The 288,358-nt window shown below is 42.5% G+C and overlaps 2 protein-coding genes across 3 annotated transcripts; one reads left to right on the top strand and one right to left on the bottom strand.

The window, feature by feature from the left end:
* Window positions 1–73,517: 73,517 nt before the first annotated feature.
* MMP9 (matrix metallopeptidase 9) lies at window positions 73,518–104,317 on the bottom strand. The gene is made up of 13 exons (XM_089673434.1): window positions 104,132–104,317; window positions 100,918–101,150; window positions 99,232–99,380; window positions 95,857–95,985; window positions 94,965–95,138; window positions 93,040–93,213; window positions 92,735–92,908; window positions 89,293–89,448; window positions 85,130–85,340; window positions 84,546–84,679; window positions 82,845–82,995; window positions 80,411–80,514; window positions 73,518–73,989 (listed from the first exon to the last, which is right to left on the bottom strand). The coding sequence occupies exons 1-13, from the start codon at window positions 104,270–104,272 to the stop codon at window positions 73,877–73,879; spliced, it is 2,043 nt and encodes a 680-aa protein (XP_089529560.1). The 5' UTR covers window positions 104,273–104,317; the 3' UTR covers window positions 73,518–73,876.
* A 29,207-nt stretch (window positions 104,318–133,524) lies between these two features.
* Window positions 133,525–277,379, top strand: ZNF335 (zinc finger protein 335). 2 transcript variants are annotated; one of them, XM_089673432.1, is made up of 28 exons: window positions 133,525–133,607; window positions 188,560–189,444; window positions 192,427–192,625; window positions 200,224–200,298; window positions 207,237–207,455; window positions 208,718–208,822; window positions 209,084–209,212; window positions 211,552–211,747; window positions 219,654–219,831; window positions 219,937–220,049; window positions 223,249–223,267; window positions 224,135–224,251; window positions 227,360–227,436; window positions 242,945–243,105; window positions 245,630–245,862; window positions 246,236–246,338; window positions 248,977–249,068; window positions 256,104–256,354; window positions 256,445–256,544; window positions 256,629–256,802; window positions 256,964–257,106; window positions 260,175–260,254; window positions 260,334–260,404; window positions 262,553–262,630; window positions 263,829–263,912; window positions 271,453–271,518; window positions 271,706–271,787; window positions 271,865–277,379. In XM_089673432.1, exons 2-28 carry the CDS (start codon window positions 188,575–188,577, stop codon window positions 271,963–271,965), a joined length of 4,116 nt encoding a protein of 1,371 aa, XP_089529558.1. In that variant the 5' UTR covers window positions 133,525–133,607; window positions 188,560–188,574; the 3' UTR covers window positions 271,966–277,379. The 2 variants fall into 2 exon arrangements, with proteins under 2 accessions (XP_089529558.1, XP_089529559.1); XM_089673433.1 differs by lacking the exon at window positions 133,525–133,607 and adding an exon at window positions 160,234–160,328.
* Window positions 277,380–288,358: the final 10,979 nt, after the last annotated feature.

Raw genomic sequence — 288,358 nt, 5'->3', positions numbered from 1 at the left:
ATTCAAAGCAAAAATTATCACCTAGCCTTACGGCAGAAAGAGAGAGATATTATTCCAGGAAATTCAGTACCCACTGGTAAAACATCACCGAACTGGAAGAAGCAAAAAAATTATGCATTCAATTAAAATATTTTGTTTCATAATGAGCCAGAGTACTTATTAAATGTAAATGTTCATGAGATCATTCTAATATATACAAATACGTTTAATCTGCAGCAAATATTACTATCATTCTGTCTTTTGCCTAAACACAGTAGAGTCATTTACATAAATCTGAGCAAGGAAAAGTGAAGCAGAGCTGTTGCCATGGTAACTGTGCTGTTTCTGGGAAGACCTGGCAAGGATGGAACGGGGCAATACCCCCTGGGCCACTTTTGACAAATGAGAGCTGGCCCAGAACGGATGAGATGGTCCTGTTGCAATATATGGTTTTTGCACATATCACCCATTTATTGAAAGTGACCTAATTTTTTTCTGTAAAATTTTTTAAAGTACACAATTTTGTGCAAGAACAGACATCACATGATGCCTGCTACTAATGGAGTTACCATCTTCTGTGTATGAGGAGGTGCAGCGACAGTGAATGCAGTTACGAGATCTGAACGTGTAATAAAGTCAAAGTTCAGCTTACAAACAGCCCAATGGGAAGCCACCCTACCGGGAACACTCACAGGATGAAGCGACAATGAAGAACCAAGCAGGTCTAGAGTATTTCGACAGCATCTGTATCAGAGGGCAGAATGCAGCCTAGCCTAGATTGTAAGCTCGAAAGAGTAGGGCCCTCTTACCCCTCGTACGTTGTTTGTTGTTGTTGTACTGTGCCATGTATTGTCCCCCCCTCTATTGTACAGCGCTGAGCAAACCCTTTGGCGCTATATAAACTCGAAGTAATAATAATAATAATAATAGCCAATCTGCGCCCAAGTGGGAGGATTCTAGGAAGGCTGGAAGGTCCCTGTCCTGTCCCTACTTAGCTGGAACCTTTCCTTACAGCTATGTGCTTTCCCTGACAGACAGGTGATCTGTCCCTACGCTACCCACTCACAAAATGCGCACCAAGTCTGGGAGCCAGGGTACTAAATAGACTCTGCCTGACCCAAGATGGCCGCCAGAGTCACATGGGGCAGCAGCACCCAACCAGTTAGCTCTTCCAGTGACCCTGGAAACCATAGAGGAGCATTGTTCCTCTTGATTTCCTTTCCCTCTGCCATGGCTCTGCTGTTGAGTGCCACCTACAATGGAGAAAGTAGACTGTAGCTATCTACACGTGTACCTAGTTCCACTTTGTTATTAGGCTCTGACTTTTTTGGACTTCATGAGCTCTATTTGTTGCCTGTGTTTAATGGGTGTAGACTTACTAGCTACTGAAGCAATCTTATTATACAGTGACATGTTATTTGTCAGAGCTTAGCCATGATGTCAGAGAACAGCAGCCCCCAGTAACAATAACTGAATCAGAAAGGAGCACAGAAAGTTTTTCTGGCTACTAAAGGAAATTGCAAGTGTAGCACTCCCTTGGGTGGAACTTGGCTAGATATATAGGTTCAGCTCCCACCTGAATCTGGTGACACCTCCTATTATACCCAGAAAACTTCGACACTCTGAGAAAATGTTTTATGGGTTTTATTGAAGAAGACAAACCCAGAAAAAGATCTAGCTGATTAACACAGGTAATGTACATAAAACACAGATACCACTTTGCATAACACAGTAAGAAGTCACAATTCACTCGCCAAAGACTCCAAAAACTGACTACTATCACACTGACTAGGGTGGCATATGAGAGTGACATTGACACATGAAACAATAACTGTTAATAAGGTTTAGCAGCATATTGACATTTGCTATAGCAGTACTATCTAGAGCAGAAATGTCCTACTTAACCACTGGCCAGTGGGATGAAACTTAAAGTCTCTCAACGCTGGGGCCCTTTAATCAATGGAAGAGCGCTCACTCTCTGCATGGAAGAGTATTTGTAATCCAGGGGTAGCAGGATAGCACAGTCTCCTTTAAGCAGAATCTTCCAGTGAACATTGCAATAGAAGAAAACGACACTTCAACAAATCTTTACCATACAGGTGAAATCCTGATATACTGACACTCGCTCAGTATATTCAAAGCAGCAAGCTTCTGTGGGGACTTGGAACTAAACACACTCTTCAGCCACAGCACAAATTTTGAGTAGACAATTACCAGTAATATACAGAGACAGAGTTCTCTCATCAATCAGCAGCAGGAATAGCTAATTCTGAGCAGCTTGGGCTTTCCAAGATCTGTGTCACTCTGAGAATTAGAGAGCAGGCTTTCTCATTACCATTCTCCAGAGATGAACAGCAAATGCAGCAATATCAAAATCCCCTTTCATCACAGAGTACTCACTGTTTCTGGATTGTCCTCTAGATAGCATTAGACAAATTTAAAAAGATTTAGTCCTCACAAATCAGCCGACTCTTTCATTTTGAATTTTTGAATTGAGTTTTGAATGCCTCAGTGCTTTAGGAATTCTTTGTCATGTAATAAATGTTTATTTATAAACAAAGATTCCATACATATAATTCAAAATATCAGTTTCAGGAATTAAAAGAGAGGCTATCTTGGCTGTTGCGCTGGCCATGGGTGCTAGATGTCTTAGGGAATCTTCCAACCTCATCTTATATCAAGTCAACTGTTAAATAAGAAAAGCTGCACTCCATGCTCTGATCCAACATTCATCCTGCATTATTCAATCATTAAACTACAATCAGGGCTTAATTGTGTGGATTAAGTGTTTCTATAATTAAGCCCTGATTGTGGTCAAAATGTATCAAGGGGGTTGGAGTTTGCTGTACACTAAGCCACTCAGATTATAAAATCAGAATATGGGGTTGATTTAGCGAAACTGAAGAATGCAAAATCTGGTCCAGCTCTGCATTGAAACCAATCAGCTTCCAGGTTTTATTGTCAAAGTTTAACTGAACAAGCTGAAGTTAGAAGCGGATTGGCTACCATGCACAGCTGCACCAGATTTTGCACTCTCCAGTTTCAGTAACCCAACCCCTATATGTTTGACTGAAACATGCCATGTGACTTTCCCTGTTTGTGCATGTCAGTTTAGCAATTGGGCCTTCTGTATTCCCTGTGTAACCTGGGGTGGCAAGATGGTGTTACAAAACCCTGTTGTTTCTTTTTTTCAGAAATAATAAGCACTATGGATCAACTGCCTTCATTATACTCTTACAAGGTTGTATAAAATGGGATTACTGGCAGATCCTACTTGACTAAGGACCATGTCGAGCAAACATTTTTGCCACATCAGGATTGTGAGCATTTCACCTACCTGTTGCTACGAAGTTGCTCCTCGCTAGTCGGACTGGCAAGATTTTCCACCCTTGCTGCTTACTCATTAATAAGTTAGATTCTGCAGTGTTCTGGGCCATAAAGGGAGTAATAACAATAAGGTAAGTTGAAGACTCTTCTGGGTGATATCAGGCTAAAATGGGGAACATCTACAGCTCCAACCTGTCTTCTGGGTCATGTAAATCTGATTCAGTGCAGCTGCTGTTTGGTTGACGATTTTCTGCCCAGCTCCTTCAATTTGAAATCAAATTATATCAGGCAGTTTCCAACATGGCCATCCATGGATCAACAATAGAGGTATTTTGACTCCTTTAAGGGTATACTTATCTCAATCAAGAGCACTAAGCATTATTTCTGCCTGCTGCTTCATTCCTCTGCTATCAGCAGGAATCATTTCAGTCACGTTTTCCTGACACAAAGAAAAAATTGTGCCAGGGGAGGGACCTCCAGCAGATTAACAGCCTCAGCTCTGTTCCTGAAAGCTGAGTGTAGGGGGTGTGTGTCTCTTCCCTCCAATCAGCTCTCAGAGCTCTCCTCACTGAGCTCTGCAAAGTGCAATTTGACCTCTACACCCTCTTTTTTCTGAACTCTCAGACAAGTTTTTTAAATTCTGGACTTTGAATGGATGTAGAGAAGAGGAGACTGCAGATACATAGGTACAACTTATTTAGAATGATTTATTTAATCTCTGTGCATGATCTGAGGCCAGTGCCTGTGATAGACTATTTTGTGCCCTCGCCAAGACTACCTACTTGCACCCCCTCAAAAAAAAAAAAAACTTCACCTATAGATCTACTTCACCCCTTTTAGCACACATCTACTTTCCCCTCAAATTTTCTACCCTTCCACAAATCCTCTCCCCCGAATCCCCCCTCATAGCATAATCCCCTCAATCCTGCCTGTCAGCACAAATCCCCCTAAAGCCCTCCTCCTAGCACAACCCCCTCCAAATTACCCTTTGCACCACAAATCCTTCCTCTCCACTCGAATCCCCCTCCAATCACAAATTCCCCCCTCCTAGCACAACCCCTCCCAATCTCCCCACCTAGGACAATTTCCCCCCCAATCCCCTCTCCTGACACAAATCCCCCCAAATCGCCCTCCTAGCACAACCCCCCTAATCCTCCCTCCTAACACAAATCCACCAGTGCTCCCTCCTAGCATAACCCCCCCCCCTGATCCTCCCTCCTAGTACAAACCCCCCATCCCCCCTCCAAACACAGACCCCCCCAAATCCCCCCTCCTAACACAAATCTCCCAATCCCTTATCCTAACACAAATCCCCCCCCAATTCCCTCTAACACAAATCCTCCAATCCTTTCTACTAGCACAAATCCCCCCCCCCCAAATCCTCCTAGCACAACCCCCTCAATCCTCCCTCCTAGCACACATCCCCCCCAAATTCCCCCTCCCAGCACAACCCCCCCCCCCAAACCTCTCTCCTAGCACAACTCCCCCAATCTCCCCTCTCAGCACAAATAGCCCCCATCCCCCCTCTTGCACAAACCTCTCATCTCAGCACAAATCATTGTTACCCCTCCCCCCCTTTCATTGTGCACAGTTCCCCCAGCCTGTAAGCTCCCCCCCCCCTGAATTTACAGATTGGAACCCAGGTAGAGGTGTGAGCTGTGCTGTCAGTGAAGAGATCCTCCATACATCAGATGACTAAGGATCACTCTTGGATCGGGCTGTACACAGTTTGCTTACCCTGGCCCCTCTCTCCTCCAATGACGGCTTATCTCTTGGCAGCAGGGAATGAATCAAACACTGAATAGGCTGATCGATATAAGAGCGATCCTGCGTCATCTGCTTTATGGAGGATCACTCCATTGACAGGAGAGGAAAGCAAAGTCTGCAACTCCCGACTCTCTCCTGTCATTTCTCCTTTACAGGCTTCACTGCTCTAGGCTGTTCTCCCCTTGTCCCAGCAGTAAGTGCGGGATTGGGGAAGGCACTTAGTGGCCAGGCACAGCGTCCATGGAAAGACCAGCCTGGGGGTGCACAAATTAAATCTGGGGGGTGTAGCCCACCCTAGCACCCCCCTAGATCCAGCCATGGCGGAGAGTAGGGAAACCAGTGGCCATGGCTGCACCGTAGGTGGCAGTACACCCTAGGCGACTGCCTAGTTCACCTAGTCTAGTGGTAGCACCGGTCCTGCATGAGGCCAGTCACTTCACTGGGTATATGTGTGGGTTCACAACCACTTTAAATTATGTGGGGCTGAAGCTGGCTGTTGCATTTGTTATATTATGTCCTGTCACATTGTCTGGCTTTTTTAACCCATTATATGAGTTAAAGCAAAAAAACAACAACATTTAACAACTTAGAATATGATTGACTTCAGACCCTCAAAGTTTCCCATTTAGGCTGCGTTCACATCTAGCATTTGGTAGACGGGCTTTTTTGTGTGTTTTTTTTTCCGCAACACACATAGAGCGGTTTATTCACTTGAATGGGCTGCCTTACATGCGTCAAAGAAGCTCCTGCATCTTTTTTGGGTGTAGAGCGTGGCTTGCTTTTTGGGCGTTTGCAGCGAGTGAAAACACTCATTTTCTGGATGCGTTTGGGGTGCAATTAACAATCAGTTTGAACGTGCATGAAGATTTGTGCTTCTGTGGGCATTCACGAAACGCACAGATGTGAATGGAACCTCAAAAATTATATGAAATGTATATACTACAAACCGTTATTACTCTTTTATAGCTTTTGACACAGCAGTACAAATAAGTCTTTATTTTCGTATGTGAATCATCCACAGAAATTTCCCACAGAAGGCCCCCATACTGTTGTTTAACCCCCCCCGGGTCAGTGCTGTAGATCACAAAACACTTTAAATTGTGATAAATCTGAACACGGAAATGCAACCAGCCCCTGATAATCCGTAAATCTGACAGGATTAGTGCATGCTCATCGAGGTCTGAGCAGACAGAGTCATCCACAGACTGCTCATCTTTATCCCTCCGAGAATGCATCAGGCATTTTCACTGCTTCTCGTACAGTCCACATGGCAAGTGTTTTTTATAGTGCTCACTTCCCGAATTATACATAGTGCATTGTACATACGACCTTATGTCAGATTGGTCATAATCCCTTCCCTAAACAGACCTCCGATGAGCCCCAAGCGTAACTGGGCCTATACAATGGAAGACTCAGTATTGCAAGCATCTACATCTAGTAATGATTCTGTCATTCACTACCGAGAACAGAAGTTACTTAGCAATTATGCCAAGCATGAGCTGCCATATAAACTATGTGCTAAGAGACTAACCTGTCATAAACCGGTGCATTAAGCATAGCAAAGCAGGCTAAGTGCAATGTGCACAAACAATGGGAGAACCTGTCGTGTTATGGTGCTTGAAAGCATTCGAAAGTCATAACCCGTCAGTGAAGGTAAAACACTTTGAGCTGTAAGGATATCTACACAACAACATTGTCTGGTTTTAGCTGAAATGCATATTCCAGAAAATAATGTTCTTTCAGTGGTAAAAATAAGACGTTAGTGATTCCATGACCTCTCTACACCTCATCCTGCTACTTTGTACTCATGGATCTCCTTTGTGATCTTTTTTTTTAAATCCAAACAACTTTTATTGTCAAGATAATAAAGAAAATGGAACAGTACTTATAGAATCCACAATGACATTACTCAGGGGTGTGCCTAGGGTTGGTGTCACCTAGTGCCGAAACACTTGGTGACACCCCCCCTCTCTCTCTCTGCCCTCTCTCTCTGCCCTCTCCCCCCCCCTCCACCCTCTTTCTCCCCCCCCTCTCTCTGCCCTCTTTCTTCCCCCTCTCTTTGCCCTCTCCCCCCCCCCTCTCCACCCTCTTTCTCCCCCACTCTCTCTCTCTCTGCCCTTTCTCTCTCCACCCTCTTTCTCCCCCCCCCTCTGCATCCTCTTTCTCCCCCCTCTCTCTCTCTCCCTGACCTCTTTCTCCCCCCCCCCCTCTCTGCCCTCTTTCTCCCCCCTCGCTCTCTGCCCTCTTTCTCGCCCCCCTCTCTCTCTCTGCCCTCTGTCTCCCTCTCTCTCTCTCTCTCTCTCTGCCCTCTTTCTCCCCCCCCCCTCTGCCCTCTTTCTCCCCTCCTCTCTCTCTGCCCTCTTTCTCCCCCCCTCTCTCTCTCTGCCCTCTTTCTCCCCCCCTCTCTCTCCCCTCTTTCTCCCCCCCTCTCTCTCTGCCCTCTTTCTCCCCCCCCTCTCTCTCTCTCCTCTTTCTCCCCCCCTCTCTCTCTCCTCTTTTTCCCCCCCTCTCTCTCTCCTCTTTCTCCCCCCCTCTCTCTCTCCTCTTTCTCCCCCCCTCTCTCTCTCTGCCCTCCTTCTCCCCCCCCCCCTCTCTCTCTGCCCTCTCCCCCCCCCTCTCTCTCCCCCCTACCTACTACTTGAAGCTGCAGTGCTGCCACCAGGGTCTGGGGATTACACAATGACCTGCTGCATACTCTACCCGCCCCTCCAGCTCTCCAAATTCAGCACCCGTGGCAGGGATGTGGACCCGCCCCTCTTCTAAAACTCAGAGGAGGAGAGGTGTCCGAAGTGCCTGCCTCACTGTCCGTTCCCTCAATGCTTGCTTATTTCAGCAGCGGCACATACAGGGACAGACTGAGCCTCTCATGGGGCCCTGTAGTGACCCCGGGCCCTCAGTCAGTCCGCCCCTGGTGAAGCGGGTCCGGTGTCACCCTGTGCAAAAGGTGTCACCTGGTGCGGCGCACACCCCCCACACCTGCCCAGGGACGCCTCTGACATTACTGCGTCAAAAGGATTACATATAAATAGAACAATGTGGATACGCATATCCCGTGATGGACAGAATAACAGAAATAGTAATCAAACAAAACAGAGACCACAAGGATCCAAAGTCTTCTTGACAATACCTTGCTTTTTCCTTTTTACCTTTTATTCCTTCCCATCCAGGTGTAAACATAAATGGGGGAAAGGAACAAAGTTCAAAACATGCCTTCAAACAATAAAAAAAACTACATCAACAACAACATCTGGTTCACCCACGGCATCTCATCAAAGAAAATGGGGGATGCATATGATCTCCCCTAAGGGAAGAAGTGGAGCCACATACCTGATATAATATGTTACACCTGCAGAAGTCGGTCCGCTATCATTTGAGGAGGGGCGAGCCCAGGTGTATCCAGCCAACCCTGCCACACCTGCTGGAACTTACGATAAGCATTGCGATGTTGGTACATGAGTTTTTCCCGCGGGAGTAACAAATCCTTTGTGATCTTTAATGTGCTTCTAGTCCAGTATTTCTCAACCTTTTTTCAGTCAAGGCACCTTTTAAAATTATGGACAGTCCCGAGGCACCCATTAAAATTATGGACACTTTTGAGACACCCCTTTCTAAAATGGGGTGCCTCAAGACTGTCCATTTTAAAAGGGCACCCCATTCTAAAATGTGAAAAACTATAGTTTTATATAACACAACAACATCCACACATGTAGGACACCCAATATTAGAGGTGATTTATTTTTCCAAAGCAAATACACTTTTGCACACTGGTACTGACTAGTATTCCAGTGTTTCTCTTCTCCCTCAGTTTTTATTAATCACAGAGCTAATGTAACACCAGCACTGATGGAGAGGGGCAGGGGAGGGTAAAACTAGGATGCTGTGCAGGCAGCTGACGTCCTCCTTATCAACTGATGATGTCATTGGTAGTCAGGATGCCGGTGGCTAGAAGGTCGTAATGGTGCACAATGAAAACCTGTGGCTTTGTGTAACTAAAAGGCAGGCTTGTTCCATCGCTGGCTTGTATACAACTTTTGGGCAATTTTTAGACATTTTGCGAAGGCACCCCTGAAGACACCTCAAGGCACCCCAAGGTGCCTGGACACCCTGCTTGAGAAAAGCTGTTCTACTCCTCAGTAAGAAACACATTACTCTATATATTTTAGTCATTTGCTGTACATCGCCATAGGTTAGTAAGGTTGTGCTGAGAATAACAGGTAGAATGACATCCACATCTCCAGAAATGGGGTGATGATTTAAGTTATCCAGCTTACTCTGATTTGCTTCTGAAAACACTGATTTGGAGGAGGTCCACTTGGCGTAAGTCCTTTCATAAGAGACCAACGCAAACTTTGGACTAAGCTTCCCCCTTCGAATACTCATGGCTAGATAGCACCAAAACTCTCTTGGTATCAAAAAAACCAGAGCACTAATGTGCATGTATGAGTGGCAGCCATATGGGTAGCCCTTTCTAATATTTAAAGTGGACTTGAATTCAAAAAGTAAAGATTTGCTATTTTAAAGGAAACATCTAAACATGTTATTTGTGCCTAAGCAGTAACCTGAAAATATACCCTTTGGGGTTATTTATTTATTTATTACAGGTACTTATATAGCGCCATCAAGTTACACAGCGCTTTACATATATATTGTACATTCACATCAGTCCCTAACCCTCAAGGGGTGTACAATCTGAGGTCCCAAATTCACATTCATACATACACATACTAGGGCCGATTTAGACAGGAGCCAATTAACCTACCAGCATGTCTTTGGGGTTGATTTACTTAAAGTGTTACTAAACCCACAACAGTAAAATCAATCTGTATATGTAATAAAGTATGCTTGTTATACTCACTGTGGAACCTTAGGGGTTAATCCTCTGCACTGTGTAAAAAGGTCATTTGATCCTTTTTTCTCTGACCCTTCTCTTGTTCAAATGTCCATGTCTTATCTCCTGATAAGACAGACTGAACCCATACCCACATGCACATGATCAGTTTAGTGTGTATTCCTAGAGAGTTTTTTTTTCTTGGGAGAGTGCATGTGATCAGCACAGGGCCAATCAGCACTTTCCAAACAGAGGTCAGAGGTTTTGCATGCTCCTAGAGCAGAAAGAAAACTCCTCCTACAAGCTTTAACCAGTACTCTGCTGGACACTGATAGAAGTCACAAGACTGCTCTAACTGTTGAGAAAAGATATTTAGCAGTTTATACTTACTAAAATAATTGCACTTTCATGTTGTGTGTACTGTGGGAGACCAGATATAGTGAATGCAGGGTCCTGGGTTTAGTAACACTTTAAGGAAAATAGATTGTGCACTTTGAAAAGTGCAATTGCTCCAGAGTTTAGTAAATGAGGTAAAGCTTCACTTTACAAAGAATACCGAATCACATACAAGGAAAATGTAAAAAAAAAAAAAAAAAAAACATTTTTGCTTGCACATGGAAGTCAGCTCATTTACTACGTTCTGGAACAAATACATTTCCAGAGTGCAATTGTACTTTGCAAAGTTCACAGTATATTTGTGTTTAGTAAATCAACCCCTTTGTCTTGAACTTTTTCCTGAAAAATAGCAATTTGAGTCCTTGGGCTTCATAGCTGTCCATCTGCAGTGTGAGATCATCCAAGGCACTGTACCTTTGATGATTATCTTGTGTGAAATGTGTCTACTTTTCTCTGTCATTGTGGGAGTTGTCATCTTTTGTATTGATATTCTTTTGATGATCTCAATAAATGATGTTTATCTGCAACATCGTTGAAGTGCGGCCAACCTGCTTTTATGTTCTTCCACTGTACCTTTGATTGCTAGTCTCACAAGATTTAGAGTGAGATTTGGAGATATCACTGCCGTGCTGGTCACTGTTCTTATTGGAGAGAAAGTTGTACCTGAGAACCTACAATGCAAGGATAACCTTGCTTCTGCTTTGTTCATTCTGCAGATCTGTGCATTCTAAACCTATCCTGCTGCTGCTTGATTATTGATCTATTACTCTTCAGATCAGCAGTCATCGGTGGGGACGCTCTGACATTGGGAAACAAAGCCCTACTTCTCTACTACTACACAAGGAGACAGAGGGGTTGATTTACTAAAGGCAAATAGACTGTGCACTCTACAAGTGCAATTGTTCCAGAGCTTAGTAAGCTTCATTTTACAAAGAATACCTAATCACATGCAAGGAAAATAAAAATGGAAAAAACAGCATTTTTGCTTGCACATGATTGGATGATGAAAGTCAGCAGAGCTTCCCCTCATTTACTAAGCTCTGGAGCAACTCCACTTACAAAGTGCAAAGTTTATTTAGTAAATCCACCCCCCAGTGTGGAACCAACCATGAAAGCTTTGTAAGAGAAAAGCTGCAAGAAGAACACAAGCAATACTGCAACTAGTCATTTGCCCTCTGTTTGCATTTTTTCATATCTTCTCCTCTATATTGGGATTGGGAGAGTAGCGAGAAATTCTGATTGCGGCCCATGGTTGACGGAGAACTCTGACCACTGCCAAGGACAGCAGGAGGTTGGTAATTGACTGCGTAGTGGCCAGGAAGCTGGCCAATAGCCTGTACACTGCAGGGGCTGCAGGGCATTGCAGATCTCTGGAAACAGCCAACTGATCCGGCAAAATACTTTGTGGGGCTATAATCCCAGAGGAGAACTAGGCTTTAGAGTGGAGGGAAAGGGTTGTGAAACCCACAACAATCTCATGTTGAGAGCCAGAATGAGAGAACTGTGCTGCATGAAACTGCTGGTGTCCTACTGAGGCTTCTAATATTGTGTTTCTGGATCAGGTCCAAACTGTTGCAACAGCGCAGAGACCACTATTGTCCACCATTGAAACCATCAAGTGTGGGCAAGAGACCATGACGTACAGCAGAGGGACCCACGAGGCTGCAAATGAAGCCATGGTTGGTGAGAGACTCCATGTACGAAAAGTAATCCATAAATGGAGGATGAGTGGATGAACAATAGGTCTGCCTTTTCCATCCATATAAACTAAAGTACAGCTTCTATGAATGGAGGAAGGGGGCAAAAAGGGGGGCATAGTAAGACACTCTTGATGAGTGCCTGTCTCAGCTCCCTAAGCTCTATTAACCCCAATCGCAGCGGACAATTACAGCTTTGGGGGTAGGGGGATATCAGAGGAGGAAGATTTCCACCAAACCAGGAGACAGGGTCAAATCAGAGTGATAGTAAGCAATGTCCTTTGTGCTGATTTTTGCGGACATTAAGGCAGCATTTTGTAGCTCAAAGCTCAAAGATGCTCGACAAGCAAAATCCCATTCACTTCAATGACCCTGCTCACAACTGAGCGTGAATAGAGGCTACTGAAATGAATGGGATTTTCCTTGTTGATCATCTTCACGCTGTGAACTTCAAGCTTCAAGCTACAAAACGCTCAGGTGTAAATACAGCCTAAAGCTTATTTAGAACCTACTAAGAATATGTAAATGTTTAAATGTCAATAGCCTTACTGCAGTTCTATTTTAAGGCTGCTTTTGATAAGTTGAAGAGTGTAAAACTGTACATGGAAGGAAGTTCCAGAGAAGGTTCGAGGCATGTGACAATTGCTGAAGCCGAAGGTGTGAGAAGAAGACAAGAGTGGGGTGGTTCTTCCTTCTCTTCTCTGGAAATGTGAGCAGTTGAATTTGATCATTATCAACCCTTCTCAACCCAATCGACTATAAAATAAGTCTGGATTAATATCTGAAAATGAGCAATGAGATATATGGAGATGTCAAGGTGAAGAGTAATTTGAAGGTCAGTGTAAGGTCCTACCTACAGTACACTGGTGCAATTGTGAATAATAGTTAATAGCTGGAAGAAAATGCAGGTCATTCCAATACAGTAACACAGATCTCAATGTGTATTGTGAGCAGTTTCACATACATGTTAGAGTTGGGAATGATGAACTCGAACATCGGCCGTTCGTGTGTTTACACAAATGGTAAGGGCATTCGGCGTGCTGTTCACCCACCACGCCCCCTGACAGTGCATTTGTGATTGGCTAAAGCAATGCACCTGACCACAGGTCAGGTGCAATGCTTTGGCCTATCACAGTGCATAATGACATCACAAGGGGGTGAGGCCACCCAGTGATGTCAACCGTGTGACCCCACCCCCTTTTGACATCACCACAGTATTGTGATACTGTGATACAGTATTGTGAACTGTCAGGCAGTACAGCTGTCAGACGGTGGAAGCTGTGGTAGTCGAGAATGCTGCGTTTTTTCTATTTCGGATCAGTGGTGGTGGTGGGCATTGTGATTGACGTTGGATCTGTTTCGGGGGACATTGTTTTTATTTTTGTTTTAATACAGGAATTGTCATATACTGTCTTCTGTTATTTTCTACACTACACTTTTTAGCAGTACCATTTATCCCATACTCATTCACATAATGGGAGGGTCTGGGATTTGGGGCCTCCTTGTTAAAGGGGGCTTTCAGATTCTGATAAGCCCCCCCCCACCCGCAGACCCCCACAACCACGGTTGTGGGAAGAGGCCCTTGTCCCCATCAACATAGGGACAAGGTGCTTTGGGGGGGGCTTACACCAAAGCAACCCCCCCCCCATGTTGAGGGCATGTGGCCTGGTATGGTTCAGGAGGCGGGTGCTCCCTCATCCTCCCCCCTTTCCTGACATGCCGGGCTGCATACTTGGATAAGGGTCTGGTATGGATTTTGGTGGGACCCCCATGCCATTTTATTTTTTACATTTTGGCATGGGGGTTCCCCTCAAAATCCATACCAGACTCGAAGGGCTTGGTATGGATGGGGGTGAACCCCACGCCATTTAAAACAAAAAATGTCATTGCTGGCAATTCTTTTTACATTCAGCTGTCAGCGGGGAACCCAGGTGACAGCTGAGACATTAAAGAATTTTTAACGTTCATTGAGAGCTATGAAGATGTGGAATAGACCCCCTCAAGAATTGGTTCTGGCCAACTCAGTGGATTGCTTTAAAACAGGCCTGGATTCTTTCCTAGATACACAGAATATAACTGGATACTAACATTTATAGGTAAAGATGATCTAGGGAATATCTGATTGTCTCTTGGGGGGATCAGAAAGGAATATTTTCCCCTGTAGGAGCAAATTGGATCATGTTTTGCTGGGGTATTTTTTGCCTTCCTCTGGATCAACTGTGGGTATAGGAATATAACTTCTTTTTTTTTTTAATAGTTGAACTGGATGGACTTTTGTCTTTTTTCAGCCAGACTAACTATGTAACTATTACTAAAATACAGCACGACTTAATAATATAACTCATACGGTATTTTAGTAGCTGTGTGGTATCTTACCTCATACTCAGATGCGGTAAGATACCACTTAGTGTATTGTCCCCAGTTCGAAGTGCACGGTTGAACTTTCGTTAGGTTCGAATGTACGACCACAAACTGAACAGAACGGTGTTCGGTCCATCACTAATACATTTAATTAAACAAAAATAATGCCTGAGTGTTTCGAACGATCTTCACTGTATGGCAATGTGCAAAGAAAACACCTTAACTCCTGAAGATTGCTGATGCAAACAGCAGCACAAAAAAATAAAAGCCCCCTTCTTCAGAGGAAGTGTAATTAGGCTGTAGGGATGAGCTAGGGTTTCATGAATGTTTTGAGAAAAAAAATTAAGAGTTGCCTGTAAGATTTCACAATTTTGTCAAAATTCATTGAAGTCAATTGGAAGAGGTTACATTAGTATGGGTTTTGGTGTTTTGTTAAACTGCATTAGGCTTTGATGGTTCCAGAAGCCTCCTTTTCTAACTATCCTCTTTTAACTACCTTGAACCTGTTCTTGAAATGGGCCACCACTAGCCTCATTATTTTACCTTTTTTTTACGAACTATGAAAAAAGTAAAAAAAAAAAGTGTAAAGTGTAAATCAACAGTACACAAATAATCAAACGAAACAAAAAACACATAAATACTTTTAAGAACTGTATATAAAATAATTTAAACAATCCTAAATTCACAAAAAAAACCTTTTAAACACATAAAAAATACAAATTTTGCCGAAGCAGCCAAATTAGTAAAACTGAGAGTTTTCACTGCAGCAAAATGTAGTGAAATTGTAGATAAAATAATTTAAACAATCCTAAATACACAAAAAAACTCTAAATAAATAAAAACTGCACATTTTGAGAGTTTTCACTGCAGCAAAATGTAGTGAAATTGTAAATAAAATAATTTAAACAATCCTAACTACACAAAAAACTCTCTAAATAAATAAAAACTACAAATTTTGCCAAAGCAGCCAAATTAGTAAAATTGAGTTTTCATGCTGCAAATGTAGTGAAATTGGTAATTTTGCAGTGAAATCAATTTAACCAAAATCATTCAGCTAAGCCCTAATAAGCAGCAACATGTCCATCTTCTTACTGTCTATCTACTGAGAATGTCTCACATTAATGCAGTGCAGACGCATTTTCAATTGTGCAGTGTCCTCACTCATGCATGGTCTAAAGCGCGTAAGCCTGAACTTCATTGTCGTGGGACCTTCCCAATACAGGGATTGTATATGCATGGAAGTGTTACTGGCCTACTCTTTAGTTATATTCTTTGTGTGATTGGCAGCCAGTGGTGGGAATAATGGATAGAATTAACATTTAAAGAATGAGAGAAGCAGTGGATAAAGCTGAACAGCAAGATTCAGGATGGAATGGTGCCAGTCTGCTCATTGGTAGCCTACAGAAAAGGGTGTTACAACTGTCAAGCGGGAAGATGATAAGGGCAAGCCGTAGCATTTAAGTTGTATAACGCCTAAAGGATGGATGTAGGAAATGATTTTGAGTTGGAAATAGAAAATTGGTTAATAAGTGCTTTTGAGGGTTAAATGAAAGGCGCTATCACATAATAGTAAAATAATAAAATGTAAAGAGTTGTATTTTCAACTAGGACAAGGATTATTCATTAAACGTGATGTTCCTTCTGTTTACCATTATGAAACTCTACTGTGTCTATTCCACCCAATTTATTATACTCATGTATTGAGTCTTGTATCCTGCACGACCTATTTCATGCATAATTAGGATTCACAAGCCCATATCATTTTCGTTCACCCTATCTCACTCAATCCATACTACATCATTCCAGCTCTTTCTATTGTGCGCTCTGCTTCATGCACACTTAATGTATTGGATGCACCGGATCATGCCATCAGTCTCTTCTATTCCTGCTAGCACAAGAATGACATGGACATGTTAACTTTCACCCTGTCTCCCATACGCTTGCTGCATTTCATATACTGGATATATAAATATATAGGGATTGGTCACAGAATACACATGCTGCATTATATGCTAAGTACTTGTTTTAAAGAATATGTGTTAATTGTGCATACAATACTGGTATGTGCATTCTGTGAGAGTTCCTATATGATGTATATATGTCTTCCCCCTTTATCTTCAGGTGATTTGGTCAGAGGAGCAGAAATAAAACCTGAACTCCCCCCCTCCAGCTGTTACCATAGAAACCAGAGGAGAGGCTGTATTACATTTTATTCATCAGTTGAAAGAATGAAATAGAAAAGGGAAAAGGAGAGAGAAAGAGATAGGGAGATGAGAGAGAGAGAGAGAGAGAGAGAGAGAGAGAGAAGGAAATGGGGAGAGAGAGAAGGAAATGGGGAGAGAGAGAAGGAAATGGGGAGAGAGAGAAGAAAGGAAAGGAGGGAAGGAAATGGGGAGAGAGAGAAGAAAGGAAAGGAGATAGTGAAGGAAATGGGGAGAGAGTGAAGGAAATGGGGAGAGAGAGAAGGAAATGGGGAGAGAGAGAAGAAAGGAAAGGAGAGAGAGAGAAGAAAATGGGGAGAGAGAAGGAAATGGGGAGAGAGAGAAGGAAATGGGGAGAGAGAGAAGAAAGGAAAGGAGAGAGAGAAGGAAATGGGGAGAGAGAGAAGGAAATGGGGAGAGAGAGAAGAAAGGAAAGGAGAGAGAGAAGAAAGGAAAGGAGAGAGAGAAGAAAGGAAAGGAGAGAGAGAAGAAAGGAAAGGAGAGAGATAAGGAAATGGGAGAAAGAAAGAAAGAAAGAAAGAAAGAAAGAAAGAAAGAAAGAAAGAAAGAAAGAAAGAAAGAAAGAAAGAAAGAAAGAAAGAAAGAAGGAAAGAAGGAAAGAAGGAAAGAAAGAAAGAAAGAAAGAAAGAAAGAAAGAAAGAAAGAAGGAAATGGGAGAAAGAAAGAAGGAAATGGGAGAAAGAAAGAAAGAAAGAAAGAAAGAAAGAAAGAAGGAAATGGGAGAAAGAAAGAAAGAAAGAAAGAAAGAAAGAAAGAAAGAAAGAAAGAAAGAAAGAAAGAAAGAAAGAAGGAAATGGGAGAAAGAAAGAAAGAAAAAAAGAAAGAAAGAAAAAAAGAAAGAAAGAAAGAAAGAAGACAGAGAAGGAAATGGGAGAAAGAAAGAAAGAAAGAAAGAAAGAAAGAAAAAAAGAAAGAAAGAAAAAAAGAAAGAAAAAAAGAAAGAAAAAAAGAAAGCGAGAAGGAAAAGGGGAGCAAGAGGGAGAGGGGAGAGAGAGAAGTAAAGGAGAGAGAGAGAGAGAGTTGAAAGAAATGGGGAGCAACAGAGAGAGAGAGAGAGAGAGAAGAAAGGAGAGAGAGAAAGGAAAGGAGAGAGAGAGAAAAGAAAGGAGAGAGAGGGAAAGGAAAGGAGAGAGAGAGAGAGAAGGAAACGGGGAGCCATCGAGAGAGAGAAAAAAGGAACGGAGGAGAGAGAGAAGAAAAGGAGAGAGGGCAAGAAAAGGACATGGGGAGCAAGCAAGAGAGAGAGAAAGAAGGAAAGAAAAGAGGAGAGAGAGAAGGAAAGAAGGGGAGAGAGAGAAGGAAAGGAGAGAGAGCAAGAGAAGGAAATGGGGAGCAAGAGAGAAAGAGAGAAGGAAAGAAAAGGGACAGAGAGAGAGTGAAGGAAATTTAAAGAGAGAAGGTAAGGGAGAGAGAAGAAAGGAAATAGAGAGATAGAAAAAAGGTAAGAGAAAGAAGGAAAGGGGGAGAGAGGGGGGGAAAGAAAGAGAGAGGGAAAATATAGAAAACAAGATAGGAAAATGAGGAAGGAGAGAAAAGGATAGAGAAAGGGAAAGGAGAGAGAATGAGATAGAGAGATGAGAGGTGGAGTGGGGGTGGGGGATAGAGTAAAAGGGAGCGAAAGAAGGGAGAGGAGATAGAGAGATGGGAGGAAGAGAGAGAGGACAGAGAAATTTAAGGAAAGGAAGAGGGAAAGAGACAGGAAAATGAGAGAGAGTGAAAGGGATAAAGAAAAAAATAGCTACACAATGGGGGAGTTTACTAAAACTAGTGCACACATAATCTGGTGCAGCTGTGCATAGTAACTAATCACCTTCTGGTTTTTATTGTCAAAGTTTAATTGAACAAGCTGAAGTAAGAAGCTGATTGGTTACTATGCACATCTGCACCAGATTTTGTGTGCACCAATTTTAGTAAATCTGCCCCAATGTGTCACAACATATCAAGAATTGAGAGGAACAAGGAAAACCATGAACCTATAAATCCTCTACATTGCCTCACCCAGTATCCCCCTTAATATTATACTCACGTACCCCCAAAAATTGCCCTACTCACCTCTCCCCTTACTAGCCAACCTATACAAACTCTTCAGCCGATTTGGCAATGCTAAAATATGGAAATCAAAGTAAAAAGGTAGAGCTTATTAAGCCAACTTAATTTTGTGATAGTAATACAACAAATAAAAAATAAATAAATAACAAATATTCATAAAAAATTCAAATTTTTCAATAAAGTGATTAAAAAAAATGTTTGTAATGTCTCGCAATTCAAAAACATCACGATGTGATAAATCTGTCACCAATTGTGCAAAATTCCTTCACCAATAGAAATGAATGAACTCACCAGAGCAAGTTGCTAGTAAAATTATAAACTAGCAAATCGCATGTTAGCAATGGTCTGCAGACTGATAACCAATGGCAAAAGGTCTCTCCTATAATGTCCAGATCTTTGTATACCATATAGGCTCAAAAGGAAGAGAACAGAGCAGGCGATAGTGTAATATTGTATAGCAGGTTTTTATTTAAAAACATTATATCCAAGCCACTCACTTTGTTAAGTGCCAAAGGCCGACACTAGCATGAACCGCACAACACATAAACCATCTCAAAAGCCAGAGACGCCAGCAGCTTACAGAACATGACATCACTCCAAAGCCCCACCCTACGAGTTTCGTCACTTGACGTCTTCACAGAGCGGAAGCTAAAATGTATTTGGTCGTGCCAATAAAGCTTATTTGAATTTGAGACAGAAAAATGGAAAGAAAGAGGGAGAAAGGGAGAGAGGAAAGGGAAAGTGGGAGAGAGAGAGAGAGAGGGGAAGGGAAGGAGGAGTGAGAGAAGTAAGTAAAGGAAGAGGGAAAGAAGAGAGAACAAGATAGAGATGTGAGAGAGAGAGAGCAGAAAAGAGAGAGAGAAAGGAGAGATAGGAGATAAGAGAGAGAGAGAGAGAGAGGGAGAGAAATAGAAGGAAAGGGAGAGGGAAAGAGAAAGAACAAAACCGGGAGATGAGAGAGAGAATGAAAGGAGAGGGAAAGGAGACAGAAAAGATAGCGAGACGAGAGTGGAAGGAGAAAAATAGAGAGAAAGAGAGAAGGAAAGAGGGAATGGAGAGACAAGATAAGGAAAGGAATGATGAGAGATAGGGAGATGAGAGAGAGAAGAATGAGAGGGAAAGGAGAGAGCTTAGATAGGGTGATGTGTGAAAGAAAACAGAAAGACAGATGGAGAGAGAAACTGAGTTATTGACAAAGCAATTAAAAAACAGAGGGGGGAATTTACTGAAGGAGGCAGAATATAGAGCAGCTGTGCATGACAACCAATCAGCTTTTAGCTTTCACTTTCAAAGCGTAACTGAGCAAGCTGAAGATAGAAGCTGATTGATTGGCATGTAAAGCTGCTCCAAATTCTGTTTGCTACAGTTTTAGTAAATTCCTCTAAAACAGATTAAAGAGAAAAGAAGACAAATAGAAGAAGGCAAGGTGAGAGAAACTGTGGCCATATGTAGCCAGGTGTCAGCTATGTCACTATGCAATTCAGGGACACTTTCAGATGGGATTATAATTATGCCTTTTTCCCCTAGTGCCCAGTACTGGGACAGCTACATCACCTCCTGTTAGCAGAGTGGATACAATTCTCCTACAGTAGAGGATCTTGGGACCTGTAGTCCTACAGTCAGTGTATACTTTATTCCTGAGTGCTGACTGAACAACAACTACAAGAAAGCTGGCAAACCAGAAGGATGGTGGGAAAGCAGATGTATTATTCTGCAAGGGGCAGGCTCTGTCCCTCAGTGTGAGATTCAGAGCTGGATGCAGGGAGACTGCTGTTCTCCTCAAGAGAAAGACTGCGGACCTGCTATTGCGGGACTCTGGGCAGCAGTTCAACATAGCTATGACACCAATCACAACACAGGCATCCTATCAGTCTTTCTCTGCATCTGGACTGTCACTGTCCGGCCACCACACAGACATCGCTGCTCGCTGTGCCAACAGGTTGTCAAGTTGTAATTCTACATGTCTCTGCAGCCAGTCAAGAGCCTGTTAAAGAACCCTTGTTCCTGGGAGGCTGTGTTATCTACAGGATTTGTGAGCGGGTGTCATCACCCTAGAGACACTGTATGCAGACATCTTTACACCTCAGGCACCAGGAGACCTTTGCTTTGAGCTGTACCACAGCCTGTTTAACTTTATTGAATTTCCAGTATTCACTGTTTATGGGCCACACCATTGCTAGCAGAACACAGCTGATGCCACCATATTAGGATTTTTTAACATCACTGGACTCAAGTTGCAATCTCTAATTAAAGGGACCCCTTCCTTACTAAGGCCATATTTACTCAAGCCAGGGTACCTACATATATTTATGCAGGAGTATACATTTACATAATTCTCTGTGTAAGCCTTGCGTTGCCAGTGGCCCAGAGGGAGCTGATAAGCCAAGAAGATTTCTCTTCCCCCTCCCTCCCTCTCCCCTCTTTACTGCTGGTATTGCATTTAAATAGTTGAAGCTTACTTTTCATAACTGTATAATCTGTTGAACGTTGCTATTTGACTGTTTTTATTGTACCAGAGTTTCTGCTTTCTTGCGTTTACTGGGGTTGTGCACCCTAAACCCATTATTCTTTTGGTCTACTCTGTTGAGCAAATCTAATATAGAGTCTACTAAAGAAGTGTGTCTCTTACATTATTATCCTCTACTATTAAAATATGTCTGAACCCAGAGTGTCAGAGGTGTCATGAGGCCTGCAGGGTGAAGGCAACCACTGGGGAGCGTCACTGAGTGCCTCCTACGGGGGTAGCATATACGCTTCATTTTGATTATCCAATCGATGTGCAATTTGACAAAAACAATCAAATCAGCAAACATTCCAACAAGCATAACCTCACTTCTGGTTGATTTCAACTCAATTTAGATCAGAATCAATCAAATGGAGTGATTGGCTAGGGTGGAAAATTATCGATTGTGTTGCATCGGTCAGAAGCACTGAGATACTTTGTTCATAGAGTCAATCATATCTCAATAGATCAGATTATGAGATTGCATAGTGAGAACAGAAATGTGATTGATAATTTATGATATTATTTTCCAAATAGGGTGAATTATAGTGAGAAGCTCCACTTGTTAACTAGCAAATAAACACATTTCTTAATAGCAAAAAAAGGGAGAAAAACATAAAGGCAAACCAATATGATATTAAAAACACAATGTGAATAAAAGTCCTTTCAGCAAATCTGTATAAACTAATCCTGCAGTTAGCCTCCTGCAATGGATCCCAAGATTAAATAAGAAGTCTAATGTCGCTTTAAGAAAGCAGGCTTTATCCTCCTGCAGTTAGCCTCCTTCTTTCAGGGACTCAGAAGAAAGCATAAAAATATAAAAAAAACTACATAGTGCATATCGCTTTTATGTTCTTAAAAACACTATCCACTCACATTTAGAATGGAGATATAAACACATGTATAATTAAGTCACAGTCCACTATGGTTACCGGCTGGGGAGATTCCACAAAGCCATCCTGAGCTTGTCTAGCATGATGACATCAGTGCAACCATGCCCACCACTGCACTGGCACCCCCAGTCTGTGCTTGTTGTCTCTAGTAAATTTGGGCCTAGCCTTGCCATTTAAATTTTTCCTGCTGCTGGACAGTTTTACACTGCAGGGCAATCTGTGGTCTCCTAATTATTGTAGGAAAACTTTTCCCTGTGCTCTTTTTCTCTAGTACATTATTGCCAGTTCTTTCTCTTTTTTGTTCTGCTTGTTTTACAAGCCAGTTTTACACTTTATCATTTTACTGCCAGTTTTACACTTTATCATTTATGATCTCTAAATCCTTCACTAGTTGAGGTTTTTGGGTGTGCTACACACGCCCAAAAAAAAAACGTCATCAAAGTACACAGAGCATGTATAGTATGCCCAGGCCTTCTCTCCTGTTGCCAAGACCCCAAACACCCTCACTCCACTCCCCAGCAGTTAACTAAAGTGTTGCTGTGTGAATGTGGCAGATCTTGTAGCTGTTGCTTTATAAAAAAAAAAAAAAAGCTATCTGACACAGTGTTTATTAAAACAGTTGGGTATTTATTAAAACAGATGCATAATAACAATGTTGCTTTGTTTCATTCATCTGCCTTTTATTCATTCATCCAGCTTTTCTGGTCATACTTCTCTTGTGGGTCACAGTAGTGCACTTGTGAACTCTTGTGACCCAGAATCAGCCGCCAGATGGCTAAATCCCTCATGTGATCGCTCAGTTCCTGAGTTTAGAGCTGTTCGAAAACTTGATAGAAATTAGCCAGCAGCAGGACAGTTTTGCATTAGCAAAAACAAAGACAGTCACAGTGATGTACTGGCCAATTTCTATCAGCGGATCGATTACTGTTTGATGAAAAGCAGCATAGTTGCTAAGTGGTTAGCACTTCCACCTGGTGACGCTAGGGTCGTCGGTTTGAATCCCAACAATGGCACTACCTGCCTTGGGTTTGCATGTTCTCTCTGAGCAGGTTTACTCCCACACTCCAAAGACATGCTGGTAAGTTAATTGGCTCCTGTCTAAATTGTCTCTCATATATGAATGCGAGTCATGGACTTTAGATTGTACGCCCCTTGAGGGTTATGGACTGATGTGAATGTACAATATATATGTAAAGTGCTGTGTAAATTGATGGCGCTATATAAGCACCTGGAATAAATAAATGTGTTACTATTAAATCTGCTTGAAAAAGGCTATTTTTTATTTTTGTTATTTTACCTACAGCATGAAGGCATCCCCAGCATGTTATTTAAAGCGATATTAAAGACTTTTTTTTTAAAATTTTAAAATAACAAACACATCATACTTACCTGCTCTGTAGAGTGGTTTTGCACAGAGCAGCTGGATCCTCCTCTTCTCAGGTCCCCCGCTGGAGCTCCTGGCCCCTCCCTCCTGTTGAGTGCTCCCACAGCAAGCAGTTTGCGATGGGGACACCTGCTGCTCTGTGTGTCCATTCACACTTGGAGCCACGGCTTGACCCCATCTCCTCTCTTTTCTCATTGGCTCACTGGCTGAAATTGACAGCAGCGGGAGCCAATGGCTCCACCAATGAGGAGACGGCGTCACGGGATTGCCGGGACTCCAGTGCACATCGCTGGAACAAGCGAGGGCTTATGTGAGTATTAGGGGGGGTTGGGGGAGCTGCAGCACAGAGAAGGTTTTTTACCTTCATGTATAGAATGCATGAAGGTAAAAGCCTTGAGCCTTGACAACCACTTTAAGGGATTTGTTTATTTTCAGTGTTGCCCTCAATACCACATTAAAATACCTTCTCTCTTTGCTCCAAGTCATTTTAAAGTGATATTAAAAGCAAGTTAACCTCCCTAGCGGTCTGATTATGTCAGTATTTCTGTGCTCAAAGCGGTACATTTTTTTGCATGGAAATATGTATTTTTTTTATTGTAGGCCTGTAATTTTTAGGAATAACTCACTGAAATCTGTCCGAACAAGAGTCTAGTAAACATACCGGGTAGGATAAAACTTGAAACACGAAATCATAAATTATAATTTAATAAATAATCATAAAAAATAATAATAATATAATAATAAATTTAATTCAATAATATAATCAAACCAAAAACACAGAAATTTGAAATATAGCGACAAGTTCGCACATCACTGAGCAAAGTCACAAAATCGTTTTCAATGTCTGATGACGAATTTCCCCCACGAATCATTATCACTCAACTCTGCAAGTGGTTCTGATTTACTATCGCTGTTCTCTAGCTGATCTAAAACCGCTTTTAACCTAAAAGGACGCTTTTTGGACGCCATGGACATTTCTCAGTTTCCGGGCAGAAAGAACAATAAAAATGCAGGCAGGGCACAGGACAAAGCACTCGGGACAAAATGTATGTGAAATGGTTTGGTACAGTAATGTTTTACTATGTGATTTTAGTGAATGTCACTTTTTGTCATTTTCAAATTTCCCGCCGTTGCGTCCCCGTACGTCCCGACGTCGCAGGGGACGGAACCCGGAAGACAAATGCCGGCATCTGCTGGATTACATTGATGGGGACACTGCAGGAGGGACACCGCGGGAGCGAAGGACAAGGTAAGTGATCAAGGGATTGTGGAGCAGCGCTGCATGGTAAGCCCGAGTTTAGCTTGGGGTTACCGTTTGTGGTACTGAAACTTTACCCCGAGCTACACTCGGGAATACTGCCAGGGAGGTTAAGAAAAAAATAACAACCATGCTATACTTACTGTACCTGCTCTGTGCGGTGGTTTTGCACAGAGCAGCCCTGATCCTCCTCTTCTCGGGTCCCCCACCAGTGCTCCTAACCTCTCCCTCCTGCTAAGTGCTCCCAGAGCAAGCAGCTTGCTATGGCGGCCCCCAAGGAGGCTTGCTCCCGATCCGCTGCTCTGCAGGTCCATTCACACACAGAGCCACGGCTCTGCCCCACCCTCTCTCTTTCCTCACTGCCTCACTGGCTGTGATTGACAGCAGCAGGAGCCAATGAGGAGGGAGAGTGCTCGGAGAGCTGAGGCTCTCATGCACATTCCTGAATCGCAATGGAGCTCAGGTAAGTATTAGGCGGGTTGGGGAGGGGGCTGCAGCACACAGAAGGTTTTTCTACCTTCATGCATAGAATGCATGAAGGTAAAAAACCTCAAGCCTTTACAACCACTTTAATACATTGTTTTTGCATGTCCGCCATAATATTGCCCAGTTTCCTATGCCTTTTTTTTTTACAGCATTTGCTTTTACGTTTGGGTTTGCTGCGGTTCAGTCAACATTCATGAACCATCGGCAAATCAAACCTGGGCAGATTTATCCATTACTATTTGTAGTCCAACTCCAGCAAAACATTTTATTTAGGATGATAATAGCAGGTTAGATAGCGCAGATAGAGTCACTGTCAAGTTGTTATTGCAGGGATAGAAAATGATGGGAAGGTTTATTACTGGGTAAGAAATACATTTTTTCTAGCATTTTCAATGACAGTTTGTTTCAGTGACCCCCCCCCCCCCCCCCACAGACCATTCCACCTCCCACCCCCCACAGACCAAAATAAAAACACAAGTAAATTTTAATTATTTTCCACTGTCCAGAACAAGAAAAAAAATTCTGGCTGGTTTAGGCTTTAAAATCATAAAACACAAACTAATAGCCCCTTCCTAAGTGAAACAACCACAAGAGACTAGCAGGTCACATTTGACATTTAATCTGCAGCGACTTCAATTTTAATTTAACATTCTATTTATCTATTACTCATGCTAACAAAAATATATTTTTAAAAATCCAGGCTTCTGCTGTCCTGGGGTTCAACCTCAGGGCACTCGCCATCTGTTCTTAGCCCAAAGACGGCTTCTGTTTATGTCAATATAACGGTACCCTTTGCAAGGAATCTGAACAACATTACAAAACGACTAAGTCTGCACAAACATGTTGTGCAATGGCTCATCCTCAAAACAATTTTAGCAATTATACAATGTCCTCTTTTAACCACTTGCCCTCCAGAGGATTTACCCCCCTTCCTGACCGGCAGTGCGTTACTTCAACTGACAATTGCGCGGTCATGCAATGCTGCACCCAAATTAAATTTATGTCCTTTTTTTTTACCACAAATAGAGCTTTCTTTTGGTGGTATTTGATCACCTCTGCGTCTTTTATTTTTTATACTATAAAAAATAATTTTGAAAAGAAAACAATATTTTTTACATTTTGTTATAAAAGATATCCAGTAAAAAAAATGTTAAAAATCTAAATTTCGTCATAAATTTAGACCAAAATGTATTCTGCTACATGTCTTTGCTAAAAAAAATATATCCCAAAATGTGTAAATGAACTACTTTATGTGAAAGTTATAGCATCTACAAATGGCAGTATATATACTGGAATTTTAATTTTTTTTCTACTTACTTGCATGCAAATTAAATTTATGTCTCTTTTTTCCCACAAATGGAGCTTTCTTTTGGTGGTATTTGATCGCCTGTGCGTTTTTTAAATGTTTGCGCTATAAACAAAAAGACTGACAATTTTGAAAAAAAAACAATATTTTTGACTTTTTGCTATAAAACATTTCCAGTAAAAAATTAAAAAATCAAATTTCGTCATAAATGTAGGCCAAAATGTATTCTGCTACACTTTTTGCTAAGAAAAATCCCAATATATGTAAATTAATTGGTTTACAATACATGAAAGTTATACCGTCTACAAATGGCGGTATATATACTGGATTTTTTTTTTATACTAGTAATAGCGGCGATTAGCCACCTATAGCGGGACTGCAGCAGGCATTCTGACACTGAATGGGAACTAACTAAAGAGCACTGACATCCCCAGTGACACTAATACAATAATCAGTACTAATAAAAAGCACTGACACTGTAGTAATGACACTGGTCAGGAAGGAGTTAACTTTTGGACGATCAAAGGGTTAACTGTGTGTTATGTGTTTTACTAGGGAGATATGCTGCTTTGTATTTCTCTGCTGTGCAGAGAGATACAAAACAGCACGTCCATGCTGTCAGAGGAGAGACCTGTGTTGTTTACACACAGGTCTCCCCCCTGTCTGCTTTACACAGCGATCAATAAGTGCCGGACGGGACCCGGTGATTGACATCCCTAGCTGCCAATAGCAGCGCGGGTAGGGTGGTGCGCATGCACGTGCACCCCCTACCCAGAAATGCAAATCCCATATATATATATATATATATATATATATATATATATATACGTGATTGTGCGCAGCCCTGCCGCCCTGTAGCAGTACTTCTACTATAGGGCGGCAAGCAACAGAATCTATTGCTTGCTATAAATGGAGATATTTTTGCTGGAGGTAAAGAAGAGACCTTCACAAACTAGAGGCGATAAACTAGCAACTGAACATTTTAGATTGAGGAAAATCTGTTGTATCTGGCACAGCACTCACCCAATATCATCAAAGCACGTCAAGAATATAGAAGCTGCTTGTAGCTGTTAGTGAAACAATCACTATAGTCATTGACACGGACTCAGAATTAACAAGAACAAATAACATGAACATAGGCAATATATGAAAGTATTTTTTCCAAAAACATGATGAAAAACTATTTTTGTTGATGTTACTATTGATGATGATTATGAAAACTGGAAGATCTTTTTCCTTTTAATGGGCACAATTTACTGATGTTTGACATTTCAGAAAGATATCTTCCTCCTCCAATCCCCTCAACAACAGCAAGACGTTGGAGTCTAGTGTCTCGTCCCCTGACACCATGCTATGCTCTCTAGAAGTACATTACACATTATTACAGGAATAGACGTACACTGTGGACAACCCAGGAGGTGCAAAAAGGGAATTTGATGTTTGTTATTGTTGTTCCTTGAATGTGCCATAGTGTAATGAAGGAATGATGAGGACTAGAAGTATTACTACAAATCCATGTCATGGTCACTAGGCTAGTGAAATCAGATCTTTGCAAGATACTGACTGAAAGCTCTAACTTTAGTTTAACCCCTTGCCTACTGGGCACTTATACCCCCTTCCTGCCCAGGCCAATTTTCAGTTTTCAGCGCTGTCGCACTTTGAATGATAATTGCGCGGTCATGCAACACTGCACCCATATGAAATTTTTAGAATTTTTTAGCTGAGTGTTTTGTTTTTTTGCGCTATAAACAAAAATAAACAATAAATGTCTTTGTTTCTATTATAAAATTTTGCAAACAGGTAATTTTTCTCCTTCACTTATGTGCGTTGATGAGGCTGCACTGATAGGCAGCACTGATGGGCACTGATAGGCGGCACTGATGAGGTGGCACTAATAGGGGGCACTGACGAGCTTGCACTGATATGCAACAATGATGGGCACTGATAGGCGGCACTGATGGGCGGCACTGATGGGTGGCACTGATGAGCTGGCACTAATATGCAACAATGATGGGCACTGATGGGTGGCACTGACTGGAGGCACTGATGGGTGGCACTGCTGGGCGGCACTGCTGGGAACTGATGGATAGCACTGCTGGGCACTTGTGGGTGGCACTGCTGGGCACAGATGGGCTGCAATGGTGGGTGGCACTGCTGGGCACCGATTGGTGCCAATCCTTCCTCTGACAATTGGCAGTACTTTCCTCATGCTGTGACAGCGTGAGGAAAGTGCAGCCGGTAACCGGCAACTGCATTTACCAGTGATCTGCTGTGTCATTGGACAAGGCTGATCACCTGGTAAAAGGCTGCTGTGATTGTCCTTTTACCACCTCATGTGATCAGCTGTGTCCATAGGACATAGCGATTATGGAGATCGCCGGGTGTGAGCCCCAGGGGCGCGTGGGAGGGCACTTTCTGGGAGGACGTCATATGATGCCCTTCCAGAACTGGCCGGCCACAGAGAAGCCATCATTCGGCTATCTGCAGTTGGCAAGTGGTTAAAGCAGGGGTCTTCAAACTTTCTAAACAAAGGGCCAGTTTTCTGTCCTTCAGACTTTAGGGGGGCCAGACTGTGGCCATTGGGAGTAGAAAAGGTCCCGACATCAGTGGGAAAAAACAATGCTCCATCTTTCATGTCAGTGGGAGGAATTGTGCCCCATCATTGGTGTAATTGGGAGGAATTGTGCCCCATCTTTGGTGTCATTGGGCCCCATTGTTGGTGTTATTAGGAGAAATTGTCACCCATCATTGGTGTCACTGGGAGGAATTGTCCCCCTTCATTGGTGTCAGTGAAGGGAAATTATTTGTTGGTATTAGTGGGTAAAATAGTGCCCCAAGGGCCTGATAAAAGCAATCAAAGGGCCACATCTGGCCCCTAGGTCACAGTTTGGAGACCAATGGTTTAAAGTATGAGCAAAGCATATCCCTCTATAATGTGTACTTGTCTCTATCCAGAGCGCTAAGTCTTGGTTCACACTACTGCTACCTGAACGTCCTGCGACTTACAGTGCAACCTTGCCAGGTGACTTGAGTACTACTTTAAAGCGACTCTGAAGCAACTCTGAAGCAACTTTTAGGGAATGCCTGGGTAATCCTACAGTAACGTTGGGTCTAAATTGCATCAATATAGATGAGGGTCCAGCTTTGAGGCGACTTCCATTAAAGTCTGTAGGCACAACTCGGATAGAAGTTGCCTTGAAGTAGTGCAGGAACCTTTTATAAAGTCGGAGTGACTTCAGTAGTGCTAATTAAGACAGCTCTCATTGATTAAAATGGGATTTCATGTAACTTGAGGTCTCACAAGTCAGATCCCAAGTTGCGACAGTGTGAACCAAGCATTATGCAGGCCATACATGGGTTGAATTCCGAACTAATATTTTTTGTTTTGTAATCCGATGGTGCCACCATTGATTTTGAAATTTGACCAACCAAGCCTTCAGTTTCACATGTTTCTACAGAAAAGAATTTTCATGGCCAAGAATTTTCTTTTCTTTCCAGGTCACAGCTTATACTCATTTCTTTTTTGATTATATTTCTTGCACGATTCTCCCATCATTGATTAGAAATTAATTTGTTTTTCAAAAAATTTCCAACATGCCCGATCACTCAAATTTGATGGTCGCACAAAAATCGTAAGATTCTGTGGCATACTAATGGTGTGAAATTCGAATGAAAATTCTTAGGAAGTATTTTCTAAAGAAAATTCTTTCGGAATTCGACCCGTGTATGGGCGGCTTTACTGACATTTCTTTCTGCTGCTTTATTCCTTTGCTATCTGCATGAATTCCTTCTGACAGGGGAGGGAGCACCAGCAAATTGACAGCCTCAGCTCTGTTCCTGGGTGCTGTGTGAAAGGGGTGTGTCCCTTCCCTCCAATCAGCTCTCAGAGTTCTTCTCTCTGAACGCTGCAGTGTGTAATTTCAGCTCCCTGTCCCACTTTTTTTCCTGACAGCTCGGACAAACTTTATAAATTCTGGGCATTGAACAGATGTAGAGAAAAGAATGAGGAAAGAACAAAGAGAGGACACACAGGCCTAGTGCATTACCATAAAAAATGTTTAATAAGAAATAAAATAGGTGTTGTACTCACAAACGAGAATAAAGTCAAGGCACATCATAAAAGAACAGCTTGGTCAACACCGTGCTGAGTAACAGTCCGCAATGGGGAGTGTAGACATCCAATAGGCTGACGCGTTTCGAGGACTTGCCTCTTCCTCAGATCCTCTCTTTGTTACTCAGCACGGTGTTGACCCAGCTGTTCTTTTATGACGTGCCTTGACTTTATTGTCGTTTGTGAATACAACAACTATTTTATTTCTTATTAAACATTTTTTATGGTAATGCCCTAGGCCTGTGCACCCTCTGTTTGTTCTTTCCTCATTCAGTATATTTGGATTCCCCCAGTCTATTGAGGGCAGCAAGGTGTGCATGTTCCAGGACATTCTTAATGTGGTTGTAGCCTGCATCGAGTCCATCCCCAAGCACAGGAGCATTTGTGTTTGCTGGTAAAGAAAAGAATGCTTCAGATATACAGATACACCTTATGTAGAAGGATTTGTTTAACCTCTTCACGCTGGCCGAACGCAAATGTGCGGCCTCCCGGCATCTGGGCCTAGACGCCGAGCGGCCGCACATTTGCGTTGTATTAAAAAAAGACATATGTGCTGAGAGCGCACGCCCTGCGCACTCCCAGCACACATGTCCGGTACTCACAGAAAGGTCCCAATCTCCTCTTTCGATCGGGACCTTTCCCGATCATGTGTCCGCCGTGATGGTCACATGTCCCTAAACCCCGCCTCCTGGCTTCTGAAACCCTTAAAGGGTCTAAAAAGTTTTAGCTCTAAGGAAGGGGGTTCGTCTCCCGAAACGCGTCCGCTTTTCCCAATTAAGGCACATTATTGTATTGACTGTTATTGCGGACTACTTATTCTGCTTTTAATTTCCATTGGTTTGTGAGTATATATCCATTTTTCTACACAATAAATACGTGGAGTACCACGGTAATGCACGATGAGAGTGCGCCCTTGTCTGCTTTTGTTCACCAGTGTCCAGATTTCCCGATCTTTGAAGGGCAGCACCTCTTCGTTTGGCATTCTGAAATTTCCTTTGGTCTGCATGAGGATTTGAGCGCTGGTTTCGTTTGTTTGTCGTTGGATGTTATGTTCTGTATCAATATTGTCAACATTGTGCAGTATTTGTATTTACTGTATACCTTAATTAAAGATCTACAGAATATGATGGCACTACAATAACAGATAATAATAGTAATTTGATTTTAACTGAACAAGCTGTGATACCAGATTTCACCCGTAGGTTGTGCTGCAATTTAAATTAGCAAATGCAACTCCGGTGAAATCTATAAACTGTCAATGGCAGAGACCAATGAGCTGTCATTTTAACCCACAGGGTAGGACTATTAAAGCTAAAACTGATTTTTTGTAAAGGTTTTGCAGGTTCAGACTCCAAAGCTGTCCTCATCTGTGCCTCCACACGGACAGTGGCACTGGTTGTATTACTCTCCCTGTTGTTTTTGTCTAAGAAGTTGCTATTCAGAATAATAGACATCTAAGGAGTATACATTTCAATGCCATTAAATGAAAAAATAGTTAACAAAAGAGAAGGGAAATAAAGATATTAAAGGGTTACTCTAGACCAGTGGTTCTTAACCTTGTTGGAGGTACTGAACCCCACCAGTTTCATATGCACATTCACTGAACCCTTCTTAATTGGAAAAATAAAATATGATTTTTAAAATTCAAAACATAGGTATATATTTAGGTATATATTTATACATAGGTGCACAAAATGAACAAAACCGTTAAGAACAAAGAACAAAACCATTAAAACATGATTTTCACACAAAAACATAATAATGAATATTTACTGCACGAATCATATAAGTCGGGTGTGGGTCTTCACCTCCGCCGAACCCGCGAGACTGACTCACCGAACCCCTGGGGTTCGATCGAACCCAGTTTAAGAACCACTGCTCTAGACCAAGGATTTCCAACATTTCAAAACAAATTCCTTCAGACTTCAGGGGGGTGGGACTATGGGCGCTGGGAGTAGAAATTGTCTTGTTGACAGTGGGTGTAAACAGTGCATCTTTGGCATTAGGGGGAAGAATAGTACACTATTGCTGGTATCAGTGGGAGGTATAGTGCCTCGTTATTGGTGTCAGTGGAAAAATAGTGCCCCATTGTTGGTTTCAGTAGGAGGAACAGTGTCAGTAACTGGGCTACCTGCTGGTGGCACAGATGTTCCTGGAGTTGAAGGGCACAGTTCCAGTGGCCACCAGCAGGTGTTTCCCAGCAGCCAGCTTACCCGTGTAATTAGGCTGCACAGGATGCTGGCTGCTGGGAGGTATAACTCCTCCCTTAACTGAAGTTTAGTGCTTCAGTGTTCTGCCTGTGCGCAGTGTCCCTGCCTAATCCTGTGCCTTGTTCCTGTACTTGTACCTGCTCCTGCTCCTGTATCTGATCCTGTGCCTTGTTCCTGTACTTGTGCCTGCTCCTGCTCCTGTATCTGATCCTGTGCCTTGTTCCTGTACTTGTACCTGCTCCTGCTCCTGTATCTGATCCTGTGCCTTGTTCATGTACTTGTACCTGCTCCTGCTCCTGTATCTGGTCCTGTGCCTTGTTCATGTACTTGTATCTGCTCCTGCTCCTGTATCCGATCCTGTGCCTTGTTCCTGTACTTGTACCTGCTCCTGCTCCTGTATCTTATTCCTGTACTTTTGCCTGCTCCTGTATCTGATCCTATGCCTTGTTCCTGTACTTGTACCTGCTCCTGCTCCTGTATCCGATCCTGTGCCTTGTTCCTGTACTTGTACCTGCTCCTGCTTCTGCTCCTGTATCTAATCCTGTGCCTTGTTCCTGTACTTGTACCTGCTCCTGTATCTGATCCTGTGCCTTGTTCCTGTACTTGTACCTGCTCCTGTATCTGATCCTGTGCCTTGTTCCTGTACTTGTACCTGCTCCTGCTCCTGTATCCGATCCTGTGCCTTGTTCCTGTACTTGTACCTGCTCCTGCTTCTGCTCCTGTATCTGATCCTGTGCCTTGTTCCTGTACTTGTACCCGCTCCTGCTCCTGTATCTGATCCTGTGCCTTGTTCCTGTACTTGTACCTGCTCCTGCTCCTGTATCTGATCCTGTGCCTTGTTCCTGTACTTGTACCTGCTCCTGTATCTGATCCTGTGCCTTGTTCTTGTACTTGTACGTGCTCCTGCTCCTGTATCTGATCCTGTGCCTTGTTCCTGTACTTGTACCTGCTCCTGCTCCTGTATCTGATCCTGTGCCTTGTTCCTGTACTTGTACCTGCTCCTGCTCCTGTATCTGATCATGTGCCTTGTTCCTGTAGTTGTACCTGCTCCTGCTCCTGTATCTGATCATGTGCCTTGTTCCTGTAGTTGTACCTGCTCCTGCATCTGATCCTGTCCCTTGTTCCTGTACTTGTACCTGCTCCTGTATCTGATCCTGTGCCTTGTTCTTGTACTTATACTTGCTCCTGCTTCTGTATCTGATCATGTGCCTTGTTCTTGTACTTGTACCTGCTCCTGCTCCTGTATCTGATCCTGTGCCTTGTTCTTGTACTTGTACCTGCTCCTGCTCCTGTATCTGATCATGTGCCTTGTTCCTGTACTTGTACCTGCTCCTGTATCTGATCCTGTGCCTTGTTCCTGTACTCTGTTACCAAGCCCCTGATGGGCGGGGCAAAACGCATCAGAGGGCCTGGCAGCGTGGTGCTGAGGCCACTCTATACGCCCAACATGACGGACTCCTGGGGCTGGTTCTGAGCGGCGTCGGCTCCCCCTTACCTCACTGGTGTTGGTGTTGGAAGAGTGATATTTATGTTGATAAACTTCATTTAACCTTATTCAGCCTGGTTCCTGATTTCTTAAGGTACAGCACACTGATCTGGCCATCCTTGCTTTATACCTGTATTTGGTATCCTTTAAAAATAGTGTCCCATTGTTGGTGTTAGTGGGAGGAATAGTGCACCATTGTTGGTGTCAGTGGGAGGAATAGTGCCCCATCGTTGGTGTCAGTGGAAGGAATAGTGCCCCATCGTTGGTGTCAGTGGGAGGAATAGTGCCCCATCGTTGGTGTCAGTGGGAGGAATAGTGCCCCATCATTGGTGTCAGTGGGAGGAATAGTGCCCCATCATTGGTGTCAGTGGGAGGAATAGTGCCCCATCGTTGGTGTCAGTGGGAGGAATAGTGCTCCATCGTTGGTGTCAGTGGGAGGAATAGTGCTCCATCGTTGGTGTCAGTGGGAGGAATAGTGCCCCATTGTTGGTGTCAGTGAAAGGAATAGTGCCCCACTGTTGGTGTCAGTGGGAAGAATAGCGCACCATTGTTGGTGTCAGTGGGAGGAATAGTGCCCCATCGTTGGTATCAGTGGGAGGAATAGTGCACCATTGCTGATGCCAGTGGGAGGAATAGTGCCCCATTATTGGTGTCAGTGGGAGGAATAGTGCCCCATCATTTGCCCCATTGTTAGTGTCAGTGTGAGAGATAGTACCCATTGTTGGTGTCAATGTGAGAAATAGTGCCCTGTTATGAATGACAGCAACAGGAATTATACCCCATTGTTGGTGTCAGGGTGAGGAAAGGTGTCTTGCATCAGTGGGAGGAAAAGTGCCCGAAGAGCCAGATAAAGGCAAGCAAAGGGTCAAAGTTTGGAGACCACTGCTCTAGACTGAAACCCTTGTGTTAAATAGTTTCTTAATTTGGAGCTCTTTAGATCTCTAAATATAACCCATTAACAATTTTCTCTTGGTTTCTGAAGCTGGGAAAGCTGCCAGTAATGAAATTAGCTAATTTCCTAACCCAAACCCAGAATAATTTGTTGCCATGTGTTAAAGGGTTTTGTAAATCAATTCTTTATGCAGTTAGAATGTTAAGAACGAAAGTTTAAAAAATGTTAACATTTTTAAGTCAAGTAAATATTATTATTTTTATTTAACAGTTCAGGCAGCAGGTGGCGCTATAGAATATGTTGACTACAAGTGACTGCATTCCTTTTCTTGTATGCTATAAAGATTGAATGGCTTTGAAGCCAACCTCCAGTTTTGCTATCACTTTAAATAGTTCATTTGGGCCAAGGTGGCCTAAAGGAACTATTTACTTCGATAAGAAATGTGACTGCTGTCAGCACTGTAAAAACTGTAGGTAGCATCAACCTACCCATCATCCACTCTTCATCCAACCTGTACCATGGAGTCATAACCCAGATGTATAGGTAGCACAGAGGTGGTGCAGGAGTGAACTGTAAATGCTGTCATTAGTTTAGGGTGATTAAACAGAACCTGTGCCCCTTATACCAGGTGCCCTTATCAGAGTCCCTCCTTATATCAGGAGTTCTCAGAGTTCCTTCTTACATCAAGGCTCCTTTAAGAGTCCATCCTTACATCAGGTGTCCTCACCAGAGTGCCCCTTACATAAAATGTCCACATCAGAGTGCCCCCTTACATCAATTGCCTCATCAGAGTGCCCCCTTACATCAACTGTCCCAATCGAGTCTCATGGATTTGTGGATGAACTTTCAGAGGTCTGGGGGGGGCACAACTAAAATCTGGGGGGGCACAGCCCACCCCAGCACCCCCCCTAGATCCGGGCCTGCTGCCCAGCCTGTTTCAGAGAAGGCTTTTTACTGATGAAAAATAGAACAAACACCAACACTGCTGACTTAATTGTGTCATTATATCAGGGCTTAAAATTTCATGTCCTGAGCTACTGGTCAGGCCTTAAGAGTTACTCGCCACCAACAAACACACACAAACAGAGACAACTGTACACACACACAGACATGTACATACACACAGAAACGTATATACACGCAAAGAGACACATGTACACACACACACACAGACACATGTATACACATACAGGAATGTACAGACATGCATACACACAAATACATGTACATACACACGCACAGACACATGTACATACATACACAGACACATGTGCATACATACACAGACAAATGTACACACAGACACATGTATGTACATACACACAAACACACACATGTACATGCACACACAGACACATGTATACACACACATACATGCACATACACGCAGACACATGTACAGATGCACACATGTACATGCACACAGACACATGTATATGCATACACAGACACATACAAACACACACACATGTACACACACACACGCACGCTGTTAAGTGCTCTCTTCTCTCCCCTGAAGCCACCACTGGCTGACATAGAGGATCATGTGACCAGAGTGAGCTGAAATTAGGTAGGCACACACCCACACAACCCCTATAAAAAGTTGCAGTACTTCGTTGTTCACTCACAGAGCCGGGTACTGCACTCTAGGGGGAGGCAGAGAGCACAACACACACTCCTTCCTTTGCTTTCACTGCTCTCAGCTATTGAGCAGTTTGATGGCTCCCAGTGCCAATGACAGATCCGGCCTGAGGTCCGAGCCTGCTCAGCAAGACGGCTCTGGGGGACACACTCGCCCCCACCATAATATCCACTTGCCATTGGCGAGCAGGCGAGTGGAAATTTCAAGGCCTGCATTATATTGTAATGCTGTTATAGCACGTTGTGCTGCTATTTGTGAAAGAGAAAACATATAAAAGAGGGTGCACCAGCCTTGTCCATTACCAAGACACCTTCTACTTTTAAAGATAAAATAGGTAATGCACTCACAAATGGTAAAGAACAACAAGATCATCACAAATCTCCAAAAGAACAGCCGGAACCAATATGCACACCTCTAGATTGACTAGGAAGTCTTACAGACGCTGATGCGTTTCAAGGGTGCCCCCACTTCATCAGTCTGTGAGACTTGTGATGAGCTTGTTGTTTTCTACCATTTGTGAGTACATTAGAGAAGAGAGACACCACTCTAAGTGTAGACGGTTAAAATCAGGCAGATTTATTGGTAACATTGCACTCGCATAGGTAGGGAACAGGTAGGCATGTCAAGTAATGGAGGTCCAGTCGGAGCATCACGTCCTTTGGCCACGCTCTGGGTGTTTTCCCGCCGCTCCGGTGGTGATCTGATGCTCCCACTGGACCTTTATTACTTGACATGCCTACATGTTACCTACCTATGTGAGTGCAATTTTACAATGAAATCTGCCTGATTTTAACCGTCTACACGTAGAGTGGCGCTGCTTTCTCTCTTCTCTACCTGCATTAGGAGTATCTACAAGCTCCTACAGCTGGCTGCCTCCTCGGACAAGTCCATGCTACTATAAGCCCCCCACTACAGATGGACTTGGACACCACCTCCACATGGACCTTCTACTAACCCCCTTTTCTGATGGACCATCCCCAAACGCACACAGGATAGATGCGTCTTAGCGCTCCCTCCCCCCACTCACCTCCATTTGTGAGTACATTACTTATTTTCATCTTTGAAAATGAAAGGTGTCTTGCTTAATGCACAAAGCTGGTGCACCCTCTTTTGTTTGTTGCACTTTCACATGTAGTGCCTATGTGTGGGGAGGTGCAGCATGGTGCTGGTAGTAAACACACAGAGTCCAGTTGCAGCAAAAGTTGGAACTTGTATTAAACAGAATGCCAACGTTACAAACACCCTGGTGGGAGAGCAGCGCCAGGGAAACATTTCAGAGCTCGATGCAGTCAGATGTAGCGGAGTAGAGGTGCCAATAGCATCTGCTGCAATGGGTGAAGTGCGGCCTGGCCAGTCCATTCCCAAGAAGGAGGTTCTTATCCAGGATAATCTTTCCCTCCTCGTCAGGAACCTTTCCCTACTGCTAGTTGCTTTCCCTAACCAGGGGGGTCTCTCTCCCTACACTAGCCACATGCAGGAGGCACACCAAAACCCTGGGGCATGGACTTCAATAGACCCTGCTGACCCAAGATGGTCACCAAGTGTAAAATGGGCCCAGTGTAGCCAACTGGAACTCTTGCTCCATTGACTCAGGAAACCACAAAGAAACAATGTTTCCCTTGAATTTCCTCTCAGTTGAGCACCAACTACAGTGGAGAAAACAGGCTGCACCTGCCTACATATGGATTCCCCGGTCTGAGGAGGGGAACAAGGCCAAGTGGAACTTAGCAGACGGAGATCAAGTTTATGTTATAGAGAAGCCTAAGCCTTTGAGGGAGTTCCTTCATAGTATTGGTGCCATACTTAAAGTGGAGTTCCAGTCTCCTGTATAAAAAAAATAAAAGTCAGCAGCTACAAAAATGTAGCTGCTGACTTTGAAAAAACAGGCACTCACCTGTCCCACGATCCAGCGATGTCCTCACCCCAGTCAGGTTCAACAGCTGTCCTCTCTCCCCCCGGCATCTTAAGTGTGGGCACCCAACTGTGACAGCTTGTGGCTTCACAGCTGGGTGCCTACTGTGCATGCACAAGCATTGTGAATGGTCCAGCAGTCTTCTGGGATTTGTCACGTGTCCCAGAAAACTGTGGGGGTAGGGAGGAGAACTTCAATTGCCTAGGCCAGCAATGGGCAAACTACGGCCCGCGGGCCGTATGCGGCCCGGCGGACCTTTTAATCCGGCCCGCGTAGCTATGCTCCCGCTAGGCTCCTCTCACAGTCCGCCCTGAAGACCGGTGTAGCGTGAAAATCTGTCTCCTATGAGGATCTGTCCCCCTCGACGTATCTGCGCATGTGCCGGAGATCGCCGATCGGCTGCTAATGCCTGAAACTGGCACATGCGCAGATACGTCGAGGGGGACAGATCCTCATAGGAGACAGATTTTCATGCTACACCGGAAGGGCGCGGGAACACGGCGAGAGGAACGCGCGGAGCAAAGGTAAGTGAATTGACACAGGGGGGACTTGGGGACTTAATATGGGGGATGAATTAATATGGGGAATGAATTACTATAGGGGGGTGAATTACTATATGGGGGATGAATTACTATATGGGGGATGAATTACTATGGGGGATGAATTACTATATGGGGGATGAATTACTATATGGGGGATGAATTACTATATGGGGGATGAATTACTATGGGGGATGAATTACTATATGGGGGATGAATTACTATATGGGGGATGAATTACTATGGGGGATGAATTACTATATGGGGGATGAATTATTATATGGGGGATTAATTACTATGCTTACTATGGGGGAATATTACTATACTTACTATGGATGACACATACACATCATTCATCTACTCTTGGTCCGGCCCCCGGGTCCAATATATGAACCCATTGCGGCCCTCAAGTCAAAAAGTTTGCCCACCCCTGGCCTAGGCAGTCAGAGCGGAAAAGGGAGCGGGTACCTGTCAAAATCATGTACCTGCTCCTCAAAGGTGCCAATCCTTAACGGTGAGCGGTGTACGAGTCATTAAAGTGGAACTTCCCCTTTTGGGTGGAGCTGCACGTGAAGGGGATTTCTTCTATATTGCATGGTTGTGTTGCTATTGCTGTTCTACATGGCTTATGTGCTACTTTAATAAAGCCCAATTATTATCATTGGTGTGTTGTCAGGTACAGTTACGGAGTGGATCGTCACTGGAAATGGTAGTAGAGCTCATCATTTACCAGTTCCGGACCGTGCTATAGCCAAAAGGTGGGCACAGTGCAGTCTGCTAGTTCTGGGAGGGCATCCATGGCTGTTCTCCCAGAACCACACCCCTCGCGTGCGCGTGTGTCCAGGTAAAGGGCCAATCAAAGCCGCCTTTTACCATGTAATCAGCTGTGTCCAATCACATCTGAACAGAGTGTAAATAGGAAATTACAGTTATTGGCAGTCCTCTCTTCACACTGGCAGCGTGTGAGGAGAGGAGAGCCGGTAAGCGGCATTTCTCAGAGGGACATCTACACTGATTATCAGGTCACTGATCATCAGTGCCCTGATGATCAGTGTAGCTGCATCAGTGCCCATCAGTGCGGCCAATAGTGTCCATCAGTGTCTATAAGTACTGGCTAGCAGTGCCCATCAGTGCTGGCTGTCAGTGCCTCCTCAGTGCTGGCTATCAGTGCCCATCAGTGCTGACTGTCAGTGTCCATCTGTGATGCCTATCAATGCCCATCTGTGCCACCTATCATTGCTGCATATCAATGCATCCTCATCAGTGCCTCCTCATCAGTGCACATCAGTGCAGCCTCATCAGTGCCCATCAGTGCAGCCTCTTTAGCTCACATCAGTGAAGGAGGAAAATCAATTTTGTAAATATTTTATTATATCTTTTCATGTGACAACACTGAAGAAATGACACTTTGCTACAATGTGACGTAGTCAGTGTACAGCTTCTATAACAGTGTAAATTTGCTGTTCTCTCAAAATAACTCAACACACAGCCATTAATGTCTAAACCGCTGGCAACAAAAGTGAGTACACCCCTAAGTGAAAATGTCCAAACTGGGCCCAATTAGCCCTTTTCTCTCCCCGGTGTCATGTGATTCATTAGTGTTACAAGGTCACAGGCGTGAATGGGGAGCAGGTGTGTTAAATTTGGTGTTATCGCTCTCACTCTCTCATACTGGTCACTGGAAGTTTAACATGGCACCTCATGGCAAAGAACTCTCTGAGGATCTGAAAAAAAGAATTGTTGCTCTACATAAAGATGGCCTAGGCTATAAGAAGCCAAGACCTTGAAACTGAACTGCAGCATGGTGGCCAAGACCATACAGCGGTTTAACAGGACAGGTTCCACTCAGAACAGGCCTGGCCATTGTCGACCAAAGGTGTTGAGTGCACATGCTCAGCGTCATATCCAGAGGTTGTCTTTGGGAAATAAACATATGAGTGCTGCCAGCATTGCTGCAGAGGTTGAACGGGTGGGGGGGTCAGCCTGTCAGTGCTCAGACCATACGCCGCACACTGCATCAAATTGGTCTGCATGGCTGTTGTCCCAGAAGGAAGCCTCTGCTAAAGATGATGCACAAGATAGCCCACAAACAGTTTGCGGAAGACAAGCAGACTAAGGACATGGATTACTGGAACCATGTCATGTGGTCTGATGAGACCAAGATATACTTATTTGGTTCAGATGGTGTCAAGCGTGTGTAGTGGCAGCCAGGTGAGGAGTACAAAGACAAGAGTGTCTTGCCTACAGTCAAGCATGGTGGTGTGAGTGTCATGGTCTGAAGCTGCATGAGTGCTGTTAAAACTGGGGAGCTACAATTCATTGAGGGAACCATGAATGCCAACATGTACTGTTACATACTGAAGCAGAACATGATCCCCTCCCTTCGGATACTGAGCCGCATGGCAGCATTCCAACATGATAACGACCCCAAACACATCTCCAAGACGACCACTGCCTTGGCCAGTGATGGACTGGCCAAGCATGTCTCTAGACCTAAACCCTATTGAGCATCTGTGGGGCATCCTCAAACAGAAGGTGGAGAAGCACAAGGTCTCTAAAATCCACCAACTCCGTGATGTCGTCATGGAGGAGTGGAAGAGGACTCCAGTGGCAACCTGTAAAGCGCTGGTGAACTCCATGCCCAAGAGGGTTAAGACAGTGCTGGAAAATAATGGTGGCTGTGGCAAACTTGCTCATCAGAATTGGAGCGGAGTTCCCCCTCAACCCTGGTTTTCGTGTTCTGTCTGTGTATTTGAGGTCTTCCTGGAATCCTCACATCCCCCCTGCATTCCTGTAGGCAGACTTTATCTCCTGGCAAATGGTGTGGGTCAACCAGGTTAAGACATCCTGCGTCCAGCAGTCATAAAGGTTGTAAGTATTTCCTCCCCCATCTTAATCAAGATAAGAAAACTCAACTGTATGGTTCATATCACGGGATATGAGCTAGTAATTTAGTGTAGAGTTCCCCAATGACCACTCCCAAAATGGGTAGTCAGAGCCCCCCCCTGCCCCTGAGAGGAACCCTTTTAAGTGAGTTAGAGAAACTCTCTCACACACACACACACACACACACAGGGATCTCCGAGCAACATCGTAACAAGGGGAGATCAAAGAAGCTTTCTGCTCACAACTTGAATTTGCTAAAACCAGGCAAGGCAAGTAACTTACCCTGTATTTTCTCGCTATTCTATGTTTGCTGTGTCTATATATACATATATATATATTTTTGTGATATCTCTTTGTACATATTTATTTTGCATCCAACGCTTTTAGTAATAAATCTTTCTTTCTGAAAGTGTTAAACTGTTTCTAAGCGCTTACTTGCAATTCACGAATCCCTGCCTTTGAAGAGACGCTACTGTGGTTATATTTCTGTATAGCAGGTCTGCGGGCCGTGCTATAGAGATCAATATTTCAATCATTATAGTGTATATTTGATAACGGGAGTTTCCCAGTCTCCAATAAAAGTGGTGGTGGCAGTAGAAGGGTTAGTTGCGTAACTAACCTGACCCAGTAACAAGCGCATCCAGGCTGCAGGCACCGATTGTAGTCCATTAGCTGGGCAATCGCTGTGTAGGGTGCAGCTGGGTGGGGCCTTGTTACGCGCGTCACACCGCGGTTTTGGATCGGCCGGCCCTTCGGTCACGAGTTTGGTGAGAAGGTCTGGGGTCTGACGCCGTGGGCGTGACGTATTACTGTTAGTCGCGGCTGTGCGATTGTCGCCTGTTGGTGGCGGCGACCGCGGGTTGTGACATATTGTTGGCAGCGTACGTGGGATAATTGCAGTAAGAGCTTCAGTGCAGTGTTAAAAATTGGCTCTGCACTGAAGGATTGTAACCTTTGTGGAAACAGTCCTTAGAAAACAAGCGGTGCATATTTTATTATACAGTCATGGCCGAAATTGTTGGCACCCTTGATATTTTTCCTGAAAATCAAGTATTTCACACAAAAAAGGTATTGCATTAACACATGTTTTGCTATACACATGTTTATTCCCTTTGTATGTATTGGAACAAATATAAAACAGAGGCAGAAAAGCAAATATGACATAATGTCACACAAAACCCCAAAAATGGGCTGGACAAAAGTATTGGCACCCTTAACTTAATATTTGGTTGCACACCCTTTGGAAAACATAACTGAAATCAGTCGCTTCCTATAACCATCAATAAGCTTCTGACACCTCTCACCCGGAATTTTGGACCACTCTTCCTTTGCAAACAGCTCCAGGTCTCTCTTATTGGAAGGACACCTTTTCCCAACAGCAATTTTAAGATCTCTCCACAGGTGTTCAATGGGATTTAGATCTGGGCTCATTGCTGGCCACTTCAGAACTCTCCAGCGCTTCTTTGCCATCCATTTCTGAGTGCTTTTTGACGTATGTTTGGGGTCATTGTCCTGCTGGAAGACCCAGGATCTTGGACGCAAACCCAGCTTTCTGACACTGGGCCCTACAGTGCGACCCAAAATCCTTTGGTAATCCTCAGATTTCATGATGCCTTGCACACAGTCAAGGCACCCAGTGCCAGAGGCAGCAAAACAACCCCAAAACATCATTGAACCTCCACCATATTTTACCGTAGGTACTGTGTTTTGTTCTTTGTAGGCCTCATTCCATTTTCGGTAAACAGTAGAATGATGTGCTTTACCGAAAAGCTCTATCTTGGTCTCATCTGTCCACAAGACGTTTTCCCAGAAGGCTTTTGGCTTACTCAAGTACATTTTGGCAAACTGTAGTCTTGCTTTTTTATGTCTCTGTGTCAGCAGTGGGGTCCTCCTGGGTCTCCTGCCATAGCGTTTCATTTCATTTAAATGTCGACGGATAGTTCGCGCTGACACTGATGCTCCCTGAGCCTGCAGGACAGCTTGAATGTCTTTGGAACATGTTTGGGGCTGCTTATCCACCATCCGGACTATTCTGCGTTGCAATCTTTCATCAATTTTCCTCATCCGTCCACGACCAGGGAGATTAGCTACAGTGCCATGGGTTGCAAACTTCTTGATAATGTTGCGCACTGTGGACAAAGGCAAATCTAGTTCTCTGGAGATGGACTTGTAACCTTGAGATTGTTGATATTTTGCCACAATTTTGGTTCTCAGGTCCTCAGACAGTTCTCGTCTCCTCTTTCTGTTGTCCATGCTTAGTGTGGCACAGACAGACACACAATGCAAAGGTTAAGTGAACGTCTCTCCTTTTTATCTGCTTTCAGGTGTGATTTCTATATTGCCCACACCTGTTACTTGCCCCAGGTGAGTTTACAGGAGCATCACATGCTTGTAACATTCTTATTTATCCGCAGTTGTGAAAGGGTGCCAATACTTTTGTCCAGCCCATTTTTGGAGGTTTGTGTGACATTATGTCGAATTTGCTTTCTTTCCTCCCTTTTTTTGTTTTGTCCCAATACACACAAAGGGAATAAACATGTGTATAGCAAAACATGTGTTAATGCAATACGTTTCGTGAGAAATACATGATTTCCTGGAGAAATATCAAGGGTGCCAACAATTTCGGCCATGACTGTATATGTGTGTATAGAGAGACACATAGCAACAGCTATTTTCTTTTCCTACTTTCTCTTCTATCTTTGCTTGCAATTATGCCTGGTGAAGCAGATTACGAGAAAATGAGCAAAGCTGATTTGAAAGTTGAATGTGCCTCACGAGGATTGGACGTCGGTCGCAAAACTCGTGAAGATTTGGTTAGTGATCTTGTGGAGTATGATATCCGAGCAAATCAGAACTCGGGGGAACCTGAACATGGAGGGGTTCCCGTTACCCACATTGCCAGTGGCTCAGAGACAGCCTCACAGGATGGGCATACAGAGACTGACACTGGAGGATCACCAAAGGTTAACGTCACACCACCGCCTGAGAGCGCTAACACCGTGGTGCCTGGAACTAGCAGAGACTCTTCTCAGATGCAGGAGGCCTTGAAACGCCTCATGGAGACAGATCTGGAGGCATACCTGCGGTTCATGGAACGCCAGGCTGACAGAGAAACTGCAGAGCGCCAAGCAGCGGCTGACAGAGAAACTGCGGAACGGCAAGCTGAGAGAGAGGCGGTGCAGAGGGAAGCTGATCGTCGGCATGAGTTGGAGATGGCAAGGCTCCAGCAGCGATCGGGTCAGAACCTCGGGTCCCTAGATCACAGGGATGCCACTCTTTCCGTGGGCGCAGCCAAGTTTCCAGTGATGGAAAAGGATAGTGACATTGATACATACTTACTGTCCTTTGAAAAAACGTGCCGTCAGTACCATGTGCCCCAAGCTCAATGGGTTCGGTACCTGACACCAGGGCTACAAGGCAAGGCCCTGGAAGCGTTTGTTGAATTGCCAGAGGGGCAAGATGATGACTATGAACGTTTAAAAGATGCCATTATCCGGAAGTACCAGATGACCCCGGAAGTGTACCGCAAGCGGTTCAGGTCCATGCAGAAAGGACCTGGGGACTCTTACACGGATGTGGCAAGTCGCTTACGCACCACATTCCGACAGTGGACTAAGGGACTGAAAGTTGATTCTTATGAATCTTTGGAGGATCTCATGATCAGAGATCAACTCCTGCACCTTTGTCCAGCAGACGTCAGACAGTTCGTCTTGGAGAGGGAGCCAGCATCTACTACAGCTGCAGCAGACCTGGCAGATACCTTCGTCCACACGCGAGTGCCTGAACCTCGCAAGGCTCCTCCAAACAGCTGGAAAGGGGGGAAGTCGTCCCTAGCAACCTCTCCTACTTCGGTGAGTCAAGCTTCACCTCCGCCCAACCCTGCAGCACTTGGAGCCAAGCCATTCCTGCCTGACACCCGCAGATGTTTCACCTGTGGGAAAGCCGGACATCTCAGGACGCAGTGTCCTGAGCAGAAGCAGATGACATCATCTGGCCAGCCGGCCAGCAACTCTTCTTCTGTGCTGTTCGTTCGCAGGAAGATGCGGGTAAACCCCGCCAACTTGCAGCCCGTTACCGTGGGCAACCGGTCTGCAACTGGTTTCCGGGACACCGGGGCAGACGTCACTTTGATCCGACCAGAGCTGATTGAGCCACAGAACCTCATCCCAGGAAAGTTCCTGACCCTCACAGGAGTTGGGGGGACCCGTTCACGCACACCCTGTGCAAAGGTATTCCTAGATTGGGGTGCGGGGAGGGGGATGAGGGAGGTGGGGGTCTCGGATAAACTGCCCACCCCTGTTTTGTTGGGTGCTGACCTAGGCACTCTTGTTTCATATTACGCCCCTGCCGAGAGGACCCGGAAGGGCCCCCTGGAACTCTCTGGACAAGCCAAGGAACTGTGGACAGATATTGGGGTAATGTCTGGGCCACCGGTGGATGGACAGAGGGAGGGGGCTGGGAATGGTGTGGGGCTGCAGGAGTCTCCATTAGCTGGAGAACCAGAAGAAATCCCCTGGCCTGGGGAGGTATTGGACTCATGTGTCCCTGATATTATGAACATGACTGTTGAGGATCGGTGTGGTGACACTGAGGGTGATCTTACTAATGTTAGTAACATTGGGAATACAGTCTGGAATGTCAGTAATAATATCAGTAGCATTGATAGGAATGTCATGGATAATATCAGTAGCATTGATAGGAATGTCATGGATAATATCAGTAGCATTGATAGGAATGTCATGGATAATATCAGTAGCATTGATGGTAATGTCATTGATAATGTTTGTATTGTTGACGGCAGTGTTGGTAATGCTAACAATGAGATTTGTGATGAAACAAAGGATGCGTTTTCAGTGTTGGGGGCTGAGGTACAGTCTCTGGAGGCTGAGCAAGGGGATTGTCTGGATAGGTCTGTCCCTTGCCCAGGCTCAGAAGATTGTGCCTTGATAAGTGCCCAGCCGTTGGCCTTGCATAGGACTAGGCAGCTGGCTGAGACTTGTAGTCCCACGCCTCAGGCAGCACTGAAAAGCGATTCCCAGCGGAGCTTCAGAGGCCCGCCAGCTGTGAGTTGCCCTGCTAAAGAAGGCACACCACAGCTGGCTGGGACTTGTAGTTCCCCACTTCAGGCAGCCCTGAAAAGTGAGTCCCAAAGGACCTTCAGAGGTAAGCTGGCTGGGACTTGCAGTTTCACACTTCAGGCAGCCCTGAAAAGTGAGTTTCAAAGGACCTTCAGAGATAAGCTAAATGAGCTTTGTAGTCCCACAGGGAAGACTGCTCTGGAAAGCCATTCAGATGGAAATTTTAGTCCAGGGCTAGGTGTGAGCCCCCCTGCTGGGGAGAGTAAACAAAAGAGCAAAGAGGCTAGAATGACTGGCCTAGTCAGTGGGGGCTGGGAGCCTGAAAGCCTGTCAGTTAATCTCACTGGTCAAGGTGTGTTCACAGGCAGACAGACAGAGGTCAGAGGCAGCAGGTCTGGATTACTAGTGGAAGGAAGGTTGATGCTTGGGTTACAGAGAGAGGGCCTCCGGGCCCAGACCCAATCACCCTCCCCTAGCACTCGGGGTCCGGAGCAGCTCCCCAGGCCTCTGATAGATGGTGTCTGGATTCAGAAGGTGCCGGCTGATTGGGCCACAGAGGCAAAGGGAATGGCACAGTCAGGAATCCAGGGATCAGCTAGAGTCTGGGCAGTCCTAGTGGTCGCGGTCCTCCAGCAGGATATGATGACCAGGCTTTCTGAGAACCTTGGGAAACTGAACACCAGCCCTGGGTTTGTGGCCTACCCCATGCCCAGGAGCCATGAGGCAATGGAGCATCCGGAAGATGCCTACTGTTTTGCCATCATGGGCCTGAGCAAGGAGCATGGGCCACCATCTCTAACCCAGCAAGCTCCAGACGAGCCAGCCTTCACTACCCCATGTGGCTTGCCTGAATCCTTGGGAAAGCTAGTTGGGGTTGAGCAGGCACTGACCGCCATTCCTGCGGTCAGGAGTGGCCCGCAATGCGCAGTGGACATGGGTGCAGTTGTCCACTTTAGGGGCCTCACGGTGCTCGGCCCTGTCTGGGAAGAGCCACTTGGGCCCCTGTCACTAGGCTCGAACAAACCGCCTGTGCCCAGTCCGACAGCCAAGAAGGGTAACTGTCAGAGGGGCATGTCAGTGGTTCAGTTTAGGAACCCATCAGTAAGAAGAGACCCCCAGAGGTCTGGGCATGGGGAGACCGAGGCAGTTGAGGCCTGGTCTGCTCCCCAGGCCAAGAAGCAGGTTACATCAGTCGCGGGTACAGCTGGCTATGGTAAGACGCCTGGATGCGATGATCATGGCTCAGCTGGACCTGTGACTGACCTGGCAGACAGGAAACTGGAGGAACTGGTATCCTGGATGCTAGCAGGTAACGAGGATTGTCCATCTTGGATGAAGGTACCTGCGGACACCACTGGGAGGCGAGGCCCAGAATTCGCCTGTCCGGTTCCGGTGCCCACGGGCGCTACTACCTTCAGGCATGATGTAGTCCTAAGCCTGAGGAAGAAGGTAGGAGAGGGAAATCTTCTTCTCTACCTTGATAAGAAGCTACATATTAATATGTTAGCAAAGGACACCCCTGAGCCAAAGTGTTTTGTGGACAGGTGGGCACCCCGGCAGTTGCCACGGGATTCGGATGTCCACAGCCGACTGGTACCCACCCGTGACCACTCACTTGGTCGGCCCAGCAGTGCTGCTGGGGAGAACGGCTTCCGGTTCAGTCGGACTTCGGTTCTCCCGCCGTACAGCAGTACCACGACGTCCCAAGAGGAACCTCTGGACAGATGTCGGTTGCGTCAGGAGAGAACTTGTAGCTCACTCCTTGGCAACCACTTAAGGGGGAGGTGTGGCAAACTTGCTCATCAGAATTGGAGCGGAGTTCCCCCTCAACCCTGGTTTTCGTGTTCTGTCTGTGTATTTGAGGTCTTCCTGGAATCCTCACATCCCCCCTGCATTCCTGTAGGCAGACTTTATCTCCTGGCAAATGGTGTGGGTCAACCAGGTTAAGACATCCTGCGTCCAGCAGTCATAAAGGTTGTAAGTATTTCCTCCCCCATCTTAATCAAGATAAGAAAACTCAACTGTATGGTTCATATCACGGGATATGAGCTAGTAATTTAGTGTAGAGTTCCCCAATGACCACTCCCAAAATGGGTAGTCAGAGCCCCCCCCTGCCCCTGAGAGGAACCCTTTTAAGTGAGTTAGAGAAACTCTCTCACACACACACACACACACACACAGGGATCTCCGAGCAACATCGTAACAAGGGGAGATCAAAGAAGCTTTCTGCTCACAACTTGAATTTGCTAAAACCAGGCAAGGCAAGTAACTTACCCTGTATTTTCTCGCTATTCTATGTTTGCTGTGTCTATATATACATATATATATATTTTTGTGATATCTCTTTGTACATATTTATTTTGCATCCAACGCTTTTAGTAATAAATCTTTCTTTCTGAAAGTGTTAAACTGTTTCTAAGCGCTTACTTGCAATTCACGAATCCCTGCCTTTGAAGAGACGCTACTGTGGTTATATTTCTGTATAGCAGGTCTGCGGGCCGTGCTATAGAGATCAATATTTCAATCATTATAGTGTATATTTGATAACGGGAGTTTCCCAGTCTCCAATAAAAGTGGTGGTGGCAGTAGAAGGGTTAGTTGCGTAACTAACCTGACCCAGTAACAAGCGCATCCAGGCTGCAGGCACCGATTGTAGTCCATTAGCTGGGCAATCGCTGTGTAGGGTGCAGCTGGGTGGGGCCTTGTTACGCGCGTCACACCGCGGTTTTGGATCGGCCGGCCCTTCGGTCACGAGTTTGGTGAGAAGGTCTGGGGTCTGACGCCGTGGGCGTGACGTATTACTGTTAGTCGCGGCTGTGCGATTGTCGCCTGTTGGTGGCGGCGACCGCGGGTTGTGACAGTGGCCACACAAAATATTGACACTTTGGGCCCAATTTGGACATTTTCACTTAGGGGTTTACTCACTTTGGTTGCCAGCAGTTTAGACATTAATGGCTGTGTGTTTTATTTATTTTCAGGTACTTATATAGCGCCGTCAATTTACGCAGCGCTTTACATATATATTGAACATTCACATCAGTCCCTAACCCTCAAGGGGCGTACAATCTAAGGTCCCTAACTCATATTCATATACAAGGGCCAATTTAGACAGGATCCAATAAACCTACCAGCATGTCTTTGGAGTGTGGGAGAAAACTGGAGTACCCGTAGGAAACCCACACAGATACAGGGAAAACATGCAAACTCCAGGCAGGAGGTGCTGTGGCTGGAATTTGAACCAACGACCCTAGTACTGCCAGGCGGAAGTGAGTGCTAACCATTTAGCCACTGTGCTGCCCAAGTTATTTTGAGGGGACAGCAAATTTACACTGTTATACAAGCTGTACACTCACTACTTTACATTGCAGCAAAGTTGTCACATGAAAAGATATAATAAAATATTTACAAAAATTTGAGGAGTGTACTCACTTCTGTGAGATACTGTATTTACAATACTTTAACCACTTCACGACCGGGCGTTGCATATAAACGGCCGGACGGTGGCAGTGCAGGGTCGGGTGGCCGTTTATAAATGGCCTTCCCGCACCCTGCTTGTGCGCGCTCCCTGGGAGCGCGCAGCACCACGATCCGGTGCCCGCTGTGTCCTCCGGACACAGTGAAACACCGATCGTCGGACGGGACCTCTGTATGAGGTCCCGATCATGTGATCACTGATTGGCGAATCAGTGATCACATGCAAAGTAGTAAGCAAGATGTCACTTGTGACATCATTGCTTACTACGTGTGAAATATGTGAATGATCACAGAGGTCACATGGTACAAGGCTATTCACAACAGCCTTGTACCATGTGACAAGCTGTGACCAATCACAGCTCACTCTGTACTTCTCAATGAGTGCAAGAATGCAGACAGAGAGAAAGAGAAATGATTGCTTTTACATCCTATATGGGTATAAAAGCAATCAGTGTAAAAAAAAAAAAAAAATCTTCATCACTCCCCACAAGTAGTACAGTGTCACCATGGTGACACTGTACTGCTAGGGTGACAGTATGTAAAAAAATAAAATAAAAATAAAAAATAATAATATAAAAAAATAAAATAAAAATGTAAAATAAAATGTTTAAAAATTATAATTTTTGGTTATAAACTAATTTAGATTTTTTTTTTACTAAAAAGATAACAGAATACATTTTGGCAAAGATTTATGTTGAAATATTATTTATTTGCAAAATTTTATAAAAAAACACTTTTTTAAAAAATCTTTGGACTTTTTCATTTACATAGCAAAAAAAATTAAAATCCCAGCGGTGAATAAATACCACCAAAATAAAGCTTTATCTGTCTCAAAAAAATGGTAAAAAAATGTATTTGGGTACAGTGTTGCATGACTGCGCAATTGTCATTCAAAGTGTGATAGCGCTGAAAGCTGAAAATTGCCCTGGTCAGGAAGGGGGTAAAAGTGTCCGGTCTGGAAGTGGTTAACTAAGAAAACTGTTTTTTTTTTAATTTTTGGTCTTTTTCTGTTTGTTTAGCAAAAAAAAAAAAACCCAGTGGTGATTAAATACCACCAAAAGAAAGATCTATTTGTCAGAAAAAAAAATATAAAAAGTTAGTTGTACAGTGTTGCATGACCACGCAATTGTCAATTAAAGTGCAACAGCACTGAAAGCTGAAAATTGGCCTGGGCAGGAAGGGGGTAAAAGTGGCCAGTAGGCAAGTGGTTAACCAGCATCTCCTGTGATGGTATTACTACACCAGAAAGGGTTGTTATGCCGTTACTATACTGGAGTTATGTCCTCATTATAAATGCTTAGTGTTTACTGGAGTTCTGCTTCAAATCTTAGGAGAAGCAAAAAAAAAAGTCCGATTCCTTTGGCTGCCTTTGGGCTACAGCCATTGTTCAGATGTGTAAGTTCTTTTTTCCCCACCTTTGGCCTTGAAGACTAGCCATCGTCGGGAAGTGAGTGCGGATAAACAAGGTGCAGTACCTCACGGCATGAATGTTGAGAGCTTAACCAAGATTGTATCAGACACTGCTGAATGATGCGGTGTGAAGCAGAGCCAGGCTGCTCTTAGTGGAGAGTAAGTGAAAATGCCTGAGGGGCGATAGCTGTAGGGAGTTGTGATGGTCAGCTCTGTTTATGTCTGTTGATGCAGGAAAATGTGTCTGGTTACATGTTTTAATTCAAACAGAAAGTTTAATATGAATCAAACGTTCAGTTTTCATGCCCGGGGAGGGGGGATTATGGCTGACAATGTCATTGTTTGCCTTTATTTCCCCTAGTACTATTTAGCTAAATTGTAATACTTGGGGCATTTACTTTGTATTAAATAGAAATCAAAGGTCAGGCACCTTTTTCTGTGGGAAACTCAGGCATGGCAGCCCATTCAAATGTAAAGGTGTGAATCAGGCCTAATTTCTAAATTTGCAGGAGAGCTTGTTCTGTTGAAAAACAACAGACTTACTGGCTGAATCACCAGATGAACGTAGAGGAAAGAAATCCTAAAAAGAAATTAACACAGCCATCACATTTAAGAATTAGAAAGCTGCAATATAATAAATGCTTGCTTTTGGGTTTAATGCTGCTTTAACAATTTTTTCATTATATAAATGTAAGAAAATAGGCACCTAGAGTATTTAAAAGGAATACCTATAACATAAAAGTAGTGTATCTAAGTGTATCTAAAATATAAATTTAATATATTGCAGGTTTCCAAACTTTATATGGTCTCCTTTTTCAAGCTCATTTTTTCCTGCCGGTAACACACTTCTTTTCCTAGGGTGACTACACTTGTTTATTATACCAGGCCTCAAAATTTCCACTCGCCTGCTCGCATTTGTGGAAATAATGTGGGGGTGAGGCACTGGCAGAGCCAACGCCACCATAAGGCAGCACAGGCAGGTGGGTAGACAGATCCCGGTGCTCCATGTCTCGGACCTGTACTCCAATCGCCCTCTCTATTCCCAATTCCCCTCCCCGCTCACCCACAGTGTTTTGCTCTCCTCCCTCAGCCTCAGTTCGCAGTGTTGTCCGGGTCTCTCACTAGGGGGAACTTGCAGGCCGGCACTGTGTACAGGGTGCAGCCGCATCAACCTCCAATCACTGACATGCTGGTTCTCATCTGACAGGTTAGATCTCTGTGCTCCGGCTGCAGCTGCAATTTCTTCCCCAACAATCTCTCCCCTCCTCTCCGGTCTAGATCTTCTATTCTGCTTCAGTCTCCTCTTTCACTCCTCCCTGCCATCCCGGTCCAACCACACCTGTTCTCTGCTTTCCTCCTCTCCTTCCCCGCCATGCACAGTTCCAGTTCTTTCTGTAAGTGGGGATTCTGATGGTAAAGGGGACTCTGATGGTACAGGGGGGCACTGATGGTAAAGGGGGGTTTTGATGGAACAGGGGGGCTCTGATAGTACAGAGGGACTCTGATGGTAAAGGTGGGCTCTGATGGTAAATGGGAACTCTCATGGTATAGGGGGCTCTGATGGTAAAGGGGGACTGGTAGAGGAGGACATGGGATGGGGGAGAAGGGACTGGAGAAGGAGGAAGACATGGGATGGAGGAGGTGTTTGCATTGCTTTATGTTAACCACTTGCCCTCCAGAGGATTTACCCCCCTTCCTGACCAGGCCATTTTGTGCGTTATGGCGCTGCGTTACTTTCACTGACAATTGTGCGGTCATGCAATGCTGCACCCAAATGAAATTTATATCCTTTTTTCCCATGAATTGTGCTTTCTCTGTATGGTATTTGATTACCTGTGCGTTTTTTATTTCTTGCGCTATAAAAAAAAGACCGACAATTTTGAAAAAAATACTATATTTTTGACTTTCTCCAGTACAAAAATGTTTAAAATCAAATTTCATCATAAATTTAGGCCAAAATGTATTCTGCTCCATGCCATTGCTAAAAAAAAATCCCAATATGTGTAAATTAATTGCGTTACATGAAAATTATAGCGTTTACAAATAGCGGTATAGATACTGGAATTTTTTTTTCCACTAATAATGGCGGCAATCAGCGACTTAGGCTACGTTCACACTAGCCTTGTGTGCAGGCAGCAGAGAGGCGTTTGGGAAGCGTTTTTACCGCTTCCCAAACGCCTCTGCCAATTCTGCACATTACAGCACATGGTGCTGTTCTAACGGGAGCATTTGCGTCGCGTTGCGTCGCGGCAAAACAGACGCCTCTGGACGAGTCAGGAGGCTTTGAAGCCTCCTATTCTCGTCTATGGTGCCGCTCCGCAAATGCCCGGCCGGCGTTTGCGGTGCGGTTGCGACGCGGTTGCGGGGCGTTTGCGGAGCGGTAACACCACTCAAACTGCATTATAGGCGTTTGTGGGGCGTTATTAACGCTCGGCAAACGCCTAGCAACCGCCGCTAAACCGCGCATGCGGCGTTTGCGGAGCGTTTGCCGAGCGTTAATAACGCTCCGCAAACGCCGGACCAACGCTTGCCAAAAGCTATAGGGGCGTTTGGCAAGCGTTGGCAAAACAGCCTAGTGTGAACGAGCCCTTATAGTTGGACACTGACACTGGGGGGAACTGACTTGGTGTCACTGACATCCCCAGTGACACCAATACAGTGATCAGTGCTAAAAAAAAAGCACTGACACTGTAGTAATGGCACTGGGCAGGAAGGGGTTAACATGAGGGGCGATCAAAGGGTTAACTGTGTGCAGGGAGTGTTTTACTGGGGGGCGGTGTGTTGGTGTTCACTGTAAGCACACTGCTCTGGATGGCTGTGCTGTGCAGTGTGCCCAAGTCATCACTGAGGAGCCCTCCTCTCCATCGGAGATCCTCGGTAATCACTCGGCGCAGGCGGGTAATCACCGTCCGGGACCCGGTGATTGACAGCCGCGAATGGCAGCGCAGGTAGGGCACGTGCACGGCTCATGCACGCACTCCTACCTGGAAATGTAAACTCACGTATATATATGTGATTGTGCGCACCCTTGCCGCCCTGCTGCAGTATATTTAATATTGTTAATATTGTTAAATTTGTTGTTAATATTTATTCTGCAAAAGACATTTAACAGTTTAGGGGCGGAATTAGGGAAGGTGGAAGGTAGGGGTCAGGTGGGGCAACTGGTGGCACGTAACTCTTAAGACCCGGCTAGTAGTTAAGGATTTGAAATTTTGAGTCCTGATTATACTGTCTCTATAGAGGAGTGCCACTGTCAGCATTCCACATTTGGACTACAAATACACCCCCCTTCTCCTCATCTACATTACATAGAGGGGTGTTTTGCATTTCACAAAAGATAGCTGAGAAGGCTGTAGATTTCATTTCAGTACACAGGAACAGAAGGTGTATGGATACAAGATATCTGGCAGCAAAGCGCTGAGAGCCTGAGCCAGCAGCTCCCTCCCCCTCCATAGCCCAGAGCTCCAGTGACCGGTCATTTGATCGCTGAGTTCTCACCTTTAGAGCCAGTGGGGGAACAGTTGTTGAATCCACCTAGGTAAGTATAAATGGGGAAAAAAATGAGCCCTACTTCTCTTTAAACCCCTTCCCAGCCAGTGTCATTAGTACTGTGGCAATGTAGTATTATCATTGATCACTGTATTAGTGTCACTGGTGATGTCAGTGTCAGTTAGTGTACCTCCCAGCCAGTGTCAGATTGCCCGCCGCACTATCACAGTCCCACTATAAGTCGCTGATCACTGCTATTACAAGTATAAAAAAAATATAAAAATTCCAGAATATGTACCATATGTCAGGCATCTGTGGAAGTGAGCTCTTGTAGATTGCCAGCTCGGGGTTCCCCAGGGAGCAGAGTCTAAGTCCCAGTCTGCTTCTTCACCAGGGCCCTTGATGGTGGGGATCAGGGGCGGACTGACAACTCATGGGGCCCCAGGGCAATAGGGGATTATGGGGCCCCTGTGTCCTTGCCCAAACTCAAAAAAGCCTATGAAAAAGGTACCAGGGGCATCTCATGGGGCCCCCAACTGACCCCGGGCCCTTGGGAAGTGCTCAAGTTTCCAAATGGTCAGTCCGCCCCTGGTGGGGATGGACTTGCAGCAAGCTGGAACCAGGTCGTGGCCCCTAGGTATGGCCAGCTGAGGATGCAGAGAGCAACAGCAGGAACAGAGTGCAACAGCAGGAGACAACAGGAACTCCAGTAGACAAGCCAAGGTCAAGACGAGTGAGAAGCATTTCGGTGGAAAAAGCTGGGATCGGTACACGGGTAGTCAAGCACAGGATACTCAAGTAGCAAATGAAGGAGACCTCGGAGAACTATGATGTTGCTCAGACAATATGGCCTAGACTGAGCATGTCTTATATAGGCAAGCCAAATAGATGGTGGGCTAGGAAGTAATGGAAGGAGAGGGAATAAAACCCACAGAATAGCAGGCGATGCCCATAGGTGAGCACAGCCAAACCACACATGTGAAAGGAATCGGGGTAGGAAAAACACTGCAGCAGGAGGTACGGATACACAGGCAAGAAACTGCATGCTAACTTGTGACACCATAGTTTGTAGACGCTATAACTTTCACACAAACTAGCCAATGTACATTTATTGGGATTTTTACCAATGACATGTCAGAATACATTGTAGCCTACATTTATGATGAAATTGGATTTTTTTTATTGGATATGTTTTATAGCAGTAGGTAAAATATACTGGGTTTTTTTTTTTTTTTCATGTATTTAATACAAAAATAAATAACCCAGTGGTGATCAAATACCACCAATAGAAAGATCTATTTTTGTGAAAAAAATTATATAAATTTATTTTGAGTACAGTGTTGCATGATTACCAGTTAAAGTAGCGCAGTGCCTAATAGCAAAAAATGGTCTGGTCATGAACAGGGTAAAACCTTCCAGAGCTCAAGTGGTTAAAGAAGAACTTCATTAAAATAGCCAGGGACTACTCAGCAATCTGCAACTTTTTGAGACAATAAACACTATGGTCAGTACAATATTGTAATGCACAATATAATGTATATAGTACCAGAGTCTGTTAAGCTGGGCAAACATGGTCAGTGAGCTGAGTGAAATAAAAAAACAGATCCCTCTATCCACACAAAAGAACTGCAGGAACAAATCCCCCCCCCCCCCCCCCCCAACCTCAGCAAGCATAGCTGGGACATTGTATTCCGACAGTGGAAATAGACACTTTGCTGCAGGCACTCATCAATTAAAATTTCTCCAACACGTCCCTTTAACATGGGTCAATCAAACGATCGATTTCTGTCTGACGCAGACAGCAACACACCAATCAAATTCATCCAATCCCCGCTGAAACATCTGATTTTCAAGTAGTTTATGGCCAGCTTGATACGCACAGTGCTATGGTTTCTGCTGGGTTTAGAAGTGCATAACATGCATAGTGCTGGGGTTGGGACTGCGTAACAGTGTACCTAATGAACAAAATGCTTTGGTCAGGTGGGTGTAATGTGCATAATGCAGGAGTCAGGAGTAACCTCCTTGCACAAACCCTCCCCCCCAGAGTCCACCTCCTAGAACGTATCCTCCCCATAAAATCCACCTCCTAGCACAAGCCCTCCACAAGTCCCCCCTCCAACATTTCATCTCCTAGCACAAATCTTCAAATGCTCTCCCCTTAATCTCCACCTATTAGCACAAATCCTCTTCCCCCTAAATCCCACCTCCCATCACTAATCCCCCCAAATCCCACCTCCCATCAATAATCCCCCCAAATCCCACCTCCCAGCACTAATCTGCGATACCCTCCAAATCCTCCCTTCTGGCACTGAACCACTCCCATTGGCCTCCCATTTGCAGATCTAAAAAAAACAAAAAAAAACAGATCCCTCCATCCACACAAAAGAACTGCAGGCACAAATCCCCCCAACCTCAGCAACCATAGCTGGGACATTGTATTCCGACAGTGGAAATTTACACTTTGCTGCAGGCACTGATCAATTAACATTTCTCCAACACATCCCTTTAACAGGGGTCGATCAAACGATTGATTTCTGACTAACGGAGACAGCCACACACCAATCAAAATTCATCCAATCCCTGCTGAAAAGTCTGATTTTCAAGTAGTTTATGGCCAGCTAGATACGCATAGTGCTATGGTTACTGCTGGGTTTAGAAGTACATAACATGCATAGTGCTGGGGTTGGGACTGCGTAGCACACAGTGCAGGAGTACCTAATGCACAAAATCCTTTGGTCAGGTGGGTGTAATGCGCATAATGTAGGAGTCAGGTGTAACCTGCTTGCACAAACCCTCCCCCCTACAGTCCACCTTCTAGAATGTATCCCTCCCCATAAAATCCACCTCCTAGCACAAGCCCTCCACAAATTCCCCCTCCCACATTCCATTTCCTAGCACAAATCTTCAAATGCTCTCCCCTTAATCTCCACCTATTAGCACAAATCCTCTCCCCCCTAAATTCCCCCTCCCATCATTAATCCCCTTCAAATCCAACCTCCCAGCACTAATCTCCTCCAAATCCCACCTTCCATCATTAATCCCCTCCAAATCCCACCTCCCAACACTAATCTCCTCCAAATCCCACCTCCCATCATTAATCCCCTCCAAATCCCACCTCCCAGCACTAATCTCCTCCAAATCCCACCTCCCATCATTAATCCCCTCCAAATCCCACCTCCCAGCACTAATCTCCTCTACCCTCCAAATGCTACCTTCTGGCACTGAACCACTCCCATTGGCCTCCCATTTGACGTTCTAAGAAAAAAAAAAAAAGGTAGAATTTAAAGTTTGTATTAGTGTAAAGAGTAACTGTGTGTGCAAAATTTAGAATTTTTTGTCAAAATATAACATATAATTATTGTTATGATAATTATTGCTGCTTTGGCTACAACGTTTATCCAAAGCACTGCCCGCTTGTAGTATACTGACTATGCTGACAGCTCTCCTGCTGCCTGTCCTTGAATTAAGCATGCTTTATGTTAAGATCAATGACACGTATCCTCAGTGTTGACACTGCCAGCTGCTACATAGTGAGTTCGCTGGAGGGCCCTATCAAACTTTTGCAATGGGGATCCACGATTTGTAGTTACGCCCCTGACCGGGACCGTTGTCCATGTGCAGCCTCTACTCCTAATTTAAATATGGGCGCCTATGCGGACAGAGCTGTCCTGCTTAGGGGAGATACTTGCCTTAAAGACACTGTGAAAATTGAATATAACACATTACATCTAACTGCTTAATGTCTATGGCGAGCTCTAGATACAGTACATGCCACAGATTGAAAAATGAACAACTGTAATGCCACTTTTTGCCAGTAGGTGGCTTCAATGCCCTCAAACTATCCACAGCATATAACAGGCATCCTACAAACTGAACCAGGGTAAAAAAAAAAAAAAAAAAAAAAAGGAAAAACATGATATTTTTAAATTGCCCTTCTGGAATGTAATCTGTACTATCCACAGTGCAAATATGAGGCATTACATAACAAATTTATGAGAAGGAAGACATTTTCAGAAAAGACACCGCAGGGAATGTTAAAATAGTATATGTCTTTATGTAAGAAAAATGTAAGAAAAGCAATAAGAATAATGAATGATTCAATTGTAAAAGAAAAATGTAGCAACCTGCATTTAAAATTATAGCTTTTAATTAAGCATGTGCAGGATTCTTTGCAAGACAATACCAAGAGCATTAATATTTCAGAGCAGGCAGAGGTATAGGTATAGTGCATTGTTTAGTTACTTCGCTTTAATTTGTCTTAATAACCTTTCGTTTTATCGGTTGTCATTGTTGATTTTGTGCATGAGCCTTATTGACCGTTATATTTAGAGTATAAAATATTTGCAACCCAAGTTTAGCATAGGATGGATGACTGTGATTAGCGATAGGTCTTAAAACACACCATTTCCATTTGCGGCCCTTGAAACAGAATTTGTGAGGTCCTAGAATGCGTAATATTATAATGCTCACTTTTGTAAGTGTCTTAAACCACTGGAGAATGCAGGATTTAATTAGACGCCACACTGCTTTCAGGTTATTGTAATGAGAACTGCAATGCTCAATAGGACCATAAACCACATTACCGACGATACAAACTGCATCTTCCCTCCTTCCCTCCCCCACGACTGCAGCAGGGAATGTGACAGCATCTGGAATGACTTGGGGACAGATATTGGCATTTTTATGCAATGTCTTGGGATGATATTTAGGAAGCTCCTTCAGCCTCTCAGCCACACGTCTTTTATAAAGACATCCATCCCACATTAAGCAGGTAATTAATTGCAAACTGAATTGTCTCTGATTTCCCTAAACAGACCATGTGAAAGAAACACTTCCATCTAGCACACGAAGCACAATTCCTGGAATTTTCACTTAGCGTAGAGTTACACTATTCAAAAATTTAAAGCAGCATCTTGCAACTTTTCTTTCAGATTTTAGGAAACCCCATCTAAAATTGACTATACCATACCTAATGCTCTCGATATAATAGCATGATCTGAAATGCAACATGAAAAAGAGGCACCTAATATTCACAGTCACAATGCATAGCATGACACCAGCTATTATGCAGGCCATAGATGAGTCGAAAATCGGCCGATTTTTCTGCCAAAAATAAAATCGGCTGATTTTCGGATCGTTAGTGGGCTAATTGTTCGGCTGTTTTTCAGTATTTTGGCAGATTTTTTTTATCGGTAAAGTTGTAAAAAAATCGGCCGATTTTGCCGATCGGCTGATTTTTGCGGCAATGATGGGCAAATCGGCCGATCTTTTTACCGATAAAAAAATCTGCGCATGAGCAGTGACCTGCAAGAGGAAGACAAAAAGAAGAAGAAAAAAGGAGAGGATGAAGAAGAAGAAGAACAAGAAGAAGAGGAAGAAGAAGAGGAAGAAGAGGATGAAGAAGAGGAAGAAGAAGAGGATGAAGAAGAGGAAGAAGAGGATGAATAATAATAAGAAGAGGATGAAGAAGAAGAAGAGGATGAAGAGGATGAATAATAAGAAGAAGAGGATGAAGAAGAAGAAGAGGATGATGATGAAGAAGAAGAAGAAGAAGAAGAGGATGAAGAAGAGGAAGATGAAGAAAAGGAAGAAGAGGATGACGAAGAAGAAGAAGAAGAAGAGGATGAAGAAGAAGAGGAATTCCAGTCCGGCAAAAAGTGTCCCTGCAGAGAGCTCCGCTATTTCTTTGACAGTTCCTTGACATTTATAGCGGTTGCAACAATGTATTTATTTGTTTCTGAATAAAAACATCTGTATCCTAAATGGATACAAATACTTTGTTGCAACCGCTATAAATGTCAAGGAACTGTCAAAGAAATAGCGGAGCTCTCTGCAGGGACACTTTTTGCCGGCTGTAGATGGGATGAAAATCGGCCAATTTTTTTTACCATTGCTGGTAATGTCGGCTGCTTGAACGACCGATTTTACGTTTTTTTTAAAGAACAATCGGCCGATTTTCCACCCATCAATGGCCTGCATTAGACTCTGCTTCTCTTCCCCAATGCATTTCACCCCAGAAGGGTCTTAAAGCCCATCTCCAGGCACAAAAAAAGTTTTTGTCACAACCCCTCTGCATGGATCAACTGCTCATTTTGTCTAGGAATGAGGAAAAAGCTTATACTCACCAGATCCTTCATTTCCCCAGAAAAAGGTGCTTCCCCATGGTCTAGCGTTGGAGTGTTCCTGGTCTATGGAGCCTGCTCTAGGCTGGATGACCTCAGGAACAGTCCACAAATGCAAATTGCATGCCGTATTGTGTCACAGAAACAATCACCCCAGTTTGGCTTTCTACTTCTTTAGCTAACTGCAGTGAACTTGCATAGTGATTTTCTTCAACCCTTCTCATCAGAAGATGCTCCTATCGAGGTGTTAACCTCCGTGGACGGCCCGGACGTCTTCCTGAGATGGTTGCAGTTCCATCTTTGTTACATTTTTGTATCACTTTTGCTACAATATTCTGACTGATAAGTAAAGCTTTGTTAAACGTCTTGTAGCCTTGATCTTGTTTGTGTAAAGAAATTATTTTCTTTCTCAGGCCATTTGTCTTCCATGTGGTGCCATTGCTGACAGCATGAAATGTGAAGGGGTTTTCTTTGTTAAGTAACGCCCTTTTACAATCAACTGTCTGCTGGACACCTGTTTATTGAATAATTAGACTCACCTGAATTCTTTTTAATTAGATTTTTGTTGTCTAAAATTTAGCTTTGCTCCTAATGCAGGCCATAGACGGGTCAAAACTCGGCCAATTTTTTGGCCAAAAAAAATCAGCCGATTTTGGCACCATTAGTGGGTTAATTGGTCGGCCGTTTTTCGGGGTTTTGGCAGTTTTTTTATTGGTAAAGTTGGAAAAAATCAGCTGATTTTGCTGATCCGCAGATTTTACCGGCAATGATGGGCAAATCGGCCGATCATTTTTCTGATAAAAAATCTGCGCATGAGCCGTGACCTGCAAGAAGAAGAAAAAGAAGTAGAGTAAGAAAAAGAAGAAGAAGAAGAAAAAGAGGAACAAGAAAAAGAAGAAGAACAAGAAGAAGTAGAATTCCAGTCCGCTATTATATTTGACATGAAAAAGTATTGCGGTTGCAACAATGTATCTATTTGTATCTGAATAAAAACATCTGTTTCCGAAATGGATACAAATAGATACATTGTTGCAACCGCAATACTTTTTCATGTCAAATATAATAGCGGAGCTCTCTGCAAGGGACAGAAGTAATTAAATGCCTGCCATAGACGGGATGAAAATCGGCCAATTTTTTTTACCATTGGTGGTAACGTCGGCCTATTGAACGACCGATTTTTCTTTATTTTTTTTTTAAAATGGCCAGTTTTCGACCCGTCTATGGCCTGCATAAGGCTGCTTTCACACAAATCTGCTGCAAAAATACAGCAACAACGCATAAGCTTTTTTACCACACTTGTGCCATGCTTTTGGGGCCTTTTTTAAAGGACACGTGACTTAAAAACTGCTCCAAAAAAACGCTTCTCAGAGGAGTTTTGAGGCACTTTTAAGGCGCTTTTCAGTCATTTTCCATTGATTTCAATGGGAAGAGGCATTTTTGGGGTGTTTTTTTTAACTCCCCAAAGATGCTGCAAGCAGGAGTTTTTGCACCACAACGCAAGCGCAACACCTCAGTGTGAAAACATACATAGATATACATTCACATACACAGGGAAGCAGTTTTCTTGAGATTTTCAGGCACTTTTTTTAATGCAAAAATGCTTGAAAAACTCTTCAGTGTGAAAGCAGCATAACACTTTCATTGGGGTGTATTCATTTTTGCATTATGGTCTTGAATGGATTTGTTAGGAAAAATGGAAAAAGTGTGCAAATTAACAATTCTTGTTTCCAATCAATGGCCCACATTTGTGGGAGAATTTTGTAGTATAGTGTCCCATAGAAAATGTTTATTCTGAAAAGAAAGTAAAGGTTTTCTGACAAATCTGTTGGGGTGTACTCATTTATGCTAAGCACTGTATATATATATACTGCTGTGTGTGTATATATATGGTATATAGTGTCAGTGTCATTATTTAGCTCAGCCATTTTTATCAATAGACATTTGCTATAATTTATGAAAGTTAGTATTTTTATTCAATGCAGATTATTGAATTAGAAAAATTAAAATTAAGTTAGGGTCATGGCGGCAGGTCAAACCATGTACACAAAAAGCAACTGAAGTGCATGTAGTGTGAACTGGCTCTCAGGATTACAAAAAAATAAATAAATAAATAAATAAATAAAAAATAAAATAAATAAATATATATATACAGTTGTGTTAAAAATAATAGCAGTGTGTTGAAAAAAGTGAACAAAGCTCAAAATCCTTCTAATAACTTTTATTTCCATCCACACAAATGCATTGGGAACACTACACATTCTATTCCAAATCAAAACATGAAGAAAAATATATCAAATTTGTGTTGTTCCTCTACAAAAATTGAACAAAAATGAATATTAGACTGTTTAAAAAAATAGCAGTGTTTGTATTCTTCTTTACAAACTCAAACATTCACTATATAAGCTGAAAAATGTTTAAAGATTTTGCTTTCCTTTGAATCGCTTAATATTTCGTTGTATAAGCACTGTTTCTGAGAACTGCTGTACATCTGTGTTGCATGGAGTCAAACAACTTCTGGCACCTGTGAACAGGTATTCCAGCCCAGGATGATTGGACGACATTCCACAGTTCTTCTCTATTTCTTGGTTTTGCCTCAGAAACTGCATTTTTGATGTCACCCCACAAGTATTGGATTAAGATCCGGGGATTGGGCTGGCCACTCCATAACGTCAATCTTGTTGGTCTGGAACCAAGATGTTGCACATTTACTGGTGTGTTTGGGGTCATTGTCTTGTTGGAACACCCATTTCAAGGGCATTTCCTCTTCAGCATAAGGCAGCATGACCTCTTCAAGTATTCTGATGTATTCAAACTGATCCATGATCCCTGGTATGCGATAAATAGGCCCAACACCGTAGTATGAGAAACATCACCATATCATGATGCTTGCACCACCATGCTTCACTGTCTTCACAGTGTACTGTGGCTTGAATTCAGTGTTTGGGGGTCGTCTGACAAACTGTCTCCGGCCACTAGACCCAAAAAGAACAATCTTACTTTCATCAGTCCACAAAATGTTGCGCCATTTCTCTTTAGGCCAGTCAATGTGCTCTTTGGCAAATTGTAACCTCTTCAGCACGTCTTTTTTTCAACAGTGGGACTTTGCGGGGGCTTCTTGCAGATAGCTTGGCTTCACATAGGCGTCTTCTAATTGTAACAGTACTCACAGGGAACTTTACACCTTCTTTCATCTTCCTGGAGCTGATTGTTGGTTGAGTCCGCACCATTTTGGCTATTCTTCTATCCATTCGAATGGTAGTTTTTTGCTTTCTTCCACATCTTTCAGGTTTTGGTTGCCATTTTAAAGCATTTGCGATCATTTTAGCTGAGCAGCCTATCATTTTCTGCACTTCTGTATATGTTTTCCTCTCTCCAATCAACTTTTTAATCAAGGTACGCTGTTCTTCTGAGCAATCTCTGGAACGACCCATTTTCCTCAGAATTTCAGAGAGAAATGCACTGTAACCAGCATGTACAACATTTGCTGCCTTCCTTCCTTAAATAAGGGCAATACTTGCCACCTGTTTTTCAAAGAATGAATGACCTCAGTAATGGAACACACTGCTATTATTTTGAACATGCCCCTTTCAATTAGTGATTCAATTACACAGAATCAGCAGCATGCATGTCATGACTGTTGGGTCTGTTGGATTTCTATTACTCTACTACACCTGCTAGTAAATTATTTGCCATGTAGAAATATAATTTCTACCAAAAACAGTGATTGATCAGGTTAGTGATGTCTGACTTCTATTATTTTGAACACATCTGTATATATATATATATATATATATATATATATATATTATTTTATATTTTAATTTTCTTTGTTATCCTGAGGGCTAGTTCACACTATATGCATTTAATTTCCTTTTTTTCTGCATCCAAAATGCACAGAAAGTAGGTTTTATGGCTGTCAATGCAATAGTTCACATCAGTGCTTGCAGTTCCCGTGCATTCCGGTTGCAGAAAAAAAGTAAAACATGCTGCATTTTTTCTGCACAGAACTGTACTAAAACGCGGTAAAACGCATCAAAAACACACTGGAACGCATTAAAAAATGCATCAAATAGGCATGCAGAAACAGAATGCATCTGGACTGCATTTCTATATTGTGAACCAGCCCTGAGCCCAGTGTAGTGGCATACAACTGCATGTTGCTTTTTTACATATTTATTGTTTTTAAAAATAACATAATTTAAAATGAATCTTTTTAATCAGTCAGTGCTCAGTGTCATTATCAGTGCTCAGTGTCATTATCAGTGCTCAGTGTCATTATTAATCTCAGCTATTTTTATCAAAAGACATTTGCTATAATTTATGAGAGTTATTATTTTTATTCAATGCAGATTATTGGATTAGGAAAATGAACATTTCAAGAGAGCATTTAGTCATGTAGAGTTAGGGTCATGCCGGCTACATCTATGTACACTACATCTGCCACATGCTGGCCATTTGGCTGAGCCTTGGCACATTAGAAAATACAATGGAAATTTCTGCTACTCAGCTGTACTTGAAATAAGGGGTCATTGATCACTGTGATTAGAGAACAGGATATTCACATAACCATTCAGCAGCTCCGGGGCAAAAAAGCTTCCTACAGTGTGGCATGTTTGCCAACTCATCCCTTTAATTACTAACACATATTCATTGCACAGGTTCTGCGTGTGATTAAAGGGTGGGAAGGCACTGACTAAATCTAATTAACCACAGAACCTACATAACAGAACCTGGCAACCCTGCACTGTACTGCTTTGTGGGAGTCAAAAGCTGTATCAAATGCTTCTATGTCCCTGCTTAAAAGGAAACTATCGTTATTTTAACTCAATAAAATATTATTATTACCTTGATATGTACAAGTTTAAAACATTTGTGTGATATATATTTTGATTTGTATAACATTCTGTTGGCAGCTGCCTGCATGCTTGCGGGCCGCCTGTATGTAAATAGCTGTGAAGTTACGATTCCTGCTGGTAAGAAGGAGTGTGTTCCTCCTGTGAGTCACAGAGCAGAGTGAGATTAAACTCTGTGGAGGCCCCTAGGCAGTTAAAACTTTGGGGACCCCCTTAGAGGTTTTTCATGCGTGCTCTGTAGCGGGACAACATTGAATTAAGTAGTGTGCGCGTCGGCCACTAGATGGAGATGACCATCACTACTATACATTACACATATGTAGGTTGCTACAAAATGTTTTACAAACTGACAGCTGAAAGAAGACAAGCTTTTAAGAGTCAAGCTGTAATGTGATCCCGCTGTCTTGAAAGATCACTTCAGGCTGGCACCTTTTGCAGGTATAGCTACAGTTGAAATGACCTAAAGCATACGAGTAATTCAACAAAACAATGGCTGCAACAGCACAGAATACGCTTTCTGGAGTGGCCCAGTCAGAGTCCTGACCTCAACCCGATTGAAATGCTGTGGCATGACCTTAAGAGAGCGATTCACACCAGACATCCCAAGAATATTGCTACACTGAAACAGTTTTGTGAAGAGGAGTGGTCCAAAATTACTCCAGATCGTTGTGCAGGTCTGATCTGCAACTACAGGAAACGTTTGGTTGAGGTTATTGCTGCCAAAGGAGGGTCAACCAGTTATTAAGTCCAAAGGTTCACATACTTTTTCCTCCCTGCACTGTGAATGTTTACGTGTTATGTGCAATTAAACCATGGCAACATCTAATGTTTGTGTAGTATTATGTTCAGCAGACTGTGTTCTTCTATTGTTGTGACTTAGATGACGTTCAGAGCACATTTTATGCCCAATTCATGCAAATTCCACGTAATCCCAAGGGGTTCACATACGTTTTCTTGCAACTGTATATAAAACATCAACAACAAGTGCCTATATTGTGTAAAATCCAGTAATGCATTGTCTCACCTTGCTCTGCACATGCTCAGTCGCTCTCTATTCTCGGCACAGCACCTAAAATCAGAGCGACTAGAGGCCAATTAGCCGACAGTTTAAGATTTACTGTTGCTAAAGGGGGAAGAAAGCAACAGGAATGAGACAAACTGTGCAGAGGGAACATAGATTAGGGAGGAAGAAAAGAAAAGCAGGAGAGGTGACAGGACAAACTCTGCTGCCAGGGAGACACAAAATAGTTAAACTTACAAGGATAGTGTCTTATCTCCCTGATATTCTCTCTTTTCTCCTTCACTGGCAGATCTATGAACTTCAGCACTGTAAAGCTTCTGTAAGCCTCCTTCTGAACTAAGACATACTGTACAATCAAGGCTGAAAATATACATATTTTAATTGAAGAAAGTGACATATAGTTTTAGAGACCAAGGAGAGGGTGAAAGTTTCCAGTAAGGAAGGGACTGCTCTGGGTTTCAACAAAACGGTGGACTCCAGCAAGAAACAGGAGCAACGCTGAAAGCAATTTACAGCACACACTAATCTTGGTAGCATAATTAATAATGTGAAATGAATGTTCTTTTGTTGAGGAACATTAATTGTTATCAAAGTGTTATGGGTAAAGTTCTGCTTTAAGTTGTTGTTGAGTACATTACATTAATATTGTATTTATTCTATCGAGTCTGTAATGTAAAGGTTTTGTTTCTTTGAGTTGATTCATTTTATTTTTATCTTTTCTAAACAATTTATCTTGATCTGTTGTCACGGGGTGCTTAAATGGCATGGAACCCATAGGCCAAAGCCTACTTTGCCTATTTGGTAATCTGTCACTGTTACAGAGCAATATATTTGCTCTACAAGAGGAACTTTTCACAGGCTCTTTCTGCTTATGTTCTGCAAACAGCTAGAAGTAACTGTGTCTGGGGTAAATCTTGGATTCTTAGCTCACGCCCTACATGGGATCTCAATGTGCAAATTTAAAAATAAAGTGCATTTTTTGACATGTGACTATGCCGAGGCCAGGGGCAGACTGACTATTTGGAAATGCGGGCACTGCTCGAGGGCCCAGGGTCAGTAGGGGGCCCCATGAGATGCCCCTGTTACCATTTTCATAGGCTTTTTTGAGTTTGGGCAAGGACACAGGGGCCCCATGATCCCCTATTGCCCAGGGGCCCCATGAGTTGTCAGTCTGCCCCTGGCCGAGGCACTCCTGTTCTGTAGCCCCGCAGCTGCATATCTGAAGTGCGCGGTCATCTAAAGCACTGCTGCCTCTGGCTACTACTTTCACCAGATTTGACGTAAGATTTGGTAATGTCTCTACAGTGCTGTTTACTTGCTGGAGTGGAAGCTATAGCTGAGAAGCTTCAGTGAAAACATCTTCCTGCTTCATTCATTCTAATGATATGTGCTTTCTCACCTCCCTTTGTTGCTTCTTGATCACTACCCTACCAGTCATTAGCTAACCAGTCATTGGGCGCAACTCTGTGGAATCAAGCCCTTGCTCTTCTAGCAGGATGTCTACCTCCACTCAAAGACAGAGTGTGGACCTAGTTATGTCAGTAGTGGCGGAGGCTACAAGAGGAGTGTGAGATTAGAAAAAAAACAAACACACATACTTATCTCCATGCTGCAGCATTGGTTTGGTGCTGCAGCTGTTCCCAAGATTGAGAACTGAGCGATCACATGACTGTTGATTGCTCCATTCTCGGTCTTCCAAGAGCAGAGAGCATGCACAAACCTTTTCAATTCATTAGATTGTCTCTTAACTTATTGTCTCCATCGTCTCCAGCAGTCAGCAGTTACATCTATCCATCCCAACTACTGATCTACACCGTGCTCTCCCACCACTCAGTGTATTCTCCCATAGTCACTTCTCATCATCTTTGACAATGCTCACCTGCCTGTAGACAGGTTGCCTAATGGTGGTTAGTGAGTTGCTGCCCTAATTGGGAGGGAGAGGGTTAATTCCTTATGCCACTGCTCCCGAAGTTGTCTTTGTGGGCTTCCTGGGGCCGACCCACTGGTCCTGTGGTGTTATAAAAAGCGACAGAGGTCTGGATCAGGCACACACGCATGGTAGAGAGATGGAGTTCCCACAGGCTGTGACCTGTGCTGGTCGATGCAATTCTAATGGAGACTTATGTCCTGAAGCTTTTCTACATGTAGAAGACACCAGTTCTGGGGATCTGCCACTATGGACTTTCTCTTGTTATGAGCTTCACCTGAGCAGGTATGCTGGGGCAGCCAAAAACCTGAGTAAGGGACTAGGGTAGACAGGTATATACCAAAAACCTTCAGTAAAGCTTTTTGAAACTCTGCCTATGCCTGGTCTGAAGTTATTCAAAAGGGATGTGTACAAGTAACTGGCACACACGTGGTTTCCAATCTGGGCCAGTAGGCACATTGGGGTATGAAGACAGCAATTGGTTACCAAGGGTAACGAAGGTTTAACAAGCATCCTGTCATGTACCTGTGAAAGGTGGGAAGGAGTTGTTGTCAGCATTATCTCCTCTGGCAGTCCATCTCTCATAGCAACAGAAGTAGATCAGCGTTCAGAAGTTCCCAGACTGTGCAAAGGTACAGAAGAGAAAGACTTCAGTGCACACATGGAGTTTGCACTAGGTGCACAGCGGGATTCCATTCTGTTACTGGGAGTGAGGTAGTGGAGATACAGACAGATTGAGCGGGCATCGGCTCAGTGTGTCCCTCTTAAATGCAACAAGTGACTGTTGTGGTGTGCACTGACATGGGCTTGAGAGAGGTAACCGGAGTTCAGTTCATTGCTCAAGTGTACACAGTGTACGTCCATCTCTGAAATGGAGGTCCGCCTTAAGTTTAGGTTATCCCTGAAAGCGGCCTCCACCCTGGCCCAGGGCATAGGTGAGCACGGCACAAGTAAAGGTACCCCATGTGCAAGGCAGTGACCCTGTCCAAGGTGCCCAGCGTAGCCCAGAAGAACCCACCCTGGGGTAGGCCTCTTATGTTACCCATATTTTGGTGCCCAATGAGGAGGGGAAAATGGAGGAAGTACCACCTACCCCTACCCCACATGCCTAGACCCAAACTCCACTTCAAGCCCACCTCATTCACACATTGGCTGCCCTATCACTAGGGTGTACAGACTAATGGTGGCATTTGTCACAGACCTGCAGGTGCACTTCTTTCCCCTTCCCCTTTTTTCTGACAAATACATTTTTTGGCATCTCTGGTACAAATTACCTTAGTGCCTTTTTTGCTCCCCCCCATCCAGGTTTACCATGATATATCTGGGGTGTGTTATGAGAGGGTAGGTGAATCTGGGGTGTCATGTAGGACGTTAGGTAAATCTGGGGTGTGTTGTGGGGGGACAGCTGAATCTGGGGTGTGTTGGGGGGCGGTAGGTACTGTAAATCTGGGGTGTGTTGTGTGGGAAGGGGTTAGGTGAATCTGGGGTGTGTTGTGGGAAGGGTGGTAGGTGAATCTGGGCTGTGATGTAGGGGGGTTAGGTAACTCTGGGGTATGATGTAGAGGGGTGAGGTAAATCTAGGGTGTTTTGTGGAGGGGGGTAGGTAGATCTGGGGTGTGTTGTGGAAAAGGTGGTAGGTAGATCTGGGGTGTGTTGTGGAAAAGTTGGTAGGTAAATATGGGGTGTGTTGTGGAAGGGGGGTAGGTAAATCTGGGGTGTGTTGGGGGGCTGTAGGTGAATCTGGGGTGTGTTGTGGGAGAGGTAGGTGAATCTTGGGTGTAATGTAGGGGATTAGGTAAATGTGGGGTGCGTTTTTTGGGAAGTGTGGTAGGTAAATCTGGGGTGTGTTGTGGGGGGGGTAGGTTAATCTGGGGTGTGTTGTGGAAGGGGGCAATTAAATCTGGGGTGTGTTGGGGGGCTGTAGGTAAATCTGGGGTGTGTTGTGGGAGAGGTAAGTGAATCTGCAGTGTGATGTAGGGGGGTAGGTAAATCTGGGATGTGTTGTGGGAGAGGTAGGTGAATCTGGGGTGTGATGTAGGGGGGGTAGGTAAATCTGGGGTGTGTTGTGGGAGAGGTAAGTAAATCTGGGGTGTGATGTAGGGGGGTAGGTAAATCTGGGGTGTGTTGTGGGGTGTTAGGTAAATCTGGAGTATGATGTGGGGAGGGGGGGGAGGTTAGGTAAATCTGGTATGTGTTGTGGGCAGTGGGAAAGGTAAATCTGGGGTATGTTGAGGAGGGGTTAGGTAAATCTGTGGTATGATGTAGGGGGTGTTAGGTAAGTCTGGAGTATGTTGAGGGGGGTTATGTAAATCTGGGTTGTGTTTTGGGAGTGGAAGTTAGGTAAATCTGGGTTGTGTTTTGGGAGGGGGAGTTAGGTAAATCTGGGTTGTGTTTTGGGAGGGGGAGTTAGGTAAATCTGGGTTGTGTTTTGGGAGGGGGAGTTAGGTAAATCTGGGTTGTGTTTTGGGAGGGGGGTTAGGTAAATCTGGGATGTGTTGTGGGCAGTGGGAAAGGTAAATCTGGGGTATGTTGAGGGGGGGGGGGTTAGGTAAATCTGTGGCATGATGTAGGGGGTGTTAAGTAAGTCTGGAGTATGTTGAGGGGGGTAGGTAAATCTGGAATTTTTTTAGAGGGGGAGTTAGGTAAACCTGGGTTGTGTTTTGGGAGGGGGGTTAGGTGAATCTGGGATGTGTTGTGGGCAGTGGGAAAGGTAAATCTGGGGTATGTTGAGGGGGGGGGGGTTAGGTAAATCTGTGGCATGATGTAGGGGGTGTTAGGTAAGTCTGGAGTATGTTGAGCGGGGTAGGTAAATCTGGAATTTTTTTAGAGGGGAAGTTAGGTAAACCTGGGTTGTGTTTTGGGAGGGGGGTTAGGTGAATCTCGGGTGTGTAGTCGGGGACAGTGAGGCCAATGTACAATAAATGGTATTATGAACCAGCAGAACAGACTTTGAGGCTTTCTATTCTGCCCGTGCAGAATTACCACCATGATCTACAGCACAGAAATAAGCAGTCTGTGGCTCAGGTACTGCCCAGTGGCACCTCCAGGACCAGTTTCTCCCCTCCAAAATTCTGAATATTTTCCAGAAAAGGCAGTTCACAGACAAACGTTTCAGCTGCATTTTGCTGCTTGCCTACACTTTCACATTAATAATGTTTTTTGCTGTTTGCAATATAATGATATAATATAATGTGAATAAAAACCTGTCTCTCTCTTTTGCCAGGCTCATTATTACCAAAACCAAAATCTGACTATCCAGGTAAGGGGTGCCTGTAGAAAAAAACAAATTGTGTAGCTTTGACCAAAGTTGAGTAATGCTCTTGCTATAGGTGTTAGCCATTTACATACCTCCTGAAGCCTGGCTGAAAAACTCCCAGATATTACTTCATCCTATCCTGCCTTGTTGCTAGGACACTGCTAAGAGACACCTATTGGTTACTGTTCATCCCCGCTATCGCAGGAGCAATCTCTTGAACACTGAGCTCAGAGCTACTACATCAGAAGAGGGAAAACACATATGGGGGGGGATTTTGAATCAGAGCAAGAGCTCACTCCTATGATAGTGGAGGTGAGCAGTAAGAGCTAGGAGTCTCTTAGCAACTTCCTAGCAACAAGGCAGGTCAGAATGTTGCAAGCTTTGGCAGTTTTTCAGCCTAGCTCCCAGAACTAAAACCAATATATCCTCAATAGGAAGTATCTGGAGGTTAAAAAAAATTAACAGTGAGGTACATTTAATTGTTACAAGATGTCCCATAAATATTTTGCATTGATGCTCTGTGATTTCTAATTACATCCCTGTATACAAATCTTCAGTATTTCCTGTCCACAAGCGCGGCTTTCAGGTCAGGCGGTGACACCAGCCTCCTTATTATGTCATTTTGACATATGTGCTCATTTCACATTAATGCATGTGAGATCACGCAGTGGAACAGAACGAATCTCCCCAAAAGTCGTCTCCCAATAAACCCATCTCTGGTTATAGATAGCATAAAAACAGAAACCGCACAGGTCAAGGAAGAACAGTATTTATTAGAAAAGCAAATAATATATTAAAGAAATCTCTGAAAGGTCACCTTGTCGCATTTCACTAGCGCCACAAGTCATCATCTGTCACACTGCTCTCTGGAAGCCTGCGCCAGGCAGGCCGGGGACACACACACACATTCACTTCCCTAGGGGGGATATGCAACATGGAGACCATGTCTACAGTGCCTGAACAGTAACAATTGCCTTTTCCAACCACAGAAGTAAGGGCTGAAATGAAGAAGGGGCAGGATTGAAGGTTCACATCTAGAGTCTTCCCATCCTGGTTAGTGCCGCTTGTTTAACCCTTTCCTCATTCCTCTTCTTCACATTTTTGCTTCCGCTTTAACTTTGCTCTGGACAGCGGACAATGTCGTATTTCACGTATCCGACCTTTTCCACTTGCTTGCGCCATGTCATGCGCCAGAAGAACTGGTCTTGGCAGAAGTAGTATTTACCTGCAAGAGGGAAACATGTTAGTTTGCAAGTGATGTAAAGATTACATGAGCAAAAATTATCCTTCAAATAAACATTAAATTCCTTAGAGTTCAGGACAAGTTATTATACTCTAAAGCAGTGGTCTCCAAACTGCGTCCCGGGGGACAGATGTGGCCCTTTGCTTGCTTTTATCTGGTCCTTGGGGCGTTATTTCCTCCACTGTCAGCAACAATAGGGCACTATTCCTCCCACTGATACAAATGATGGGGCACTATTCCTCCCACTGATACCAATGATGGGGTACTATTCCTCCCACTGACACCAATGGTGTTGCACGATTCCTACCATCGATACCAATGATGGGGCACTATTCCTCCCACTGACACCAATGATGTTGCACGATTCCCACCATTGATACCAATGATGGGGCACTATTCCTCCCACTGACACAAATGATGTTGCACGATTCCTACCATTGATACCAATGATGGGGCACTATTCCTCCCACTGACACCAATGATGTTGCACTATTCCTACCATTGATACCAGTGATGGGGCACTATTCCTCCCACTGACACCAATGATGTTGCACTATTCCTACCATTGATAGCAATGATAGGGCACTATTCCTCCCACTGACACCAATTATGTTGCACTATTCCTACCATTGATACCAATGATGGGGCACTATTCCTCCCACTTACATCAATGATGTTGCACGATTGTTACCATTGATACCAATGATGGGGCACTATTCCTCCCACTGACACCAATGATGTTGCACGATTCCTACTATTGATACCAATGATAGGGCACTATTCCTCCCACTGACACCAATGATGTTGCACTATTCCTACCATTGATACCAATGATGGGGCAATATTCCTCCCACTGACACCAATGATGTTGCACGATTCCTACCATTGATACCAATAATGGGGCACTATTCCTCCCACTGACACCAATGATGTTGCACGATTCCTACCATTGATACCAATGATGGGGCACTATTCCTCCCACTGACACCAATGATGTTGCACTATTCCTACCATTGATACCAGTGATGGGGCACTATTCCTCCCACTGACTCCAATGATGCTGCACTATTCCTACCATTGATACCAATGATGGGGCACTATTCCTCCCACTGACACCAATGATGTTGCACTATTCCTACCATTGATACCAATGATGGAGCACTATTCCTCCCACTGACATCAATGATGTTGCACTATTCCTACCATTGATACCAATGATGGGGCACTATTTCTCCCACTGACACCAATGATGTTGCACGATTCTTACCATCGATACCAATGATGGGGCACTATTCCTTCTACTGACACCAATGATGTTGCACGATTCCTACCATTGATACCAATGATGGGGCACTATTCCTCCCACTGACACCAATGATGTTGCACTATTCCTACCATCGATACCAATGATGGGGCACTATTCCTCCCAATGACACCAATGATGTTAAACTATTCCTACCATTGATACCAATGATGGGGCACTATTCCTCCCACTGACATCAATGATGTTGCACTATTCCTACCATTGATACCAATGATGGGGCACAATTCCTCCCACTGACACCAATGATGGGGCACTATTCCTCCCACTAATACCAATGATGGGGCACTATTCCTCCCACTGACACCAATGATGTTGCACGATTCCTAGCATTGATGCCAATGATGGGGCACTATTCCTCCCACTGACACCAATGATGTTGCACGATTCCTACCATTGATACCAATGATGCGGCACTATTCCTCCCACTGACACCAATGATGTTGACAATTCCTACCATTGATACCAATGATGGGGCACTATTCCTCCCACTGACACCAATGATGTTGCACTATTCCTACCATTGATACCAATGATGGGGCACTATTCCTCCCACTGACACCAATGATGTTGCATGATTCCTACTATCGATACCAATGATGGGGCACTATTCCTCCCACTGACACCAATGATGTTGCACGATTCCTACCATCGATACCAATGATGGGGCACTATTCCTCCCACTGACACCAATGATGTTGCACTATTCCTACCATTGATACCAACGATGGAGCACTATTCCTCCCACTGACACCAATGATGTTGCACGATTCTTACCATTGATACCAATGATGGGGCCCTATTCCTCTCATTAGTAACAAAGACGGGGCACTATTACTCCCACTAGTACTAATCACGGGGTATTGTTTACTCCCAAGTCAGGATATTTTCTACTCCCACTGACCACAGTCCAGCCCCCCTAAAGTTTGAAGGACAGGAAACTGTCCCTTTGTTTAGACTATTTGTAGACCCCTGCTCTAAAGCCATACTCCAAGGCAAGCACAGTGGCTTAGTGGTTAGCACCTCTACCTTGCAGGACTGAAGTCTCTGGTTCAAATTCCAACCATGACACTATCTGCATGGAGTATGCATGTTCTCAATGTGTTTGCAAGGGTTTCTGCCCACACATTCCAAAGACATGCTGGTAGGTCATTTGGCCATGGTACTGTACACTCACCAGCCACTTTATTAGGTACACCTGTTCAATTGCTTGGTAACACAAATTGCTAATCAGCCAATCACATGGCAGCAACTCAATGCATTTAGACATCTAGATGTGGTGACTTGTTGAAGTTCAAACTGAGCATCATAAAGGGGATTTAAGTGACTTTGAACGTTGCATGGTTGTTGGTGCCAGACAGGCTGGTCTGAGTAGTTTAAAAACTGCTGATCTATTGGGATTTTCACACGCAACCATCTCTAGGGTTTACAGAGAATGGTCCGAAAAGGAGAAAATGTCCAGTGAAAGGTTGTTGTGTGGATGAAAATGCCTTGTTAATGTCAGAGTTCAGAGGACAAACAACAGACTGGTTGCTGCAACATTCAAATGGTAGGTTCAGAATTTGGTGTAAACAATATGAAAGCATGGATCCAACCTGCCATGTATCAATGGTTCAGGCTGGTAATGGTGTGGGGGATATTTTCTTGGCTCTAGCAAGGTGTACCTAAAAAAGTGGCCGGTGAATGTACATGTGTGCTAGGGACCATAGACTGTAAGCAGGGCCACTGCAAGGATTTTTGTCTACACAGGCAAAGGTGCATTTTGACACCCCCCTCCACTGTGCCACCACCACCTCCTCCCCTTTTACCACATCCCCTCACTGTCTACAGCCACACTGGTACCTCCTTCACGTTGCGCCCATAATGTGATGGGCGCTCAGCATGAATGATGTGACACAGCATTGAAAACTGAACTGTGCTATATTGCCACTAAACAGCAGTGTGTAATGAGGGGGCAGGGTAATGCATTCCCCGCTTCCCCCTCACTGTCTACGCTGCTGACAAGTTCGGCAAACTAAAACTTCCATGCTGCACCTGGTAGGAGAGAGGGCACAGCATTAGGGAATGGAAGAAATGTATATTAAAACTACGAATCGCCAGCAAGTGACTGGGGATTCGGATTTTATCGCCCCCTCTATTCTGGCTCCCTAAGGCAACTGCCTAAGCACCCTTATGTTGACAGCAGCCCTGACTGTAAGCTCTTGAGGGCAGCGTTTGATGTGAATGTACAGTATGTAAAGCACTGCATGAATTGCCAGTATTATATAAATGTCTGTAAGAAATCACAGCAAAAAAGGGATTTTTAGATTGTAGGCCCCTTGAGGGCAGGCACTGATGTGAATGTACAGTATGTAAAGCACTGTATGAATTGTCAGTACTATATAAATACCTGTTAGAAATAACAGCAAAAAAGGGACTTTAGATTGTAAGCCCCTTGAGGACAGGCATTGATGGGAATGTAAAAGTACTATGTAAGATGTCAGTACAGTGGTTAAATGGTTAGCACTTCAGCCAGGCAGTACTAGGGTCGTTGGTTTGAATCCCAACCACGGTACCACCTGCCTGGAGTTTGCATGTTCTCCCTGTTCCTGTGTGGGTTTCCTAAGGTTACTCCGGTTTCCTCCAACACTCCAAAAACATTCTGGTAGGTTAATTGGATCCTGTATAAATTGGCCCTGGTGTGTGTATGTATGAATGTGGGTTAGGGGCCTTAGACTGGTTAGGGACTGATGTGAATGTACAATATATATAATATATAAGTGCTGCGTAAATTGACAATGCTATATAAGTACCTGAAATAAATAAATACTATATAAATACCTGTTCTAATAATAAATGGCAAGAAAATACACACATTGGCTCTGTTTTATTCCAAAGGATTGGTATTTTGGTCCATTCATTCCTGATATTTAGAAAGCCTGGTGACATGACTTTTCTCTACTGCAGTTAAGCAACACAACTAGCTCATTTCCTTGCCTCCCAGCCTGTGATTGGACAAAGGAGCAGCAACAAACTGATAAGGTCATCTTTCTGATCTGTCCTCCTGTCAGCATATTCCTTGCCATCTCATGCAGCAAACCCCCTACTCTTGCCCTTCTTTCTCCCAGTCTGTGTGCTATTGTACAGGTATTTTACAAGAGGCACAAACTAGGTCAAATAAAAAAATTAAAATAGTCGCATTTCCAATTGATTTTGTTTTGTTATTGATGCATTTATTTATGTCTTGGACTTTATGGCAGTTTTTCGTGGACTGCAAAAAAGTGGGGTTACCGTATAGATTTTGCAGGTTCTCTTAATTTTAGGATCATCCTTTAAAGGAAAACTCTACTTTTATTTTAAAAGTGATATATAAACGCTGCAGAAACAATTTTCTAATTTGATACCAATTACATCAGGGGTGCCAAACTGGTGGCCCTCCAGCTGTTGGGAAACTACAAGTCCCATCATGCCTCTGCCTTTGGGAGTCATGCTTGTAACTGTCAATCTTGCAATGCCTCATGGGACTTGTAGTTTGGCAACAGCTGGAGGGCCACCAGTTTGACACCCGTGAATTACATTATCTTTACCATCAGAAAAGTCAAATGTTTTTGCAACTGTAGTAACACCATGGGCTGTACAATGCTTATGTACAGAATGCCCCCAGAAATTACATTTTCCGCTCATGTGATTGGCTCAAACCTTTTCCTAGCAGTTTCTTTCCTAATACAGCCGGTCCTATGAGTTTAACAAGCAGAGCTTCCTATCTGAGCACTCCCACCTCTTTCAGAAAGGCAGGGCTATGTAATAACCCCCCCCCCCCCCATTTAAAGGTTGCCTCCCAACTGCTCTAAAATCTGCTGCATGCAGCTTGTAATAAATCTCAATGCATATACCTGTTTTTATTCTTTTTCTGAGTGGTCACATGACCTGAAAGCTTTGGTGAGTGTCCCTGTCTAGGCAGGTCCAACAACATTGCTGAATCCTTCAAGGATTTATGTCTGCCCACCCACATGCATAGCACTAAGGCTTTGTTGGCCCTTAAAGAGTTACCGCCCACCTACAGCACAGACAAACGCACCCATTGGAGCTTTGTAGTCACATGACTGCTTGAAAAAAAAAACTTACAAAAAAGGTGTTTACTTTGCAATTATAAGAAGCTCTGTTCAGGGAATATGAGAGCAATGGGAGACAGCATTTCAAAGGTGGGGTTACTGTATAGCTCTGACTTCTACTTTAATGATATGGCCTCTCTTGATGTCTACAGGTAAGAATCTACAATGTCCTTGCAGGGTATATACCTGAACTGAACCAGTTCATTATTCTAAACAAAAGTATACACCAGGGGCAGACTGACAACTCATGGGGCCCCCGGGCAATAGGGGATCATGGGGCCCCTGTGTCCTTGCCCAAACTCAAAAAAGCCTATGAAAAAGGTACAAGGGCATCTCATGGGGCCCCCTACTGACCCCAGGCCCTCGGGCAGTGCCCGAGTTTCCAAATGGTCAGTCCACCCCTGGTATACACTTTCTGGTCCAGTTGTGGTCTAGCTTAACATCAATATATTCAACATCTCAGAGATGCAGACTGCAGAAGCGCATGTGACAGGCAGAATGGAAGGGGCTCTATGCTTGTGATATGAAAACCACAGTACCACTTCTCCAATGTGACACTGCTAGGTTTCTCCTGGTTGGCCCAGCATTGGTAAATGGGGCCAGTGAAGGCGTCCATAGCTCTGTGTAAGCTCTAGAATCAGGGGCGGACTGACCATTTGGAAACTCGGGCACTGCCCGAGGGCTGTGGGTCAGTAGGGGGCCCCATGAGATGCCCCTGGTACCTTTTTCATAGGCTTTTTTGAGTTTGGGCAAGGACACAGGGGCCCCATGATCCCCTATTGCCCGGGGGCACCATGAGTTGTCAGTCCGCCCCTGTCTAGAATGTAGATTTTTTTTAGACTAATGGAAACATAGTAGTGAGCAACCAACTGCATGGCAACTTAATTTTCTAGCTTGTCAAATAGGATTGCTGAATCCTGATTGGTTGGCAGTGTCACCAAATGTCTGCTGCATTATACATTTGTTAGAATGTTCCTATACTGATCTTTACCTTTGTACACAAAGATGTCGTGAGAATCACTGGGAACACCAGCAAAGTCATCATCTGTGTTGCGTGGGTAACCCTTATCCACAGTCTGAGATTTCACATCAAGCCTGTTAAAAGAAAACATTAGTTAAACAGTCTTTTTGGGCTTTGACAACTTACATACAAATAATGCACGTTTGCAATAAATAACAGTGGTGTCACTAAAAATGTTTGCATTTTTTTGGGCTACAACTACAGATCATGATTATTACATGTAATGGCCATTTTCCATATGTGGGTCCACAGAAGTTATCACTGTGTTTACTAGCTTTATGTTGGCCTCTATCAATCCTCAGTATGAACAACCTGTTTTAACCAACTATGTTAAAGGCCTATGATATGGAGGTGAGAGGGGGGAGGTGTTCTGTAGTTCATAAGGAGAGAACTTGGGCAGGGCTGACAACTCTGCTTGGGATTTCTGTGCAGGCAGCGTTGCCAACTCACACCGGGACACTAGGGGCTCAATGGATTTCAGATTTGTAGAATAGACACTAAGGCTAGCCACTATACAATTTTCTTACAAATTTCTGTCCAATTTCCTTTAGATTTACTTTCAACTATGTAGTGCAAGAGCTGCCTAATTGGATACAGTTGAAAATGTTGTTTGGGTTTGACCTCCTATTATATGGTTTTTGGTCAATCTAAAGCAAAATTCTCAAGAAAATTGTATAGTGTATGGCCAGACTAATGCAGCAAAAAAAAAAAATCGGACAATTTTTGGATTGTTAGTGGGTTAATAGGTCGGCCGTTTTTTGGGATTTTGGCACATTTTTTTTTATCGGTAAAGTTGGAAAAAAATCGTCCGATTTTGCCAATCGGCCGATTTTCGCGGCAATGATGGGCAAATCAGCCAATCTTTTTACCGATAAAAAATCTGTGCATGAGCCGTGACCTGCAAGAAGAAGAAAAAGAAGAAATAGAAGAAGAAGCAAAAGAAATAGAAGAAGAAGAAATAGAAGAAGAAACAGAAGAAGTAGAAAAGACGAAGAAAAAGAAATAGAAGAAGAAATAGAAGAAATAGAAGAAGAAAAAGAATAAGAATTCCAGTCCGCTATTATATTTGACATGAAAAAGTATAGCGGTTGCAACAATGTATCTATTTGTATCTGAATAAAAACATCTGTATCTGAAATACAAATAGATACATTGTTGCAACCGCTATACTTTTTCATGTCAAATATAATAGCGGAGCTCTCTGCAAGGGACAGAAGTAATTAAATGCCGGCTGTAGACGGGACGAAAATCGGACAATTTTTTTTTCAGTTGGTGGTAACATCGGCCTATTGAACGACCGATTTTTCCTTTTTTTGTTAAAAAAACGGCCGGTTTTCGACCCATCTATGGCCTGCATAAGGCTGGCCATACAATATACAATTTTCTTGGGATTTTTGTTTTACATTTACCAAAAACCATATAATAGGAGGTCAAACCAGTCTAAGGCTGGCCATACATTACACAATTTGCTTAAGAATTTTGCTTTAGATTTACGAAAAACCATATAATATGAGGTCAAATCTAAACAACACTTTCAACCAGGGGCGGACTGACAACTCATGGGGCCCCCGGGCAATAGGGGATCATGGGGCCCCTGTGTCCTTGCCCAAACTCAAAAAAGCCTATGAAAAAGGTACCAGGGGCATCTCATGGGGCCCCCTACTGACCCCGGGGCCCTCGGGCAGTGCCCGGGTTTCCAAATGGTCAGTCCACCCCTGCGCAGGATGGATCTTTGTCATACTTCTCACTCAGATCACCGATAATCCTGGAATATATACCTTGAAGAAGAAATTACTAAACCCCCATACATCATTGTAATTTAGTGATGTACCACCCACTGATTTTTTAATACTATACTTCTAGAGCAAGCTTGAGAAGCCTGAGACTACAAGTGTCCATACGCTTCCCAATTCTTGGCAGGAAAGGTTCAAAGATGGGCTACTACTGACTTTCCTATTCTACTGTAGTGCCCGAGTTTCAAAATGGTCAGTCCACCCCTGCTTTCAACTGTATCCAATTATGCAAGCCCTTGCAATACATAGTTGAAGGTAAATCTAAAGGAAATTGGGCAGAAATTGGACAGAAAATTGTATAGTGTATGGCCAGTCTAAAGGGAGCACTCACTGTCTCCGTTCAAATGTCTGTACCTCTCTGTTGACAACTCTTGGGAGGATACCTAAACCAGACAGGAAGTGCATTGTTTTTAGTGAGTCGTCCAACTTATAGATTTGTATGAGACGAAGCAGAATTAAATTACAGCCAATGTGTAGAACTGCAAATCAGGGAGCAGTGACTGAAAATATTAAAACTCAAAGTAGCCAAACAATTAGCATTTTCAGATGTAGATCAAGAATCACTCCTGGTGTAGGTTTACTTTAAGTCCCAATTTTTCTTGCGGCCTTACCTCCAGTATCTATCACCATTGAATAACAGGACTTTCCCATTATCCCGGGTAATAGCGCCCAAGATTCTATCCACATCTTTGCCAAAGCCCAGCTTATCGAGACTCCGTGGACCCAAAACACTGCTTCCTGTGTACTGCCAGAATTTGCGTCCTGCAAAAAAAGTCACACTTACTTGTACCACACAATACTAGGTTTCAGATATCAGTAACATCTTCAATAAGAAAGTGGAGCCATAAATTAAAGTGGAATTACACATACATGAAAGCAGATTTTTAGCAGTATCTGAATGATAAAACATGACCATTTGTTGGGTTGGTACAGGTCACTTTTCTATACTAACTTTCTACCTTACTAAAAATCCTAATAATAGTTTTTCAATATCATGTATTTGGCAATCAAACAATATGAAAACATATTTTTAAATTATCTTGTAAACTTCCCATGTCTACCTACTGATAGAGCAGTCATGATTGTGCACATGAAGGGCCTGTTTTAGTGAGAGTATTGTTTTTGCCAAAAAATTCTGAACTGGGCAGAGTTTCTGGTAATGGAGGGTAGGAACCTAATTTTGACACTGGTGGCTTTAGAAATGTTGGATTATATGTAGCAAGTAAATGAATAAACCTTCCAGTAATGCTATTACTAGGCTGCAGCTAGGGTGAGCTCTGATGATTTGTAGTGTGACTTCAGAAGACTAACAACCAGCAAGCTCAAATTAAACTTGGAATGAGCAAGTGAGCAACATGTGTTTTCTGTTCTCCTCATATTACATATACCGCAGGATCAGGGGCGGACTGACAACTCATGGGGCCCCCCGGGCAATAGGGTATCATGGGGCCCCAGTGTCCTTGCCCAAACTCAAAAAAGCCTATGAAAAATGTACCAGGGGCATCTCATGGGGCCCCCTACTGACCCTGGGCCCTCGGTCAGTGCCCGGGTTTCCAAATGGTTAGTCCGCCCCTGTGCAGGATGGATCTTTGTCATACTTCTCACCAGGGGCAGACTGACAACTCATGGGGTCCCTGGGCAATAGGGGATCATGGGGCCCCTGTGTCCTTGCCCAAACTCAAAAATGCCTATGAAAAAAGGTACCAGGGGCATCTCATGGGGCCCCCTACTGACCCCGGGCCCTCGGCAGTGCCCGAGTTTCCAAATGGTCAGTCCGCCCCTGCTTCTCACTCAGATCACCAAGAATCCTGGAATATATACCTTGAAGAAGAAATTACTAAACCCCCATACATCACTGTAATTTAGTGATATACCACCCACTGATTTTTTAATACTATACTTCTAGAGCAAGCTTGAGAAGCCTGAGACTACAAGTGTCCATACGCTTCCCAATTCTTGGCAGGAAAGGTTCAAAGGTGTTTGGGCTACTACTGACTTTCCTGTTCTACTGCATAATTATTGATTGGATTGTTGGCTCTTGCATGAGGCTTTATGATATCATTTGTTTTGTCATCTACATCACGTGTGGTTGACCACATATCATGCCAAATTTGACCATCACTGAAAATGGCTAAATATGTTGCAGAGCCCTCCCTACAAAGAAATTTTGGGCAGCTTTCTCTGTCCATAAGTGGCCATCTAATGACATACTTATAGAAGATTGGTCTGATATCAACATTTTGCATTGCTAATTAACCAGTACTGGACTGTCAAGTGTCAAGTCTTGCCACTGTTTTATACATAATTATTACCTGAGAAAAAGAAAATCTTCTTGCTTTGGGGGTCCTGGAATGCTGCATCAATATTGGCAGGAAGTTCAGGCCAAGTGTCTGAGATTTTCTTTGAAGACTTAGGGGGCCCACTGGCTGGTAGTTTCCAGTACAATCTAAAAAAACGATATACTGAGTGATAGGGAATCCAAAAAACATCATCTATAAAGTGTCAAGCCAGCCATAGATGGGGCACCTTTCTTTCCTGCAACCACGGGTTGCTGTAAAGAAAATGACTTGATTCTACCATCAACACAGTCAGTGTTGATGTGGGAATCCCACCCGTGGAGCCATTGTTGTGTTCTCCCAGCGGGGGGGGGATGAGTGTGCTTCCCCAATGGGAGAACACAATGATTACTGCAAGAGGCTCTAATAGCCACTGGCAATAATCGCACGTAAAATCCAACAGTCTGGTTGTATCCAAGTTGATCGATCAATCAACTTGGGTACATTCAGCCTGCCCATACATGATTCAAATCTCGGCCAGTTCCTGCTGAGCATCTATGACTGGCTTAAGGCCCTCTCGGGATTTTTGTACAGTACACCTTATTTTCAGCTCCTCTTACCCATCCTTAAAGAGGTGGAGCTCCCCTTGTAATTCTGCAATGGCATCAAATTCCTTCACTTTACAGGGGTCTTGTGTTGGGTCTACTGGGGAATCGGAGGGCTCCACACTTTCAGTGGTAGTTGGTGTAGCAGTGGTGGTGGGTGAAGGAGTTGTTGTTTTGGGTTTCTTGGTGGGCTTTGGTGGAGAAGGATCTGGACCAGTCCCAGCACCTAAAAATGTATAAAACAGTTAATCATAATGTTCCACCTCTCTTAGTCTGCTACTGTCTGCAATATGTTTTGTAATTAATCACAATGACTTGCTCTGCTGTGCTGCAATATATCATAGATGTATAGGAGGTGACAACGGGCAGCAGTTTACCTTTTTTCTGCCGAGTTTTCTACTGAATGCATTCCTTAAACAACCTTACAAGAAATAATTGGAGGCTTATTTAAAAAGGTATAAAACAATGTGCAAAGTAAATAAACCAACACGCAATCATTTTCCACTCACTGCTCTGAACTACCGAATGGTGACATCTGGACAGTTGCTTTGAGTTAATGTGAACCTGTAGCCAGATAATATACATTAAGCTTGAGCTTTAAAACAAGCCCTCACCAGCCTCTGTAGCTTTAGGCACTATGGAGCAATTCATTCTCCAGTTTCACAGAAGAAGTGCTGAAGTCCTTTATATCATTTTCTCATCAACTCATCTTTTCCTCCTCTCGAACTCCAGCGCAGTGAGAGAGAAGGAAAACAGGGATAGCTGAGATGCTATGACAACAGCTTGAAAGACGTTATCACTTCTGCTGTGAACTTTGAGGATGAATTAGTTCACAGTTCCTGCAGCTAAAGAGGTCAGTGACTGCTTTTTTAATTTAAGTTTAAGTTAATTTACTTCTTGTTAGGAATATATAAACACTTGTATGTCCATAGCCTGCCCCCATGTTGATTTGAAGGTACACCTAAATAGGAATTAGTCCCTGAAAACAGCCACAATAGCATATCTTTGGGCAGCAGCAAATATATTCATACACCCGGTGAAGATGGAAATAATCATTTTGGTAAGCATATTTTTGAATGTGGTGACAGATAGAGAAAAAAGTGTTTTTTCCTTGCTTTGCTACACATCTGACCATTCTCTACTATCTACAGGCAGTAGGGCTGCCATCTCCTCCCTTTAACACCGAACACATATTAATGACACAGGTTCTTTGGCTGATTAAGGTGGTAATTAAAATCATTTAGTGCCTTATCTGCATTAAATTAGCCTTAGAACCCGAGTAATTAATATGTGTTCGGGTTTAAAGGGATGAGGTGACAACTCTAACGGGCAGTCTAACTGCACATTGCAGTTGATCATAATAATCTGCCTTGCACCAAATATCATTCTGCATAAACTGAATATAAAATATTATGTTTTGTGATTTCATTCTAAATGGACTCTATTAGCCATATTTCATGCCAAAGAACTATAAAAAAAAAAAAAATAGCTTTCCCTTGGTTGTACCTTTATGACAAATCCTATTCTGCAGGTGACCATTCAAAACCAATCTGTAGTTTGAGATTGCAGGAAAGATCTCAAAAGCTCAGTGAGCCTGCTTTGTGCTCACACTGTCATTGACATTCATATGTGCTTAGATGATGACTTCATGCACACATATAAAAAGATGAATATAAAAGAAACTACACAACAATAAAAAAAAAACATCAATGTGACGTATTGTCAAGGTTAGAAAAATGACAAAATTCAATAACATGCATCCTATTTTTATAAATTCTACAGATGAAGGCCAAATAAACCACCAATTTATTCTCACGGGTGGACTGAGTGTTTGTTGGGGGGGAAGGGGTTATTCTGTCATAATCATCAGCAGTGAGCTTGCCTCCCTTGCAGGGGCGGACTGACCATTTGGAAACTCGGGCACTGCCTGAGGGCCCGGGGTCAGTAGGGGACCCCATGAGATGCCCCTGGTACCTTTTTCATAGGCTTTTTTGAGTTTGGGCAAGGACACAGGGGCCCCATGATCCCCTATTGCCCGGGGGCCCCATGAGTTGTCAGTCCGTCCGTGCTCCCTTGATTAGCGACTTCTCTTATCCAGATATCCTCATGTTACTTTACTCAGCATCAGTATTCCTTGTTTTTAAATGGTTTACCGAGGCTTTGCTGAGCCTGAAAAGGCCAGGTAGCTCCAAACTATGATAGCTGAATCATTTCCTACCTTAAAGCTGAACTCTGGGCAAAAAAACTTCATTTAAATATATTCCTCAATAGCTACCGAGTCAAAAAATCCACTTTGTGGATTATAAAAGCCTGTAGACAGCAGAGCCATGGGAGGTATCCAGCAGGCCCTCCTACTACAAGCTGCTGGCAGAAAAATACAAGAAGGGGGCGGATACAAGACCAGTCACCATGCACAAAGAGAAAGAACAGCAGTGACCGGTCTTTATTACAGGAAGCTCCTACACAGAGGCAAAGTCCCACTGTATTTCTGCACAGATCTGGAGGGAATACACAAAGCACTCTAAGAATAAAAATGCCTCTTGTATTTAGTCAAAATTTGCTTACCCTGGAGTTCAGCTTTTAGGTCATTGCAAAAGACAAGGGGACACTTTGGATAAAAGGAAGTTTCACCTTCACATACAGAAAGGCTTCTTTACAGTAAGAGCCATGAAAATGTGAAACAGATTTTCTCAGGAGACAGTTCTAGTCATCTCCATTAATTGCTTCAAGAAAATGTTTCTAAACACCCAAAATACAGCTGGCTATTAATATTTATAAGAATTAACACCGTAGATTGTTCATTCAGGTAGAATCCAAATGCACTCGGGGTTCAGGAAGAGCCTCAGCATATTAGACCAAGCTTTATAAGATTTTTCAGCTTTCCTCTAGATCAACATTGAGTTTAATGTTTTGAGGATTTTAGCGTATTCATTTTTGTCTTTTGATTGAACCTGATGGCCTTTTGGCTTTTTTTGAACCTTCGACTATGTGAACTATTGTGAAAACTGATGACGGGAGGAAGTTCTGCTGGTACAACCCCTGCGGATCAGAAGTGGGAGGATGCCAATGACATTTCCACTTCCTAAATGAAAAAAATCACTTATACTGAAAAAAATACTTGAATGCTGACTGTTACCATTTCTGTCATGTTTCACATGACTGTCATATGCCTTTAAGTGTTCTTGTATTTTGTCTCTGCTCCTCCCTTTCCTTTGGTTTAGTTCATGCTGTATAGATAGCCCACCCCTTTTCCCAGTAAGGCATTTCAGCTTCAAGCCTCATGTCATGAAGTAGATCACATTCTGATCTTCTGACCCATCCGAAGTTCATTGTAAGATTCTCTCAGTTTATAGAATAAACTTCACAAGATCTACAAGGTGTCATCAGATCGAGTCACTGCCTGTGTTATTCAACTAAGATTGGAGTTATCGCTATCTCATCACAACTGTAAGTTACAGAGATCACACTTTCAACGCTTAGATTGGAGAGACAAAGCAATTTCCGTTGGCAAAAAACTCCAAAGTAATGAAGATAGATGATACCACTTGGTCCGGACATCTTTATCATAGCGGGCAAAGAAATAATAATTCTCTGATTGCATCCGCATTGCTATTTCTTATAAGTTAAGGACAGCACTGCAAGGAAGGGGAAAGGGACATGTCTGCTGGGTATATAAAAGTATGCCCAGGCACTACTAGTGTACATGTTTCTGCACATGCTGTATAAAATTGCTTGGCATCTGGAGTTTGCATGCATGATCACACCACTATTCTTCAGGCCGTTTGAGCGTAATAGTGAAAGCTCTGTCTGTGCTAGTGACTCGATGGCTTTGAGTCAGGGTGAAAGTCCTTTGCCATTTGGTAAAGGTGATAAGTCAGCTTTAAATAGTAGTTTTCTGTTGTGCACAAGCTGTCAGGTGTTTTCTAATTACAGTCCTAAGTCTTTCACCCCTCTCATCACTTAGCAATGTCCTTGGCTTTCCGGTTTCTTTCAATGTCAGCCCGCACTCACAGGTTACCAGGCAACAGCACGGCTATCATCAAAAATCTTTTAGAAGTGAGAGAAAATGAGATTTTAATCACTGCCAGTGACCTTTTATGCCCTAATAATCTAAATCAGGATAAACAAAGAAAATAAATGGCATTTCTGGGTTCTTCAGGGCAAATTATATTCCTCACCATACAAATACTGGATCCCTTCAATGTCATCAGAGTGAAGATGGAAGTCGCTCTCATACTTGTAGTTGGGATACATTAGAGCATCTTGGATACTGCTGTGATCCAGGCCTAATGCGTGGCCAAATTCATGTGCTGCCACCAGGAAAAGGCTGTAACCTGTGTGAAATGAATCATTATAAGAAAATGACAATTAAATCCGGGTGTCAGATCACAAGATCGCTCATATCATTCCGATTTATTCTATATGGCAGTGCAGAGCATAGGAGATGTGCAAATAGTAATCCATAGCAGGTGATCAGTTTATAATAAACCGTAGCAAGATTTTAGACTGTAACAAGTGAACTACCTTTGCAGTTCCCCCCCCCCCCCATACTGCAGGGGTTAAATACTAATTATTGCCCTGGGGTATAGGAATATGGTGCAGTACTTGTTATTCCTCATTCTACCAAGGTTCCTCGAACAGTGCAACCAGTCCCAAGAAAACTCTTCTCTATGGTGCTCCCAGTCTTGGTCACACTCCTATGGACCACCCACAGCCTAGAGTGTAGGAGGGAGAGGAGGACAGCACCAGAGCTGTCTGGAGCCAGTGGAAGGTAAGTAATGCAGAATCACATCTCCACCCAGATGTAATGAGCATTTTACCCATTTTTTTTTTACTTTCTGTGCTTTACTATAGGCTTCAAGTTTCAGAAAAACTACATACTGCAAAACAGTTTAAAATACCAATATATAACAGAACACAAGCTCATCCGTATACGTTATATGTTATATATGTTCCCACCAGGGGCGGACTGACCATTTGGAAACTCGGGCACTGCACGAGGGCCGGGGTCAGTAGGGGGCCCCATGAGATGCCCCTGGTATCTTTTTCATAGGCTTTTTTGAGTTTGGGCAAGGACACAGGGGCCCCATGATCCCCTATTGCCCGGGGGCCCCATGAGTTGTCAGTCCACCCCTGGTTCCCACTCTAGAACGCACAAAGCTTAAACCATATATAGTATAAAGCCAGCCTTAGATGGAGCTATTTTCTTTCCTGCAACGTTAGGTTGCAGAAAAGAAAATTGCTTGAATCCCCCATCAACACAGTCAGTGTTGATGGGGGAATCTCTCTTGCTGAGCCATTGTGTTCTCCTGGCTGGTGGAACTGTCCCCTCTGGGAGAACACAGTGATTACTGCTAGCAGCTATAATAGCCATAATCGCATGTAAAATCAAACAGGCTGGTTGTACCCAAGCTGATTGATCGATCCACTTGGGTACATTCAGCCTGCCCATACATGGTTCGAATCTTGGCTAATTCCTGCTGAACAGGCTAAGATTCGAACCATCTATGGCTGGCTTAAGGCCCCCCTTGTGATTTCTGTAGAATCCACCATATTTTTGGCTCCTCTTACCCATCCTTAAAGAGGTGGGCTCCCCTTGTAATTGTGAACCGACTGAGATCAAGGCCATTTTTTTTCTTTTTTCATTCGTCAGATAGAGTAGGGAAGAGTTAACCCACTGTCAGTTTTTTTTCTATCTGTGTCTTATTGGGAAAATTTACTTTCACTTCCTGTCTTGTAGACACAACAGAAAGTGAGAGGATATCTTTCCAATGTGAGTTAAATCCCCTTCTGAACAGTTGTGAAAGAAACATGTGTTTCTTTTGGAAGATTTGTTCCCTATTCTTTGTTCTGAAACTTTGGATTTACAGTTACATTCATTCACATTGGTGATCAAGATAATTTGAGAAAGAAAATCTCCTTAATGGGAGCACCGAAATCAATAAAAATATGAAAGTAGTCCTAACCCCTCACCACTCCACCACTAAATCTATAATAAAACATTTTACCTTTAGATATATTTTAATTTTTAAAAATGGGTGGGTCTTTCCCAAATATGGGTGTGGCTTGGCAAATGTTGGTCAGATTCAAAAGTAGATTTAGGCCTATTTAGGTTTGCTGGATTGTAGTAGTTAATATTTAATCTTTTAAAGTCTACCTAATTGTATCAGAATAGTAATAAGATAATGAATTCCCTCTGATGCTTTTAACAAATGTTGCTCTCTATAATAAAGCTATATAATAGACCCAGCAATGGGCAGGCACAATAAGGGACAGGCCAGAGGGATCAAAAGATTCCCCTGCTTAAGTGCTTACTCCATGAGCCTTCCAAAAGCCACAACAGACAATGATACAAGTAATTCGGCTTTCTGCAAATTAAAGCTGGCCCATTCATTTAAAATTGTGTTCTTCAAAAGAACTCTCTGTATTGTCTCTTAATAGCATCCGATCAAATCTGCACTAGAAATTTTAACTAATAAGTGTGACTCAGATTAGTTGACACAGGCCAACACAATCAACTTAGAAATTGAAATTAATTAATTAATTAATTAATAAATAAATAAATTAATTAATTAATTGGAGCTCCACCCAAAAGGGCAAGTTCCGCTTTAAGCCTTTGTCCCCCACGCCCCATTAGGGATTGGCACCTGTGGGGAGCGGGTACTCAAATTTGACAGGTACCCACTTTCGCTGCGATCGCCTAGGAAGCGGAAGTTGTCCCCCCCCCCCTCCCTGTAGTCTTCTTGGACACATGACAGGTCCAGAAGACTACGGGACCATTCACAAAGCACACCGCTACTCACGCATGCACAGCGGGCACCTGGCTGTGAAGCCACAAGCTGTCACAGCCGGGAGGCCACACTAAAGATGCCGGTGCCAGGGAGAGATGATGGCCAGTGAAACCAGCGGTGGTGAGGACACTGCTGGACCGAGGGACAGGTAAGTGGCTGTATTTAAAAAGTCAGCAGCTACAGTTTTTGTAGCTGCTGACTTTTGTTTTTTTTTTCAGGTGGAACTCTGCTTTAAAGAGACCTTATCAACAGACCATTCATTAAAAAAAAATTCTTAATGTAAAATTATATGTGCATTTAACATATTTCATACATGTTTTTTTACCTGTAAAATCCTTCCTTATGTAGACATTCAAAAGCCCTAAAATTACTGTAGGGCACTGCCATCTTGGAAGTGATGTCAGCAGTCCCAGCAGACTCAGAGCTTTCACTCAGCTGACAGTCTATAATATTCCCCTTCACTCCTCCCCCGACAAATACATAAATAGTTATGGAGGAAGGTAAGGAGAGGGGCAAAGGAGCTGGGTTATCACATCGGAGTCCACCCATTGTGAAAGGGAGATAGTTAATGCAAGTCCTGAAGAAGATGTGGGATGCCATAGTTGACCTCCTTTTCTTAAAATGCCAGTTAAGTGCCAGTTAAGTGGCCCTCTGGTCAGAAATTCTTGTCTTAAAGAAAGTCAAAGTATTGAAGTCAGAGGTTCAACATTACAGCTAGGAAACTAGTATTGTTAGAAGAAAAGATATCTCTTTTGTGATGAGTTATGGGAACACGTAAGTACAGTATATCTGTAGTTCTTATCACAGACTACATATTTGTCCAGTGTACCTTGGTCTGAGCAGAAGCCCCATTTCTTATCCTGGTCATAGTTGGAGGTTGTAGCACACCACTTCTTCCCATCCCCTCGGCCTTCGGTGGTACACTGGCTGTAGGTTTTCCCCAGGAATGTAAAGGGAAATACGCAAGGGTCTCCTGCTGAGTTTCCGCCAACAACCGCTGTGTCTATAAAAGGAAAGTAGTGTTCAGTACTGACTGTATAAATTCAGTATGACAAGCTCGGTATAGGCACTATAAATTTTATTCACACATATTTCGTATAAAGTGAGCTATACAGTAACAGCACAGGCCTTTACCTCTGTTGGGACAGAAACCGTATTTAAAATCTTTGTCATAATTGGCTGTGGTACTACACCAGCGGTATCCATCTGAACGCCCTTCAGTAGTACATGTAGAATAAGAGTCTCCTTGAAATGTAAATGGGAAGACACAGGGCTGACCATCACTGTTTCCATCAAATGTGTATAGCACTGCGGTGACAGTAGAAATCATACGTAAGGGTATGCATTCATATCGCACAGCCAGTAATCAATATATCATCAAAATCAAATTTTTGCATACAATTTTAATAACTTAAACATGTGCAACTTTGATGGACTTCTAACTTTGAAGTGAGCCCGTGCTTGTCTGAGCAGAGCACAGCAACATCATCCCCAGCAAGAGCAAGGAAAAGAAAGCCATGTGAAAGCTCCAGTGGGATTTTTGGAGCATACACAGGGTTGACTGTCTCCCGGCCCCCATTTGACAGCACTGAAACAATCAGAAAACTCTAGGGGATGTCACATGGGGTTAGTCACATCTTCTTCCATAGCCAGAAGTAATGGATATTTCCAACATTTTTGGCAGTTAAACTGATTACAGGAAAGCTGCTGCTGGGGGATCAAACTTCAAAGGAGAAATATCAGGGTTTTTTTCATAGTGTTCAGTTCCCAATGGGAAGACAAGCCTCACCTCCCTCTGCATTCCCCTTGCCAGTGCTTGCCCTAGGCGAGTGCTACGAGCCTGAGATAGATGCTCTCTAGCAAACAGCCATCTCCTTGCTAGCTGCAGCGTCGTGGCTGTTTGCCAAAGAAGGAGTGCCCTGTCTGCATGTTGTGTTCGGACAAAATACTGCATGTACTTTTTCCCAATGGTAACTGAATACTATGAACAAGTGATAATTCTTCTTTAGAAAAAACCAGCTGCTTTTGCTCTAATAAGGAAAAGCACAGGTTAGCTTTAAAGTGTATGTATATCAAAAACTTCTTTTTTCCATTTTGGATAGACTAGGGAGGAATTAAAATCATCACTTTTCTTTTTTTTTTGTCTCGGGAAGATTTCCCTTTACTTCCTTTTCTGAAGAAGCAAGCAGGAAGTAAGAGGAAATCTCTACAAAGTGAGGTGACAAGATTGTCACCAGAAAAGTTTGCCCCATTGTAAGATTTTCCTTTATGTCTTGTTCTAGCAACTGTTATCCCTGGCTCACACTGATATGGTGCGAAATTCTCAGCGTTTTCAGTGCAAATTCTGCACCACATTAGAATCACACCCCGTTCATGTGAATCGCTGCGGGTGTGTACGTTAAGTTAACAACACCCCGAAAATGGTCCGCAAAACACAGAGCTATGTACTGAATTGAATCGCATAGGTGTGAATTCCCATGCAATCCGAAAAGGGTCCTGCATGTTTTTGGTGCAGTGCGATTAGAGCCATACATAATGTATGGCTCCAATCACACCGCACACAAAGCATATGTGAATGCGGTGCGGTTCCTGTGCAAATCACATGCGATATACCGCACCGCACATATGTGAACCCAGGCTAAATGTTCTGTCTTGGCAAAATTTTTCACCAGGACAAATAGAGAAGAAAACACAGACCACAATAGTAACTTTTTAACCTCTCACTCCTCTAATAAACCTAAAGAGAATCATTTTGGCAACACATTTTAAGAGTGAGTTTGGAGCTCTAATCCTGTCCCTACACATTCCTCAGAGACACAACTATGCCCTTCACTTAAGTAGGAGCCGGCCGGAGGAGGCAATAAGCTCCCGAATGTGTCCATTTCTGAAGAGACATTAATTGGAAATTTCTCCTCATCACAGTGGCATTCGGTGGAATAGGAGTGGGAGAGGTAAGTATTTACTATCTTCTCTGCGGGGAACGGGTTTATTGGTTACTTGATTTTAGTGTCAAGGCCAGTTTAGGTACGGTGATTTAACTGTGATTACGTGATACTTACATTCACTTGGGCAGAAGCCGTATTTTTTGTCTTTGTCAAAGTTGGCTGTTGTACTGCACCAGAGGTGGCCATCTGATCGCCCAGTACTTGTACAAGAGGAATAGGACTTTCCCTCAAAGGTGAAGGGAAAATGACACAGTGCGCCATCTGCATTACCAAACCGAGTCTTCACCACTGACAAAAGGGAGAATGAGAAACCATATAAAATATTTGGAGTCTTTGGCTGATTTTGTCACATCTTGACTAAGGCATATTACTGAGACCTCATTAACCTCTAACCCAGTAAACCAAAATAAAACCCTTGATCCCCCCATCTTAAATAACCAGATGAAAAATCTCTATATTGGATTGAAAACGCTATAGCAGCCCTTTAATTTTAACACAACAAACAAAAGTTAAATACAACTTTGGAAATAATGCAATGAATGCATAAAATACATTCAATGTATTAACAGAACAGAAAATGATCCTAACCAGCCCCAAGGTCCTTGAAGGCACTGATAATCCCAACAAAAATTGCGGGTGTATCTTCTACCCAGTGAGAAGCCTCTACTACACCACCTCAGGGACAATGAACCACCTACATACTCCCAGACACAAAAAAATACAGTGGCCAATGGGGACACTGAAAACTCCCAGGAGTTTATGAACAAATTTGGGAATTATGATCGGGAGATCTGGATTATCTAAGACAGAAAAGAAACCATTGCTTGACTCAGCCAACAATGTTCAACCTATGAATAAAATATACATTTTTATGTTTGCGTAACCCATGAATGCACATTAATAATCATTACTGTTTTTTCTAACTGAATAAGTCCATTCGTATTTCCTATTTTGTAACACCAACATATGTGGCTTAACATGCGTGGTTTCAGTACTCAGCACTTACCCACTCCAGTCCCAAGGGTCCAGAATTCATCATCATCAAAATGGGCATCTCCATACACTCCAGCACCTGGGGGGTATGCATGAGCTAGAAGTCCATCCTTCCCATCAAAAGGGTATGGATCACCATGATCTGAAGAAAAGATGTCATGTGTAAATAGGTGTTCTTTGTAAGCAATGTAAATGACTGATCCAGAATCCTTCACTAATATAAATATTGGCAGCAAAATTGTGCTTTGCCTTTCTTTTACTTCCCCACTACCCCATTCAGTCTCAGAGGGAGCAAGGAATGAATGCCCCATGTAAGCTCCGAGTTACTCCAGTTAGTGCTTACACTGTGCTGAAGAACCCTTTGCCACCCCCATGTGTCAAAGCTGGGGAAAATATCAATGAACAAAGCTGCCACATGAGAAAAAGGGGAGTGAATCACATGCTCCTCCATATTGGGTACTGGGTACATCTTGGGTTTCTTCATACTTTTCTTTACTCCCAACAGCTGAAAGGAGCTGTGGAGGAGGGAAGGAAAGGTGAGACTGTGTTGCTGGGAAGGAAGGCAAAAAGTGGACTCTGCACCTAAATAGTAAGGTCTGCTCTTGTTATATGACCCTCTTCCCATTGTTAAAATGTTAAACTAAAAATCTAAATCCTTTGTGGTCAAAAAAGTTAGATAATATACTGTATATACATTTCCCTGGGCTTCCACCCATGATGCTTAGGCTGGGGTGACTGTATCTCCTTCCAGCAAGATCCTAGGAAAGTTGAAGTAGCCCAAATCTCAATGAGAAGATGATACTGCACTATGAGTTTTGAGTGGTCAGCATTCTCTGAAATCTCACTGGTAGGATGATCACATCACCTAATGCAATATGGAAACCTGGGAAAAGGTGAGTATATTCACTAACTTCCCCTATAGGTGTTATTTGATGTTTTTGTGGGGTTTTTTTTAAGTGTAATGCAGCATTTCAGAAAGGGGAAACATTAAAAAGCAAACCTGTTTTTTTGACCTACATGGGCAAAACACAGCTTTGCTCTCAGGAAATTTGCATCTTCGTTATTTTATGCTAATCCACTTATCCATGGGTTGATGTGAACTAGAATACTCCCACAACTGGGAGTACCTGCTGTTAACAGATATGAGCTGCCTGAGGGTGTATAGCTTTGATAATGCGTAGACCACAATAAACCTGTGGCAATTAATCGGATTTCAAATAAGTGAAATCAGATCAGTGAAGATGGATTCTGATGGACTGCTATGAGTCATTGCATTTTGCACATTAGCTTTGTATTGCAACAATCATTTCCCAATGCAGGTTGGAGAATGAACAGTAAGGCAATGGGTTCTGTATAGGCAGAACAATATCCTTTTAGATACTTTGCAGACACGCTTACACACGAGACCCAGTATTTCTATTACAGTGCCTGCAGGGTTTGCATTTGGTTGGCTGTTCTTGCACAACAAATCTCTGAAAAAAAAACATTCACCCGTGCAAGAATCAATTAACTCACATCTAGCCTCAGTAATTAAGTTGTTAAACAACATATTAATGTGTGAGGCTGCAACACTTTTTGGTATAAACTTAGACATGCAGCCATACAGAAGAATTGAATAGAACCCATAGACAATCCAACAAAAAGCAATATTAGTATTACATTTAGGACTAATATTTGAAATCTCAATTTATTTTGCATTGTGCAGGGTTAAGATAACAAAATCCTTCGATTTATAGTTTAAAAAAACAACAACACATTATTCTCCAATAATGAAAGCTGCAAAGCAGATTGAACAGGATTACGAAACCTCATGCTAAAGTTCTTTTCTTTCTTTTACATTGTTTTATATGTTTTTAACTGTTTTAGAAATACAGCATGTTCTGTTTAAAGTCTATATTATCATTGACCCACAAAGGTTTGCTGATCGTTCCCTTCCAACCCCTCCCCCCCATCCATTCCTACAGGGCACCTATGTAAACCTTTCAGCTCATGCTTTTCTCAATGTATGCCTTGAACTAGTTTCCCCTCACCCAGTACAATTAATATTTGTTGGTCATTGAATCTATGTTTCGAATGTTTGTTTATGTTTGCTTAATCTTCAATAAAGCTCTTTGTAAAAGAAATACAGCATGTTACAGTTTTGACCAGGGCTGCTGTTAGAAACCACGGGGCCCCATACAGCCAACCTGACAGCGCAACCCCCCCCCCAAAAAAAAACAGTTTACTACGCTTCAGTTATGAATTAACACAGCGAGCCATCAGTACTGATCACTCGTTGTGTTAATTCAGGAAGAAAGGGGCTGGTAAATGTGACATATTAATGGACCCTTTCCCCACTCTCCATCCTGAAGGATTCTGTTGTGTGCTGGAAGCTGCTGGTGGGAAGGAGAGGAGGGAAGCCAGCAGCACTGTGAGGATAGGGGCACATAGGGGGGCCTGGGCAGCTGGGGAAATGTATGGTGCACATGGAGGGTGTCGGGTGCAGCAGGGAGGAGCAAAAACTAGAATTAATCCCCTATATGGCTCTCTCTGCAGCAGCTGAAAGCCAATGGGAGGGAGAAGAGAAGAAGCCAGCATTCAGCTGCTGCAGAGGGAGATATACAGGGGATCGGTTCCAGTAATTGCTCCCCCACTGTGCCAATCACCCTCCCTTCCCACATCAGATTTACCCAGCTGCCTGGGCCCCCTGTTGGCCTGGGCCCTGTACAGGAGGACTGGTGGTACCCCCTTATCTACAGCCCTGGTTTTGACCATATTCATTTTAACTCTGTTTTTTTTAAACTGTAGTAAGTAAGAAAATAATTAAAAATGCAGAATCTGTTATAATTAAACCGTTTTCAGTGCTGCTCTTTGGTAAATCTTAAAAGAGATTGTAGACTTTTGAAGATACATGAATCAATTGGTTCATGTATGGACTGCAGTTTCCCCTTCCTTAGGGCAGGAAGGACAGTCAGACACAACAGTGAAGTGGCCACACCACATTTGGTGCCAACCAGGACACAGTAGAGAGAAGAGAGCAATGCTAGCAGGTACAATTACCCGATAATCTATATTGAAGAATCTAGCTCTACAATGGCAGTCAGGCTTCCACAAGGGAGCTGTAATGTGAATATAGGACCTTTCATTCATGTGCTCAAGCCTGCAGAAGAGTATTGTATCTAAAGCCCAGATTGGAAGACCTGACACTTGCATATATCATGCTGAAAGTTGTATGGACATAGCTAGTTCCTGTAGGCTCACAAGCCTTTTATGTTCAGTCTACCGCCATGCAATCTAATCATCATCAAAATAGTCTGGTTCTCTTTCAGTCATCATTCTTGCTCAACATCCCTGTACACATATTCCAAGCATTACCCATGCACCATGGCACGTTCTCATATTCACTCACTGTCAGACCCGAACAAAATGTTTATGTCGGGTTCCCCGTCATAAATTCGTGAAAAGGTGAGCGGTGTCACATCACTCCACACTTTGAAAGCACGAGCAAAGGCATCATCTGTCACCCCAGGGTCAAGATCAGGGGAATAGTTCAGGATCCTGGAAGCAAAAAATAGCATTAAAAGCAAAGCAGTGACCAAAAGCCAAAAAGTAGATATGTGTATGACACAATTATTAGTACACTACATAACATATTTCACCAGATATTGTATGTTTTTTTTAACTCTACCTTCAATGTAATTGCATTCGGTGATAAAACATAATGTGGTAATAACAAGTACTATAGATCAAGTTACTGCAATTCTGAAATTACATGATCTTTCAGCATCTGACACTTCCAGGTGTGCTGGAAGCTTGTATCCCTGCTGCATGTTGTAGTTCCATCTGCCAGCCTCTACGTGACTAAACAACACAGTATAGATGTAGAGTCGGTGGAAGAAACCACAGTGCACAAAGGGGGAGTCACTCAGAAGTGTGTTGGATGTGAAAATTCTGCCAAAGGCTTTAGCTCCCAAAAATCTCAGAACCCACCAAAGAAGAAAGTATGCTGGCAGCTTTTTTTAGTTTCCTTTTTCTTTTTTTTTTTTTTCAAAAGGCTCCAACCCTTTTGCTGTTGGAACAGTAATTTAAATTTTCACACTCATATTACAGTGTGCATTGTGAGCCTTTAGATTACTTATAATCCCTTAAACATTTCAAATTTTCTGAAAGCAGGGGGTCTTTAGAACAAAAAGGTGGTATATTGCATTATATTTGCACAACTGCTAATCCAACCTATATTTTCAGAAATAAATACAGTAAAATTAATTTTATAGCACACAAACACAGTAAGATCTCCAATTGTAATATGTATAGGATGAGATTGTGTCGAGTAAATAGATACCAAACATGTCAAGCCTAAAAATTGCGTGCACCCGTGAAAAAGTTCATTGTTCACAGGTGGGGCTTTTTAAAATCTTATCAGCTCCTCAATTTTGAGTAAACTGTTAATAATGGCCCTAGAATTATTCCCTCCCATGGCAATATCCAATATACAATGCCCAGTTGCTGAATTTTTACATAGTAGCAGGGTTGGAAGTGCATTAATTTTTTTTTTATTTTGGGGGTCTATTCTCTAATGTCTTTTCCACACTGTCCCAGAACTTATGGACAGAAAGTCCTAATAAGCACCTACAATATATCGCAACAGCATCTGACTTTCATTCTCACGGTACAGAGAAGAAATTGGGCATCAGATCTCTCCTCTGTACAAACCCACTCACTGTCCTGAAGTCATTTTTTTCTGGTGTTGGGTTCCCAGGAGGAGAGCCTGGGAACCATGGAGGCGGAAAGGACCTGAACATTAGACACCCAGATTTCTACAATATAGCCAGGAGCTTGCCTGATAAAATTCAAGACAAGCTCACCACCATGAGCTTATTTTATCTCTTTCAATGCATTCATCCGAATTCAAAGTTACTAAATCTTCCCCTTTAGTAGAAATCATGTGACAAAGATCTAAGCTTTTGTTGGAAGACCAAAAAAGACCCCTTTTTTAAGAAAACAAAGCATTCTAATCATTCTGTTACTCTGCATTTATCCATCCCTTTAAACTGTTAACACACTTGAGTGGTAGTCCACTTTAAAAGACACTTACTTGTATGTAATATCAGTGTGATCCCACTTCAAGTCTCCCTCAAAAGTCTGGAACTTTCCGACATCAGGCACTCCACAGCGAGGGGTCTTTATGGTCTTCATAGTCTCTGAGTCTAGTTCACCAGTTTCCTTAAGCCCCATCTTTCGCTGCATCCTTCGCAGGGACTTTTCTATGGAGGTATGTCTATCTTCACCAGTTTCTAATGGCAGGTACCCATATCGTGTTAGATATTTCTGTGGGGAATATAAATGTTTTCAAGGTACAGGAAACTGCAGAAGTATAAAGATAACAAAGTAACAAATACTGTGGCTTAAGCAGGCCATGGATAAGTCAAAAACCAAACAAAAATTCTTGGTTGTTAGTTTTTCACATCATCAGTGTGCCAGCTGCGACATGCCATTTTCATGTCACAGTTGAAAGTGCCTTATCCAGTATGCTGGATTTTGTTTAAAAACAAAAACAAAATAAATGATGGCACAATCATGTGCCATTTTCATTTTTCCGATCGACAGAATGCTTGGTTTTCGACTCGTCTATGACCTGCCTAAAGCAAACATTTGCCATTATACAAAATACATGAGGATAGACAAAGAAAAGAGAAGATTGGATAGTATGTGCATACCTTTTACATACAGGAGCTTTATTGTTCTCTGAGTTTGCACAGCAAAAAAAGTAGCAAAAGAATAGTCGAAAACAGTAACAACACTTACATCTCAAATATACAAAAATCAGAGTTCAGTAAACGTTCAACTCAAAATTAATACAGTATATGCAAATCATTATAAATTATCCTATATATACAAAACTGCCATGCAAATAAGTGAGTTCTTAGAATGCTATTATTCATAGAGCAGTGAAAACAGTATTCCATCCTGCAGCTGTTTTGTAAACCTGCCCACATACTTTAGAGGGTGGTCACACGTGCAGGAATGATCTGTCTGCCTTAGGGTAAAAACACTTTTTAGTGTGTTGCATAGCTCTGGAACTTACAATTTACGTAAACAGAGAATGGTAGAGGAAGTAGTGAATGAGGAAAATGCAGGATGCTTTCGCACATTGGGATCACTATTGAGAAGGACAGATTCTGTGCCCATAGACATTAGATGATTATCTTCTAAAAAACTTTTTTTTTTACCAGATTAGGAAACAATATCATTTATATGGGTGGCACCCAACACTTTCATGATTTACTTGTCTGATCACATCTATCCCTTGACAGCAGCTGGCTGGAGTAATGGTTGTCCACCCAGGGACTTGTTGCCTAATTCATGTCTATGCCTCACTCCAATAAAGATTTCCATCTTTCTCATTACTGCATTCAAGATCCCAATCCTTCATACTCAAACCAAGATCCCCACCCAACTAAATTTCCCATCCAATTCCAAGTCCAACCAAAATCCCCATCCTATCCCCACATCTAACTAGGATCCCCAGTCATTCCTCAACCCAACCATTATCCCCTGCTGCCTAAAATCACTATTCACTCCCCTGGCCCAACCAAGGACTTTGTCAAACCTCCATATCTGACTAACATCCCTATTCTCCTCCCCACCAGACCAAATATTATCCTCATCCAACCCCTCCATCTGACAAAACCTCCACCCACCCCTAGCCCAACCACCTTTCCATCAAACTAAGATCCCCATTCACTCCCCCAGCTCATTCAAATTTCCATCCAACCCCGCAAGCTAAGATCCCCATCCATTACCATAGCCCAACCAAGATCCCTTTTCACCTCCACACTCCAACCAAGACCCCCAGCCCAAATAAAATTCCCATACATACGCTACAACATATCCAAAATCCCTACCAAACAACTATCCAACCAAAATTCCCATCTGCAAATCACCCTCCATTTTCATTCACGTAATAAATAACATAGTAAGCAGACATTTTACCATTACAAAAGCAAACACCTTACAGTTGATTCCAAACACATAGCTGCCTTGAAGAAATCAATAACTGGAGAGTCAATACGTGCAAATGTATGCATACACACTTTTGAAGAAGGGCTTCAGTCTAATTAAATAGCAGGCCCTGCTGTAAAATAAACTGCTGATGACATCACTAAGTACAATTAATTAGTGTTTTACCTACTTTGCTGATCTCCAGTCTGGTATCCGATTCCCTTGGATGATGTACCTGTGTTTACATCCTTCACTACTTTATGTAGACAGCACAGTTCTTATAAACCAGCCATTCTCAACTAGGCTTCTTCCAGATATTGCTGGGGGTTCCTTGAGCTGTGGCTGGTTAACTTCTATTTGATGGTGCCTACATAGCTTTAGGACTAACACAACTTGACAGAGCCAGGAGCATGACACCAATGATCTTTTTAGTTGTCTGTAAGGTGGCTGACTACCACTATAAGGAGGCCATCCTTCCTACTGACCACCATACTGACCACCAATGTAAGAGGCATTTTTCCCACTGAAGCCCAATGAATTGGTTTGGGCAGGGGTTTCTTGAGACCTGAAAATTATTTTAGAGGGTCGTCTAGGGTAAAAAAGTTGAGAAAGACTGATTTAAACAGTGCTGAAAGCCTACATTGCATCATGGGAGCATTTTTCCTGAGACCTTTTTAAAATAATGTGAGGGTCATCCTATGTAGCCATTTCAGACTATGTTTGAATGTCTTGATTTCTCGGATGCCATGGCATGCCATTCCTGCTGTTGTTTGCAAATAATTCAAAGGCATTCATTATTCTGACCCAAAATAGACAGTTTTACTATTTTTTTAAACTGTTTTATGATCAAGGTGTGCCTACAGCACAAAGCCCCTTGAATGCTCTACCCTGTTATTTTGACTTAAGCTGGCCATACACTTGTAGAACGGCGTTAAAAAAAATTTGGTTTTCTGAATGTTCAATTTTCTAATTTTTAGTAGGGTCAAATCAGTGTTCATTTTTAAACACAGTGAGAAAATAGAACATTCCCACAGTTGGAAGGAATTTCTAACAGTGTATGTAGTTTTCATTCGCAAAATTTCATTTATATTGAAATTGATTGTTAATACCAAAATTCCTGCCAAAAATTGCTAAAAGCAAATTACATTTTCAAGTACTTTCAAATGACATTCGTCAAGTCTCTGTTGACATTATCAATTGTAATTAGTTAAAAGTGCAAGCTTCAGTTGTAGGCATCTTGCAGGTTGGGTTACCTAGCTAGACAAATGGAAAAGTAGAAGTATATAAAAAGTTGCTACAAGTCTCACCTCTACTTGCTCCAGGTCAGTTAGGTTGCTGCGGATGTCTCCTGGGAATATGATGTTCATAGGTGTCTTATGGGATGTTGGGGCTGAGTGACTTGTGGCACACAAAGTGCCTAGCAAGACTAGGACTGCCAGCATTCCCATTGTAACTTCAAGTCCTTTCCCTTCCGATCTCCTTTCTGCATGCCTCCTGTCGATCTCCACTATATATACACCTTAGTAGCTGAATCACCTAACCTCAGACCGCAGGATTGTAACACATCAGGAGAGAGGGGAGGGGGCAATGTGTCACACAGAAGTATGGGGGAGGCGGGTTGTGTGCATGTGTCACATATATTAAAAATAAAAAACTACAGACATTTCATCATTGTTGTGTCAACATCCTGCTGTATAGCACCATATACATACAAACACATACTGTACATGTTATAAGGTTGCTCAATCAATAAATTCTCACTTTGTACACGCAGCACACAAGATACAAAACTCAGTAAAATCAAATGTTTTGCATTATCTATTAAAACATGAAATAAAACAATACTATACTAAACTACATACATATAATGGAAAAGTTAATAATGGAAAAGTTAATAATGGAAAAGTTTAATAATTGTGAACTTTATATGCTGTATAATTAATATATTTTTTTAAAGGCTTGTAAGACATGTACACCAAAGGAAGAAAAAGGTAAATATTCAAAACAGATAAATGGAAGACCAGAGGCATGAGTAAAACAAACAGACTTGTGTTAGCAAATGCAGGCAATGGGTTCTTAACTACTAAACAGCTACAGGGACTTTTCTTTTAGGAATGATCCAGTTTCCAAAGTTCTGCAATACGCAGATGAGAATTTTTCACTTTTTTCATTTATTTTAAAAACAGACTTTCATTGGATGTTGTGACATAGTTCTATGCTAATTTTATTATAAGGCCTCATGCACACTGGGCATTTTTAAAGCGGCTGTTTTTTGTTTCTGAGTTTTTTTTATACAGTTAGTAAAGTCCCCAAGCATGTTATCCTATGTGTCCATGCACACATAGGCTTTAATCAGCGTTTTTTGGCTGGAGCGTTTTCTGGCTGTAAAAAAAACGAGAACTAGTGGGTTTCAAGAGGAGTTTTTTAGCTGTAAAAATGCTCTAATGCTGAAAAAAGCTGAAAAACGCTGATAAAAGCTGAAAAAACGCAGCTGTCTGGAATTTTTGAGTGTTTTTGAGCCTGAAGATTTTGTGGGAATATAATTTTGCTGAAAAATGCTGAAAAACACAAAAAAAGCTGAAAAAAGCTAATGCAAAAAAACTAAAACCGCAACAATACTCACGTTTTTAATGCAGCATTCTACAGCTAATCCTACTGGCATTTTTATAAGGGCCAGTGTGCATGAGGGCTTATACTTTTACTTAATGAGGAGCAAAACATCTCAAGTTGGCCATACATCAGTAGAATTTTGTTTGGAAAAAATAGTTTTTTGTCCTGGTAAATGAAAAACGCTCTAGGATCCTCTTGGACACTCACGAGAGATTTATCAAAACATGAACACCATGGATCCAACATGCCCATCTGACCATATAAATAGATAATTTAATTTCACATAAAAACCCAGACCCAGGCACTTTAGACGATCTCTTCTAGATCTTATCTTGTCTTGTCTCTTTCCCCTTCTCACCTCTTTCCTTTCCCTTTCCCCTTTTTTTTTTCTTTGTCTACTCTATCGGCTCTTCCACAGGGACAAATCACAATATACTCTATATTTTTTGATTCAAATGTATACTGTATGTATTTCAAATGTTGTTATTCTTTCACTATTGTCAGCCGCTCAGCAATAGGTGTATAGCCTTCCTGTGCCCTTCTGCTGCAGTACTGACTCGGGCAGCACAGTGGCTAAATGGTTAGCACTTCTGCCTGGCTGTACTAGGGTTGTTGGTTTGAATCCCAACCACAGTACCACCTTCCTGGAGTTTGCATGTTCTCCCTGTGCCTGCGTGGGTTTCCTTTGGGTACTCCGGTTTCCTCCCACACTCCAAAGACATGCTGGTAGAATTGGATCCTATCTAAATTGGCCCTAGTATGTGTATGTATGAATGTAAGTTAGGGACTTTAGATTGTACGCCCCTTGAGGGTTAGTGACTGATGTGAATGTACAATATATATGTAAAGCGCTGCGTAAATTGATGGTGCTATATAAGTACCTGAAATAAATACATTCATTTTCTTGCTTCAGTTATCTCTCCTTTGACATAAAAATTACTTGTTTTAGCCTATGGATATATGTTCCAATGCACGACCACAATTAACTGTTCCAGTTGATGTCTACTTCATGGTTTATGTACAAGATAGCGGTTGCATTTGTACCATTTAAACTAAAATGATTCAATAAAAACATACTGAAAGGAAAAAATCTGTTTTTGGAGCTTTCGTTCAATTTTCTAGTTAATGGTGTCAAGCTGGCAATCATTTTCGACTGTAGTGATAGGAAAAATTGATGGAAAATTTTTCTTGAATGAGCACAATTCCAACTGTATGTGGTTTTCATTCAGGAAAAAAAAAGCATGCATTTCTTTAATGTGAATGTGCACATAGAAATTCAACAACACTGGCATGGCAATAGAACAACATTTTTCAGGGTTTTCATAGAAAATTTGCCAAGTTCATATTGATACTGTTGAATTTGCGATGACAAATAATTGTTTTGAAATTCCATAAGAACATTCAAACGGAATTCTCCTGGTGTATGGTCAGTTTTAGTCTAGCATCATCCATTTACACACGTTTACATCAGTTTGTACATCCACCTTTAGTTCAGTTCAGTTTACATCAGTTTGCACTTCAGTTTTGATCAGGTTAGATCATTTCTCATCAGTCTACATCCGTTTTTACATTTTTTTTTAGTTGTTACCAATCATATCTGACAAAAGTATACACAAAAAATGTTTCATGCAGTGATCACAAGCAAGTGATTGTCTCTGGATGCAGACTGCCTGGATCCAGGGCCCATCACTTGCATGTGATTGCTGTATCAGCAATTACATGCAAATGGCTCCAATTAGCTGCGGGAGAAGTGTGGAATTTCAAAAACGTAACATACTCACCTTGGTGGATGCAGCACTGGTCCAATGTGGCATCTGTCCCCTGCCTCCTCTAAGCCTGAAAACTGAGTGATCAAAGACCACTAATTGCTCAGGTCTCAGTCTTCAGAGAGCAAAGAGCGGTGACTGTCAGTCCCAGGTTCTCTGGTCTGCCCCTCCAGCACTCACTGGAGAACCAGTTTTGGCCCTATTTCTACTTTAACCCCTTGGTGCCGGTGCCTCCTGGTCCTTTAAGGGTTTCAGAAGCCGGGAGGCAGGGTGGGGTTTTAGGGTCATGTGACTGCCGTGATTCACCGTCACGGTGGTCACATGATCGGGAAAGGTCCCGATCAAAAGAGGAGATCAGGACCTTTCCGTGAGTACCGGACATGTGTGCTGGGAGCACGCAGGGCGCGCGCTCTCAGCACATATGTTTTTCTTAATTGCACACAAATGTGTGGCCGCTCGGCATCAAGGACCAGACGTCGGAAGGCCGCACATTTGCGTGTGGCCATAGCCAAGAGGTTAAGAAAAGACAAAACACCTATGAACAGCTGATAGAGCAGATTATAACAATATCTCATTATACAGTATGTCTGAGGAATGGAAAGGTTCACTTTGAATCGTAGACTATATCTAACCTCCCAGAGCGGTGGCTAAGCAATTGTGTGAAGTGGAAGTCATGATTGCAACAATCCTACCCTCAACTTTGGCTAAGACCCAAATGTGATGGTTCATTGATAAACAGAAAAAGGAGTTCCTGAAAGGCAGGTAATTGTACAATTCTTGGGGTCTTACGACTAGTTTAGGCTAGGAGGTATTGGGGGAAAGAAAAAAGCCTTTCTCAATTAGGATTTTAGAGAACTCTACGGTTCCTCCAGAGGTTGCTAGAACATTATTTGCCTCTCAGATAAGTAACTACTGGTGACAATGATGTTCTTAGTTATCTGTAAGAGGGGAATTCTTCCCACTGATGACCAAGGAAAAGTCAACCATAGATGGAGCGAGATGTTGCTGGGGGAATCCCTCCCACAGAGGGGGGTGGAGCAATTGTGTTCTCTCGGCAGTAGGGGGTGGAATGCTGGGTGAAGGGAGCCATCCCTACCAGGAGAAAACAGTAATTACTCCTAGCGGCTATAATATCTGCTGGCAACAATCACATGTAAAATCCGACAGGCTGGTTGTACCCAAGTTGATCGATCGATCAACTTGGGTACTGAAGAAAATTTGAAAAAACACATAATATTCTTGAGTGTCTTTAGGTGATTGTAAAAATAAACATACTGTATTAAAGTGGGGAAAACTTCAATTGCTTCTACAGCAGGAAATATTGCATTACATCCTATAATTATTATATTTATCAGGTACATTCAGCCTGCCCATACAGGGTTCGAATCTCAGCCGGTCCCTGATGAACCATCTATGGCGGCATTCGTCCCCATGCTAATGTACCATAAGTTGGAGATGTTGGAGAGTAAATATTGGCAGATATTCCTTGAGACCTGAAAAATATTTCATAATATTCAATAATATTCCAATAATTTTTATCATTAGAGATTAAAGGAAAGGTGCAATATCTTTTAACCAGTCATGACATATAGGGCTGGTATTAGGTAAGTTTTGGATATCGGAAATCAGAAGTCAAAAATCCATATATTACTTGGTCAGAAGACATAGCAGTAATGCAGAGCCATACAAAGCAGTGTGCAGGAGCTGACAGGGGAGAGATCTGTGTTGTTTATACACAGGTCTCTCCCCCGTTGGTGATACTCAGAGATCACCGGCCAGGACCCGGTGATTGACAGCCAAGGCCGCGAATGGCGGCGCAGGTAGGGCATGCGCCCACCTACCTAGAACTGCAAAATCATGTATATATACACACAGGGGCAGACTGATAACTCATGGGGCCCCCGGGCAATAGGGGATCATGGGGCCCCTGTGTCCTTGCCCAAACTCCAGAAAGCCTATGAAAAAGGTACCAGGGGTATCTCATGGGGCCCCCCAATGACCCCGGGCCCTCGGGCAGTGCCCAAGTTTCCAAATGGTCAGTCCGCCCCTGTACACACATGATTTTGCGCACCCATGCCACCCTGTAGCAGAATTTCTCCTATAGGGTGGCACGGAAGCAGTTAATATACTACAGCCCCTAAGATTCTGTGGGCTTCTGCCAACCTGAAAGTTATGTGAAGGGTTCCTCTATATTAAAAAAAAAAGGTTGGGAAAGGCCGCACTACAGTGTGAATGGACATACAGATGTGATCTGATCACAATCAGTATCTTATAGCTAAGACCTGAACACAAAAGAATACCTGGAATCTGTAACCAAAATATCACTTCTGTGTGGACTGATCGTTGGAGTATATGTTAACATGAAGGGATTGAATATAATAAATAATGCCCTTGTTATGATCGATCGATCAATTGATCTCTCTATCTATCCTAATGTATTTTTTGTGCACTGACCTCAATCATTAGGGTAAATATATTTTGTTTTGTGTCACCCATAAACAAAACTCTAAATGTATTGTGAGATCACAAAGAATGTTACACATCCTAAATCAGCAAGACACAACCACTCAGCCTTACTCAGCAGCACAACCACGACGGCCTTATTCAGCAATACACAACCACACACCTTGCCTCAGCAGTACACAACCACACTCAGACTCAGCAGCAGGAGGACACAAATGGACATATAATCTTCAAGCTGCTTGTCAGAGGACAGAGTACTTTTTGCCGTCTGTAAAGATGTAAATGACAGTGTATGTGACTGATACTGGTTCCTGTTGTACCCGTCAATGTGTATCTAGATATTGCCAGTCTGGATCATGTCAGCCCAATGTTAAATTAGAAAATATGGTTTAACCACTTGCCCTCCTGAGGATTCCCCCCCCCCCCTTCCTGACAGGCCATTTTTTGCGTTATGGCACTGCGTTACTTTAACTGACAATTGCGCTGTCATGCAACGCTGCACCCAAATTACATTTATGTACTTTTTTCCCCACGAATTGAGCTTTCTTTCGGTGACATTTGATCACCTGTGCGTTTTTTATTTTTTGCACTATATTTTTGAGAGGAAAAAAAAGCTATATTTTTTACTTTTTGCTATTAAAGATGTCCAGTGAAAATGTAAAAAAAAAATCTAATTTCGTCATAAATGTAGGCCAAAATGTATTCTGCTCCATGTCTTTGCTAAAAAAAATTCCAATACATGTAAATTAAATGGTTTATGTGAAAGTTTTAGCGTATACAAATGGCGGTATAGATACTGGGATTTTTTTTCTTTTTTTACTAATAATGGCTGCGATCCACGACTTATAGCGGGACTGCAGTGGGCATTCTGACACTGGGGGGAACTGACTTGGTGTCACTGACATCCCCAGTGTTACTAGTAATGGTGGCGATCTTCGACTTATAGCGGGACTGCGGTGGGCATTCTGACACTGGGGGGAACTGACTTGGTGTCACTGACATCCACAGTGTTACTAGTAATGGCGGCGATCCACGACTTATAGTGGAACTGCGGCGGGCATTCTGACACTGGGGGAACTGACTTGGTGTCACTGACATCCACAGTGGTACTAGCAATGGCGGCGATCCACGACTTATAGCGGGACTGCGGTGGGCATTCTGACACTGGGGGGAACTAACTTGGTGTCACTGACATCCACAGTGTTACTAGTAATAGCGGCAATCCACGACTTATAGCGGAACTGTGGTAGGCATTTTGACACTGGGGGGGGGACTGACTTGGTGTCACTGACATCCCCAGTGACACCAATACAGTGATCAGTGCTAAAAAGAGCACTGACATTGTACTAATGGCACTGGGCAGGAAGGAGTTAACATGATGGGCGATCAAAGGGTTACCTGTGTTCTGTTTTACTTTTGTCTGTGCTTCACTGTAATCACACTGCTTTGGATGGCTGTGTTGTGCACAGCCATCTAAAGCAGTGTGCACAAGCTGACAGGGAGGAGAACTGTATTGTTTACATACAATTCTCCTCCCTGTCTGAGATGCTCGGCAATCACTGGGCGCCGATGAGTATTCACTGGCTGGGACCCGGTGATTGGCAGCCGCAGCTGCTAATGGCGGCGCGGGTAGGGGGTGAAATCACGTATATATACATGTGATTTTGCACACCCGTTCTGCCGTGTAGCAGTATATCTTCTATAGCGCGGTCGGGAAGCGGTTAAAGGACATACCAACCATATGCTCCCAGTTTGTTTTTATTATGTGAGAATGTGATCAATTTAATGTAATTTATTTTATTAGTGAGTGTTAAAGAAATAATTAGATGTATGGATATTTCTACATTATATTGGTCTAGTTACACCCATACCATACCTGTGGGATGCCCATGGAAGTTTGGATTATACATGTGCAACACAAAAACATTTGTTTTGTTTCGTTTCGATTCAAAATCTAACAAATTTCGTGCAGTTGGTTTCTGTAAATTTTTTCAATTCGTTTTCGGGATTTGTTTCGGTAAATCATATTCAAATTCAATTCGAAAACATTTCAGCCGAATTCGAAAAGTCGTTCACATTCTAAAAGTGGTTCAACCGAATTCGAAATTGATTCAACAAACTTCGAAAAGCCGTTTGAAATCTGAAAGATTTCAACCAAATTCTAACAAATTTGACTCAATTCGAAAAGTCAAGCTAGCCATACATACAAAATAAAAATAAATAAATAAAAGCAACTACAAAAACTGTATCTGCTGACTTTTAAAAAATGGACACTTACCTGTCCCTCAATCCCATAGTGTCCCCACCCGCCTGCAGCCCGTTTCAGTGGCCACCCTCTGTTCACGGAGCTGGCATCTTCAGTGTGCACACTCGGCTGTGACAGGCTGTGCTTCAATGCTCACTTCGCATGAGCGAGCAGCACAGGGCTTTGTGAATGGTCCTGTAGTCTTCTGGGACCTGTCACGTGTCCCAGAAGACTACGAAGAGGGAAGAGGGAGGACAACTTCCGCTCCCAATCGCCTTGGAGATCGCAGAAGAAGTGGGAGCAGGTACCTGTAAATTTTGAGTACCTGCTCCCCCCTCCCACCCACTCCCCAAAGGTTCCAATCCTTAACGGGGATCGGGAGACCAGTCCTTAAAGCGGAACTTCTCCTTTTGGGTGGAGCTCCGCTTTAAATTGGTTTTGGAATGTTTGTTTGATTTTGTTTTTGAGTTTCTTTTCAAATTTGATTTAGATGTTTTCGAATTCGAATCTCTTTTCAAATCGAATTTTGGTCGAATTTCGTTTCGTTTTTTCTGATTCGTTTAAATTCGTTATTTTTTGGAATTCTGCATTATTTTAACTGACAATTACACGGTCATGCAACACTGCACCCAAATACATTTTACATCTTTTCCCACAAATAGAGCTTTCTTTCAGAGGTATTTGATCGCCTTTGTGTTTCTTGTTTTTTGCGCTTTAAACAAAAAAAGATCGTCAATTTTGAAAAAAACCCTATATTTTTGACTTTTTGCTATTAAACATGTCCAGTAAAAAAATTCTTCATAAATTTAGACCAAAATTTATTCTGCTACATGTCTTTGCCAAAAAAATCCAACTACGTATATATACTGGAATTTTTATTTGTTTTATTTATACTAGTAATGGCTGTGATCAGCAGCTTAGAGCGGGACTGCGGCGGGCATTCTGACACTGGGTAGGAACTGACTAACTGCCACTGACATCCCAATGAACGCTAATACAGTGATCAGTGCTAATAAAAAGCACTGACACTGTACTAATGACACTGGGCAGGAAGGGGTTAACCTACCAGGCACCTATACCCCCTTTCCTGCTTCCGGCCAGAGCCAATTTTCAGCTTTCAGTGCTGTCACACTTTGAATGACCATTGCGCGGTCATACAACATTGTACCCCTATGAAATTTTTATAATTTTTTTGAGACAGATAGAGCTTTCTTTTGGTGGTATTTAATCACCTCTGGGGTTTTTATTTTTTGCTAAACAAACCAAAAACAACTGAAAATTTTGAAAAAAAAATGTTTTTTCTTAGTTTCTGTTATAAAATTCTGTAATTAAGTGATTTTTCTCCTTCACTGGTGTGCGCTAATAAGGCAGCAGTGATGGGCACTGATAGGTTGCACTGATGGGTACTGATAGGCGGCACTGATGGGGAGGCACTGGTAGGTGGCATTGATGGGCATTGACAGGCATCACTGATGGGCACTGAAAGGCAGCACTCATATATGGCACTGATAGGAGGCACTGATAGGTGGCACTGTCTGGCACCGATAGGCAGCACTGACTGGCACTGTTAGGAGGCACTGATAGGCAGCACTGATGGGCACTGATATGTGGCATTGATGTGGCACTGATGGGCACTGACAGGTGGCATTGATGGACACTGACAGGTGGCACTGATGGGGCTACACTAATCATCAGATCACACTGATCATCAGTGCCCTGATGATCATTGTACATGTCCCCTCTGAGTAATGCTGATTACTGGCTACCCTCTCCTCACGAGCTGTCACTGTGACAGCTCATGAGGAGAGGAATGCCGATAACTGGCATTTCCTTATTTACATGCGATCAGCTGTGATTGGACACAGCTGATCACATGCCAGAGCCGACGGCTCTTTCCGTTGATTGGTGATCCGCTGTGTCCCAGGGACACAACACACCACCGATTAGAGTTGGAGGACATCATATGACGTCCTCCCAGAACGAGAGAACCGTCTTGCGCCCGTCATTACTTTATATGGCGGACGGGAGGTGGTTAAAAACGCTTCTAAACACAAAACGCACATAAACACAGTATGCAAACACAACTAAACTGATGTTTTCTACCAGTCAGTTTCCAGCGGACAGAAGAGTTTTCCAAATGCCCCGTGTACATGAGCCCTAACTGTAGAATGTAAACAATTGTAACACATACCCCAGGCTTTACATTGTGACCTGCATTTTATGAATGGGCTGTAAAATGTCGACAGTGTTGTAGAGTTTAGCATATAGGGGTATTGTCTTTCCACTTTAAGGACACCCTTTTTTTTTTTTTTTTTTTTACCCCATTTCCCTCAAAACTAGTAATGTCCAAGAAAAGCTTAAAATAAATTCTATAAAAACAAACTGTAATACTGTACAAATTTTACAGCATTGCATAACATTCCTTCTCAGCCTGGATGCGGTGACAGATTCTGCTCATTGATATATATTTTTTAAACCCAATGCCCTAGAAAGACGTTTTCTTGTCATTTCCTGTGAGTATGGTCACTTCAGTATCTGGGAAAAATCCCTATGAATCACAAGACGTGAGGAAGTACCCAGAGGCTGCAGGCTGTAGCGACCTGGAACCTAACATTGCTGCAGGACTAGACTTGCTTCCCTATGTACATAATACACACCTGTTCCTATGCATTACTATTAGCCTTTCGCCAGCCCTTAGCACATAATCTGTCCACAGCATTGCACTTTCCTGTCCCTTTCGGGAAGCCATTTCTCAAGAACGTTAGCTTGTTTTCTTGTAGGTTCCAAGAATATTAGGAAACCGCGTCAAACCACAAGGTTGGGGGGGGGGGGAGTGAAGAAAGGTAGTAGAGGGGGAAGAGAGATGGAAGGTATCAAAATTCATACATGGTATTTATTCATTAGGACAGGAATATCTTTACAGTATACATTTCTGTATGAACCAAAGGTTAAATTTTTTTGTATTAACAATTTTTATTAGTTTTCACATATATATATACACATACAAGCAGTAAATTAAAGACAAAAAAAAAAAAAAAAAGGAACACAAGAGAGAAAAAAAAGGTAGCACCTCGATGGTGAAACCTGCATGGTAGGTTCCATTTTTTTTAATAATAAAATAATAAATACATAATAATAATAAAACATTATTCTGTTCTAGCTTACATATTAAGTCAGAGAATAGAGGTTATCCAATAGGTATTTGATATTGAGAAAGCGAATGACTGCACATGAGTTACAATTCTCCAGGCAGGCAATCAATCACAGCAGCGCAGTGTCTTGTGCCAGGTCAGACAGCATGCTGAACCCTGTCAAATCACATTTTCTACTGACCTGATGCTTATGGAGAACCTATCATCCAGCTTGAGCTGTCTACGTCTCCCTTAGAGGGTTAGGCTCCGTTCACACTTGGGCGACTTGTCATGCGACTTTGGACAAGTCGCAGCTCATTGTTTTTTCAATGGCACCCGTTTGGAGCTATGGGACTTAAAGTTTCAGCAAGTTTGAAACGATTGCTGCTCTACGTTGATGCGACCTGAGTGCCATCAAATTTGCATCTCATTTCAAAGTCGCACTGGAACTTTGGAGTCGTACAAGTGTGAACGGAGCCTTGAAGGAGCATCCTGCTATTTTCTAGCAATAGAAAAGGCTGAATACAGCCTAATAGACAGTGGGCTTTAGGTGTTACTAAATCCACAACAGTAAAATCAGTCTGTATATGTAGTAAAATATGCTTGTTATACTCACTGTGGAACGTAAGGGGTTAATCCTCTGCATTGTGTAAAAAAAGATGTTTGATCCTGTCTTCTCTGGTCCTCCCCTTCTTCCACAGTCCCCAATCCATCTGCTGATAAAACAGAGCCTTGGGGCAAGCTGCACGTGCTCAGTTTTCTGTGTATTGCTAGAGAGGTTTTTTTTTCTTTGGCAGAGTGCATGTGATCAGCACAGGGCCAATCAGCACTGTCCAGTCAGAGGGTCAGGGGTCCTGCAGCTTCATAGGACAATCAGGGGAGAATGAAAACTTCACCTACAAGCTTTAACCAGTGCTCTGCTGGTTACTAAATATAAGTCACAACACTGCTCTAACTGCTCTAACTGCTCTAACTGCTGATGGGAAAAGGTATTTACTAAAATAATTGCACTTCCATGTTCTGTGTACTGTGGGAGACCAGATATAGTGAATGCAGGGTCCTTGGTTTAGTAACACTTTCATTTTGTATCTAGAGCCAAAATATTTTTTGGGAAAAGGTTAAAACCTTTTTATTTTTTTTTTCTGTCCATGTCCCCACAGGGAAGTCTCACTCTCTTCCTGTCCAGGTCTTTGTCCTTGTGTTGTCTGGATTGAAAGTGATGTGAAAATCCATCTACCAGAACAGAAATTGAGAGGAAATCCTCTACTTCAGGGGTATTGAATTAAAATTCAAGGAGGCCCATTCACTAAGATCTTCTTCTGGCCCAGGTCCAAAAATAAATATCCCCATTAGTGTTGCCCCTTTACATCAGGTATTGCTGTCAGAGTGCCCCCTTACACTCAAAGTACCCCTTTCCATCGTATTTCCCTTAAGAGTGCCCCTTTCCATCACATGTGCCCATCAGAGTGCCCCTTTCCATCGTATGTGCCCATCAGAGTGCCCCTTTCCACAGTATGTGCCTATTTGTGCACCCTTAACATAACATGTGCCCATCAGAGTGCCCCTTAACATAAAAGATGCCCATCAGAGTGCCCCTTAACATAAAAGATGCCCATCAGAGTGCCCCCTTAACATAAAAGGTGCCTATCAGAGTGACTCTTAACATAAAATAAGCAGCATGCTGATGGGCACATTTTATGTTAAGGGGCACTCTGATGGGCACATTCTAGGTTAAGGGGCACTCTGATGGGCACATTCTAGGTTAAGGGGCACTCTGATGGGAACATTTTATGCTAAGGGGCACTCTGATGGGAACATTTTATGTTAAGGGGCACTCTGATGAGCACATTTGATGCTAAGGGGCACTCTGATGGGCACATTTTATGCTAAGGGACACTCTGATGGGCACATTTTATGCTAAGCGGCACTCTGATGGACACATTCTAGGTTAAGGGGCACTCTGATGGGCACATTCTAGGTTAAGGGGCACTCTGATGGGCACATTCTATGTTAAGGGACACTCTGATGGGCACATTCTATGTTAAGGGACTCTCTAATAGGCACATTCTATGTTAAGGGACACTCTAATAGGCACATTCTATGTTAAGGGACACTCTGATAGGCACATTCTATGTTAAGGGACACTCTAATAGGCACATTGTATGCTAAGGGGCACTCTTATGGGCACATTCTATATTGTGCCCATCAGACTTACCCTTAGCAGTAAATGTGCCCATCAGCATTACTCTTTAACATTAAATGTGCCCATCATAGTGCCCCTAATATAAATGTGCCCATTAAGGTCCCCCAGAAAGAACACACCCTACCTTGAGGGCAGACAGGAACGGGAGGCAGGAGCTCGCTGGGATTCTTTCTGAAGGAGGCGGGGTGCACGCTTGTAGACTGGCAGGGAGCGGAAGCTGGGAGAGACAGCAAGCTGCATGGCCTACATATAAACACAGCCTTCTGATGTATAGCACTGCTGAAAACAGCAGTCTTTTCTTATCCAGATGTTATAAACATGGCAAGCAACCCCCCCCCCCAAAAAAAAACACAGTTTACTATGCTTCCGCTGTGAACAAACACAGTGAGTGATCGGTACCGATCCTGCATTGTGTTCATTCAGCAAAGGAAGGGGCTGATAAATGTGACATATTTACCAGACCCTTCCTCTACTGTCCATCCCGAAAGATCCTATTGTGTTCTTAATGAAAAGAAAGGAGGGAAGCCAGAAGCACTGTGGGGGTGGGGGCACACAGTGGGACCTGGACATCAGGGGGAAACGTATGGTGCACAGGGAGGGTGATGGGTGCAGCAGGAGGGCAATTACTGGAACTGATCCCCTGTATGGCTCTCTCTGCAGCAGCTGAACGCCAGTGGGAGGGAGAGGAGAAGAAGCCAGATTCCAGCTGCTGCAGAGAGTCATACAGGGGATCTGTTCCAGTAACTGACACCCCCCTACTGTGCCGATCACCCTCTCTGCTCACATCCAATTCACCCAGCTGCCTGGGCCCCCCTGCTGGCCTGGGCCCCATACAAGAGTAGTGGTGTACTCCCTTATCCACAGTGCTACAAGCAACAAGTATCATAGAAGAGATACTGTCCACCTGATATACAGAAAAATTACAAGTGGGCTTGCCGGAGGGTAATCCAGTTATCCACTAGTTATAGAAATGAATCATTTTAGAATGTGTGTTGCTTTTACAGATTCATGAATTTAAATGGGAATTGTTTGTGCTTACAGCAGAATTAAAGCCACCGTTTGTACTTTAAACAAAATGTAAGCCCACTATGACAGAATTAAGTCCCGATTACAATGGGCCACCTGCATTTGTTTTATTTAAATGTAAGAGAAATTGATCCGGGAAGTATAGTCCTACACGCTCCTGCCAAAGCCATTGTGTAGAACAGCCACTGTATTGACTTTGTCTCCATGGGGAGCTAAACAGCGCATGAGCACACCGTCATCCATCCTGGCATCCAGGAGATCCCGGGGAAGCTATTGACTCTGCCTGGATGGTGTCACTCTCTTCTGACGTGTTCTCTAGTGATAGCTGTCACTATGAACAGCAAGTATGAATATCTGTCACCTGTCCTGACACCTCCCTCTCTGGATATAGTGACAGTAATCATGGGAGAAGACATCGCCAGAGGAGAGTGACGTCATCCTGGCACAGCATAAAATGCTTTTCTGGCATCTCCTAATGACTGAACAGGTGATGATGTGCACTTGTGCTGTTTAATTTCCCATGGAGAGTAAAACAATCAAGAGGTTGTTCCTGCAGGATTGGTGTGCGCAAATGCTTTCAAGGTGGACCTACGTTTGATTTAAAGTGGCTTTATTCCATATATTAAATTAGAAGAATAAATGCAGAAACTTTGAACTTTAAAGGGGAACTCCACTTTCATGGGGGAAAAAATTGCACATAAAATAATATAGCATATACGATTGCAACAAAAGTCATATTGTAATTGAATGTCATTAAAAATTACTTTTCCTTTTCAATCTGCAGCGCTGTAATTTTCCGTAAAATGCAATGCAATATGGCTACCGAAAGGAGTACAGATGGTGCACAGCCCCCTCCCCGAAATGTAATATCTTGATTTTGTGATTGGCTCACTGATTTTCCCAGCCATCTGTACTAAGATACATGCAGTGGCATCCCTAGGCAGGTGCATGGGGTGCGCACCACAAATCGCATAAGATGACACCGGACCCTCTCCACAAGTTCCATGAAAAGGAAAGTTTTAAAGCAAGCCAACAATCCCCATAAGATGGATCGGATCTGCGGATTGAGCATAATGGATCGGAGTCCAATCCATTATACTCCCCAATCCGCAGATCCGATCCATCTTATGGGGATTGTTGGCTTGCTTTAAAACTTTCCTTTTCATGGAGCTCAAGGAGAGATCAGTTAACCCTGTATAGGTTGCAAGCCAACGTTCCCCGCACGATGGATCGGATCTGCGGATTGGGGAGGATAATGGATCAAACTCTGATCTATTATGCTCAATCCACAGATCCGATCCATTCTGCGGGGATCGTCAGAAGGGTGATACCAAGTGTTACCGCACCGGATGACACCAACCCTAGGGACGCCCCTGGATACAAGTCAGATTTTGTGGCGATCCCCTGCAACAAAAATTAAATTTTTGGTGAAACACTCCCAAAGAGAAATCATGCCTAAAGTGATGCAGACCCTGCCACTTTCCTTCTTAACAGGTTACTAAACCTGCAACAGTAAAATCATTCTGTATATGCAGTAAAGCATGCTTGTTATACTCACTGTGGAACCAAAGGGGTTAATCCTCTGCATTGTGTAAAAAAGGCTGTTTGATCCTGACTTCTCTGATCCTCCCCTTTTCTACTGTTCCCGGTCCATCTGCTGACAGAACAGAGCCTCGGAGGCAAGCTGCACATGCTCAGTTTGGTGTGTATTACTAGAGAGTTTTTTTCTTGTGAGGGTGCATGTGATCAGCACAGAGCCAATCAGCGTTGTCCAGACAGAGGGTCAGGGCTTATGCAGCCTCATTGTGTAATCTCCAGATCACTCCTGTCTGAGCTTACACTGGGCTGAGGACTCTTCCCGTTCCATGTAACAGTGCTGTCACCTAGAGTGTCACATGCTCTGTTCCATACCTGGAAGTACAGGGTATTTTCTTTGCTCCAAGTGGTTGTACAGGGATAATGAAGAAAGATAAGTATGTACTGTTGCAGAGGGGGGCATTAACGTATATATGTAAACCCTAACCTTTCAGTGGGTTTTATATATACATATAAAACATTAGAAAAGATCACATACCCTCTGTTCCCAGCTGCATAAGGAGCTCAGGGAGCTGAAGGAGGAGAAACAACAGCACACTGACCTTACCAGGAAATGGCTGTGCAGGGGGGCGAGCTAGCATAAGTCTGATCATTGAAGGAGAGCAAGCTGAGTTTCCAGCAGAGCTAGAAAACTGACCATGCTATGTTCTCATGGCTAGTGTGGTCAGTTTTTAATAGGAAAGAGGTAGTGGCATGAACACAAGGGATCACACACAAAGGAAGCAATCCAAAGAGAACAGGATACTTTTTCATACAAGTACATGGTACAGCAGGCACATATCAGAAATATGAAATGTTTGGTTTACAGACTCGTGGCTTTACCCTGCATGGGCCAAGCACAGCTTTCCTTTAGGTGATAACCTTTATTGGCTAACTAATATTACAACACTCTGCTGCTACTGTATGATGAATTAATGAAATTTAAAAAATTATATTCAGTGGATATTGCTGCTGGCTACTTTTTGTCTGATAGATTTATACTTGCAGCCATCAATTCTCATTAGAATGTCTTCTCTCAGGACAACACAATGGTTTATTTAGCACTCAATAATGAAGATACCAGTTTCTAGATCAAAGTAAAGGGCATGCACAGCTGCAACAAAGAAATACCATTTACAGTGACTCGAAGTTTGGCATCACCACCCTAGACAAGAAGGGGAAGTCTGTCAAATTGCCAGAATAAAGATACTATTGGTGATGTACTAAGGATTTTTTCCTGCTGGAGGAACCCGTCCATATGATTTACCGCTGTTGACAGGAAAAAGGCTGGCTTTGTTTCCAATGGTGACAACAAAAGATCTTGTGCTTTCAAGACTGCTGGCCCTTTGGCCCATGAACTGCCGATAGTGAGAAATGACTGTGTGAACAATTCCAGGCATTCGTAACAAGTTCATGGTGTGATCCCTTGGTCACCTTAGGGTGGGATCTGGTGAGCGTTTATGCTTTGTTAGGGTGTATCTAGTTGTTGATAGTCAGGGTATGTTCTCTTCTCATGAATGATCTCCATGGTCAAGCCATGGCATACATCTCCTGCACCATCTCTGCAAAATCAATTTATTGCATAAAGGACATGTGTTCTACGTTTTCTCCACTAGTTGGTGATCAAGTGCCAGATCAGGGATGGACTTCTGAGATGCTACTAGAAATGTGTTGCCTTACAGTGAAATGCCCTGAAGCAGTGATGGCGAACCTTTTAGAGGCCGAGTGCCCAAACTGCAAACCCACTTACTTATCACAAAGTGCCAACACTGCAATTAAACCTGAATACTGAAGTTTTAGTTTAGAAAAAACAACCCCATACATTAACATCTCTGGTCTTAAAAGAAAAACACAATAACAGAGCGTCCACTGACCACCAGCACGAGGGGACAAAGTTCCACTGACCACCAGCACAAGGGGGGCAAATTTTTCACTGACCACCAGCACAAGGGGGCAAAGTTCCACTGATCACCAGCACAAGGGGGAAAAAATTCCACTGACCACCAGCACAAGGGGGCAAAATTCCACTGACCACCAGCAAAAGGGGGCAAAATTCTACTGACCACCAGCACAAGGGGGCAAAGTTCCACTGATCACCAGCACAAGGGGGAAAAATTCCACTGACCACCAGCACAAAAGGGGCAAAGTTCCACTGACCACCAGCACAAAGGGGGCAAAGTTACAATGACCACCAGCACAAAGGGGAAAAGTTCCACTGATCACCAGCACAAGGGGGCAAAGTTCCACTGACCACCAGCACAAAAGGGGCAAAGCTCCACTGACCACCAGCACAAAGGGGGCAAAGTTACAATGACCACCAGCACAAGGGGGCAAAGCTCCACTGATCACCAGCACAAGGGGGTAAAGCTCCACTGAGCACCAGCACAAGGGGCAAACTTCCACTGACCACAAGGGGGAAAAGATCCACTGATCACCAGCACAAGGGGCAAAGTTTCACTGATCACCAGCACAAGGGGGCAAAGTTCCACTGACCACCAGCAAAAGGGGGAAAAATTCCACTAACCACCAGCACAAAGGGGCAAAATTCCTCTGATCACCAGCACAAGCTAAAATCTTTTAATAAAAATGAATGTATTAAAATTCACAGCCAGTCCTATATTTACATATCTGTGGCAGCACACATAGGGGCCATGCGAAAGCTCGGACGAGTCGCGGCTACGGCATCATCGCCTGGTGCCGCTACTCCTTTCTCAGCATGTGCATGGCACTTATGTGTGCTGTTATCCAGTACTCAGCTGCTGGAGTGATGCTGGGGTGACCTTTCTTGCGTGCCGATAGAAAGGGCTCTGCATGCCCGCTGTGGCACGTGTGCCATAGGTTCTCCACCTCTGCCCTGAAGTGTCATTGTCTTTCATGAATGGGGCATCAGAATAATGTGTTTGGTGCTTCTTTTGTTTTGTTACAAGTGATGCAGGCTATATATCTACTTTTCTGTATTGTTTTATGAAGTAATGTCATTTTACTTAATGTTACCTAGTCAGATAGGAATAGAATGTTATTGATAATGGAGTGAAGAGTTACTCTTTGGTTAAAGAGTACCTGTTATTGCTTGCCTGTTTGGCCTAGTGGCACCTATTCCTTTGCCATTTATTCTATGTGGCTACTTTTACTTGTGTTATTGTCTTCTATGTGAAATATCACATATTGTTGTAAGCCACTGTTCAGTTTCACTTTCCCCATTTAACCCCTTCCCTATCTCAGCCATATTACAGGATACCCAACTCTCAGCGATGTATTTTTCGGTCAGACTTTGAGGAGGAAGTCTTTTTGGGCAGGGTAGCTGGCCTGCCAATGTTGGAGTGCCACTGGTTTAAATTTAGTGGGCAGCTAGGCTGTAGCCAACCTGAGCTCTGGTTTTTATTGTTTTCATGTAGTGTGACATAACCAACCGGGACAGGGACTTTTGGAGGGGACTGCAGGCTAGCCTCTTGACTACTGACCATGAGCCCTGGCATCTGAGAGGGCTCTATTCGTTGGTAGGTGTGTGTGGGGGGGGGACCTTTGGTGTATTTTTACTTAGGATTCCAGTTCATGTCTCCCTGTAATACAGACTCTGAGATCTGCAGGACCGGGATACTGATTTGGGGTCTCTGTGCCCGAACCAACATTGACTGCTTCAACCTCCCTTCTAGGCTCAGAGCAGATGTTAATATAATCATCTCAAAACAACCTGATGCTGAGGTCTCTTGTTGTAATCTGTTTATTAAGCTGTGATGTGTTAACTGTTGTGTCTTTGCCCAATTTTTAATTGAGTCACCTATTTTTTCTGTCTGTTGGCTAGTCCTCCTGGAAGTTCATACATAATGGGAATAGTCTTGTATCAACTTGACCTCATTACATAATCAGTGTGGAATGTTTATCCCAATGTGTAATGTTTGTTTTTATGTTCATGTGGGGACTTCCCCTATTTCTGAAGTGTATAAAAACCTGTATTTCTGTTCAATTCCAGGTTGAACCTATGCTAGTGTCATCTAGTTCTTGGGTGAAATGCCCAGGTATAATACCTTGGTCCTGTGTCCCAGTGGTGAGGAAGCAGTCTCTGACGGAAGCACCCAGGCGGGGTACCAGGCGGTCCATCACATTTAGTTTTTCGTGTTTCTCCTAACCCTAGGACATTATTTGCTTCTGCTTGCTGTTGTGGAGTGTTCTCCAGAAGACAGAGCAAGAGGATATAATAGGGTCTGGGCTGTGGTGGTAGATTGGGGACCAAAGGATCCTGAGGAGTTGACAAGGGGTCTCTGTAAAAGTTCAGCCTGTCCACCAAAAAAAAAGAGGGAGGCAGGAGAGCCCTTATAGAGTAGTAGATTAATTCAGAAACAAGAAGAAAATGCTTCCACATTAAAAGGTAAAAAGGTAGAAATAGACTTTCAACTGTTGAGGCTGCGGTCACCAAGCCAGGGGGGAACAAACAGCCTTCTTAGTGCGTGGGTGAGAAAAACCTGTCTCCATGCAAGGTAGTCTCTCTCTATGCTTCAAGTATTTCCATCCTGGGTGCTCTGTGGGGTTCTCAGGTAGGTGAACAAATTGGTAAGAAGAGTCTTCCCAGCAGACAGGCTGGGGAAGAGCTGGGTCATGTGGCAGCTGTACACTCACCAGCCACTTTATTAGCTACATCTTGCTAATACTGAGTGGTCCAACTCAGCAAAAGGGGATCCACCCTTTTACCTACAGAACTGCCTTTATTCTTCATGGCATAGACTCAAGAAGGTGTTGGAAATATTCCTCAAAGATTTTGGTCCATATTGACATGAGTTACTGTTGTCTACTATCTCAAACCAGTCTGCCCATTCTCCCCTGACCTCGACAAGGCATTTTCATCAACACAACTGCTGCTCACTGGATATTTAGTCTTTTCTGGACCATTGTCCGTAAACCCTAGAGATGGTTGTATGTGAAAATCCCAATAGATCAGCAGTTTTTGAAATACTCCTAGCAGCCCCTCTGGCACCAACAACCATGCCATTTTCAAAGTCACTTACTGTAAATCCCCTTTCTTCCCCATTCTGATGCTCGGTTTGAACTTCAGCAAGTCATCTTCACCACGTCTAGATGCCTAAATGCATTGAGTCGCTGCCATGTGATTGGCTGAATAGCAATTTGTGTTACCAAGCAATTGAATAGGTGGACCTAATAAAGTGGCCAGTAAGTGTATATCGTGGTACTTGGATTTTTTTAAAATTAAAATAATTACAGATCTATCATTCACATACAGAAAGAGAAGGGACAATTAATTAAACAATGTGTGTTTTGTATCACTTCAACCCTTATGCAGGCCATAGACGGGTTGAAAATCGGCCAAAAAAAAAAATGGCCGATTTTCGCACCATTAGTGGGTTAATTGGTTGGCCGTTTTTTGGGGTTTTGGCACATTTTTTTTATCGGTAAAGTTGGAAAAAACTCGGCCGATTTTGCCGATCGCCCAAAATTTCCCGGCAATGATGGGAAAATCGGCCGATTGTTTTGCCGATAAAAAATCTGCGCATGAGCCATGATCTGCAAGAAGAAGAAAAAAGAAGAAGAAGAAGAAGGAGAAAAAGAAGAAGAAGAAGAAAAAGAAGAATTCCAGTCCGCTATTATATTTTATATGAAAAGTCTTGCGGTTGCAACAATGTGTCTATTTGTATCCGAATAAAACCATCTGTATCTGAAATGGATACAAATGGATACAATGTTGCAACCACAATACTTTTTCATGTCAAATATAATAGCGGAGCTCTCTGCAAGGGACAGAAGTAATTAAATGCCAGCCGTAGATGGGACGAAAATCGGACGATTTTTTTTACCGTTGGTGGTAACGTCGGCCGATCGAACGACCGATTTTTCTTTTTTTTTTTAGAAAAAAACAGCCAGTTTTCGACCCGTCTATGGCCTGCATTACTTCCCATATCCACCAGCTTGTCCAGTCAACCAGCGACAAATGTTGCAAACAGCTACATTGTAACAACTGTTTCCTGCACTTGGTAGAACTGACCTGAAGAACATCACAGAAGAAAAACTTTTAACTATTTAGACCCTCCTGGAAGCACTTGCTTACATATATTTTGGCCATGAGACAGCTTTTCAAAGCAAAAATAGGCCGACATGTACAGTATAATTATTTGCAAATGTGCTCTTTGCTTCAACTCGCATTTACAGTTCACTGTTCTCTACAGAGGAGAGCTTCGCCCACCGACGACTGTGAATGAAAAGAGAACGGACCCCAAAAAATCGCATGATAGGCCAGAAGGCCTAAAAAAAAAAAAGTATCTATAGTGAAAAAATGTAATATATGGGAGCATATTGTGCAATTGGGCTTTAAGGTCTCATGCACACAAATGGTTTGAGGTTTTATTATGATCTTCTGTAAAATCCTAGCATTCTTTCCTTTTCAGGGAGCCGCAGCTGGCCTTAGAAGTGAATGGCGGCTGTCCCTAATCAGCATGGTGCAATTTAGAAAAAGGTTCCTACACTACTTTGGTGTGACTCCAGCGCAATTTCAGCCCCATAGACTTCTATGTTATCTCACACAAGTCTCATCAGCATGTGATAAGAAACTAGTCCTATGCGACTTTAACCACTTGCCCTCCTGAGGATTTACCCCCCTTCCTGACCAGGCCATTTTTTGCGATATGGCACTACGTTACTTTAACTGACAATTGCGTGGCCATGCAACACTGCACCCAAATTAAATTTACGTCCTCTTTTTCCCACGAATAGAACTTTCTTTCGGTGGTATTTGATCGTCTGTGCGTTTTTTAATTTTTTGCGCTAAAAAAAAACGCCCGACAATTTTGAGGAAAAAAATATATTTTTGACTTTTTGCTATTAAACATGTCCAGTAAAAAAAAAATTAAAAAATCAAATTTCATCATAAATTTAGGACAAAATGTATTCTGCTACATCTTTGCTGAAAAAAAAAATCCTAATACATGTAAATTAATAGGTTTACGTGAAAGTTATAGCATTTACAAATGGCGGTATGTATAATGGGATTTTTTTTTTATTTTTTACTAGTAATGGCGGCAATCAGTGACTTATAGCGTGACTGCGGGACTGTGGCAGACATTCTGACACTGGGGGGAACTGACTTGGTGTCACTGACATCCCCAGTGACACCAATGCAGTGATCAGTGCTAATAAAAAGCACTGACACTGTACTAATGGCTTTGGGCAGGAAGGGGTTAACATGTGGGGCGATCAAAGGGTTAACTGTGTGCTGTGGGCTGTGTTAGTGCTTTACACTGTAAGCACACTGCTTTTGCACTGCTACGCAGAGCCATACAAAGCAGTGTGCAGGACAAAGGAGAGAATTGTATTGTTTACATACAGTTCTCTCTCTGTGTCGGTAATGCTCCTTAATCACCTTCCGGGACCCGGTGATTGACAGCCGAGGCCGTGAATAGTGGTGAGGGTAGGGGGCATGCGTGGCTTGCTCGTGCGTGCCCCCTACCTGGAAATGTAAAATCACATACAGTCAGGTCCATAAATATTGGGACATGGACACAATTCTAACATTTTTGGCTCTATACACCACCACAATGAATTTGAAATGAAACAAACAAGATGTGCTTTAACTGCAGACTGTCAGCTTTAATTTGAGGGTATTTACAGCCAAATCAGGTGAACGGTGTAGGAATTACAACAGTTTGCATATGTGCCTCCCACTTGTTAGGGGACCAAAAGTAATGGGACAGAATAATAATCATAAATCAAACTTTCACTTTTTAATACTTGGTTGCAAATCCTTTGCAGTCAATTACAGCCTGAAGTCTGGAATGCATAGACATCACCAGACGCTGGGTTTCATCCCTGGTGATGCTCTGCCAGGCCTCTACTGCAACTGTCTTCAGTTCCTGCTTGTTCTTGGGGCATTTTCCCTTCAGTTTTGTCTGCAGCAAGTGAAATGCATGCTCAATCGGATTCAGGTCAGGTGATTGGCTTGGCCATTGCAGAACATTCCACTTCTTTCCCTTAAAAAACTCTTTGGTTGCTTTTGCAGTATGCTTTGGGTCATTGTCCATCTGCGCTGTGAAGCGGCGTCCAATGAGTTGTGAAGCATTTGGCTGAATATGAGAAGATAATATTCCCGAAACACTTCAGAATTCATCCTGCTGCTTTTGTCAGCAGTCACATCATCAATAAATACAAGAGAACCAGTTCCATTGGCAGCCACACATGCCCACGCCATGACACTACCACCACCATGCTTCACTGATGAGGTGGTATGCTTAGGATCATGAGCAGTTCCTGTCCTTCTCCATACTCTCTCTTCCCATCACTCTGGTACAAGTTGATCTTGGTCTCATCTGTCCATAGGATGTTCCAGAACTGTGAAGGCTTTTCTAGATGTCGTTTGGCAAACTCTAATCTGGCCTTCCTGTTTTTGAGGCTCACCAATGGTTTCCATCTTGTGGTGAACCGTCTGTATTCACTCTGGTGAAGTCTTCTCTTGATTGTTGACTTTGACACACATACACCTACCTCCTGGAGAGTGTTCTTGATCTGGCCAACTGTTGTGAAGGGTGTTTTCTTCACCAGGGAAAGAATTCTTCGGTCATCCACCACAGTTGTTTTCCGTGGTCTTCCGGGTCTTTTGGTGTTGCTGAGCTCACTGGTGCGTTCCTTCTTTTTAAGAATGTTCCAAACAGTTGTTTTGGCCACGCCTAATGTTTTTGCTATCTCTCTGATGGGTTTGTTTTGTTTTTTCAGCCTAATGATGGCTTGCTTCACTGATAGTGACAGCTCTGTGGATCTCATCTTGAGAGTTGACAGCAACAGATTCCAAATGCAAATAGCACACTTGAAATGAACTCTGGACCTTTTATCTGCTCATTGTAATTGGGATAATGAGGAAATAACACACACCTGGCCATGGAACAGCTGAGAAGCCAATTGTCCCATTACTTTTAGTCCCTTAACAAGTGGGAGGCACATATGCAAACTGCTGTAATTCCTACACCGTTCACCTGATTTGGATGTAAATACCCTCAAATTAAAGCTGACGGTCTGCAGTTAAAGCACATCTTGTTTGTTTCATTTCAAATCTATTGTGGTGTTGTATAGAGCCAAAAATGTTAGAATTGTGTCAATGTCCTAATATTTATGGACCTGACTGTATATTTACGTGATTTTGTGCACCCCTGCTGCCCTGTAGGAGTATATCTGCTATAGAGCGACGGGAAACTTTTTTTTTTGAACCCTCACCTCTTTTCCCTTGTAATCCTTGCTGCCTAAAATCTCTCCTCCCAGGCAAATTCCATTTGCACCTGAGCATAGCAGAAACATACATTCTCGCGTGTGCATAGGGCAGCCCATTCAAGTGACACTTACGTGCGACAAAAGCCCAAAGTAGCTCAAGAAACTTTTCTGTCGTGAAGATTTGTGCGTTTTTTCAGTGGACGTTTTTGTGCATTTGTAGCACGTTTTGTTGCACTGCAAAACATGCATCTGCTAACCACAGCTGGGGTGTCATTTACAATTAGGCTTGTTTCACACCTATGCATTTTGTAGAAACGCATTACAGTCCATTTAACAAGGTTTCCTATAGGACACATTCACATCTATGTGTTTTCAGCTGCTGCATTTTTGGAAAGAACCAGTGACTTCTTTACCCCCAGGAACCTTTTCAAAGTACTGCGACTTTGAAAATGTTCCTGCACTACTTTGATGCAACTTTACACTCTCTGGCACTCAAAGTTGCATAAAAGTACTACAGGGACATTTTCAAAGTTGGTGCGACTTTGGAAATGTTCCTGCACTACTTTTATGCAACCTTAAGTGCCAGAGAGTGTAAAATACCATCAAAGTCGCATCAAAGTCGCACTAATACTTGCGAATTGGCAAAAAAGCAAAATGCAAGAAAAATTCAACAATTGCATTTTTGGTGCAGTCCCATTGAAGTCTGTCACACCAAATAAAAAATCTGTTGCAGGACAAAAAGTCCCTAACCCTTTCCGAAAATGCAGTGGCTTAAAATGCATAGATATGAACAGGGGCGGACTGACAACTCATGGGGCCCTCGGGCAATAGGGAATCATGGGGCTCCTGTGTCCTTGCCCAAAGTCAAAAAAGCCTATGAAAAAGGTACCAGGGGCATCTTATGGGGCCCCCTATTGATCCCGGGCAGTGCCTGAGTTTCCAAATGGTCAGTCCGCCCCTGGATATGAATGTGTCCCATAGGAAACCAAGTTAATTGGGCTGTAATGTGTTTTTCACACACAAAAAATGCATAGGTGTGAACCAGGCCTTAAAGTATAACTAAGGGCAAAACCTTTTTTTTTTTGGACAGTGAAGAGAAGGATTAGAACCCATTGTTGGGTTTTTACTGCTGTCTTTCTCCTATTATGGGAATTCATGCCTCAATTTGCCCTGTTTACCATTATCACTGAGATGAAAGCAATGCCAAATTTTGGGTTGTCACCAGCACAGGAGTAGAGAGGAAATCTGCCAATGGGGACACAGTGGCTAAATGGTTAGCACTTCCACCTAGCAACACTAGGGTTGTTGGTTCAAATCCCAACCACGGCACCAACCTGCCTGGAGTTTGCATGTTCTCCCTGTGCCTGTGTGGGTTTCCTCCAGGTACTCCAGTTTTCTCCCACACTCCAAAGACATGCTGGTCCTAAATTGTGTAAACTGGCCCTAGTATGTGTATGTATGAATGTAAGTTAGGGACCTTAGATTGCACGCACCTTGAGGGTTAGGGACTAATGTAAATTGACAGCTCTATATAAGTACCTGTAATAAATAAATAAATGGGGACACTAGTTCTGTTAACTACTAGGGATTCCCTCACTTTGGAGGGATTTACTCCCATTTTCTGATTTGGCTATGGGAAGGGAAATCTCCCCAATGGGACAGAAATGGCAAAACAATGAGTAAACACTATATATATATATGCTATATTTACTTTATACATTGTTTTCATTAAAACAGCAAAAAAAAAAATGTATACATTGTTTTCATTAAAACAGCAAAAAATAAAAATAATAATAATACATATACAGCTTTGTATAAGTATCCGTAATAAATAAATAAATGGGGACACTAGTTCTGTTAACTACTAGGGATTCCTGCACTTTGGAGGGATTTACTCCCATTTCCTGATTTGGCTATGGAAAGGGAAATCTCCCCAATGGGACAGAAACGGCAAAAAATGAGTAAACACTATATATACAGTCATGGCCGAAATTGTTGGCACCCTTGATATTTTTCCTGAAAATCAAGTATTTCACACAAAAAAGGTATTGCATTAACACATGTTTTGCTATACACATGTTTATTCCCTTTGTATGTATTGGAACAAATATAAAACAGAGGCAGAAAAGCAAATATGACATAATGTCACACAAAACCCCAAAAATGGGCTGGACAAAAGTATTGGCACCCTTAACTTAATATTTGGTTGCACACCCTTTGGAAAACATAACTGAAATCAGTCGCTTCCTATAACCATCAATAAGCTTCTGACACCTCTCACCCGGAATTTTGGACCACTCTTCCTTTGCAAACAGCTCCAGGTCTCTCTTATTGGAAGGACACCTTTTCCCAACAGCAATTTTAAGATCTCTCCACAGGTGTTCAATGGGATTTAGATCTGGGCTCATTGCTGGCCACTTCAGAACTCTCCAGCGCTTCTTTGCCATCCATTTCTGAGTGCTTTTTGACGTATGTTTGGGGTCATTGTCCTGCTGGAAGACCCAGGATCTTGGACGCAAACCCAGCTTTCTGACACTGGGCCCTACAGTGCGACCCAAAATCCTTTGGTAATCCTCAGATTTCATGATGCCTTGCACACAGTCAAGGCACCCAGTGCCAGAGGCAGCAAAACAACCCCAAAACATCATTGAACCTCCACCATATTTTACCGTAGGTACTGTGTTTTGTTCTTTGTAGGCCTCATTCCGTTTTCGGTAAACAGTAGAATGATGTGCTTTACCGAAAAGCTCTATCTTGGTCTCATCTGTCCACAAGACGTTTTCCCAGAAGGCTTTTGGCTTACTCAAGTACATTTTGGCAAACTGTAGTCTTGCTTTTTTATGTCTCTGTGTCAGCAGTGGGGTCCTCCTGGGTCTCCTGCCATAGCGTTTCATTTCATTTAAATGTCGACGGATAGTTCGCGCTGACACTGATGCTCCCTGAGCCTGCAGGACAGCTTGAATGTCTTTGGAACATGTTTGGGGCTGCTTATCCACTATCCGGACTATTCTGCGTTGCAATCTTTCATCAATTTTCCTCATCCGTCCACGACCAGGGAGATTAGCTACAGTGCCATGGGTTGCAAACTTCTTGATAATGTTGCGCACTGTGGACAAAGGCAAATCTAGTTCTCTGGAGATGGACTTGTAACCTTGAGATTGTTGATATTTTGCCACAATTTTGGTTCTCAGGTCCTCAGACAGTTCTCGTCTCCTCTTTCTGTTGTCCATGCTTAGTGTGGCACAGACAGACACACAATGCAAAGGTTAAGTGAACGTCTCTCCTTTTTATCTGCTTTCAGGTGTGATTTCTATATTGCCCACACCTGTTACTTGCCCCAGGTGAGTTTACAGGAGCATCACATGCTTGTAACATTCTTATTTATCCGCAGTTGTGAAAGGGTGCCAATACTTTTGTCCAGCCCATTTTTGGAGGTTTGTGTGACATTATGTCGAATTTGCTTTCTTTCCTCCCTTTTTTTGTTTTGTCCCAATACACACAAAGGGAATAAACATGTGTATAGCAAAACATGTGTTAATGCAATACGTTTCGTGAGAAATACATGATTTCCTGGAGAAATATCAAGGGTGCCAACAATTTCGGCCATGACTGTATATATATATATATATATATATATATATTTATTTTATACATTGTTTTCATTAAAACAGCAAAAAAAATGTATACATTGTTTTTATTAAAACAGCAAAAAAAAAAATATATATATATAATTATTACTTTTATTAAAACAGTATAATATATATGTATACATTGTTTTTATTAAAACAGCAAAAAAAAAAATATGTATACATTGTTTTCATTAAAACAGCAAAAAAAATGTATACATTGCTTTTATTAAAACAGCAACAAATATATATATATATATATATATATATATATATATATATAATTATTACTTTTATTAAAACAGTATAATATATATGTATACATTGTTTTTATTAAAACAGCAAAAAAAAAAAAAAAAAAATATATATATATATATATATATATATATTACTTTTATTAAAACAATATAATATATATGTATACATTGTTTTCATTAAAACATAAAAAACGAGATATATATATATATTGTTTTTATTAAAACAGCAAGATATATCTATGAGCATACTCAATACAAAGAAACAATAAGGCTTATAACTTAAAAGAAAACATTTGGTATTCCACCTTAGCACTGAGTCGCCCTTGCCAGCATCAATCATGGCCACCCTAGTACTACCTCAGCGATTACGTCACTACTGAGCCTGCCGAATAAATTTCGAGGCCCTACTGTAACCTTCCGCCACATGACAAAATATAGTCCCCTCTTCCTATTGAAGACGATCATAAACCACATCATTGAACATGAAATAATGTAGTTCATGCAGTTGCTTTCGAGCTATTTGTATGCTGTAAACAAAGCATAAACCGAGCACGAGGTAAAACAAGTCCGGCCCCGAGCGCGCAGTGATCCCATGGTGTCCTCGAAGGTGCCCGCGTGAATAACGTGCCCAGTGCCTGACGGAGAGAAGGTACGCGAACCGGGGAATTTTCGGCGGAGAAAAGGTAACAAAACAAAGTAAATGACGTTCTGAAAAAGTTGTTTCTATGTTTCTGTCAGGCTTTGGCCCGAAAATCTGCCTCATATTGTGAACAAGATGGCGGCTGAAGGCAGGCAGTACAAGGGCAGCCCAGAGGAGAGGACCCCAGGGGGAGTAAGGGAACAGGCAGGCTTAGCATGGGTCTTAGTGTGTGCAGAGGGGCAGTGATGGCTGTGGAGGGGCTTCAGCCTGCTAGATCTCTTGCTGGATTAATTTACTCGCTGAATTTACGTTAAAACTGAGCCTATGACCGGGCTATGAATTGCAGTATTCACGTATTTGTAATTCAGCTACAAGCAGTAAAAACACTGTGCTGTCTTTTATAATAGTTACCCCCTCAGCCTGTGCAGCGTCCTAGAAGTGCTATCACACCTGGTGCTGATAGAAAACCAATATACAGTAATTATAGATGTGAGGGCATTACACGTGATCGGAGTAAAGTTCCTGGCTCCTTCCTATGCCTGAGAAGCCGCAGCTGGCTCATGTAGCCTGCATGTAACCCGCCATACAAGTGAAGGGATGTATGTGGTTATAGTCGTGCAAACGCTGGTGCTTCTGTGCGTTTTCTACGCATGCACGCACCATGTGTTTCCCAAATGTTTCTAGGGAAATACATCCCATGCGCAGGTAAACGGTGATGCGCAAAAGAACGGACGTGCGCCAATCTATGGCCGCATATAGCCATTGACTTGTATATGAGATTATATGTTTCGGCTGCGGCTTCCTGGGCACGGGAAAGTGCCAGCAGTTCTATATAAAACGCCTGCGATCTGTATCTGCGATGTAAAATCGAGTCATCTCAACAGTCTACATTCAGAGTAGAGGATGTTATCAGCTCACATGATTTCTGGCTGTATAAACAGCTATATTTCTTTGCACAGATAAAATAAAATGATTTCCAGGGGATATTTCAGAGCAACGGGAGCAAAAGAAAGAAAATTATCGTGAAATTTTATGTAAACCTTAAGCCCTGGTTCACACTGATGCGGTGTGGAATTTGCAGCGTTTTCTGTGCGAATTCCGCGCCGCATCAGAATCGCACCCCGTTCATACGAACCGCTGCGGGTGTGTATGTTAACACCCCAAAATCGGTCCGCAAAACACAGTGCGATGTGCAGAATCGGATCGCATAGGTGCGATCCGATTCTAGTATGGACCCAACAAAGGGTCCTGCACCTTTTTGGTACGGGTGCGGTGCGAATAGAGCCATACAAAATGTATGGCTCCAATCGCACCGCACACAAACCGCATGTGATTTGCACAGGAATGCAGTGTGGTTCGTATGTGAATCACATGCGATATACCGCATGTATGTGAACCCAGGCTGATTGCTGATGTAAAATACCGCACAACACACATATGGCACCTTAAGGTACTCTTCTGGACTGTTATCAGCATTGTTCCTTGCTGTCTCCATGTACTACAAAACACCTCACCTGTTATGGAGCAGAGAAGGAGGTGTTATGTAGTCCTTAAAGGATAAGTTCACTTTTTGGACAAAAATAATATATGCAGGTATTTTTGTACAAAGGAGCCTGTAAAATATTGCTCCAGTGATCAGTAGATGGCTGATGCCATGCAGGTCTCCTGCAGACCTGTCAGAATATCTGCGTGCCATACGCCGGGATGTAGGAACCAACAGATATTCTGACAGGAAGCTTCAATTAACTACTTTCATTGAAAACTACAAGCCAACAGCCACTAAGGCCGCTGAGACTTGTAGGCACTCATTCACAGGACTCTGTGAACCGCTGTGTGGGCGGGCGCTGCTGTGGCTATGGGCATATGTTACATATATAAAAACGGGTGAAACGTGTAACATGTGTCCAAAGGTGAACTTATCCTTTAAGCTGCCCATACATTATTTATTTCAGGTACTTATATAATGCCATCAATTTACGCAGTGCTTTACATAAATATTATACATTCACATCAGTCCATACATGGTTAGAAAATCATTAGAAAAAAACGGCTGTATTTGATAAAGATCTGTGGAATGTGCATGTGATATCGAGTCATTGTATCGAGATATTTCCCCCCAATTGTTGATATATTATCGATCGTTAACAACATACAGGCGTACCTCGGTTTATAAGAACAGCATATTATAGCATAAAATAAAGTGCAGAGTATCAGATCACACTGAGGTGAACTTGAGTGAATAACAAGTCCCAAGATAAATTAGGGCCCATGTGGGGATCCGGTAGATCCTAATGAGTGCGTGGGGCAGGGTTCCAGTGTACCACACGGTGAATCTAGGGTAAAAAAATGCGAACTCACCAGAAGTGCGTCAAAAATACGCATGTGAAATTATCCTGTTACATCAGGTAGCGGTCATCTACTGCCAAGGTAAGGTCAGGACAGGTTTCTGCAAGTGGGGACTCTCAATGAAGAGAGCCCAACAAGGGACACCACATAGCGTGATACCGTAGACACTGAGTTTATTGTATCAAAAGGTAACACAACAATGAATGGTAGAGATAAACATGAAGGTAAACACTGACCAGATGCTGTTCAGGATGCTGTAGCCCCTCTGACGCGTTCCGTGCGATGCACATTATCAAAGGCCCAGCACCCTTCATTGAGAGTCCCCACTTGTAGAAACCTGTCCAAAGGGACTCCAGATGGTGACACGTTTGAGACTCTTGGAGTACCTACCCTGAGTTGCGATTGGAAGGTGTATGATCCTGACCTTACCTTGGCAGTAGATGACCGCTACCTGATGTAACAGGATAATTTCACATGCGTATTTTTGACGCACTTCTGGTGAGTGCGCATTTTTTTTACCCTAGATTCACCGTGTGGTACACTGGAACCCTGCCCCACGCACTCATTAGGATCTACCGGATCCCCACGTGGGCCCTCATTTATCTTGGGACTTGTTATTCACTCAAGTTCACCTCAGTGTGATCCGATACTCTGCACTTTATTTTATGCTATAATATGCTGTTCTTATTTATGTTATTTTAGCGCTGCACCTTTATATGTATATGTATTCTGTCGGAAGGTTCATTCTTGGTTACCTTTTTGGTGTTCTAGCAGCTATCTTTTATATAGTTTTGGATAGCGCTCGCATATTACCTCTTTACTAGTACCTCGGTTTATGAATGTAATTCGTTCTGCAGGACTTTTCGTATTGCGAAAGATTCGTAAACTGAAACGCAGTTTCCCATAGGAATGCATTGAAAACCAATTAATCCGTTCCGGAGGTAAAAAAAAAAAATAAAAAGAAGTCTTTTATCTGTTCAAAACTCTTTATAAAGTACACTTTAAAGGCATAAATACTGTACAGGGACATGATAAAAAAAAAAATTCGGAAATACATTGAAAATTTATTAATCGTTCCGGAGGTCAGAAAAAAGTAAAAAAAAAAGTCTTATCTCTTCAAAACTTTATAAAGTGCACTTTAAAGGCATAGTACTGTACAGGGACGTGATTAAAATAAATTTCGTAAATGCATTGAAAACCAATTAATCCTTTCGTATTGCGAACAAAGTTCGTAAACCGCGGCATTATTTTCAACGTATTTTTATTCGTAAACCGAAAATTACATTAACCGGGGCGTTTGTACACAGAGGTACGCCTGTAAATGGTTCACCGATCGCCGGAAACGATTTCAAGATTTTTTTGACCTTTCTGAAACCTCCCACTTGCCAACTGTATTTAAAAGAAACATCTTTCCTTTTAGTTGCTTGCAATTTCAGGGTGACATTTTAAAGGATATGTTCACCTTCGGGAACCTTTTACGTGTTCCATTCGTTTTTAGGGTGGAACATGTAACATGTTCCCATAGTCCTGACTTCTCCATCAAGATCAACAACTCCACCATCAGCCCCACCCCTCACACCAGGGTACTAGGTGTAATCCTAGACTCCAATCTGTCCTTTCAGCCCCAAATCCAATCACTGACAAACTCATGTAGACTTCACCTCTGCAACATCTCCAAGATACGCCCGTTCCTAACCTCGGAAACCACTAAGCAGCTCATCCACTCCCTTATTATATCACGCCTTGACTATTGTAACTCCCTCCTCACCGGCCTACCTCATCGCAGGTTATCCCCACTCCAGTTTATCATGAATGCTGCTGCCAGACTCATCCACCTTACTAACCGCTCTATATCTGCCACCCCTCTCTGCCAATCACTCCATTGGCTTCCAATTGCCCAATGGATAAAATTCAAAACGCTAACACTGACGTATAAAGCCGTTCATAACACTGCCCCAAATTACATCACTGATCTTGTCTCTAAATATCACCCAAACCGTACTCTCCGCTCCTCACAAGACCTCCTACTCTCTAGCTCCCTTGTCTCCTCCTCCCATGCTCATCTCCAGGATTTCTCAAGGGCTTCACCCATCCTCTGGAACTCCCTACCCCAAGCTATCAGGCTATTGCCTACTCTGCTCACCTTTAGGCGCACTCTGAAAACCCATCTCTTCAGGAAAGCCTACCCTGACCCCGGCTAACTACTGGAATCCCCTACTCCTCCTACCACTCCATCCCCCACAGCTAATCACCTCTTATACCACTATCCCCTCCCTCCTAGATTGTAAGCTCCAAGGAGCAGGGCCCTCTAATCCCTCTTGTACTGAACTGTATTGTTGCTGTATTGTCTCCCTCCATAATGTAAAGCGCTGAGCAAACTGTTGGCGCTATATAAGTCCTGTATAATAATAATAGTCGCCCTCCCTCCTCTGACAGATAATACGGGAAGAAGTTTCCCCATACTATCTGTCAGATTTGAAAGTAGCGTGGCCGTGCGGGGCTCCGCCCACACGGCCGCATCATTCAGCCCTGGTTCACACTGATGCAGTGCGGAATTCGCCACGTTTTCTGTGCGAATTCCGCACCATATTAGAATCGCACCCTGTTCAAGCGAACCGCTGCGGGTGTGTATGGTAAGTTAATACCCCGAAAGCGGTCCGCAAAACGCGGTGCAATGTGAAGAATCGGATCGCATAGGTGTGAATACCGATGCGATCTGATTCTAGTGCGGACCAAAAAAAGGGTCCTGCGCCTTTTTGGTGTGGGTGCGGTGTGATTAGAGCCATACACAACGTATGGCTCCAATTGCACCACACAATTTACATGTGATTTGCACGGGAATGCGGTACGGTTCTTGTGCGAATCACATGCGATATACCGCACCGTATATATGTGAACCCAGACTCATTCACGGAGTTCCGTGAATTAATGAACTGCAAGTCCCAGCAGTCTTAGCAGCTGTGGGCTTGTAGTTTCAATGAACTACCACCGTGCTGTGGAACGCCGTGGTAGTTCATTGAAGCTTCCTATCAGAATATCACCTAAGCGGGGTGCTTACAATGATCAGCTTTTATTTATTTATGCAAAACCTTTATCCCCAAAAGGATTTGCTGTAACTAATTATAGTGTTAACTGGAGGTTGGCTTCCATTTGTTAGTGTATTTCCACTGCAGATTGCTTTTCAGAGGATGGTAAGCACTGCTCCATTGATCACTGATACAATGTATCTCTTCTCGGTCTTAGTCACCACTGTTCTCTGAACCATGTGGCTGTCACTTCCACATTACAGTGCTTTGATACATTATCATTTCTAGGCCCTAATGGGGTGCACTGCTGTGTGCCACTTATCTCCGTCTGGCTTTGTGCAGTCCCTGCATCCGTTTCGGATTCAGGCTCTTGCATACATCTGTGTATTAGGCTGGGTTCAAACTTGTGTGGGTCGGGAACGCTTGTGAATTTGTGCATGTTCTTCACCTGCAAGCATTAATCCCATCAGTCCCTAACCCTCAAGGGGCGTACAATCTAAGATCCCTAACTCACATTCATACATACACATACTAGGGACAATTTAGACAGGATCCAATTAACCTACCAGTATGTTTTTGGAATGTGGGAGGAAACCGGAGTACCTAGAGGAAACCCACGCAAGCACAGGGAGAACATGCAAACTCCAGACAGGTGGTACCGTAGTTGGGATTCGAACCAATGACCCTAGTACTGCTAGGCAGAAGTGCTAACCATTTAGCCACTGTGCTGCCTGATGGGCAAAACGTCATTGTGCAAAACCACATGGTACCGCAGCACCATAAATCTCCATGCAGTGTGATAAAAAAAAAAAAAAAGGCCTGGGACCACTTTACCTACATTTCTGTGAGTAGGACAGCCCATTGAAGTGAATGGACTGCCCTACCCACAGGGCACAGGTTGCACTGATGTGGACTGAGCCTTAAAGTGATATTAAAGGTTTGTTTTTCTTTAAATAGTAAGCATGTCATACTTACTTGTTCTCTGCAGTGATTTTGCACAGAGCAGCCCCTAATCCTCCTCAGGTCCCCCACTGGCTCTCCTAACCTCTCACTCCTGCCTAGTACCCCCGTAGAAAGCAGCTTGCTATGGGGGCACCTGAGCAGACTCGCTCCGGAACCTCTGCTCTGTGTGTCTAGTCACACACATAGCGTGGCTCGGCCCTGCCCCCGCTCTCTCCTCATTGGTTACATAGTTTGGCTGAAAAAAGACAAAAGTCTACCCAGTTCAACCATTAAAAAATAAAAAATTATAATCCTATACCCACAGTTGATCCAGAGGAAGGCAAAAAAAAACAGCAAAGCATGATCAAATTTGCTCCTGCAGGGGAAAAAATTCCTTCCTGATCCCCCGAGAGGCAATCGGATATTCCCTGGATCAACGTTACCTATAAATTTTATATCCAGTTATAATCTGTGTATCTAGGAAAGAATCCAGGCATTTTTTAAAGTAATCCACTGAGCTGACCAGAACCAACTCTTGAGGGAGTCTATTCCACATTTTCACAGCTCTTACTGTGAAGAAACCTTTCCGTGTTCACTGACTGTAGCAGGAGCCAATGACTATCACTGCTTCTCAGCCAATGAGGAGGGAGAGATCCTGGAGAGCAGAGGCTCTCGTTCTGATTGCTGGATCAATATGAGGCTCAGGTAAGTGGAAGGGGGACTGGGGGTGCTGCTGCGCATAGAATGCATGAAGGTAAAAAAACATTGAGCCTTTATAACCACTTCAAGCCTGGAAAACATGGACCCCCCCCCCCCAGCAGAACACACTAGTCAGTGCTTGCAGTCATTGGCTGAGAGTGCTGATCAAATGGCAAATGGCTGCTGGTATTCCAGCATAAGAAAGAAACGGAGAAGCACCAACTAAGTGCAGTATTAACCACTTGACAACCGGGCTATAACTGAATGCAGTGGTGTATTTAGATTTTGTGCTACCCTAGGTAACACAAAACGTTTGTGCTCCCCCCCCCCCAATGAGAGAGCAAAAGAGTCAATAAGTGTGTGTATGTATGATCCCCCCCCTCTCTCTTCCCCCCTCTCTCTTCCCCCCTCTCTCTTCCCCCCCCTCTCTTCCCCCCCTCTCTCTTCCCCCTCTCCCCTATCTCCCCCCTCTCTCTCCTCTCCCCCCTCTCTTCCCCTCTTTCTCTCTTCCCACCTCTCCCCCCTCTATATCTCTCCCACCCAGAGCTCCTTCCCCCTCTCCCCCTCTCTTTCTCTCTCTTCCCCACTCTCTGTCTTCCCCCCTCTCGCTCTCTTCCCCCCCTCTCGCTTCCCCCCTTCTCGCTCTCTTCTCCACTCTCTCTCTTCCCCATTTTCTCTCTCTTCCCCACTCTCTCTCTCTCCCCCCTCCTCTTTCTCTCTTACCCCCTCCTCTTTCTTCCCCCCTCTCTCTTCCTCTTTCTCCCTCTCTCCCCTTTCTCTCTTCCTCCCCCTTTCTTCCTCTCTCCCCCCTCTCTCTTCCCTCCCCCTTTCTCTTCCCCCCTCTCTCTCATCCCTCCCTCTCTATCTTCTCTTTCCCTCTCTCTTTCCCCCCTCTCTCTTCACCTCTCTCTCTTCCCCCCTTTCTCCCCCCCTCACCCTCTCTTCCCTCTCTCACCCCCTCTTCGTTCTCTCTCTCCCCTCTTCGCGCTCTCTCACCCCTCTCTTTCTTCCCCCCTCGCTTTCTTCCCCCCCTCGCTTTCTTCCCCCCTCGCTTTCTTCCCCCCCCCTCGCTTTCTTCCCCCCCTCGCTTTCTTCCCCCCCCCTCTCTCTCTTCCCCCCTCCTCTCTTCCCCCCTCTCTCTCTTTCCCCCTCTCTCTCTTTCCCCCCCTCCTCTCCCCCCCGCTCACTCCTCCCCCCCTCTCTTCCCCTCCCCCCCCTCTCTCTCCCCTCTCTCCCCCCCCCGCTCTCTTGCTCTTACCCCCCCCCCCTCTCTTTCTCTCTTCCCCCCCTCCCCCTCTCTCTCCCTCCCTCTCCCCTCCCCCCCTCTCTCTCCCCCTCTCCCCCCTCTCTCTCTTCCCCCCTCTCCCCCTCTCTCTCTCTCTTCCCCCCTCTCTCTCTTCCCCCTCTCTCTCTTCCCCCTCTCTCTCTTCCCCCTCTCTCTCTCTTCCCCCTCTCTCTCTCTTCCCCCTCTCTCTCTTCCCCCCCCTCTCTCTTCCCCCTCTCCTTCCCCCCTCTCTCTCTTCCCCCCCCTCTCTCTTCCACTCTCTTTCTTTCCCTCTCTCTCTTCCCCCTCTCTCTTCCCCCTCCTCTCTCTCTCTTCCTCCCCCTCTCTTCCTCCCCCTCTCTCTCTCCCCCTCTCTCTCTCCCCCTCTCTCTCTTCCTCCCCCTCTCTGTCTTCCTCCCCCTCTCTCTCTTCCTCCCCCTCTCTCTCTTCCTCCCCCCCTCTCTCTCCCCCCTCTCTCTCTTCCTCCCCCTCTCTCTCTTCCTCCCCCCTCTCTCTCCCCCCCTCTCTCTCTTCCTCCCCCCTCTCTTCCCCCCCCTCTCTCTCTCTTCCCCTCTCTCTCTCTTCCCCCCTCTCTCTCTTCCCCCCTCTCTCTCTTCCCCCCTCTCCCCCTCCTCCTCTTCTCTCTTCCCTTCCTCTCTCTCCTCCCTCCCTCTCTTTCCCCCTTTCCCCCCTCTCTCTTCCCACCTTTCTCCCTCTTCGCTCTCTCTCCCTCTCTTCTCTCTCTTCCTCCCTCTCCCCCCCTCTTTCTCACTCTTACACCTCCCCTCTCTCCCTCCCCCTCCTCTCTCTTCCTTCTCTCTCTCTTCCCCCATCTCTCTCCCTCTCTCTCTCTCCCCCCTCTCCTCCCCTCTCTCTCTTCCCCCTCCCCCCTCTATCTCTTCCCCCTCTCTCTCTATTCCCCCTCTCTCTCTTCCCTCTGTCTCTCTTCCTCCTCTCTCTCTCTTCCCCTGTCTCTCCCCCCCCCTCTCTCTTCCCTCTCTTCCCCTCTCTCCCTCCTCCTCCTCTCTCTTCCCTCCCCCTCTCTCTTCCCTTCCTCTCTCTCCTCCCTCCCTCCCTCTCTTTCCCCCCTCTCCCCCCTCTTTCCCCCTCTCCTCCTCTTCGCTCTCTCTTCCCCCCCTCTCTTCCTCTCCCCCCCTCTCTCTCGCTCTTTCCCCTCCTCCCTCTCTCCCTCACCCTCCTCTTTCTTCCATCTCTCTTCTCCCCCTCTCTCTCTCTTCCCTCCCTCTCTCTCTCTTCCCTCCCTCTCTCTCTTCCCTCCCTCTCTCTCTCTTCCCTCCCCCTCTCTCTTCCCTCCCCCTCTGTCTTCCCTCCCCCCCTCTGTCTTCCCTCCCCCTCTCTCTCTTCCCTCCCCCTCTCTCTCTTCCCTCCCCCTCTCTCTCTTCCCTCCCCCTCTCTCTCTCTTCCCTCCCTCTCTCCTCTCTATCTCCCCTCTCCCCCCCTCCCTCTCTTCCCTCTCTCTTCTTTCTCTGTCTCTCTCTCTCCCCCCCCTCTCTCTCTTCCCCTCTCTCTCCCCACTCTCTCTCTTCCCCAACTCGCTCTCTCTTTCTCTCTCCCCTCTCCCCCTCTCTCTTCTGCAACTCTCTACCCCTTCCTCTCTTCCCCCTTCTTTATCTCCCCCTCTCTCTTCCTCTCTCTCCCTCTCTTCTCCCTCTCTCTCTTCCTCTCTTCTTCCTCTCTTCTCCCTCTCTCTCTTCCTCTCTTCTCCCTCTTCCTCTCTTCCCACTCTCTCTCTTCCTCTCTTCCTCCCTCTCTCTCTCCCTCTCTCTCCTCTTCTTCTTCCCTATCTCTGCCCTCTCTGTCTCTCTCTCCCTGCCCTCTCTCCCTCCCCCTCTCTGCCCTCCCTCTCTCCCCTCTATCTCTCCCTCTCTCTCTCTCTCCCTCCTTTCTCTCTCTCTCTCTCCCCCCTCTCCCTCTTCCCTCTCTCTTTTCTCTCTCTCCCCCCTCTTTCTCTTCCTCTCTCTCACTCTCTCACTCTCCCCCTCTCTCTTCCTCACTCTCCCCCTCTCTCTTCCTCTCTCTCCTCTTCCCTCTCTCTTCCTCTCTCTCCTCTTCCCTCTCTCTTCCTCTCTCTCCTCTTCCCTCTCACTCTCTCCTCTCTCTATTTCTCCTCTTCCCTCTCTCTGCCCTCTCTGTCTCTCTCCCCACTCTCTGCCCCCTCTCTTTCTCCCCCCTCTCTCCCTCCCTCTCTTTCCCCCCTCTCTCTCTCCTCTCCCCCTCTCTTTCCCCTCTCCCCCCTCTCTTTCCCCTCCCCCCTCCCCTCTCCCCCCTCTCTTTCCCCTCCCCTCTCCCCCCCTCTCTTTCCCCTCTCCCCCCTCTCTTTCCCCTCTCCCCCCCTCTCTTTCCCCTCTCCCCCCCTCTCTTTCCCCTCTCCCCCCCTCTCTCCCCCCTCCCTCTTTTCCCCCTCTCTTCCCCCCCCCTCTCTCTGCTCTATCTCTGCTCCCCCCCCCCTTTCCTCTCTTCTCTCTCTCTCCTCTTTTCTTTCTCTCTCTCTCCTCCTCTCTCTCTTTCTGTCCTCCTCTCTCTCTTTGTCTCCTCTTCTCTCTCTCCCCCCCCCTCTTTCTCTCTTCCCTCTCTCTTCTCTCCCCCCCTCTCTCCTCTCTCTCCCCCCCTCTCTCCTCTCTCTTCCCCCCTGTCTCCTCTCTCTTCCCCCCTCTCTCCAGACATTTTCTAACCTATGTTTTCCAGCAGTCAGTTTCCATTATTCAGAAATGTCCCGTGTACATGGGGCCTAAGGCTCCGTTCAAATTGCTGCGACCCCAAAGTTGTGGGACTTGCTTGTGACTTTCTTTCGACTTTTGTGATTTAACATTGTTGTCTATGGCATTAAAGTTGCACCAAAGTTGCAGAAAAATTATGCAAGAGCATTTTTCACTGTTAAGACCCATTGAAATGAATCTGTTTTGACTTGTCATGCGACTTTATGTGTTGCAAGTCGCGTGATAAGTTGCAGCAGCGTAATCCGGGGCTAGAGCATTTCATCTACAAAAGATGATAATTGTTAGCAAGGTCAACATTTCAGAATTATACTAAAATATTTTTGTCAGTGTCTTCTACAAAGAAAACATAAATAACAAAACTCTTTCTTCTGGTTTTCCATTATTTGTATGTATCCAGAAACGTGTTTTGAAAGCATTTTTTCAACACATCAACAGTTTTTTTTTATTGATTACACTGCTTTTGACATGCTCTGTGAATGGGGAGAGAATCCCTGACTGATAAGACTCTTCCCCATTCACAGATCATGTTACAGGCAGTATAATTATTGAAAGAAGTTTCCTGAATGGAGGAGGATGAAGGGGGCATATCCAACTGGATCATATCCTGATATTCTGCCTGTAGACCTGAAGCTGCTAACCTTTACAGTTCAGAAGTTCAGAGACAGGAAGGGGATAGGAAGACATTGCTGTAGTGAAGATGTCATCAGGATTCAGATCCCTGCACAACACATGCCATCCTTTATTACAGGTAAGTAATGGCATTCAAGCTGTAGTAATGGGACTAAACTCAGATTGATTCTCAACATGTGTAGCTGAAGCTTCTCAGTTTTATTTTCCCTTTCTCTGTGTAGCTCAGCTACTTCCTGCCATCATTGATTTAGCAAACTGCCAGCCTTCTAATTTCTGTAAACAGAGGTGGAAGAGGGGGGAGAAGAAAAGTGCAGGGTGGAGACTTGAAGGACTTTGCTGCTTCTGTTATGGAAGAATTGTTCCATAGTGCCTGCAATTTTTCTTGCTTCCAAACCATCCTCTGATTCAGCTATGCTGAATCGCGTACATTAGTAAAAGCAGCACATATTACACATTGTTAGGCATACAGTTAACCCTTTAATACACCTAGATGTTAACCCCTTCCCAGCCAGTGTCATTAGTACAGTGCACAGTATTAGCGCTGATTACTGTATTAATGTTACTATTGATGTTAGTGTCCCTCCCAGGCAGTGTCTGCTAGCGCCAGATTGTACGCCACACTATCACCATCCCACTATAAGAAGCTGATCACTGCCATTAACAGTATAGCGTCATAGCTGCGTAAATTCCAGTATATATACCATAGTCTGGAGACGCTATAACTTTCACACAAACCAATTAAAGCAGTAGTAAATTTGAGGAAAAAAAAGAAAAACTTTCCCTGAACGACAATGAGCAAATTGGTTCATGATTTGCTGGATTTTTTGCCTTCCTCTGGATCAACTGTGGGTATAGGATTAAAAAATTTTTTTCTATGGTTGAACTAGATGGATTTTTGTCTTTTTCAAACGGATTAACTATATAACTATAATATACTAGCACTTTATGAAAGACCTTTAAATGAAGCCCTCCAGTAGTGCGCTGAGGAGGCTTCCATCTTCACCTGGCATTCCTTCCGGGGTTGCAAGATTCGGCCACTTGACTGGCCGAACCGCAATTGCGGCACTCTTGCACGTGTGCGCGTGAGTCTTGGCTGCGGCACACGCGGATGACATTAAAATATCTCCTAAACGGTGTACGTTTAACGTAATTTTACCTACAGGTAAGCGTTATGATAAACTTACCTGAAGGTAAAAATAAAAAAAGGAGTTTTTATATCACTTTAATATACACTTACTGGGACATACAGGCGTACTTCGGTTTACGAACGCCTCGGTTAACGTAATTTTTGGTTCATGAATGAAAATCTATTGAAAATAATGGCTCGGTTTACAAATTTTTTTTGCAATACAAACGGATTAATTGGTCTTCAATGCATTTGTGATTTTTTTTTTTAATCATGTCCTGTACAGTGCTATGCCTTTAAAAATGCACTTTATAAAGAGTTTTGAACAGATAAGACTTTTTTCTGACCTCCGGAACGGATTTATTGGTTTTCAATGCATTTACGAATTTTTTTCGCAACACGAATGGATTAATTGGTTTTCAGTGCATTTACGAATTCATTTTTAATCATGTTCAAGTACAGCATTTATATTTTTAAAGTGCACTTTATAAAGAGTTTTGAACAGATAAAATACTTTTTTATAACTTTTTTCTGACCTTCGGAACGGATTAATTGGTTTTCAAAGCATTCCTATGGGAAACCGCGTTCCAGTTTACAAATTTTTCACAATGCGAAAAGTCCCATGGAACGACTTAAATTCGTAAACTGATGTACGCCTGTATATAATAAAAAATAATAAACCCAGTGATGATGCTGTAATGCACTGGTGACAGTATGTAAAAAAAAAAAAAAGTGCGAAAAAGAACATAAATGTGATTTAATTTCTTCATTTTCCAAAAAATGGAACAAAAAATTTTACTTAAACTCACCATACCTTTTACTAAATGCCTTGGACTATCCAAAAAGTCATTTGGGGGTATTGGTACTCTACTGGCATTTTAAGGCCTCCAGAAATGATATAGGCCATCAGTCCATCAGGATTGATCAATTTTCAAATACAGTATATACCATAGACTATGTAACTTTCACACAAACCAAACTATACACTTATTGGGATTTTTATATTGTAGTCAGAATGGTATTGACTTGTAAGAAAATTCTTGGCCGACAAAGGCAAACATACCTACACACTAGCGCAGCAGAAGAGGAAGTGTAGAGTCATTCTATGCTTCTGATCATGCGTGTTTTTTTCTATTCAATTATTTCCATTTGATTACTGTACTACAATTTTCTTATCGTGTGTAAGGGCCATTACGGGGGGGGGGGGGGGGGGGGCGGTAATGCAAAGTGCATGGGGCAAAAACTGCATAGGCAGTGGCAGTGGATGGTTGTGTACACATGCTGTGGCCACAAAGATTTACATTGCAGCATGGTAAAAATTATTCCCTGGTCACATTCAGTCACTGAACGCTACCCATTCCACCGAATGGGGCCGCTCCTCAACTGTGTACAGTGCACACAGTTGCAGCATGGTGGTGCAGGTTTTTAGGGGCATTAAATCAGGCAGTAAGGAAGCAATATGACACTTCCTCAAACGCCTCTGAAACGTGTACACTAATCCAATAGCAGCAGCGATCGCCCCAGTTGAAATTGCAACATAATCAACCTGCACTCACCTGCAGGCTCTGACATGTGGTGCTGGGAACCCTGCAGTGACAGGGAGGCAGAGAGGGAACTCCCTACTTCTGGGCACTTCTAGAAATGTAAACTTGCAGTCTGCAGCAAATTTAGAAAAAAAAACCTTCAGAAAGAGAACTGTTTAAACCCTTGGCGCCGGTGCCTCCCGTCCCTTTAAGGGTTTCAGAAGCCGGGAGGCGGGGCAGGGTTTTAGGGTCATGTGACTGCCGTGATTTGCTGTCACGGCGGTCACATGATCAGGAAAGGTCCCGATCGAAAGAGGAGATCGGAACCTTTCCGTGAGTATCGTATATGTGTGCTGGGTCCGCGCAGGGCGCGCTCTCCGCACATATGTTTTTCTTAATTGCACCAAATGTGCGGCCGCTCGGCGTCATGGCCCAGACGTTAATGACCTTCGGGTGCAGGTGGAGTAATCTTCAGCACTGCAGTTCTCTCTCTTTCTTGCCGCCTCTGCTGTGGAAGCCTGCTGCTGTGTGAAAAGGTTGAGTGCTGCTTTGTTTGTTTTGCGAACCCATTAGGGGGCATCCTGTTAGTCATGAAATGACCGGAGTTTAGTTAGTGGCTTTGATGAGCAGATGTTTATTTGCTTTATGGTATGGACTTGCTGTACAAAACCATACTGCATTGAAAACAGAGTTTGTTACCTTGCAGAATAAAAGTGCTGGGAAAACCAGCTCGGACCGTTCCAGGGTGTCCCTGTCTCGTGCATGGTTTACCACTGTCAGTAACAGACTTTTTTGTTCAATTTAATTTTATTGTAGCAAATATGTGAATGCGAACACACAGCCAGTAAAAAGATGGTACAAAACAGAATAATCTCATATATAAATCTTCAGGTATACAAAGTAAACCCAAAGATTAGGAACAAAACAAAGGGTATAGAGTATCATCTTTGAAATGGTTGTTGGTCGTAATATTAAGGTAAAGTTCCATTAAAAAAAAAGCTTTCAAATCTTCAAGTATTCAGAATAAGAAAATTATGTGTATGCTGTAAGGTAAAAGAAAGGAATCAAATGCAGAGAAACGTAGAGCACAGCGAGAGTGCTGGAGAGGGAGTAGACCAGGTTGACAAAGAGAGAAAGCATATTAACTCTGTCATGGCTCGTGAGAGATGGAAGATGTATCTCTCTTGGCCCAAGTTAAAAACTCAGATGAGTAGCAGAACACAGACCATGATGACCAGGTTTGTGAGAACTGTTCTTCCTTTCCTCCCCTTTAGGTCACTTATAGACTCTACCTCCGTGGCCCACTCCCCAAGAGAAGGTATGGTGGTAGATTTCAAGTGACGGGGAATGACTTCCCTAGCGGTGGACAAGAAGTATCAAAGAACATCTTTTTTTCAGGGATTTAAAAGGTCCAGGAAGCATCAACAGAAGGGCTACTTCAGGGGAGACTTGAATAAAAGTTGCCATCAGTTTACAATATAAATCAAAAATATGTTGCCATAAAGTCCTTGTATAGGGACAGTCCCACCAGACAGTTATAGACTTTTTCAACATATTTGAACTTTAGATCTTGATTCAAATAGTGCCTACAGATAAAGGAGAACAAGTGAAAATTTACATGGGGTATCTAAGTTAATAAAAATGCAGATTAGTCATATGGAAAAAAGTAAGTGCACCCCTTCAAATAACACATTTAAATCCATGTCATTTGCATCTGCTGTTCCAGATTAGATGCCAGTAATTAGAACGTGATAATGTGGAACTTTTCTTACTTAAACCTCAGACATCTAGGGTCTCTTTGCCATTGGTATGTGTGTTTTCATCATGCCAAGATCAATAGAGCTGTCCAAGACCCTCAGAAAGAAGGTTGTGGATGCCTATTAGTCTGGCAGGGGATTTATAAAGAAGTCAATCATTCCACTGTAGGGAAAATAATCTACAAATGATTAGATTTCAAACAAATGTTAATTTGTCGTGGACTGGCTGGCCCAGCAGATTTAACCCAAGAGCTGGTCGTTTGATGCTAAAAGAACCAAGAGCCCAAGAGTTTTCAGGTAATTCTTGCAACAGTTGGGGTCAAAGTGCACACATCTAAAATCAGAAAGAGATGATGCCTGATCAACCTGCATGAGAGGTGTGCAAAGGCAATTCCTTTGCTGTCCTCAAAGAACATTTCAGCAAGATTAGAGATTGCCATTGGACTCACGGTCAAAGACCAGGTCACTGGAACAATGCACTGAAGACTGGTTAATCAAAGAGTTTTCTAGTCGCAGTAATAGTATACATGTATGCTGCAAAAAAAGATAGTATTTCAGAAGAGCAACCTCATACTATGATGCAGGGTAGTGGAAATGTTATGCTTTGGGGTTGCTTTGCTGCTTCAAGATTTTTTGAAGCTCGCAGTCATCAATGTAACTATACATTCTGTATCAAAGTATGCTTGATGAGAATGTAAGTCCACCAGTCCAAAGGGTTGAAGTTGAACTGGAAATTAGTCTTTCAACTCGTTAATGATCCTGAAGCACACTAGCAAATCCATTAGTTTTTGGCTGAAAAAGAAGAAACTGTCCTAGCCAAAGCCCTGCATTGATTCCCATTGAAATTATGTAGGGGGATTTTGAAATAGGTGCCTCATGCAAGGAAAACCTTAAATGTCTTGCAACTAAAGACATTTTCACGGTGAAGTGGTCAAAAATGTCATGAGACTTATGGGTAGTATACAAAATGCCTACAGGATATCATGGGAATGCAGACCGCGCCTTTTCTCACTCTCCTGAATACCAAATATATAACTATCTAAATAAAAACACACAATATTTAATGGCAAAATTTTAGCCGCAGCACTTTTTTGATTTAAATAAATAAACAATAACAAATACTTTAAATAATTAATAATCAAGTTTATACTTTTCTTATCAAATAACAATCAAATAGCTCAGCCGTTAAGGACTCGAGCGCAAACTAAATAAACATAATAACAGTCCCCCCTTTAAATGTAAAGGGTGACAATACCACATAACGTGCCTTGTGACAAAAAAGGGGAGGGGGGGGAGCTTGTTGCACTGACACTGATCAGCTGGCAATCTCCCGCCAACGGAACTCCTTTATATAATGAGCCCCACTGTTCTAGAACTTTCCACTAGTCATGTGACCTTCTGGAATTTTCTCCCAGGTCACCTGCTACTTGTTTTCCTGACCAAACTCTCTTTAAAATTTAAAGGCGCAGTAACCTTCTATTTTTGTAGCAGTAGGGCTTTGTTACACTGGTTTGCCTTAAACATCTTGTGCTATATGCAGATAATGTAGATAGCTGATGTGTGATAAACACCAAACTAAACAGATATCCCACAGACATTGGAACAATGGTTAATATTGGCTAATAAAGCTTAACCCCTTCACGCCTAAAGGTAAAACAAATCTAAATGCCTAAGCACAATTTTGCAATGTTGACATGTGTTAGTAAAACCGTACATATCATCACAACTACTTTGTACATCCATGTGAATTATACCGCGTTTTTTTCAGGTCAAATTGGGCTTTCAGTTGGTGGTAAATGGGAATGGATATCTCCTGATTTTTTTTTTATTATCAAAGGAAAACTGGCCCAAAATAGTAAAAAAAAAAATTTATTTAGCTGTGTGTTTCTTGTTACTACCATAACCTACCACCAAAGAACAACCCAAAATAAATTCTCCAGCTCTTGACGATCACAGCGATACCATATATGTGTATGTTATTTGTTGTTTGTACCCGTAGTACAGCCCAGAAACAATAGTGCGCATTTTGTTTTTGTCTTTTCTTTTTTTTTCCCTAAAACACACTGACATTGACAATAACTGACACTGATACCAAATTTTTTTAAACCCTGACCTTTGACCCTGACCTTTTGACCGTAACCTTTGACCTTGACCCAAAAAATAACCCTGGCACTGAACTAGATCAAACCTTGATCTAGGTATTTTTTCTTTAGTTTTTTCTTTTATTTTTTAATATTTATTTATTTTATCTTTTTTTTGTTTTGTTTTTACAAACATTTTATTTTCTCTCTATGCCTGGAGTTATAGAGATACAATGTATCTCTCTTCTCCATTCATAGAGAGAGAAAAAAAATAAGGGGGCTGGGCTGCACAGTGACTGATCACTGTGATAGCCAATCAGAGACTATCACAGCGATCATGTGACCCGAAATCGGGAGTCCCAGGTCCCGATCATTAGAACAGGTCCCGGGGCTCCCAGTGACACTGCGGTCTTTGTGCTGGGAGCATGCAGTGCGGCACGCTCCCAGCACAAAGACAGGTATGCAAATATGCGGCCCCAGAGAAAAAAGCCCATTTCTGTGAGGCCGCATATTTGTTTGACGGCGGTGTCAAGGGGTTAAAGTGGTTCTAAAGTCAGAATGTTTTTTTAAAAAGCCTTCTATGTGCAGCTTGCCCCCTTATACTTACCCGAGCCCCATCTCGGGACAGCAATGTGCATGACAGCCGAAGCTCTCCCTGTCTCTCTCTCTCTTTTTTGGCTCACACAGCAGCAGGGGCCATTGGCTCCTTTTGATGTCATTTACAGACAGTGAACCAATGAGTAGAGAGCAAGAGTCACACTCTGTGTGTGAATTGGCAATGTCCGTTCACAGGAGCATGGCGTAAGAGGTGCACCGGGAGTACTTGGCAGGGGAGAGAAGCCAGGACTGCCAGCAGGGGATCCAAAAAGAAGTGGATCCGGGTTGCTTTGTACAAAACCATTGCACAGAGCATGTAAGTATGACATGTTTATTGTGTTTTTTTTTTTTTTTTATTACAATCTTTTAGAACCACTTAAATCTTAATAAGTTCTGTTCTGGGCCACGGAGCCAGGAGACTTTGTAGAGCTGTTGGAGGGAAAAATTCTCCATTCCTAGGTCCTTCTCTGACCTGGTAGCCAAACCTCATTTTTATTCTAGGCTCTCCACAGGCTTTTATAACCTGACCTATGTGTGTGAAACAGCTTGGAGCTGCCATAACACTAAAATCCACTGGACTTGTCTGGGTTTGGCAGTTGCCAGGAGAACGGTACTTGCCTGACTGCATTGTGCCAAGTATAAAGTTTGGTGGGGGGGTGGGGGTTATGGTGTGGATTTGTTTTTCAGGGATTGAGCTTGGCCCCTTAGTTCCAGTGAAGGGAACTCATAAGGTGTCATCATACCAAGACATTTTGGACAATTTCATGCTCCCAACTTTGTGGGAACAGTTTGGGGATGGCCCCTTCCTGTTCTAACATGACTGCGCACCAGGGCATAAAGCAAGGTCCATAAAGACATGGATGAGCAAGTTTGGGGTGGAGGAACTTGACTGGCCTGCACATAGTCCTGACCTCAACCCAGTAGAACATGTTTGGGATGAATTAGAGCGGAGATTGTGAGCCAGGCCTTCTTGTCCGACATCAGTGCCTGACCTCACAAATGCGCTTCTGGAAGAATGGTCAAACATTCCCATAGACACACTCCTAAACCTTGTGGACAGCCTTCCCAGAAGAAGAGTTGAAGCTGTTATAGCTGCAAAGGTGGGCCAACTCAATATTGAACCCTACAGACTAAAACTGGGATGCCATAAAGGTCATGTGCATATAAAGGCAGGCGTCCCAATACTTTTGGCAGTATAGTGCATTTAACAAGGCAAACATTAGATTTTGATCCAAATCGTGCTTATAGAAAAAGTTGTATACTTGAACAAATGACCCATAAAATTGACATGATGTATTCGTTTTCATGATCTAAATGAACAAAGATGCAAATAATTCATATGGAATAGTAAGTAAACCTTTTCATATAACACATTTAAATCCATGTAATTATAATCTGCTGTTCCAGATTAGATGCCAATGATTAGAACTTCCTTAGGGAGTAAGCAGGTAGAAGATGTCTTATTTAAACCTCAGACATTTAGAATCTGGTGTTCTCTTTGCTATGGACACGTGTTTTTTCATCATGTTATGGTCATTATAGCTCTCCAAGGCCCTCAGAAAGGAGGATATGGATGCCTATTAGTCTTGCAGGGGATTTATAAAGAAACAAATCATTCCACTGTAAGGAAAATAACCTACAAATGATTTCAAACAACTGCTAATTTGTTCAGGCCTGGCTGGTCCAGCAAATTCAACCCAAGAGCTGACCATTTGATGCTAAAAGAAATGTTCAAAAGGCCCCTGAGTATTCAGATAATTCCCGTAACAGTTGGGGTCAAAGTGCATGCATCTATAATCAGAAAGAGATTGTTCCAAAACAATCTGCATGATAATTTTTTCAGCAAAGCTGTCCACAAGGAACATTTGACCAAGATTACAGTCTGCCATTGGGCTCATAGGGAAAGACAAAGCCTACTGGAACATTGCATTGAAGATTGATCAATCAAAGAGAATTATCTCGTTACAGTAACAGTATACATGTTTGTTACAAACCAAAGACAGTATTTCAGGAGAAGAACCTCATACCAACTGTAATGCATGCTGATGAAAATGTTATGTTTTAGGGTTGCTTTACTGTTTCAGGATCTAGGAAGCCTGAAGTCATGAAGTCAACTATACATTCTACATTTTATCAAAGTGTGCTTGATAAGAATGTGAAGCCAGCTGTCCAAAACTGGATATAAGTCTGAACACCATATTGATCCAAAGCACACTAGCAAATCCACCAGGGGTTGGCTCAAAAAGAAGAAACTGCCCCAGTCATAACTCTGTATTGATTCCCATTGAAATTATGGAGGGAGGTTTTGGTTCATGCAAGGAAACCCACAAATGTCTTGCAACTGAAGAAAGTTTGCATTATGGAAAATTTCAGGAGACTGATGGGCAGTTATACAAACTGCCTACAGGAAGTAATTTCTGCTACAGGGAGCAATGCCAGTTTTTGATGCCAAGGATGTACTTCATTTTTTTCACAGTACACTATTTTATTGAATTAAATTTTTGTTCAATAAATGACTGAAAAGGCACAATGTTATTGCGTTCTTATTCAGGTAAATCACCTTTATCTGTATGCACTGTTTGAATAAAATTCCTGTTCAAGAAAATCAACAATTGCTGGTTGCAAAAATCAACTATTTCTGTGGGGTGTACTTATTTTTTCATATGACTTTATGTGTATGCATATACAGTATCTCACAGAAGTGAGTACACCCCTCACATTTTTGGAAATATTTTATTCTATCTTTTCATGTGACAACACTGAAAAAATGACACTTTGCTACAATGTGACGTAGTGAGTGTACAGCTTGTATAACAGTGTAAATTTTCTGTCCCCTCAAAATAACTCAACACACAGCCATTAATGTCTAAATCGCTGGCAACAAAAGTGAGTACACCCCTAAGTGAAAATGTCCAAATTGGGCCCAAGATGTCAATATTTTGTGTGGCCACCATTATTTTCCAGCACTGCCTTAACCCTCTTGGGCATGGAGTTCACCAGAGCTTCACAGGTTGCCACTGGAGTTCTCTTCCACTCCTCCATGATGACATCACGCAGCTCGTGAATGTTAGAGATCTTGCGCTCCTCCACCTTACATTTGAGGATGCCCATAGATGCTCTATTGGGGTTAGGTCTGGAGACATGCTTGGCCAGTCCATCACCTTTACCCTCAGTTTCTTTAGCAAGGCAGTGGTCATCTTGGAGGTGTGTTTGGGGTCGTTATCATGTTGGAATACTGCCCTGCGGCCCAGTCTCCAAAGGGAGGGGATCATGCTCTGCTTCAGTATGTCACAGTATTGGCATTCATGGTTCCCTCAATGAACTGTAGCTTCCCAGTGCCAGCAGCAATCATGCAATCCCAGACCATGACACTCCCACCACCATGCTTGACTGTAGGCAAGACACACTTGTCTTTGTACTCCTCACCTGGTTGTCACCACATATGCTTAACACCATCTGAACCAAAAAGGGGCAGCACAGTGGCTAAATGGTTGCCACTTCCGCCTGGCAGTACTAGGGTCGCTGGTTCAAATCCCGACCATGGCACCACCTGCCTGGAGTTTGCATGTTCTCCCTGTGCCTGCGAGGGTTTCCCCCGGGTACTCTGGTTTCCTCCCACTCTCCAAAGACATGCTGGTAGGTTAATTGGCTCCTGTCTAAATTGGCCCTAATATGTGTATGTATGGATGTGAGTTAGGGACCTTAGATTGTACGCTCCTTGAGGGTTAGGGACTGATGTGAATGTACAATGTATGTAAAGCGCTGTGTAAATTAACGACGCTATATAAGTACCTGATATAAATAAATAAAATCAGACCACATGACATGGTTCCAGTAATCCATGTCCTTAGTCTGCTTGTCTTCAGCAAACTGTTTGTAGGCTTTCTTGTGCATCATCTTTAGAAGAGGCTTCCTTCTGGGACGACAGCCATGCAGACCAATTTGATGCAGTGTTCGGCGTATAGTCTGAGCACTGACAGGCTGACCCCTCCACCCCTTCAACCTCTGCAGCAATGCTGGCAGCACTCATACGTCTATTTCCCAAAGACAACCTCTGGATATGACGCTGAGCATGTGCACTCAACTTCTTCGGTTGACCATGGTGAGACCTGTTCTGAGTGGAACCTGTCCTGTTAAACCGCTGTATGGTCTTGGCCACCGTGCTGCAGCTCAGTTTCAGGGTCTTGGCAATCATCTTATAGCCTAGGCCATCTTTATGTAGAGCAACAATTCTTTTTTTCAGATCCTCAGAGAGTTCTTTGCCATAAGGTGCCATGTTGAACTTCCAGTGACCAGTATGAGAGAGTGAGAGCGATAACACCAAATTTAACACACCTGCTCCCCATTCACACCTGAGACCTTGTAACACTAACGAGTCACATGACACCGGGGAGGGAAAATGGCTAATTGGGCCCAATATGGACATTTTCACTTAGGGGTGTACTCACATTTGCTGCCAGCAGTTTAGACATTAATGGCTGTGTGTTGAGTTATTTTGAGGGGACAGCAATATTATGCTGTTATACAAGCTGTACACTCACTACGTCACATTGTAGCAAAGTGTCATTTCTTTAGTGTTGTCACATGAAAAGATAGAATCAAATATTTACAAAAATGTGAGGGGTGGACTCATTTCTGGGAGATACTGTATGTGTGTATATATGTATGTGTGTATATATGTATGTGTATATATATATATATATATATATATATATACACACACATTTGTATGCAATGCTCTACTGTTTACATTTCCTGCATAAGGGAAAAGTCACGTCAAATTAGTTAGCAAAATAGTATTTTCCTAAGGCTTGTTATACATATGGCACCCTCTAAAGAGCAATCTGCGGTAGACTGCTTTTTAGAAGGTGTTTGACAGGTGGTGTAGAGGTGTTATGTCGCCTCCTCATTGCCATTTTTTTTCTTTAAAAGCCCGCACAACTGCAACAAAACTGCTTGCATTGCACACAGTTGCAGCATGGCCCCATTAGGTTGGGGGGAAGAATTTTTCCTCTCCATTGTGGTCACAACATATGTAGACCCCCCCATCTGTTGCCTTTGCAGCTTAAGGGGGAACCGTTGAGGGTAGGGGTTAAAACACGTCTCAGCCGCATGTGTTTGTCACTCGAATCCCCCCACCCTCAACCACAAATGTAAACCTAGCCTAAGGCTGGCCATACACTATACGATTTTCTGTTCAATTTCTGCCCAATTTCCTTTAGATTTACCTTCAGCTATTTAGTGCAAGGGCGTGCCTAATTGGATACAATTGAAAGTGTTGTTTAGGTTTGACCTCATATTATATGTTTTTTGGTAAATCTAAAGCAATTTTCTAAAGAAAATTGTATAATGTATGGTCAGCCTTAGGCAGGACATAAATTATGCAATTTTTTTCCCTCCACCACGGGTTGAAGGAGTAAAAAATGGCTTAATTCCCCCATCAACGCAGTCATTGTTGATGGGGGATTCCCTCCCGCAGCACTATTGTGTTCTGCCGTCAGGGAGCCTTCCCTGCCACCAGAACATAATGATTAGTGTTGCCGGCTACAGCTAGCATCACTAATTGTTTGGGAAAACCCCAAAAGGCTGATTGTACACAAGTTGATTGAAATTCGCCGGGTCCCTGCTGAACCAGCCAAATTTCGATCCATATATGTCCAGCTTAAGAAACAATTTTTGGTTGAATGATAGAAACACCTAAAGCAATTTCTTACTGAGTCATTCTTGGTATCCGTGTAATGAATATCCACTTAAGGACCAGGCTTTTTCTGGCACTTTTTGTTCACATGTAACAATCGGGTTTTTTTTTTTTAGAAAATTACTTAGAACCCCTAGAGATTAAATTGGTGGGTTCTACAATTTTTTATGTCATGTGGTATTTGTTCAGTGGTTTTCAAACGCAATTTAAAAAAAATAAACGTTTTTTAATTTGAATGGAAAGAAACACAATGCAATTTTTGTAAAATATAAAGGATAATGTTATGGCGAGTAAATAGATACCAAACATGTCACGCTTTAAAATTGCGTGCAACGGCGACAAATTATATAAATTTAAATCTCCATAGGCACTGATTTAATAGCTGTTATAGGTTACTACTTTACATTTACAGAGGGGGTCTGGTGCTAGAATTACCGCCCATGACCTAACGTTCGCAGTGATACTTCACATGTGTGGGACAATCGCTGTTTTCATGCGTGCGGGACCAGCTCATGCATTTGGCTTTGCATGCAAACCAGTGGTGTATTTAGGATTTGTGCTGCCCTAGGCAACAACAAAAGCGCCCCCCCCGCAGAGATAGCCTGATGTTAACCAACAACACCCCTCCCCAAGAGAGCCTTTCATTACCACTGCCCCCAATACACCAGCAACCATCTGCCACGGTGAGACAGAGAAAGACACTCGCCTTCACAGCTCTGGACATCCCTGGAAACAAGAATGGGGTAGTGCATACACCGTAATGAAACTCGCAGCCTCTCTCGGAACCCACCAGGTCCCCATGCCGCGTGTGTCCCTTCTTCTGTCCCTTCTTCAGAGATGAAGTGCTGCTCCCCCCTGAAAAATGCCGCCCTAGGCAAATGCCTTGTTTGCCTTGTGGTAAATACACCCCTGATGCAAACACGGAGGGGACGGAGGCACTTTCCTTTATTTAATTTTATTTTAATTTTTTGATTACTTTTATTTCTGTCACAAATAATGTAAACATCGCTGGTGACAGCAGTAGGCATGTGACAGATACACTTTATGGAGGGATCTGGGGTCAATAAGACCCCAAATCCCTCCTCTGCCCTTAAAAGCATTCACTCACACTAAGATCGGTGTGATTGAATGCTTTAGTTTTTTAAAAATGGCGCTGATTTGTTTGAGTAAACTGGAAATTATGTCAGGTCATCGCTTCTGGTTTACTATTTAATGGAGCCGAGCATAACCGATCGGGTCTTTGTTCGGTTCTGTGGCTAGGCAGTGTCGGCTGGTCAATCGGGACTCCTGGAGGGATGAGAGATCCCAGGAAAATGGCAGAAGGTGGTGGTGGGGGGGTCTCCTCCTGCTGCTTGTAATAGCGATCGAACTGGTTCATAAGCGGCAGACTTGTGAATCAGCAGTGACAATGCCGATAGCCATACCCGCTGCAACATCTTGTCACCCCACTCTAGTATGAACAGGCACATAGTGACAACTCTGCTCTGAATTCAAGAGCAGGGCAGCATTGTTGTCACACCTTTCAGGAAGCTGTATTAGGTGGACTTCACTGGCAGAAAAAAGTGGAGATGTCCTTTTAATTAGGTGCCCCAATGTATATATATTTTAATGTGAGACCATAATCCCTATTTTATTGTAAACAGCCTGAGCAGAGTGTGTTGATATGCAAAGGAGATTAATTTATTGCGAAGAGCCTTATCAGTGTGTGTTAGTACGTTTTTCTATGTATAGCTTTTAGATTGTAATTATCTATGTACACGGGGGGGGGGCAGCCTTTTTGTTTCTCTTACTCACCGCTGATTGGAAACAATAGAATCGGTGCACTATTGATGGGTAGACAGGTACCATATGATGTAGCTGGTTTTTTTTTTAAATTTATGGCAAGAAAGATATTTTTTTTATTGGAAAAAAAAGCTAAGATTTGGTAATAATGATACGTGCCTGCTTGTTGTGTGTTGTATGAATTCTAATGATAAGCCCATTTTGATCAAAGATCACCTTTGTGAAACAAAAGTAAATGAAACGCTAAGTCTACCCACCACTATTAATTGTAGGTTGCATGTTCAGTGTCTTACCGGCTTTTCAGAAAATCCAGAAATTGACAGTGATTTATGTAGCTCAACGTTGAACGTAACAGTGGAGAAAATTGATCTGACTGGGTAAAGCTACATCTTGGCAAGCATGCATGTTTATACCAAAGGAGGTAGGAGGGGGAACATGCGTGAGAACCTCTGGTGCCAGCTTAGATTTGTGAGATGACGACAAGGGACTTTTGGGAATGTCCGATTTAACCAACATGGTTGATCACTCCACTTAGGTTGATTGGAGAAATTTGGTGTGAGTATTCTCACCTAATCAGTGGATGATTATTTTATATCTATGGCCACCTTTAGGATTTTAAATGAAAAATTTAGCGAGTTTTGTCATTTTTTATTTATGTTTATTAATTATTTCAAATAATTTGATTATTTGTTTAAAATCTTTGTCCTACAAATAGTTAGTCCCCGTTCACACCAGAACACAGCGAACCTGTGTTCCCTGTGTGTATCCTGAACCATGTACAAAACGCACTGCAGTTGCTATCTGCAGCAGGTGTCAGTGTGAAGTTAACGACACCTCAAAAGCAGAATGCGTTTGCCTGCATCGTATCACATGGTACAGGAATACCATGCTATCTGGTTGCAGTGTGTTTCCAAAAGTAGTGCACAACTATTAGGGGCTGATGCACTTCTTTTTCTGTGGTCCTGTGCAATTCAAAATGATTGGGCTCAGACTGCACCACCATGTACTGCATGTGAATTGCAAAGGAATACACAGGGCAAGCCTAGTGTAAACTGGGACTTGATACAGGTGCAGACTTTTTCAGTAATTGTTGTTATCCTGGATAAATAGAATATTTATGTGGGTCATTCCTAAGGGTGTCCCTCTGAATTAAGTCTGTCTAATCTGAGATGAGGCTCAATTCATAAAGCTATAAGAATGGCTGAAAATAAGTACTGTTTTGGCTGATAAAAGAGGTGCTTGTGATTTGAGCTTGGTATTTAGGTCAATTAGCTGTACAGCTGTACAAAAAGAGCCTCTGGGTCTCCTCCTCTTGGAGTGGTGGTAAAAATGTAAAAAAAAATAAAGGAAAAAAAAAATATACATATACATACATACAAACACACATATCATATATTATATGTATATATATATATATATATATATATATATATACACACACACACACACACAAACAAGCGCACACACACATGTATGTGTATGTGTGTGTATATATATATATATATATATATATATAATGTGTGTATGTGTGTGTGTATATATATATATATATATATATATACACACACACGTATGTACGTACCTACAAACACACATATAATATATATATGTATACACAAACAAGGGCACACGTGTGTGTGTGTGTGTATATATATATATATATATATATATATATATGAGACACATTTTATTTTTGCCTAATTAAAAAGGGAGAACATTTAATTTTTGGTCACTAAGCAGAAACAAATACAAAACATATGTGAATAAAAAGAAAAAAAAACATACACTGCCTTTAAATCTGAAGGATAGCTTTGAAACACATTCCCCCCCCCCCCCCCCCCAACTTAAAGCTGATCTCCAGCCTTACTCACAACCTTGCGCTCCTCTCCTGTACTGAAATTGCTAATTTCCCTGCACACTGTGAACTTTTCACAGTGTGCAAAAGAGGTTGCAGTATTTCAGATAGAGCCTGCCTTGTTTTCTAGCTGGAGGATAACCAACATCATCAAGCTCTTACCTCCTGAGCTTGACAGTTCTGGCCCTCCTATTTCATTCGCTGCCTTTCAGTTTTTTCAATCATGGAGGCTCAGCATCACCTACAGCATTTTTCATGCAAATGTAGCCTACCTAGGAATGCTCACTCCTTCAGACTGACATCCAGGCATATGGATACTCCACCCAAGAGCCAACTACTTTATCAGGACTGAGACAGGGTGGTGTGATGTTTTCAGGAAGTTATGTACAGCACCTGCTGGCACCTCCCACCAAGCATTATTTGCCTGCATTGCATAGAGAAGTACAGAGGCCCAGTGATGAGATCACTGGGTTTAAAATATGGTACATATTGAAAGTTGAAAGGTTTTATTTAAAAATGTCTTTAGCAGATTGATTGGGGGAGGGACCATGGATATAAGCAGATGAAAACTTAGCAATAGGACTCTTAGGACACACAGGCTCTATACAAGTGTACTGGCATATATCCTAGAACAGTCATGTATATGGATAGCTGTACAGAGCACCTGGGCTTCCCGGATCTAGTGATGTCACTTCCACTAAAACAAGGTATTTAATGAAAAGTGTTTTTTGGACATTTCAGTAGCATGTTGGTGGGGGGAGATCAAAAAGGAGGAAACAGGAAAGTAAAAATATGTGTTTTTTTTTTTTTTTTAAACTTCAACTTAAAGTGATATTAAAGGTTCAATTGTTATTTGTCTTCTGCAGTCCCTTGCTGGCACTCCTGGCTCCCCTCTTGAGCAAGCTGCTTACTGGGGGGGTACTCATGCAAATTCGATCCCTTTGACACACATAGTGTAGCTCAGCCCTGCCTCCTGATCCCTCGTCACTGGATTTGACTGACAGAAGTGGAAGCCAATGGCTTCCGCTGCTCTCACTGATTCCAGTGGGGAGGGAGAGAAAAAGTTTTTTTACCCTAATGCATTAGAGTAAAACTCCTTTAGCCTTTACAACCACTTTAAATACTACATACCCCTAAATATTTTCACTTTTTACATAAGAGCAGCATTCTGTGCTGCAGTGGAAGTGTGTTGAATGATACTGGCTATCATTCAACCAGGACATTTGGCGGCATCCACTGGCAGACAAGAGGTACTGCAGGGGACCACTGTGGATTGAAGTTGAGTATTGTAGCAATGTTTCCTTTTTTCCTTGTTTTTGGGGTGTTTTTTTTGTTTTTTTTATATTGTGCTGGGCTGAATATTTTTTCTCTTACGTTACGTTTAGGCGTATTCTGTTTTTTATGTTTTAGACTGTTGATAAGATATACATTATATTTATACAGAACATTGTAGAAAAGTATAAAGTAATTTTGCCAACTACCTACCCCTCTCTTTGCAGTTTGTGATGCGTAATTAGAAGCTAGAAGATATATGAATGTCAGACCATCTTGAGGGTGTTACAAAAATAATTCCAAATAAATTTAGCATTTCCGATTTATTTGAATGAATTCTATTTGTGTTGTAGGAGGGCAAAAGAAACATACTATAAAATGATGACGAAAAGATTGCCTTTGTTCTAGAACTGCTTCATTTTCATGTTTTCTAAAAATAAATATGATAAAGATGGATGTGAAAGCATTATCTTTCGATTTCTTTATTTTATGAGATGCAGTTTCTACAAATTGTATCAGTTATTAGACTGTTAATTTGCATCATTAGCTGTAGTTTAAATATAATGGGAGAGATTTGTCAACTTTGCCGCACAGCGAGGCAGTGAATACTGCAGCACTGATACATTTTATGAGACAGATTTGTTATAGGATCACAGCTTGATTAATAAATTCTTCCATCTGGTGCTCAAAAGTACCGCTGCACCAATATAGAACATGCCCCTGACCACGTATTAGCAATGGGTGTGTGATTTAAAGGATAAGTGCACTTATTATGCACTTTTGGGTACATAATAAATATACTTCACTGTCAAAGGAAGAACATATTAAAATACCTCTTATAACAAAAAACTGGTTGGCTTGAAGCACCCGAGCTTTGAATTCCGTGCTGTGACTCTGTTCTCTTTATGCCTTTCCATAGCACAGGGTTGGAATAAGGAGAGATGGAGTTGAGATATAGGGAGGCAGGGTGTGCGATCAGCTGTCTCATGGTGACAACTGACAAGTCTGAAACAAAGCCCACCTCCCAAATGCATGGTAGGGGTGGAAGTATAGTATCCAAGACTATGAGACTCCACAGCCCAGTGGTTCTACATTAGCTTTTATTTTTCACAAGCTATACTGATACAGTTGCAAGAAAAAGTATGTGAACCCCTTGGGATTACGTGGAGTTTTGCATGATTTGGGCACAAAATGTGCTCTGAACGTCATCTAAGTCACAACAATAGAAGAACACAGTCTGCTGAACATAATACTACACAAACATTAGATGTTGCCATGGTTTAATTGCACATAACATGTAAACATTCACAGTGCAGGGAGGAAAAAGTATGTGAACCTTTGGACTTAATAACTGGTTGACCCTCCTTTGGGAGCAATAACCTCAACCAAACGTTTCCTGTAGTTGCAGATCAGACCTGCACAACGATCTGGAGTAATTTTGGACCACTCCTCTTCACAAAACTGTTTCATTGTAGCAATATTCTTTGGATGTCTGGTGTGAATCGCTCTCTTAAGGTCATGCCACAGCATTTCAATCGGGTTGAGGTCAGGACTCTGACTGGGCTACTCCAGAAGGCGTATTCTGTGCTGTTGCAGCCATTGTTTTGTTGAATTACTTGTATGCTTTGGGTCATTGTCCTGTTGCATCACCTATCCTCTGCGGAGCTTCAGTTGGCGGACAGATGGTCGTACGTTTTCCTGCAAAATGTCTTGATCAACTCTGGAATTCATTTTCCCATCAATGACAACAATCCGTCCAGGCCCTGAGGCAGCAAAGCAGCCCCAAACCATGATGCTCCCTCCGCCATGTTTTACAGTGGGGATGAGGTTTTGATGTTGGTGTGCTGTGCCTTTTTTTCTCCACACATAGTGTTGTGTGTTCTTCCCAAACAACTCAATCTTGGTTTCATCTGTCCACAGTATATTTTGCCAGTAGTGCTGTGGAACATCCAGGTGCTCTTTTGCAAACTTCAAACGTGCTGCAATATTCTTTTTGGACAGCAATGGCTTCCTCCGTGGTGTCCTCCCATGTACTCTATTCTTGTTTAATGTTTTCCTTATTGTAGATGTGTCAACAAAAATGTTAGCATGTGCCAGAGATTTATGTAGGTCTTTAGCTGACACTCTGGGATTCTTCTTTACCTCATGCAGCATTCTGCGCTGTGCTCTTGCAGTCATTTTTACAGGACGACCAAGCCTAGGGAGAGTAGCAACAGTGCTAAACTTTCTCCATTTGTAGACAGTCTGTCTTACCATGGACATATGAACATCAAGGCTTTTGAAGATACTTTTGTAACCCTTTCCAGCTTCATGCAAGTCAACAATTCTTGATCGTAGGTCTTCTGAGAGCTCTTTTCTGCAAGGCATGGTTCACATCAGACAGTGCTTCTTGAAACCAGTAAACCCAAAACAGGTGTGTGTTTTTTAAGGGCAGGACAGCTGTCAGCAACACATCCAATATCATCACACTGATTGGAGTCAAGGTTGGCTCACTCCTGGCTCCAATTAGCTCTGGGAGAAGTCATTAAGCTAGGGCGTCAAATACTTTTTCCTCCCTGCACTGTGAATGTTTACATGTTATGTGCAATTAAACCATGGCAACATCTAATTTTTGTGTAGTATTATGTTCAGCAGACTGTGTTCTTTTATTGTTGTGACTTAGATGACGTTCAGAGCACATTTTATGCCCAATTCATGCAAAACTCCACGTAATCCCAAGGGGTTCACATACTTTTTCTTGCAACTGTAGGTCTATACTTTGTCTGTGAATAATACATCAATAAATAATAATACAAGAATTGTGGTAGGAGGCATTGAAAACTTGCAGTTGAGCCACGTTTTTAGCATTCCCATCTCCAGCTTCCCCCTCCCTTTTAACCACTTGTCCTCCAGAGGATTTACCCCCCTTCCTGACCAGGCCATTTTTTGCGATACAGCGCTGCATTACTTTAACTGACAATTGCGGTCGTGCAACGCTGCACCCAAATGAAATTTAGGCCCCTTTTTTCCCACAAATAGAGCTTTTTTTGGTGGTATTTGTTCACCTGTGCTGTTTTTTATTTTTTGTGCTATAAACCAAAAAAGATAGACAATTTTGAGAAAGAAAAACAATATTTTTTACTTTTTGCTATTAAACATGTCCGGTAAAAAAAATTAAAAAATCAAATTTCGTCATAAGTTTAGGCCAAAATGTACTCTGCTACATGTCTTTGCTAAAAAAAAAAAAATCCAAATACGTGTTAATTAATTGGTTTACGTGAGTGAAAGTTATAGTGTTTACAAATGGTGTTTTTTTTTTTTTACTAGTAATTGCTTACTGCGGGACTGCGATGGGCATTCTGACAAGGAGGGGAACGGACTTGGTGTCACTGACATCCCCAGTGAAACCAATACAGTGATCAGTGCTAATAAAAAGCACTGACACTGTACTAATGACACTGGGCAGAAAGGGGTTAACATCTGGGGCGATCAAAGGGTTAACTGTGTGCTGTTTCACTATGTTTGCTGTGTGTGTGCTTCACTGTAAGCTCACTGCTTTGTATGGCTCTGCTATGCAGAGCCATAAGAAGCAATGTGCAGGAGCTGACAGGGGAATAATCTGTGTTATACCCAGGTCTCTCCCCCGTCAGAGACTCGGCGATCACTGGGTGCCAGCGTGGAATCACCGGCCAGGACCCAGTGATTGACAGTCGAGGTCGCGAATGGCGGCACGGATAGGGCACTTGCACGCCCCATACCCGGAACTTCAAAATCACATATATATACGTGATTTTGTGCATCCATGCCACCCTGTAGCAGTATTTCTACGTACTCTGTGTTGACCCCTAAACAAAAGGAGTGGTTAACCATGCAGTACGGGCACAGCTCCATTGCACAGGAAAAATATTTTTTTCCCCAGAATTGGGCTTTTAAGGCAGCAAACGGGATGTTAACATGCTGTGTTTGCAATGCTTTGCGGTGCACTTTTGAGGCATATACGGGTTTAAAACGGGCAGTGGGGACATGTCATATCAGCCCCTGGCGACAGACAGTGGCCTGTGAAACACGTCTCAAAAGCGATCTGAGCATGGTTCCTTTTTCAGAGGGGCAACAACTTGGCCGCATGTCTAAACCTACTCTTATTTTCACTTAGTGATCCTTCCAGTAAAACACTTCCTGTCCTAGGGTGACAAAGCTCTCACTGCACTGTGTCTATGGAGGAGCAATGTTGTAACTCTAGTACAGGACTATAGAGCACCGTCCACTCCAGGGTGGATTTGATTTAAATCAAACTGATTTAAATCACGATTTAAATCACTAGTCAGTAAGGCTTGATTTAAATCCTAGTTTTCTACATAAAGACTAATTCTTGCTGGTATAACTTTAATATGCAAGTAGATGAAGATTTTTAGAATAACAACTTTTCATATTAGTTTTTTTATTCCCAGTTTAATAGGTTAATCATTCATATTTGGACAACTTTTCTGTTGTACTTCGGAAGGAGAAAAATAATCATTACCTTAATAATAACAATTTAAATAGATTTATTCAACTGAAACAATAACATTCCAGCATATGTGATTTGCTTAAACAAACATCCATGTTTGTTAACTAATTTGGCTAAACAAAATCTATATATTTTAAGAAACTTAGACTGTCGGCCCCTTCCTCCTCACACTTAGTTTCACTTTCTTCTTGTGCAGATCTATTCCACTCCAAACAATCAGAAAAATATTGTTTCTATTCTATTCACTGAACTTCTTGAAACTTAGCACGGAAGGGGTTGATTCTGTATTCATAGGTTTGTAGAAGTTAGGATTAAGGTCTTTTTCTTAACTCTGTTCATGTTATAACATTTTTGCTGTGAAGAAGAGGCATGTGATCTCCGCTGAGTCAAATTCAGTTTTGAGAACTGCAAAAGTAAACCAAGCATCTGTGATAATATCTTGTAGGCAGAGAAACTGCCCAATAATCTTACAAAAACCTCTGGAAGAGCATGACATTGTGAATGGATTCATGGAATTTATTTACCAAAAAATTAAACATATACAGCCTTATTCTACATAATTGAAAAATGAATCTTTATTTCATGATGGAATAACCTTTGGATGGTAATATATTTTTGACAAAAAGCATTTTATTTAAAAAAATCCGATTTAAATCAAAAAAATCCAATTTAAATCAAAAAAATCCTATTTTTTTTTTATTTTTTTTAAATCATTGATTTTTATCCACCCTGGTTCCCTCTGCTCTTGTCCATAACCTTGCAGGGAGGAGTTCAGTAGTCAACAGGGAGCTGAAAATGCTTCCATACCAAAACAATTTTAATGGTATATTAAAACAGATCAAAAGGGAGCAAATAAGAGTTTTCTATTTTAGGGTTTACATGCAGTATAAGGCAGGCTGCTTATTCTGTGCTGCCTCTCTAGTTACCCCCACTGTACTCAGGGAATTCTTTGTCATGCATTAAAGATGAATTAGAAATCCAAGGTCCCACTTATCTGGAAGTCTTGCCCTCCAAAAACCATTTGAAGGAAATAAGAATCAGAAACAACCCCTGACCCTGTCTTTCGGCCACTTACTGAAAGCACCTTTGAAGCCATTGTGCCTCGCCGCTGCCTCCTGAGAAATCCCACAAGAATACCTTCTGCACTGTAGGCATTCTCAGGGAATGCTTGCTTTAGTCTGAATTTTGACCTAATAGGCAGTTTGTAAGCATATTGAAAGAATTGAATTATTCCAAACATTATTATTATAATATTACATAATGCCCTGTAAAAAGACTGAATTTGCTAGTCAAGGGATCATTACATAACAGCAAAGCATTTCATTATTGCTTAAATGGTAAAAACAGGAAAGTATTTCAGAACAGTGTGACTGTCATTGGTGTCTAAATACAGAACCGCGCTATTGCTACAATTCCATTAAGTCTTTAAAGGTTGCCCAAGTGATATGTAAAATAAAGTGAGAACATATTAAAATACTCCTTACAGAAAACTGGTTGGCTTACAAAACCCAAACTTTGAATTTCCTGCAGCGGCCCTGTTCTCTTAATTCATACCTTCCCATAGAATGGAGTTGGAATATGAAGAAATGGAGTTTGGATATGGGGAGATGGGGTGTAATGAGCTGTTTTATGGTGAAAAATGACAAGTCTGACACAGAGTACGTCTCCCTGTATCCCAAATACATGGTAGGGGTGGAAGAGAATTGAAGCCATATTATAATATTCAAGACTTCAAGGCTCCACAGTCCAGTGGCTCTACACTGGCTTTTATTTTCCAGGAGCTATATTGAAAGGTCTGTACATAGGCTATAGATAATTTAAAGTGTTTATAAACCTTAAAAACATAACGGGGTGGATTTTCTAAAGGCAAATAGACTGTGAACTTTGCAATTGCAGTTGCACTCATGTTCCCCAGACCTTAGTAAATGTGGTAAAGCTTCACTTTGTAAAGAATCCTGCAAGGAAAAATAGAAACAAACAAATCATTGGTAACACAATACGTCACCATGGATTGAAATCCTGCAGCGCCTGCATGGTCCCCCTCCTTAAGAAAGCACATGTAGAGGCCCATATGAAGTTTGCTGATGAACATCTAAATGATTCAGAGAAGGATTGGAAAAAAGTGCTGTGGTCAGATCAGACCAAAATTAAGCTCTTTGGGATTAACTCGACTTGCCATGTTTGGTGGAAGAAAATTGCTGACTATGACCCTAAGGACACCATCCCTACAGTCAAGCATGGAGGTGGAAACATTGTGTTTTGGGGCTGTTTCTCTGCTAAAGGTACAGGTCAACTTTGCTGCATTGAAGGGCCAATGGACGGTACCATGGATTGTAAAATCTTGGATGAGAACCTTCTTCCTGCAGCCAGAACACTGAAGATGGTCGTGGATGGTTCTTTCAGCATTACAATGACCCAAAACATACTGCCAAGGCAACAAAGGAGTGGCCCAAAAGAAGCACATTAAGGAATTTATGGAGGGAACTGAAACTTCGAGTTGCCAAACAGCCAGGAAACCTTAGGGATTTAGAGAAGTGTGGACCAAAACCCTCCTGAGATATGTGCAAACCTGGTAATCAACTACAAGAAGCATCTTACCTCTGTGCTTGCCAACAAGGGTTTCTCCACCAAGTACCAAGTCATGTTTTGCTTGGGGATCAAATACTTATTTTACTCACTGAACTGCAACTCATTTGAAACATTTGTATCGTGTTTTTTCTGGATTTGTGGTTGATATTCTGCCTTTATCATTTAAAATATACCTATAATAAAAATGATAGACTCTTCATTTCTTTATAAGTGGGCAAATTTACAAAATCTGCAAGGGATCAAATACCGTATTTTCCGGCGTATAAGACGACTTTTTACCCCTTGAAAATCTTCTCAAAAGTCGGGGATCGTCTTATACGCCGGTATACGGCATGCTGACACTTTTTAGGGGGAGGCGCAGTGCTGCCGCCACCCCCCCTCCCTTCCAAGGGACACTAAGTACAGGGCTGGGCAGGGGCTGCTGTCTCTTACCTGGCTCCGGTCCCACGATGATCCGGTCCAGGAAGCGCGGCTGCTCCTTCATTCGGTTCGGCCACTGGATGTTCGCACGGCTGCTCGGCTCCGCCTCCTCACCGGTGATTGGCCGCCAGAACTGTAGCTCAGGAAAGGCACACAGGTGGCCAATCACCGGCGAGGAGGCGGAGCCGAGCGGCCCCGCGAAAATCGAGTGAAGGAGCGGCAGGTAAGTGCGCCATCCAGAGGTGCTGCTGCAACCACATATGCTGGCTGCAGCAGGACCATACTGGAACAGGGGCCAGCAAGTGTCATTGGTAGGAATAGTGCCCCATCATTGGTGTCACTGATACCAATGATGGGGCATTATTCCTCCCACTGACACCAACGATGGGGCACTTTCCCCCCCCCCCCCCCACTAACACCAACGATGGGGCACTATTCCTCCCCCCCCCACTGACACCAATGATGGGGCACTATTCCTCCCCCCCCACTGACACCAACGATGGGGCACTTTTCCTCCCCCCACTGACACCAATGATGGGGCACTATTCCCCCCCCCCCCACTGACACCAATGATGGGGCACTATTCCACCCCCCACTGACACCAATGATGGGACACTATTCCTCCCACTAACACCAATGTTGGGACACTATTCCTCCCACTGACACCAATGATGGGGCACTATTCCTCCCACTGACACCAATGATGGGGCACTATTCCTCCCACTGATACCAATGATGGGGCATTATTCCTCCCACTGATACCAATGATGGGACACTATTCCTGCCACTGACACCAATGATGGGGCATGATTCTTCCCACTGGTGTGCATTGGAAGAGGGGTAGTCTTATACGGCGAGTATAGCCTAAACACTACATTTTAACAGGAAAAGTAGGGGGTCGTCTTATACGCCCAGTTGTCTTATACGCTGGAAAATACGGTAATTATTTTCCCTACTGTAGACTGTGCAGATGCACTAATTTTCCCCAGAGCTTGGTAAATGTAGTAAAGCTCTGGTTATTTCCATTATTCAATCATGTGCAAGCAAAAATGCTTTTCTCTTTATTTTACTTGCACCTGATTGGGTATTCTTTACAAAGTGAAGCATTACCACATTTATATTTACTAAGAACAAATAGTGCAACTGCACTTGCAAAGTGCACAATCTAGTTTACTTTAGTAAATCGCTCTCATAGAAAACATGCAGTTGAGCCATGTTTTTAGCACTCCATTAAGCTGTAAAGGCTGCAGATAGGGGTGTTCACATGCTGCTGTCATAATGCTTTGCGATGCGCTGATGTGGCATATATAGGTTTAAAACAGGCAGTGGGGAGGGGTCTTATTGCCTCCCCACCACATGTCAAACGCCTCTGAAAGGCAATCTGAAGGTGAATAACTTTTCAGGAGGCAATTTAGCCACATGTCTAACCCTAGTCATATTTCATTCTAGTGATCGTGCCAGTAACTCACTTCCTGTCCTAGGATGACAAAGCTCACTCACTGCGCTGTATCTAACACGTCTCAAAAGCGATCTGAGCATGGTTCCTTTTTCAGAGGGGCAACAACTTGGCCGCATGTCTAAACCTACTCTTATTTTCACTTAGTGATCCTTCCAGTAAAACACTTCCTGTCCTAGGGTGACAAAGCTCTCACTGCACTGTATCTATGGCGGAGCAATGTTGTCACCCTAGTACAGGACTATAGAGCACTGTCCCTGCTCTTCTCCATAACCTTGCAGGGAGGCATTCAGTTGTCCACAGAGAGTCTCTAAAAATATCACTGCAACTCAGGCAAAGAGCAAAGAAAGTTCTCAACTGACAAGATTTCTAACAAAATTAAATTTTTTTTGCAATTATTGAACAGATATAACAAAACAATTTCAATGGTACAGTGGATATAAAAAGTCTACACACCCCTGTTAAAATGCCACGTTTCTGTGATGTAAAGAAATGAAACAAAGATAAATCATTTCAGAACTTTTTTCACCTTTAATGTGACCTATAAACTGTACAACTCAATTGAACAACAAACTGAAATCTTTTAGGTGGAGGGAAGTAGAAATAAAAAACTAAAATAATATGGTTGCATAAGTGTGCACACCCTTAAACTAATAGTTTGTTGAAGCGCCTTTTGATTTTATTACAGCACACAGTCTTTTGGGGTATGAGTTTATCTGCATGTCAGCATGACACATCTTGACTTGGCATTATTTGCCCACTCTTCCTTGCAAAAACACTCCAAATCTGTCAGATTGCGAGGGCATTTCCTCTGCACAGCCCTCTTCAGATCAGCCCACAGATTTTCAATCGGATTCAGGTCTGGGCTCTGGGTGGGCCATTCCAAAACTTTAATCTTCTGGTGAAGTCATTCCTTTGTTGATTTGGATGTATGCTTTGGGTCGTCATGCTGAAAGATGAGGTTCCTATTCATGTGCCGCTTTCTAGCAAAAGCCTGAAGGTTTTGTGCCAATTTTGACTGGTATTTGGAACTGTTCATAATTCCCTCTACCTTGACTAAGGCCCCAGTTCCAGCTGAAGAAAAACAGCCCCAAAGCATGATGCCGCCACCACCATGCTTCACTGTGGGTATGGTGTTCTTTTGGTGATATGCAGTGTTGTTTTTGTGCCATACGTATCTTTTGGAATTATGGCCAAAATGTTCAACCTTGGTTTCATTAGACCATAACTCATTTTCCTACATGCTTTTGAGAGACTTCAGATGTATTTTTGCAAAATTTAGCCGGGCTTGGATGTTTTTCTTCCTTAAGAAAAGGCTTCTGTCTTGCCACTCTACCCCATAGCCCAGGCATATGAAGAATACGGGAGATTGTTGTTACATGTGCCACACAGCCAGTACTTGCCAGATATTCCTGCAGCTCTTGTAATGTTGCTGTAGGCCTCTTGGCAGCCTCCCAGACCAGTTTTCTTCTTGTGTATTCATCAATTTTGGAGGAACGTCCAGTTCTTGGTAATGCGCCATATTTCCTCCACTTGATGATGGCTGTCTTCACTGTGTTCCATGGTATATCTGATGCCTTGGAAATTCTTTGTACCCTTCTCCTGACTGATACTTTTTAACAGTGAGATCCCTCTGATGCTTTGGAAGCTCTCTGCAGACCATGGCTTTTGCTGTAGGATGTCAGTAAAGACCTACTAGAACAGCTGAACTTTATTTGGGGATAATCAGAGGCACCTGAAATGATGGCAGGTGTGTACTGACTCCTATTTAACATGATTTTGAATGTGATTGCTTAATTCTGAACACAGCTACATCCCCACTTAAAAGAGGGTGTGCACACTTATGCAACCACATTATTTTAGTTTTTCAGTTTGTTTTTCAATTGAGTTGTACAGTTTATAGGTCACATTAAAGGTGGAAAAAGTTCTGAAATGATTTATCTTTGGCTCATTTTTTTACATCACAAAAACCTGACATTTTACCAGGGGTGTGTAGACTTTTTATATCCACTGTATGTTGAACAGATAAAAAGCCAGCTAATAAGAGAATTCCATTTTTAGGGTTTTACATGCACTTTAAGGCAGGCTGCTTACTTTGTGCTGCCTTTCTAGTTATGCCCACTGTGCTCAGGAAATTCTTTGTCACGCTTTGACCAGTACCCTCCACCCTATAGCAGAAGTACTTCTAGAGGGCGGCAGGGCTGTGCAAAATCACATGTGTATATATACATTATTTGCATTTCCCGGTAGGGGGCGTGTGTGCCGCCCTACCCGTGCCGCTATTGGCGGCTAGAGATATCAATCACCAGGTCTTGGCCAGTGATTCCCGGACGGCACTCGGCGATCATCGAGGAGAGCTGATAAGGGAGAGACCAGTGTGTAAATAACACAGGTCTTTCTCCTGTCAGCATGGATATGCAGCTTTATATCTCTCTGCACAGCAGAGAAATACAAAGCAGCATGCCTACGTAGTAAAACCGCACACAGTTAACCCTTTGATCGCCCCAGATGTTAACCCCTTCCTGCCCAGTGCCATTAGAACAGTGTCAGTGCTTTTTATTAGCACTGATCACTGTATTAGTGTCACTGGGACATGTCAGTGGCAGTTAGTTCCCACCCAGTGTCAGAATGTCTGCTGCAGTCCCGCTATAAATCGCTGATCGCCGCCATTACTAATATTAAAAACAAATGTCAGTATATATACTGTCATTTGTAGATGCTATAATTTTCATATAAACCAATTATTTTACACGTATTGGGATTTTTTTTTTAGCAAAGGCATGTAGCAGAATAGATTTTGGCCTAAATTTGTGAAGAGATTTTATTTTTACAATTTTTTTTATTGGATATGTGTTATTGCAAAAATCAAAAATATTATTTTTTTATTTCAAAATTGTCAGTTTTTTTTTGTTTATAGCGCAAAAAGGCAGAGGTGATCAAATACCACCAAAAGAAAACTCTATTTGTGGGAACAAAATTACAAAAATTTCATTTGGGTGCAGCATTGCATGATCGCGCAATTGTCAGTTAGAGTAACGCAGCGCTGTATGGCAAAAAATGGCCTGGTCAGGAAGGGGGTAAATCTTCTGGAGGGCAAGTGGTTAAGGATAAATTAGAAATGCAAGGTTTACTTTTCTGGAAGCCACCCACCCCCCTAAAAAAATGTAACGGAAGCTGAAAAAATAAATCATTTGAATATGCAAAATCAGAAACCTATGTATGCTTAAAAGATTTATTGGGAATTGTAGCAATGGGCGGTTTTCCTTTTAGACACCAATGGCACTCACAATGTTCTGCAATACTTTCCTGTTTTTACAATTTAAGCAATAATGAAATGCTCTTCTGTTATGTAATAATTCCTTACATAGCAAAGCATAGTCTTTTTACAGGGCATTATGTAATAGTATAAGAATAATGTTTGCAAGCATATCGAAAGAATGTAATTATTCCAAACTGCCTGTTTGGTCAAAATTTAGGCTAAAGCAAAGACGTTTTTTGTGGTTGTCAATTCGGAGGAGTGGCCATTCCTAGGCAGGCTTCATTTGCCAAAATTTACTCAGATTGGGTGGTGGCCTTGGCCTCCCCCATTTTTCCAGTTATTTTTTTTGCATCACAACTTGCGGAGTTGACAAAGTATCATGCTACTTGGGAAATGCCCCTATGGGTGAGTATTGAAGTGATGGACTGTGATCCTTCCTCTATTATGGCTTAACACCTTGGAAGGTGGGTGGCTGAGGATCCCTTTATCCCTCCAGCCTTTATGCCTTTGGGATTGCTTGAAGCGTAAATTTAGCCTCCTATACCCTCGTCGCCCACTATTGTCTTTTATTCGTTACCCATTATACTACCTAGCGAACAAATCGCCTCAATCTTTTGCCCCGTGGTCTACCTTGAACCTTACCCGTCTTTATCAATCGGCCAAACCGAATAGGTTCCTATTTTTCCCCACTCTTCATCAAAACTGTAAACTGCCTTGGTTGGAGGTGATCAATACCTTCTAGTCGAGCATTTTTATCAGCTCATGACTCCAATGCAGACATTGCTGGACCAGCTTTCCTGTTTGCCAGCTTGCTTCAAGGGTTGTGAGGAAACCAACACCCACCTCCACATATAGTGGACATGCCCTTGGTTGAGCTGAGGTGTCTGGGAATCTGTCGACTCTTATGGATAAGCCACTTGCCCCAGAGACTGTGGTTGCTCTAATTTAACAAGAACAGCTTTGAGTTCCCTAAACCGCAGTTTAGGCTTCTCTTATTGGTCACTGCTGCTGCTAAACAGACATTGGCAAAGGCCTGGAAATACCTAAACTGCCTCACTGAAAAGAGAAAGAGGCCATGATCCATGGCAAGATAGAGGCTACCTTGAAAGACAGGATCTCTGTGTATACCAAGATGTGGCAGCCATGGTTTGCACATTTTCTTCTCCCAACAGCCCCCCCAGGTTTTGATGTGTTTGACGACTTGGGTACATTGACCGTTTGACATGAATCAAGAACATTTGATCAATCACTCTTCTGAGGATCATACGGCAGACCCCTGGAAACCCCCTCCCTTCTCTCCTGCCCCATCCTTCCCTCCTCTTTCTTTTATTTTGTGCATGCTATAGTTTACATTTGGGATATATATGAGTCTGTACAACGCAGGTTTATTGTTTCTGTTGTTTTCAGATTCTGAGGGCAGTATTCCTTGATAATGATTGTAACCTCTGTTACTATTGTTACCGTTGAGAGAAACTTTAATAACAACCATTGAATAAGAAAGAACTGAAATCCAATTAATGAAAGGGTGGACAAGGGACAATTAGACCTCATGCAAACAGGAAGATGGACCCACACGCTTTAAATCCTGGAAGACATAGGTGTAGAGTTCAGCCCCACTGCCATCATCTTGTTGAAATCTATGACAGGTTGAAATACTTGGCAGCTGGACACTGTGCTGAGCTGTGTTCATGTTTAGGGCCATTTGCGTTCAGAAACATATACCCAATTTGATGTCAAGGGCCAAACCTCCTGCATGCATTTAGCCCTAGCCTGGGGAGGAAAGCACTAGATGATGATGGACTTCCTTCAGCTAGGGAATGAAGGAGGCACAATCTGACTTGCTGCAGCTTTTAATACACACTGTAATAACACAATCTAATATACACACAGAAGTATCCAAGCAGGACCTACTTTTTTCTTGTTTCAGGTCAACACAAGCTTTGGAGCTAGAGATAAGCCAGATATCTAGCATTTTCAAAACATCAGAAAAGATAGCCTGCAATTTTGTCTTATTAAAGTTATACTATAAATTTAAACTGATTTAGCTTTTTTAGCAGTGCTTCAGTATTTGTTGTATAGGATTAGTTGCTCAATGACTGCTCTCACTTTGTCCCTGTAATTACCCTTGGCCAAACTGAGCAATCCTTGTGTAATGGTTTGGGAAGCAATGGTCTCTTATCCTTCAGCATTAAAAAATCCTAAGTGAAAGCCATAAAACACAAGAAAAATGTTAAAGTAAGTACTGGCCTTTCACCTTCTGGTAGGCTTGTTTAGGTGAAGATGACCTAATTGAGCCTTTTTGCGGAACCCCCATAATCCTGAGAGAATGCATACCTGCAGTGATCGTGTATTCTAGTGCAATTTGGCATTCTCATCTTCCCCAGAATCCCGCAGGAAGAGACCAGAAACCACGATATACGATGAATATTTAATGTTTTTTCTTATTGATGTGACTTACATTTAGCATTTTTAAAACCAAGGGTAAATCCTTGTAAACCTTTCAGATTTGAACAGCTAGATTTATATTTCAGTTTTGGCTGGATTTCTGTGGTTTTAATCTTCACAAATTTCTTTTTTTCTGTAATGGCTGGATCCCAACAAATGTGCTTGGAAACCAATGTGGTATTGCATGTTGCCGGATTTGAAACCAATTGCATTGTTTATTTTTCTGTTGACCTTAACCTCCTCGGCGGTCTGATTCTTTCCGATTTTCTGTGCTGAAAGCGGTACCATTTTTTTGCATGGAAATATGTAGTTTTTTATTGTAGGCTGTAATTTTTAGGAATAACTCACTGAAATCTGTACGAACAAGAGTCTAGTCAACATTCCGGATATGATAAAACTTGAAACACGAAATCATAAATTATAATTTAATAAATAATCATAAAAAATAATAATATAATAATAATAAATTTAATTCAATAATATAATCCAACCAAAAACACTGAAATTTGAAATACAGAGGCAAATATGCACATCGCTGAGCAAAGTCGCAAAATTGTTTTCAGTGTCTGATGACGAATTTCCCCACAAATCATTATCACTCAATTCTGCAAGTGGTTCTGATTTACTATCGCTGCTCTAAAACCGCTTTTGACGTAAAGGGACGCTTTTTGGACGCCATGGACTTTTCTAAGTTTCCAGGCAGAAAGAACATTCAAAATGCAGGCAGGGCACAGGGCAAAGCAGTAGGGACAAAATATATGTGAAATGCACTGAAACAGCAATGACAGCAAAATTGACATTTTTTAAAAATTTCAAATTTCCCACCGGTTCCGGCGCCCGTACGTTCCGACGTCACAGGGACTGGAACACAGATGCCGGCATCGGCCGGAGGAGATGGCCGGGGACGCTGCAGGGGACACATCGCGGGAGCGAAGGACAAGGTAAGTGCTGCAGGGACCCCCTGAGCAGCGCCGCATGGTAAGCCCGAGTGTAGCTCGGGGTTACCGCTCTTGGTATTGAAATTTTACCCCGAGCTACACTCGGGATTACCGCTAAGGAGGTTAATAGAAAGACCATGATTATTATTATTAAGGATTTATATGCCTTACGCACCTCTTTACAAAACAGAGACAGACAGTGCAGTTACAATACAATACATAACCAAGAAGATTAGGAGGGAGAGCTTGTGAGAGTTTACAATGTAACTGAGAGGGGGGAGCGATAACAAGTAAAAACTGTGTGGCAATGTGTTGATGGAGAATAGTGAAAGCTCAGTTTTTAGATGGAGGCAGGATAGGCTTCCCTGATGAGGTTTTCAATGATCACCTTAAGGTGGACAGAGTAGAAGAAAGCCAGAGAATGGGGTAGGGAGTTCAGGAGGATGGGTGAGGCTCTGGAGAAGTTGCGGAGGCGAGCATGGGAAGGGATGATGAGGGAGCTAGAACGCAGGAGGTCTCGAAAGAAGGAAAGTGATGGTTTGGTTGATATTTTGAGATGAGGTTGGTGATGTAGTCTGGGGTAGAGTTGTGCATGGCTTTGTATGTGATTGTTAGTGTTTTTAATTTTATTTGTTGGGTGAGTGGAAGCCAATGGGGAGGGATTGGCAGAGAGGGGTGATGGTAAGGTGGATGAGTCTGGCAGCAGCTTTTCTGATAGATATATAAAAACCTTCAGCGCAATAAATGCCTCCTAATAGATGTGCAGCTAGCATGTGATGTGTTCCCACATATAACAAAATAAATAGTAAAAAATGCAGTGCAACAATTAAATAAATAAAATAAATGCAATGGTGCTATTGTGTCAACTGCAACCTCCTAGATATGTATTAATCAATAGTGACAGTAAATAATACTTCTCTGTGATGGTGAGTACTTAGTAATCAATATATGCTACTGATCATATATTTCAATGGACACATCTAGACCCACACAAAATCTGTAACATCCACAGTGCTTTGTGATATAGATACAACATAAATCGTGCAACTTAATTTAATATCAATCGTTGTGAACTGTCCCTTTAAATCCACAGTAACTCTGTGTAGACCAGTGCTGTCGCACTACTGTATACAAGTGTATGGTGCTCCTGTATTACCCCATAATGCTCTTCCACTTCCAACACACTTATGCGCTCTCCTCAAAGTTTGACCCATAATGACAGGTCAAACTGAACTTTTTCCATTTTAACCTGGGTAGGTATAATGTTACACAAGTCTTCCCACTCTTTGCCAATTTGGAGGGAGTTGCAATCGTCAACTTGTGAGTAATTTAGTAGCTTGGTGTTGTAGCTGCTGATTTGCCCAAGGTTCTTTTCCCAGTTTATTGCAACAGCAGCTTGGCACATGCCAACAGTTGCTCCTCCTAGATCAATGACTAGCCCAGGGGTTGCCTTTTTCTAAACTTTATTGATAAATTACTTGAATAGGGCTTAGGCTCGGTTCACACTGCTGCAACTCGGGATCCGAATTGTGAGACCCCAAGTTGCATGACATTTGAAATGTTAGTCAATGTTGCATTACTGAAGTTGCTCCAAATTTAGAAAAAGTTTCCTGTACTACTTCAAGGCGACTTCTATCCGATTGTGCCTATAGACTTTAATGGAAGTCTTCTCCAAGTCAGATCCTCATCTGTATTAATGTGATTTGGATCCGACATTACAGGAAGATTACCCAGGCAAGTTGCATCATAGTCATACTCAAGTCGCATCAAGCCACCAGCAAATCGCCAGGAAATCATCTGGCAAAGTCGCAACATAAGTTGCGCAACTTTCAGGTCGCAGTAGTGTGAACCAAGCTGTGGAATACTCCATGAAAGCTGAACAATGATCAAAGTACACTCTTCATTATGTCCTTCATGTCACCAAGTCCCTCCCCTCCACTTGATGATGTCACAACGCTCGCGGTTTGCCGATACACTTATACTGTCACATCAGAGGAGTGGAGGCTTTCTTTGTATGCTTATAAAGGGCATTTTTGGATCCATATGCGCATAATATCTGGTGCGATTCAGCACCTGCACAATATGAGTGGCCATTTGTTATGTTTTTAATAAAGTGGTGTGTTTTAAAGGATAAAGCACTGTTGTGTTTTACTCATTATTTTTTCTGACATGTATGCTGAGTGGAGGAGGAAAGATTAAAGGGATCGGTTATCTTTGAAGGAAGAGTCCATATACAAGATACACCTGCCAGTTTATGTCCACTTCAAGGGACACATGCGTTTTTTTTTTACCTCAATATATGTGAGGTCAAAAACTCCAGGTGAGGGCACATCTGGTGTTTGTGGTAGAGGATTAAGTTTTATGAAAATATGGAGTTATGAAGTTTGTTGGAGTTGAAGAAATCACAATATTAACCGCTTGCCGACCCGCCACAGTGTTTTTACTGCGGCAGGGCGGCACCTGTAGGCACAGCGCCATCTTTTAACGTTGCTGTGCAAAACAGGTAGGGGGTGTGTGCCCGCCCTACCCGTCCCACCAAACATGGCAGCGGGTGTCCATCACCGGCTCCTGGCGGGCCATTTCCCGCTGGGTGCCGGCAATTGCAAGTAATCACTGACAGATAGTACGGCTGCAGTGTTTACATTGCTATCTGTCAGTTCAGAGCAAGCTGAACCTGAGAGAAGACTTTATCTCTTGGGATCAGCGTGTTCCTTTAAAGTACACACCTCCCACCTCCTAGTAAAACACTCCCCTCACACAGTTAACCCTTTCATTACCTAATAAAAGTTAACCCCTTCCTCCCCAGTGCCATTAGTACAGTGTCAGTGTTTTTTTATTTGCACTGATCACTGTATTGGTGTCACTGGGGATGTCAGTGACCCCAAGTCAGTTCCCCCCCAGTGTCAAAATGTCCGCCGCAGTCCCGCCATAAGTCGCTGATCACTGTCATAAATTGCTGATCACCACCATAAGTCGCTGATCGCCGCCATTAGTATATATATATTAGTATTAGTATAATAAAAAAAAAATCCCAGTATCTTTCCCGCCATTTGTAAACGCTATAACTTTCATGTAAACTAATTAATTTACACGTATTGGGATTTTTTTTAAGCAAAGACATGTTGCAAAATACATTTTGGCAGAAATCTATGACTAAATTTGATTTTTACATTTTTTTTACTGGACATGTTTTATAGCAAAAAGTCCAAAATATTGTTTTTTGTTTTTTTTTCTCAAGAATGTCAGCCTTTTTTTTTATAGCGCAAAAAATAAAAAACGCACAGGCGATTAAATGCCATTGAAAGAAAGCTCAATTTGTGGGAAAAAAAGGATGTAAATTTCATTTATGTACCGTATTGCATGACCGCGCAATTGTCCGTTAAACTAGCGCAGCGCTGTATAGCAAAAAAATGGAGCAAATTGCAGTATCTATACCATAGTTTGTAGACGCTATAACTTTCACACAAAGCAATCAATATACACTTATTGGGATTTTTTTTACCAAAAACATGTAGGAGAATACATTTTGGCCTAAATTTATAACCAACTTTGAGTTTACTATATATTTTTTATAGCTGAAAGTAAAAAATATTGTTTTTCTTCAAAATTTTTGGTCTTTTTTTGTTTATAGCGTAAAAAATAAAAAGCGCACAGGTGGTCAAATACCACTGAAAGAAAGCTCTATTTGTGTGAAAAAAAGGACGTAAATTTCGTTTGGGTGCAGCATTGCATAACCGCGTAATTATCAGTTGAATTATTGCAGCGCCGAGTAGCAAAAAGAGGCCTGGTCAGGAAGCGGGGTAAATCCTCAGGAGGGCGAGTGGTTAAGAGACTGCAATTATACATGTTCACTATTTTTAATATAATTTTGTTTGCATTCACATATATTTTAAGCGCTATTTAAAGGAAGGGCGGCGCTATATGTTTATTTATATGGATTATCTATATGTTTATTTATATGGATTATCTATATGTTTATTTATATGGATTATCTTGCATTTTGCCTGTGCTGTAAAATGTAGCACCAATGCAAGACAACATCTGGTAGGACTACAGTTACAACATCTTCATGAGTTCCCAGGAGTAGACCGATCTTTTGATACGAGACAGATTCTCTTGCCATTGTATGTATACAAACAACCATTTCATCAGCTTCCTGTCAACGTATGTATGAGCCGATTATTCTGATTTATTTCTATAAATAACTCCTGTTGGAAGGAGGGGGTGAGTGGAAGTTGTCGGAAACCCCCGGGATGATTAGAGAGGAACCAAGCAAGGCACTTTGTCTGGTTTTGTGTGACAGGCATCCTATATGTGTATGAATCATCGCTGAGGAAGTGATCAGCTCCCAGGTGTGACTCAGAGAAACACAATCATCTGTCGCCCCCCCCTCGTAGATTAGGATGTCTGAACCTCAACATATATGTTATTTACAAACAATTACAGCTGTATAGGAATATCTGCAATCCTATCCAGTGAGTACCGCTGATCATGACTTATTTTCTGCTCTGAACATAGCGACAGGGAAAGGGGTTACTGATCTGTGTCTGTAAATTACAAATATGACTGCAAAATGTTTTCTGCCAGCAGTGACTAGGATCACACCAGCAATTTCACAGGGAAGTACGATGTGCAGAGTGCTTGGCACAGACCACTGGGATGTACACAGACCTAGACCTCATACCACTGAGTGAGCCTCGTAAACAAGCCCCAGGGGCCTTTCGTTTTTAGATGATCACTTGTTAATGAGCTTCAACATTTCTCATATTATGCAACATTCCCAATCTGAAAATCAGGGCATGGTCTTCAAGGCCTGACCACGTTTTATCCCAGCTTGACCTGCCTCGACCGTAATTTGCCTTTCCAGCATTTTTTATTTTTTTTGCTTCTAGTAGAGATGGCATTTATGGGTGAAATGTAGTATTCCCTTCATACATGAAGCAATATGACAGGCTGACCGGGAGGAAATAACAGCTTAATGACCCTAAAGCTATACATGCATAGATGTGACATGCGCTCATGTGCAATTTTCCTCTGACAACCAGTGATCCAGTTTTCAGCCTGGCTCAATCTTTCAGAGTGTGGCGGAAAACATTCTGGGTCTGGCAGTGTGTAGTTCAATGTTGGTTAGCTTTCTTCATATTGGGGACCTCAAGCCTGCCCCTTGATCTCACCAAAGGACAGCATATATATTTCAGTGAATATTCAGTGTCAGAGACAGCAGACACATAACAGGATATAGTCAAAGGCTGTGGACATGGTGCAAAAGATGGTCAAAAACTACAGACACGATACAAGGGATGGCCAGAGTCTACAGACATGATACAAGAGATGGCCAGAGTCTACAGACATGATACAATAGATGGCCAGAGTCTACAAGCATAATACAAGAGATGGCCAGAGTCTACAGACACGATACAAGACATGGCCAGAGTCTACAGACACGATACAAGAGATGGCCAGAGTCTACAGACACGATACAAGGGATGGCCAGAGTCTACAGACACGATACAAGGGATGGCCAGAGTCTACAGACACGATACAAGAGATGGCCAGAGTCTACAGACACGATACAAGGGATGGCCAGAGTCTACAGACACGATACAAGAGATGGCCAGAGTCTACAGACACGATACAAGGGATGGCCAGAGTCTACAGACACGATACAAGAGATGGCCAGAGTCTACAGACACAATACAAGGGATGGCCAGAGTCTACAGACACGATACAAGGGATGGCCAGAGTCTACAGACACAATACAAGAGATGGCCAGAGTCTACAGACACGATGCAAGAGATGGCCAGAGTCTACAAGCATAATACAAGAGATGGCCAGAGTCTACAGACACAATACAAGAGATGGCCAGAGTCTACAAGCATAATACAAGAGATGGCCAGAGTCTACAGACACGATACAAGAGATGGCCAGAGTCTACAAATAAGATAAAAGAGATGGCCAGAGTCTACAGACACGATGCAAGAGATGGCCAGAGTCTACAGACACGATGCAAGAGATGGCCAGAGTCTACAGACACGATGCAAGAGATGGCCAGAGTCTACAGACACGATGCAAGAGATGGCCAGAGTCTACAGACACGATGCAAGAGATGGCCAGAGTCTACAGACACGATACAAGAGATGGCCAGAGTCTACAGACACGATGCAAGAGATGGCCAGAGTCTACATGAAGCAAGAGATGGTCAGACTGTGGACATACCACAGGAGATGGTCAGGCACTGTGACCATGAGTCTTCGGTCACACCAAATTTGACTTTGAAATCGTCCAACTTCACTTGAATTTGCACAATTTCAAAGTCGGATATCAGTCTAACTTCAGGTATGATTTGGAAGACATTTGTGAGACTTCATGCACAGATGTCTTTGCAAGGCACACCTGAACTTGCAAAAAGTAGTGCAAAATCGGTGCGCATGACAAGACGCACCGGTGTCACCGGGACTAATACAGGGGATGGTTAGAGACTGCGAATATAATAACGGAGATGGTCAAAGACTGTGGACATAATACAGGAGATGGTCATAGACTGCAAACATAATACAGGAGATGATCAGACTGTGGACAAAATACAAAAGATGGGCAGAAATTGTGATCATGATGCAAGAGACGGTCAGAGACTGTGGATATAGTACAGGGGATGGTCAGAGACTGAGGATATTTAATTATTTTTTAGTACAGGTACTTGTTTAGTGTCGTCAATTACACAGCACGTTACAAATTGTACATTCACATCAGTCCCTGCCCTCAAGGAGCTTGCAATTTAAGGTCCCTAACTCGCGTTCATGCATACACAGCATGTCTTTGAAGCATGGGAGAAAACCCAGAGGAAACCCACACACGCAGAGGGAGAAGATGCAAACTCCAGGCAGGTAGTTCCGTGGTAATACGGGAGATGGTCAGAGATTATGATCATAATGCAAGAGATAGTCAGAGATTGTGAACATGAGGAAAGAGATGGTCAGAGACTGCAGACATAGTACAAGAGATGGTCAGAGACTGCAGACATAGTACAAGAGATGGTCAGAGACTGCAGACATAGTACAAGAGATGGTCAGAGACTGCAGACATATTACAAGAGATGGTCAGAGACTGCAGACATATTACAAGAGATGGTCAGAGACTGCAGACATAGTACAAGAGATGGTCAGAGACTACATAACATAATACAGGAAATGGTCAAAGATTGTGAACATGAGGAAAGAGATGGTCAGAGACTGCGGCCATAGTACGGGAGATGGTCAGAGACTGCAGCCATAGTACAGGAGATGGGCAGAGACTGCATAACATAATACAGGAGATGGTCAGAGATTGGGAACATGAGGAAAGAGATGGTCAGAAACTGCAGACATAGTACAGGAAATGGTCAGAGACTACATAACATAATACAGGAAATGGTCAAAGATTGTGAACATGAGGAAAGAGATGGTCAGAGACTGCGGCCATAGTACAGGAGATGGGCAGAGACTGCGGCCATAGTACAGGAGATGGGCAGAGACTGCAGACATCCTGCAGGAGAATATGCACGTGCTATAGGAGTTTTTGGAGGCTGGGGACATGCTTCAGGAGACAGTCATAGACTGCTAGAATTTCAATTGAATTTTTTGTTGCTATTCTGTCTCAGTGTTACAATACACCTACCATTCGATTTTTAGACTGATCATTTCTTTGTGAGTGGGCAAACATTCAAAATCAGCCGGGGATCAAATACTTATTTCCTTCACTGTATCTAATTGTTACTCTCACCTTTATCAGAGAATATGTCATCATTGTCAAAGCATTGATTACATAATTGGGCACCCTATGGTTTACAGATTAATTTTTTTGCAGAAAAAAAGAGTACGGTGTTCAAGTTTGTTCATCTTGAAGTGTTACTAAACCCACAGCAGGAAAATCAGTCTGTATATGCAGTAAAGCATGATATTTATACTCACTGTAGAACCTAAGGGGTCAATCCTCTGCATTGCGTAAAAAGGCCATTTGATCTTGTTTTTTCTGCCCCTCCTCTTGTTCAAATGTCCACATGATAAGACAGACTGAACCCGTAGCCACATGAACTTGCTCGGTTTGGTGTGTATTGCTAGAGAGGTTTTTTCTTTCTTGGGAGAGTGCAAGTGATCAGCACAGGGCCTATCAGCACTGTCCAGACAGAGGTCAGGGGTTTTGCACCCTCCTAGAGCAGAAAGAAAACTCCTCCTACAAGCTTTAACCAGTGCTCTGCTTAAGTCACAAGACTGCTCTAACTGCTGATGAGAAAAGGTATTTAGCAGTTTATATTTACTAAAATAATTGCACTTCCATGTTCTGTGTACTGTGAGTGACCAGATATAGTGAATGCTGGGTCTTGGGTTTAGTAACACTTTAAATTGCACAATTTAGGATACACATTTAAACAATGCTCATTTTTTTTTTTTTGCTTAGGTCTGCTTTTATAGGAAAAAAGTGACGATGTCTCTTTGACCCATGATTGCACAGATGATAAACTGAGCTCTTGCTGGCCCATTTTACTGACTGACTGTATTAAAATAATCACATGATATGCTTGTTTTCGAGACAAGTTGCATTCATTACATTTTCCTATGTCTACGTATGGTAAACAAAAAACTTTCTGGATTTCCTGAGTAATTCAAACCACATCCTCCAAACATTTACACAGAGCTTTAATTTAAAATCGGCCCTTATATAGAAGCTATTGCATTTTTATAAGTACTCTGCATTCTCCAGATGGTCACATGGTTATAGTGGAACTACACTGCATCTGAGCACCACGAACTGAAAATGCTATTTAGTTCATTTTTAATATTCAGAGCAAACTCACCCATCCAGCCATATCTGCATGCTTTAATTTACTGAGAAATCTCTTTGAAAAACACCCCCTAGCCTTTCTGTCCATGGCCATCTTGAGTAAGGGAAGATGATTCATGTAGAATGTACTTCCTGGAATCCATTTGCCCTTAGCTCAGGCATTCAGGCAGAAGGGAGTGCTTAGCTGAAAAAACCTTCCTCTCCTCCTGAAGACTCCTGAGATGTATGACATCATTTGCCTAGGCAAGAAAACCAGGGAGTAACTGAAGAAATGTAAAAAAAAAGTTTAAAACAAATAAATATGATATACTTTCCTATGTATTTATTATTGCTAGCAACATAAGAATTAAAAATAATCAATGATGATTGAGGGAGTGAAGTTCTGTTTTAAAGTGTCACTAAACCCACATTATAAAAAAACTATCAATAAATGCTGTATTATATTCTGTTCATACTCCGTTTTCTATATTGTGCAAAAAACCTGGTTGATCCTGCTGTTGTCTGTCTTCGCCTCCTGTCCATGTCCCCAGTGCAGCTCGGGATTTTGCAGAGCAGTGTTGGCAGCTCTGCACATGCTCAGTTCTCAGTGAGTTTCTATGCTGAGCTTTTACTCCCTATGACATCTTATCAGCCCATGTGACTATAGAGTCACACATGTGGGTATATACATAATGGTAAATGACAGCCCACTCCATCCTCCTTGCCCGTTAACCAGGTAAACACAATGGGGAGGGCTTCACCTCCCTTTTATTCTTATTACAGCCTGTGACTGGCAGAAATCCGCCCACACCATGTTATTGCTAAAAAATAATAATGATTTGATTTCAGATAAATATTTGTATGACAATTTAAAACAGTTTATTGATAATAATTATTTCTTTTTACTCTGTATTCCAAAGGCTGTTTTTTTTATATTTGGGACATGTTACAAGCAGCAGAGGTCTAAAAGCTCCTCCTGCTTATGTTTCCCTACAGACAGGCTGGGAAAGATCCTGGTCATGTGACAGCTGTATATTAACTAGGGAAAAGGTACTTAGATATTTTTTTTTATTATAATAGTTACAGTGCCATCATCCATATACAGAAATAAAAGGGGCAATGTAAATTAAACAGTGTGTGTTTAGTTACACCTTAGATTTGATTACTACAAAGCTCTGTTTTTGATGTATAAAAGAAAAAGGTTTATCTACATATCTTAAAATGTATGTTATTTCCAATCTTTGGTCTTTTTTGTACTATCTGTCCACAGGGTCGGTGTCTTGTAATGGAGGAAGGAATTAATGGGAAAACTGTTGACAGACCTGGTACTGAAAGGATGCAAGAAGATGTCACCATGTCCATGAGTGCTGGTGGTACTGATATGGCAGCAGACACACAGATGATTGAGTCCCACAACATAAAGAAACCTGAACCAAAAATGAAGATAAATGATATGGAAACAGAAGATCTATATAGGAAGAAGAACATGGAAGTCCAAGAGCCACGCATCATACACAGTCAAGAAAACATGGACATAGAAGAGTTAGGTGTAACAAAGAGTACCGATAACAATGGAGAGATTGATGTTGGCCAAACACTTGGTGGACCACAACATCCAATCACAATACAGAGGCCATTAGGGGAGGCTGCAAGAAAAGTATCAACGAGTCCCATCCCTGTTACAAAGAACACAGAAAAGCTTGATATTGAACAAAGTCCAATCAGTAAGGCCTTACAGGAAGTGACTCAGTGCTTGATAATAGACAACCAAAGTCTGGAAACAAACACAGACAACCCTATCGCAAGTGGAATACAGACCAACCAAACCGATACTAAAGAGAAAGATTCCAAAAACTTCTCTGGACAAGCCAGTCAAGAAATAATTCCAATGCCAGCCTCTAATAACATTAATATCCCTGAGACAAGAAAACAAGTGATGAGGAATACCATGACTTCTGAGAGCATAGTTCTAGTACCAAGTCCACACACCAATACTCCTCAAGAGATTTTGTTAAAGGAGAATGCAGATAATGGGGACAATGTGAACCACGTAATAGGTGCCAACAGCATTAGTGCTATGGGTCCCGCCACAAAACATAGCACCAGCCATACGTTCACACCAGTGCCGAACGTCACCATGCATCATGACTACACCGTATGTGTTTTTATTTTGCAATACTATTTACTTCTTCTGATTTATCAAGCTGGATCTTGCACAGAACAGTCATCTAGAAATAAAGCATTTGGCACACTTGATTCATGAATTGTTGTATTTTCCGTCAGCTGATTCATCAGATTGTCATGAAGACAAATATGTGTAGTCTTTGCAGTTTTGCTCACCTGTTTCCGCCTGGTATGCTAATAGCACAAAGACCTCAAAATGTCACAAAGCCATGGGCTTAACCCTGTGTGGGGAAAAAAAGGTCTTTGTGGCAGACGTGATGGTGGATATAGTGTAAAGACTATAGTTTTTGACTGATCGTGCTGATTGAAGGAGCACTTCAAATTTAATTAAAGTGAACTTTTTTTTTTACTGATTTGACAATCTAAGGTTAAAGTATATCTAAAGCCAGGGCTTGACAAATTTGCTTTGAATCTAGGTACAAGCTAAAATAGTTAGCCATTTTTTTTTTGCCTAGCTTGGGTTGTCAGCGCCCAGGGCAAGGCAACTTTTGGGCGACAATATTCATGGAATGAGATTTGCCGCATGACAATCACAGCAAAAACAAGCCATGTTTTAGGTGCCATTTAAAATAATGGCACCTGAACCTGCGTTTTACAATTGTAGTGATCCTAAAACACCCAGGTGTGAATGGAATCCTTCCTGGTCCCTGGAAGGCATTTTTGCATTCAAGTCTGTGGGAGGCGTAATTGCATTGAAGTCTATGGAAGGCATTTTTGCATTGAACTCTATGGGAGGCATTTTTGCATTGAAGTCTATAGGACGTGATCTTGCATTGAAGTCAATGGGATGTGATTTTGCATTGAAGTCAGTGGGAGGCAGTGTGTGAACCCAAACGCCAGGATGCAATTTCTAGTCGCCATAGCGACCTAGTGCCTGGGATTTGTCGAGAGCTGTCTAAAGTCACAACTTTTTTTTTATTTTAGATAAAGTAGGGAAGGGTTAAATCCCTGTCTTGTGTTTTTTTTTTTTTTTTTGCCATTGGGGAGATTTCCATTCTCTTCCTGTCATTGATACACATCAGGAAGTCAGCTGAAATCTCTCCAAAGTGAGCTTAAAGTGGTTGTAAAGCCTGACGGTTTCTGGGCATGAAGGTAAAAAACCTTTTGTGCGCAGCAGTCTCCCCTAATATTTACCTGAGCCCCATCGTGATCTAGTGATATGCACGAGAGCCTCAGTTCTCCAGGGAATCTCCTTCCATATTGGCTGAGACAGCAGCGGGAGCCACTGGCATCATAGCCAGTGAGCAAATGAGGAAAGAGAGGGGGCAGGGCTGAGTCGCAGCTCTGTGTGTGAATGGACATGCAGAGCAGCAGCTCAGAAGTGAGCCTACTTGGGTGCCCCCATAGCAAGCCGCTAGCTCTGAGGGCACTTGGCAAGAGGGAGGGGTCAGGAGCACCTGCGAGGGACTTGAAAAGAGGAGGATTGGGGCTGCTCTGTGCAAAACCACTGCACAGAGCAGGTAAGTATGATATCATTGTTATTTTTTTTTATTGCCTTTAATATCACTTTAAACAATATGTGAAAGGGTTAGAACAGTGGTGTCAAATTGGTGGCCCTCCAGCTGTTGCGAAACTAGTCCCATCATGCCTCAGCCTTTGGAAGTCATGCTTGTAGCTGTCAGTCTTGCAATGCCTCATGGGACTTGTAGTTTGGCAGCAGCTAGAGGGCCGCCAGTTTGACACCTGTGAGTTAGAATGTCTGCCAATGTTTATTGCTTGAGTCCCCGTTGATGTTACTGCCTCTCATTCCTGTTCCATGGTACAACAGGAACTAATGCAGGCCATAGATGGGGAGAAAGGCGGATGATTTTTCTTTTAAAAAACGAAAAATCGGTTCTTCAATCAGCCGACGTTACCAGGAACGGTAAAAAAATTTTTACCCCGTCTACAGCCGGCAAAAAGTGTCTCTGCAGAGAGCTCCACTATTTCTTTGACATTTATAGCGGCTGCAACATTGTATCTATTTGTATCCATTTCAGATATAGATGTTTTTTCGGAAACAAATAGATACAATGTTGCAGCCACTATAAATGTCAAAGAACTGTCAAAGAATTAGCGGAGCTCTCTGCAGGGACACTTTTTGCCAGACTGGAATTCTTCTTCTTCTTCATCCTCTTCTTCTTCTACATCCTCTTCTTCTTCATCATCATCTTCTTCTTCCTCATCTTCTTTTTCCTCTTCTTCTTCCTCTTCCTCTTCTTCTTCTTCATCCTCTTCTTCTTCATCCTCTTCTTCTCCTTCTTTATCCTCTTCTTCTTATTCTTCATCCTCTTCTTATTATTCATCCTCTTCATCCTCTTCTTCATTCTCTTCTTTTTCTTCCTCTTCTTCATCCTCTTCTTCATCCTCTTCTTTTTCTTCCTCTTCTTCTTCTTCCTCTTCCACTTCTTCTTCCTCTTCATCCTCTTCTTCTTTTTGTCTTCCTCTTGCAGGTCACTGCTCATGCACAGATTTTTTATCGGTAAAAAGATCGGCCGATTTGTCCATCATTGCCGCGAAAATCGGCCGATCGGCAAAATCGGACGAATTTTTTCCAACTTTACCGATAAAAAAAATCTGCCAAAATACCGAAAAATGGCCGACCTATTAATCCACTAACAATCCGAAAATCTGATGATTTTATTTTCGGACGAAAAATCGGCCGATTTTCGACCCATCTATGGCCTGCATTAGAAATCATATCCCTAAAGTTAGAATTAATCCCACCTGTGACTGCTACCACCAGGACAACTGTCCCCATTGGGAGGTTTTCCCTTTACTTATGGTGGGAGCTGTCAGTGGTGTGATTTCTCTTCCTTCTTTTATGTCCCCCATAACATGCTTTCTTCCCCTGTCCAAGATGAAGAGAACTTGACTGGAGTTCCACTTGAATTTTATAGCTGATCATATCACAACTTTATTTAAAAAAGAATATCTACTTATTTACCCATCATGTTCTTAATTGCTTTTCTAGGGGGCAATATCTAATGCACAGATGCTTTCCTGTCAGTCCAACTTGTGTTCTGTACCTGGAGTGTGCAGCATCTGTCAGTCACTCCTCACCCAGTCACCGCAAACCATCATCCTGCCCTCTGAAGTCTCAGGAACTGCTTACCCAGCAAATTCTGTGGATCGCATTATACATGGATCAATCAACCCTCAACTAATTCAAGGTACAGAAAGAGAGAGAGCGGGCATTTGAGATATTTCATTCCATCATGTGTCTGCTATATGTGTATGTATTGTCAGCAGCACTATGACTCAGAACCACTTGTTCCAAGTTTACCTGAGGCTGCTACTCAGTCCGTCCCCGTGTGAACTCTGCCATTCCATAGCTTTGTATGTTTATTTAAAAAGGGCCCCGTGACCTGTGTAGTCAGTGGAAGACTAGAACAGTGCATGAGAAAGAGAGGCTATAAAATGAATGTTGTGCTGAGAAAATGTGAACGGAAGGCATGTGTGTACTAATTATATATATATATATATATTTATTTATTATTATACAGGATTTATATAGCATCAACAGTTTGCGCTTTACAAAATGAAGGTAGACATTGCAGTTACAATACAATTTGGTACAAGAGGAAACAGAGGGCCCTGTTCGTTAGAGCTTACAATCTAGGAGGAAGGCTTGAGTGATACAAAAGGAAATAACTGTGGGGGGATGAGCTGATGGAGGAAATAAATGGCGGTTTACTAGGTAGATGCAGGATAGGCTTCTTTAAAGAGAAAAGTTTTCAGGAATCGTCTAAAGGTGGATAGATTAGGAGACAGCCGGAGAGATTGGGATAGGGAGTTCCATAGGATGGGAGAAGCTCGGGAGAAGTCCTGGAGACAAGCATGGGAAGAGGGGACACAGGAACTAGAGAGCAGAAGGTCTTGGGAGGATCGAAGAGAGTGGTTTGGTTGATATTTTGAGACCAGGTTGGTGATGTAGGTGGGGGCAGAGTTGTGGATGGCTTTGTAAGTTGTTAGTATTTTGAATTTTATTTGTTGAGCGAGTGGAAGCCAGTGGAGGGGTTGGCAGAGAGGGGTAGCAGACACTGAAGGGTTGGTAAGGTGGATGAGCCTGGCAGCAGCATTCATGATGGACTGAAGGGGGGATAGCCAATGTAAAGGTAAGCCAATGAGGAGGGAGTTGCAGTAGTCGACGCAAGAGATGACCAGGGAATGAATTAGGAGCTTTGTGGTATCATTGGCTAAAAAGGGGCGTATTCTGGAGATGTTGCGGAGGTTGAGGCAGCATGATTTGGACAGGGATTGGATGTGGCCTGAAAGGATATTTCAGAATCCAGGGTTACCCCTAGCACCCTGGCATGCAGGCATGGGTTGACAGTGGTGCTATTGATCCTGACTGAGAAATCGGGGAAAGAGGCATGTGGGGGAGGAAATATTATGTTCAGTTTTGGATAGATTCAGTTTTAGGAAATGGTGTGACATTCAGTCTGTCTGTTAGTAAATCAGTGATACATGTGGAAACTGATGGGGTGAGCTGAGGAGTAGAGAGATAGCTATGTGTGTCATCAGCATAGAAATGGTATTGGAAACCATGGGAAGCTATCAGCTGACCCAAGGAAGAAGTGTAGATTGAGAATAGGAGAGGTCCAAGGATAGAACCTTGGGGGACCTCGACAGTAAGAGGAGTAGGAGAGGAGGAAGTAGAGTTGTAAATGATACTGAAGGTGCGGTGAGATAGGTAAGATTCGTACCAACAGAGAGTACAGTCACAGAGGCCAAGTAAATAGAGTTTTTTGAGGAGGGGGTGGTCAAATATATTTATTTACAAATCAGGCCCTACCAATTACCCTTCATCCACACCCCACCATCCCCCAAGTATTTTATTCACATTTATCCCTCCCAAACTCACGTCTTAGAGTCACCATCTTTGTACAATCAATTTTAGATTTATCATATCTATGTAGTTTGAAGAGCCACCTAATCTATTCAATCAATTTTATTTAGTCGGGCAGGTCCTTGCATTACATAGTTGTTAGAAGATCTAAAGGAAATTGTACAATAGGATTGTAACAAGTGTGGTGAGCTTTAACCCTTTGCTGCCAGGTCCATACATCGTACGGACCTACAGCACTGCTACCAGCTTGCCAGGTCCGTACGCCGTATGGACCTACATTCCTCAGGCAGCTTTTTGAATCCTCTTTTGTTGAACCAGGTTGTGCCTGCAGGGCCACACTCAGCACAAATTTTGAACGATTTAGCTGGAATGGTGTCAAAATTTCCACCATCCTTGGCCACCTTCAGCCTCTCTTCTAACACTTAACTATATATAGTTACAAAGCAGGCCCTAACAATTACCCTTCATCCACACCCCACCATCCCCCAACCTTAACCATTAGCCGCAGCGGCGCAATCTGTCACCGGCCGTGTACCTTGGACACGGCCGATGACAGATCTGAGTACCGGCCCCATTGCCGATACCATGTGACCTGCTGTGACCAATCACAGCAGGTCACATGACAGTTGTATACAATGGATGGCTTCATTCATGCCATCCATTGTCTACTAGTGTGTGTAGCTGTGATTGGTCACAGCGATCACATGCACAAGCTGGGCTAATCACAGCCCAGCTGTGTCATGTGATTAGCTGTGGCCAAATTACAGCTAAGCACAAAAAAAAAAAAAAAAACCCTGAATGAATCGATGTCATTCAGGTAAATGCTTGTTTATAGCAAAATAATTCTTTGCTATAAGCAAATTGTGTAAAAAAAAAATACTGATCACTTCCCCAAAGTAGTACAATGTTACTATGGTAACATTGTACTACTTTGGTCATAGTGAAATATGAAAAAAAAATCGTAAAAAAAAGAAAAAAAATGTAATAAAAAAATAAAAAACAAATATTTTTTTTTTCATACTGTCACCAGTCAGTGTCCCTGATCACCGCCATGCTAGTTATATAATGACGCTGTACTGCACTGGTGACAGTATGTAAAAAAAAAAATTTTAATAAAATAAAAATAATTTTTAAAATTTTTTAATTTTCCGAAAAATTATAACAAAAAAATACAACTTCAAAAAACTCACCATGCCTCTTATGAAGTACGTCGGACTGTCTACTTTGCCAAAAGGGGTCATTGGGGGATATCTGTACTGTCCTGACAGATATCCCCCATGAAGAAGAAGAGGAATTCCAGTCCGGCAAAAAGTGTCCCTGCAGAGAGCTCCGCTATTTCTTTGACAGTTCTTTGACATTTATAGCGGTTGCAACAATGTATCTATTTGTATCCATTTAGGATATAGATGTTTTTATTCGGAAACAAATAGATACATTGTTGCAACCGCTATAAATGTCAAGGAACTGACAAAGAAATAGCGGAGCTCTCTGCAGGGACACTTTTTGCCGGACTGGAATTCCTCTTCTTCTTCATCCTCTTCTTCTTACTCTTCTTCTTCATCCTCTTCTTCATCTTCTTCATCCTCTTCTTCCTCTTCTTCTTCCTCTTCTTCATCCTCTTCTTCTTCATCATCCTCTTCTTCTTCATCATCCTCTTCTTCTTCTTCTTCATCCTCTTCTTCTTCATCCTCTTCTTCTTCATCCTCTTCCTCTTCTTCTTCATCCTCTTCTTCATCCTCTTCTTCTTCTTCATCCTCTTCTTCTTCATGCTCTTCTTCCTCTTCTTCTTCTTCCTCTTCTTCATCCTCTTCTTCCTCTTCTTCATCCTCTTCTTCTTCTTCATCCTCTTCTTCATCCTCTTCTTCTTCTTCTTCCTCTTCTTCATCCTCTTCTTCCTCTTATTCTTCTTCTTCCTCTTCTTCTTCCTCCTCTTCTTCTTCCTCCTCTTCTTCTTCATCCTCCTTCCTCTTTTTCATCCTCTTCTTCCTCTTTTTCATCCTCTTCTTCATCCTCTTCTTCTTCCTCTTCTTCATCCTCCTCTTCTTCTTCTTCCTCTTCTTCCTCTTCTTCTGCTTCCTCTTCTCTTCTTCCTCTTCCTCTTCTTCATCCTCTTCTTCCTCTTTTTCTTCATCCTCTTCTTCTTCCTCTTCCTCTTCTTCTTTTCTTCTTCTTTTTGTCTTCCTCTTGCAGGTCACTGCTCATGCGCAGATTTTTTTATCGGTAAAAAGATTTGCCCATAATTGCCGCGAAAATCGGCCGATCGGCAAAATCGACCGATTTTTTTCCAACTTTACCGATAAAAAAAAATCTGACAAAATACCGAAAAACGGCCGAACAGTTAGCCCACTAACAATTCGAAAATCGGACGATTTTATTTTCGGCCGAAAAATCGGCCGATTTTCGACCCATCTATGGCCTGCATTAGAGTCACCATCTTTGTACAATCAATTTTAGATTTACCATATGTATGTAATTTGAAGAGCCACCTAATCTATCCAATCAAATTGTATTTAGTCAGGCAGGTCCTTGCATTACATAGTTGTTAGAAGATCTAAAGGAAATTGTACAATAGGATTGTAGCAAGTGTGGTGAGCTTTAACCCTTCAACCTCTCTTCTAACACTTAACCTGAAACTTCACACCCCAACCAGAACATGAAACTGATCTGGTGTAAAAGGTTTCTAAGGTGACAATGGTACCAAAGTGCAGGAACCTAAATTAGCCTTTAAATCCACCTTTGTGCCCTTGATGAGCCTCTTGGATGCTAGGCCCAGGCTGCACATGGGGCGTTCTGCCAAGATTTTGTGGTGAAAAAGTAAGCAGTGCTCCCTTTTTACTAAGCCCCACCTGCCGTAACTTAATTCTCAGATACTCTGCTGCCCACTGAGGTTTTGGCATCTGACAGTGGACGGCAGCATTGGACAGGGAATGGGGCTCAATCTTAATTGGGCAGACGTCCAATATACTGGATGATCCTAGGATCCAGGGAGCTCTATAAGAATGCAGAGACTGATTTGAAGACTAGTGATACTGTCACTGGTGAGTCGCTAAGAATAGACACCAGCTCTTACAGCTACTTTCCCTTAGTGGCCGAATAAGTGAAGAGTTGCTCCATTGATCTCCCCTCAATGGCAAATGAGATTCTACAGTGTTTTGGCCTGCAGTGAAGCAACACTGTCGGAACAGGTGATTTCTTTAGTGATCATGTTGCTTCTTATGCAGGCCATAGATGGGTCGAAAATCGGCCGATTTTTCTTTAAAAAAACGAAAAATCGGTCGTTCAAGCGGCCGACGTTACCAGCAACGGTAAAAAAAATCGGCCGATTTTCATCCCGTCTACAGCCGGCAAAAAGTGTCCCTGCAGAGAGCTCCGCTATTTCTTTGACAGTTCCTAGACATTTATAGTGGCTGCAACAATGTATCTATTTGTATCCATTTAGGATACAGATGTTTTTATTCGGAAACAAATAGATACATTGTTGCAGCCGCTATAAATGTCAAGGAACTGTCAAAGAAATAGCGGAGCTCTCTGCAGGGACACTTTTTGCCGGACTGGAATTCCTCTTCTTCTTCGTCCTCTTCTTCTTCCTCTTCTTCTTCTTCATCCTCTTCTTTTCTTCTTCATCCTCTTCTTCATCTTCATCTTCTTCATCCTCTTCTTCTTCATCCTCTTCTTCATCCTCTTCTTCTTTTTCTTCCTCTTCATCCTCTTCTTCTTCTTCATCCTCTTCTTCTTCTTCATCCTCTTCTTCCTCTTCTTCATCCTCTTCTTCCTCTTCTTCATCCTCTTCTTCATCATCATCCTCTTCTTCATCCTCTTCTTCTTCTTCTTCTTCATCCTCTTCTTCTTCTTCATCCTCTTCTTCTTCTTCATCCTCTTCTTCTTCCTCTTCTTCTTCTTCTTCCTCTTCTTCTTCTTCATCCTCTTCTTCATCCTCTTCTTCTTCCTCTTCTTCATCCTCTTCTTCTTCTTCATCCTCTTCTTCTTCCTCTTCTTCATCCTCTTCTTCTTCTTCATCCTCTTCTTCTTCTTCATCCTCTTCTTCTTCATCCTCTTCTTCATCCTCTTCATCTTCTTCTTCCTCTTCTTCTTCCTATTCTGCTTCTTCCTCCTCTTCTTCTTCATCCTCTTCTTCTTCCTCTTCTTCATCCTCTTCTTTTTTTTCCTCTTATTTTTGTCTTCCTCTTGCAGGTCACTGCTCATGCACAGATTTTTTTATCGGTAAAAAGATCAGCCAATTTGCCCATCATTGCTGCGAAAATCGGTCGATCGGCAAAATCGGCCGAACAATTAGCCCACTAACGATCCGAAAATCGGCCGATTTTATTTTTGGCCGATTTTCGACCCATCTATGGCCTGCATTAGCCCTGGTTCACACGTTGCAAATTCAGGTGCGACATGTGATTTACAAATCGCACCTGAAGTTTCTACTAATTTATTTCTATAGCACTGTCTTAACAGGTGAGATTTCAAGTAGTGCGATTTGAAAAATAGTTCCTGCATTACTTTTTTATCAGTTTGATTTAACTCTCACAGATTATAAGGTAAATGGCACTGAAATCACACCTATCAGCACTACATTGAAGTTGTTCCTTAAATAGGACCAAATTGAACCAATCACATTCGGTGTGAACCAGGGCTAATACAGGTAGTCCTTGGGTTACAAATAAAATAGGTTCTGTAGGTTTGTTCTTAAGTCGAATTTGTATGTAAGTTGGGACAAGTAAATTTTTTCAGTGTAACCCTAGCCAGAAAAAATAATTTTTACATATTTTGGATATCATAGGGAAAGGTTAACACCCCTGTACCATTTGTTTTGCTGTCTGTGCCCCTGCTGAGAATATTTCACCTCACTTTCTGTCCCTGTGACAATTGGATTTTGAAAATTTGGGGTTTTCGTGGAAACAAGGATTGGTAATAAAGCTTCAGTGGAGACACCTTTTTCCCATGATAACTTACAGGAGTGAATTTCCCTTCCTATGGGTAGACTTCCTCTCACTTCCTGTTGTCTCCCTCCGTTTGAAAGTAAGAGCTGTATGTAAGTCTGATGTATGAAACTCGGGAACTACCTGTAGAGGGTTGCTAATGTGACATGGTCTTAAAGTGTTAATAAACCCAAAACAGTAAAATCAGTCTGTATATTATTATTATTATACAGGATTTATATAGCACCAACAGTCTGCTCAGCGCTTTTCAATACAACGGGAGACAATACAGCAACAATACAGTTCAATACAAGAGGGTTAGGAGGGCCCTGCTCCTTGGAGCTTACAATCTTAGTGATACAAAAGGTAGTAATTGTGGGGGATGACTGGTAGGAGGAGTATAAGATTCCATTATTAGCTGAGGACAGGATAGGTTTTCAGAGATCAACTAAAAGTGAGCAGAGTAGGCGATAGTTTGATAAATTGGGGTAGAGAGTTCCAGAGGATGGGGGAAGCTCTGGGGAAGTCCTGGAGACACGCATGGGAGTAGGAGACAAGGGAGCTAAATGCAGGGTCCTGGGTTTAGTAACACTTTAACGATGGCTGAGAGTGCTGACCAGAGTGCTCTGGTGGGGGGGGGGTGTCCCCCCTGTTAGAACATAATAGTTTAGCAGGGGCAGTCTCTGTACTAACATTGGATAGTTAATAGAGCTGCTCCTCCTGAGCTGTCAAGTTTAGAAGCAGAAGCGCCGAAAGATATACTGTATGTTCTTGCTGTCTCCTTCATTAATAGTCAATCCCAAGAGTTACCATTGTGTTGTCCATGTGTCCAGATTAAATTTTTTCAATGTTTGTTAGAACATAAAAGCTAAAGCCTGGTTGACATGAGAAGCTTCCCTGTTTTCCTGGACTAAGCCTTTCTGGGTGTATATCATGGGATACACACACCATTGTTTACTGTTGAAATGCTTATTACTGTTTATTTTGCTTTCAGGTTGTATTGTCACAAGTTCTGAGGGCAGGAATTCTGGGGTCACCCAGTATTATATCCTGGAGGAGCCAGAGAATGGTATGCAAAACTGGGTCTTTGTAGCTTCTGTTGAATAGGCACAACAAAATAAAAAAGCCAAAATAGTAATAGTAAACTGATAAGGTACAAAGTGGTACAATCATTATAAACTTATATATATATACATACACAATGGTGGGGATTTACTAACACTGGTGCATACAGAATCTGGTGCAGCTCTGCATAGCAACCAATCAGCTTCTAGATCTTATTGTCAAAGCTTAAGTGAACAAGCTGAAGTTAGAAGCTGATTGGCCACCATGCACAGTTGCATTAGATTTAGTAAATCTCCCCCAATGACTTCATACATAAACCCAAAACTGCTTACATGTGATCTGCTAGTAATCATGGCAATTACCCTAGGAATGTTCCTTCTGGAGCAGTAAACTAGTGTACATAACATCATTGTATATAACAAAGAGATAAATAAAAAGATAAGAAGAAAATAAGAAGTTGAGAAATAAAGCATCTGAATAGATGTTTTAACCCGTCCATCCCTTGAGTTCAGGGCACAAGATTTGTTTTCTTTCCTTCACATATGTAAGTTATCCAAGGATTTCAAGTTTTTTTCAGATAGCTTTACTTTATCATTCAGAATAGCTGAAATAATTTTGAATATTATTATCCATAATTTTTTTACCTTGGTCAGATCGAATGGAATGGGCTGCGACTTCCAATATCTGGTTATTGTTATTCTTGCAGCTATGGAAATTAACAAGATTAGCCTTCTGATACCACCCAGGTTCAACTGTGGTTAGGTTCAAGAGTGTCTGTGGGTTGGCTTTTTTAGATTAATCTGGGTCAAAGAATATATGAAGTTGTGTATACGAATCTGGAATCTTTTGGCTTTTGGGCACATCCACCATGTATGGTAAGCTGTGTCCTCCTGTCCACATCCCCTGAAGCAGTTCGGGGAAACCCCAGGGACACAGAAGGTCAATCTCAATGGAATCATATACCAATGTGACAATACTTTATAATTCACTTCAATAATCAAAGTGTTGATACATGACTTATACACACAAAGGACCAAATTATACCAGTCACTAAGGTCCTTATCTTCAGCCATATCCTGTTACCCACTTAACCTTGTAAGGCAGTTTTGTGAATTCTCTAAGATATGATTAGTGATCTTGTTGAGCTTCCTGCATAGGTATTCCATAGACGTCATAGTTGTCAAGTCTGAACGATGTTTTAAGGTATTTAAAAAATGTACACTTTGATTATAGCAAACAAAGTCTGGATCAGGTAATTTAAACTTTTCATGGAAGTCTTGCTTTGACAGGATACCTTGATCATTCCATAAATACACTATTCGCAGGAACCCTTTGTTTGTCCACCATGTAAAGTTTGTAGGGGTAAGACTTGGGGTGAAAGCTGAGTCGTCTAGGTTATCCAAACGTTTTTGGTATTGTGGAGGATAATAATTCGTTGGATATAATTAGAGATGAGCGAATTATTCAAAAATTCGATTCGGCTGATTCGCCGAATTTGCGGAATAAATTTGATTCTATGCAAATTTATTCGCTGCGAATTTAACTTATTAAAAGGGTTTCTAGGCTTCAGAGAGCCTTATATTAGTGCAGAACACTGTACCTTTAATTTAAATGCCCTTGGAGTCTGCTGGGGAAGAGAAATAATACTGTCAGTCAGTATGACATGCAGATGAGTGCCATCGATCTTAGAATCACCGCACACTTCACTCATTTGGGCAGTCACGGGGCCAAAACCAGAGTGTGGAGCCACAGTGTGGCGGTGGAGGCAGCAGCAATGGGAGGCCATACAGCACCCTATGACAAAATGGAACCCACCAGCAGTGTGAGGAGACCTGAAAGTGGCACATGGCAGAGTGTGGCAATGGAGACAGCAGCAATAGGAGGCCGTACAGGGACCCATGACACACTCTGGACCTGGCAGCAGCATGAGGAGGCGGTACAGGGGCCCATGACAGATTACGGGCCTGGCAGCAGCATGAGGAGTCGGTACGGGGGCCCATGGCAGATTACGGGCCTGGCAGCAGCAATGGGAGGCCGTACAGGGACCCATGACACACTCTGGACCTGGCAGCAGCATGAGGAGGCGGTACAGGGGCCCATGGCAGAGTGGCGGAGCGTAAGCAGCTTAAATTGAAGGCCATACAGAGGCCTATGTTAAAAAGTCCCCCCAGCAGCAGTGTGGGGAGACGACTATCAAGAGTCCAATGGCAGAGTGGCGGAGCAGAAGCAGCTTCAATTGAAGAAGAAGAGGATGAGGAAGAAGAAGAGGATGAGGATGAAGAAGAGGATGAAGAAGAAGAAGAGGATGATGGTGAGGAAGAAGAGGATGAGGATGAAGAAGAAGAAGAAGAGGAGGATGAAGAAGAAGAAGAGGATGAGGATGAAGAAGAGGATGAGGAAGAAGAGGATGAGGATGAAGAAGAGGATGAGGAAGATGAGGATGAAGAAGAAGAGGATGAGGAAGAAGAAGAAGAGGATGAAGAAGAAGATGAGGATGAAGAAGAGGATGAAGAAGAAGAGGATGAGGATGAAGAAGAGGAAGAGGATGAAGAAGAGGAAGAGGATGAAGAAGAGGAAGAGGATGAAGAAGAGGATGAGGAAGAGGAAGAAGAGGATGAGGATGAAGAAGAAGAAGAGGATGAGGATGAAGAAGAATAGGATGAGGAAGAAGAAGAGGATGAGGATGAAGAAGAAGAAAAGGATGAGGATGAAGAAGAAGAAGAGGGTGAGGAAGAAGAAGAAGAAGAAGAGGGTGAGGAAGAAGAAGAAGAAGAAGAGGGTGAGGAAGAAGAAGAAGAAGAAGAGGATGAGGATGAAGAAGAGGATGGTGAAGAAGAAGAAGAAGAGGATGAGGATGATGAAGAGGAGGATGGGGATGAAGAAGAAGAAGAAGAGAATGAGGATGAAGAAGAGGATGAGGATGAAGAAGAAGAAGAAGAGGATGAAGATGAAGAAGAAGAAGAGGATGACGAAGAAGAAGAGGATGGGGATGAAGAAGAAGAAGAGGATGAGGATGAAGAAGAAGAGAATGAGGATGAAGAAGAGGATGAGGATGATGAAGAAGAAGAGGATGAGGATGAAGAAGAAGAAGAGGATGAGGAAGAAGAAGAAGAAGAAGAGGGTGAGGAAGAAGAAGAAGAAGAAGAGGGTGAGGAAGAAGAGGATGAGGATGAAGAAGAGGATGATGGTGAAGAAGAAGAAGAAGAGGATGAGGATGATGAAGAGGAGGATGGGGATGAAGAAGAGGATGAGGATGAAGAAGAAGAGAATGAGGATGAAGAAGAGGATGAGGATGAAGAAGAAGAGGATGAGGATGAAGAAGAAGAAGAGGATGAGGATGAAGAAGAAGAAGAGGATGAGGATGAAGAAGAAGAAGAGGATGAGGATGAAGAAGAAGAGGATGGGGATGAAGAAGAAGAAGAGGATGAGGATGAAGAAGAAGAGAATGAGGATGAAGAAGAGGATGAAGAAGAAGAAGAAGAGGATGAGGATGAAGAAGAAGAAGAAAAGGATGAGGATGAAGAAGAAGAAGAAGTAGGATGAAAATAAGAAGAATTCCAGTACAGCAAAAAGTGTATCTGCAGAGAGCTCCGCTATTTCTGACAGTTCTCTGACAGTTCCTTCACATTTACAGCGGTTGAAACATTGTATCTATTTGTTTCCGAATAAAAACATCTGTATCCTAAATGGAAACAAATAGATACAATGTTTCAACCGCTGTAAATGTGAAGGAACTGTCAGAGAACTGTCAGAAATAGCGGAGCTCTCTGCAGGGACACTTTTTGCCGGCTGTAGAAGGGATGAAAATCGGCCGATCGGGGAAAATTCGATTCGTGCATCCGAAGTATGCTAATTTTCGGATTCGGCGTGAATCGAATTTTTCCTAATATTCGAAACGAATTCCACTTCGCCAAGTTTGATTCGCTCATCTCTAGATATAATGCTTGGGGGCAGGGGGTCAGATGTGTCCCCAAGTAAAGAAAAGCTTCCTGTTGCCACTTAAAATAAACATTTCTCTTCACATTATTAAGTGTTTGGTCAATTGCTATTTTTTTAACTAAAATAATTATCTTCATCTGTTTTTTTTATCCTTTGATATTTACATAACAGCACCACTGGTAACCTGCAGCCCCTTTTTGTCTGTATGCATGCAATCCAGCAACTGCTGCACATAAATTTTCAGGGTGGTTTTCCTGATGGGGACAACAGTAGAACTTACCTGTGCTGTTTGCATCAGTATGGCTGCTTGCAGGCTACTTTACGAGGGTGAACCACAGGGTAACCACATAAGAGAACAGTTGCAGTTCCAGGGTAACCACATAAGAGAACAGAAGAGACAGGGACCAAATGTTGTCTTATGTCAGGACGGGCCTGAAGAAGGACCTTTATGCAATGAGCACTAAATATCAGTTTATTGAAAGCTACAGTTTAAAAATATTAAAAATTACTTTTAATAATACTTTAACATATTAGCTTTAAAGTTAAAGCTGACATGAGAGTTTTAGTTATTGGGTTTATATATACTTTAATAAATAGTTCAATGATGATTAACCATTAGCCGCCCGGCCAATGGCCATTTGGCGGCTTCAGATGTGCCTCTTCATTCCGGGTGCACGCCATTTGGCGTGCTTCCGCACATGCGCCGTTTGCGGTAATACAGAGCGGCGCAGCAGCGGGATCTGTCACGGGCCGTGCACCTTGGACGCGGCCGATGACAGATCCGAGTACCGGCTCCCGTTGCTGGTAATATGTGACCTGCTGTGACCAATCACAGCAGGTCACATGACAGTTGTATACAATGGATGGCTTCATTCATGATGCCATCCATTGTATACTAGTGCCTAGCTGTGAATGGTCACAGCTAATCACATGCACATGTCATGTGATTAGCTGTGACCAAATCACAGCTAAGCACAAAAAAAAAAAAAAAAAAAAGCTGAATGAATCGATTTCATTCAGGTAAATGCTTGCTTATAGCAAAGTAATTCTTTGCTATAAGCAAATAGTGTAAAAAAAAAAAAAAAATACTGATCACTTCCCCAAAGTAGTACAGTGTTACTATGGTAACATTGTACTACTTTGGTCATAGTAAAATATGAAAAAAAAATCTTAAAAAAAAAAAAAATGTAATATAAAATTAAATATAATAAAAAAATTTAAAAAAAATTAAAAAAAATATATATATATTTTTTTTTTTTCATACTGTCACCAGTCAGTGTCCCTGTTAACCGCCATGCCAGTTATATGATGACGCTGTACTGCACTGGTGACAGCCTGTAAAAAAAAAAATAGTGAAAATAATTTTTTTAATTTTTTCATTTTCCGAAAAATTATGACATAAAAATACAACTTCAAAAAACTCGCCATGCCTCTTATGAAGTACGTTGGACTGTCTACTCTGCAAAAAGGGGTCATTTGTGGGATATCTGTACTATTCTGACATTCTTGGACCTCAAGAAATTAGATTGGCTGTCAGTACTTCAGGATTGATCAATATTCAGATCTATACCATAGTTTGTGAACTCTATAACTTTCCTACAAACTAAAAAATACATCCTAATTTGGGTTATTTTCACCAAAGACATGTAGCAGAATACATCTCGGCCTAAATTTATGAAGAACAATTATTTATTTGTAAACTTTTATGACAGAAACAAAGAAAAATGTGTTTTTTTTTCAAAATTTTTGGTCTTTTTTTGTTAATTTAGCAAAAAATAAAAACCCCAGCGGTGATTAAATACCACCAAAAGAAAGCTCTAGTTGTGTGAAGAAAATGATAAAATTTTAGTTTGGGTACAGTGTTGTATGACCGCGCAATTGTCATTCAAAGTGTGAGAGCGCTGAAACCTGAAAAATGGCCTGGGCAGGAAGGTGTAAAATTGCACGGTATTGAAACGGTTAATAAAACAGTAAAACAGACTGTATAAAATAAAGAAAAGTGAGCACATTTCAGTGAGCGGCAAATGCACAAAAGGAACTACAAGCCCTTCCAACCAGAATAGAAACAATAAAGTGCAGCGCTACAAAAATAATATCCAAGTGACAATTATATATGCGGTCATCAAATATAGGAATATTGAAGATGATAAACAGTTCAGTGATGGGGGACTCTCAGGGAGTATAGGTGCAATCCAATCCCAGGAATAGATAAATTGCCTGCTTACCAGAAGCGCAATATTAATACGCATGTACAGGTTATATGTAGCCGGGGTCCCATGTAGGCGCTGCTTTATAGTACCCAGATGGTCCGTCGGTGCTAAGACGATGCTGGCCTGGTCGGATCACACTGCTCCTTGGATCCACGCAGAGAACCTGAAAATGCTGGGGCTGAGGTATGGGAACTCAGTGCCAGATGTAAGGAGTAAAAATACTCATAGTGTAGTATGTTTTAAAATTATTTATTAAATCCAATAATGTAAGCCATAAAAGTTACAAAACGCATGCCTGCAGCCTGTAGCCAGTATAAGCAGCTTGAAAAAAAAGATTCTATACACTGACCAGTGAATACCAAAGGTGGGCCGCCGGACCTCCTGAACCGGCGGCGTAACGTCAAGGCGTGCGAAGGCTCCTCCTAGACGCGTTTCGTGTCAATACACGTCTACCGTAGGGGTGATGCCATAAAACAGTAAAACAGAGGTCAGGCTTCCAACTCTTCTAGACTGCTGTAAACCAATATCTGAATGAATTATACAATTCTGTTCTTACACTGGGGGTTATTTACCTAAACTGGAGAGTGCAAAATCTGGTGCAACTCTGCATAGAAACCAATCAGCTTTCAGGTTTATTGCCAAAGCTTAAGTGAACAAACTAAAGTTAGAAGCTGATTGGTTACTATCCAAAGCTGCACCAGATTCTGAGTGCAGCAGTTTTAGTAAATATCCCCCATTGTGTCTTTTACAGTGCAGTTTTCTAACTGAAGAACCTTTGCATTTTCTGATTCAGTCCCAACTAGTTACCCCATGACAGTCAGTCAAGACGATGCTAACAAGGCTTCCACACCTCAATCAGCTGGTGTCCCTGTGGTAGCCTCTGATTTGGACGCATTGGAGGGTATGATGGAAGTGGTAGTTGTTCAGCAGTACAAGTGTAAGATGTGCCAATACAAGAGTGTCTCAAAATCCAACCTCCTTCGCCATGTGAAAGAGCGTCACGTGCCAGTAGGTAAGGAAACCCTTTATTCGACAGGATATTGAACTGAAATTTGGGTAGTTTTATATAGCCTTATATGGAAATCTGCTCAAATATTGGAAAATAAATTGAATAAAATAGCCAAAGAGAGTCTATAGTTGTTTTCTAATTACTTTCTTCCTTTATTATGGTGAGGACCAAAAAACAAAATCTGAAAAATATTGTTTTGGTTTGTGGATCTTCTGTGACACCCAGAAAGGGTATGGACTCTCCCCAAGGTGAAGTCATGATGTGCCAGGTTTTACCGAAGCTGGGTTTGTTGCACTGCTAACACACACATGTGTGCAACATATAGGGATGCCTAGATGGTGATGGATGACGAACAAGCAGGACAGGTGCTACACCAGAATAAAGTCCTCATTTGGCTAATCAGAGCAGCGACTGACAATAGCAGAGATAACAGGCCAATAATCAGCATAATTACAGACAAGCTAAATACATACAGTGTGCAATCCAAGTAATCCAGAGAAAGTCAGACAAACCTGTTGACCAGGCACAGGCTGCCGGTCCAGCAGTATATTTTGCACTCCTAATTTAGAAAGGTATACACTGTAGAGTTCTTAGTAATGACCAGCAGATGTAGAAGGCCCAGTATGGGGTCTTATTCGACAAAGGGAGCTGCAAAGGAAGCTACCGTGCTGTTTCTTTGGGCTTGGTTCACTTATTTTGTCTGTGTTCCGCGGGTGCATGGGCACAGTAACCCATTCATTTGAAAGGTCTGATGTGTCTGCATTTTTTTGCAGGGCAAAAGGTCCATGAATCTTTTTTAAAACACGACCTCACGGAAATGAAATTAATTTTTTGCACCATGCAATTTCCATGTGCAGGAATGTGTGTTTTTCAGTGCGTAGGGGTGCCATTAGAAGTTAATGGCACCCCTGCTTGTTTTCTAAGCAGCACCATGTTTTGTTTGCAGCTTCATGCAGGTGTGGGAATGCAAACGATTTACACGCACTCCTGCACATATGCGAAGCTAGCCTTAGATAACACATAGTACTCCGTGCTTTGGGAATTCTTGGTTGTTTATTAAATGTGTATAAATTAACTACAATAAAAGTAATCCATAATAGTTTCCCTATAGAACAAAACATCAAAAGTTCAAAATATGCTTTAACAGAAAATATAATAAGCTTTGTTTGTACAGCAGCTGCTCAGATAATTTCAGGGTTATTTTCACACTCATCTATTCGAGAAAATGTGCAGCCTGTTTAGTTTTACTGTATTTGTCTGTTAAGTCTATGAAGATGGACGGATGTCTCGTAAAGCTGTAAGATTACGAGAGGAGGAAGATGAAGATGAAGATGATATTGTGGATGCTGGAGCCATAGATAACCCAAATGGTGAGGAATCTTCTTCTCTTAAAGTCACCATATGCTTTACAATCTGATTGCATAATCTTATTTAGATCTACTATCAACTATTTAGTACATGGGCCTGCTTTGATAATAATTGAATAAATTGCTAAGGTTTGCTCTCCTACTTCATGGTTTTGATAAAGTTGAAAGAGAGGACAGATATTGTACAGACAGTATAGTTTATGGCTAGAGCTGAAGTTTGTAATTTGCAATTTTGCCAATTTTTTAATTTCTGTTGTGTTCTAGATGACAGTGATTACAGCCCAGGAGAGGATGCCTCCCGTAGTCACCACTTTGAGGGTGCCGAGAAGGCTTTGGTCAAAGAAAGGCCTCGTAGACGACCTGGGCGACCACGTAAGATTCCACGCATACAAGGTACTGTCTTTCAGAGGCAGCAATGATAAATGGTCTAGCAACCTAAGGATGCTGTAATGTCACTATTATGTTTATGCATCCAACAGAAGTATGTTTCCGTGATGGTATTTGATTAACATTAGCAGAATGAAAACATTTTGAAGATGTAGTTGATTATTTATTTTCCAATACTTTGTGGGAATTAAAATTAATCAATAACAGCACAGTGGCTAAATGGTTAGCACTTCCGCCTGGCAGTACTAGGGTCACTGGTTCGAATCCCAACCACGGCACCACCTGCCTGGAGTTTGCATGTTCTCCCTGTGCCTGCGTGGGTTTCCCCCAGGTACTCCGATTTCCTCCCACACTCCAAAGACATGCTGGTAGGTTAATTGGATCCTGTCTAAATTGGCCCTAGTATGTATGAATGTAGGTTAGGGACCTTAGATTGTACGCCCCCCTTGAGGGTTAGGGACTGATGTGAATGTACAATATATATGTAAAGCGCTGCGTAAATTGACGGCTCTATATAAGTACCTATAATAAATAAATAACAATGCTGCGTTATCACGTCCATGTGAATAAATTATACAAATTCTCCACACTTCAACATATAAACCATAAGTAATAAATCAACATGTCACAACTCCTATTCAAATAAACATTAATTAAATCCTTATGAAAAATGTCTCTATTTTTTATATATGTATATAAAGTCCCAATGTCATCATCCATTCACCATGTGATTCCTTAAAATGTGTATTCTTGCACCACTTTGATCAGTGAGTCTCACCACCTTTTCTACATTGCTCCCACCTCAGGGGGGTGACCTAATGAATAATCAGGTCAAACAACACTTCCCCTTTAAGAGATTAATCACTGTACCTTTGCTCCCACTCTTGTCACTCCAATGGCTGTAAAATGGTGGACTCTGATCACTCTTGATGTCAAAAAAACAACTTGCCCAATCGATGTGCATGTCCCTTTAAGGGATCAGGGTTTTCCGCTGGTCACTCTGCAGTAAAGCTCAGGACAGAGGGGGACTCCCTATAGTGCACTAAATAAAGCACTTAATTTAATAAAGTTATTGCACTTAAATTTCCAAAAAAGACTGCACATACATTCACTGACCACTTTATTAGGTACACCTTGCTAGTACTAAATTGGACTCCCTTTTGCCTTCAGAACTGCCTTAATTCTTTGTGGCATAGATTCAACAAGGTGTTGGAAGCATTCCTCAGAGATTTTGGTCCACATTGACATGAGTTACTGTTGCCTTTCTATCATCTCGAACGAGTCTGACCATTCACCTCTGACATCAACAACGCATTTTTTGTCCACACAACTGCCGCTCACTGGATATTTTCTCTTTTTCGGACCATTCTCTGTAAACCCTAGAGATGGTTGTGTGTGAAAATCCCAGAAGATCAGCAGTTTTTTTAAAATACTCAGACCAGCCTGTCTGGCATCCACACCCATGCCACGTTCAAAGTCACCTAAATCCCCTTTCTTCCCCATTCTGATGCTTGGTTTGAACTTCAGCAAGTCGTCTTCACCATGTCTAGATGCCAAAATGCACTGAGTTGCTGCCATGTGATTGGCTTATTAGCAATTTATGTTACCAAGCAATTGAACAGGTGTACCTAATAAAGTGGCTGATGAGTATATATTAAAATCTCACTATGCACTCCATATAGCGGCTCCCACCTGCACTTCTGATTTGTCCTAATCATGTCAACCTGTCCGGCCCTGCACCTATCGACACGGTACCACGAGCCAATGTAGGCTCTGACTGCTGTGCTCTGTGAGAGTGGTGGACCGGCTCTCCAGTGCTGCCAGCACAGGGCTGCTTCTCAGTTTTGAGCATGGACACATCATTAAAAAAAAATGATTTAGTTGTTGTGCAGCTTGATTGCATAACAATAATAATAATAAAAAAACAAGACTTCAATCAGTCTGGTTTAAAAAGATTGAAAACAACCTTTTAAATTACATTAACATGGTAAACCTTGAGATTTTAGTGAGTATAGAGCTCTTTTAACAGCAGTGTGGGAGTATTTGATTGTTGTGGTAAAAACTAGACCAAAGTAAAAGAAGGACAAATCACAGAACAATATTTACTCATATAAAAAGTTATCATTTCATACTGATTAATAGCAAAGTTATCTCAAGCTATTGTATCACTTACTAAGGCTTTAAGATGTTTAGGTGTTTCTAGTAATGACTAGTCAGCTGTTTTCATTCTCTAGCCTGTGCTAAAAAAACAGCACATGGAGTTTCTCCAATTTCCCCTTTATTGCAGTTTTTTACAGCAATTCTACTGAATTATAAAAGTAATCTACTGTGCTTTTCTTCTCTAGAACCCGAAAAAGACAGTGGTCCACCAATACCTGTAACTGAAAGTCAAGCTGAAATTTCTGTTATTCTTTCTGATGTTGAAAATAAAGATATTTCCCCCAACCCTCATCAGGAGGAACAGAAACCACCTACTAGGCCACGTGGGCGGCCACCCAAGCACTTCATGGGCAAAAGGTATCATCGCTACAGAGGCCAGAGGTGAGTTTATGATGATGCTGTAGATTACCTTGTGGGTCCATTTGTCTTCGGGAATTAATTTAGAACTAAAATAATGATTTTCTGGGGAACTGCTTGCACTTTTAAAGCTGAACTTCAGGCACAAAAACTAAATACGCAGATGAAATGCATACTGTGTAAGGTTCTTCCTTAGACTAGTTGCATGGGTGCTCAACCTTTGGCTCTCCAGGTGTTGCAGAACTACAAAGTCCCATCATGCCTCTGCCTTTGGGAGTCATGCTTGTAACTGTCAGCATTGAAATTCCTTGTGGGACTTGTAGTTCCGCAACACCTAGAGGGCTACCCATCTGCCACACAGTACAGGACAGCTGATTTTTCTTTCCTGCAGTGCAGTAAAATTTACAGGCCTTGTCCCTTCTCCAAATTGTCACTGGAAAGTAAAGGGAGAAGCAGCAGACAGATCAGCTCATCTCTCTCACTCTTCTCCTCCTAACAGCATGTTCCTTACATTGAATAATAGTTGGATAGCACACACCCCCTATACTCTAATAAAGTGACAAGACAAGTCAACCTATACACTCCTTCACCCTGAAGGAAGACTAACTAAATAATACAGCAGACTTGAATAAATATAGTTATATTTAAAAACTGAAAGTCCAAAAATAGTCCAAACATTAGACCATCAACATGTGAAAAGGTGACAACAATGCTCAGAGCAGATCCAAATAGCTTCGATTCCAAAGGGGTCGTTGAGGAATATCTGGAATCCATCATCGACCCCTTTGGAATCTAAGCTATTTGGATCTGCTCTGAGCATTGTTGTCACCTTTTCACATGTTGATGGATTAATGTTTGGACTATTTTTGGACTTTCAGTTTTTAAATATAACTATTTTTATTCAAGTCTGCTGTATTATTTAGATGTTCCTTACATTGATTGCCTCCTTGTGTTGCTTCTCCCTTCTCCCACTTTGAGCACTTCTGTACAATTTGGCTACAAGAGGCTGATACTAAGTAAAATTCAGGTACCTACAGTGACTGCATTTAAAAAATAGATTTAATGCCGTATTTATGAGGTGCATTAATTTGTGTTTTTTTATATCTGCCTGGAGTTCAGCTTTACCTAGTGAGTTTGGATATAAATGCACATCTGAAAAGAGACATGTTCACCATTGGAGGATTACTAAAGCTCGTCTACCTGAAGGCTAGGCTTATACTAGCCTGAAAGTTGCAGGCTCCTTTCAGTTGCAGGGATCGCATCTGTTCTGGTACATGCAGCCGAATGCTCATTCTGAATGGCATTCCCACACATCTCAGCCCACAGCAGGATCAGGGGTGCGGGAACTGCAGGGAAACCGCATGGTCAAAAAGACCATGCAGTCTCCCTGCGGATGCGTTTTTGAAAAGGTGCAAGCACCTTTTTTTTGCATGAAACGTGGGCACAGCAGCCCATTCAAATGAATGGGCGCCATGCCTGCGCAAACACTTGCTGCACGGCCCACACTAGTGTGAACCAGGCCTTATATTCAGTGTGACCAATCCATACATAATATCTCTGTGGATTCTGTAGGCAGTTGACAGGGTGGCCCAGCTGTATGCATCAGACAGCTATCAATGAGAGCTTTTGGAAATACAGTATAATTCATTGTGGTTGTACAATGTATACTGAGCCATAACTTTTTCTTTATTTCTGATTTCCCTGTACTTGTGTATCTTGAAACTTTTAAGATTATGAGAGACCCAGCAGACACTGTGTTGCAGTCACTATATATACGCGGACAGTTTTGATTATTTTATAACCAGATGGGGACACGCTGCCTCTTCTGCTTGTACTGCTTCACCGAGCCCATCAGGGGGGTGCACGGTGAGCTTGAGTGTCAGCATGGAGTAAGGCTGCCCCTTCTGCCGCCATCATCTGGTCCTGTCTGGGGGGAAAAGCCGAGCACAATAAGAACACTTCTGTTCAGGGCTGTAACGTAGATATAATAATGCTAATAACCTTTTAAAAAAAAAATGTATGTGGTGCTGGTATTACTAGTTTGTGATCAGCTAAAACAAGGGAGTAAAAGGTTGGAAATTAAAGGCTTTTTCAGACAGGCGCTGAATGCTAAAACAGCCTTTATCAATGCACCGGTAGCGTTAGGCTACTTTCACTCTAATCCGTAGCAAAAACGCAGTAAAAATGCATGTGCATTTTTGCTGCCCTTTTATCACGTTTGTGGTGCGTTTTTCACAGGACATGTGACTCAATAATGAACAAAAATTCAGCGTTCACATGATATGGGATGGGATGGTAACACAGGGCATAAGGGAAGGAAAATAGGGAACTGACTGAGCACAGAAATTAATGAGGAGGAGTCACTGGGTGGAATGGTCCATAGGATGGACAATAGGAGGAGGAGGCAGACCACGGAGCTTAAGCACCTGGATGGGAGCAGGAAAGTCTTGTCAGGGATGATGGAGATCCTATGATACTGAAGAGGTGGCAGGGTGAACTCAGTGGGTGCTTCCTGGGGTGGATGATGGAAGAAGGGATGGGCCAGAAGGCAAACGCCTGGGAAGGGACTGCATGTGACTCAATAATGAACAGAAATTCAGCGTTCACATGATATGGAATGGGATGGTGACAGAGGGCATAGTGGAAGAAAAATAGGGAACTGACAGAGCACAGAAATTAATGAGGAGGAGTCACTGGGTGGAATGGTCCATAGGATGGACAATAGGAGGAGGAGGCAGACCACGGAGCTTAAGCACCTGGATGGGAGCAGGGAAGTCTTGTCAGGGATGATGGAGATCCTATGATACTGAAGAGGTGGTAGAGTGAACTCAGTGGGTGCTTCCTGGGGTGGATGATGGAAGAAGGGATGGACCAGAAGGCAAACGCCTGGGAAGGGACTGCATGTGACTCAATAACCACACCAAAAAAAACAACAGCGGGTGCGTTTTGATGCATTTTTGTATGCGTTTTGCCACATTTTCCTTTTTATTTCAATGGGGAGGTGCGTTTTTGGTGCGCTTTTTAACCGCACCACACATGCAGCAAGCAGCATTTTACAAAATGCAGCGGACCCCCACCTGATCACTCTGAAGAGTTCATAGGATTTCATGGCCATGCGTTTTTCTTCAGCTTATTTTAACGCAAAAGTGGAAGAGAAGCGGATCAGTGTGAAAGCAGCAAGCATTTTGAATGTGTTGTATAGGCATTCGTGTTGTGTCAGGCAACACTTCTCACATACCCTATGTGATGTTTTTTTTTAATTTTGTACAAAACTAAAATGGGAAATGATCACTTTTGACGCTTTGCAACCGCACCTTAAACGTAGACACGTTTACAGTGCATTTTTGACATGCTTGTGCTACATGTTAATAGAAGTGAATGGAGGCAGTTACAAAGAGTCAGCGCCTGCCAAACTCTGCAGGCAGTTTTATTTTTGCCTCACCACATCATGAGGCAACGCTAACACTGCAATGTGATCACCTCCATCTGCTCCCTATTTTACCAATTTTGAGTGGCATTGATAGGCGATCAAGAAATGTTAAAAACATGACCCAACCACCTATTTTCAAGGCCTGTGTGAAAGAGCCCTAAAGGGAACAAAGAAAAAATGAATAGCTGGAGATACAGTCACTGTATACTGTGAATTACTTCTTGTACAAGACAGACTACCAATTTTAGGGACGTTGGAAACAATATCAATATTTTCTCACAGGTGTTTATTCTCATTCACACTGGATGAGGCTGAAAAGGCAATAAATGTTACGCGTGCTTTAACTACTTGCCGACCGCAGATAGCTGAATGACGGCTGCACTGTGGCCGGCCAGTTCTGGGAGGACGTCATATGACGTCTTCCCAGAACGCGCTCTCCGGGGGCGCGCTCCCGGCAATCTCCGTGATCGCTGTGTCTTACAGACACAGCTGATCACGTGACGTGGTAAAAGGCCAATCACAGCGGCCTTTTACCATGTGATCAGCCATGTCCAATGACACGCTGATCACCGGGAATTGGAAGTGCCGGTTCTCGGCTGCACTTTCCTTACGCTGTTAGATCGTGAGGAAAGTACTGCCGAAAACCGGCAGTTGTCAGAGCGGGGATCGGCACCGATCATCAGGGTCACTGATCATCATAGCACAAAAAGTAAAGTGCCCAGCAGCGATTAAATACCACCAAAAGAAAGCTCTATTTGTGAGAAAAAAATGATAAAAATGTCATATGGGTACAATCTTGCATGACCGCGCAATTGTCAATCAAAGTGCGACAGCCCTGAAAGCTGAAAATTGGCCTGGTAAATAAGGGGGTATAAGTGCCCGGTAGGCAAGTGGTTAATATTCATTGCTTTTTGAGACTCCTATTAATGTATTTTTGAAGGTCTCCTTTCCCTTTCAATCCCTTGAAAGTCTTTTGAATGATAAACTGGAGCGCAACCAAAATGAAGGTTGTTACACGAAATGAAAAATTTTAAAATTAGATATAGGCTTATAACTATGCGCTTGTGTGTTAGTGAATTTACAGAAATTGAATTAAATCAAAAAGATTTAGATACATTAAATAAAAAAAATACACATTAAATTAAATTAGAACTCAAAAAAGCAGCCGTTAAAAAATAACATTAGATAAATAAATATATGAGTATAGTTAACCCTCCTCATAAACAGCGCTCATCTACAGTATATAGATAGATATACAGTTGCAAGAAAAAGTATGTGAACCCCTTGGGATTTTGTGGAGTTTTGCATGAATTGGGTATAAAATGTGCTCTGAACGTCATCTAAGTCACAACAATAGAAGAACACAGTCTGCTGAACATAATACTACACAAACATTAGATGTTGCCAGGTTTAATTGCACATAACATGTAAACATTCACAGTCCAGAGCACATTTTATGCCCAACTCATGCAAAACTCCACGTAATCCCAAGGGGTTCACATACTTTTTCTTGCAACTGTAGATAGATATATAAATATGGATCAGACATAATATTACTAAAAAATATATATGGAGAGTAGAGTGGAAACAGTACTTCCACCAGGGTGTATCAGAGTGAATTTGCACTTCGTCCAGTCCACCTTAACAGTCTTAAAGGCAATCACTGTATTCCAACAAGATCCACTCCAACACCTCTGTACTCTTGCAGTGATTAGCACCCCATCAAATTGGACACTTACCAGATAATGGTGAATAACCAGCAGTATAAAACCTCCTCCTTATCTGTTGGATACCGGTATCTCATCAAATGAAATTAATGACCAGTAAACCATTCTCTTTCTGGGCTCCACAACAGCCATCACTCAAGCACAAGACTCAGATCCAGTACATGGGTGAAAAGTGGAAATAAATCACAGTGTCATTCCGTTTCAAGAGCCTTTATTGCCTCTAACCCCCCTTGATAAAATCACTCACATTCAAGGAATATATATTGCACATTGATAAAGTAAAGCTTTGCTACCGCTTCAGCGGTGTACCCAGCATCTCACCGCACACAGCGCCGCTGTTAACTTCCGTGTAGGGAGGTCACGTGCTGTTGGTGAGCGGTAGCAATGCTTTACTCTATCAATGTGCAATATATATTCATTGAATGTGAGTGATTTTATCAAGGGGGGTTAGAGGCAATGAAGGCTTTTGAAACGGAATTACACTATGTTGTTTATTTCCACTTTTCACCTATGTACTGGATCTGAGTCTTGTGCTTGAGTGATGGCTGTTGTAGAGCCCAGAAGGAGAATGGTTTACTGGTCATTCATTTAATTTGATGAGATACCGGTGTCCAACAGATAAGGAGGAGATTTTATACTTCTGGTTATTCACCATTATCTGCTGAGTGTCCAATTTGATGGGGCACTGTGTTACACGGAATGGCCAAAAGTTTGTAGATATCTGACCATCACACCTTTTTGAGCTTGTTAGGCATTTCATCCAAAACCATGGGGGGTTAATAAGGAGTTTGTTCCCTGGATGCATACAACAGCCTCACTTTTCTGTGAAGACTTTTCATAAGATTTTGTAGTGTTTCTGTGGGAATTTGCACCCATTCAGCCAAAAGAGCATTTATAAAATCAGGTACTGACGAGGCACTTGGAAAGTTTGGGTATTTACGTGAGAATGCTGTTTATAGACTACACCTTGGCTTTTAACACCATTATAGTGGACCTATTGTTCGAGATATTGCTGAAGCTGGGTCTGCAGGCATCCATCTGTCTTTGAATTAGGGATTTCTTAGTCAAAATGGGTTGACATTTCTCTTCTGTGCGATATTTAAATGTTGGATCTCGACAGGGCTGTGCATTGAGCCCTCTTCTTTATGCACTCCATACCTATGACTGTACACCATACTATCGTACAAGCAGCATTATTAAATTGGCTGATGATACAATGGTAGTTGGCTGTATCATTGGTGGGGATGAGGAATGTTATAGAGCAGAGGTGGAAAAGATAGTGGAGTGGTACGAAATAAATAATTTATCACTGAATATGGGAAAAGCTAAAGAGCTAGTTGTGGATTTCAGAAAGAGCAAGACTGAAATAGCTCCACTCTTCATAAGGTAAATGTGTGGAAAGGGCCTCTGCTTTCACGTTTGTTGGGGTATATATTTCCGAGACTTTTGTATGGTCAGTAAATGTACAAGCTACCATCAAAAAAAATCCCAGCAACAATTAGATTTTCCTAGATTGCTTACAAAGAATGGTCTAGCACAAAAAGTATTGAAGCGATACTAAAGAATTTTTTTTTTCTAAAAATAACAAACATGTCTATATTTACCTGCTGTGTAGTAGTTTTGCACAGAGCAGCCCAGATCCTCCTCTTCCCGGGTCCCCCGCAGGCTCTCCTGGCCCCTCCCTCCTGTCGGGTGCCCCCACAGCAAGCAGCTTACTATGGGGGCACCCGCTGCTCTGTGTGTCCATTCACACACAGAGCCATGGCTCAGTCCTGCCCCTCTCTCTTCTCATTGGCTCACAGGCTGTGATTGACAGCAGCAGAAGCCAATGGCTCCCGTGCTGTCTCAGCCAATGAGGAGAAGGAGTCCTGGGATAGCCAAGACTCCAGTGCACATCTCTGGATCGAGAGGGGGCTTAGGTGAGTATTAGGGGGGCTGGGGGAGCTGCTGCACACAGAAGGTTTTTCCCTTTCATGTATAGTATGCATGAAGGTTAAAAACCTTGAGCTTTTACAAGCACTTTAAAGGATAAATTCACCTTTTGACAAAAAATAATAAATGCACATTTTTTTCGCAAATGTGCATTTATTATTTTTTGATGCAGGAGCCTGTAAAGCATTGCACCAATGATCAGGAGATCGCTGGTGCCATGCAGGTCTCCTTCAGACTGTCAGTATATCTGCTTGCCTGTACGGGATGTATGGGTAAGCAGACATACTGAAAGGAAGAATCAATGAACTACCACGGCGCTCCACAGTGCCATGGTAGTTAATTGAGAACTACAAGCCCACAGCCACTAACGCTGCCAGGGCTTGTAGTTCATTCATTCACAGAACACAGAACAGGAGCTACTTTTGGGCGAAAAGCTTCATGTGATGTGATTTTCCGCATAATAAATTGCGTGCAAAATCGCACCGCGTTTTAGGTGCCATTGAAAATAATGACACCAGAAGCTGTGTTTTGCGATTTGTAGAATCTCAGCGATCCCAAAACGCCCAAGTGTGAATGGAGCCTCATAGAACTGACACTGGAGCTTGATTTGGCTGTTTAGTATGCGTTTGTAGTGAGCACCCAAGTGCTTCCGTATCCGAGAGTAACCTGAAGGATGTTTTTATACTGTCCATGATTTGGTCCAGCATTACCTAGTTACATGAAGAGTTCTGAGGTCTGGTTACCCCTCATTGTTATTATTATTACATTCAAACAGTACTACCATGTTATATGAGTAGTAACTAGATGCATCATTTTATATGCTGTAACCTATACCCTGCAGGTATTATAAACCTCCAAGTAAGCCTCTACTCAGACAATTTATGTGCCGTGTCTGTGGCTCCCGTTTCCTCACACAAGAAGACTATTCCTTTCATGTGAATTCACACGATGGCAGTGACCCCCAATCATTCCGGTGCCTGCAGTGTAACTACCAGTGCCGAAGATGGTCTTCATTAAAGGTGAGTGTATTTTCAATGAGCCTGCTCCTAATGGGTAAGTAAAGATCAGGTTTCATATGTGTAGATTGGGGTATTTGGGGTAATATTTTTTTTTCTTTCCTCAAGGAGCACATGTTTAACCACCAAGGAAGTAAGCCACACAAATGTGACCAATGTGACTACACTAGTGTATACAAAAAGGATGTGATAAGACACTCTGTTGTGCACAAGCAGGAACGGTAAGTCTTATGAGAAAGAAATACTAAGCACCCTTTCTTACAATTAGAGTGACCCTGACTTGGCCTAACACGTTCCTAGGATAAAAACCAAGTCATATCTTAACCTGCGACCACCTGGCATCGCTAAGGCGAATTTCAAGCTCATTCTACAAGTCACCACCGCAGCCAAGCAGGTTATCGCTAAGTCATGGAAATCTCCCTCACTGAGTATGACTGCAGTTTTGAATAGGGTCACTCAGGCAATGATTCACGCAAAAATAGAAGCCACTATCCTAGATTCCATCCCTAAGTTCAAGAAGATTTGGAATCCCTGGGTAGAGCATTTCCTTCCATCCAATTTTGATGACTCCCTTCTCAATCCGTAACCTACGTCTTTTGTTTTGATGGTACCATTACTTAACCATACTGAGGTTTTCTCCCTTCTCCCCCTACCGTGCAGCCGTATGCCCCTCCCCATCCTCCCTCCTCATCCCCCCCCCTCCCCATTTTTTTAGGCCTCAACTGCCATTTGATAGTCCTCTTTATTAGTGATGCCTAACCTTGTATTATTGGGTTTCTTACTGTGCAATCAATGTACACCTTCAATGACCCATATTTTTGCTTATGATTTTGTACTGTTCCATGTTAAAATAATAAAATGATTTGAACAAGAAAAACCAAGTCATATCACCTTTTGGTATGTTGGCCTTTAACCACTTGCCCTCCTGAGGATTTACCCCCCTTTCTGACCAGACTATTTTTTGTGTTACGGCGCTGCGTTACTTTAACACTTTTTTTACTTTTGACAAATGCGCGGTCATGCAACATTGCACCCAAATGAAACTTGCGTCCTTTTTTTCCCACAAATTGAACTTTTTTAGTGGTATTTGATCACCTGTGCGGTTTTTAATTTTTGCGCTATTAAAAAAAAAGACCGACAATTTTAAGAAAAAAAACAATATTTTTGACTTTTTGCTATTAAACATGTCCAGTAAAAAAAATTTAAAAAATCAAATTTCGTCATAAATTTAGGCCAAAATGTATTCTGCTACATGTCTTTGTTTAAAAAAAAAATCCCAACATGTGTAAATTAATTTGTAAGTATAGCGTTTACAAATGGTGGTATATATACTGGGATTTTTTTTTTTACTAGTAATGGCAGTGAGCAGCGACTTATTGCAGGACTGCGGTGGACATTCTAACACTGGGGGGAACTGACTTGGTGTCACTGACATCCCCAGTCACACCAATACAGTGATCAGTGCTAAAAAAAAAACCACTAACACTGTATTAATGGCACTGGGCAGGAAGGAGTTAATATGAGGGGTGAGCAAAGGGTTAACTTTGTGCTGGGTGTGTTACTAGGGGGCGGTGTCTGTGCTCCACTGTAAGTACACTGCTTTGGATGGCTATGCTGTTCCTACTCAGAACTGCAAAATCACGTATATATATACATGATTTTGCACACCCGTGCCACCCTGTTGCAGAGTTTCTCCTATAGGGCAGTCGGGAAGCAGTTAAATTGAGCCCTGTCTGTATTCTTGTAGAAACCCCCTTGAATACTAGACCCATGGTTTAAATGGACTTCCACTTCTGTCCAAGTCAAGGTTAAAACTGAACTCCAGGCACCCACTGAATACAAAGTTGAAATGCATATGACAGAGCTGTTTTACTTGCTAAAGACTTTGCATTCTGTCCCCCAAATTCTGAGATTTACACAGTCCTATTACACAGCACAGCCAAGTCAATGACACCACTTTCTATGTTATTTGTAGACTGTAAGGCCTCTTGCACATGGGAGTAAAAATGCTGAGTTTTTTACTGATCTGAAATGAGATGCATTGCTGTCTATGGAACCATGCACACAGATGAGTAAAGATTAGTAATACAGTATTGAGTACAGAGCCATAAAACAAAAATAGGAAATTTTACATTTGAGTGCAGTAATTTACTCGTGTGTTTTACTCGTCTAATAAGCATGTTTCCGAGTACATGTTTATGAGTATAGATGAGTATATTACAACACTGGAATTTTACTTGTCTGTACGCTTACGCACCTGTACACGCCTATACTCAACATTACTCAGGTCTTTACATACAGTTTTTTATACTCTGGGACTTTCTGTCAACAAGTTCCTGAGTAAGCATCCGTAAATTGTGCCACCCATGTGCAAGGGGCCTTAAATGGACAAAGTGTTGACTCCCCATCCCAGTCTGCTTATAAGAAGTAAAGGTGCAAAGGACTGAGGTCATCTCTCTGTTCATTATGCTGTCTCCTCCATTCAGCATGTTCCTTGTTAGGATACAGGCATGCAGCACATGCAGTCTTGCACCTTCCTTCCCCAGTCTTATTGATACTGTATAGGGGATTGTAAGAGGCTGATACCAACTCAAAATTAGATTCTTAGAATTGATTTGTGTAATTCTTACCTAAAAATACAAAAAATAGAGCAGCGCTAACAACCTATACTAAAATACAAATGAGATAAATGGAGATATCATATATAGAATGCAAAATAAATATTCAGTGTTAGGTGCTCATAAAATGAATACTATGTGCAGCAGTCCATAAATGCCAATGATGGTGAAAAATCACAGCAAAACTCCGTGAGGTGATCACAGTGCCACTCAGCGTGCGGTCAATCCACAGATGGCCAAGATGGCCCCTCACCTCCTTGATGCGACCCACTGGGCCAAACCGCTATGTAGGCGACCTTATACACCCAATAAGGCATCATCAAAGGATGGAACGTATGGAAAGATCCCTCCAATATCTTCTCCTATCTCCTAGGTACTCGATTCCACAAAACCATTTAAGATACCATTAAAAACAAAGAAGATCCTCCATAGTGTAATCCAGTTTTAATAATAACATGAATATAAATAAAATGCCCACTCATGTAAAATGACAAAGATCAGCTTTTTCCCATATCATGGGTGTGTTTCCATGGTTCTCATGCTAAGAAATGCATGCAGCTTCACAATCCCTCCAGAAATGGCGCTGACACCGGAAATGACGTCACCGCGCCACCGGAAATGATGTCAGTGCATACCTTAACGCGTTTACGTCACGATCCACGTGACTTACCTGCCTAGAATTTATCTTTAAGCCTGCTCATTCATACCAGACCATGCAGACCATGTACGATTAGTCTTCTGTAAAACTGTGACCAGTAGTGGCTTTGTTCTCATTTCATTCTTTTTTTTTTTTTTGTTTCAGGAAGAAGAAACCTTTGCTGGTAAGATGATCTGTCTTTAAAATTTTAAGATTTATATATTTTTTATGCAGAAAATCCACCCCTGGACTCAAATAGATTGCATCCAGGTCTGATCATCTGTCCCCAGCAGCAGATACCCTCAGATTATTATTATTATTCAGGATTTATATAGCACCAACAGTTTGCGCAGTGCTTTACAATGTAAGGGAGACAGTACAATTACAATACATTCAGTACAGAAGGAATGTGAGGGCCCTGCTCGTGGAGCTTACAATCTAAAGCTGGATGCGTACAGCCATGGGGAGCCGTGCTTGTTGTATAGGCTGGGCCTCCACCACTAATCATGACACCTGGGATCCCAGACACAAGTATCTGGAGTATACTTGTTACAGGAATCTACAGGAGGGACACTTTTTGGCCTTCATCTGTTTTAGAAAGAATTACTACTCAGTACATGAAGCTACAGTGAGGGCTTGTTTTAAATTTCTTTTACTGCTTTTTAAGAATTTGAAAATACTTAAGATGTACATAGTCTACACAGGTGCAATTTAAAAAGTTCTGTACGCATGTTCCGTGCATCTGTCTGTGACTCACTAGTTAGTAAACCACAGATAGGATAACTGATGCCTGCATCTTGTAAAAACCAATCAGCAGTCAGTCCCAAATTTCTATCCTTACAGGGATAATTAGGAAATTAAGTGGAATTTCCTCAAAGGGGACATGCAGCATTTAACACCTGTAATAGGACCTTAACCTTTCCACTCTATCCATATCAGATGTGATCCATAATTTTATAATCAGTAACTAGTGTGTAGGTTTATTTATCTTATTTCCTTTTCACACCTATGTTTTATCTCTGTTTCTTTCACACCTCTTCTTTCCATACAGACTTCAAAAAGTTCCACCTATCCATGTCCTGTCTGTAATCGGGTATATAATATGCAAAAGAGGCTGACACAGCATTTAAAATCACACAGCAGTGAGAAGCCACACATGTGTGACAAGGTAATTACTGAACCACTTTAGTTCATTCTTTTGTATAAAAAAAGGGAATTTACATATATGTGTGTGTGTATATAAATATATATATATATATATATATTCTATTTGTTTTGGTAGGATTAAAAGGTATTTTATTTAGAAATGTTTCGTATTTTCATTTCAAACCAGCAGGCGGTGCTCTAGGCCCGTTTCATTTTTTTTTTTTTTTTTTAACTGGTTTGCTATAAAAGTCTGTTGTTAACTAAGTTCAGTAACACAAGCTCAAATATACCCACAAAACTAAATGATTTGGAGGCGGAACTGATTTCTCCTCACTCCCCTTCCCTGCCTGCTTTGTTCAGACAGGACAATTCTGACTATCAGCCTGTATATAAACAGCTTCTGCTATTTTGAAAACCCATTCTGCCTTGTGAATCTTACCTCATGCACCCTTTAAACATGTTTGTAAAGCAAGATTTTATATAAACAGTTGACAAGGTTATAATTAAAATCAGTGGTGGGTCGTGCATTTTACACCTAGGCCTTCCGTGATGTCCTACCTAAATAATCCAGCAATTTTGGCTGTAACCCTAAATATTCAGCATGGAAAAAATGTGACGTGGAAAAAGTGGGTCCTGGATTAGCCAGGGTTGACTGTGTAAAAATGTACCGTATTTGCCGGCGTATAAGACGACTTTTTGACCCTTGAAAATCTTCTCAAAAGTCGGGGGTCGTCTTATACGCCGGTACACATGTTAGGGGGGCTGCGGCATTAAGTACAGGGGTTTGCAGGGGCTGACGTCTCTTACCTGGATCCAGTCCCACGACGATCCGGTCCAGGAAGCGCGGCGTCTCCTTCAGTTCGGCCACTGGATGTTCGTGCGGCTGCGCGGCTCCGCCTCCTCACCGGTGATTGGCCGCCAGAACTGTAGCTCAGGAAAGGCACACAGGCGGCCAATCACCGGCGAGGGGGCGGAGCCGAGCGGCCCCGCGAAAATTGAGTGCCGGAGCAGCAGGTAAGTGCTCTGTGTAGAGGTGCTGCTGCAACCACATATGCTGGCTGCAGCAGCACCATACGAGAACAGGGTCAGCAAGTCTCAGTGGGAGGAATAGTGCCCCATCATTGGTGTCACTGATACCAATGATGGGGCACTATTCCTCCCACTGATACCAACGATGGGGCACTATTCCTCCCCCCCACTGACACCAACGATGGGGCACTATTCCCCCCCCCACTGACACCAACGATGGGGCACTATTCCTCCCCCCACTGACACCAATGATGGGGCACTATTCCACCCCTCACTGACACCAATGATGGGACACCATTCCTCCCACTGACACCAATGATGGGGCACTATTCCTGCCACTGATACCAATGATGGGGCACTATTCCTGCCACTGATACCAATGATGGGGCACCTATTCCCCCCACTGATACCAATGATGGGGCACTATTCCTCCCACTGATGCCAATGATGGGGCACCATTCCTGCCACTGATACCAATGATGGGGCACCTATTCCCCCCACTGATACCAATGATGGGGCACCTATTCCCCCCACTGATACCAATGATGGGGCACCTATTCCTCCCACTGATACCAATGATGGGGCACTATTCCTCCCACTGACATCAATGATGGGGCACTATTCCTCCCACTGGTGTGCATTGGAAGAGGGGTAGTCTTATACGGCGAGTATAGCCCAAACACTACATTTTAGCAGGAAAAGTAGGGGGGTCGTCTTATACGCCCAGTCGTCTTATACGCCGGCAAATACGGTAAATAAAATGCATTATATTTACCAACACTAATGATTATTTGTACACAAAATCCATCCTCCTTTCCTCAAGAAGAGTTCAGTTACTCTGTTGTTTAGGTTTTCTGTGCATTACACTTCTAACAATAAGTTCTTTTCTATCGTCATGGAGGCTAATAATGAAAGTCAAGTCTGTCCAGTTGTATTTCTGGCATAAGTTTTATTTCGCATTAGGGCTGAGAATGTCTGCTGAACAGAAACAGTGGACACAGGAATTGTACGCCTGCTAGATAACCCTGGTGTTCCCAACTCCAAATCTGATTGGTAAAGCAGTGGTATCCAAACTGCGGCGCAGGGCCCAGATGTGGCCCTTTGGTTATCTCTATTCAGCCCTTGGGGCACTATTCTTCCCTCCAATAAAAGGCACCATTCTCCCCACAGACAGGAATGGTAGGTCATAATTTCTGCCATTGGCACCAACAATAGGCCATTATTCCTCCACCTGAAACCATTGATGGGGCACTATTCCTCCCACTGGCACAAACTTTGGAGCACTATTCCTCCCACTGACACCAATGATGGGGTGCTATTCTTTCCCCTGATAGCAACATTAGGGCACTTCTCCACCCAATACCAAAGATGGAACATGGTTTACTCCCACTGACCCCAAGACATTTTCCACTCCCACTGGCCACAGTTCGGCCCCCCTAAAGGCTTAAGGACAGTAAACCAGCCCTTTGTATAGAAAGTTTGGAGACCCCTGGGTTTAAAGCAACAGTTTCATTGCCATTTACTGTAAGCTACAGGCACCTGCACTGTTGATTTTGAAGGCCTCAATGCAGATTTCTTTGACCCTGTCAACAAATGATCGCCATCATTGCTGAAATATAACGGATACAAATATATAAATATGCAGCGCTGCATACTTATATATTTGTATCCGTTACTTTTAAGGTGTTGGGGTTTACCTTTTTATGCTAGCTGCTTTTCCCTACATACCAAGAGTTGTGCTCACATTTATCTTTTTACTGTGATTGCTGAAATATGATTGAATAAATGCTTTAACATAAACATACACTGCTGGAAGCAGCAAAACGAAGCGAAAAGCTGTGAAATGAAGAGAATAGACTATATTGGAAATAATACATTAATTGTAAAAATATATTAAAACATAAGTCAGTGATAGTTTGGACAGTGATTAGGCCAGCAGAGAAGGCCTTGCTGGCCCTGACAGCCCACCACTGATTAAAATATACATGTTCAAAAACTTTAGGAAGAGAAATCTGGTTAAAATTAATTGAAACTTGTTATAGTTTCCTTTGAAATATTTTTAACAAGTAATTATCAACTGTGCTGTGTTGTCTTTTTACAGTGTGGTAAAGCCTTTAAGAAGCGTTACACCTTTAAGATGCACCTTTTGACTCACCTACATTGTGTGGAGGAGAGCAGGTAACCTTTTTGCCATTGAGATGGATATACTCTATGTACAGTAAACAGTATATACACCATTTTGTACACTGTGATGTGGTATTCAAAATACACCATGAGCTGTGATAACAATGTTAAAAAAAAAGGTGGAGTTTGGGTGGAGAATTAGCAAGTCCTGTTTCAAAGAATTGCTGTGTTGTTACTCAGAGGTGCAACCAACTCAGGTACCATCCACCATCCAAATTGTTGTTTCTAAATACTATACATAGAAATCAGGGAAAAGGCAAAATCCTGTCTGCTCTCAGTGCTCCCGATCAGCTCCTACACTCTTTTATTTAAGCTACCAGTGACTGATGCTACCTGGTAAAGAAGTTCTTGGTTCCCTTTCTAAATCCTAATGACCTCCAAGAAGCATTGTTACTGATTTAAAAAAAAATTATTGAGGGAAAAAATTATCTTCTGCATCTTCAGTTGTGTCTTGTGAGATCCAGCCTGTCCTGTGCTGGATTTCACTTTAATGAAATGCCTTGTCTGAATTACCCCTGCCTGGGATCACCTTTTAGGCAGAGTATTCCCCTGTCACTAGTCTGTGACTTCCAGCAAGAGTGACCGAGGTGGGCCAAAGACAGTGCAGATTTCTTTCCTGATGGGGGAATCCCTCCCACCGAGCCATTGTATTCTCCAGGCCAGGAGGGTGGGGGAAGCCATCCCTGCCTGGAGAAGACAATGATTTTTGCTAGTGGCTATAATAGCCCCTAGGGATAGTCGCATCTTAAGAGAGAGAAAACCACACTTTAATCCACACAAAATGTACAATGTATACATTACAGCCACAAGCCTTTCTGTTTAATGATTGAAATGATTAGTGGATTATCAAATGACAGGGTAGGAATTCTCCAGGACACTGAATGTTCGATTCAGCCTCCAGGAACATAATAAAGACAAGGTCTTTAGTAGGAATCTAAGCTTGCCAAAAGGCATCGGGCAAGAGGCACTTTTTTTTTTAGGCACTTTTTTTTTGTTAAAAGTTACTTTCTCAGCATAACCTTCCCTATGAGCTGAATAAGAACATGAATCAAGCAGATTCCTAGATAGCAGGGACCCGTAGACCTTTACTACTGGCAGTTCAAGACAAACCTGATTTTGAGCTGAGGATTTTTCTTTAATGTTAAGGAGAACTGTGGGATCATAGGGTCGGATGTGGTTATAGGATCCTCTAAACAAAATTAGGTTTACCTTTTAGACAAAGATAATAAATGCACATTTTTTTTTGCAGGTAAAAAAATGTTCATTTATAATTTTTTGTTCTACAGGAGCCTGGAAATCATTGCACCAGCGATCAGTAAATTGCTGATGCCATGCAGGTCTCTTGCAAACCTGTCAGAATATCTGCTTGCCATACGGCTTCATTGAACAACCAAGGCGCTCCACAGCGCCGTGGTAGTTATTTGAAAACTACAAGCCCACAGCCGCTATGGCTGTTGGGACTTGCAGTTCATTCATTCACGGAAGTCCATGAATGAGTGACGTGGCCATGTGGACGGAGCCCCCACATGGCGTGCTATTTTCAAATCTGACAGTACGGAGAGACTTCAGAGGGAAGGGAGTTGGCAGGTGTGGCTGCGGCTGTGGGAATATGTTACATGTTCCACCCTAAAAATGGGTAGAACATGTAACATGTTACCAAAGGTGAACTTATCCTTTAAGCTACTGGCAAAAATAGCCTACGTGGATATACTGTCCAGAATCTGCCTGATCCATGTTCTCATTCTGCTTTCTGTGTTGATTGGACTATAGTCCATTTTGTTTTTCTAATATCTTTTTTTCTGGTTTGGTAGTCCACTGCTCAGCTCTACCAGTGTAAATCTAATTTTTCTTTTTCTCTCCAATTCCTGCTTACTACACCATTCTTCTCATATAATATTAAATAAATATATTTTCAAAAATTATTGTTACCCACTTGGCCAATTATTCTGTATGGATGATAAGTTTTGAGGACCAGTAGATTGGCAATGTTAGTTTGAGCACAGCACTGATTTTAACACAGGATAAGGTAGCTATGCTTCTGCATGGGGTTAATAAATTCCCCCCAGCTCTAAGCCCCACCCTCCTGTTATTCAACAGTTAAATGGAAGAGTCTCTATTGTTCTCTTTCTATTGTGTGCATCCTCTAGCCCTGTTGAGTGCCTGTGCTGCTCATTTGGGAATAGTCTATTGATTACAGGCATTCCTCCTCTGAAATGCATTAGAGACCTCAGTTTAGGGCCAGCCGTACAAGAATCAAAATTTAGCCAGGTCAGCAGGGACTGCCCAAATTAGGATCAATGTATGGCCAGGATGGTTGTTCACAAGTTGATCTATCGATCTATCAGCCAGCCTGTCTGGTTTTTACCAATCGATCATTGCCACCAGCTATAACCAGCAACACTGATCAGTGTATTCTGATGATTGGAATTCTCCCCACTGTCAGAATACAGTAGCTCTATGTGAAGGATTCCCCCATCTTCATCAAGTGTGTAGCCGGGGGATTGACTCGTTTTTTTTTTTTGGTTTTTTGTTTAACCCACTCGTTAAACAAAAAAACTGTATATTGAATGGCCAGTCTTAGACTAAGATACCAAACTCAAACATACATCCTTTGATACATCATTTACAGGCCATGCACACAAATGTCCTCTGTTTTTATATATGTTTTAAATAGCAAATCATGATCAACAGCTGGAGGGACTACTAAACATGTAAGCTTGCTTATAGTCTTGTAAGCAGATTATTATGTCCATACTGGCTCAAGTGTGTTTAATGCATGCTTTTCAAGAATAAGATTTATGTCCTCCTAATCTAAAACAATTCTGTGGTGATTATACTGTATATGGCCACCATTTAGCCAGTTCTAAAAAATGTCCATTATTGGGTCTCTCCTAGTTTTGAGTGTAATCTCTCTTCTTCAGTGGCTATAATGTAATTTCTGTTAACACATATCGGATATGTGCAATGTATGTAACTGAGATCTTGACTCGGTTTACTATTATTATTAGACTTTGATTCTGTGGACTGAAGTTTGTACTTTTTGGCTTACGTTCTCTAAACAGAATGTATAGAGAGTTTGTTTATATATAGTTAGGACTAAATAATAAAATGTATATTAAGGTTTTTCTTTTTTATTCAGGTAAACATGATATATTGAATTAATAATTTGCATTCTTGTATCCAGCTAGTAAGAACGTAGGCTTTTTTATTTTTTTCAGTTTCACTTTAAAAATGATGTTTTAAGAGGGGAAGGGGGAAATGTTTTAAGAGGGGAAAAGAAAGGTAATAAGAAATAGCTATGTATATTTATTGTGAATATGATGAAAATGTTTGTAATTATTTTCAAAAATTAATAAATATTTAAATAATAAAAAAAAAAAAAATTATGTTTTAAAAGCCTTTACAGGTTACCAGTTTAGAGTTACAAAGGAGCTCTGGTGCTAGAATTGTTGCTCTCGCTCTGGTGTTCATGATGATACCTCACATGTATGGTGTGATTGCCATTTACATATTCGTGCAGGACCGACATGTGCATTCACCACTATGCATAAGCACAGTGGGATGGATTACTTCCAAATTTCTTTATTATTATTTGTTTTATTAGAATTTTTTTTTACACTGTTTCTTTAAAAAGTTTTGATCACTTTTATTGCTATTACAAGAAATGTAAACATCTCTTGTTATAACAACAAGCAGTGACTGGTGCTCTTTACTGATGTCTCCTCTGTCTTTGAAAGCTTTGGATCAAACTCGGATCAGATCAATCTGAAGCTTTCCTAAGCTGGTAATGCCCGGGAAACAGCAGACAAACCAGAAGTGACAAAATCCTTGTCGCTTCCAGTTTCTGAAGTCACACAGTTGGGGGAAACAACATTCATTCCTCCCACTGTGTTCCAGGAAAAGGAGGAGCACGGTAAGGCAACAGGAGGGGGATGACCTCCTTTTGCTGTCTGTAAATGTAATCCAGCGGCTCTTTAGCCGCTCTGATTACTTTTATTTTGTGCAGAATCGCTGGCCCTAAAGAATAATATCCATGATATGCTGCTGCGATGTCCGAAATTCCACCCTCCCTATCCAAGGACACTCAGGTAAATCTTATGGATGGGAAGTAGTTAAAGGAAGCAATATCAGCTGTGCTTTCTCCCTGAGTGCTTTGAGAATCCTTTACCATGAAGTGTGTGTGTATGAACATTCACACTTAAAGGATAAGTTCACCTTTACAAAAAATAATAAATGCACATATTCTTGCTGGTAAAAAAATTTGCATTTATTATTTTTTTTGTTAGGAGCCTGTAAAGCATTGCACCATGATCAGCAGATTGTGGGTATAGTGTCATAGTCCTGCAGAATGTCTGCGTAGAGCTCTGCCCATACCTACAATATGGGCAGGCAGATACATACCTACTGGAAGCTCCTCGAACTACCTAGAGAGCTCAGCAGTGCCCTGATAGTTCATTTAGAACTACAAGTCGACAGCCGCAAAGGTTGTCGGTACTTGTAGTTTTCACACTCACAGAACACTCAATGAATGATGCGGCTGGGTGGGCGAAGCCCCGCTCGTCCGTGTTTTTTTCAGATTGTGACATCCAGTGGGGGGGGGGGGGTGATGATCCCCTGCTAGTTGTCAAAATGCGGGAGCGGAAGCCAGTGGATCTATAACATGTTACATATTATACCCTGGAAATGGATGGAATATGTTACAAAAGGTGAATTTATCTTTTGAGGTTTGCAGTCAGTGTCTATCGGAGTTGACGATTGTGCCAAGTTGCACAAAAATTAAGGTTTTACTTACAAGGTAGCCACCTTACTGTTTTTCTTTCTTTCTGTTGACCAAGCTCATTTGGTTTCCCCAGGTTTTACAGGGACCCCTTGAAGGCAGTTACTTACTGTATAAAGGATAACCACAGCAGTAGCATAATTATTCCTGATTAGACCATCTTCTCAGGAAGCTATGGTGCAAACACAGTTCCAAAGCTGAACTGGACTTTCCTATACTCTTATGAAAATATGATGCAATGATCACAGTACCCATAACCACAATAGTTAAAGGTCATTGCTGATGAGGAGAGAGGTTGGCATGGGTCCTGCCTGCAGCATCCTGGCAGGGCTACACAGTGGATGTCAACGTTACAGAAGTGCAGAAATGCCATATGTTAGCACAGCTCTTTAACCACTTCAAGTCCGGACACTTTTACCCCCTACCAGTCCAGGCCAATTTTCAGCTTTCAGTGCTATCACACTTTGAATGACAATTGCGCGGTCATGCAACACTGTACTCATATGAAATTTTTAGCATTTTTTTGAGACAGATAAAACTTATTTTGGTGGTATTAATTCACCACTAGGATTTTTCTTTTTTTTGCTATATAACTGAAAAAGTCCAAACATTTTGAAAATAAGTGTTTTTCTTATAAAATGTTCCATATAAATAATCTTTATTCATAAATCTTGGCCAAAATGTATTCAGTTATCTTTTTATTAAAAAAATATCCCAAATTAGTTTATAACCAAAAATTATAATTTTTCAAAATTTTTTTTACATTTTTATTTTTTTTTTAAAATTAATATTTATATATTTTTTTTCTTTTAACATACTGTCACCCTAGCAGTACAGTGTCATCATAGTGACACTACTACTTGTGGGGGGTGATGAAGATTTATTTTCTTTTTTTCTTTACACTGATTGCTTTTACACCCATAAAGGCTGTAAAAGCAATAATTTTTCCTTCTCTCTGGCTGCATTCTTGCAGCCATTGAGAAATACTGTGAGAGCTGTGATTGGTCACAGCTTGTCACATGGCTGTTGTGAATAGCCCAGTACCATGTGACTTCTGTGATCATTCACAGATTTCACACGTAGTAAGCAATGATGTCAGAAGTGACATCTTGCTTACTGCTATTCATGTGATCAGTGATCGCACGCACAAGCAGGGATGCGGGAGGACGTTGATAAACGGCCACTCACTCCTGCACTGCTCCCGTCCGGCCGTTTATGTCCATGGGTCGGGCGGGAAGTGGTTAAGAAAAAAGTACAAAAACTGACAATGCAACAAGTCATGGAGCCATGGTTAATATTGACAGGATAGAGCAGGAAAGGGGGGGATGGGAGAGGCTGTATAGAAATGACAGGTATTCCAGGTATTTAGACTATATTGGCAATTACTAAAATAAAAAGGCTGAAATATCAATGTTTACATGGATTTAGGAACTGGCTTACCCCTGGTTCACATCTCTGCGGGTGGAGTGCGGACCCGCTGGCGGGTGCCATTACTTCTAACGGCACGCCACCCGCACTGGAAATCGCAACTGTACTGGGAACCAAGGTTCCCGTGTGGGCTGCGTTTTCCAGAGAAGTGCATGGACTTCTTCCCTGCGTGTTCCAGGGCACGGGAGTCCATTCAAATGAATGGGCTCTCATGCCCACACAAAACTCAGCCCGCAGGAACATGGAGATGTGAACCTAGCCTAAAACAAAATAAATTTAAATGCTGTTTTATCACAGTTACATGATAGTTTTAGTTTTTGGGTTTGTATTCGATACATGTAAGTGTAAAAAGAGATCACACAAACACTTGTAGCTATAACATTTAATTAAGTAATGACAGATCCAGATAACAAATGTAATCATATTAGAAAATATAACAAGAATACTTAACTAAAGGTGCTTTTTCTGCCATGGGTCATGTAGTCTTATATGGCGTGGCACAGATGATCACAACAGACGCACGCATGATAGTAGCTCTTGTGTGTAAGGAATGGCCAACACCACCTGCAAGCAACATGAACTTTTAAGGACTTCAGTCAATTATAATGACACTCCTTTGGCATAAAGTCAGCTAAAGTAACTAGGCTTTGGAGGCTTTATTAGATATTGTAAGACAACTTTAATAAGGAAATATGACATTTTCCCATCAAATTCTTCCAAGCAGCTTGTTTCCTTACCATAAACTATTTTTTATTCATGTGCCTTTGAATTTAATAACAAGAGGTGGCACAACCTCCCTCTTTGCATGTTATAGCGCTTTCCTCTTCTGGGATTGTCTGATTGTTGTCAGTACTGGCCTATCTCCTGTGCCCCACCCCTCCGCTCCCTACATAACCCTTTATGCGGGTGCCTGGGGAGGAGTGAAGGGGAATACTATAGAGCAAGGGTAGACAACCCTGGAGAGGTAAAAATCTACCCGAACAACATGGAAGAGATCTAAGATCACCAGGGTGCAGTGTGTGTGGCGGTAACCTAGCAAGGTCCAATTAAAAAGTAAGGAAAGTCATACGTGTTCAGAGATCAGTAGTAAGTACTGTAGAATGAAGGGGTCAGTAGTATGTAAGGCAGAGTTTGGAGGTCAGTAATATATAATGCTATAACTGCATAGTCGGACATGAATAATAAAGAGTTCTTAGGTCAGCAGGAACACAGAGTTCAGAGGTCATTCTTATGTAACACAGAGTACAGAGGTCAGTAGTATGTAACAAACAGTGCAGAGGTCAGGAATATGTAGTGCAGAGTGCAGGGGTCAGGAGTAACACACACTACACAGAGCCTACTGGAGTGATTTGGGGATTTAATAGTCTTACACTATAGAGTGATATAGATCAATGGCACCATCTATACAACTGTGCTTGCATTTTATCACCCGCCTTAACTTCTGGAATTAAATAGGAATCCCTATGCAGCCACACCCAGTAACACACAGCAATTACTAAAAACTGATGGTGCCGTGGAGGGTGACGCAAACCCACATTGAGCATTCAAGCTGTTATGGCACTGGCTGCTAAGAGTGACAGAAGCCTTTAGATTAAGTTGCAGGCACTTGTTGATGTCCCCAACGCTACTCTCTCTATCCCTTCCAGCACACATGCTCCTATTCTGCTTGCAGGTAGATGGAGATTTCTTCCATCCAGGCAGTGGCTCCCACAAAGGTGAGGAAAGTCCTCCCAAGTTTTCACCTCAACTGTGTCATATGACATATCAGAGCCAAGAAGGAGCCTAGGTCCTCCTACAGCTCCTCATGCCACTGTATCTAAGGTTTGAGAGGTGGCAGGAAAGAATGCTAGCTTGTGGTATGATGGGGGCAGTTGCAATCTACGTGTCAACCTACCAGTTGAAGACTGCCGATATACAGTGTCACTTGAGTTACAACTCTGAGTCTGCTGGGGTTGCTGGTATCACATCCAACATGTGGCACCAAGCAGCAGTCTCAGAGCTTTTGGATGACTACACAAGGGAGGCCTTTCCAGGTAAAGAGCATGCATAAATTGCATTGAATGCACATATAATACAGGAGGGTTGTTGTTGAAGTGAATATTCTGGAGACAGGTTCTCTTTAAGGGATCTCTACACTTTAACCACTTCCAGACCAGACACTTTTACCCCCTTCCTGACCAGGGCAATTTTCAGCTTTCAGCGCTATCACACTTTGAATGACAATTGCGCGGTCATGCAACACTGTACCCAAATTAATTTTTTACCATTTTTTTGACACAGATAAAGCTTTATTTTGGTGGTATTTATTCACCGCTGGGATTTTTATTTTTTTTGCTATGTAAATGAAAAAGTCCAAAAATTTTGAAAAAAAGTGTTTTTTTAAATAAAATTTTGCAAATAAATAATATTTCATCATAAATCTTTGCCAAAATTTATTCCGTTATCTTTTTAGTAAAAAAAAAAAATCCAAATTAGTTTATAACCAAAAATTATAATTTTTAAACTTTTTTTTTTTACATCTTTATTTTACTTTTTTATATTATTATTTTTTTTATTTTTTTATTTTTTTTTACATACTGTCACCCTAGCAGTACAGTGTCACCATGGTGACACTGTACTACTTGTGGGGGGTGATGAAGATTTTTTTTTTACACTGATTGCTTTTACACCCATATAGGATGTAAAAGCAATCATTTCTCTTTCTCTCTGTCTGCATTCTTGCACTCATTGAGAAGTACTGAGTGAGCTGTGATTGGTCACAGCTTGTCACATGGTACAAGGCTGTTGTGAATAGCCTTGTACCATGTGACCTCTGTGATCACTCACAGATTTCACACGTGGTAAGCAATGATGTCACAAGTCACATCTTGCTTACTACTTTGCATGTGATCACTGATTGGCCAATCAGTGATCACATGATCGGGACCTCGTACAGCGGGCACCGGATCGCGGTGCTGCGCGCTCCCAGGGAGCGCACACAAGCAGGGTGCAGGGAGGCCGTTTATAAACGGCCACCCGACCCTGCACTGCCACCGTCCGGCCGTTTATATGCAACGGCCGGTCGGGAAGTGGTTAAATAAGCTTCATTTTTTTTGCCAGAGCATGTTATTGCTTCTTTGCCCGAATACATGATGGTTTGAAGTTTCTTACCACCCACTTGTTACTCTGATTACTCTGTACCCCCGTACTGATTAATCATTTCTTACCAAGTGATTTTGCTCAGAGTTTCTCTTTCCTGCAGGTGAGCCTGTAATTTTGTGTGCTTTATTACTGTAATGTATTTTAGATGATTTACCTGTCAGCATTGCCTTATATTTTACAACCCTAATTTTTTCCCTCTACTGGAGGCCTCATTATCTTTCTTTGTTTTTATTGTTGTGTATGTGCTTTCAGCAGGTGTTACCGCAAGGTCATTTTTATTGACTTTCTGTTTTATTATAGCTTCGTTAATGCAATATTAGATATTTGCAGTTTTTCTTTCCCTTCAAATTGATCATTAACTGCTTCCCAATAAAATATATCAACAGATAAATATTCTGTAGGATTATACGCATTGATTTTCTGTCATCAAGTCTGTATGTATTCCAATTTATGTGGAAGTTTTCTCTATTCTCGATGACCTTGGATTCAGTTGTCCTTAACACTTTTACCACCACCAGTATCGGGTATGTGCTGCTAATGAGATGGTCCATCCAGTGTAGACCGACATTCTGTCAATTCGGAGACTGACATTTATATTCGTATGGACATAGAGCTGTTCCCATGGTTCCTCACACTGCTGTGTACTCAATAATAATCTGATAACAATGGCAAAGATCAAGGAGCTACCACAATAAAGCAAAAATATATATCATAGAAATGTATCAACTATTATCAGAGGGTTCCTAGCAGGTTCAATAATGTGCACCTTCTAATTAAATTCAATAGTAGTATTACAATAAAGTATTGGAGCGCAATGAATATGTCATGGACTGTATAAATAACCATTAAAAAGCTCATTGTAGCTTTCCTTGGGGTCCTAATTCCTAGGGCTTTTTTGGGATATAGTATATGTTGCCATCTTCTCATTGGACACTTTTACAGTTTCTTTTACCATAAATGCCTAAAAGAAATTTAACCACTTCCAGACCGGACACTTTTACCCCCTTCCTGACCAGGGCAATTTTCAGCTTTTAGCGCTATCACACTTTGAATGACAATTGCGCGGTCACACAACACTGTACCCAAATTAATTTTTTACCATTTTTTTGAGACAGATAAAGCTTTATTTTGGTGGTATTTATTCACCACTGGGATTTGTCTTTTTGTTTGCTATGTAAATGAAATGTCCAAAAATTTTGAAAAAAAGTGTTTTTTTTATACAATTTTGCAAATAAATAATATTTCATCATAAATCTTAGCCAAAATTTATTCCGTTATCTTTTTAGTAAAAAAAAAAAAATCCAAATTAGTTTATAAAGCAAAAATTATAATTTTTAAACATTTTTTTTTACATTTTTATTTTATTTTTTTATATTATTATTTTTTATTTATTTTTTTTTTTTTTTACATACTGTCACCCTAGCAGTACAGTGTCACCATGGTGACACTGTACTACTTGTGGGGGGTGATGAAGATTTTTTTTTTTTTTTTTTACACTGATTGCTTTTACACCCATATAGGATGTAAAAGCAATCATTTCTCTTTCTCTCTGTGTGCATTCTTGCAGTCATTGAGAAGTACTGAGTGAGCTGTGATTGGTCACAGCTTGTCACATGGTACAAGGCTTTTGTGAATAGCCTTGTACCATGTGACCTCTGTGATCATTCACAGATTTCACACGTAGTAAGCAATGATGTCAGAAGTGACATCTTGCATACTACTTTGTATGTGATCACAGATTGGCCAATCAGTGATCACATGATCGGGACCTCGTACAGAGGTCTCGTCCGAGGATCGGTGTTTCACTGTGTCCGGAGGACACAGCGGGCACCGGATCGCGGTGCTGCGCGCTCCCAGGGAGCGCGCACAAGCAGGGTGCAGGGAGGCCGTTTATAGACGGCCACCCGACCCTGCAGTGCCACCGTCCGGCCGTTTATATACAACGGCCGGACGGGAGGTGGTTAAGGAGGAATTAGTATCTAAAACCTATTTTGGTTAGTTGGAAAAAAAAAAAAAGTTGAGAGAGGTGGGAACCTTTCTCAGGCTTTAAAATGGTTCTGAAGACTTAAATCAGTTGTAAAGGCTCAAGGTTTTTTATCTTCATGCAGCAGTGCCCCCAGCCCCCTCAATACATACCTGAGCTCCATCAAGATCCAGCGATGTGCATGACAGCCTGGGCTATCCCAGGTCTCTACCTTTTCATTGGCTGAGACAGCAAGTGGGAGCCATTGGCTCCCGCTGCTGTAAATCACAGCCAGTCAGCCAATGAGGAGCGAGAGGGGTTGGGGCAAATCTGCGGCTCCGTGTGTGAATGGACACACGGAGCAATGGGTGCCCCCATAGAAAGCTGCTTTGTATGGGGGCACCCGATAGAAAGGAGGAGCCAGGAGAGCCTGTGGGGGAACCAAGAAAAGGAGGATCCAGGCTGCTCTGTGCAAAACCACTACACAGAGCAGGTAAGTATAGACATGTTTGTTATTGTACAAAAAAAAAAATTAACCTTTGGTATTGCTTTAAGAATCTTCACCGTAATGCATTCTATGCATTACGGTGAAAAACCTTCTGTGCTGCAAAATCCCCCCAGCCCTCCCTTATTCTTACCTGTGCCCAATCCGATCCAGCAATGTACACAAAAGCAGTGCCTCTCGCCGCTGTCTTCCTCTTCCCTGGGCAGATTGCTGTCAATCAAATGCTGTGCTAAAAAGGGCGGGGGGGGGGGGGTTGGGCTCTATGTCAATGGATGCAGACAGGGTGGCTTGGGCCTGCGCGAGTGCCCCCATGGGGATGCCTGTCAAAGTGGAGAAGCCAGGAGCACCGGTGGGGGACTCCAGAAGAAGAGGTAGGGGGCTGCTCAGACCTGGTAAGTATTGTTTGTTATTTTAATTAATAAAAAACAAAGCGTTAATGTCGCTTTTTCCCACTTGCCTGCTGCCCTATAGCAGCTGCACTGCTACAGGGCAGTTTCACTGGGCAAATTCACTTAAATATATGTGATTTTGCATTTCCAGGTAGGGGGCGTACGTGTGCCGCCCTACCCGTGCTACTATTGGCTCCTGAGAATGTCAATCACCCAGTTATGGCTGGCGATTCGGTGATCGTCAGCGAAGCTGAGAGGGGAGAGATCGGTGTGTAAACAACACAGATTTCTCTACTCTCAGCATGGACGTGCTGCTTTCTATTTCTTTGCACAGCAGAGAGAGAAAGCAGCAGGTCTGCTTAGTAAAACAGTACACAATAAAATAACTCCCTAACACACAGTTAACCCTTTGATCGCCCAGATTAGCACTGATCACTGTATTAGTGATATTTTGAAAACTAGTTTAGTGCTACAAATCATGAAACCAAAAAGTTTGGGCTTTTAATTTTTTGAGCATATTTTGTTTATGCACACTAAGTATTCTGAACACTTAATTTTATTTTATTTTTATACACTTTGGTTTCATGATTTGTAGCGCTGCACTGGTTTTCAAAATATCATTGTGTTCACCTTTATGAGATAGGGGCAGTGTGCAATAGCTGCTACAGTCACAGTAATATTTATTATTTATTCATTTTTTACTCAAGCTCATTAGGGGCAAGTTTGGTAATTCATGGAAGCACGCAAGATTTTTTTATTGTCATTTGTTGGATCACTGTATTAGTGTCACTGGATATGTCAGTGGCAGTTAGTTCCCACCACCATATCAGAATGCCCACCGCAGTCCCGCAATCCAGTATATATACAGCCATTTGTAGAAGCTATAACTTTCACGTAAACCAATTAATATACACTTATTGAGAATTTGTTTTAGCAAAGACATGTAGCAGAATACATTTTGGCCTAAATTTATGACAAAATTTTATTTTTTATTGGATATGTTTTATAGCAAAAAGTCAAAAATATTGTTCTTGTTTTTTTTTTCAAAATTGTCAGTCTTTTTTTCTTTATAGCACAAAAAATAAAAAACATAGAGGTGATCAAATACCACCAAAAGAAAGCTCTATTTGTGGGAAAAGAGAAAAAAAATTAATTCATGTACAGCTTTGCATGACCGCGCAATTGTCAGTTAAAGTAACGCAGCACCGCATCTCAAAAAATGGCCTGATCAGGAAGGGGGGTAAATCTTCTGGAGGGCAAGTGGTTAAAGAGGTTTATAATTGTAAAGACATTTTATTAGCAATACATTGGCCCCTTAAGGATCAGCATCAGTTCCTCAGATAGGTATGAAGTTGGCTTACTTCCGGTTCCGGGCATAATGACGTCACATGACCCCACCACTGATGCGTTTCGTCACTTATTGCTGGTTTTAAAAGTTTTTTTATATTATTTATACATGAGAAAATCTATATTTATGTGATCGCATTCCTACTTTAACTGTTGCGATGCACATTTTGATGTAATAGTTTATTTGGATATGGGAACACATAACAGTGATTTAGCAGCAACAAAAAATAATTTTTATTATTATTTATTGCATTTTGAAGTTTCATTGTAGTGTGGGTTGTTTGGTTTGGCACTTTTAGAGAACCTTTAAAAAAAAAAACACCTGCCTTCCCAGGTTGGGCTGAGGCCATAAATTATGATATATCACTTGCATTTACAGTGCTTCAGGATTATATCTCTGAGTTATTTGTATGGCGCATGCCCATTTTGTTCTATCTGCTCACAATATCTATTGTACATCCAGGAATGTTCTTGAATTTTCTTGAAAAGAAAGTTATTTACCACAACAAATCCCCCACTCTTCGTAATGCAGAATCTTCTTCTATGTTCCAGCAGCTTTTATTGTGCGTCCCTGATCAGCGTTGCACAGCCTTTCTCCCGAAAACAACCTTGCTGGCTTCCTTTCTAGTGCATATGTGGGACAGAGCCATAGTCATTCCTAGGGGTGAGCTGTTCCCCAGTCGTCCTGCAGGAGGTGGTCAGTATGTTTTTTGGAAAAAAGGTGTGCGCCATCAGGCAGGACTGCACAGTAAAGAATGCTTTTGCTTTTAAGCATTTTGCACCCAATCAATTAGAGAAGCCATTAAAACTTAGCTAGTAGCAATATCCTTTGCTTATCAATTTACTTCAAAAATGTCATTAATTCAATATAGCGGCAGGGTGCTGTAGCTTAAATTAAGCAACAAAGAGTAGACCTTAAAGGATATATAATCCCAATCACGGAAATCTTTTTGACATATTAATTTAATTTTAAAAGTCATGTTCAATATTTTTTAAATCTGTACTTTTTATTGAGATATCTGGGGATCCTGCTATGGAGGTCCTTATTGAGGCAGTTCCATTTATAGGGTGACTGCTCTGTCCTTGTTTCCCAGTTTGGTGCTGTGGTGTCACCTTATCACACAGACAAAAACGCATTTCAACATGCAGTATATATATGTATATGTATATATATATATATATATATATATATATATATATATATATATATATTACAAAATAAAAAATGTAAAAATACATTTAAATTTTTTTTTTTCTAAATATATTCTTCAGATTTTTTTAACATATAAAAAAGTAATTTTAACATATATTTTTACATATAATTGTAAATGCATTCCAAAAATTTTGATTTGTATGTTTAAAGACATACAGTATATTTGAAATGTATTTTAAAAATGCATTTCAACATGCAGTATATACAGTGTATATATATATATTTATTGAAATATATTTTGAAATATATTTAATATGGCCAAAATATGTCAATATATTTGTGATGAATATTTTTAAAATATATTTCAAATATATTTTTCTTCCATGTGGGATAGTTCACTGTTTTTACCATCAGAGAGCCTATCTTTTAAAATACCATGCAGTCATGGCTGGAGTCCATACCGCAGGAGATTGACATGACTGAGATGCAAGAGACAAAATTAAAAATCTACCCAATGGAGACACAGATAGCAATAAAAACTTGACAGAGGTTCTAATCTCTAGCCAATGTAGCCCAAATTATTTTAAAATATGGCTGGAGTTTTACTTTAATAGATACCACTGCAGGCAGTATTGGAGCATTACAGCTTGCATACACACAGCTACTGTATCTTTTTATTCCTTTATTTAAAGTTCAATAAGTTTGCATTTGGAGGAATGGGGGCTACATGTGAGATTGTAAATCATCTAGGTTGATCATTACTGTCGCAGATTAATCTGATATTGATTTTCCTTTTAAGGTATAAATGTGAATTCTGTGAATATATGTGTGAAGACAGAAAAGAGCTTCTGAATCACCAGCTCACTCACATGAATGACAAGCCATTCAAATGCAGTCAGTGCAAATATCACACATTCCGCCAGGACTTCCTACTGTCTCACCAGGCCACCAAGCATGCAGGTGCAGTACTCAACTCTTCATTTATATCAAGACTACCCATCTTGATAGTGCTCAGTAGACTTGAGACAATCTTTTATATTAATGTCTTTTATTCTGCAAACTTTACACACACACAATTTAGGTGTTTCAATCACCTCCATGGCCACAGGTGTATACAATCAAGCACCTAGGCATGCAGACTGCTTCTACAAACATTTGTGAAAGAATGGGTCGCTCTCAGGAGCTCAGTGAATTCAAGCGTAGTGACGTGATAGGTTGCCACCTGTGCAATAAGTCCATCCGTGACATTTCCTTGCTACTAAATATTCAACTGTTAGTGGTATTATAACAAAGTGGAAGCAAGGAGTGGGGTCAGCACATGTTGAGGCACACAGTGCGCAGAAGTCGCCAACTGTCTGCAGAGTCAATAGCTAAAGACCTCCAAACTTCATGTAGCCTTCAGATTAGCACAACAGAGCATAGAGAGCAACCTATCACGGTACCACACTTGAATTCACTGAGCTCCTGAGAGCGATCCATTCTTTCAAAATGATTGTAGAAGCAGTCTGCATGCCTAGGTGCTTGATTTTATACACCTGTGGCCATGGAGGTCATTGGAACACCTAATTCCAATGATTTGGAGGGGCGTCCCAATACTTTCGGCAATATAGTGTGTCTTGTGTGTGTATGTATATATGTAAATTTTTTTGGTTTTTTGACCTGATACCAGCTTTTTCCAGTCCCTGCTCAGAGTGGATGAGTAGCCATCTTGCAAAATTCGAATTTCGAAAAGAATATAATAGAATAGAGTAAAACAGAATAGAATAGAAAATAAAAAAATAGAATGAAATTGAAAAGGAAATAAAAGAATAGAAAAGAATAGAGTAAAACAGAATAGAATAAAATAGAATGGAAAATAATAAAACACAATAGAAAGAATATAGCGGTCTTCCAAAATTCACATTTCGAATAGGATAGTATAAAATTGAATAGAATAGAGTAAAACAGAATAGAGAATACAATAATTGAATAGAAAATGAAATAATAGATTATAATAGAATACAATTAAAATAGAAAGAATATAATCATCTTCTGCAATTCAAATTTCGAATAGAAAAGAACCAGCTATTTTTTACAATGAATTCAAAGCTATTCGATTTTCGATTCTGATTCAATTGGAATACTTCGGATCTGGTCAAAAAGGAATAATCACAATGAAACATGGATGTTTTTAGTAGCCCATGCTGAGAAGAGTAATAGGTACCCCTTAGACATGTGCAGTTAGTTTCGTTCCGAATGGAAATTTTTGTTATTCAAAGATTCGAATGTATCTGAATTTCCAAATGACAATAGTAACAAATTTAACAAATTTAACCAAATCCGAAATAACGAAACTAAATTTAGTCTGAAACTCTAATCAAATTTGAAAATTACATTGAATTTAAAAACAAATTTGAATTATAAACATATTGCTGAATATTGTTGATTTCCTTAAAAGACTATGTGTAGTTGTGTTAGAATATAGCCATCTTCTGAAAATTCGGATTTCGAAAAGAATAGAACACAATATAAAAGAATAGAATAGAAGATAAAAGAATAGAATAGAAAATAGGAATAGAAAAGAAAAAAATGGAATAGATTTGTAATAGAATTTAATAGAATATAGCCATCTTACAAAATTCGAATTTTGAAAAGAATATAATAGAATACAGTAAAACAGAATAGAATAGAACATAAAAAAATAGAATGAAATTGAAAAGGAAATAAAAGAATAGAATAGAAAATAAAGGAATAGAAAAGAAAAAAAATGGAATAGATTTTTAATAGAATATAGCCATCTTACAAAATTCAAATTTCGAAAAGAATATGATAGAATAGAGTAAAACAGAATAGAATAGAAAATAAAAAAATAGAATGAAATTGAAAAGGAAATAAAAGAATAGAGTAAAACAGAATAGAATAGAAAGGAATAGAATGGAAAATTAAAACACAATAGAAAGAATATAGCGGTTTTCCAAAATTCACATTTTGAATAGGATAGTATAAAATTGAATAGAATAGAGTAAAACAGAATAGAGAATACAATAATTGAATAAAAAATGAAATAATAGATTATAATAGAATAAAATCAAAATAGAAAGAATATAACCATCTTCTGCAATTCAAATTTCGAATAGAAAAGAACCAGCTATTCTTCACAATGAATTCAAAGCCATTCGATTTTCGATTCTGATTCAATTGGAATACTTCGAATCTGGTCAAAAAGGAATAATCACAATGAAACCATAAAGCAAACCTGTAGTTTTGTCAGGCATGGGCAAAACACATTCTCACTTTAACACCTTTCTTTAACATCATGAGCAGAAAGCAGGGATTTGTATGAACTCGCGCCAACTGTCCACAGTTATCAAAAGTCAGCCTTTTAGTGAAAAATGATTTCTAATTGATATTGTTTTACACATTACCTTAACTTTATTTATTAATCATTGGTGTGCATGTTATCATAATGTTTCCTTCTATGCTCATGGAATCTATATCTTCCTAGCTGGAAAACCCTTTGGCTGTGAATACTGCCACTTCACCACCAAGCACAAGAAGAACCTGCGTCTTCATGTCCAGTGTCGTCACACGCACCTGTATCAGGAGTGGTTGCAGCGCCACCCTGAGGAGGCACCTTGTCGCCGCCGACCTTTTTTCTCTCACCAGCAAATTGAACAACTGAAGCAGCAGCAGTATGACCAACCAGAGGACCAGAACACTTCAGTGCGCCATGCAGAAGTGAGTAGCAGGATGTAACACAGTGACACTGTGGGGGTTATTTACTAAAACTGGAGAGTGCAAAATCTGGTGCACTTCTGCATAGAAACCAATCAGCTTTCAGGTTTTATTGAACAAGCTGAAGTTAGAAGTTGATGCATACCTGCACCAGATTCCGAGTGCTCCAGTTTTAGTAAATCTCCCCAAGAATGTTGAATTTTATTTCCTAAAGATGGATTAACTGATCCATGATTCACAAATAAGTTAAACCAAAATGTGTCGGGATACCCAGTTGAATCAGTAATCCTTTTGAGTAGCTGTCACTGCAAAGTCACTTCAGGTAGAAATCTGAGTTTTGATCAATCAATTTAATGTATATATTTTTTGATATTAGGGTCAACCCAAAGAGCTCACTTATCACCTGCTGCACCCCCAATCTCAGGAGGAAGGGCAGGCAGAGAATACACTGGAAGGTGCTACTATCATATATGAGCAAGGTGAGATGATTATTGTGTGTGTGATTTTTTTTTTTTTTTCATTTCTGAATTTTTTGAAATAGTTTTGATACTTTATTTGAATAGTTCAGAGACCTGGGATGGATCTAATATAGTAGAGTTGAGAAAGGTGCTGCAGTCCTGATGAATCCTAGGATATGGTTTGCAGGGATACCTGGCTGGCTAGATTGTGAAGATGTTTTGGAAACTGCAGGATCTGAGGTTTCATTTTAGGCAAAACAAAAGCAAATCAAATTAAAGGGAATCTGTGGTCAAGCTTTAAAACACACTTTTACTGAATTCAGTAGCTGCTGGCTCTATGGAGCATTTCATCCTCAAATTTGCAGCAGGAGCACAGAAGTCATTCTCTCAGTAGCTCAGCTCATCCATCACTCCCCACTCGGAGCTCTTGCTTTTCTCTATGCTTGCACTAGAGTTCAGAAGGTTACTAATGCAGGCCATAGATGGGGAGAAAACTGGCTGATTTTTCTTTAAAAAAACAAAAAAATCGGTCGTTCAAGCGGCCGACGTTACCAGGAACGGTGAAAAAAAATAGGCCGATTTTCATCCCGTCTACAGCCGGCAAAAAGTGTCTCTGCAGAGAGCTCCACTATTTCTTTGACAGTTCTTTGACATTTATAGCGGCTGCAACATTGTATCTATTTGTATCCATTTAGGATACAGATGTTTTTATTCGGAAACAGATACATTGTTGCAGCCGCTATAAATGTCAAGGAACTGTCAAAGAAATAGCGGAGCTCTCTGCAGGGACACTTTTTGCCGGACTGGAATTCTTCTTCTTCATCCTCTTCTTCTTCTTCTTCATCCTCTTCTTCTTCTTCATCCTCTTCTTCTTCTTCATCCTCTTCTTCTTCTTCATCCTCTTCTTCTTCTTCTTCATCCTCTTCTTCTTCTTCATCATCCTCTTCTTCTTCATCCTCTTCGTCTTCTTCTTCATCCTCTTCTTCTTCTTCTTCTTCATCCTCTTCTTCTTCTTCTTCATCCTCTTCTTCTTCTTCTTCATCCTCTTCTTCTTCTTCTTCATCCTCTTCTTCTTCTTCATCCTCTTCTTCTTCATCCTCTTCTTCTTCTTCATCCTCTTCTTCTTCATCCTCTTTTTCTTCTTTCTTCTTTTTGTCTTCCTCTTGCAGGTCACTGCTCATGCGCAGATTTTTTATCAGTAAAAAGATTGGCCGATTTGCCCATAATTGCCGCGAAAATCAGCCGATCGGCAAAATCGGCCGATCTTTTTCCAACTTTACCGATAAAAAAAATCTGCCAAAATACCGAAAAACGACCGACCTATCAACCCACTAACGATCCGAAAATCATCCGATTTTATTTTCGGCTGAAAAATCGGCCGATTTTCGAGCCATCTATGGCCTGCATAAGTCACTGCTTATGGTAGAAGGCTGGGGTAGTGTAAGCTGAATTGCTAAGAAGGACTTGAACAACTTTATTGCTTCTGCTGTGAACTTAGAGGATGAATTGCTGCACAGTGCCTGCAGCACCAGAGGTTAGTAAGGCTGGATTCACACATACGCGGTGCGGTGTATCGCATGTGATTCGCACAAGAACCGCACCGCTTTCCTGTGCAAATCACATGTGATTTGTGTGCAGTGCGATTGGAGCCATACATTTTTGTATGGCTCAAATCATACTGCAGCTGCATTAAAAGGTGCAGGACCCTTTTTTTTGGTCCGCCCTAGAATCGGATTACATGGGTATTCACATCTATGCGATCCGATTCTGCACATCGCACCGTGTTTTGTGGACCGATTTCGGGGTGTTGTTAACTTAACATACACACCCGCAGCGGTTCGCATTAACGGGGTGCGATTCTGATGCGGTGCGGAATTCGCACAGAAAACACTGTGAATTCCGCACCGCATCAATGTGAACTCAGCCTAAGGGTTATTTTAAAGCTCAATTGATTTATTTACCCCACAGCCTACTTTGCTTGTCAAGAATATGTAAATGCTTGAATGCCTGACCACAGGTTCACTTGGAAATAGCACATCAAAGGATGTGTGCAGTTAATGGTACTATTAGATTGGGAAAATATGATTATCAGCATACTGAATGTTCTACAATTTGAAAAATGTCTGGATGTATCAGATGTTACCTGATGTCACTTTGGATAGGATGTGTGCATTTGAATTACTAACCCTTTGGTAATAATCATCTGGATGTTACCACCTTCTATCCTATACCTGGGAGTTGCATGTGTTTTACTGGTATTAAATGTAATATACATATAAAAAAAATGTAATGTGCATTACTAGTGTATAGTTATTGCACAGTCTGTACAGCTGTGAAATGCAGTATGAGCAGCCATGCTTAGATAGAAAACAGAAATATTAACTTTTTACATCATAAATGATGGTGGAAGGCTGTGTCCTTTTTCTGTTCTGGGAATAAAACACAAAATACAATAACAAAATGTAATTAAATAAAGATGTTTCTATTGTAAAGCCAGAGTCTTTCTTTATACTGCTGATGAGACCATGAATCTTAACAGCCAATTGCTATGGCCAATATCCTCACTTTTTTGCTCATTAAAATCCAAATTTGCAGGTTGTTAAATTTTTCAAGGACTCAACAAAAGTAAATATTAAAAAGGAACACATTTCTCTTTTAGATGGAGAAGCAGATGAACTTGCAACTCAGGCTGCCCTTGATCTTCTTTTGAACATGAGTGCCCAGAGGGATGGCAGCGGAGGACCATTACAAGTATGTTGAGTTTTGAACATGGCCACAATTAAATATAGTTTATCAGAAAGGATATGTCCTGTAACCAGATTAGTTTGGAGATTTCACACAGCATGACTAAGCTAATAATTATAGAACATGCAAAGCCACTCTGTTGAAAAAAAAAGTAAAAAAACACCCTTTATATGAACATTAAGCCTACTTTACCAGTCCTACCACTAATTAATCAAATCCTTCCTCTTGCAGGGTTAGATACAGTAGAATCAGCTCTTTCCTTACTTCTGGCTGCTTCCCCCACTGTGTGATGTGGTTCCATTTACTGGACACTACATCCTTACAGCTCTCTATGAAAACAAAGGTGACATAGTGGGGGAAACCACAAAAAGCAGCAGGGGGCACAGCCATCTGTCACCCCTGGAAGTTTCAGATACTGAAGATTCTGTTAAACCTTCTAGCACTGCAAGACAGCAAATATTTATTTAATCAGCTGTGGGACTAATATATATATATATATATATATATATACACGCACTATATTGCCAAAAGTATTGGGACGCCTGCCTATACACGGACATGAACTTTAATGGCATCCCAGTATTAGTCTGTTAGGGTTTATTTATTTATTTTAGGCACTTATATAGCGCCATCAATTTGCAGCGCTTTAAATATATATATATATTGTACATTCACATCAGTCCCTAACCCTCAATGGGCATACAATCTAAGGTCCCTAACTCACATTCATACATACACATACTAGGGCCAATTTAGATAGGAGCCAGTTAACCTACCAGCATGTTTTTGGAGTGTGGGAGGAAACCTGTGTACCCGTAGGAAACCCACGTAGGCACAGGGAGAACATGCAAACTCCAGGCAGGTGGTGCCGTGGTTGGGATTTGAACCAACAACCCTAGTACTGCCAAGCAGAAATAGTAACCGTTAAGCCACTGTGCTGCCCTGGTTCAATATTGAGTTGACTCACCCTTTGCAGCTATAACAGCTTCAACTCTTCTGGGAAAGCTGTCCACAAGGTTTAGGAGTGTGTCTTTGGGAATGTTTGACCATTTTTCTAGAAGTTAATTTGTGAGGTCAGGCACTAATGTCGGACGAGAAGGCTTGGCTCGCAGTCTCTGCTCTAATTCATCCCAGGTGTTCTGTCGGGTTGAGGTCAAGACTCTGTGCAGGCCACCCCAAACTCGCTCATCAATGTCTTTATGGACCTAGCTTTTTGCACTGGTGCGTATTCATGTTGGAACAGGAAGGGGCCATCCCCAAACTGTTTCCACAAATGAAATTGTACAAAATATCTTGGTATGTTGACGCCTTAAGAGTTCCTTTCACTGAAACTAATGGGCCAAGCCCAACCCCTGAAACACAACCCCACACCATAATCCCCCCTCCACCAAACTGTACACTTGGCACAATGCAGCCAGGCAAGTACCGTTCTACTGGCAACCGCCAAACCCAGACATGTCCAACAGATTGCCAGACAGAGAGGCGTGATTTGTCACTCCAGAAAACACATCTCCACTGCTCTAGAGTCCAGTGGCGGCGTGCTTTACACCACTACATCCGATGCTTTGCATTGCACTTGGTGAATTAAGGCTTGGATGCAGCTGCTCGGCTATGGAAACCCATTCCATGAAGCTCTACGCACTATTGTGCTAATTTGACGGCCACACAAATTTTGTAGGTCTTTAGCTGCAGACTTCTGCGCACTGTGCATTTCAGCATGCGCTGTCCCCGCTTTGTCATTTTATGTGGCCTAGCACTTCGTAGCTGAGCTGCTGTTGTTCCCAGTTACTTCCACTTTGTTATAATACGACTAACAGTTGACCGGGGAATATTTAGTAGCAAGGAAATGTCACGGATAGAATTATTGCACAGGTGGCAACCTATCACGGTACCATGTTTGATTTCACTGAGCGACCCATTCTTTCACAACTGTTTATAGAAATATAGTGTATAGAAATATAGTGTATGTATATATATATATATATATATATATATATATATATATAAATACACACACACACACATACTATATTGTCAAAAGTATTGGGACACCCCTCCAAAGCATTGTATAGAGGTGTTCCAATCACCGGAAGCCAAATAGAGCGGTTCCGCTCTTTGTGCAGCTCCATTATCAGCCAGGGGAAACGCAGGGGGCGTGACACAGATCTCCTCCAGCTGCTTGTAATAGTAATCCAAGTATTATTATTATTATTATTATACAGTATTTATAAAGCGCCAATAGTTCGCTCAGCGCTGTACATTACAAAGGGAGACAGAACATGTGACAGAACAATACCAATACAATGCAAAACATGAGGGGATCAAGGGCCCTGCTCTTTCGAGCTTACAATCTAGGAGGGAGGGGGTGGTGGCACAGGAGGAGATAGCTGTGGGGGATGGAGTGGTAGGAAGAGTGGAGGAGGGAGGCAAGTTAGCAGGGGGTGGGATAGGCTTCCCTGAAGAGATGGGTTTTCAGGGTGCGCCTAAAGGAGAGGAGAGTAGGTGATAATCTGATGGGTTGGGGCAGGGAGTTCCAGAGGATGGGTGACACCCTGGAGAAGTCCTGGAGGCGGGCATGGGAGGAGGAGACCAGGGAACTAGAGAGAAGGAGGTCTTGTGAGGAGCGGAGTGTGCGTGTTGGGCGGTACTTGGATATTAGGTCAGTGATGTAGTTCGGGGCAGTATGGTGGACAGCTTTGTACGTCAGCGTTAGGATTTTGAATTTGATCCGTTGCGCAATCGGAAGCCAGTGGAGGGATTGGCAGAGGGGGGTGGCGGAGACAGAGCGGTTGGAAAGGTGAATGAGTCTGGCAGCCGTGTTCAGGATGGACTGAAGAGGGGATAGCCAGCGGCGAGGCAGGCCAGTGAGGAGGGAGTTGCAGTAGTCGAGTCGTGATATGATGAGGGAGTGGATGAGCTGTTTAGTGGTTTCTGGGGTTAGGAACGTGCGGATTTTGGCGATGTTGCGGAGGTGGAGTCTGCACGAGTTTGTTAAAGATTGGACTTGGGGCTGGAAGGATAGGTTGGAGTCCAGAATGACACCCAGTACTCTGGCCTGCAGGGCGGGTTTGATGGTAGCGTTGTTGGACGTGACGGAGGAATCAATGGGGGGTGGTGTCCGGGCTGGGGGGAAGACAAGAAACTCGGTTTTGGAGAGGTTCAATTTAAGGAAGTGGAGCGACATCCAGTCTGATATGTCGCTCAGTAGGTGTGTGATTCGGGCTGAGACCAAGGGGGTGAGGTGGGGGGTTGAGAGATAGATTTGTGTGTCGTCGGCATAGAGGTGGTAGTTGAAGCCGTGAGAGTGTATGAGTTGACCAAGGGAGGAGGTATAGATGGAGAAGAGAAGGGGCCCGAGGACAGAGCCTTGAGGGACCCCAACAGAGAGGGGGAGTGAGGGGGAGGTGGTAGCATTATAGGTAACGCTGAAAGAGCGTTGTGACAGGTAGGATGAGATCCAGGAGAGAGCAGAATCTCTGAGGCCGAGGGAGTGTAGTTTTTTGAGGAGGAGGGGGTGGTCGACTGTGTCGAAGGCCGCAGAGAGGTCAAGGAGTAGGAGCACTGAATAGTGTCCATTAGCTTTGGCGGTTAGCAGGTCGTTGGAGAGTTTGAGTAAGGCAGTTTTGGTGGAGTGTAGGGGACGGAAGCCGGACTGTAGGGGATCGAGGAGGTTGTTGTCGTTGAGGTGAGAGCATAGGCGGGTGTAGACTAGGCGCTCGAGGAGTTTAGATGTAAATGGGAGCAGGGAGATGGGTCTGAGGTTGTTCGGGTCATTGGGGTCCAGGGAGGGCTTTTTAAGTATGGGGGTGATGTGTGCATGTTTCAGAGGGGAGGGGAAAGTGCCTGAGGAGAGGGAGAGATTGAAGATGTGGGTGAGGGAGCGTAGGATGGAGGAGGAGGAAGGTCGTAGGAGTTGTGAGGGGATAGGGTCGAGGGGGCAGGTGGTGAGGCGGGCATCAGAGAGGGTCTTGGAGACTTCCTCGATGGTAGTAAGGTCAAAGGTGTGGAGTGTTGGGGGAGCTTCAGTATGAGGAATGTAGGGTGGGGTGGAAGAGGAGGTCAGAGCAGTGGTGGGGCCGTGGGAGAGGGGTGATGAGGGGGTAGCTGAGTGAGGGTGAAGGGGGTTGGAGAGAGTTTGAGCAGCGACGAAGTCCCTGCGGGTTATGTCGAGGGGAGGGGGGATAAGGGGGTAGCTGTGTGAGAGGGGACAGGTTGAGAGGGCGTGTGAGTTGCGGCAATGTCCTTGCGAATTGTGTCAATTTTGTTTTTGAAGTGATTGGCAATCTCAAGGGCAGTAGTGAGGTGCTGGGTGGAGGTGGGGGTGGAGAGAGTAGAGAGTTGAAGGCAGAGAAGAGTCGGCGAGGATTGGAGGAGAGGGCCTTGATGAGGGTCAAGAAGTAGGCCTGTTTGGCAGCATGGAGGGAGGAGGTGTAGGTGCGGAAGGCAGATTTGTAGCGGGTGAAGGCTTGTTTGGATTTGGTTTTGCGCCATAGTCGCTCTAGGGCACGACTTTGTCGTTTGAGGGTTTTGGTGTGATCAGTCTGCCAGGGCTGGAGCGGTCGGGGTCTGGTGTTGCGTGTGGTTAAAGGCGCTAGTGAGTCAAGGGCTGTTGAGAGCGCATTGTTGTAGGCGGTCAAAGCCAAGTCGGGGCAGGACAGGGGGAGGATGCGGTCGTGGAGTTGATCAGCTGCAGAGTGGAGGGAGGCAGGGTTAAGGTTGCGGAGGTTACGGCTGGTACTAGTGTGACATTTGGAGGGGTAGGCGTTGGAGGACGAGGAGATAGAGAAGGTGATCAGGTTGTGGTCAGAGAGAGGGAAGGGGGTGTTAGTGAGGTTGTGGGGAGCGCATCGGTTGGAGAAGACAAGATCAAGGATATTTCCGTCGGAGTGGGTGGTGGATTGTATGCACTGTGCAAGTGCAAAGGAGGAGGTTAGGTGGAGGAGACGGGCTGTGTCCGGGTTGTCGAGGTTGACAGGGATGTTAAAATCCCCAAGAATTATGGTGGGTAGCTCAGAGGAGAGGAAGAAGGGTAGCCAGGAGGAGAAGTCATCCAGGAAGCGGGGTATGGATCCAGGAGGCCGGTATATCACAGCAATCTTCAGGGGGGTTGGGGAGAATAGTCGGACGCAGTGGGCCTCGAAGGAGGAGAAGGATAGGGAGGGAGGGTTTGGGAGGACTCGGAAGGTGCTCTGCGGTGACAGGAGCAGACCAACCCCACCACCTTTACGACCGTTGGGCCTGGGTGAGTGGGTCCAGGTGAGATCGCCGTAGGAGAGTGCAGCAGGGGAGGTAGAGTCAGTGGGCTGGATCCAGATTTCCGTGATCGCCAGGAGGTTGAGGGAGCGGGAAACAAAGAGGTCGTGGATGGCGGTAAGCTTGTTGCACACCGAACGGGCGTTCAGGAGTGCACATGAAAACGGGGGGGAGATTTTAGGGAGCAGGGAGACAGATACTAAGTTGCGGGGGTTGCAGTAGGACGTGGAAGTGGGAGGGTGTTGAGCGGGTGAGGGAGGTGGAGGGCCAGGATTCGGGGAGATGTCCCCCGCGGCTAGGAGGAGGAGAAGGGTGAGAAAGGTGGCATGGGAGCGGGATGTGCAGGAGCGTGAGAAACTCCTAGTGGAGGTGTTGGGGTCAGTGGGAGAGCGGAGTAATAGGAGGAGGTGGTGGGTGCCATAGAGGGGTGAGGGAAGCAGCGAGGACACGATATACAAATGTTTGGGAGGGGCAGAGGGATATAGTGAATGGAATTTGGGAACAGAGGAGAGGAAAATGAGAAGGAGGAGTGGAAGAGACATTTTGGGGAGGTGAAGAGAGCAGTAGTAGGGAGATGATAGCAGTGAGGGGGAGATGTACAGGTTGTGGGGTGGAGCAGAGGGGTAGAGAAATGAGATTTGGGAACAGAGGGTAGTAATATGATGAGAAGAGGGGCGTATTATATAAAGGTACACAGAGTGGGTCTCAGGCATGTAAGAGGTTTCCCAGGGTGTTTGCTTGCAGTCTTCCAGCATGCAGTAGAGCTTCTTACTGTTGTTGTGTCTTCCTGCTGCTTGAGTTCTCCTGCTTTAGTTCAACTGCTGCGCTTAACTGCTTCTTCTATGCACTCGTTCGAAGCCGCACTCAATCTGAAGCAGCACCCCATCAGAGACTGTGCCCCCCATCAGAGATCTCCCCCATGAGCTGATCTAAATTTATAGGGAGATGCTCAAATGAGCATTCAACTCCACCCCAATTAGAAGCTGATAAAGATCACATGAGGAGTGGGGGATGATTCTCTCAGGAAACAGACACCAATCGTAAAACGGGTGCAGCTAAAGGTGAGAACTGGTCAACATATACAAAAATATAAATACACCATTTGTTCTGAATATAGCAGGAGTCAATGCGTTTTGGAGTTAAGAGTGGAGGTAGGAGAAAGGAGCATTTACCCAGGAGGAAGGCAGCAGGAGTCAAGTAGGTAACGAGCCGCTGGATTGCTATTACAAGCAGCTGCAGGCATCATCCCGGTACTGTCTTTTAAGAGCCAACAGTTGGCTCTCTTGTAATAGCAATGCAAGCAGCTAACCAGCCGCTGGATTTCTATTACAAGAGAACAAACCTTCGGCTCTTTAAAGACAATACCGGGATAATGCCTGCAGCAGCTTGTAATAACAATCCAACGGCTGGTTAGCTGCTTAGATTACTATTACAAGAGAGCCAGCCTGTGGCTCTTAAAAGACAGTACCCGGATGATGCCTGTAGCTGCAGGCATCATCCCGGTATAATCATCTAAAGTCCAGTAATGTATGGGTACGTCGCTGGTCATCAAGTATGTGTGTGTGTATATATATATATATATATATATATATATAATAAATTTTGTGTGTCATTCACTTTAAAGGTTTCTTTAATAAGTTGAAGAGCTGCATGCAGAATATAAGAACATATTGCTGGTAGTCACTATAAAGTTCGGGTGCTGTGAATTACTGTATTTTGTGCACAGTTGCTACTATTTGCTTTAGATCAGAGGGAGATTTTTTACTAACTGTGGTCACAACTATGCAGGTAGCAGTGGTTAAATCGATGGACAGCCAGGAATCAGAGGTCACATCACAGGAGCCTCACATGGCTCAAGTGTTAACGCTGCACATGAATGAAAGACAAGTCACGGATGTGCATGAAGCAGGTTATGAAGAGTCTGGTGTGCCAGAGGCAGGCTATGAAGGAACAGTGCAGCAAATCACTATTAATACAGCCTTTACCACTGCAGAGTACAGCCTTGTAAATGCAGAGAACATTCAAGCACCATTGTGCAGGTAAGATGATGGTCAGAAGTATTCTACAAGGTGGAGAAAAACTAAAAACCAAGTCTAGTTTTCCAATCTAACTACTGCTTGTAATTTCAGCAATAATGATGCCCTTTCTAGATCTTCACAAACACAACTAACCAACAGTGGAAAGGATAGGAATACCCTCCAGATCCTGAACAAGCCACCACAGCCACAAGTAAGAACATCATGCCACATCTTCAACACACCCATAGCTTTTCTATTGTTATTCTCTGGTAATGTGTTGTGTTGTCCCATCCAGGTCACTGAAAATCAGGCTCAAGCTCCAGCAAAGAAGTTCTCTTGCAAAATTTGCAATTCTGCCTTCTGGGGCCGAGCAGAAATGGAGACTCACAAAAAAGCGCACATTGAAGGGCGCAGCGGGTTCAGATGCCCAGACTGCGGTTTCACTGCAGACGACTGGTCTGAGGTCAGGGTAAGGCGACCTGTCTTCATATCCTGCAGACTCGTTACGACAGCAGCTGCACTGAAAAGTCAGCAGCCTCATGTGGAGTTTTCTGTCTTGTCCCATTTTATTTGTATTTTCAGCTGGCAATTATTGTGTGTTTATGTTTGACATTCTTTTCTCACTGTTAGGATCACATGTCTGTACACTCCGACCTCCGGCCTCACCGCTGCAATCAGTGCAGTTTTGCCTCCAAAAATAAGAAAGATCTAAGCCGACATGAAATGACTCACACTAACCACAGGCCCCATTCTTGTCATGTGTGTGGACAGAGGTAGGACTGGCCATCTCAACAAGATTTTATTTTGTTTAGCATTCTTTTTGTTTTTCTTTTTTCGTTTTCCATTTTTTTCTGTATATAAATATATTTGCAGTATCTTTTAATATTTTTTTGTTGTTTTTTTTTCACTTTTTCATTTTTTGTATATTACAGTTTTGTTTAAAGTAGAAACAAACCCAATTGCTAAAATACGTATATTAGTTATTACATGTTAATGCCATTTAAACATTAGTTTTTTCATTCTTTTTAAAACTGCAGCTTTCAGTAAAATAAAACCATATAATTCTGTTATGAAGGTCCATGTTCTGGCACTTCCTGTTTTAAGATAACTATTTCCCAACTGTGCCCCTACGGTTAGGGTGACACCCTGTAAATGTGCCCCAGGGAGACTGCAATCAGCCCTGCTAGCATACAATATGTAGGAATGGCTCACCATTGGCGATATAAGGAAGGCGGCCTAGATCAATGATGTGCAGCCAATTCTGGAGTAAATTCATATAGATGGGAAGATGATATCAAGTGAGAAATCATTGTCACCCTACAACAGCAAGTGTGTTAATGGCAGGATCACCAAGTGAAAATAAAGGAGCAAATCCTAAAAATAAAAATCATGCAGCGACCAGGTACGATATATTACATTTTGGTTCTTTGGCCACAAAAGGATTAATGTGTATCTGAACCCGAGCTTGTAACGCTTACATGCCAACACCAATTTAGCAGTGCTGGTAGCCTCCCTGGCGGTATTCCCGAGTGTAGCTCGGGGTAAAGTTTCAGTACCACAAGCGGTAACCCCGAGCCACACTCGGGCTTACCTTGCAGCGCTGTTCCGCGATCTGTTCTTCACTTACCTTGTCCTGTGCTCCCGCGATGTCCCTCCTGCAGTGTCCCCTGCAATGTAATCCGGCGGATGCCGGCATCTGTCATCTGGATTCCGTCCCCTGTGAGCGTCGGGACGTACGGGGGACAGAACTGGCGGGAAAATTGAAAATGACAAAAAGTGACATTCACTAAATACACTAAAATCACATAGTATAACATTACTGTATCAAACCATTTCACATACATTTTGTCCCTACTGCTTTGTCCTGTGCCCTGCCTGCATTTTACTGTTCTTTCTGCCTGAAAACTGAAAAATGTCCATGGCGTCCAAAAAGCGTCCCTTTAGGTCAAAATCGGGTTTTAAACCAGCTAGAGAACAGCGATAGTGAATTAGAACCACTTGCAAAATTGAGTGATAATTTGTGGGGAAATTCCTAATCAGACACTGAAAACGATTTTGCGACTTTGCTCAGTGATGTGCGAACTTGGCGCTATATTTCAAATTTCAGGTCACTTTTGGTTTGATTACATTATTGAATTAAATTTATTATTATTATATTATTATTTTTTATGATTATTTATTAAATTATAATTTATGATTTCATGTTTCAAATTGTAAGATACCTGGGATGTTTACTAGACTCTTGTTCGGACAGATTTCAGTGAGTTATTCCTTAAAATTACAGGCCTACAATAAAAAAAATACATATTTCCATGCAGAAAAATGTACCGCTTTGAGCACAGAAATATGGACATAATCAGACCGCTAGGGAGGTTAATTAGCCTCTTGAGTCTCAGGCGCCATTTTTAAACTGCACCTAAATTCAGGGGTTTACGCCTTGTCCTTGCCACTATGCAGGCTGGAACTGCTGTCAGTGACAACCGACATCCATCACTAGGCTCAGAAGCTGAAACAATTGGCTCCCAGGCTTCAGAACTTGCTATACAGTGTGTAGTGTTGTCACGGCACTTTCTCTTAGTACATAGGATGGCGCAAAGCTGTTGCAACTCTGTCCAATGTCTCCTTGCAAGATAAGATCACTGTTATAGTGATCTGTTGTTGGCTGATTGCAGCCAGCAGTAGAACACTATTAGACGTGATATGTTGCTGCACAGCTACATGGGAGCTCTAGATCAGAATCAGATATGTAAACATAAAACATCAAGCAATTACCCCTCAAGGATGATTACAGGTATCAGTCAGCTGGCAGTGAACAAGTAACATGATTATAAGGCAGATCAAATATTTATAAAACCCTACCAGGGGGACCAAAAACATCAATCAGCCAGCAATGAACCTGTAGCATGTACTATAAGGCAAATCAGATAAACATAAAACACTTACCCCACAAGTGTCAGCCAGCCAGAGTTGGACAGTATGTATATATATATATATATATCTTCCTTACAGGTTTACTATTTCTGTATGTTTAAACTGGTGATGCATGGGGGTGAGTTTTGGTTTTGGAGGTCCTTTAGGGGCCATTAAGGAGCACCGTGTATTATGTTTCGAAAAAAATGACATGTACTGTACAACGTTGGAGTAAGCTACAAACGCTAAAAGACATATTGTGCAGAACCGTGACATCTCTGAAATGAAAAATCTCTCTGAGACTCAGGGAATTAAGGAGGAAAACGAATTATCGGCTTCTGACTGCTGCAAGTGACTCTTACAGTGATCACATCATTGCTCCTGATTAGAAGCCTTGACCAACAGCTTGGTCAGTGTGTTGGGAACGTATATTATTATTATACAGGATTTATATAGCGCCAACAGTTTGCTCAGTACTTTACAATATAACGGGAGACAATACAGCAACAATACAGTTCAATACAAGAGGGTTAGGAGGGCCCTGCTCCTTGGAGCTTACAATCTAAAAGATATAGTGAGCACAGTCTTCACACACAATCTCATGTTGCCATGAATTCATATGTGCGGCGGCTGGGCATTAAAGTCCATCTTTCTTGCCGCCACATATGTACATTATGGGGTCAGCAAGAAGTTAATTTAACAATGTCTCTATGACTAATTTTTTTTTTTCAATTGACCGTGGGTCTGAGAACTAGGAACACAAACAGTTGCAAATTCTCACTGCAAGCAGCATTTTATCTTTAGACTCCTAAAGTTGTATTATGTTCACAGCAGGGTTAGGATAGACTGTAAATATGGAGATTTGTAATAACTTTGCATGGCTTCCAGTTACACATTTCCATTAAAAGTCTTTCATTTGTCTTCCTCTCAGGTTTTCTAGAAAGGGTCACTTAAAATTCCACATACAGAGGCTGCACACGGGAGCCAGCTTGGAGCAGCCCGAAAAAGCAGGTAAGCAGTATATAAAGTACATATGTGTGGATAGATGTACAGGAAAACAGAATGAGACTTATTGTAAGTGTCCTTGCAGAGCATACATCTACCTCGGTCGTAGATGAAGAGCACATATTCCTAACCCAGGAGGAAACCATGAGCAGTCAGGTAAGCATAGAAATAATGTTTACTATTTTCTGTGTGTGTTTGTCTAAATCCTATTTGAGAAACAAGTGAAGAAAGTAATGTTTCAACTGGGCATTTATACTGGCATTCATACTTGTTATTTTGAGAGAATGTCTTTGTTAATTGAACTTACTGTCAGTCAAAACAGTTCAAGTTCACAAATGATCTTTTCCTTAACCACTTCCTGTCCATCCCATGTATATAAACGGCCAACCGCCCCTGCACTGCTCCTGTCCGGCCGTTTATATACATGGGACATCCTCCCCACTTCCCTGCTTGTGTGCGCTCCCTGGAAGCTTGCAGCACCGTGATCCGGTGCCCGCTGTGTCTGATCTTTGTACAGGACCTCTGTGTGAGGTCCCGATCATGTGATCACTTATTAGCCAACCAGTGATCACATGAAGAGTAGTAAGCAAGATGTCACTTCTGACATCATTGCTTACTACGTGTGAAATCTGTGAATGATCACAGGGATCACATGGTACAAGGCTATTCACAACAGCCTTGTACCATTTGACAAGCTGTGACCAATCACAGCTCTCACAGTATTTCTCAATGGCTGCAAGAATGCAGCCAGAGAGAAGGAGAAATTATTGCTTTTACAGCCTTTATGGGTGTAAACGCAATCAGTGTAAAAAAAAAAAAAATCTTCATCACCTCCCTAGTAGAGTGACACTGTACTGCTAGGGTGACAGTATGTAAAAAAAAAAACCCCAAAAACATAAATAATAATATAAAAAAAAAATAGAAATGTAAAAACATTTTTTAAAAAAATATATAATTTTTGGCTATAAACTAATTTGGGTTTTTTTTATTTACTAAAAATATAGCTGAATACCTTTTTGGCCAAGATGTATGAAGAAAGATTATTTAATTGAAAAATTTTATAAGAAAAACACTTTTTTTTCAAAATGTTTGGACTTTTTCATTTATATAAAAAGTAAAAATCCCAGTGATGAATAAATACCACAAAAATAAAGTTTTATCTGTCTCAAAAAATGCTAAAAAATTCATATGGGTACAGTGTTGCATGACCGCGCAACTGTCTTTCAAAGTGTGATTGCACAGAAAGCTGAAAATTGGCCTGGACGGGAAGGGGGTGAAAGTGTCCAAACTTGAAGTAGTTAAAGGACAATTCCAGAGAGAGGGTCACATTTTTATTGCCTCAGGGTTTGTAGAAAAGAGAATGCCAAGATGTTATTGGGCAGGATGTGCACATAAAATGGCTAACATGCTTTGGAGGTTCCAACACTGCTAAACCAGCGACTGGAGTAGGCTGTATAATCCATTCAGGAGTCCAGTCCTCTGTCTGGACTTTCTTCAGTTGAAAATTTTGAAGCCCTGATGAAGGGGGCCCCTTGGAATTCCAGAAACATGTTGGATGTGCACACTTTGACCATTACATGTTATCTGGACTGCAAAAAATGGCTTGGTGCTCTCATTATAGCCCCTGAACACTAAAGGGCTGCAAATTGAAAGCATCTATACCGCAGTCCAGCCCTCCAACATCTCATTTCTCTATCAGGTTTTTTTGCCAGCTTTGTCCACTATTGGGGAAATGTAATCGAATTTATGGTCAGGATTTTCATTAAAACAAGTAAGGTTTTGAACATCCAACAATGGTATTATTGCTGTTTATGCCTTCTTCTGGTCATAACCATATCCCCCATTTCTTGCATAGGTGTCATAGGGATAGAAATTGAGAGAAAATCACAAAGAGTAAAAAAACTACAAAAGACAAACAGGAAGGAGCAAATGCCTAGTGCGTTACCACCATAAAATTTTATTAGTTCCAAAATACAAATGAATACTTACAAATATGATAGGAACCAAGCGTATCCAAATGTCAGTTCCAGCCGTGAGGAGACGGTGTCTGGCCAGTGGGAAGTCTAACGTTTTTCGGGGGATTTACCCCCTTCTTCAGAGCTCTGAGAGAGGAGTTCACCCTTCCCTACTCTATCCAAAGCTAAGAAAAACAATTTTGGCTGGAGTTAGGCTTTCATTTCTCATGGCTATCTCTTAAACCACATGTTCTTTTATAAATAGTGTTTTAACCAATCATGTCCTAGGCCAAAGCTGTATCACTCTATGTACATCCTTACACCAATTTCTGGATCTTCTTCCTTCTAGGAAGACACAGCTTATATTCAGGAAATTACAACTGCCGATGGACAGACTCTTCAGCAGTTGGTCACAGCAGACAGCCAGGTATTGTCCTGATTCCAGTTTATGCATTACCCATTACCAGTTATTTATATGCAACAGAAGTAATGTGAAATATCTAGTATGGTGCTCTACAAAATGGCATTTTCTAAAATAAAAGCTAGCTGAGAGGTGTACTTCTATTTCCTCACATTCAGTCCCAGTGGAATTTGTTTGAGGAAGCTGCTTTAGTTTTTTTTTTTCTTCCATGCATTCTTCCTTTATTCTTAGAGTTAGAATTTTGAAAACTTTTTCATGTAGTAGAAGGTATTAGGGTTCAAATTAAACTTATTTTACGGTTCAAGTGGAGTTATAGTGTTACTAAACCCAGGACCCTGCATTCACTATATCTGCTCTCTCACAGTACACACTACATGGGAATTAATTTTTAGTAAATATAAACTGTTAAATACCTTTTCTCATCAGCAGTTAAAGAAGTCTTGGGACTTCTATCAGTGTTCAGCAGAGCAATGGTTGAAGCTTCTAGGAGGAGTTTTCATTCTGCTCTAGGAGGATGCAGAAATCCTGACCTCTGTCTGGACAGTGCTGATTGGCCATGTGCTGATCACATGCACTCTCCCAAGAAAAAAGAGGAAACCGCTCTAGCAATACACACCATACTGAGCATGTGCAGTATTTTTCCACATGATATGTCTTATGAGGAGATAAGAGGGGGACACTGGGAGAAGGGGAGGATCAAGAAGTTAGGATCAAATCGCCTTTTTACACAATGCAGAGAATGAACCCCTTAGGTTCCACAGTGAGTATAGGAAGCATGCTTTACTACATATACATACTGATTTTACTGTTGTGGGTTTAGTAACACTTTAGGTGTTGGAGTAAGGATAAGAGTTAATTTAAAAGGTTAGGTCAATTTCCAGGACCTAAGTGGAGGGAGAGTAAACTGTTAGGGTCTGATAAAGGAATATATTATAGGCCAGGGACATGGGGCAACCCCTATTTTAACCTTATTATCGGTGTTGAAAGTTGTACCCCTACAGTACCTGCATGGGATTGGGGTTCTTGGCAGTCAAAATGGCTTGCATTGGGAAAAAGGATTTCTTCTTTTCTTTGACTGAATTCTATATCTCGCACAATCTTGTATTAAAACCCTTACTCTGTGAAATATCTTTCAGCTCATGTATTATGTAGTGTGAGTAAAGACTTTGGAGCTCTCCAATAACTACCACTTTCTCTCCCCTAGGTGCAGTATATTATATCACAGGAAGGTGTTCCTCATCTGATTCCCCAGGAGTATGTTGTGCTCCCAGAAGGCCACCATATTCAGGTAACTATAACGTTTTTATTCTGCTTAACTTTTGCCTGTCCTGGTCCCCATTTCCGCTCATCAACATACTAATTACATTATTAATGAAATACTTTTCATTACATGCCCTTGTTTTAGACACAGTGAAGTAATCACAAGGTCTCTGCACTTCTCTGTGCAATGCAGGCAGATCATGGCTGGAGGGAGAGGCTGCCAGGGTGCTGTACATAGCTTTCTGTAACCATGACAGCACCGTGCACGCTGTACTGCTGCTAAGAGCCCTCAACCCTGATGTAAGCAGTGGGCTGGCTCTTTGAAAAAGTTATGCGGTTATCAAAATGCCTTGATAGGTGGAGGAGTGGGTGTTCATAGGCAGGTTTTATTTGCACGCAGATCACCCCAAAAATGATAATCTGAGCCTTCATGATTGAACGAATTGAAGTCCAATGATTGAAAGAGGTGGGATGAGGACAGTCAGGCTGGTGAGGAAAGGGCTAGATGGTGTTGGGATGCAGAGGTAAGCAGCTGTGGAAGAAGGCTAAACTCTGCACTCAGTATGTAGCGCACCCCCGAACTCTGCACTCTGTATGTAGAGCACCCCTGAACTCTGCACTGTGTATGTAGAGCACCTCTGAACTCTGCACTGTATATGTAGAGCACCCCTGAACTCTGCACTGTATATGTAGAGCACCCCTGAACTCTGCACTGTATATGTAGCGCACCCCCGAACTCTGCACTCTGTATGTAGAGCACCCCTGAACTCTGCACTGTGTATGTAGAGCACCCCTGAACTCTGCACTGTGTATGTAGAGCACCCCTGAACTCTGCACTGTTTATGTAGTGCACCCCTGAACTCTGCACTGTTTATGTAGTGCACCCCTGAACTCTGCACTGTGTATGTAGAGCACCCCTGAACTCTGCACTGTATATGTAGAGCACCCCTGAACTCTGCACTGTTTATGTAGTGCACCCCTGAACTCTGCACTGTTTATGTAGTGCACCCCTGAACTCTGCACTGTCTATGTAGTGCACCCCTGAACTCTGCACTGTGTATGCAGCGCACCCCCGAACTCTGCACTCTGTATGTAGAGCACCCCTGAACTCTGCACTGTGTATGTAGAGCACCCCTGAACTCTGCACTCTGTATGTAGAGCACCCCTGAACTCTGCATTTTGTAAGTAATACACTCCTAGTATTTAATGCTCTTTTAAGACCATCCTGCTAGTGAAATGTGACCACACCCACTATTTGATGTGGTTTGCAGGGTGTGTGTGGGTGGGGGGGGGGGGTTGTGGGGTTGTGGTTGAACCTCTTTCCTGAGAAAAAAGCCCTGACTCTAATATATTGTACACAGCAATGTATGGACTACATTACATCCCAATTATACAGCTAGGTCCATATATATTTGGATGCAGGCACAATTTTAATACTTTTTGGCTCTGTATGATGATGTCCTCCCAGAACGCGCCCTCCTCCCGCGTGCCCCCGCGGATCTCTGTGATCGCTGTGTCCTACGGACACAGCTGCTCACATGATGTCGTAAAAGGCCAATCACAGCGGCCTTTTACAATGTGATTAGCCGTGTCCAGTGACACAGCAGATCACCGGTAATGCAGTTGCCGGTTATCGGCTGCACTTTTCTCATGCTGTCACAGCATGAGGAAAGTACTGCCGATAACCGGCAATTGTCAGAGGACGGATTGGCACCTATCATCAGTGCCCTGATGATCAGTGCCCAGCAGTGCCGCCCACCTGTGCCCAGCAGTGCCACCTACCTGTGCCCAGTCAGTGCTCAGCAGTGCCGCCAGTCAGTGCCTATCAGTGCCCATCATTGTTGCATATCAGTGCCACCTATCAGTGCTGCCTATCAATGCCCATCAGCGCTGCCTATCAGTGCAGCCTCATCAACGCACGTCAGTGAAGGAGAAAAATTTCCTGTTTGCAAAATTATATAATAGAAACAAAGAAAAACATTTTTGCTCTTTTTTTGTTTATAGCGCAAAAGATAAAACCCGCAGCGGCGAGCAAATACCACCAAAAGATAGCTCTATTTGTACCCATATGACATTTTGATAATTTTTTCACATAGTGTTGCATGACCGTGCAATTGTCATTCAAAGTGCGACCGCGCTGAAAGCTGAAAATTGGCCTGGGCACAAAGGGGGTATAAGTGCCCGGTAGGCAAGTGGTTAAAGTGGAACTTTATGGCAAATATTAAAGATCGGCAAACAGGCAGGATCTATAATGCAGGAGAGACATGCTTTGTCTCTTCTGCATTACAGTTACTTATTTGCCTGTCCACCCCAGTACAGCGAGCTGCGCACACACAGCTCATTGTACAAATTCAACAATGCACAGGATTGATGTCATCTCGGCCTGGCCAATGAAAGAGGCTGTCGATCGATACCCAGAAGCCAGCCGCCTGAAAATGTAAAAATACTGCGACATTCCGCACATCTGACCATCACGGGGCACGTTGAAAAAATTGTTTTCTATGCTTCCTAGCGGTGACCTTCGCTCATCCGGTGCAGATAAATGGAGATCATCCCATTCAATGTGAAGGAGCTCTCACAGTTCATGTTCATTCTAAAGCAGCCCCAGCCTCAGTAAGAAAGCCTGTTCCCTACCAGCAGCTGGACATTGAGACCCTCTGCTCTCGGTGGGGAAGCACTGGTCTAATTGTAGAGGTACAACTTGCCCCTTGCTGAGTCAGAGTCCAATCAGAAGGGTGCATGAACTATGCTGGCTACAAAGCTGATAGGTCTGACTCAGTACGGGGTGTGTCGGACTTCTGCGGTGAGATCACTGCTTCCCCACAGAAAGCAAGAGTCCCGCACTGCAGTTGCTGGCAGGGGGGTTTCTGCTTGGGCTGTGGCTGCTTTAGAGTGAGAACAAACTATCAGAATGCACTTTTTTTTTTGAAGCACCAGGAATGTATTTAGCTCATTTAAACTGAACAGCTGATATATACAATTGTGGTAGACATGATGGTATATTGCAGTAGAAATGGGCCCACCTATGGCATGGCAATATGTGTTTTAATATGGTTTTAATTATTTTAAATGAATTAAATAAAGCTGCTTATATAGAATTTACCATTGTCAGATAATGTTGACGTTTACATAAACTACTGATAGTGGTATAGGACCTGTTTGGCGGTAATACACATTTTTGGTTGGGCGTAGAAAATGATATTCTATCTGCACCACTATCTTTCTTTCTACTACATGCATGATATATTTGGGCTACTCCATACTATTCTGCTTCATCTCAGTTATGTGTGGACTACTCCATATATGTGTAGTAAACCTTGGTACATAAAGACTATTCCATTATTTTCTGCTGAACCTCAGAAATGTATTTATTACTCTCCCTGTTCAACTAGATTCAACATAGCCCTGTATCACCTTTAGGGGCTCACTCACACTTGACTTCTTCCCAAACATCCCTATAGCATTAGACAGGCGTTTGGGGAGCGTTTTTGAGGCGTTGCATAGGCATTTTCCAAGCGTTAAAGTCACACCACAAAATGCTGTAATGAAGTTAGTATTAACACCTCACAAACGCCCCGCAAACGCCTGCCAGTCATTTGAGGAGCGTCACCATAGACTTGAATTGGAGATGTTGGAAGACTTCAACTCCTCCTGACTGGACATGAAGCGTCAATTTTGCCGCGACACTAACGCTGCAGTGTGAACAGCACTGTGTGCTGCCAAGCGTATAATTTAGTTATTATAGTGTTTAATTGTAGTTAAAAACGCCCCTCAAATGCCTGAAAAACGTTTGCTTACACAGCTAGTGTGAACTTAGCCTTACAGTTTGACCATTATTTAACCATTTGCCTGCCGGGCACTTATACCCCCTTCTTGCCCAGGCCAATTTTCAGCTTTCAGCGCTGTCGCACTTTGAAGGACAATTGCACGGTCATGCAACACTGTACCCATATGAAATTTTTATAATGTTTTTTACACAAATAGAGCTTTCTTTTGGTGGCATTTAATCACCATTGGGTGTGCGCTATAAACAAAAAAAGAGCAGTAAATTGGAAAAAAAACGTTTTTCTTTATTTCTACTATAACATTTTGCAAACAGGTAATTTTTCTCCTTCACTGATGTGCACTGATGAGGCGGCACGGATAGGTGGCACGGATAGGCGGCACTGATAGACAGCAGTGCTAGGGGGCACTGATGAGCTGGCCCTGATGAGGCAGCACTGATGATGCTGCACTGATATGCAACACGGATGGGCACTGATAGGTAGCACTGACTGACGGCACTGATGGGGGGCACTGGTGGGTGGAACTGCTGGGCACAGGTGGGTGGCACTACTAGGCACTGATGGGCACAGGTGGGTGGCACTGATGGGCACTGGTGGACGGCACTGCTGGACACAGGTGGGCAGCACAGGTGGGTAGCACTGCTGGTCACTGATCATCAGTGCCCTGATGATCGGTGCCGATCAGTCCTCTGACAATTGCCAGTTATCGGCAGTACTTTCACAGCGTGAGGAAAGTGCAGCCGATAACTGGCAACTGCATTTACCGGTGATCTGCTGTGTCATTGGACACAGCTGATCACATGGTAAAAGGCCGCTGTTATTGGCCTTTTACCACATCACGTGATCAGCTCTGTCCTCAGGACGCCGCGTTCATGGAGATTGCCAGGTGCGTGCCCCCCGGGGGTGCACGGAATGACGCATTCTGGGGGGACAACATATGACACCCTCCCAGAACTGGACAACCACTCTGTAACCGTCATACAGCTATAGCGCGGTTGGCAAGTGGTTAAATATATGATGCAGCGCACTCAGGTTTATGTCTTTTTTTATGCTGCTTATTTCTCACCATGGTGTTCTTTATAATCGTAATCACTAGACCACGTCATTTCCATGCCCATAATCTGTATTATCACACCACTTTTTTCTCCTGCATATCCAGCACTGTCTGTACAGTTGTGTTCAAACGTTTGCATACCCTTGGAGAATTGGTAATATACATTATGTATCATTTTTAAAGAAAACATAACTGAGCAGACAAAACTCATTTCTTTTATTTCTAATGGGATTCATATTCAACTGTAGGTTATAACAGAATGGTACACACCTAAAACAAAACATGGCAACAAGCAAACAAATGAAATGCCCCCTGTTCAAAAGTCTGCATCCCCTTAGTTCTTAGTACTGTGTATTGTCCCCTTCAGCATCAATGACAGTGTGCAGTCTTTTGTAATAGTTGGTTATCAGGCCCCGAATTCTTGCAGGTGGTATAGCTGCAGAATGCCTTCAAAGTCATTGAAAATCTTTGGTCATCTGGTCATCTTGTATGAACCTCATAATTTGAGATCTCCCCATAGTGGCTTGATGATAATAAGGTCAGGAGACTGTGATGGCCACTCCAGAACCTTCACCTTCACCTTTTTCTGCTGTAACACTGGAGGGTCAACTTGGCCTTGTGCTTAGGGTCAATGTCGTGCTGAAATGTCCAAGTGCAATCCATGAGCAGCTTTCGTGCAGAAGAATGCAAATTGTCTGCCGGTATTTTCTGATAACATGCTGCATTCATCTTGCCATCAATTTTCACAAGATTCCTATGCCTTTAGAGCTCACACACCCCCACAACATCAGTGAGCCACCACCATGCTTCACAGTGGGGATGGTATTCTTCTCACTTTTGACCCCTCTGCAAACATAGCACTTATGGTTGGGACCATAAAGTTCTATTTTGGTCTCATCACTCCAGATTACAGTGTGCTAGAAGCTGTGAGGTGTGTCAAGTAAGGTGTTGTCGAGCATTTTGTAACCAGGCTTTTTTGTGGCATTGGCGCAGTAAAGGCTTCTTTCTGGTAGCTTGACCATGCAGCTCATTTTCAGATATAGTCGTATTGTGCTTCTTGAAATAACCACACCATCTCTTTCCAGAGCAGCCTGTATTTCTCCTGGGGTTACCTGTAGATTTTTCTTTGTATCCCGAACAATTCTCCTAGCAGTTGTGGCTGCAATTTTTCTTGGTCTACTTGACCTTGGCTTGGTATCAAAAGATCCCTGAATTTTCTACTTCTTAATAAGTGATAGAACAGTACTGACTGGCATATTCAGGGGTTTGGATATCTTTTTTTATCCTTTTCCATCTTCGTAAAGTTCCATTACCTTGTCATGCAGGTCTTTTGACAGTTCTTTTCTGCTCCTCATGGCTCAGTATTTATCCTTCTCAGTGCATCCATGTGAAAGAAAACAAACTCATTGACTATTTATACACAGACAATAATTGCAATTTAAAAAGCCACAGAGGTGGGAAATTAACCTTTAATTGCCATTTTAACCTAGGTGTGTCACCTTGTGTGTCTGTACCAAGGCCAAACATTCCAGGGTATGTAAACTGTTGATCATGGCCATTTAGGTGACTTCTTTTATCATTATGACTTAAAAAGGAGCCAGACAACAATGTGATAAATAAAGGGCTTCATTTGAACACTACCCTTAAAGAACATTTTTTGGCATGATCAGTCATATTTTCAATACCAATGCAAATTTCACGATTTCTGCCAGGGTATGCAAACTTTTGAGCAAAACTGTGTTATCCTTTGGGCGGCATTCACACTTTTGTGTTGCGATACCCTGTGGCATTGCACAATGTGTGCATTGGTGGGGCAGCACAGTGGCTAAATGGTTAGCACTTCCGCCTGGCAGTACAAGGGTCACTGGTTCAAATCCCAGCCATGGCACCTCCTTCCTGGAGTTTGCATGTTCTCCCTGTGCCTGCGTGGGTTTCCTCCGGGTTCCTCCCACACTCCAAAGACATGCTGGTAGGTTAATTGGATCCTGTCTAAATTGACCCTTGTATATGAATGTGAGTTAGGGACCTTAGATTGTATGCCCCTTGAGGGTTAGGGACTGATGTGAATGTACAATATATATATATATATATATGTGTGAAGAGGTGCGTAAATTGACGGCGCTATATAAGTACCTGAAATAAATAATTGGTGTGCCATTCATTCTGAGTGCCATCCTGAAAGCACCTTGGCAATGCATCTACCTTGTGGTGCCCTGCTTTGTTAAAAATGGTGCAAACGTGTTTTGTACATTCTGTTGTGTTGGCAGTCCATTCATTTGAATGGGCTGCCTTCATGCAAAGCACCAGAACTCAATGATGTGAATAGGCCCTTCGACGTTTTGCCAAAACACTAAGGTATAGTTACATAGTTAGTATGGCTGAAAAAGACAAAAGTCCATCCAGTTCAACCATTAAAAAAAAAAAAGTTATAATCCTATACCCACAGTTGACCCAGAGGAAGGCAAAAAAAAAACCCAGCAAAGCACGATCCAATTTGCTCCTGCTGGGAAAAAAAACTTCCTTCCTGATCCCCCGAGAGGCAATCGTATATTCCCTGGATCAACTTTACCTATAAATGTTAGTATCCAGTTATATTCTGTGTATCTAAGAAAGAATCCAGGCCTTTTTTGAAGCAATCCACAGAGCTGGCCAGAACCAACTCCTGAGGGAGTCTATTCCACATTTTCACAGTTCCTTCTATCCATGATCTAGTTTGTTGTGTCTTCCAGGTTCAAGATGGACAGATAACTCACATTCAGTATGAACAAGGAGGATCATTCCTCCAGGACCCTCAGGTGATTGCCATTCCAGTCTATCCTTCTGTAACTGTATCCGTCTTTTAATGATCTTGAACAGTTTTGATTAGCAACACAACCAGTGAACTCCCCAATGAAACGTTTGGTTATAAAACAAGTCACTGGTGGTGAAAAGACTTGTATTATCAAAGTACTAATTAAAGTTTTTTTTTTTTTCTCTCTACAGATTCACTTTGTGCCCATGTCACCTTCACAGCAGCTTCTTACACAAGAGCAGCTTGAAGCCGCAGCACGCTCCGCCGTTACAGGTCGGTGTCACGTGTGATATTATTTGATGTTAAATATATGATGTGTGACAAGTCTAACTGGTGTCTCTTTCTCCTAGCTGTGGCAGATGCAGCAATGGCTCAGACTGTTTACACGGCAGAAGCAGACTCGGCTCTTCAGCAGGAAATACAGTATGATGTGATCACTTTGGGGGAATAAATTTGCTCAGGACCTACTTTTTTTTTCTTGTGTCATCTCTCTTTGCTTCCTACACCGACTGATTATAATATATGTTATCCTTAGCCTATTGTCCTGAATAGATTCTGCTATTCTGTACAATATATATGGCATTCGTTTCATGTCTGCCGTGTGTCTCAGCAGGTCCCGGCTAGTTGCTCTGGAAACTGCTTGCATTGCCTTCTCTGATCAGGCTATCTATGTCCTAACAATTTCTAAAGTGTTTATTGGGTTTTTTTCCCTCTCTGTAAGTACAAGGACTCTGATCTGATGTTGATTTATAACTAATGACAAATGACTTTAGATGACAGCTCTGCAAGTCCCATTCCCCTTTTTCTGGTGCAGGAACTTGTGTCTGATCCGTCATTCGACTCCCTCTTCTCTTATCAGATCAGAGGGATTAGGGCAGATTTTGGTATTTAATCCCTTGAGGACATGGATAATCATAAAATCGGGTAATCCTCTTCCTCTTTTTTTCCTTGTTCTGTGGCATCTGGCTTTACATTAGCCACCTTTGCCTTCTTCCACCCTCCTGGGTACTGTATATGACCGGAGATGGCAGAATCAGCTCTGCTTTTGAAATAGTCTGAAAATCTCTTTTCTTCCTGATGTTCCAGTTTTGTTTCTATGTGACCTTTGTTTATGCCGGGGGGAGTGTGAGAGGAGTCCTGCTCCCCGTTCCCTTTGCAGTTGGGTAGGTTTTGATTGTCTCCTGTGTCTCTATCGATTTGTCAGATGCTGTCCTCTGATTTTTCCTTGAAGCTCTTTGATTTTATTTGGGAAGGCAAAGGTGCACCAAAATGAGAAGCGTCTTTCTGCACCTGATCCCTCATCAAGGTCAGCTGGTTTCTGTTTAAAGCATCCAGCTCTTCATCATCAGCATCTTAAAGTGCCTGAGTCAGGACCGCACTGCCGAAGCCTCTCTGCTCAGCCAGAAGGGAGAAGTTTGTTAGTGTGCTGACTACGAGCCAAGAGGTTTGTCATCTAACAACTTGTGAAAGGTCTGGAACATCCTGAGCCCTTCACAATGACAGGACGTGAGCGAGTACCGAGAAACTGTTTGATCTGCACATTTTTGTGGCTGTTTTGGCCCATACATGCCCCTCTGGCACAGAACAAGAGATGTTAAGGCCGTGAAAAAAAAATGTTTTATAAAAAAAATCATAATTTCCCCCAGAAGAGATGGGAAAATACTTACTCGGTCCCTAAAGCTTATCTCCAGGCCAGCATCTAAATACACAAACAGAATGCATATATGGGAGCTGTTTTACTTGCCAAAGGACTTGTACTTCTGCCCACCCTCCCCTAAGATTTACACAGCTCAGCACAGCCCTTCCTGGCAGGGCTGGAGACCTGATTTTTCAATGCTGTCATTAAATAACTCTTACAGGTCTTGCCACTCCCCCAACCTGTGATTGGATAGTGAAAGGAGAAGCAGCAGACTGATTAGGTCATCCCTCTGTCACTCTGCTTACGCTTATCAGCACGATCCTTATGAGTGTACTGCAGAAGAATTGATTGGCTCCTTGTGCTGTCCCTCTTCCAGCCTGAGCTCTTTCTGTACTGGTGCTGCAAAAAGCAGAAACCAAATCCAAATCAGGTACTTCTGTTGGTTTAATTAACCAAAAAAATACATTTATTATGTAATATTTCAATTAAGGTAATTTGCCTTTTTTTCTGCCTGTCTGGAGTTTAGCTTTAGGGCTTGTTTAGACTTTCGGTTGGGGGCAAAAATATGTGCCACCTTAAGCTGCAAAGCCAGCAGATTGGGATGGTCACATGGCACAGCTGCATCGCTTTGCTTCACGCCTGCAGCATAAAATATCCCCCTATTCAATTGAATGGGACTGTGCCACAACCACGCGGAGTTGCATGCAGATGAGAAATGGTGGTGCGGCATTTACGCCATACCACCTGCTTAACAGCCTATCAAACGCCTTTGAAAAGCAATTCAATCGTGGATCCCTTTTCAGAGGCACAGCACTCTTGCTGTTCATCTAAACTTAGCCATACGCAGGCAACCTACGTTTTTGTTTAAAACAAGCATCTTTGATGCCTCTAGGATTTGACTTTTTCCAAATTCAGAACTAGTGAAAAAAATTCAAAATGTTGTCATTGCTGTTTCAGAAACAACATTTTCTGAGTATGTTGGATCTTATGTGAACTTACACACTCAGATTTCTGATCAATTCCTTTCTATTTCAATGTAATAGATTTTACAGTCATGTTGTCACATCAGGCTACCTTTACCTGGGCAGCATTTGGGATTTGCAGCAATCTTTTTGCTCTACATTGTACCCAGATTTAATATTTGGTGTAGGGTCTTGGCTCCTTATCTAAAACTCATCTCCAGCTGATCTCTAGACAAATAGCTATATGCACCATTTAAATACACGCATGTGAACTGTTATACCTGCCAAAATATTTGCAATCCTGCCAGCAAGCCACCAGCACGTAACCCAAGCATCCCTGGCAGACAGCATGGGCAAGAGGGTGACCATACTTTTCTCCATTGCAGCTAAGCAATTGAGGTTGGTCTCCTACCCACAGCCTGCTGACTGGTCAGTGTTGGAGCATAGTCACATTCATGAGGCTATCACTTTGTTCTCTCCTCCTGTCAGCAAGCTCTCTGTGTTATTGTCAGTATGCATTGTGCATTGAGGTAGAGTCTGACTGTTTCACACAAACACTTCCTTTTCCAGTTTGAGTCCTAATGTGCCAAAAGCTGATATAAGGATTTTGTTTTTTTTATGGTGCTTATACAAGATTATATATAAGTAAACCCAAGACCAAAAACATTATATAGTGTAGCTTACAAGTCTTTACCAGGCTGCATTTGTTCTCTTCTGTCTTGTTTCTTTAATTTTTATTTGGTGATGCTGTCAGCAGGGGCAGACTGACATTTAATGGGGCCCTTTTTTAGACCATGTCCTGTGCAAAGTGGGAAGGTCTGGTTCATTATAATCACCTGGTGCGCTCTCAGTGTTCTGATAAGAAAACAATGCAGTGTCTCTACCAGGGGCGGACTGACAACTCATGGGGCCCTTGGGCAATAGGGGATCATGGGGCCCCTGTGTCCTTGCCCAAACTCAAAAAAGTACCAGGGGCATCTCATGGGGCCCCCTACTGACCCCGGGCCCTCGGGCAGTGCCTGAGTTTCCAAATGGTCATTCCGCCCCTGGCTGTCAGTAACACACATACTGTCCAAACCTTACACAACGCACTGTATATACATAACAGGATTACATGGCGTTCTGTTTATCTGTCCAGCTTTAAATCTAAGCTGCAGGCAGATCTAATTTAAAGGATACATTCACCTTGAATGGTAAAATAGTACATGTTGCACTCATATTCAGGGTGAAACATGTACAATGTTACAAAAAGACCAGCCCCCCGCTCCCTCCCGATCCCCCGTTGTGACAGCTAGTGGGGGATCCTCTCCCTCCACTAGCTGTCACAATTTTTTTAAAAATGTGGCCGAAAGGGGCTCTGCCCACTTGGCTGGGTCACTCATTCATCATATTCTGTGAATGGGAAAACTACAAGTTTCGACCGCTTTTGCGGCTGTCAGCTGGTAGTTCTCAATGAACTACCACGGCGCTGTGGAGCATCCTGGTAGTTCATTGATTCTTCCTGTCAGAGTGTATTTGCTTGCCTATAGGAGGTATGAGCAGACAGACACACTGACAGGTCTGCAGGAGTCCTGCATTGCACCAGCGATCAGTAGAATGCTTTCCAGGCTTCCAAACAAAAAAATAGCAAAAAGCTAATTTTTTACCTGCAAAAAAATGTGTATTTATTATTTTTTGTTAAAAGTTTAACATTTTAACACAGTTAGGTGTTTAATATGTAATGTATTTTTAAGTACCCTGTAAATGAGCACCTAGATTGGAAGAGGGAGGGGTAACACTGAGAGCCAATCAACACAACAAAAAACTACACATATCCACAATAAATGCAAAACTGAGAGCCAATTAGTTTTACCAAAGAGCTCATGAGCTGGTAAATAATATTTTTGATTGGAGAAGAGAGCAGAATAACAGTCATGACTGCCCATTTACAGGGAGAGGAGGTGACCAGGCTGTATAGGTAAACTACAGTGAAGTCAGGTCACCAAGCTGGCTCTGCTGTCTGTCAAGGCTATGTACTGGCTGAACAAAAATACAAATAAAAAGTTCCAATACATGTATTTCAGTTGTGTATTTAGCTATTTGCCTGGAGTTCAGCTTAAAATGTAAGTTAAATGGAACTCCAGCTTAACTGTAAAGTGGAACTGCACTGCATCTGAGCACCACAAACCAAAAATGCAAATTGATTAATTGTTAATATTCAAAGCAAACTCCCCCATCATGCATGTCTCCATACTTTATTTGGCTGAGAAATCATTTTAAAAAACACCCCCTGGCTTTTCTGGCAGTAGCCATCTTGAGTAAGGGCAGATAATTCATGTAGCAGTTACTTCCTGGAATCCATCTGCCCTTAGCTCAGGCATTGGCTGAGCTGAGAACCCTCCCCTCCTGAAGACAACCAAGATGTATGACATCATTTGCCTAGGCATGGAAACCAGGAAATGGGAAAAAAAGTTTAAAACAAGTAAATATGACATACTTTCCTATCCATTTACTAATGCTAGCAGCGTAAGGATTAAAAAGTCAATGTTTAGTAAGAGAGTGAAATTCTTCTTTAAGTACTCTTAAAATATTGCCCCCTTCCCCCCTCTCTTAACACCTATGCTTACTATGCTGTGTAAGACAGATGCATATACTCCGGTCTGGTCACATGAACTCCCCTGTGTCAGCCAGAGGCAGCTGCAGGGGAGAGGAGAGAGCGCTCCGACAATGGCAGCCGCACTGGCTGACACGGGGCCAGCCGGATCACGTGATCAGACCAGAGCAGCCTGAAAATGGGTAAGTGTATACAACTTTCTTACACAAGTTAGTATGCATAGGTGTTAGGAGGGGGAGGGGACACTTTTAAGAGTAGTTGGGGTTAAGCTGGAATTCCACTTTATGGTAAATTGATGTCATTAGAAGTATAGGAGATATCAACAAATACTGTTCTAAAGCGTCATGTTAATGTGTTTCTGGATTGTTTGACAGAGCATGGGCAATCTTCAGCAACCATAACCTATCTTATCCATATATATATGTATATAGATATGTATAGTATGTGGATATAGTAATATAACTAAACTGAGTCTATATTTATACACTGACATTGTATTGCGTTGTTTACATATGTATATGCAGAAATTGTATATATATATTTGTGGACTGTATAATAAAAAGGAAAAACTTTTGCAGCCTAAAGAAGAAAAAAGTGTAAAGTAAAATGCTGAAGTTGGATATATTTATGTTCTGTATTTTTACAATAAAAAAATGTTCATTTGTTTACAAGGAATATCTGTGATTGACTTGTGTAAAGAGCGACCCTCATTTTTCCTGGGTTGATCTACAAGGCTACATTCCCACTTAAGGCTCTGTTCACATCGAGGCGTTTGTATTGCAGGCAGAATCGCCAAGATCCCAAAATGCCCTGCAAAAGTGACAGATCGCACCACACTTGTTCAAGTGCGATTCATTTTTAAAGGCGCTTAAAACACGGTGCAATTCTGCCACAATTGTTGTGCGATGAATCGGGGCAAACTCATTGAGATCAGGAGATTCTTTTCAGGTGGCAATCTTTGCAACACGTGGTTTGTGTGATTTGCCACGCAAGAATCACACCGTGTTTTAGGTGCCATTAAAAATGAATGGCACCTGAACAAGCGTGGTGCAGTTTGTCAGTTTTATAGATCATTTTTGTATTTCAATGTTTTTGTTAATTTATTATTATATAATATATATGTTTTATCATGGAATATGTATGTTCTCTCATTAATACTGCATGTTGCAATCATTGTCTCAGCTACCTCCAAGGATTTTATAGTCAACCTCCATGGGCTAAGGGGCTAAATAATTAGCACTTTCGCCTGGCAGTACAAGGGTCGTTGGTTCAAATCCCAAGCACGGCACCACCTGCCTGGAGTTTGCATGCTCTCTCTGTGCCTGCGTGGGTTTCCGCCCGCACTCCAAAGACATGTTGGTAGGTTAATTGGCTCCTGACTAAATTGGCCCTAGTATGTGTATGTATGGATGTGAGTTAAGGAACCTAGATTGTACGCCCCCCTGAGGGTTAGGGACTGATGTGAATGCACTATATATATGTAAAGCGCTGCGTAAATTGACAGCGCTATATAAGTACCTGAAATAAATAAACAGTTTAAGACAGGAGCAACAAAGCACGCCCACTCAGGGGCTATCAATTGCACATAAAAAAAAAACTAAAAAAAAAACAAACAGTGCTCTAACACCAACAGAGCAAAAGGTGCGCCCACACAGGGGCTATCAATGGCACATAAATGACAAAAACATTACTATAACACTGACAGTAACTCAAACTAAAGGCAGCTATCCACTGCCACACCAAAAACAAACAGAAAAAGAAAAGGAAAGAGGTGTACAAAAGGAAAAAAAGATAACAAAACCAAGAGCAGGGGTCTGAGAATGCCAATACCGAGCAACACCACAACCCCAGACTAGCCGGGGGGAGCGTGGGAAAGGTATATTGCAACCACGGCTCCCATATTTTCTCTTGGGAGTTGTTAGAGATACTCAACATCTGTTCATTGAGCATCATAGTGGTCATACGGTACCGCACCCCTTGAATAGGGACAAACGGGCTCTTCCAGGCCTGAGCAATTGTTCTAGTGGCCAACAAAAACAAATAGGAAGCCAACTTCTGCTGGTGAGCCAAGAGGCCCGGTATGCGTTTTACATATCATTTTTGAGCGTTTTGGTATCATCGTGGTGATTCTACCCATGATACAAAATGTCTAGATGAGAATGGAGCCTGAGCGTCATGTTTTTACGGGTTTTTTTCATGCTCCGTTGACATCTGAGCCAGTAAAAACCTATCGTTTTCAATAGCCCTTGTTGAAATCTGAGCGTTCTGTCACAGCGAAATGCCTGTCACTCAAAAAAAGTACATGAACTACTTTTCAGGCAGAACTGAGTATTTTTGTCTCCATAGACCTCAATGGAAACACTTGAAAAGCACATCATGGGCATTTTTTTTTCAAGAGTTTTGTTACCTGCTTTCTACTCAAACAGCGGCTCACCTTTTTTCAGCAGCACTCCAAACGCCTAGTTGAAAAATGTAGTGAAGAACAAAAGCAAAGCGCGCCAACCTTGCGCATTACCTTGGTAAGCTAACCTGAGGAAGAAGGGACCCCCCCTTAGAAACGCGTCAGCTTTACCCTGAGAGTCTCCCCTCTTGATGGGATTCGCACATGTCTCCTAATCCAGTGCTTTGATTTTGGATTCTTGATGCCTTTTTCTATTGCTACTTTTGTGAGTATATTTCTTAATAAATTTACCAATTGCTTACCGAGGTAATGCGCAAGGTTGGTGCGCTTTGTTTTTGTTCTTCCCTACAGTTTGTATCAAGCCTCCCCAGCTTCGTATTAGAGCAACCTTTGATCAATTTTGGATGAACTTTCATATATCCTATCATATATTGTTCCCTCCTCTGATCTGGGACCCTGAGCGCAGGAGGTGTTGTATTTGTGCCTAGTTGAAAAGTGCCTGACAGAAGCTGCAAAAAGTAGCAATTTTGTTCTAAAAGGTGCTGAAAACATGATGCATTGTTGTGAATGTAGCCTCAAGGGGTTTTTTTAGCGCTTTTTGGAGCAAAATTGCATGTTTTTATAGCTTTTGTCAGGTGTTTTTTTTCAGGCATTTTTCAAATAGGCATTTGGAGTGCTGCTGAAAAAGGGGCAGAGAGCTGCTGTTTGAGCAGAAAACGCTTGCAAAAACGCTTATGTTGTGCTCCTAAGGCGTTTCCATTGAAGTCTATGGGGAAACAAACGCTCAATTCTGCCTGAAAAGTAGGGCACGTACTTTTTTGAGCCACCGGTGTTTTGCTGCAGACAGAGCACTCAGATGTGAAGTGCTATTGAAAACAATATGTTTTTATTGGCTCGGGTGTGAACGAGGCCTGAAATAGCCCTTGAAAATGTGACGCAGTTTCCATCTAGGCGTTTTGTATTGTGGGTAGAATCACAGCGATTCAGCCTGTGATCCCAAATCGCAATAGGTTCTTGAGCTTTGAGCTACAAAACACTCAACTGTAAATGGGGCCCAAGTCTGAACTTCTTGACATCATTCCCTTTGCTGACGATAGGGTATACTAGAACACTTTTGCAAACTGTCCCTTGGGAAGAGAACACTCCGCATAGAGGACACCGGGATATAAACTCTGTATGTGTGGTTGAATCCGGGCCACAGAAGTCAGGGCATCTTTGGCCAAATAACCTGCTTTGTAGACTTTGTTAAAGATTGTTGTTAACAGATGCTCCACAAGAACACATGCATAAAATGTCACCCCAAAACTTTTTTTCAGTTCTCCGTGATGGGAAAGGATTATAACCTTTTCTGTCTTCATCCCCACTGGGGACATTTGTCCTTGCTTCCTGTTCTGATGAACACACAGGAAATGAAGGGAATGTCCCCAGTGGGGTCACAGTGAAGACCTAATAGAGATACTAAAAAATGATAAAGCAAGCGCTTCAAAATACAGTATCAAAAAGCAGCTTGCATAAGATTAACCCCTAAAATCCTAAACATAAATAATTTAAAAGATGCAGCGCTCTTAATAAATAATATAGTGGAATAGTGACGTATAATACGCAATCTTATGCATTAATGGGTGAACATATAAGTGATGTCTTTGATGAAGACAGTATTAAATAAAATGTGACATCATCTCATAATGACATATCAAACAGCAGCAAATTGAATATATATGAAAGTCCTTGAAATATTCAATAAAGATGCGCCAATTTACCCGGACAATTGTGCACGTGACTTCAGTGATATGAAGAAAAAGAGGTGTGCTTGCACTCACCAGACATATGATAATATTAGGCATGTAATAAAAGGGCACTAGTAGTCATCTGGGACCCGGTAGGCAAAAGGCACTCCAATGGTACTGGTTACACCCTGGGGAAGACCTCCAGACCTCTCGGTGGACCCTCTTAGTGGACGGGGACTGCTCGCTGTAGTTAGTATTCGGTATACAATGGACTCAGCAGAAGCTCCACCTTTCAGTAGCTCAAAGTAAAGCCACCAAGACAAAGGGCTAATATAGTGTAGCAATTTATTATGCCAATGATGGTACACAAATTAGAATATACAAAAACAATATCATAAAACTAGCAATGATGGTAAAAACCTGTAAGAAAATCAACTAGTGGACATCAAACTACATGAATAGGGCGACTTTAGTTAATATCTATTGGGATAATGGAGACCAAATAAACACAGATAAAAAAGTAATAGATAAGTGGCTTCAACTATTATCTATAAAACAATTTATGTCAAGTTCTATATTGTGTCCTAGTGGAGATAAAGATTTAAGCTCGTAAATCCATTTGGTTTTGAGCATAGAGACAGCTTTTCTTTTGTTGCTACCTCTCCAACAGTATTTGATAAGGTCAATGCCAACAAATTTCAAGCCTGCAGGGAGCTATACGATGTCTCAAAGTGGGAGCTCTACGAAAAGATATCTCAGGATGGACAGGTAGGGAATTCCCTAGTATGGGATAATTTTTAAGGATGCTCCAGTGTCTCTTTATAATTTTTGTTACATCTTTATACTGTACAGAGAAATTGGTCACAAATTGACAGACACGTGTTGGTTTATTACTGACATTAGGAGTTAGGAGATCATTTCTATTTAGATGAGCAACATCAGCTATAGTATTATTTAAACTAGAAATGTCATAACCTTTTTCGATAAATCTCTTGCTTAGGATATCCGCTTGAGCATAGTAATCCTCTAAATTATCGCAATTTCTCCTTATGCGCAGAAACTGCCCCTTAGGGATATTATTGAGCCATGTAGGATGATGGCAACTATCCATATGAATAAAACTATTACGGTCTGTGCATTTAAAAAAGGTTTTGGTTATAATTCTGGTCCCAGTATTAATAAGAGTTAGATCTAAGAAATTAATATCTGTGTAACTATGTTAGTAAGAAAGGTTAATGTTGTGATTATTAAAATTCAAAGTATTAAAAAAATGTATCAAAGTAAAATCACTGCCTTTCCAAAGTAAAAAAATATCATCAATGTATCTCCTATAAAATTTTAACTCCGGCCAGTCTCTAGAATAAATTATATCTTCCTCCCTATATGACATGAAAAGATTTGCAAGGCTGGATGCAAATTTTGCACCCATCGCTACTCCTGTAGTTTTGTAAGTAGTATCGATTGTTGAACCAGAAGTAGTTGTGGTTCATTGCAAAATCCAATATTTCTAGTATAAACACTTTTTGCCTTTGCGAGATGTCTACTGCTGTATCTAGGTAATATTCTGCGGCTATCATTCCATCACTATGTTTAATGCTACATAGTGAGGCGACGTCCGCAGTTACTAGATAAGTGGAAGTATCAATTTCAACATCTTTCAAGTCATTCAATAATTGTTTCGTATCTCTAAGATACGCTGGGATATTGGTTACTACAGGCTGAAAAAAGAAGTCTATAAACTCTCCTATCCACGAGCAGAGATATCCAATGCCACTCACGATTGGCCTGCCAGGGGGACAAATAGGATCTTTGTGCACCTTTGGAAGGCAAAGTACCAGAAGTTTTAGAGCAGTAGGACACAAAAATTCTCTCTCTTTTTGATTAATAAGTCCGTTATCATATCCTGTCTTAATAAGCGTTTTTAAAACTTTTTTATATTGATATAAAGGGTTTTTAGGTAAAATCTTATAGGTATTTTCATAATTTAAAATATCTTGCACCTGTTTCATATACATTGATTTATCTAGCACAACCACTCCCCCGCCTTTGTCGGCCGGGCGTATGACAAGATCTTTATTTTCAATAGTGCTTTCACACCCTTATTGATATTATCTTGTCTGTGCCAATTTTTCATTTTCAGGTTCTCTAAATCTTTAATCATCATACTCTTAAAAATGTTGATATGAGAATGAGAAGGTGGATTAAAGAGGGATGCATTCTTTAAATGAGAATATTTAATTTCGGTAGAATGTGTGTGTAATCTCGAGATATAGGGTTGCTAATAAAATGCCTTTTAATTGCCAGCTTCCTGGTAAATTTATGTATATTAATGAAAGTTTGAAATTTATTTAATTTCGATTTAGGTGCAAACTTTAATCCCTTGTTCAATAAATTAAGCTCATTATCTGTTAGTTTTACTTGACTTAAATTAAAGATACCGTTAGTGTTTATATTTTCCTCTTCTTTATGTCTGTTTGTCCTTTTCCCCCTCGTTTTCCCCTGCTCTTAAATTTCTTTTTCGGGAATGGCCCCCCCTAAAAAATGATCCCGTTGGGGCTGGGGTGTGGAATTCTGATGAGAGCTCTTATATAGGTCCCAGGATTATTATTCCTATTATAGGTGTTATTAAATTCATTTGGCTCATAATCATCGTCATGATTATAATCAGGCCTCCTATAATTCATATTTAACCAGTGTCGTGGTCTTTGATTATTGCCATGACGGTAGGGAGAAGAGAAGAGTATCGATTCTCATTATAATCGTTACGGTAGGCATGATTATGAGTATTGGCATAATTATGTTGAACAAAATGCTCAGTATTCCTGGGACCTCTCCTGGAGTTATTTCTGGGTCTAAAATTGTTTGAGTGGTCATCAAACTTAGACCGTGGTCTAAATGTTCTATTATTTTCTCAAGTATGCTACTCTAATTTGTGTACCATCATTGGCATAATAAATTGCTACACTATATTAGCCCTTTGTCTTGGTGACTTTATTTGAGCTACTGAAAGGTAAAGTTTCTGGTAGAGTCCATCGTATACCGAGTACTAACTACAGCAAGCAGTCATCGTCCACTAAGAGGGTCCACCGAGAGGTCTGGAGGTCTTCCCCAGGTTGTAACCAGTACCATTGGAGTGCCGTTTGCCTACCGGGTCCCAGATGACTACTAGTGCCCTTATATTACATGCGTAATATTATCATATGTCTGGTGAGTGCAAGCACGCCTCTTTTTCTTCATATCACTGAAGTCACGTGCACAATTGTCTGGGAAAATCGGCGCATCTTGATTGAATATTTCAAGGACTTTCATATATATTCAATTTGCTGCTGTTTGATATGTCATTATGAGATGATGTCACATTTTATTTAATACTGTCTTCATCAAAGACATCACTTATATGTTCACCCATTAACGCATAAGATTGCGTATTATACGTCACTTATCCACTTTATTATTTATTAAGAGAGCTGCATCTTTTATATTAATAGAGATACTGTTCCTTTCTCGCTCCAAAAGTAACAAAAAAAAGGTCAGGGCTGGAATTCTATTTTAAACATAATTTATTTTTGCCAGCAATAATTTGTATGTATTTACTGAATATATTGTGGTTCTGAATGCTCAAGATTGTTCATTCTATGCATGAAGGTAAAAAACCTGTGTGCAGCATCCCCCCCAGCCCTTCCTAATACTCACCTAAGCCCCTTCTTGATCCAGCAATGTGCACTGGAGTCTCGGCTATCCCAGGACTCCCTCTTCTCATTGGTTGAGACAGAAGTAGAAGCCATTGGCTCCCACTGCTGTCAATCACAGGTAGTGAGCCAATGAGAAGAGAGAGGGGGCTGAGCTGTGGCTCCGTGTGTGAATGAACACACGGAGCAGCCGGTGCCCCCATTGCAAGCTGCTTGCTGTGGCAGCACCCGACAGGAGGGAGGAGCCAGGAGAGCCTGCGGAGGACCCGAGAAGAGGAGGATCCAGGCTGCTCTGTGCAAACCCACTGCACACAAGTAAGAATAGACATATTTGTTTGTTTTTTATTTAAAAAAATAAGCCTTTAGAATCACTTTAAAGAATCAATCAATGTGACATTTAAATTATATGTGGAGCTGAGTGAACCCCTGTATTGTTATATGTTTATATGATTTACTAATGAGATCACCTTGGTGGAATTGTTACTGTTCTGTCCACCTAGGACATTGGGTGTTCTTGCCCAGCATTGGGGGAGATTTACTAAAAAAAAAGGTTCACTCATAATCTGGTGCAGCTGTGCATGGTAGCCAATCTAATTTCAAATTGTTCAATTAGGCTACTTTCACACTGATCCGCCGCAAAAACACAACAAAAACGCATAGGCATTTTTGCCGCGCTTTCTGGACATTTTTCACGTGACTGCACCAAAGCCGCTTCTCAGAGGTGTTTTTGAGGCATTTTTAAGGTGCTTTTCGAGCGTTTCCATTGATTTCAATGGGAAGAGGCTTTTTTTTAATTCCCCAAACATGCCCCAAAGATGCTACAAGCAGGAGTTTTTAGACCGCACCGCAAGCGCAATGCCTCAGTGTGAAAACATACATAGATGTACATTCACATACACAGGGAAGCATTTTTCTTGAGCTTTTCAGGTGCTTTTTTTTTAATGCAAAAATGCTTGAAAAACTCCTCAGCGTGAAAGCAGCCTTAAGCTTTAACAATAAAACCTGCAAGCTGGTTCATTTCTATGCAGAGCTGCACCAGATCTTGCACCCTCCACTTTTAGTAAATAACCCCCATTGCATGTTGTAACTCCTCCCATTACATTGTCTGTTATATAAAATGTCAGAGGAATAAGGAGGCTGAAATCAGGAAAATTCTAGTACTATACAAGATACCTGTAATAATTAATGAATACATATTCAAATGGTGTGTATTTATATATATATATATATATATATAGATATATTTTTTTTATAATGTAAAAATATAAACACAAATACTCACCTCCCTGCTGCAGCATCGGTGTGATGCTGCAGCTGTCCCCATCCAGCTCTGATTGCTCAGTTCTCGGGTCCACTCTGAGCTCCATTAAGGTGACTGTCAGTCATCGCTCTCTGCTCTTCCCATCCGGAACTCACTGGAGCAACAGGCTATGGAGCAGATGGGAGCAGCTGGCTCAGGCTATCAGCGGCATGCTGAGAGGCTGAGCCAGCTGCCTATCAGGCATGTGGGTGAATCCCAACATTATTGTCAGGATACATCCAGAGACTGGAGCTGTTCTGATGTCAGCCGACAGCTGATTCTGGATTACAGGAGAGCTCATATAAATGTACTCCTGTGATCCACAAGAGAACTATGGGCAAAAAAGCTTTGGCCATACTTTTCTTTTAAATGTACTATGCATTATGTTAGCAAGGTTTTGGGGAAAAATGCCTACAAATTATATCAGCCACATCAAGGGATCATTTAGATTTTTGATGAGGCTGTACACATAAAATATGTTTTTCTATAACAGCTTTAGAAATATTAATCATTATCATTAACATTTGAAACTATAAATATTTTCGTAACACCTGCACTGATTTGCTGGTTTTGGATGGAACCTGGAAGGGGTAAATTAGGGTTGTACTGATGCCGATACTAGCATCTATCTATACTGAGCATTTGCACGAGTACTTGTACCTAAAACCAATACCTCTGCTGTGTGATACAACATGAATGGGCTCAAATCGCAGTGCAAAGAATCACATGCGATTTGAATAGGAATGCGTTGCAATTCCTGCCCAAATCACATGTGGTTTCCCTGCGGGTGTGGTGTGATTTGAGCCATACAAAATGAATGAATTGCACTTCATTCCTGTTCAAAACACATGTGATTCTTTGCACTGCGATTTAAGCTGTTCATTTTGTATGGACTCAAATCGTACCACAAAGGTAATTGGTATCAGCAAGTATGTGTGTACAAGTAGCAGTACTCCTACTCGCTGATAAAAAAAACGGTATCGGTACAAGTTAAAACTCCATTAGATTGCTATTGTCTGTGTCCTGTTGGAGCATTTTACCTTTAGTTCCTGGCTTCCAGATGCAACAGGTGGAGTTGAGCAAAAGTGTGATCAAATTTGTGAAAATTTTCCTTTCTAGGCAGGTGTCACTGGAAGATTGCAAGATTTCCCTTAATTTCTTGTTCTTGTTCTTATAGTGTGTGTGTGTGTGGTGTGTTTGTATGTATGATCCCCCCTCTCCCTCGACATAACCCGCAGGGACTTTGTCGCTGCTCAAACTCCCTCCAACCCCGTTCCCCCTCACTCAGCTACCCCCTCATCACCCCTCTCCCACGGCCCCACCACTACTCTGACCTCCACTTCCACCCCACCCTTCATTCCTCATACTGAAGCCCCCCCAACACTTCACACCTTTGACCTTACTACCATTGAGGAAGTCTCCAAGATCCTCTCTGATGCCCGCCTCCCCACATGCCCCCTCGGCCCTATCCCCTCACAACTCCTTCGACCTCCCTCCCCCTCCATCCTACGCTCCCTCACCCACATCTTTAATCTCTCCCTCTCCTCCGGCACTTTCCCCTCCCCTGTGAAACATTCACACATCACCCCCATACTTAAAAAGCCCTCCCTGGACCCCAATGACCCAAACAACCTCAGACCCATCTCCCTGCTCCCATTTACATCCAAACTCCTCGAGCGCCTAGTCTACACCCGCCTATGCTCTCACCTCAACGACAACAACCTCCTCGACCCCCTACAGTCCGGCTTCCGTCCCCTACACTCCACCGAACCTGCCTTACTCAAGCTCTCCAACGACCTGCTAACCGCCAAAGATAATGGCCACTATTCAGTGCTCCTACTCCTTGACCTCTCTGCGGCCTTCGACACAGTCGACCACACCCTCCTCCTCAAAAAACTACACTCCCTCGGCCTCAGAGATTCTGCTCTCTCCTGGCTCTCATCCTACCTGTCACAACGATCTTTCAGCGTTACCTATAATGCTACCACCTCCCCCTCACTCCCCCTCTCGTCTGCCACAACCCATCAGGTTATCACCTACTCTTCTCTCCTTTAGGCGCACCCTGAAAACCCATCTCTTCAGGGAAGCCTACCCCACCCCCTGCTAACTCGCCGACCTCCTCCACTCTTCCTACCACTCCATCCCCCACAGCTATCTCCTCCTGTACCACCATCCCCTCCCTCCTAGATTGTAAGCTCGAAAGAGCAGGGTCCTCAATCCCCTCATGTTTTGCATTGTATAGGTATTGTTCTGTCACATGTTCTGTCTCCCTTTGTAATGTACAGCGCTGAGCGAACTATCAGCGCTTTATAAATACTGTATAATAATATATATATATATATATATACACACACAGCAGGTAGATTAAGTATTGAGCACATCACCATTTTTCTCAATAAATATTGAGAAAGGTGCTATTGACATGAAATTTTCACCACATGTTGCTTACAACGCCATGCAATCCATACATACAAAGAAACCCAAACAAATAAGTTCAGAAATTAAGTTATGTGTACAATATGGAACAACACAG

Source organism: Staurois parvus, unplaced genomic scaffold (genome assembly GCF_062004578.1).
Source record: "Staurois parvus isolate SC_StPar_1 unplaced genomic scaffold, SC_StPar_1.0 ptg000137l, whole genome shotgun sequence".
In the NCBI taxonomy this organism is placed as follows: domain Eukaryota; kingdom Metazoa; phylum Chordata; class Amphibia; order Anura; family Ranidae; genus Staurois; species Staurois parvus.
The sequence above is the reverse complement of the archived record's forward strand: the minus strand, read 5'-3'. Positions and strand labels throughout refer to the sequence as shown.

Bases quoted from the DNA above. Each gene is read 5' to 3' on its own strand.
- MMP9 (XM_089673434.1), bottom strand. From the start codon at position 104,272: ATGGGAATGCTGGCAGTCCTAGTCTTGCTAGGCACTTTGTGTGCCACA. The intron at 101,151-104,131 runs GTGAGACTTGTA...TATTCCCCACAG, and splicing joins CTGACCTGGAGCAAGTAGAG to AAATATCTAACACGATATGG. The intron at 89,449-92,734 runs GTACACTGGACA...CATTTCACACAG, and splicing joins GGGCTTCTGCTCAGACCAAG to GTTACAGCCTTTTCCTGGTG.
- ZNF335 (XM_089673432.1), top strand. From the start codon at position 188,575: ATGGAGGAAGGAATTAATGGGAAAACTGTTGACAGACCTGGTACTGAA. The intron at 256,803-256,963 runs GTAAGGCGACCT...TCTCACTGTTAG, and splicing joins ACGACTGGTCTGAGGTCAGG to GATCACATGTCTGTACACTC. The intron at 260,405-262,552 runs GTAAGCATAGAA...TCTTCCTTCTAG, and splicing joins AGGAAACCATGAGCAGTCAG to GAAGACACAGCTTATATTCA.